Source organism: Hemiscyllium ocellatum, chromosome 4 (assembly GCF_020745735.1).
Source record: "Hemiscyllium ocellatum isolate sHemOce1 chromosome 4, sHemOce1.pat.X.cur, whole genome shotgun sequence".
Lineage (NCBI taxonomy): Eukaryota > Metazoa > Chordata > Chondrichthyes > Orectolobiformes > Hemiscylliidae > Hemiscyllium > Hemiscyllium ocellatum.
Genome location: NC_083404.1, coordinates 49061038 through 49349395, shown reverse-complemented (window position 1 = coordinate 49349395; position 288358 = coordinate 49061038). Strand labels below are relative to the sequence as shown.

At 40.7% G+C, this 288358-nt stretch overlaps 1 protein-coding gene across 1 annotated transcript; it reads right to left on the bottom strand.

Annotated features, from left to right (window-relative positions):
* Positions 1–89526: 89526 nt before the first annotated feature.
* On the bottom strand, positions 89527–270579 carry ofcc1 (orofacial cleft 1 candidate 1). The gene is made up of 13 exons (XM_060824012.1): positions 270526–270579; positions 267608–267871; positions 257152–257304; positions 243126–243189; positions 227568–227656; positions 225091–225215; positions 187870–188082; positions 182953–183205; positions 170973–171136; positions 163926–164085; positions 143115–143321; positions 104684–104817; positions 89527–91049 (listed from the first exon to the last, which is right to left on the bottom strand). The coding sequence occupies exons 1-13, from the start codon at positions 270577–270579 to the stop codon at positions 91046–91048; spliced, it is 1884 nt and encodes a 627-aa protein (XP_060679995.1). The 3' UTR covers positions 89527–91045.
* Positions 270580–288358: the final 17779 nt, after the last annotated feature.

Here is a 288358-nt window from a genome sequence, read left to right as displayed (position 1 = left end):
GGCAGCATCTCAGGAATAGGGAATTCGACGTTTCGAGCATGAGCCCTTCATCAGGAGTGTTACATGCAACCCACCAGTAACCAGCCCTCGGACCTTGGGTAGAGAAGATTGTGGCCTTTGTAAGCTGTAACAAAATACTTTTGATGGCGATGGGATAATGAGATTTCTTCAAAGTTATATCCTTTGAGTTGATGCATTACTGAACTTTCCAAGATGTTTCTCTGTTAAGAGACTGTTAATCCATTTTGTCAATTTCTTGATTACTCCATCTCTTACAGCCTTTCTATCTTATCATTAAGGTTGGCCTTAAGACTGCAGAAGTTAGATTGGTCTGAAACTCTCATGTACTTCATGATGACATTCTCCTAAAAGATATCCTAACCCTGTCTACATTTAGCTGTACTCATTGAGAATCCATTCCGTGATTAGTGGTTTAATGCGTTATGATTGCAACTCCCTTCTGGCACATTGAAGGTTAACAATCAGATATGCTCTGATCTTTGCTTACCATTTATGACCTGGCATTCTCCTAGGTCTTAATTCTTACCATTCATTCCTTTAGCTCTGTACCTGATTACTGTGCTTTCTTCTAGCCATATGTGTCTATGCAATGCTGTTCCAACAATGGTATTTACATGACAATATGGAAATATGCTCAGGTATTTCCTGTATACAAATCCAACCCAGCCAACTACCATCCCATCAATCTATTCTCGATCATCAGTAAAGTGATGGAAGGTGTCACCAACAGTGCTAACAAGCAGTATCTGCTCAACAATAACTTGCTCAATGGAGCCCAGTTTAGGTTCCACCAGGGACACTCAACTCATTATAGCTTTGGTCCAAAAATGGACAAAAGAGCTGAACTCCAGAGGTGAAGTGACAGTAACTGCCGTGGACATCAAAGCTACATTTGACTGAGTGTAGTGAGCCTGAGCAAACCTGGAGTCAATGGGATTCAGTGGGAAACCCTTCATTGATTAGAGTCATACTTGGTACAATGAAGGTAGTTGTGATTGTTGGAGGACAGTCATCTCAGCTCCAGGCCAACTCTGCAGGGCTTGCTCAGGGTAATGCCATATAATTTCTACAGTGTGAAAGCAGGCCATTCAACTCATCGAGACGACACTGACCCTCGAAAGAGCATCCCACCTAGATCCACCCCCTTACCCTATGCTTACAACCCATGGCTAATCCAACTAACCTATATACTCTTGGACACTACGGGCAATTTAGTATCGCCAATCCACCTAACCCACATATCTTTTGACTGAGGGAGGAAATTGGAGCACCCAGAGGAAACAGACACGAAGAGTATGTGTAAACTCCACATAGACAATCATCTGAGGATGGAACCAAACCCAAGTTCCTGTTGCTGTGAGATAACAGTGCTCACTACTGAGCCCAATTATTGTCAGCTGCTTCATCAATGACCTTCTCACCACCATATGGTCAAAATGGGCACATTCGTTGATTATTGCACAATGTTCAGCACCATTCTTCAGAGCAGTCCATGTCCAAATTCAATAAGACTTGGACAATATTCGGGCTCGATCTGGGAAGTAACAAACTGCCACACAATGAGCAAACATGTTGTTGTCATATAAATGCCAAACAGTGACCATCTCCAACAAGAGAGAATCTAACTATCCCCTTTTGACATTCAATTACTATACATAAATCCCACACTATCAACATCCTGGGGTTACGTTTGACCAGAAACTGAGCTGGATTAGCTATATGAACAATCTGATTACAACAGCAGGTTAGACACTAAGAATTCTTCAGCAAGTAATTCACCTCCTGACTTATCAGAGCCTGTCCACCATCTAAAAGGCACAAGTCAGTTGTGATGGAATATTCCCCACTTCCCTGGATGAGTGCAGCTCCATCAACACTCAGGATGCTTGACACCATTCAGGACAGAGCAGCCCGTTTGATTGATATCACATCTACATCATCACTGACACTCAATAACAGCAATGTGTGCCATCTAAAAGATGCATGGCAGAAATTCACCAAGGCTGCTTCAACAGTGCTTTACAAATCCATGCCCACTTCTACCTAGAAGGATAGGACAGCAGATACACGGGAACACTACCACTTCCAAGTTCCTCTCCAAGCTACTCACCATCCTGACTTGGAAATATCTCCCCATTCCATCAGAGTCGCTGTATCAAACTTCTGGAATTTTTGCCCTACTGCTTTTGTGGGTGCACCAAATCCAATAGGTGGCAGTGGTTCTAGAATGCAACACACCAGCACCACCTCAAGGGCAACTAGCGGCAAAAAATAAATGTTGGCCTAGACACTAACACCCACAGTCTCTCCCAACAGTAATTAGAATGCAACTGCATGTCGCTGCTTTGATTTTGTTCAGAAGATGTATCATAGTTTTGTCATTCCGCTATTGCGCAAGGACGAATTACCAGTTTTGTTTCATACTACCTTTCATTTTGACTGATACTGGAAGAAGAATTGCAAAACATTGTGTCCTACCTGATGTTTCAGCTGTGACTTGCTTCTTTCTTCTTTTTCAGATTCTTTCCATCTCTCTCTAAGTATCTTTGCTTCTAAGCAACTCTCAATCCACTATGATACCGTGAATACATCAAATAAAAATCAGCATTTTGCAGTGTGAACCCCAAGCTGCAGCCTGCTTGTTTTTTTCCCCAACTGTGATATCCTTTGCAAAATTTCTATCCTGCCCTTTTTCACATGATAGTGGGTCGGGAATGTCCATCAACATAATGGAAAGCCTGGTCATTCAGGATGCTGATTTCCAACTTCTTCTGTACACGTTGATGACATTCCCGAGAGTAAGTTTCTCCTCTCCCTCAGTACAGAATGATCTCTTGTGCCAAATATAAACTTGTGTTTAAATGGATCAGCTTTCAAAAAAATTCACAGGATTCTGTTAGCTGTGTTAACAAAGTCACATGTTGATCAATTGGTCACTTTCTCACCTTGAGCCCGAAGATTGAACACACACCGTTAATAAATTACATTCACTTGAGGTTCAAAGGCTTTCAAAATTTCTGGCTTTCATAAAGAATTAGGGTGGAGTACATTCTCTCTCTGACAGTGATAAGAAGATAGCTATATGTTGCTGCTCTGGTTTGTTCGGTAGATCTGTTGCAATTTTTTATTCTGCTGTTGTGTGCAGAAGAACTACCAGTTTTGTTTCATACCATCTTTCATTTTGACTGATACTTGAAGAACAAAAGTTGCAACCATTGTGTCTTCAACTCTGGCTTGCTTCCTTGTTCCTTCTCAGTGCTTTGAGTGGCAGTTTTTGCAACCCTGAACATTCCTGAGGTCTGCCTGTCAGTAGCTGTGCTTCTATGCAACTCTCAATCCACTCCAACATCATGCTATTGATTCAATCCAGTACAATACCCTTTTCACATTGTTCTTTATTGAACTGACTGAAAGGTGGATTTCCTTAGTCAAAGCCTCATTGAAAATATTATGTATACATGACAAACCAAGAGGCACATTGGTATAGTATTACAACACCATCTCAAAAGTGGATAATTATCCACAAAAATTGTGCAGGGCTATGGGGAAATAGCCCATCAGATGGGAGCCTTATGCAATTGTGTGGAACCCCATCTAATGTTATTCTCCACTGTCTTCAATGGAGAATGTGCAAACTGTAAAATCAGCATTGCCCCAGATCCCAACATCCCTGCAAATGACCCAAATTCACAATCCCTTCTATAGTTTCAACATAGCCTTAACCCTTCTACCTTCCAAAGATCCATGCAGAAATCCAAACTGGAGATCAACTACCAGAGAGGGATACATCTGAGGAAATAAGATGCTTTATGATGTTACAGTCACAGAAAAAATGCACTGAGAGGGCATTTGACAGTAGAGAAACAGAGATGGCAGAACAATAACACGAAGGAATGCAGATATGTATGATAAAAACCAGCCTGTCTGCTGACATATCTCTTTGCCCTTGCTTTCTCTTTCCACATATCCTAGCTTGCAGGACTTTTTTCACAAGTCAGTCTAATTCATTCGTACTGCCAGTTGGAGAAGTATGAAGGCAAAATGCAGCGTCTGTCAGACAGAAGGTGTACTGATGTGTTTTAATAGCTCTTTCTTAGCACTCAGCGCAATGTGATAATAGTTCTGGAGCCGTGCCTGTTGTCCTTGTAACTGCTGCTGTAAATTTCTGATAGAGCGCAGCAGCAGCAATCTCTGATACATTTTGATCTGGGTCTGAAATTGCTCTTTCAAGCCCATTTTCATCCCTCATCGTGGCTGCGAGGAAGCTCTCAGCTTCCTGGTAGAAAGGCAGTCCATCAACACCCTCCACCAAATCCACCTGCACCTCTCTCGCAGCCACCTTGGCAGACTCGCTCCACACCAATCTGTCATCACACGGCCATCTTAGCAGCACAGAGTCATGCTTCCTGCCGCACTTCGCTAAACCGTGCGCACAGACATTGTCAAATTCATCTAAAAATGTCGGGCTTTCCAGATTTTCTGCATTCACACAGCTGCTACCACAGCAACCAACATCCTCAGAAGATGTGGAAGATAGGCTCGTGTGCATTTTCCCAGGGAATAAATCTACTTAAACAAAGTTAGGTTTTGGAGAAGCCTTTTTTCTGATTTTGCAGCAATTGATCGTCGCTCTCGTAAATTGAAATCAATTTGCCTTGGTCCCTCTTACTAAAATAATTTTTTCTCTTATCAATATAAACATTTTTGAATTATCAAAAGACACTATAAAATTTTCTGAGGTTCATTAAAGATCTGAGACTTTGACACAAAATATCCACGGGTGTAGCTCAGATCGTTAGATCGGACGATTCCGATTCATGTAATCGTTGCTATTTTGACATAATGCTTCAAATGCTATCTTCCTTGATGCCAAGAACTACATAGGCAATTTGTCCCTTCACTTGCATATCAAATGCTCCCGAGATTCAAAGTAAAAACTTTCAAATTCAGATGAAGTACTCACTTCTGCAGTTGTTCTTAAAAAGGTAAATAATACAATTGCCTAATTCTTAACTAACAAATGCATTTAAATGATCATTTCACATCTTTCATGTCATTTTTCATTCATCTCTGAAAATAATCCAAAACTTATTTTTAACACTTTTGCCTCAAAGATCAATTGGCTGAAGCACAAATGAAGCTCTCATCCAGTATCTTTTCTCGCGACGTAAATTATTTTAGCTGTGTATTCAAAATCACCAGGCCATGGTAATCGCTCATGGAATAAACTGACAGCACCTTGTGATAGTCACACAGTATGAAGAAAAGGACAAAAATACCAACATGGTCTTCTCTTGAAAGTACAAGATACATCAAATTGAAAGCTCGTTTGCAATCAAAAAAACTCAAAGTTCTGTAAACTATTGCAAGCACTTTTGATGGTCGAAGAAATTCGGATTCAAACAGAGAAAATTGGCAACATAAAGAAAATGAAAGTCGACTTGAGCTTTCTCTGCTTTGTATGTTCCATACACTTTCCTATTCTCTGTCATTTTAACTACACCCAAAGAAGGCAAGGGAGGGCCATCACCAAAAAGGGACAGGGGTTTATTGTACATTCTTGGTTGGAGTTTATTGCCTCCTCCAGTGATAGGTAAGAAGGCACAGAGTGGATCCTGTCATATTCCTGACTCTACCCCACTTAAGTCCGTGACAGCAAAGATTATCAGCAGCCTTTCTGCTCCACTATCTGTTAGGACCGTCAAGTGGGCAATTAAGTGATGCACACAAACCCTCATTCAGCTGCTGCTGACATTGACTCAGGAGGACGCTGGGGATTCATCAGGAGGGAAGCCTGAAATGTAAACCCTGGCGGGGTTGCTTGTGGGTTTTTAGATACTCATTGCTTGACTAAGGAGCCTGGCAACAGGAAGGGGCAACCAATAAGAATCACTTCTGCCCTTGTTGCTGAGCCCTTTAACTTCTGTCCCCACCACCTCATGCTGTTCTTGATCCTAGCAAAGGCCCACTGCTACTCAGTTAAGTGCCTGATTGGCACTAATTTAGTTGACTCTCCAGTCAATAGGCAAGACTCCATTACCTCCATCCAATCCTGCTTCAAGTGTCACAGGCTGATGGTATTATTAGCACTGCAATGTCATAGCAAAGATAAATGTGTTTTAACTAAAACTGCCTGTCTGCTTACATGGTCCAAAACTCAAACATGGAACCTACAAGGAGTCAGCAGCAAGGCCAGCAGAGAGTTTCGATTTGGTCAAGTGGATTAGTTATGCCCCTTCAGGCCCTGAAAGGTATCTTGAGGCCTCTGATTCCAGCTGTCCCTGAAGCACTACCATTAATTGTGGAAAGTCTGAATTCATGTGGGGGCAGTTCCCCTTAGGTCCCTGGTGTTTCCAAAACCCCAGCTAATGTTTTGCTCCTGCTAACTGACCCTAATGTAACTCCAATAGACAAGGCCTAAAGTTAAAACAACCTCATGGAAACATATAAAATCCTGATGGAACTGGACAGGCTAAATGAAGGAAGGATGTTCCCAATGTTACCGAAGACCAGAACTAGGAGTCACCCCAGTTTAAGAATCAGGGAAAAGCCATGCAGGACTGAGATGAGGAAAAAGTTCTTCACTCAGAGATCTGTGAACCTGTGGGATTCTCTACCACAGGCTAGAGCCAGTTTATTAGATATATTCCAGAGGTAGTTGGAGGTAGCCCTTGTGGCTAAATGTGTTTAGGGGTATGGAGAGATATTGGGAGTGGGATACTGAAAATGCATGATCAGCCATGATCATATTGAATGCTGCTACAGGCTCAAAGGGCCAAATGACCTATCCCTGCATCTATTTTCTATGTTTCTAACCTTGGCTGGAGGTTAAAGTTTCTATGGATATTGTTCTTAAATTCTACATGCTATTTTTCCTGAAATTGCCTGGAGTTAAAATGTGCCATTTAGGTCTAGGTCTGCTGGATAATAGACAGAGTTTTGACCTGGTGCTAACACACTAGGCTTTTTTCTGTTGCTTAGATATTATAGAATACAAACAGTGCTCTGGTTGGGTAGGGTACATATGCATTCTTTGCACCCACATAGATCTTTTCCTGTATGACATGCTTGAGTGTTCACATCTATGTGAAATACGTTCAAATTTTCTCAAACATATATTGAAACAACTTTCAGAAAGCAGTGAAGATTCATTTCTATTTTTAATTGCCCAACCTGTGGTGATGATAGAGCAAACTGACTAATGTAGTAATAAAGACTCACACCTTCAGCTGACTGGATTATTAGTTTTGGATTTCCAGCCCTAATCTTCTCCACCTCTTTTTTTTTATTCCTTTAGCCCTCCTTAAAAATTACCTTTCTGACTAACAGGTGATCATATTTCTTAAAATCTCATGAGGCTCAACATCAAATTTTGTCTGATAATGCTGCTAATAAAGGGCTTTGAAATATTTCACTATGTTAAAGGTTCTATACAAATGCAGATTGTTGTAGTTGTTGTTGCTACCTGCCCTCTTGCCCCACATACATCCTGTCCTGTACCTTTTCAGGGATATTGGGCTTTTCATTATGCAACAAAGACAAAGGAGCACTCTCTCTGGAAAATGAATTAAAAATCAGGAAATGTTGATTTTTAATAATTTCATTTTCTTACAGCATTGAATTTGAACTGTCACTTTTTTTTAATGTTCTCAAATGTTTGGGTCCATATTTATTATGTAATTTAAAGGCAGAATGTTTTGACTGAATACACATTTTGTATACAATATTTTCGGATAATGCAGCTAATTAACGGTGAATCTATTGTTTGTGAATCGCAATCATTCACCAGCTCTTTAGCTAAAGAATCAATTTTATTGGTTGCTTAGAGCACAAACATGGCTAAGAACTTCAATCCTGTTCAAATAAGCATCTTCAAACAACCTGTCAAGAAATAAATATAGCTCTTCTCATGAAATTACTCTGATCCCAAAATCACCAGCCCCAAACCTCGGCAGATTTAGATTTCAACCCTATATTTAAGTGTAATCTTCATCATCACTCATGTGGTCATGTTTATCTACCATACAGCAATCTCCTATTAGAGTCTCGGTTGTCACGAGCAAAACAGTAGGAAATGGCCAATGCTTTTTAAATGCGGGATAATGCAATTCCCTGTATCTAATGTGACCCCCACTGTCTCCTCTCAATAAATTACGCATGGGATAATGGATAGCTGGCAGTGACTTGCTAGGCTATAATTCAATCAATGGATTTTGATCATATCATAAACCACCAGGGTAAAACGCAAACAGGTTAGAAACATCACCAGGCCCTCCTCTGATTGAATTGCAGCCTTACGCTCAATGCCACCTATTTGCCTTTTCATATCATATACACTAAGCACAGTTTGGTTCATAATTCCCTTTCTGTCCTGCAGTGTGAATTTGGATCCTGAGTACATGAAAAAGAATGTGCAATATGGCTATACATATGGTTGTGATATTCATTCGTAAGGTGTAAGGCATGCTTCAGCTTCAGCTATACCAAGATTTCAGCTGTTCACTTTATGGACATTTTCACTTCAGGATCATTAGCAATCGCATACTGAAAACATCAACAAAACAACACCCTCCATCCACCTTAGCTGATCAGTATAATCTGCACCGGCAGCCTTGCTGAATTCCTCAGCTGAATTGCTTATGGTGGTTTTAAATAGCGAAATTCATGATAATATATAGCACTGTATGGTGCATGTTTTGCCTTCAACGGGGTACCTGATGTGGCAATTTTTATGTTATTGCCCATGACATAAGAATTTGGACGTGGGTAAGGTAGTGCTGAAATTTATAACAGACATAAAAAAAACTCAAAGAACCAGGGATGCTAGAAATCAGAAACAAAAACAAAAATTGCTGGAAAAACTCAGCACGTCTGGCAGCATCTGTGGCGAGAAAGAAAAGTTATCGCTTCTGGTGCAGTGACCCTCCTTCAGAACATATATTACAGCTCACTAATATGTACAAGTACTACATTACAGGCACTTCCGTGCCCAGGCTAATATTAATTGATTTTGTTACCAAGAGTAGCATATTTCTCTCAGCATGTTATGCTTCAAGTGGCCCAGTAAAGGTGGAATGAGACCTTTAAACCCTCAGTCACATGCTAGGATACAGCAATTTTACAGTAGGCATATCTATTAAATGTCTACTGGCATACTGACTGTGAGAAACAACTAGCACAATACATATCTTGAGTACTCCAAGCTGTGTGAAGTTGAGTCAATCCATGTTACTTTGTATAGGATAGACAACAATGCTTAGTGTTTAGTTTTCCTTTTTGCTGATTGAAGCATGAGTCAGCAACTTCTTGCTATAGTAAAAGAACCAGGCATATCCAAGCCTACTGCTGCAAGGCAACCCAGAGAAATAGTTAATCATTCAACTGCACAGAGCATAAAAAGCAAAGCATTGGTTTCATGGGCTGCATCTTGCTTTTAATTTTGGCCAAGTAGGAGTTGCATCAAGTTTTTGGAGGTATGTTTACCACACAGACTAGCAGGTTTTATCACCATACCTAACCACACACACCTCATTGATAACTTACCCCTTCCCTGCGGCAACCTTCTCATCTCATTTCACTCCATCTCACCATGCATTGTTCCAGGGACATCTCACATCTGATGGATGTACTGAAGTTCAATGGCATCCATGCCACCAATCCCATATCTAAAAGGCCTTTGGACACCCGACAGGAATAGTCAGTCTGGACCAGACGTAGTTCCTGATATTTGCCCCTGACATGGCAAACAGGAGGAAATCAGCGTCCCACATCAAGAGCATGTTCCTGACAATCCTGCTAGATGGGGTGGTACAAATGCAGGACTTCCACAACTCTTACTATTACCTGTAACACATGCCCTCACTCGCTCTCACCCACTCCTCCAGTTCCAGGCATGCCCTCTGTGCTGTGTCCTCACTTGCTCAGGAAACCTCTCGTTTACACCTTGAGTAACAGCTGTGCCAGCCACTTTCATACCCCATAATAGTTGCATCTGTCTTATTCCAGGAGGCCAGCAGAACACATTGAGGCAAAAAAAAGTCAATACAGATGATTGGTTTCTCACCTCTCAGTTGACAGCATCCTGAGTAGCTGACTGGTTGTATTCAAGCTCCTGGACTGGTCTCAGAGGCTGCCTCTAACACTTGGTGCTGGGAACTCCCTGAACAAAGGCCATTCCCCCTTGACTTGACTGAAGACTGCCGCCAACAATGATAAGTTTCCTCTTTTCATATCTGCACTAAGTGGCAAGGTAAGACAGTATTAGTATTAACCTGATAGGTCTGACTGAGGGGTAAAAGTGCACAAAGGCAAGGCAGGACTACTGTGAGCACTCAGATAGCCCACAGTGAGTGAGCACCTTGGTAGCACTTGAAGAGCTAGGAGATGCAGCCTAGTCCAGTCCAGAAATTCACTTTGTTATTTGCCAGAAGCAGAGAGATGGAGCAAGGTGCTCTCAACATCTGGATCAGCCTTGCCAGACTTCTTGTCTGATTCTGCTACAAATCTTGTGATAGCTGACATCACTCATACCCCAATAAGATCCCACCCTATGAATTTGTCTGTGGAGATGACCAAACTTACTTGATCTTCAAGTTTTTCCATGTACGTTGACAAAGTGTATAGCAACTCAAAATTGATTAAATGATTAGCAATATTTAACATCCTGCCCTGGTCACATTCTGGGTGAACTTCAATTCAGTCTTAGGCACAGGAACATTACAAAGTGCAGTTTCCATTTGTTGTCAAGGGTGACATACAGCCAGCATGTCAAGTCTGATGAAAGACTTACATTTCTTTGAGCACCTTTCATGACTTCAAGATGTCTCAATGTGCTTTCCAATGAATTAAATATTTCATCAGTTCTCCATCACCACTTGTCAGCCAAAGTGTTACTGCACAATTGGTGACCATGCAATGTTAATGGATCTGAACATCAGCTTGGTGTTGAGGGTGGGTGATGAGCTTGGGCAGCTGCATCTTATTGTGGGATGGAAATAAAATGTGGGACCTGACATATCACTGCAGAGTGATGGGATCATTCAATTAAAGCAGTTTTCAAGGAGATATTGGTGAAGACATTTTCCGCATCCTTGCCAACTACTATCATCAGTGCCTCATCTCCTTCAGTGAAGTCCTCGATCCAAAGATCCCTGGGTCTGTTTTTCGAGACTCAGCTGAAAATTCCACGTGTGCAAATAACAATTCTATTGGACACTGGGGTATAGATTCCACGTTGTTACAAGAGATTCCCCATCTTAAAACAGAGACAAGAATCGTCAATTTAACAGCATGAGGTCAAATGCATGGACTGTTCAGGGCATTGGCAAACTGCTCAGACCTTATTTTGGGTGGGCAATGTGGTTGATTAAAATGAGTGTAGGCCTGAATTCTATGTTGAAGCGAGATCCCTGAATATTGGTGTGGCTTCAATGTGCTAAATTGGTTCCTTTTCTGCCATATAGACCTTTCAGATCTTAAATTATTTGGACAGAGGCTGTCTACTAAGCTCTGTTTTGTGTGACTTGATCAATCATAGGCCTCTACAAACCATTGACAAAATATGCCTCAAATATTTCTAAAATTCCTGTCTGAATTTTTATAAAAGTTCGGAAGCGAATCTGCCTGAACTTGACCCACCATCAAGAGGGCCTTCCAACCTTTTTAGCCAGACTTAGGAAGCGTGGAGAAAGTGAGGACTGTAGATGCTGGAGTACCAGAGTTGAAAAATGTGGTGCTGGAGAAACACAGCATGCTAGGCAGCATCCGAGGAGCAGGAGAATCAACGTTTCGGGCATAAGCCTTTCTTCACAAAAGCAGGGCTTATGCTCTAAACGTCGATTCTCCTGCTCCTCGGATGCTGCCTGGCCTGCTGTGTTTTTCCAGCACCACATTTTTCAACTTAGGAAGCGTAATCCATTCAAGTGGTCTCTTGTTCCAGCTGAGACTGTAGCCCATATCACAGAAGGGGAACCATGCTGCATGGATTTACAGGAAAGTCAGGGCTCCTGTAGCTGCCTTCCTGCTTGTGCAATGACTGCACACAGATATGGAGGTCTAAGTTTCCATTGCACAGGGTGCCCAATATAACTCAGATCAGCTATGAGAGCATCAACCATCCTCAAGTCTATGGGCTGTTGAGGGTATCAGGAGGTAAAACAATCACGTACCCGACTGTTCTCAATGACCCCTCCCTGGAGAAGCAGAGAGACCACATAGATATGCATGTATCATCAAAACTTGCACTTGTTTCACACGTCTCCAACTAAAAGCACAATGAAGTACTTCAGAAACAAATGAACTGTTGTGATGTGGAAAATATTCACACACAAGGTCCTCAAGAGAGCAATGATGAGTTAAACTATTTCACTTGGGTCAGTTGAGAGATAAACATCATCTAGAGACTGGGGTCAAAATGTTCCCTCGGATTGTACACATTCACCCAGAGGGTTTGGTGGAGCCATGGTCGACCAGCTCCTCTGACAGTGCAGCATTCCCTCAGTACTGCATTGGTGGGTTCAGTCTGGACTAGGGATTAAAGACTCTGGACTGGGACTTGAACTTCACAGTTCTGATAGAGTACAGTCGGCATAGGTTGATGTTATCTAGACACAGAGGCCAGTATATATGAGATCAAATGGAGGATCTCAGCTCAGTCCTGGGAAGTAAGGCAACGGCTGTGATAACTGAATATGGGGCTGAACTCTAGCACATATGTTTTCTCAGTGCTAGGGAGGAGAATTGGCCATTGAAACTCAAAAGAACACAATGACACCTCAGTCTCCTGGATCATGTTAACATTGGAAACGTTTTAAAATTTTGTCCAAGAATCACTTGTTCACAGAACAGATCTCCAAGTTGAGCAGAGCCAACAGATCACAGCTTGTGCTCTTTGGCTGATACAGAGCTCACTGCAGTGATCTCCTGTTGGGCCAGACGCTCTCAAAGTTTGAATGCATTTCTGGGATGTGACTGTCATTGGCCAGGCCAGCATCCATTACCCATCCCAATTGCCCAGATGGCAGCCAAGAGTCAACAACACCACTGTAAGTCTGGAGCCATGCCCAGGCTGACTGAGCAAGGACAGCAAGGACAGTAGACCAACAACACCACCCACCACAACCCAACCCCCACCCCCCAACCCCCATACACCCTCCCCTCCCATCCAGTCCAGAACACAGCAAACCCAATTTTTAGCTGCATTAATCGTCAATGGCCTCATGATCACCAATAGACTTGTTTTTGAATTCCAGATCTTATTGAGTTTGAATGTCACCGTCTGCCATGGAGGGACCCAAAGACACATCCCCAAAGCATGAGGCTGGATGCCTGGATTACTCGTGCAGTGACAGCAATGCTTGCCCTCTTGAGGCAAAGGTCAATAACTGTCCTGCTGTTGAGCAAAGTTAAAGGCAGTGCCAGCAGTGAGATACCTCAGCAATTAGCCTTTATAAATCTTACCTCCATTGGATCTGGTGTCCACACAATTTTGCTGAGACTAAAGAGACTTGAAAACTACAATTTAATCAGCGTTGTCATTGAGAAAGTGCTAGATTGTCACTTTGTGGTGTATGATATCATTTGAACTGTAAAATTAGATTTGAACGCTGTAGTCAAGCCCTGTTATTCCCTCTGACAGATGGCCAGTCCCAGAAACAAGACAGAATTGAATGCTTCTCTTGGTACTCGCCTATATTTGTCTACAAAAGCAGGCACCAAGAACTGTGGGCCTTTCCAGGGCAGCACTTCATTGGTAACACACGATCCACGGTCCATGCCAAGCAGGACAGTCAGACACAATTATCTGGCACAGGGCAGAGAATTGATCTCTACAGTTGGGGCACTAAACAACCCATAGCAATAATTGCACTTCACAGTCAATGCTTAGCTTCACTGTTGAAGTCACTCACACTATCTGCTTCATGTTACACTGCCTTTTCCACTCACATGTACACTTTTTGCTGCTGATCATGTTACAAATTGAAACAAGCCTGATTTATCCAGTTGGTTTACTGATCTAATTCCTGAATATTTGAGTTCCCAGCAGATTGGTAGCAGTTACCACAGGAATCCAATGCCCTACATTGGTTGCTATTAGGAAGTGTCCTAACCTTGGCTCCCAGATCATTTCTTCTTTTTTTGTTATTTTGTTTTTAAACTCTCGTTTCTCTCTTTCTTGGCTTTTGGACTTCCCTTATACAGGGGAGGAAATAGCTTAGTGATACTATCACTAGACCACTAATCCAGATACCCAATGTTATGGGGAGTGAGGTCCAAATCGTACCATGACAGACAGTGAAACCCAAACTCAATAAAAATTGAATCTGGGATTAAGAGTCTAACGATGACCATAAAAACATTGCCAATTGTTGTTAAAAATTCATCTGCTTCAACAATGTCCCCCAGAGGAGGGAATCAGCCATTCCCACCTAATCTGGCCCACATGCAGCTTCAAGCCTACAGCAACATGGCTGACCTTCAACTGCCCTCCAGGCAACCAGAGATGGGCAACAAATTCTGATCAGGCCAGTGATGCCCACATCCTATGAATGAAAAAGAAATCAGGATTCTGCTATTATGACCTCCTCTATCCACACCTTTGACTTATTCACTTTGTCCCATTACCATTTCCTTTGGCCTAATCTTACAAAATTGTTTGCTATTTAATGTCTCCTGCGCTCCACACTATCAGATCTCTCATTCTGTTCTTTTTCTCACCCTCCCACTTGTTCAAACATGACTGTGTGTCAATCTTTCTTCAGTATGGCTGCACATTCTGGTATGAAATTGCTGATTTTCAATATACAGTAGTCTTAGTCGGATAAGAGATAGGCAACTCTTAGCAGCTCATGTTGTGTGCAATGGCCTGTGCTTTCGCAGTCAATGAATTAAAACTGAGTTTGGTTTTATTCTTCATTTTTAAAAGATGTTGTCTATTGAAAAATTACATAGAATCTTCAGTTGGAACTCACTTATCTGAACAATCTGATATTTTCAGAATCAGTGGACTTTACTTGATGATTGCTATTATAGTCAATACAGCTGAAACATTACAGGAGTGGTTTTAATTTTCAAACTAATTTATCTTAAAAACTTTTTTTTTATTCTTTTGTGTACTTGCTTTGACTTACAAGTTAGTTTATAATGTATCTCACTGAAATCCATGTTATCGAAAACAAAATGTTGAAATGTTTTGCTTGGCCATGGTTGATAATAATGTGTTTCAGTAAAGAATATATATATAATAGCAAATTCAAACTGTGAGCTAATGTCAAATGGATGAAGGTGATAGATTGAACCTTGGAGCAGATCCAGGCAGAAATGGAAAGCCGGATTATTTGCCTCCTCATTGTGTGCCCTATTGTTCAGAGGTTGCATAATGACTATAGAAAAAAAGGGTTTACATTTCTATAGCATCTTCTATGGCCTTAAGGTGATGCAAAGTAGACAGGCAGGAGGCTGGAAGAACACAGCAGGCCTGGCAGCACCAGCAGGTACAGAAGTCAATGTTCTGGGTGTTTCCCTTATGCAAAGCACAGAACATAAAGTACTTTGAAGTATAGTCACTCTTGGAATGTTGGAAAATGTGGCAGCCAACTTGCAGACTGCAACTTGACACTATCCAAGACAAAGCTTCCTATCTGATTGCCTCTCACCACTCCCTCCCCCAACCCCACCACCATTCACAGCCTCAACATTCACTTCCTTCATCACTGATGCTCAGTAGCATCTGCAAGATGCACTGTAAAAATTCACCAAGACTTTGCAGACAGCACCTTCCAAACCCATGACCACTTTCAATTGAAAGGAACACAACCATTTGCAACTTACATTCTAAACTACACACCATCTTGACTTGGAATTATATCGCTGAGCCTTCACTGTTGTGAGGTATAGTCCTGAAATTCTATACTTGCATGAAATATCACGGCAGTTCACGGAAGTGGCTCACCACCACATTCTCTTGGGCAATAAGGGATGTGTAAGCCAAGACAGCAGTATCTCAGGAAAAAACAAAATAACAAATTTCCCACAAACATCATCACAAAAGTGATCACATCCAGATATTCTGTTTTCCAAATGTGTCTGTCATTTTTATCCATGGGATGTAGATGTCGTTATTCTGGCCCAGATTTCCTGCCCATCCCTAATTGCCCTGAAAGCAAGGTTTGTGTAAAGATTTGTAGCTTGGGTGCCAGTTGCCATGGTTGTGGGAATGTCCACTGAGCTGGGAAGTTGATTTGCTGACGTTTTGTCCCCTGTCTAGGTGATATCTTCAGTGCTTTGGAACCTCATGTGAAGCGCTGCTGTACAGTGTCTTCTGGAATTCATTTATTTCCATTCCTGCTGCTTTTGGTTGCTGGTTCCGGTAGTTTGTTGTAGTGGCCGGTATATTGGATCTAGATCTATGTGTTTGTTGATGGTGTCTGTGGATGACATGCTACTAGAAATTCTCTGGCTGCCCTCTGTTGAGCTTGACCTATGATCATTGTGTTGTCCCAGTTTAATTTGTGGTCTTTGTCATCTGTGTCTTTGCTACTTAGGACAGCTAGTTGTGGTGTTTAGTGGCTAGTTGGTGTTTGTAAATGTGGATTACTAGCTGTCTGCCTATTGGTCCTATATAATGTTTTGTGCAGTCTTTGCATGGAATCTTGTAAATTACGTTAGTCTCGCTCATGATGGGTATAGGGTCTTTTGTTCTGATGAGTTGCTGTCGGAGCGTGGTTGCCAATTTATGAGCTGTCATGGCTCTGAATGGTTGGAGGATTCTGGCTGTTAGTTTTGAGATGTTTGTTATGTAAGGTAGCATGGTTAATGTGTTGGGTCATGACATGCACTTGTCGGATTGTTTGTCTGTTAGGCATCCGCGGGGATATCTGTTCATGGTGAAGACTCTGTGGAGGTGTTTTTCTTCTTCTCTTCACAGGTCGGGAATGCTGCAGTGTGTTGTCACCCTTTTGAACGGCCTCCTAATGCAGCTTCTCTTGTGTGTGTTTGAGGGGAGTTGCTGTTGTAGTTCAGGATCTGATTCATGTGTGGCTTTTCTGTACACTTTCATGGTGCATTCACTGTTCCTTGTTCTTTCTACCATCATATCCAGGAATGGGAGTTGATTATTGCTTTCCTCCTCTCTCGTAAATCTGATGCCTGTGAGCATGGTGTTGATAATCCGTGTGTGTGCTCTCAATCTCTGTACTCTTCCTAATCACAAAAGTATTGTCTATGTATCTGATTCAGAGTGTTGGGTTGGATTTGTAGGAGGGCTGATTGTTCCAGTCTGTGCATCATTGCTTCTGCATTGAACCCAGAGATTCGTGAGCTTATAGTTGTCCCATTGACTTGTTCATATATTTGTTTGTTGAATCTGAAGTATGTCGTCAAGCACAGATATAGTACTTTGAGTATGCAGTCCTTGTTGATAGGTTCCCCATTGTATCACCTGTTCTGTTCATCCAGGAAGTGGTTATTGTCTCTCTGGCTAGAGTTTTGTCAATTGAAGTGAACACTGCAATTACATTGAATGAGTCATTGCTTTGTCTTTGTCAATGTTTATGTTTCTGAAGTTGTCTAGGAATTCCTGTGATGATTGCCATGAAAGCAGTTAAGAGTCAATCACATTGCTGTGAGTCTGGAGTCATATATAGACCACACCAGGCAAGGACAACAGATTTCCTCCCTAAAGAACATTAGTGAACCATATTGGATTTGGTTCCAAAACAATCAATGATAATTTTGTGGTCACCAATACTGAGACTTAACTTCAACTATAGATTTTGTTATTTAAACTTTCACTGGGGTTTGAGTCTGTGTTGTTATGGGATTAGTCTGAGCCTCTTGATTACCAGTCCAGTAACATTACAGTTGTGCCCAAATTGCCCCACAAATAAATAAAAATAATCAACAGTGGATAAAAATTACCCAGGACAACAGAGGAGCTATCTTGCATTTCAGAATTGTAGTATGGTGTCTGAGGGAACCAATGGCTTGACATCTCATTCACAAGATAGCATCTCTGGCAGCACTCCTTAGTACTGCACTGAAGTGGACACTAATAATCTGTGCTTTAATCTCTGAAATAGAACTGGAATTCACCACCTTCTGATCAGCCAGGAGAGCACTTTCACCGAGCTATGATTGATAAAGGAGTAATGATAACAACCAATTTTCCTGTCTTTCTCTAGTCTCCTGTGTGTTTCCGGTGGGAGCTTTGGATCACGATACAAACAATAGTCAGAATGGATGGTAGGATTGCATTTCAATTCCATGTGTGATTTTGATTGATTTGCACCACACATTGACATGCCAGGAAAGCAGCAGAGTCATCTTATTTGCTCAATAATACTTCACACTTTAGATCTCTCAAAGGACAGAAAGACTGGATTTGACTCCATTGTGAAAGGATATGTACAGAAAAACATGTTTTGAGGAGAATTTCAGCAGATATAGAAATTCTGAATATCAAAAACATCCAATTTATTAATGAACTGTTTGAAGTCAGATAAGCGATATATAAGGTCTTAGCGATTTTTCCCAGATAGACTGAACAGAAATAAGGAAATAAGTGCAACAGAGAATTTATTGAATAAATGAAAGCACCAGAGTTATTTCAGGTTTAATAGATCTGTGTGTCCACTGTTGGAGCATTAATAGGAACCAGTTTAGTACAACATATCAATAAAGATGGATTATAATACTGGGAAATGAGATCATCGCTGATCTGCTCCCTGAGATTGTTTATATTTTCTCTGACATTCACTCAATTTTTTTCAGTACATCTGAGCTTTTTTGAATTATTTATAGTTAACAGCTACAGTCAACATAGAGTAACAAATAGTCTCTAAATTTCCACATTTCCACTTGCTTGCTATTCTTCAATTATCTTTGTAGCAACACATGGCGAGAGGGAGGATATAAAGAGGAGGGCAGGGGGTAATAATGAGAAGGATAGGAACAGGGAGGGGTTCGGGAGGATGCATTGAGGAGGGAGAGTGCAGTGAGGTTGGACATTATACTGGAGTTAGACTTCCATGAAAATTTGCATTGCAGTGACTGTTTTTTTAAGAGAATGTAATTTGGGGGGACATTTTAAATGAGGCAAAGGAAAGATTGCCAAACAATAGAATTAGAAAGTAACAAATTAGGAAGGAAGGAATAAAAGAAAAAAGCTGGAACCTGTGATTTTGTAACCCACGGGAAGGAAGCAGGTAGTACATAGAGTCATAGAGTGATAGAGATGTACAGCACGGAAACAGACCCTTCAGTTCAACTCGTCCATGCTGACCAGATATTCTAATCTAGTTCCATTTGCCAGTATTTGGCACATATCCCTCTAAATCCTTCCAATTCATATACCAACCAGATGCCTTTTAAATGTTGTATTTGTACCCACCTCGACCACTTCCTCTGGCAGGTCATTCCATACACATACCACCCTCTGCATGAAAAAGTTGCTCCTTGGGTCCCTTTTAAATCTTTCCCCTCTCACCTTAAACATATGTCCTCTAGTTTTGGACTCTCCCATCCGCATGTTTGAGATAGAGTTATAATTGTCTGAACTTTGTTCCCTATACATGGTTCCCAAAGTGGGACAAGATCTGGATACTCAGTCATGAAAGAAACAACAGTCATTTAACCAATGAACAAGAATAAATGTCATAGTTACTCCTGCCCAAGGCTTTACAGATTAGGGCTTGATGGCCTGCCATTGGTTCAGGCCTGCCAGCTGACAATGCGCACCAAGCACCTGCTACAATCTAGAGGGCAAAGTGTTTCCTAAAATTAGGCATGATACCTAATTTTAACAAAAATAACATCACAGCAAAAAGCAACAGCTTATATTTACTTTTGTTTCAGGTAATGTGTATTAATGCCCACCACAAGTTGAAATGAAAGCAATTGACAGGAGAGGTAGTGAAATAACTGCACAGAGGGTGGTATTCCATCACCAAGTCACACTTCATTTGTGTACGCACAGTACGAGAGCTGTGACAAGCTCAGAGCCAGTCCCTAGACTTCTGAATCTCCTGTTTTTAACCTGTCAGCCACAGCTCCCTGATTGTTCAAGTTAACAACTCTAATCAAGAATCTCATAGTCAATGAGATCCATCTGTCCATGGTTCCAATCATTACAGGTAGACTTTACATTTCTCTAGTCAGCCAGCGAGCACAATATGTACAATTGCAGAATTAAAAATCACACAATATCAGGTTATAGTCCAACAGATTTAATTGGAAGCACTAGCTTTCAGAGCGCTGCTACTTCATCAGGTAGTCACAACCACCTGATGAAGGAACGTCGCTCCGAAAGCTAGTGTGCTTCCAATTAAACCTGTTGGACTATAACCTGGTTTGTGTGATTTTTAACTCTGTACACCCCAGTCCGACACCGGCATCTCCAAATTATGTGTACAAATGCATTTCAACAAATATTCCCCAATTGTTTAAAAGAAAGAGTACACTAAATCATTTGCGTCTGCAAGTTAGAATTATTCAATATTCATGGTCAATGAAGAAAAATTATCATCCGTGAACAGAACTGTGATACCTCTATTCAATCCTACTTTCATCAGCTTCTGTCCTTTTAATAATAATCTCTGAGGCATTTATGTCTTGTCTGATACCCATGCATTTCTGGGATAGTGCTCTTTTCATAGAGGGTGTATTTTTCCAGTGTCGGATTCTTGACAAAAGTAGGATGCCTGTTTTTTTTTTCAATTCACTATCTCTGCTGGGTTGATGATTTCCATGGACTTCCAATTCCTTAGCATGTCCATCCCACATCAGAATGGTCTCAGAGCTCTCTGCCTCTTCCAGAAGAAAAGGCCTTAGCCATCACCAGCCACCACCACCAAATACGCCCCCTCCCCCAGCCAAGCTCCTCCTGACACTGAACAACTTCTCTTTTAACTCCTCTCACTCTCTTCAGGTCAGAGGGGTAACCATGGGTACCAGCATGGACCTCAATTATTTCTGTCTCTTCGTCGGGTATGTGGAACATTCCTTGTTGCAGTCCTATCCTGGCCCCAACCCACAATTCTTCTTCCATTATATATTGATGATATTATTGATGCTGCTTCACTGTCTCATCCGAAATTAGAAAATTTTGTCAATTTTGTTTCCAGCTTCCACCCTGCTCTCACTTTCACCTAGTCCATCTCTGATGCACCCTTCCTTTCCTCCACACCTCAGTTTCCATTTCTGGGAATAGGCTGGCCGCCACTATCCATTACAAACCAACTGATGCCCACAATTACCTTGAGTGTACATCCTCACACCCTGCGTCCTGTAAAAACTCTATTCCATTCTCCCAGCTCCTCCATCTCCATCATATCTATTCAGATGATGCCAACTTTGACAAAGGGGTCTCCAACATGTCCACCTGCTTCCTCAGCACTGTAGTTGACAGGGCCCTCAGCCGGGTCCATGCCATCTCCCACACTTCCGTCCTCAACCCCTTTCTTCCCTCCCACAACAACGATAGGGACCCCTTGTCCTCACCTAGCATCCCAACAGCATCCACTCTGAGAGAATCATTAGTCACCATTTCTGCCACCTAAAGTGGGATGCCACCACCAAACACATATTTCCCTCCCTCCCTTTTCGCATCATTTCCTCTGGAATATCTCATTTTCTGCTCGAGAACTCTACACCCTTCTGGACTCAGTATTGAGCTCAACAATTTTATAGCTTGAAGCACTTTTTCTTTACCTCAACCCCCATGCATCAGACCTTAATATCATATGGTCTGCTATTACACACAACCCATTGTTAACCCCCAATAGTCCCCATTAGTAGCTATTCATTCTCCTAGGCCAATCGTTACCCACTCCTTTTCTGTCCAAGCATTCTTCTCCCTCTTTGGGCTCTATCTCCACCTAGCACTTATTCCCTACCCCCTCTTCCCAGCCTATCTCCAACATAAAAACCAACTTTTTCCTAGCCACCATTAGTTGTGACGAAGGGTCATTGGACTGAAAACATTAACTCTGATTCCTCTCCACAGATGTTGCCAGACCTGCTGAGCTTTTCCAGCAATGTCTGCTTTTGTTATTGATGATTTCCAGAGTATGTTCAGCTGTGGTTGCAAGTTTGTTTTTGAGTTGGGTGAAAGCTGATTTTCTGCTATCGCAATCATTGTACTATGTTCATTACTATCGATTGTTACATCTCTGCTACAGCATTCATCTCAGGATTTGGGTGAGATATTCTTGTTGTTAATACATTACTGATGTACTTGATTTCAGGCATCTTTAATTGCAACTTTGTTCCATTTTTTAATCTATATTTCTTCTGGTGTTCTTTGACAACTACATCTTTTTCTTTCACTTGCTTATGATCAGCTTCTTGACCTTCTTCTCTTCCTTTCAGTTTTCAGGACCTCCATTATCAGTGGGACCATTAGTTTCAGATTGCAGTTGGTTCCCTCCTCAGTAGATACCAGATTGGTCTCACACTCTTGTCTGCTTGGAGATGATATTTTCCTGGAAGATATTCAAGGCCGTAAGAACATTGATATAATCTTTGAAGTTCCATTCAACCATCAATGGGTTTAATGTCCTGCAAAATGTTGAAATTCCTTTTTTTGGAATGTGTAGAGATAACAATCCAAGCTTTAGAACTGCTTTAACTGAGATGAGTGGATTTTGCTTAACATCGACTATATGCAACTCCAGACTATAATTCTTTCAAGTGCATTGGGCTTTCAGGTTCATTTGTCTACTTGGGATGTATATAATGAAAGAATGATGATATATTGTCACTTGTACTCTACAATGCTCAGCACAGTAAAATACAGTGAAAAGCTTCAACTGTCACTACAGTCCGGTGCCAAGATCTTCCCAAGATATAGCCTCAACCACATCTTCATAAAGATCATTTTCCAGTCACCATCTTTGAGCTGCTTTGCACAGTTCTGTAAAGCTGATAACGTTGCACAAATCAAGGTGACATTCTGGCACTTCACATTTCCTTGATGGTATCCTTATGCTGTCTTCATTCTCACAGTCACAACCCATTTATCAGCTTTAAACCTTATGATGACAATATGTTGTATGGTGCAGAGTGATTGTCATTGGCTGCCATCTCTCCAGTAATCATCTTTTTTAACTCGCTTTAAACATTTCAAGTTAACTACTTACTTACCATGTAATTCAGCTTCTTGCATTTGAGGACTGCTTTCCCACAATGTCCATGCTTCCTTTTCCTTTGTATGATGTTCTTCATAATGTTTACATGCTGCCTCTGGCTTTGACATTCTGACTGGATCTTCTGCAAGTATTTATTCTTTCTTTTTAGTATGTTGCTCCCATTTGATCTGGAATTCCTCTCAGCATCATGCAAAGCTTTGTCTATTGTCTCATTACTATGTTCTAACTATTTCTTGTCACTGTTTGAACTTCTGCACAGGCTGGGACTGGAGTGTTCGAGTGATAAGGAGAGACTGGATAGGCCAGGACCTTTTTCACTGGAGCATAAGAGGTTGATAAAATCATGAGGGGTATAAATAAGGTGAATAATTAAGGTCTTTTCCTGAAAGTGGGGGAATTAAAACTACTTTTAAAGTGAGAGGAGACAGAATTAAAAGGGACCTGAAGGGCAACTTTTTCACACAATGGGTGGTTCATATATAGAATGGACTGCCAGAGGAAGTGGCAGATTCAAGTACAGTTCGAACATTAAAAACAATTTGGATAAGTACTTGAATAGGAAAGGTTTAGAGAGATATGGGCCAAATGCAGGCAAGTGGGACTGGTTTAGTTTGGGAAACATGATCAGCATGGACGTGTTGGACCGAAGGGTCTGTTTCCGTGCTGTATGACTCTGTGCCCGCAAGTTTCTACTCTGTCACCAGAAATGTTGTCATGACAAGATGTCTATGCTTAAACAAACTCTATCTCTGATGAGACCATCTGTCAACTGCCCAAACTCTCAGGACTCAGCTAGATGTGTCATTGCCATCATATACTGATCAATAGCTTTCCTTTGCCTGAGCTCTGATGTTGAACACTAGCCACACATAAATAACATAAACAGACCATTCAAAGGAAGTCTTCAAAGCTAACAAAATCTCTTTTCTCTGCTCCTCAGTGAGGGTTAGGGTGTAATATAGTACTCTTTCCCCAACAGTTCTAACAGGGCTGATACTCTTAATTAGTTAGGTTTCTAATTCATTATTTTACAGTTTTGCCTCTGAGAAAAAAACAAATTCCATTTCTGTCTCATGTAGCCTTTCATTTCCACAGCAGCAGGGAATGGAAAATTCACAGTCATTCTGACTCTCTCACCACTTCAAAGTTAGAGCCATAGTGGTCTACAGCTTAGAAAAAGGCCTTTTAGCCCATTGTATCTGTGCTGACCAAACAATACTAATCCCATTTTCCCACATTTGGCCCCATAGCCTAGTGTGCTTTGGCTTTGGGTGTGCACATCTAAATACTTTTTAAATGTTATGCAGGATTCAGCCTTTGACATCCTTACAGACAATGAGTTGCAAATTCCCACCATTCTCTGGGTAAAAAAGAGTATCCTCACATCCCCTCCAAACCTTTTGCCCTTTAGTTTTAATCTATGCCCCCGATTATTGATCCTTTGCTCCTCATAATTTATACATCTCAGTCATGTCCCCTTCAGTCCCTTCTGCTTGCAGGAAAGCAATTCCAGCCTATCCAATTTCTCTTCATAACTGAAACTCTCCAGCCGAGGCAACATCCTGATAAATCTCCTCTGCATCCTCTCCAGTGCAATCACATACTTTCCTTAACATGGGTTCCAGAAGTGCACGCAGTATATTAGTTTGTGGTCTGATCAACATTAATATAGTTCCAGCATAATCTCCCTGCTCCTCTATCCTATGCATTGCCTAGTAAATTTGCAGAGGGCAATTTCAATTCCATTTTGCCGGTGTTTATTTTACGGTAGTCAATTCTTTTACAGCTCTGAAAATCCACACAATTTCAGGTGGCCACTTCTGATGTCACATTTCAATTGATGTATTTAAATGGCTGCCTCAAACTAAAATGAAAGCAATGTGGAATGGAGGTAGAGATTACATGACTATGGTAAGCTAGCTAGCTAGTATGCCATAGGCATTTCTCCAAATAACTTTTAACAGCCAAACACTCTGAGCTGTTTCATGGAAGAGATAAACGACAAATATTGACTAGCTGTATAGGGAAATATTAGGACAGGTGACCAAAAGCAAAGTTGAAAATATTAAGAAGCATCTTAAGGAAGAGTCTGAAATAGGGAGACAATGAGGTTCCAGAAAGAGAATTGTACATCTTTCCAGGGAATTGCAGGCAGTGCAAAGGCACTATTGGGATAATAGAAAACAGGGAGTAAAAAAAAGTTGAAATTGAAGCAACAATGAGATGCTGGTGGAATGGAGAACTTTGTAAGTGAGGCCCACAAAGGGTATGCTGGCATGCGAATTTTAAATGAGATGTTGTAGGGAGCCAATGTAGATTAATGAAAACCAGAGTGGACAGGGCCTGGTATGAGTCAGCTTAGATATTGCTGAGTACGACGTCTAGTGCCATATCCTGTGAATTAGACCCTTGTTGTTGCAGTTCAGCTCAGAAAACGTTACACCACTGGTGTGAGCTGAGAACTACATGTTGAGGGCAATGAGACATCAGAGACCTTGGTATATGATGGAATTTCTACCATATCTCGTAAATCTCAGTGGGTTAAGGATTGAAAGGATAAAGGAACTGAAAATCAAATAAGGTGGATCAGGTGAATTCAAGTTAAGAGAAGTCAAGTTAAGTTAGTCGTAGAAAAATAAATAAAATTAGCATAAGAAGAAACAGTTAAAAAACATTAAAAATTAAGAGAAATGGATAAAAATCTACAAAAATTGCAGGACATTTCAGTAAGAATCTCCACAGTTTCTGTTCTCCTTCTGAGCTCAAAGTATTTTAAGTGACGTTGCAGAATCATAAAGGAGTTATGCACAGTTAAATAATAGCAATAACTTTCTGCAATGTGTTTATTTGGCAATTAATGTGCAAATGCTGCAATGCATTGCAATTCATGGAAAGGTTGAGGTTGCGCTCTTGTTGTCACGCGGCCAACAGTGAAGACGAAGTAAATCATCTAGCAATTTGTGGTGATTTGCGATTCACAGGATAGCTCTTCTATGCCAGAAATTACTGGACAAATTAGGCACTAATATCAGCATGTGCATTAAATGTGTCATCATTAGCAACTTGAAGCCCATCGTGTTCCCCTGTTCTGAGGGAAACTCAGCACGTGCTCTGAAACAATTATATCATCCTGCAGGGAAGTGGGTTAGAGACCAGGTTTACCACTATATGAAGTAACATATTCAGAAACCACTGCTCAGTTCCAACAGCATTCATCCAGCATTCCTTGAATTACAGCATTCAGGAGATAATCTTTTGGTTTGAAAAATCCATAAACAGTTCAGCTGCAAATTACCAAGACCACCTGAAAAAGCTAAATCTTGTAAGGTTCTGCCTCATCTCATCAAACTAAATATCAGATTTAACAATTCAACAAAGGTTTTGATCAACCTGATAATTCTGATGACTAGTACCTCATCCCTTTCCCCACACATTTATTCACATTTCAGAACATGACACTATTGAAAGTACACCCCATTATTTCCTTTTAAATGAGCTGCAGACATTAATGAGATTAATATGTTTTGGCACATTTGCAGCATTTAACAATATAATTGGAAAATAATGCATCAGAGGTCAGATAGTCACATTCAGAGAAGGCTAATGTATTTCTGTGTTCATGTCCATGAAGCTTGGATAATTCCATCAGCTGAACTCTGTTGTCAGTTCAATTTCCTGTTAAATACTATAATTTTCAAAAACGGTTTGGGCTTCCCAACTGTCACCTCCTACTCCAGGCCTTGCTTGTAAATTAGAGCCATATTTCTGGAACATGGCAATGGATTTACACATTATGAATAGTAGAAAGAAGCATTAATTACAAGTTTGGCTTTTAAGCTGTGTGTAAATCCCTGGAAGGTTTGCATTTGTAAAGTGCCTATCATAACCAAAGCACTTTACAGCCAATGAAGTACTTTTGGAGTCTTTGTTATGAGGCAGGAAACGTGGCAGCCGATTTGTGGGGATTTTGAGATGCCGGTGTTGGACTGGGGTGTACAAAGTTAAAAATCACACAACACCAGGTTATAGTCCAACAGCTTTAATTGGAAGCACTAGCTTTTGGAGCGCTGCTCCTTCAAACACCTGATGAAGGAGCAGCGCTCCGAAAGCTAGTGCTTCCAATTAAATCTGTTAGACTATAATCTGGTATTGTGTGATTTTTAACTTTGTGGAGAGTAAACTTCCACAAGTAGCAATGTGATAATGATACAATGTTGGTTAATGGGTAAACAATGATCTCAGACCAGCAACAACTCCTGTTCCTTTTCAATGCCATGGGATCTTTTGTATCGGCCCGAAAGGAGTGACAGGGTCTCAATTTGATTTAAAAGAAGGTGCTTTCTAGCAGCCCAGCGCTCTCTCTGTATTGCACTGAAAATATCAACCTGGCTTTGGTGCCAAAATTGGGACTTGAACTCACAACCATCTGACTTCAGAGACAAGAGAGCTACCATTGAGTCACCACTGACACCAGAATAGCAGACTTACCAATATTTCTCTTTGAATGAAATAATTCCTTTTCATGTTTTTACTTTCTCTGTGGAACTTTATCATTAATTTTATTTGTGCATTTGTACTCCTAGCAACATGTTTAATGTTTCCTTAGATGTGCTTTACTATTTATATACTGGAAGTGTTGAGCTGTGGCCACACATTTGGTGTTTTCCTGCTCTACTATGCTTATGATAATCGCAGTAATAACTGTTGGAGACACAAACATTCCTTTTTACTGCTGCACTTGGTACCTCTTTTCTGACATGATTATTGGTGTCAATTGAGTGAGGTTCCCTTGGCTTGTAGGTTTGCACAAGTTACCCCAGAAAGCTGCTTTATAACAAAGGGAGTTTGGTAGGTACTTCTGAAACATTGTGTGATCATGGCAAAATTGGAAAATAATACCTGTCATGAAAAGGAGTTGAAGCTTAAGAAACATAAGTCAAGATTTTCCTGGATCAACTGAGTGTACATATTGAAATATCAACCACTGTTATGGATATACACTATGAGCCTCCAATATTTAACTGGATGATCTAAATATCTACTTAATGTGATTGTTGTACTATATGATTACATCCCATTCCCAGGTTTTCAAGTAAATGTGGCATGAACAACATGTCCTTCCTAAGTAGACTGAAAGACCTTGACAATGGGATAGAAGACCGAGATGGGCTAAAAGGCTTCAAAGGAAATAAATCCCTTCACTGATCTCCAAACTCCGAAAGGACAATTTTAACACCCCCCAAAAATGGGTGGTTTGGGTTTGAGTGAGATATAACAATTCAAGAATTGTCAACCCCAACTCCAGCTGTCAACTTGGTGAGGCAGGAGGCAGCCAATCAAATCTTGCAGACTATTCCCAGAATCCTGGAGAATCTGGACATCTCACCGCAACATCCCTGGGAGTTTCAATAAGTTTTCGCATAAAACTCAACACAGAATCTTTAAGTCTAGAAATAAATTAAGTATCTCTTTTTAACAATAATATAATTTGAAAAATATAGTTAAACACTTGCTTTTCCTTTCCATCTCTTTCAGCTCTTTCTTAATCCTATCTTTGATTCTTCTCTTTATTTGTCTTTCTGTAGCTGATTTCACATTGCTTCCAATTCATCTGCTGTTCAAGTGCTTCCTCTGTTTAATTCTCAGTCCTTTCCTCTTGCTGGTTTAGGAGACGGATTCATGATCTAATTGTTCACAAAATGCAATGAACTCGAAAAATAGAGAATTCATGCATAATGTGTACAGAACCTTGGTTAGGCCAGACTTGGAGTACTATGAGCAGTTCTGAACCACATATTATGTCGTTAACATAGAGATACGGATACGTTCACAAAACAAAGATTGATTTATTCATTCGTGGGACATGTGCACCCCATGTTTGGACCAGCATCATTTGCCCTTCCTTGATTGCCCATTAGAATGATACCAGAAATGAGAAGCTACACCTCTCAGGGAGAAAAAAAGGAATTGGCCTGGGTGTCTTTCCCTAGAAAAGAGAAGTCTGAGAGAAGGCATGATAGAAACTTTATGACTGAAAGTCTGGTGGGCAAGACCAGAATTGAGGGTCATAAATATAAGACAGTTACTGATATCGGCAGTAGGGAGCTCAGGAGAAACGTCTGTTCCCAGAGACAAAGACAGAAATTGTTGGAAGAACTCAGCAGGTCTGGCAGAAGAGAAGGATCTAGTGACCCTTCTTCAGAACTGATTGTAACTAAGGAAAGGTTGGTATGTACGTTGAAGATGGGGTAGCAGTAGGGGGAAGGAGTAAACGACAAGTGGGGATGAGCCTAGAGAGAGAGAACTGCAAGTGGCAGACAAAGGAATGGGAAACGTCAGCCTGGGAGAATCAATAGCTTATGTGGGGAATGAACCCTCAGTGGGGTTTTTTTGTTCCCAGAGAATGATTAGAATGTTGAACTCACAGAGCGTGCTTGAAGCAAATAGCAGAGGTGCATTGAAGGGGATACTGGATAAAAATACAAGAGAGAAGAAAATTGAAAGATATGTTGATGTGTTGAGATGAAGAATAATGCAAAGGAAGTTCTGATGGAGTATGAACAAGACTCTTTGGGCCAAATAACCTATTTCTGTGTTGCAAATGCTAGGTATATGCAAAACCCACTTATTTCAAGCAAAAGATAACTAACAGTATTATCCCAAACCTCCCACCTTCATTCACCCTACACATCCCAACCCCAACACTTTCATAATTATCATCTGTTTATACGTGATGAGCAATTTTGTAATACAAATTAAAACCTGGTGTGGCAATGAGCTACAGCCTTGAAGGTGATTGATTTGGCCTTTGGGTAATGGTGTTTCATTGTCGCTCAATGGTTAGCCCTGCTGCCTTACAGCACCCGCAACCTGGGTTTGATATCAGCCTCAGGCGACTGTCTGTGTGGAATTTGGATAACCTCCCTGTGTCTGCGTGGGTTTCCTCCGGGTGCTCCGGTTTCCTCCCACAATCCAAAGTTGTTCAGGTTAGGTGAGTTGGCCATGCTAAATTGCCCATAGGCTTCAGGGATGTGTAAGTCAGGAGAATTAGTCAGGGATAAATGTAGTGTAATGGGAATGGTTTTGGATGGTATAATCCTCAGAAGGCCAGTGTGGACTTGTTGGGCCAAATAATCTACACTGTAGGGCCTGTATCCACATTGTAGGGGTTCTAATTAAAAAATTCTGCAAAGTACAGGTGATGTTATATCTTTTGGTCTCAAGGCCTTTTGACCTTGCAGCTATTGATTCACTCTTACTTTGCATCAAAAAAAAGATTTACAGATCACATTCTTGTGATGTTGTGACATCTTTGTTCCTTTCTCTGGGCCAAGGCCTTATCCAAATTTTGGCTGGCTTGGTCGTAGGTTACCTTTCATTAGCCATTCTTGTGAAACAATCCAAAACCAGTGATGCGATATTCAGTCAAATTAGCTAGCAAATGCCTGAGCCAAGTTTTATTTTGTACTAGCCCTTATTTCCCCTTCTGCAGCAATCCTCCACCAGAACTGTTTCTTAAAGGCTGAACTCTGAATTTCCAAGAATTTTGACCAATCAAATCAAAGGGTTGGCCAAAACACGAGTTGTTAATAAGGCATGACCAGTGGCTAGTCTGCCATACAAGAAATAGTTAATGCCCAAATTCACTTTAGATTGTCAGACTGAGACTACAGCGAGTTCATATATTTACTATCCACACCAAGGTATTGGTTTTTGACATTTTCTCCACTGTGGCCCAGATTCAGTTCTTGTGGTATTGCCATATTGCACTATTTCCAGGCCAGACAGACCGAGTTCGAGTCCCATCTGTTCCAGAGGTGGGTCTTAACATGTTTGAATAGTTTGATTAAAAATATCAATCATTGCTTGATTATCAGAGAATCAGAGAGCTTCATGCAGTGGTACATTAGAAAACATGCAGCATGTTTTCCCATGTGTCACATCAGTGTGTCCATTTTCCCTTCGGGGACATGCTCATGATATCATCACTATCATAACATGTGACTTGAGGATAGAAAGGTCCCAGGCCACATTTTACTTTAAATCACTTGAAACACGAAACTCTAATGGAATCATGCTGCTCTTTGTAAATTAATAGCTTAATATAAGATATAAAAATAGAAAATTCTGAGGAAGTTCAGCAGGCATAACATCATTTGTGGACAGAGAAACAGAGATAACATTTTGAGATCAATATGACTGGTTTTTTTCCCCATTTCTGGAGAAGCTGTCTAACTTGCTAAGTTTCTCCAGCATTTTCTGTTTTTAGATTTCAGGAATCTGCATCTTGCTTTATTTGAGAAGCTTTATATTAGCACACGTATGACCCTTGAGGAATATAATGTTCAGACATAATGTTTTGTTGTAGGAAATGTCTTTTAGAATCTTCAATACCATGATATTCACACAATTTCTTATGTTCCAAGAACTAACATAAGCTCTGCATGAGCACTTAAAATACCAGGGGATAGTGGGCTATGGACCAAGTGCAAGTAGATGGGGTTAGTGTACTTTTGGTGTTTTTCGGTCAGCACAGACATGGTAGGCCGAAAGGCCTGTTTCTATGCTGTATAATTGTATCACTCTATCAGCATTTGCTGCATCAAGGCAGCAATGATGATTGTGCATCAAAGATGCCAATATTCTGGTGACACATATTTGGAAACTAAACGAAGACCATAACAACTTTGGACCACAGAGTTTGGACAAAGAGTGAGCTTCTCACTTTTAAGTATATATCTATAGATAAGGCATTAACCACTAGGAAAACAGAACTAGTTTCTTAAATAAAAAACAAAATAAACTGTGGATGCTGTAAGTCAGAAACAAAAACTGAAGTTGTTGAAGAATTTGTGGGCGGCACGGTGGCACAGTGGTTAGCACTGCTGCCTCACAGCGCCTGTAGACCCGGGTTCAATTCCCGACTCAGGCGACTGACTGTGTGGAGTTTGCACGTTCTCCCCGTGTCTGCGTGGGTTTCCTCCGGGTGCTCCGGTTTCCTCCCACAGTCCAAAGATGTGCGGGTCAGGTGAATTGGCCAAGCTAAATTGCCCGTAGTGTTAGGTAAGGGGTAAATGTAGGGGTATGGGTGGGTTGCGCTTCGGCGGGTCGGTGTGGACTTGTTGGGCCGAAGGGCCTGTTTCCACACTGTAAGTCTAATCTAATCTAAAGCCCAGCAGGTGTGGAAGCATCTGTGAAGAGAAATCAGAGTTTGGGTCAGTTCTAAGGAAGGGTCACCTGGCCCAAAATGTTAAATCTGATTTCTCTTCACAGATGCTGCCAGACCTGCTGAGCTTTTCCAGTAACTTCCATTTTAGAACAAATTTCTTGTTGATTAGATTGTAAGTTCTTCCAAAGCAAAAGAAATTTCTGAGATTGCCTTAAATAAAAAAAAATTAAAAATGTGCAACATTGGGCTAGAGAACCCGGTCAGTAAAGTTCAGTCCACAAAGCTGGAAGACCAGAATACTTTGTTCTTCACAGTTTATACATAAATAACAGTTCTCATAATTGCAGCTGCAAAGTCTTTGTTCTTAAAGAAGGAACAGCTTCTAATTTACACTGGCACAATGTCAGAGAAATGTGGCTGAATTTGTCACATTCCAAACTTTGTAAAGGATAATCATGGATAAGGGAAACCTATAATGGTTTGGACACTAGTGATACTTTTATCGAATTACAACTAATCCAACAGGCTGTTTTGGCATTGGCTTTGGTGGCTGCCTAGGATTCCTTGCGGTGGTATCGGTGCCGGGTTTCCTTGACCTCAGTAGCCTTGGAGCTGTGATTTGAACTAAGATAGATCTTGTTTTAATTTTTTGTTGTTCTTTTATTCATATATAATCTATTATTAAGATGGTACTGGAGTATGGTGACTTAAACACTTTTCACTGCGTTTTTTGTAATAATACAATAAATTATTCTTCTGTTCTTAAAAAAATGTTATAGTTTACAGACTAAGCGATAAATGATCCTGAGAATAGAGCTTTGATAAGGAGGGGCTTTGCAGAATTAACACATCTAGTCTTTACATGAATGATCAAAAAGATCTCAAGAAGATCTGGAAGATTCTTGAAGTACAGCTCAAGGCAAGAGTTAACTTTAGGATTAACAGGCTTCAACCCATACCACGCAGACAGCAACACTGAAAATCTATTTGTCACTTTGTCGGATAATTCCACAGCAAAGGGCATGAATATGACCTTTCCAAAGAGAAAATGTCATAGAGGCTCTTTGAGTAAGTCATTGCCTGCATAGCAATTCCAGCCATAGTACTGTTGCATTACTTGAGGATGGGGGCTGATTTGAAGCCACAGTGACAGACCAACAATGATTATGTACTCCACAGCAAAGTGCACCAAACCAGCAAGGCCTGTAACAGTCAAATCTGTCACACTTACACAAAGCTCTCTGGCCTTTCTTATTATTTGGCATGAAAGAAGATTGAGCGCACATTCATTAAACCATTTCTAAAAGTCAAGCCATATCCCAGTTCTGAAGAAGAGTTATCCTGGACTTGAAATGTTAACTTTGTCTCTTTCTCCACAGCTGCTGCCAAGCCTGCTGAGTGTCCCCAGCGTTATTTGTTTATTTCAGATTTCTATCATCCACAGTATTTTCCGTTTATCCCTGAACAAAACACAAGTGATCAACAAGACAGTACAACTCCACAACACTGGGAGCATTTCAAATGTTAAGAATCCAACCAAGCAAAAGTCAAATTTCAGAAGATGGCCAAGTTTGCCATTCTCTTAACTTCATGCATCATGTCAATTGAGAAAAGAATTTACAAACAATGATTTAATATCTTATGTCTTGAAAAAGAGGAGAAATTTAAACTTTAAGAATGAAATGGGAGCTACTGCTGATATATTACCAGTACACAACCTGAAAGATGTGTACCTCAGCAATTTGTGCTCCTATGAAAGACCATCTTACAATATATAACAGGTCATCAGTTCCATGCATGGGCAGAATTACACCTACAGTATTGACAGGCAAGTTCATCTTGGCTTCTTGAAACCTTCTCCCTGGTAGATACCAATAAATCAATTCAAATCATAGAATCCCTACAGTGCAGAAAGAAGCCATTCAGCCCATCAAATCCACACAACCGTCCAGTTGTATACTGCCCAGATCCAAACCCCCCCCCCCCCCCCCCCCCCCCCCCCCCACCCCGTCCTATCCCGATAACCCCAAGTTTACCATGGCTAACCCACATAGCTTGAATATTCCTGGACATTACAGAATATTTACTCTGGCCAATCCACCTAAACTACACATTTTTGGACTGTGGAATGAAACTGTAGCATCTAGCGGAAACCCACGCAGAGACAGGGTGAACTTGCTAACTCCACACAGACAGTCACCCAAGATTGGAATCAAACCTGGCTCCCTCTCGCTGTGAGGCAGCAGGTACTAATGACTGAGCCACTATGTCACTCCTGGGGTCCTGTCATTGTTTGACAGTTCTAATGCACAAATTTAGAGACAGTCACAATTGATAAAATTCAACCTGACACATTATAGTGGAACAAACACTATGAAATTAGTCAATAGTTGGCAAGAATGTGACTTTGAAGTTTGATATAAAACAGGCACCAGGATAATTGTATCTGACACATGGAACAGATTACCTAATCCACACAAAGACCACAATATTCCTTTTCATCTACAAATTTATGCTCCAGACTGAAAAGTTTGAAGCCTTTCTCAAGGTTGATCTGTTACATTTTGGCCTGAGCCAGTATGAACAGTTGCTGCCGAAGATAAGTAACCATCATCCAGGGACGATCTGACAGTACTGAAGAAATATTTGAGAAGATTCATCCACTTTTGACAACAAGAAATAAACTTTGTTCATCACAATAAGTCATTTTCAAGAGGAAACTAGACCTAATATTTTTGATGAGAGAAGAAAGATTTTAAAAAGACAAGGCGGCATTTTTTTATCAACACAGAGTGGCTTGTGTGTGGAATGAACTTCCAGAGGTAATGATGGATGCAAATACAGTTACAAGACTTTTAAGTAAGTACATGAATAATAAATGTTTGCAGCAAGATGGGGCAAGCACAGACAGGTGGGACTAGTTTAGTTTGGGTTTATGGTTGGCATGGACTGGGTAGACTGAAGAGTTTGTATGACTTGATGACTCTATGGCTCTAATACCAAAAGTATTATACAAGGATAGCATGAGGACATTATATCAAGCTCACATGGGTATTGAATGCAAAATACAATTAGTGTGTTACTCTGTGTCCTGACCATAGATGGATCAAGATCTTCAAAGATGCATGAATGCATGTGAGACATGTCAAACATATCAACACCTGTAACAGAGGAGGCTTCCAAATCTAAACAATGTTACCTCCAATCCTTAGACAAAAGAACAGGCATAGTAATGCCAGAGGTGTATAAAACACTGGTTGGACCACAGTTAGTGTACTGAGCTCAGTTCTAATCATCCCATTATGGGAAGGATGTGATCACTTGACAGAGAGGACACAGAGGTTGCCATAAGGGATAGCGAAATTATCTCATGAGGAAGGCTGGGTAAACCATTGTAAATGCAGGATTACGATGGTAGGGTGGGGGTAATATGGGCCTGGGCAGGGTGCCGTTTGGAGGATCAGTGCAGATGGGATCGGCCAAATGGCTTCTATCTGCACATTAAAGAATCTAAGATTCTACAAAAGATTGGATTGGCTGCTCTTTTTTTGAAACAGAGGAGGCTGAGGGGAGGTTTAATTATGGTGAGTAAAGTAATGAAGGGACAAGGTACAGTTAAAAGGAAGAACTGATTTTCATTAGCTGAGAATCAATAACCAGGAGGCGTCAATATAAAATAATGGTTGGGGAATTAAAAGTGCATCAAGGAGGAATAATTTTCACCCATTGCCTGAAGAATGGAATTCATTGCCTGAAGATCAGGATGAAAATCACCATAGTCCCATATGCTACTCTCTCATTAGAGAGAGACAACTGTTGGTACTGTTTAACCTCAAGATCACCACATCTTAGGTGAGAGGTGAGGGAAATTGAACTCATGTTATTAGAGTAACTATATTTATTGCAAAGCAAGCATCCAACCAACTGAACTAACTAATGAACTAAAAACAAAAGTCCTGAACACGTTAAAAAATACACTCAAGATGCCATTACCTACAGGTTTATAGACTAATAGTAGAAAAGAGTGATTAGACTGGACTGTTCTATTCTACTGATGAAATGATGGACCAAATAACAGCATAAAAGCAAATTACTGCGGATGCTGGAATCTGAAACGAAAAGAGAAAATGCTGGAAAATCTCAGCAGGTCTGGCAGCATTCTAAATGAGAAAAAAGGGCTGACGATTCGAGTCTAACTGACCCTTTGTCAAATCTAAAAAAAAGGGAGAAATAGGGAAGTATTTATCCTAGGCTGACAGAAGGTGAGTCATGGCTCCAGAAGTAAAGGTAGCAATAAGGAGGTGATAATGACAGTGCATAGAGAGATTATAGGGAGATTGACCGAATAACCTTCTTTTCAGAGATAATGGGTCAAATAACCTTCTTCTGTGCCATAATTCTTTCTTTCTATGTTTCTATCTGTGATTTTTCCATGTCCTGAATTTGGTTAATTGATAAAGAGTGAATTGATGAAGGCCGTGGTGTAAAATGAAATCCAGCAGTCTTTGCTTCAGTCTGACAATTTTGGTTTGTTGCTGTCTTCAACGCAGCCCAGCTCCATATTTAACAACATTCGTATTTAGAGAGGGTCTGGGGTTAACAAATGTAGAACTTGTAGCAGCAGATGTTACTCATGTTATGGCTGAGGCTACAGTCAGGAGGGACTAGAGCCAAGCACTGTCACTGACCTCACAATGCTAAGCACCAATTTGAAGTGCGGGGAAGTAATAAAAGACCCAAGTGTGCTTATAAATAAAACCAAACAGAGCAAGAAAATGCAATGCCAGCTCTGAAGCTGGAAAGCGAGTTCAATAAGGGTGTAGAATTGTTCAGTGATTAATTATAGCTTCAGTGCATTATAGACAAAAAATGTTCATGCAACAGCAGAAAATCAACAAAATGTGAAAATCAGTGTTGAAGCCAATACTTCTAGATGCAAATTCAAAGTATTAAAAGCAAAATTTCTCATAGAGTAAATTAATAGAATTACAAAAATATAATGATAGCAATTAAAGGCAAAAAATGCAAATTTTATAGTCAAGGACAATTACTCCATTTATAGTGTATTGGAGTGGTGCCAGATTAGGGTAATTTAGATCCAAGTAGCTCACGGTTATACCATGATGAATGTTTGCACTTCTTCACTGAAATGCAAATAGGTGAGAAGTTCAGGAAGAAAGCTCAAATTAGAAATACCAGCAACAGTACTTCATTAAAATGATGGGTGTTTCATTCTGTGCAATCCACTGGCAAAAACAAAATGGGGTTACTTTCTTTTCAATGCTGTTCCTAATGTTGATCGGGGCTACATGTTACGATTGCAGATCCTGCATTTAATTACAAGAGGTCATTAAGAAGTTTAACATGTTGAATCCTGCACAGCTATTCTGCAGCCAGATACACCAATAGGAAGATTTATTCCATCCCATAGGAAAACACTGGACTTCATGAAACCTAATTAAAGAAGAAACTTCTCATATCAAAATGATATGGTTAATAGGTTACACTTTTTAAAGCACTGTGTAGAAATCCATTTAGAGTTTCTGGTGCACCTTTTGACTTTAGGCTTTTGTTTTTAAAAGTTCAGCTAAAAATTTCAGCAAATATTGTTTTTGGCTATCAATCAAAATCCCAGATCAACAGATAATGAATTTTACAAATTATATTATTCCCAGTTCACCTTGTCTTCACCAATCTATTTTTCTTAACAAATATAAGAATAAATATAATTGAATCAATCTATTTAGCTGTGTGCCTATCTCAGCTACTGAATGATGTGGAATACTCCCACAATAAGCAACTTAATCACTTCATATATTAAGTAGATATGTCAAAGCTGAAATACCTCTGGAATTTCACTTTTCTTCTTTTACAAGCAAATGATATCTTACCTATGGCAATCTCCCTCTGCTGTTAAGGGCATTCTTATCATCGAATTAGTTAGCTCACTGGCCTGTGCTATCTCTTTGTTAATGTCATTAATTCTCTCGCTTCCTCTTACCCCATCAAATATCCAGTAATTTTCTCCTTTACAGGTATATGTATTCTTTTAGAAATTCCTTGGTTGAATCTGCTGTCACCAACGGTTCCAGGCTGTATTCCATGTCATAACATTTCACATCTATCATGAGTAAAGTGATCGTAAGAATGGCTGAACAAAAACTTTGGGCTGAGTCTTACTTTTTTTTGGCTAAGTTGTTTTGACCTTTTTGAACGGTTTTTCTAATTTTGTTATGGCACAGTGGTTAGCACTGCCTCCTCACAGCGCCAGAGACCTGGGTTCAATTTCCGACTCAGGCGACTGACTGTGTGGAGTTTGCACGTTCTCCCCATATCTGCGTGGGTTTGCTCCGGGTGCTCCGGTTTCCTCCCACAGTCCAAAGATGTGCAGGTTAGGTGAATTGGCCATGCTAAATTGCCTGTAGTGTTAGGTAAAGGGGTAAATATAGGGGAATGGGTGGGTTGCACTTCGGCGGGTCGGTGTGGACTTGTTGGGCTGAAGGGCCTGTTTCCACACTGTCAATAATTTAATCTAAACTTTATCTTACCAAGCCCATCTTCAATTACCTGCCCCACCCGTATCACTTCCCGCATGTGCAGCTTTGCCCAATCTTACCACTGCTCAGTGGATATCCACTGAAGGATCAACATCTGTTGTGCCCACGCCATCATTGATAAGACAAAAGTTAACCGTTCAGTGTTGGCTCACAGTGGCAATGTCATTGCACAGCACCCCACACTGGCCTTAAATTATGGAGCCATACAGCTTGGAACTGCCTGTGCTGACCAAACATCCCAATCTCACCTAGTCCCATTTGCCAACATTTGGCCCATATCATGTATGGGCCCCAGCTATGCCTGTCTCTTTGTTGGCTACATAGAACAGTCGATCTTCTGTAATTACAGTGGCACCACTCCCCACCTCTTCCTCCGTTACATTGATGACTGCATTGGCGCCACCTCGTGCTCCTGCAAGGAGGTTGATCAATTCATCAACTTCACCAGCACATTCCTCTCTGACCTTAAATTTACCTGGATCATCTCTGATACCTCCCTCCTCTTCTTGGACCTCTCCATCTCCATTAATGACGACCGACTTGACACTGACATTTTTTACAAACCCACTGACTCCTACAGCTACCTGGATTACACCTCTTTCCACCTTACCTCTTGCAAAAATGCCATCCCGTTATTCCCAATTCCTCCGCCTCCACTGTATCTGCTCCCAGGAGGACCAGTTCCACCACAGAACACACCAGATGGCCTCATTCTTTAGAGACCACAATTTCCCTTCCCACGTGGTTAAAGATGCCCTACAACGCATCTCGTCCACATCCCGCACCTCCGCCCTCAGACCCCATCCCTCCAACCGTAACAAGGACAGAACGCCCCTGGTGCTCACCTTCCACCCTACCAACCTTCGCATAAACTAAATCATCCGCCCACATTTCCGTCACCTCCAAAAAGACCCCACCACCAGGGATATATTTCCCTCCCCACCCCTTTCCACCTTCCGCAAAGACCGTTCCCTCCGTGACTACCTGTCAGGTCCACACCCCCGTACAACCCACCCTCCCATCCTGGCACCTTCCCCTGCCACTGCAGGAACTGCAAAACCTGTGCCCACACCTCCTTCCTCACCTCCATCCAAGACCCTAAAGGAGACTTCCACATCCATCAAAGTTTTACCTGCACATCCACTAATATCATTTATTGCATCCGTTGCTCCTGATGCGGTCTCCTCTACATTGGGGAGACTGGACGCTTCCTAGCAGACCACTTTAGGGAACATCTCCGGGACACCCGCACCAATCAACCACACCGCCCTGTGGCCCAACATTTCATCTCCCCCTCCCACTCTGCCGAGGAAATGGAGGCCCTGGACCTCCTTCACCGCTGCTCCCTCACCACCAGATGCCTGGAGGAAGAATGCCTCATCTTCCACCTCGGAACACTTCAACCCTAGGGCATCAACATGGACTTCAACAGTTTCCTCATTTCCCCTTCCCCCACCTTACCCTAGTTTCAAACTTCCAGCTCAGCACTGTCGCCATGACTTGTCCTACTTGCCTATCTTCTTTTCCACCTATCCACTCCACCCTCCTCCCTGACCTATCACCTTCAATCCCTCCCCCACTCACCTATTGTACTCTATGCTACTTTCTCCCCACTACCACCCTCGTCTAGTTTATCTCTCCACGCTTCAGGCTCTCTGCCTTTTTTTCTGATGAAAGGCCTTTGCCCGAAACGTCGATTTTGCTGCTCCTCAGATGCTGTCTGAACTACTGTGCTCTTCCAGCACCACTAATCCAAAATTTGGCCCATATCCCTCTATTCATGTATATCTATCCAGATGCCCTTTAAATGTTATAGTTCTACCAATCTCCACCAATTCCTCTGGTAGCTCGTTCCATACACACACCACCCTCTGCATGAATAGGTTACCCTTTAGGTCCTTTTTAAATTTTTCCCTTCTCACCTTAAACCTATGCCCTCTAATTTTGGACTCCTCCCCAGGATAGAGATCTTGGCTATTCACCTTATCTGTGCCCTGTTCATGGCACATGGCTAGACACTTTCTCATTTTCTCATACAACACCATTCTCTCATCTTAGTTGTTGTTTAACCACCACCTCACACATTACACTTGTCCTTAGCTACTAGCCATCTGAACATCCTGTATGTCAGCGCTACTCTGTCCCCACTGACTACTGGAGACCCACAGCTTTTCATTGTTCAGTAGAGGAAGATCACATACAGACAAGCAATCAAATAATTCCATAGCTGAACTCTTATTTACAGATAGGGAAAAGAAACTTAAATAAAACTGATAGTCACTGCAGTTCAGCACGACAATGCAAACTGAATTTCTGGCATCGTGATCAAAGACTACTTTACTATTCTCCGATTGCCTGTTGCATAAAACCTGGATGAATCAGGTCCTACCTGACTTTAGTATGCGATGCAGCTGAATATTGTCATCGACAACATCAGCTTATTCATTCCCATGAAACTGCCCCATTCCTCAGCATCCAGCACATCACCTCCAATAATGCATTCCACAGCACACTCTTTCCGGACTATTCCAGAAGGTCTTCACCATGCCCCCACCCCACCCCCACCTCCTCCCCCCACCCCCTCACCCCTCAACCTCAGACTGGTCCAATCAGTGGGAGTGTACCTTCAACAGCCCTATCATCTGCTCCACCACATCTCTGGTCACAGCATGAGCAGCATTATACCTGTGCTCTGTATCAGTCGGGGGATGCACAATGGTGTCATAAGCCTTAAACACACTGGGTAGCCCTCATCCTCCAGTAACCAGACTTTTAAGGTATCTGGATCCTCAAGCACCCTAGGTACACCAGAGTACACCAAGATATAGGAGTCACAGCAGCTGCCACACCTTCAGGAAGGAATAATGATAATCACAGATCACATTAATTGAATCAAACACCTTCCTGATGATGAATGGCCCCATGTCATGATACAGTCTTCTCGGTGCCACGAGCATGCAGTTGATTGCACTCTGCATCTGGGGGAGTCAGCATTGTTCCTGAATCCTATCACCTAGGCTATAACACTGACCTCATCTTATTCAAAAGTAATGAAATGTGGTGACCTTTCACAGAAGGTATCAGTCACTGTCCTGATGTATTTGTGGGAGCATGACTGAGAAATCCCACATGGGGCACCCGTCGTTCCCTGAATGGAGCCAGATGCATCAAAGTTCAGAGCAGCAGTGATGGTCACAGCCACAGGGAGATGATAGCCTTCCACTCCCACAGTCCTCAGGTCTTGCTCCAGCATCCAGCCCAGTTCTATCACAGTGTTCCTGAGCTGGATGGGTGACCCTCATTCTCCTCCAGCAGTGGCCAGCTGCAGCTGCTTCTAGGTTTGCTATCCTTCTTGTTCCTTCTACATCCATCTTCGCCTTCTTGGATAGACAATCATAATGATCACCAGGTGGCTAGTGGCAGGCTGCATCCCTCTCTGTGCAAAGGAGCTGAGTAAGGATCAGAAGGATCATAGAGTTTCTTAGATCTCTGAAACGTTGCACCTTGTTGATGAGGGCTGAGCACACAATGAGACCTGCTGTATGTGGAAAACAAGGGACACGGCTGCATTATACATCCATCTTCAGACTCAGTATGTGCAGCTACTTGTGAAGTCAGCTTTTTAATGTTTTTGCATTGTACTGTGAGGATTTGTGCAGAATTTCTAGTTGTTCTTTATATCACAGAATCTTACAAATGACCAACTAGCTGTCATACACCACTTTTATAGATTTCTTTTAAATTAAAACTTTATCATAGGAATAATATGCAAATAAATGTTAAAACATTTAATAGCAATTCACAAAAATAGACTTTAGTTTTAATTATTGTCTTTTATTACAGTTTAGAACAGTACTTGTTAAAATAGCCTACCTGGACTATAGGCAGCTGTCTGCAATTGAATAGGGTATCTTTTAAAAATGCACATACATTTAAATACATTTTCATTTAAAACTCCAACAGTATATGTTTCTTCCAAATTCATCCAATTTTACTTCCCTTCCACTGTATCTTTTATTCGTGAAGGATGCTGGCACTGTTTAATGTCATTCAGCTGAATGGCTACTAGGTCTTTTCACAGAACTTTCTTGATGAAGGACTTTTGGCCGAAACGTCGATTCTGCTCCTTGGATGCTGCCTGCACCTGCTGTACTTTTCCAGCACCACACTCTCGACTCTAATCTCCAGCATCGGCAGCCCTCACTTTCACCCACCCTACCAAGGTGAGGCCAGATTTCTGATACTTTCAGATTTGAGGGAAGGCCATTTGAACTCTGTAAAGTTTGGCCTAAACTGGTTTGGATGAAGTTAAAGGTCACTTGGAGCACATTGTAGAGTGGTCTACAAAGTGGCAAGGTCAGTAACTGGTCTGGAACTACATCGTGTTAATGCAGCACCTGAATAATGTGTCCAGGTAAGTTTTTTCTATTCCATTGAAATTGATGTAAAAAGTGCTTGGTTTTCAAACAACTTCAGTTTTCTACTTAGCCAGATTCAAAGCAGTCAACCTGTAAAGCATGGTGCTTTGATTCATTCTGCAAGTTTCATTCTAAAATGATTTTATTTTCTGCTGCTCATGCACAGAGGTAATTCTTTTTCTGGCTGAAATTAGATCTACTGCTTGTGATACATTTCTCCCCATTATCAATTATATTGGCTACAAAATGGATGTAATGTACAACAGGCAACTGATGCGATATATTCCATTTTACCTCATCCTTCCACCCAAAGATAAATAATCCTCAATTTCAACTTGTAATCTTTGAAACAACCTACCTTCATGTGTACTTTCAATTGTACACTGTGTACTTTAAAGCAAAATACAAATGTTTTCACACTTTCATGTTGAGTTTGAAGTGTTCCTCAAAAAGCAGAACTTTTTCAAATCATAGTCTGCACTTACGGTCTTAACTATCAAGTTGAGTTTATATGTAAAACTCAAGGCATTGATTGGTTTTTTATTGTCACGCATAAGTACTAAGGCATCACAGTCATAATTTTGCACACAAGATTGAACTAATGAACTGGAGATCCAAGTTCAAATTCCATTACAGTTGCGAGGATGTTGAATTTAGGTAATTAAATAAAGTTAAAATAAAATGATAGTATCAACAATGATGACTGGAACTTCCAGATTGCTGTAAAAATCTGGTTTATTAATGTTCTGTAGGTAGGGAAACATGCTGCTTTGTGTGGTTTGGCTTGTATGTAACTTCAGAGCCACAGAAATTTGTTTGACTATTAATGGTTCTGTGAAAAGACCTAGTAGCCATTCAGCTGAATGACATTAAACAGTTGAAAATGTGTTGCTGGTTAAAGCACAGCAGGTCAGGCAGCATCCAAGGAATAGGAAATTCAACATTTCGGGCATAAGTCATTAAACAGTGCCAGCATTCTTCATGAATAAAAGATACAGTGGAAGGGAAGTAAAATTGGATGAATTTGGAAGAAACATATACTGTTGGAGTTTTAAATGAAAATGTATTTAAATGTATGTGTACATAGTTCACATATATTATTAAAGGTAAAATCGCCATAATCAGACGAGACCAGAGGGCTGTCCTCTCATTAGAGACCAAGGACTAATGGTGGTTTAACCTGGACATCATTTCGCTTAAGGAAAGGGGAAGAGATTGAGAAAGAGAGGTCTTCATGGCAACCTCAACGGATGCAGGTAAATCCACACTGGTGGTATCATTCTGCATTGCAAACCAGCTGCCCAGCTAACTGAGCTAACTGACCTCTAATATATATGAATATATTTTGCGCATATTTGATGTAGGTGCATAATTTTTCATTGAATGCGAATAGAAAGTTTAATAGTAGCTGTAAGGACCACATTTGCCTGGTTGTTGTTGTAAAAGTGCCATGAGGACCCTCCACTATGATGGTGTCATGGGAAATGTGGGCAGAACAAGTTAGGATCTCGAGGGACTGAGTTCTAATATTTAACATCCTTCTCAAGATCTCTTAAACACTGTCTATCATATCAATGTAACCTATAACAAGTTGTTTACATGTATAAACTATATCTTGTTAACTACAAGCAATTCATTTAGTTGCAAAGTTATACAGCAGAGAAATAGACCATTTCGTCCAACTAGTCCATGCCAACCACAATCCCAAACTAAATTAATCCCATCTGCCTGCTCCTGGTTCCTGTCCCTTCAAACCATTCCTATTCATGTACTTATCTAAGTATCCTGTAATCATTGTAACTGTGACCACATCCACTTCCTTTGGAAGTTCATTCCACACATGAACCACCCTCTGTGTTAAAAATTTGCCTCTCATGTCTACTTTAAAACTTCTTTCCTCTCACCTTGAAAATGTGCCCCTCGTCTTGAAATTCCTCATCCTAGAGAAAAGATGCCTACAATAAACCTATCTATACCATCATAATTTTGTTAACCTTTATAAGGTCACCTCTCAACCTCCTATTCTCCAGTGAAAAACGTCCAAGCCTATTCAGCCTTTCTTTATAACTCAAATCTTCTATACCAGGCAACATCCTGGTAAATCTTTTCTGAACCCTCTCTAGCCTAATAATACCCTTCCTATAATAGGGTGACCAGAACTGGACTCAGTACTCCAGATTAGACCAGTAAGTGGTTTTCCTCTACCACACTAGATCTGTAATTTCCTATACTTAAAGCAGATGATGGTAGCAGCCTCCATAATGAGCAGCAGCTCATACAGTGTAGTGATCTGGCATGCCTATACAACAGTTGCTGTGTGTTAATGACTCAGTAACACAGTGGGAATGCTTCCTCAGCTTGGTAATTCCAGCAAAATGGTAAAGCCTGTTCTTAAAGAACAGTTTTTCAGTGATTATGTCTGAAACATTGAGTAGACAAAAACGTCCCTGTCAATGAAAGGATTTGGACATGAAAAGAAGTGCAGGCTACATGAGCAGTTGCCAGAATACAACATGCCTGGTTTGGATCTTTGTCACACGACAACAAAGCTGCTTTCCAGTCAAAGTGAAGAATTTGCAACTACAGAATCTTGTAGAAGCAGTAGTGGAGTGTGCCACACTGCTGCCTTCTCATCAAAGTTAACATCAGATTAAAAATACTTTGGTCTGATCCCCTTTGAAAGAGGTGGTGACTCCTGCACTCAGTCTGCTATGTTAAATGGAGATAAATTGTTGCCTTGCCTTTTTAAGCAATCTCTCTTAATGATAGCACTGTGTAAATGCAATCGGGAATTACACTGAGTTGAAATATGACAAATAACCACATGCCATGTCGCACCACCGTACAGATTACACTTTGTGCTGAAAGCATATGTGCTTTATAGCCGCAATTAAATGTTTTTTCTTCCAAAAAACTCCAGTGAGAACATTTGAGAAAACGACTTTTTAATCATCTATATAGCTGTGAAAACTACCGCCTCATGATTGTTCTGAAAGTCTGCACACTTAAAATTAATTGTAATCCATAGCTTTAGAAAATAAAAGCTCCCAGATCAGTATTTAATTCAAATGTATTTTTTTTATCATGCAGCTGCTTCTGTGAGCTTCCACTGCCTGAACCGTGCCACGCTGGGGCATCTTCTCAGGGATACCAGCTTATCTCTTTGTTGGATAGAATTGTGAATAAAGTCTGTACTGCAGTGGCAGGGTGAAAATGGATTAATTCTGTAAAGAGAAAAGACTGGATCAATTTTGCTTCTGAATAACTTCATGTGAAATTACAAGTAACGGCGTCCCAACTCCTGCACTCAGTGCTCTGACCAAAGAAGGCAAACGTGCCAAATGCCTACTTCACCACCCTGCCTAACTGTGACGCCACTTTCAACAAACTATGTACCTGAGCCCCTTGGTCTCACCCTTTGACAATACTCCACAGAGTCCTATCATTAACTGTATAAGTCCTCCCACAGCTTGCCTAACTAAAATGCAACACCTTGCGTTTATCCAAATTAAGCTTCCTCAGTCCACTGGCCCAGTTGATCAAGATCCCGTTGTCCTCTCAGATAACCTTCTTCAATGTCCACTATGTCATCAATTTTTCATGTCACCTGCAAACTTACTAACCATGTCTCCTATATTCTCATCCAAATCGTTTATATAAATGACAAATAACAGTGGACCCAGCACCGATCCTTGTGGCACAAGAGGGGAAAGATTTAAAAGGGACCCGATGGGCAACTTTGTCACTGTACATGGAACAAGCTGCCAGAGGAAGTGGTGGAGGCAGTACAACTACAGAAATTAAAAAACATTTGGACAACTACCTGGAGAGAAAAGGTTTAGCGGGATATGGGCCAAATGCAGACAAATGGAACTAGTTCAGTTTAGGAAACCTGGTCAGCATGGATGATTTGGGCCAAAGGATGCATTTCCATGCTATATGACTCTATGACTCTAGTTTATTAATGTGTATGAATAGAATTCAGCTTTAATACATACAGTAATGTAAATGTAAGATACATATATTTTTAATGAGCCCAAAGGAAAGGATGATTGCATTTATACAGCACTTTTCACAACCTGAAGACATATCAAATATTTTACAAGCAATCAAGACCTTTTGAAGTAAAAACATTAAATGCTGAGATATTCTGCAGGTCTGGAGGCATCTGCAGACAAAGAAGCAGAGTAAACATTTCAGCTCTAATGAAAGGTAATTGTGATGAATCTTACACCTCTGTGGGAAAAGGAGCAAATTTCAACAGTTGCACAGTATCACGGTAACTACCTGGCATGTTCTCACCTTGGAGTGATCTTCTAGAAGTAGGCTTTAGAAGGAAGGGGTTAGTGCCAACTATCTCACTCATCCTAGTGTGCTCTCACAGATTCAATGGCCATTGCTGGATTGTCTTAATATTTTTGCTCAAGTGCTGAATAGGACATGAAACTACAGTCTCTTGATGTAAATGAAACAGAAGTGTTACCCACTTGACACAGAAAACTGCAATGTACCTCTCTGCAGAGTCATCTCAACAACCAATGTAGCATCTCTTTATTTACTGATCACCAATCATTCCGTACAATTAACTTGCATGTCCTATAAAGATATATTTTTGAGTAAAACACTTGTTCTGTAAAGTACTGAGAAAACTTTTTTACAACTAACAGATTCCTGTTCTTGTCCATGAAAGAGGAGTTATAGTGGAGATGATAGAAACAAACCGATATCAAGATCAAAGTACATTATATTATTGAAAGATGTTAGATAGTTAATTAGAATTAAAGCTAGATTTTATTGTCACGTGTACTCAAGTATAGAAATATGAGTACAGTGAAAGTGTACAAAGTTGCCATTCTCTGGCACCATCTTGGTAACAAAACTAGAATTTTAAAAAAGCAGCAGAAATAAAAGAAAGTCAAAAGGTAAGAAAATGTCCTGATCTTAAACTATAAGTATTATCTCAATAAACGTGTTTGGAAAATAAAGGTGGGGGCAATGTCATTGTGTAGTTTCACTGGACCACTACACCAGAAGTCTAGGTGAATATTCTAGGGAATTGGGTTTAAATAACACTATTGCAACTGATACAATTCAAATCTGGAATTGAAATGTAGGTTCAGGAATGGTGACTATGAAGCTACGATCAAATGTTTCAAAAACCCATCTTGGCCATTGATGTCTGCCATAAGGGGCATGGATGCCAGGGATCCTTTTCTAAAAGACAGCAGTGAATCACTTACATTTTAAGTTGTCATCACTGTCACTTTTGTGGATAACAGACTTCTATTTCCAGGTTTTAAAAACTCTCTTGTATTCAATTGTTGAATTGCAACAGTGAATACTGTCCAAAAGTACTTCCTTGGATGGAACATCCTGAGCTCACAGAAGATGTCAACAAAAAGACGAGGCCAGAATTTTCTTATTCTTCCACCACTTTTCCTAAAACCAATTACTCTTCCCCCCAGCACCCCCCCCCCCCACCACCACCCCCACCCCCACCACTCTAATAAACACTCCCTCCAAGTTAAATTCTGACCCCAGCTTTTCTTTCTTTCTATTTATTAGTGCAAGCCTCACAAAAATGCTGGTGTCTCATTATTTACCCTGTTTGAGAAGAATTATATAAAAACATTGCTTTAGGTTCTGTATGCTCACTCAAATAGTGTACCTCAACTTAGTGATTCTGCCAGTAATCTTACTAATATTATCATCTAGTTTAAGGATAGTTGAACAAAATAACTTCTAGTGCATTAAATCCTGCAGCCCAAACCAAAGCAACTCGCCAATAGAGTGACCCAGGCCTTCCTGGAAATGTGTGCCTATGTATTGGTGTGTCTATGACATTCATTGCCCTCTCTGGAATGTAAAATTGAACGTGGAATGGGTAACTACTTACCTACTGCTAGTTTCTTGCAAAAGTCAAAAATTGACCCTGTGTTAGCCCAGCAACCAAATTCAAAGTTACCCGAAACTAAAGTGGGTAAAATTTCATCAAGAAAAGTAATTGAACAGAGGAAGTACTTCTAACTGGGGTTTGAATATATTATGAATTATTGTGTATAACATAGTACAACACAGACTGTCATCTATCCACATACCACCACCTTCTCATTTCAAAGACAAAAGCTACACGGAAAAAGGAGAAGAGAAAACTCATATTAAATGACAGCTTCTTACGAGTTACGATTTAATAGGCAAGGCCATTTATAAAACTTTTACAACCTAGTTCTATTCACATAGATGAGACGAGAACATTACATCTGCAGTGCCAAAGCACATGTTAATAAGATCACAACTTTTAATTAAGCAATATGTATAAGCAGATTCACATTAAACCGTGATTTGTGGGATAGTTCATTAGACTGTTCTCCACCATCAGGCAAGAGCTCAATACCAATCAAGCAGCCAGAATATTAGCCAGTTTCAAGTCTACCCATTGAGTAGGTTATTGATATTTCATCTCTCTTGTGATTGGTGGCTTTAGGAATCTTTTGTTTATTCTTTTCTTGCATAAGAAGCAAAGGAGAAATTGTGTTAGTTATTTTTCATGAAATAATCAACTTGGATCCTTTGTTACTTCTGTTAAGGATTCAAAGATTGTGACAGTGGTTTCAACTCATTTATGTTTGTAGTCATGGAGGCTTATCTTCATCCTTGCTTTAATATAAATGGGACAAGTAATAGGATTCCTATGCTGAAAAATCTGCATTTATATAGTACCTGGCACAACTTCAGGATATGTTAAAGTGCTTTAACTTTTTTTATTTATTGGGATAGCTGTACTTGGCAAGGCCAGTATGTGTTGCCTTTTACTAACTTCCTTTGAACTGAGTGGCTGGCTAGGCCAATTCAGAGGGCAGTTCAGAGTTAACCACAATGCTATGGAACTGGAGTCCTGTGGAGGCCAAACCAGATGTGGATGGCAGATTTCATTCCCAAAAGGACATTAGTGAACTTATTGGGCTTTTACAACAATCATTGTTATGGTCTCTACACGATTAGCCCAGCTCTCTGATTACTAGACCAAAAACATCACCAGTATGCCATTATTTTCCCAGAACAACCCCCTTTTCAAACAATGAAGTAATTTTGAGAATTTTACAGTTTGTGTCAAATTATTTGAAGGTGGAGATGGCCACATAAATAATACAGGTAGCCTTGAGCCACCTTCTTGCTCAGACCCAATCTGTTGCCCATATTACAGTGGAGGAGTCAGGTAACCTACCTGTCCTTGGACCATTCAGTGCCACATTGTGCCTCTGCTGTTCTATTACATGTGGCAGGAGCGAGTTACGGCAAGGCAGCTGGGCTGGTAGCTTTCATTGTATAGCCTGTTGTCAAGCAGGACAGAGTGTATCTCATTTGTGGAGAACGGGTGTCCCTGTATCCATCAGAGACATGGAATCTCCAAGAATTGTTCCATAATGCCATCCCACCCCATTGGATAAAGCCTTTCCCCACCACCTCATTAACATGATAACCCAATTAGCCCACCACACACCAGTCCAGGCTAAGGTCTGCTAAACAGGCCCAACCCAAATCCCAGATGTACTCAAGGTTGATGATCATTCTTCTCTTTCATAGAATTCTTACAATCCCACTGGTCATCACAACTCAACCCTGGTGCTGCTGTGATGACAGAGCTGCTGGCCAACCTGACTGTCAGTTCTCTAACGCAGAAATATTTCTGGACCATGGCTGAAATCCCACACTGAGTCAGTTAAGCCGATGGGGCAGTTGTGTTTCTGGCCAGTGTAGTGTCAACAGGGGGAGATAGATAATTTATTCCCTGCCCCTTCCCAAATTCCACCCTTTAAAACTCATCCGTACTCATTGTCAGAATATGGAAAATTACAAAAGCACTATGATTGGCTCCTGAAAAACCCAACTGCATGAAGGATACATGTAGGGTACATGATTACATAATTATGTATGAAAATATCATTTATTTTAGATATTGAATTTTGAACTAGTGGTTTTTTGATTTTAATATGTGTGTGAGAAGGTTTTATGATTAATCTTTCAGTATTTTGGGAGCCAAATATTTTTCAAAAAAAGTATGAGCAGAGCAGTTACCGGAGTGTTAATAGGAACATTTTAGCATTTGGAGAGTTTTACAAGTGTACAGAGTAAACTTTGGAAAACATTCGCCTGCTTTGAATGAGGAGGATCAGCGATTGATTTTTTTAATGCTTACATGAAACGCCCATTGGTTGGAAAACTTCTGACTTTGGTTCACAGACTTTCTGGTTGAAGTTAGATGAAAGAAACAGTTTCTTCTAGAGAATGGAGTTAGTTCAGGCAAGTAAGAAAATAGGTTACCTCTGTATAAGGGTTTAATTTGAAAGTTCCTGAGTACCTAAACCTGAACCATTAATTCTGACAGCAGCTTTTGAAGAACTATTTTGTTAGGTTTTAATAACTATTGTAGGACCCCTATTAGAAAGTATGAATAGGGGCAGTATCTTTTAATGATTATGGAGGCTTTCAAAGGTTTCCTGAGTTAATTGTTTTCAAAAGAACTACTGCTAAATTAGTAAAGGAAAGGTTGGTTTAACTTTTCACAAGATATGAATTACCTGAAGAATTGCAATCAGATTAAATATCATATTTTATGTCATAGATATTTAAATAAATGACTAGTTTGGAAATAAAATAATTTATATATTCTGCTTATAACCCACAATCTCAAAGTGTATTTAAAGGATGACATTAAACTTCGAAGACCATGACTGGGATAAAGGAGTTCTTTTGTTACTATTTGTCATTAGGGATGCTCCTAATAAGTCCCCAGGATTCTGCATTTTTGCACTAATATGTGAGTTAGTTAGCTCAGTTAGCTGGATGTCAATTCATGATGAGAGCAATGCCAACAGCATGAGTTCAGTTCTTGCACCAGCTGAGGTTACCATGAAGTGCAATTTACTTCGAGGATCAAGCCCAAACCAGACAGATCATAAAGATTCTACATTGAATATTGCAAAGCATGTAAATAAAAGTGGACTCTTATCCTATTCTAAGGTTAGAGGATTGCACCAAATAAATAAGGCACACAATTTGTCACAGGAATTAACTAGTCAAAAAATATTTGTCAAGTCTTGTTGATTAATACAGCCAAATAAGTATCAGCTTTTGTACCACTGATTGAACTTTATCAATACTAAATTAGTAGTGATTGGAATGAAAAATATGTTCCCAATGTTGTAATGATTAAGTAATTGAAAGGCCATGCAACTGTAATATTTACATTGACGTTTAGACACTATATAACCAATTATGGAAGAATACTTACACCAAAATAGATCATCTCAGAGTACAACGGGACCTTGATCAGATGGGCCAATGGGCTGAGGATTGGCAGATGGAGTTTAATTTAGACAAATGTGAAGTGTCACATTTTGGTCAGGTAAACCAAGGCAGAACTTATACAGTAAATGGTAGGGCCCAAGGGAGTATGCCAAACAAAGAGATCTATCAGGGCACATGCATATTCTGGAAAGTGGAATCGCAGATAGGCAGGATGGTCAAGAACGTGCTTGGCATGCTTGCCTTCATTGGTCATAATATTGAGTACAGGAGTTGTGAGGCTATTTTGGGATACTGCGTACAATTCTGGCCTCCCTGATGAAGGACGTTGTTGAACTTGAGAGATATCAGAAAAGATTTATGAGGTGGGCTGGGACTGGAGAGTTTAAGCTGTAGGAAGAGGCTGAATAGGCTTGGGCTGTTTTCCCTGGAGCATTAGAAACTGAGGGGTGATCTTATAGATGTTTATAAAATCATAAGTGGCATGGATAGGGTGAATAGCCAAGGCTGTTTTCCTCAGATGGGGAGGGGGGCCAAACCTAGAGGCTATAGTTTTAAGCTGAGAGGGGAAAGATTTAAAAAGGGGCTGAGTGGTAACCTTTTCATGCAGAGGGTGGTGCGTGTATAGAATGAGCTGCCAGAAGAAGTGGTGGAGGCAAGTACAATTACAGCATTTAAAAGGCATCTCAATGAGTATGTGAATAGGAAGGGTTTAGAGGGATATGGGCCAAATGCTGGCAAATGAGATTAGGTCAGATTGGCATATCTGGTCGATGCAGGTGAGTTGGATCGAAGAGTCTGTTTGGGTGCTGTATGACTCTATGTCTGTAATTGATGGAACTGTTTGATTAGCCACAAAAAGCCAATTTGGTTATAATTCTAGCTTAGTGGAACTGCAAAAGAAAATGTGAATTATTTCAACCAGACTGTGGGAGGAGGTCAAATAGAACCTGGAGAAGTGAGAATAAGGTCTATTTTGGATTTTCCCATGCCTAGGACAGAATATGAGATTTTGTGTTATATTGACATGAGTGGATTATATCATGTTTGTTCTGAACAACAGAACTATTGTTATGCCCATTACAAATTTGTTAAAGAAAGGCCAAAAATTTGAATGGATACAAAAATGTTGAAGTGCATCTGAAAACCTGAAAGCTATGCTGACAACCACATTAGTTTTAATTGCACTGAGTTACGAGAAGCCATTCAAAGTAGCTGTTGATGCCAGCTAATCATTTATGCAAGTTATTTTACTGCAAGATCATGAGATTAGGATCGAACAGACTGTCAATTATTTTTGACAGAAACTGACCGTATGTCAGGAAAATATTCAACAGTTGAAAAATAGAATTTGAATCTAAGATATTTTGCAATGCTAAGATATTTTGACTTTTTGATGGAGTTTAATTCCCCAATGTATAATTTGAAAATCATTCATGTGCCTGGGAAAGAAAATAATATTGCAAATATTTTATCAAGAGCATATTTGAAGGAAATCAAATGCTGTGGTCCCATGAACTTATTAAAGTATAGTTGCAATGCAACTCATTACATGTTCAATATCAGTATATTGCTATTGGTAATGCTTTATAAAATATTGCTTTTAATTTTTGATGGGCCTTTAAAATGCTTCTTTAAAGATATATTTTCATCCTTCTTTGGTGGGAAGTCACAAGTCAAATGTTTCAGATCTATTATCATTAATTTTAGAGTTTCATTCTTAATTAGTGGCATGTGGGATTTTGGTGAATGTGTATGAGGGCAAATTGACACTTAATAATTAACTTCTCAGTATTTCTATAGCCATGTATTTCTAAAAGAAATTGTGACAATGGACATTCCTGGAGTGTTAATAGGAATTTGTTTGCATTGGAAATGTTTTACAAGCAGACAAAGTAAACCATTAGCCTTCTTTGAATTAGAAAGAACAAGGATTAATCTTTTTTTCTCTCAGATGAAGTATCCATCACTTGGAAAAGGTTTGGTTCTAGCTCTGAAGAATCCTCATTAAAGTTGGATTAGGAGAACAGTTTCTTCCAGAGAATGGAGTTAGTTTAGAACAGTATGAAAATAAGTTTACTCAGTGTAAAAGTTTTGGTTTGTAAGTTCCAGACCAGAAATGTTTAATTAGAATTCCAAAGGGATTATCTGAAGCTGAGGATGTTGAAGATCATTGGAGGGAAATGTTGTTGAACTCTCAAGAATGGAAATTGCAAGCAACAGTTAAGTCAAATCTTTGTATGCAATAGAGAAGGTAAATCTCTCTGATGTTGCATACAATAAAGGTTTGCTGCTGGGATAAACAGAACATGTTATTTTTATTGCATGTTTCAAAATCATTCAAATTTTGTGATATTTAAATCGTGTGGGTTTTTTTGCATAATCGCCTTCTGTTTTGTTGTTAAAACCAAATCTGCAACATTGTTTGTTGTGTTTTATTGTAGGACTGTGTCCTTTAAAAAAATAACAAAATATCACCTGGCATGCTATATTTGATCAACAGCTGGGATCATAACACAAGCAGTAAACATCAGATTAAGTGACTGAAATATGCATTATTATCCACATGCTAAATATTAGCTCCAAATATTAAAATATATCATAAGGCAGAATCTTATGAAGCTCTGAGCACCAGGGTCTATGGTAAGATATGTAGCAGAATCAGGTGAGATATTCAGCAAGGCCCATCTCAAAGTCACAGTCATCTGCAATTTGTTTCTTGAATAAGAGAGAGTATTAATGGAGACAAAAGTGCTCTAATGTTGGTGAATGTGGGGAGGTTTCCTGAGCCAGGGAGTAGGCAGAGCAGAGAACATGCAGGTTAAGTGGTGTCACAGGCTGGGGTAGGAGATGTTGCAGGTAATAGTGAGAGTGGTTGAGCATGAACCTTGGTGGGAGGTAGGTGCGGTAGCAGAAACAGAGTGAGCTTGAGTTATCGGAGAGAAGACATTGGCATTTATGCTAGTGGAGTGGAGAAGTACATTGAACTCCTTCCTACAGTGTTGTACATTGCTTTTGACGGCTGTGACTGCTCTACCCTTGGCGGGCAAGGGGGTAAGGGTGTGGGGGAGGGGGCAATCTAGGACCAAGCTGATATTGTCTGGTGTCATGGTCTCCACTGTTGGTCCTGTGGGAAGACACAGTGCACCACCCCACCTAGCAGGAGCTCCAGGACCATGTCCATTAAGCAGGATGCCAATCTCTCCCTATCTGCCATAGCAGGGGCAAAGTTCAGGAAGCATGCAAGACAGCTCTGGAATGGCGATGCTTGTGTAGGTACACAATGGGCTTTTAAATATGGCCCAGTCAATTTGGGATCTCCAGCGAGAGGCACGTTGTTCTGGGAATGGCACATAGTAGGATGGAGTGGGAATGGGATGTGATACTCACCACGACGGTTGCAATGCCAAACAGCATGGCACATTTGGTAAAATACAGATGAGAATCATGGTGAGAATCACTCCACAAACTCAACATCATGCATACATCATCCAAATAAAGTCAGATTCATTCCACTGTTATAAACGTTTAATGATATCTTCAATCAACAAAGAAGGAAATTACTTTTAATTGTGCAAAATTGTTGAGCACATTGATGGGTAATTGAATCATTAATCCAGGACCTCATCTGCCTGTGTTTTTCTGGGTCAGATGGATAGTAATGATCCTACACCAATGTTTGACATTCCTTCCTTACTCTCAGCCAACGTAGCCAGATGCAGCTTGTCTGGTCATTTATTTCATTGCCATTTGTTGGGACTTGTTGTGAATGAAACAGATGCAATCCTTTTCTCAGTAACTTAATCTACAGCAAAAATGATTCATTATAGGTGAGGCTTTCTGAGCATTTCTGCAAAACGTAATGAGGTGCCCATAATTACAAGGTCTTCCAATTCAGATCTCAACTAGAATGGGTTTTAATTGGCAAACATTTCTTGACATACTTTTAAAATCTCTTATGCAGCAAGCATTTACAATTTAAATGCAGCCTCTGCAGACTTTTTTTTAACCACGGACTTCATAGGATATGAAATGATGAGAAAGTTGCCCTTGTTAATTTGTACTAATAGTCTGACATAATCATAAACACAGAGTCATAGAACACATCCCACTCAGTACTATCCCTAGGTTTATCCTCGTACGACCAGTGGGACAGATCCAGTAGAGGTAGTAACATAGTGATATAAAGTCAGGAAGGAGTTGCTGTAGAAACATCTGGTCCCCATGAAACTTCTACTAATAATCATAAACCACTCCTTTCCCCTCAGTTGATGAATCAGTACTCCTCCATATTGAACGTGATTTGGAAGAAACACTTAAGGTGGCAAGGATGCAGAATGTATTCTAGGTGGGGGACTTTACTGCCCATCACCACGAGTGGCTTGATACTCTTGCTGACTGAGCTGGTTAATTCCTAAAGGATATTGCTGCTAAACTGGGTCTGTAGTAGGTAGTGATCAAAACAACAAGAGGGAAAAATAAACTTCATCTCATCCTGACCAAGTCTCCTGCCTATGATGCATTTGTCCATAGCAGTATTGATAAGAGTGACTACTGCACAGTTCTGGTTGAGAAAAGTACTGAAAATGTGTTGCTGGTTAAAGCACAGCAGGTCAGGCAGCATCCAAGGAACAGGAAATTCGACGTTTCGGGCCGGAGCCCTTCATCAGGAATGAGGAGAGGGTGCCAGGCAGGCTAAGATAAAAGGTAGGGAGGAGGGACTTGGGGGAGGGGCGATGGAGATGTGATAGGTGGAAGGAGGTCAAGGTGAGGGTGATAGGCCGGAGTGGGGTGGGGCGGAGAGGTCAGGAAGAGGATTGCAGGTTAGGAGGGCGGTGCTGAGTTCAAGGGAATCGACTGAGACAAGGTGGGGGGAGGGGAAATGAGGAAACTGGAGAAATCTGAGTTCATCCCTTGTGGTTGGAGGGTTCCCAGGCGGAAGATGAGGGGCTCTTCCTCCAACCGTCGTGTTGTTATGTTCTGGCGATGGAGGAGTCCAAGGACCTGCATGTCTTCGGTGGAGTGGGAGGGAGAGTTAAAGTGTTGAGCCACGGGGTGGTTGGGTTGGTTGGTCCGGGCGTCCCAGAGGTGTTCCCTGAAGCGTTCTGCAAGTAGGCGGCCTGTCTCCCCAATATAGAGGAGGCCACATCGGGTGCAGCGGATGCAATAGATGGTGCGTGTGGAGGTGCAGGTGAATTTGTGGCAGATATGTAAGGTTCCTTTGGGGCCTTGGAGAGAAGTAAGGGAGGAGGTGTGGGCGCAAGTTTTGTATTTCCTGCGGTTGCAGGGGAAGGTGCCAGGAGTGGAGGTTGGGTTGGTGGGGGGTGTGGACCTGACGAGGGAGTCACGAAGGGAGTGGTCTTTGCGGAATGCTGATAGGGGAGGGGAGGGAAATATATCCCTTGTGGTGGGGTCCGTTTGGACTTGGCGGAAATGACGGCGGATGATACGCTGTATACGGAGGTTGTTGGATTGGTAGGTGAGAACCAGTGGGGTTCTGTCTTGGTGGCGGTTGGAGGGGCGGGGCTCAAGGGCGGAGGAGCGGGAAGTGGAGGATATGCGGTGGAGGGCATCGTCGATCACGTCTGGGGGGGAATCTGCGGTCCTTGAAGAAGGAGGCCATCTGGGCTGTACGGTATTGCAACTGGTCCTCCTGGAAACAGATGCGGCGGAGACGAAGGAATTGGGAATATGGGATGGAGTTTTTACAGGGGGCAGGGTGGGAGGAGGTGTAGTTCAGGTAGCTGTGGGAGTCAGTCGGTTTATAGTAGATGTCTGTGTTGAGTCGGTCGCCCGAGATAGAAATGGAAAGTTCTAGGAAGGGGAGGGAGGAGTCTGAGACAATCCAGGTGAATTTGAGGTTGGGATGGAAGGTGTTGGTAAAGTTGATGAACTGTTCAACCTCCTCGTGGGAGCACGAGGCAGCGCCGATACAGTCATCGATGTAGCGGAGGAAAAGGTGGGGGGTGGTGCCAGTGTAGTTACTCCCTCGTCAGGTCCACACCCCCCACCAACCCAACCTCCACTCCCGGCACCTTCCCCTGCAAACGCAGGAAATACAAAACTTGCGCCCACACCTCCTCCCTTACTTCTCTCCAAGGCCCCAGGGATCCTTCCATATCCGCCACAAATTCACCTGCACCTCCACACACATCATCTATTGCATCTGCTGCACCCGATGTGGCCTCCTCTATATTGGGAGACGGGCCGCCTACTTGCAGAATGCTTCAGGGAACACCTCTGGGATGCCCGGACCAACCAACCCAACCACCCCATGGCTCAACACTTTAACTCTCCCTCCCACTCCACCGAAGACATGCAGGTCCTTGGACTCCTCCATCTCCAGAACATAACAACACGACGGTTGGAGGAAGAGCCCCTCATCTTCCGCCTGGGAACCCTCCAACCACAAGGGATGAACTCAGATTTCTCCAGTTTCCTCATTTCCCCTCCCCCCACCTTGTCTCAGTCGATTCCCTTGAACTCAGCACCGCCCTCCTAACCTGCAATCCTCTTCCTGACCTCTCCGCCCCCACCCCACTCCGGCCTATCACCCTCACCTTGACCTCCTTCCACCTATCACATCTCCATCGCCCCTCCCCCAAGTCCCTCCTCCCTACCTTTTATCTTAGCCTGCCTGGCACCCTCTCCTCATTCCTGATGAAGGGCTCCGGCCCGAAACGTCGAATTTCCTGTTCCTTGGTGCTGCCTGACCTGCTGTGCTTTAACCAGCAACACATTTTCAGCTCTCATCTCCAGCATCTGCAGACCTCACTTTATACTCTGAGAAAATTACTGTCTTTGCAATGAAGGTTTCTTCTGTCATAATGTGTGGTGCTAGCACTGTGATGAATGACATAGACTTTAATCAGAGCTAGCAACTCTCGAATGAGCATCTGTGGTGCTGTGGACCATCCGTAGCAGCAGAATTATACTCCAACACAATTTGTAACCTCATGGCCCAGCATATACCCATTATCATCAAGCCGAGGATCAACCTTAGTTCAATGAAGAATATAGGAGGTCATGCCAGGAGCAACACCAGGCATATCCAAAAATTAGGAGATGGCTTGACAAAGCTACAACATAAGACGACTTACATGGCAAACAGCAAGTGATGGACAGACCTAAGTGATTCAACAATCAATGGATAAGACCTAAGCTCAGCAATACTGCCATATCCAGTCATGAATGGCAGTGAATAATTAAACAGCTCAATGGAGGAAGAGCCTCCTTAAATATTCTCATCCTCAATGATTGAGGAACCCAGTCCATCAATGGTTTAAAAAGGGCTGAAGCATTTTCATCAATCTTCAGCCAAAAGTGCATGGGGACCAGATGTTTCTACAGTAACTCTTTCCTGACTTTATGTCACTATGTTACTACATCTGCTGGATCTGTCCCACTGGTCGTACGAGGATAAACCTAGGGATGATAATAGTATTGAGTGGGATGTGTTCTATGACTCTGTGTTTATGATTATGTCAGACTATTAGTACAAATTAACAGGGGCAACTTTCTCAGATGATCCATCTTGGCCTCCTCTGGAAGACCCCAACGATGCAGGTGCCTGTCTTTAGCCAATTTGATTGACCCAAATGATATTAAGAAACAGCTGAAGGCAGGATACTGCAAAGGGTATAAGCCCAAAACAATGGTCTGTCTGAAGGCTTATGCTCCAGAACCCATGTCCCTAGCCAAGTTGTTCCATTACAGTTCAACATGAGAATGTATGCTGTAATTTGAAAACTTTCCAAATTTCTTATCCATGAAAAAGCAGGACAACCTGACCAACTACCGCCCGTCAGTATACTCAACATCAATAAAGTGATGGATGCTGTCATCAACAGTGCTATCAGGTAGCACTTGCTCAGCAATAAAATGCTCACTGACTTTCAGTTTGGGTTCCAACATGACTACTCCACTCCTTACCACTATAGTTTTGGTTTAAACATGGACTAAAGAACTCAATTCCAGAAGTGAGGTGAGGGTGACTGTCTCTAACATCAAGGCCATACTTGTCCGAGTATGGTAGTAAGGAGCCCTAGCCAAGCTGGAGTTAATTTGAATCACCCGGTTGAAGTCATACCTAGCTCAAACAAGGATGGTTGTAATTGCTGAAGGTCAGTCATATCAGTTCTAGGACATCACTGCAGATGTTGTCAGTGCAGTGACGGGCTCAACCATCTTTAACTGTTTCATCAATGACCTTCCCCTCCTTCATAAGATGAAAAGAGGGAATATGTAATCATCAATAGACAATGTTCAACACTATCCACAACACTTCAGATACTGAAGCAGTCCATGCCCAAATACAGCAAGACATAAACAATAGGTCTGACAAGTGACAAGTAACATTCATGCCATACAAGTGCCAGGCTATGACCATCTCCAACAAGTCAGACTATTGCCATTTGATATTCAATGGCACTACCATCATAGAATCTCCCCCATCAGCATCCGAGGGATTATCAGTAAATAGAAAATGAAAAACAGATGACTAGCCATCTAAATACCTTATCTGTAAGAGCAGGTCAGGAGTTAGCAAACCTATTATGAGAACTCACCTCCTGAATGTCTGTCTACCATCTACAAGGCACAATTCAGAAGTGTGATGATGTCCTCCCCACTTGTCTAGATGAGTGCATCTCTAACAATGCTCAAGAAGTTTAAAATCCTCCAGAACTAGCCAACCATATCCACAGGCATTCACTCTCACCATCACCAGTACATAGTAGCAGCATTCTGTATCATATACAAGATGTACAGTAGAAATTCTTTCAAATACATGACCATTACAATCTATAAGGACAAGGGAAATCACACAAATTCCATTCTAAGAGACTCACCTTTCTGACTTGGAAATGTGTCACCCTTCCTGGAACCCCCTCTTAATTGTGAGTGTACCTACCCCAAATGGGCAACTGTGGTTCAATAGGGCCATTCACCACCATCTTCTCAAGGGCAACTAGAGATGGACAATAAATAATGGCCCAACTAGTGATGCCCCAAATTCCATTAATGAGTTTTTTAAACACTATATAAAAGATGTGGAGGCTCTGGAGAGGGTGAAAAACAGATTTACCTGTATGCTAACTGGATTGGAGTGTATTAGCTACAAGGAGAGGCTGGAGAAACTTGAATTCTTTTTGCTAGAGCTTCGGAGGCTGAAGGGGTGACCCGAACAAAGTATATAAAATTCAGAGACTCAGCCATAGCCAGATTCTTTTCTCCTAGGTTAGAAATGCTAAATACTGGGAGGCATGGGTTAAAGGTGAGACAGGGCAAGTTTAAAGAAGACGTGCGAGACAAGTTTTTTTCCACAGAGGGTTTTAGGTATCTGGAACATGTTGCTAGGGAAGATGGTAAAGGCAGATATAATAGCCACATTCAAAAGGCATTTAGACAGACACATGAATAGGTATGGAATAGACAAATACGCACTAAGAGCAGGCAGATGAGATTAGTTTAGAATGGCTTCAGGGTTAGGACAGACATGGTGGGCTGAAGGTCCTCCTTCCTGTGCTATGCTGTTTTGTTTTTTGAGTGCTATCTTTTGAAGGGGACGGTAAATTGCTCAGCTTGAAGTGAAAATTACCAAGGGACTGTTCAAAGAAGAGAAAGCAGTTGTCATTGGTTTCCTAACAGAAGCCTCTCCCACTCTAGTTTCACAAAAATCATATTGTGTGGTTACTATCACATCACTGGACTAGCTTGCTGTGAGCAAATTGGCAGCTATGTTCAGAAGTTCTCCATTTTACTGGAAAATAATTTGGGGTGCCCTGAGGACATAAATAGTGCTACTTGAATACAATCCCCATTTGTTTCCCCCCATATTTGGAGGAAAAACTGAGTGCAAACGATAGTAAAGCTAACTGATCCTTGTTAAAAATCACATAACACCAGGTATTGGTCCAAGAGGTTTATTCAGAAGCACTAGCTTTCAGAGCACTGCTCCTTTGTCAGGTGATTGTGGAGTATAAGATCATAAGACACAGAATTTATAGCAAAAGATTACAGTGTCATGCAGCTGAAATGATATATCAAACAAACCTAGATCGTTAAGTCTTTCATCTTTTAGAATGGGTTGCAGGTTTCAGTTCATTAATATGTAAACCCCAGAAGTCCACATCATAACTGATCCTTAACCTGCTGGTACCATGGCCTTAGAAAACTTTGCCCCATGCACTGACGATTATTTTGTGCAATTTTAGGTCCATTACCCCACACTACATTAGTTAATTGATTCGCATGAATATCACAACGGCTAAAATATATTCCAACTTATTCAAAATAATAAATTAATTCTGTCTAAATATTGTAAAAACATGGTAAGTTGTTGGATAAATTATTAGGAAAGTACTTGCAGAGTAAACTGAATTTGTAGCACAGGACTAATTTTCTCGTAATTCACCCTTCAGGCTGAAGAGATTCCATAATTGCAGCATTAAAACACCATCTCTTTTCGAGAGAATCCTACTTGTTTAGCTGCTAAATTTTAAATGTGAAGGTGTAGTCACATAAATATTATAACACAATAAATAAGTAATTTATGACTGCCTCTATTTCACCAGAGAACTAAGATTGAGCAAGTTTTAATGATCCTTAATCATGAGTAGACTTTTGTTGTAATTATTCCATTTTTCAATCTTTCTTCCTTCTCTTAACAGGTTGGAGACAGTCAAACAGTTACATTAGTCAAAGCCGAAAAAACAGCGGATGCTGTAAATCAAAAACGAAAACAGAAATTGCTGGAAAAGCTCAGCAGTTCTGGCAGCATCTGTGGAGAGAGATCAGAGTTAACGTTGCAGGTCAAGCGACCATTCCTCAGAACTGTTCTCTTCACCTGGAAAGTCTGATTTCTCTCCATAGGTGCTGCCAGATCTGCTGAGTTTTTCCAGCAATTTCAGATACATTAAACATATGAACAACAATTTTGCTTTTCTCTGGGTACTTGTTTCTGGTCTGGGTCTTTCCTGTTTTAAATTATTTATCTAGTACCTCACATGCCCTCAGGTCATCTCAAACTGCTCTTTAGTCAATGCAACATTTCCAAACTCAAGTCATTTGCTTTAATGTAAGAAAGGTGGAAGCCAATTTGCACACAATAAGCTCTCACAAACAGCAACTAAATAATGACCAAATATTTTTATTTTCCCTATCGTGATTGAAGGAGGATCTATCATCCAGGACACCAAGGACAATATTCATACTCTTCTTTAAATAGTTCTGTGGAATCTTTCATTTCCATCAGACTGGTGTAACATCATAGTCTAAGGTCAGAACCTCCGACAGTACAATATTCACTCAGTCATTGCAGAACACCAGAGTCCAGAACAGGGGTTGAACCCAACAACCTTCTGACTCAAAGACAGGAATGTTATCATTGTCTCACAGTTTAATCAGCCAGCCTTTTCCATCAATGAGCTTCTCTTCAATTGCCTGCCATTGTACACATGGAAATAAATAAATTATTGCCACTCGACCATATGCTCCAAAAGCTACAGGCATTTTTGTCATTTCATGTTCATGTTTGCTGTTTAAATATGAAATCAATTTCATCTCAGGTAATTTAATTTTCAATGATGCTCCATCTTATAAAGATATCATTTATGTAGTCAGCTGATTGAAGCAGAAACCTATCAGATCATGGAGCCCAGTAAATTGAACTGATTCACAAAGTTTGAAAAATCTTCCAAAATAGAACTCAAAATACAGTCCTAAATCAAGTCATTGTAAGGAAAGTTCCCCAGTATGTTCCATTTTAGGTTGGTTATAAGCTGATTATCATCACTCTGTGCATTCTGAATGGCCCAGTACTTTAGTTTATATTGAAATGAGCTTGATGTATATCCTCAGCATGATTTGCATGAACATGAATTAATGTTTACATCAAACAGCTCACAGCTTGATATAATAACAAACTGCTTTCAAAGAAAAATCCAAACATTCACAAGTGATGTTCAATCATATTTCTTGTAGTTATCTGGTTTTATGGTCTTCAACTTTTGTATCTGTAATAAGTGAAAGATATTACCAAACTACAAAACTGTGAACAACGAAATACAAAGAATGACAAAAAAATACATTATGGCACGTTAACATTTTCCGACAAAACAACGGACTTGTATTATTAACTTCCACAGGGTCTTTTGTTATTCATTCATGGTGTTGCTGCTAAGATCAGCATTTATTGACTATCCTTAATTGCCCTTGAAATAAGTGGCTTGTTGGGCCATTTCAGAAGACAGTTAAGAGTCAACCACATATGCTGCGGATATGCAGTCATGCATATGCCAGACGTCCTTCACTCACGTTTTTTTATTCATTCAAAGGGCATGGGCATCACTGACTCAGCTATATTTATTTACCATCCTTAATTTCCCAGAGGACTGCTACAAGTCAACCACATTGCTGCAGGTGTGGAGTCAAAAGGAGGCCAGACCAGGTGGGGACAGTCCTTCCCTAAGGGGAATCAGATGGGTTTTTTTCCAACAATCAACGATGGTTTCATGACCTTCATGAGACTTTTTATTGAATTCAAATTCCACCATCTATTGTGGCAAGATTTAAAGCTAGGTACCCAGAACATTAGCCAGGATCTCTGAATTAATAGTCTCACTAGGCCATCACCTCCTATTCACATGAACGCTCATCATTCACTGGCCTCTGTAAGTCCTAGTAGACCTCTATTAGACAAAGGATATGGATGTCCCAGTGTGAGGAATTCCATTCCCTGGCCAAATCCCATATATATTAAGGCACTTTACCTGAATGCTCGTAGCATTCGTAACAAAGCAGATGAACTAATGGCACAGATCATCATGAATGATTATGATGTGGTAGGCATCACAGAGACATGGGTTGCAGAGGGGTCAGGACTGGCAGTTAAACATCCAAGGATTTTCAACTTATCAAAAAGACAGGGAGGTGGGCAGAGGGGGGGCTGGGTTGCCTTGTTAGTTAAGAACAAAATTAAATCAATGGCACTGAATGACATAGCATCGGATGATGTGGAGTCTGTGTGGGTGGAATTGAGGAACCACAAAGGCAAAAAAACCATAATGGGAATTATGTACAGACCTCCTAACAGTGGTCAGGACCAGGGGCGCAACATGTACCGGGAAATAGAGAAGGCATGTCAGAAAGGAAAGGTCACGGTGATCATGGGAGACTTCAGTATGCAGGTGGACTGGGTAAATAATGTTGCCAGTGGATCCAACGAAAGGGAATTCATGGAATGCTTACAGGATGGCTTTTTGGAACAGCTTGTCATGGAGCCCACAAGGGAGCAGGCTATTCTGGACCCAGTGCTATGTAACGAACCAGACTTTATAAAAAACCTTATAGTAAGGGAACACTTAGGAAGCAGCGATCATAATATGGTACAGTTCAGCCTGCAGTTTGAAAGAGAGAAGGCAAAATCAGATGTAATGGTGTTACAGTTAAATAAAGGTAATTATGACGGCATGAGAGAGGAACTGACAAAAATAGACTGGAAGCAGAGGCTAACCGGGAAGATAGTGGAGCAAAAGTGGCAGGAGTTTGTGGGTATAATTGAGGACACTGTACAGAGGTTCATCCCCAAGAAAAGAAAGATTATCCAGGGAGGGATTAGACAGCCATGGCTGACAAAGGAAGTCAGGAAATGTATTAAAGATAAAAAGATATCCTATAAACTGGCCAAGAGCACTGGGAAATCAGAAGATTGGGAAGGCTACAAAAACAAACACAGGATAACAAAGAGAGAAATAAGGAAGGAGAGGATCAAATATGAAGGTAGGCTAGCCAGTAATATTAGAAATGATAGTAAAAGTTTCTTTCAATACATAAGAAACAAACGACAGGCAAAAGTAGACATTGGGCCACGTCAAACTGATGCAGGAAGCCTAGTGATGGGAGATAAGGAAATAGCTGGAGAATTTAATAAGTACTTTGTGTCAGTCTTCACAGTGGAAGACATGAGCAATATCCCAACAATTAAAGGGAGTCAGGGGGCTGAGTTAAGTATGGTTGCCAGTACAAAAAACAAAGTGCCAGAAAAGCTAAAAGGTCATAAAATTGATAAATCTCCTGGCCCCAATGGGCTACATCCTAGAGTTCTGCAGGAGGTGGCTGAGGAAGTAGCAGAGGCGTTGGTTGAGATCTTTCAAAAGTCACTGGAGTCAGGGAAAGTCCCGGATGATTGGAAGATCGCTGTTGTAACCCCCTTGTTCAAGAAAGGATCAAGACAAAAGATGGAAAAATATAGGCCAATTAGCCTAACCTCGGTTGTTGGTAAAATTCTAGAATCCATCATTAAGGATGAGGTTTCTAAATTCTTGGAAGAGCAGGGTCGGATTAGAACAAGTCAACATGGATTTAGTAAGGTGAGGTCGTGCCTGACAAACCTGTTGGAATTCTTTGAAGAGGTGACAAGTAGGTTAGACCAGGGAAACCCAGTGGATGTGGTTTATTGGGACTTCCAAAAGGGCTTTGATAAGGTGCCACACGGGAGGCTGCTGAGCAAGGTGAGGCTACATGGTGTTCGAGGTGAGCTACTGGGATGGATTGAGGATTGGCTGTCTGATAGAAGGCAGAGAGTTGGGATAAAAGGTTCTTTTTCGGAATAGCAGCCGGTGACAAGCGGTGTCTCGCAGAGTTCAGTGTTGGGGCCGCAGCTGTTCACGTTATATATTAATGATCTGGGGGACTGGGGGAATTCTAGCGAAGTCTGCTGATGATACGAAGATAGGTGGACAGGCAGGTAGTACTGAGGAAGTGAGGAGGCTGCAGAAGGATCTAGACAGTTTGGGAGAGTGATCCAGGAAATGGCTGATGGAATTCAATGTGAGCCAATGTGAAGTCTTGCACTTTGGAAAAAAGAATACAAGCATGGACTACTTTCTAAACGGTGAGAAAATTCATAAAGCCAAAGTACAAAGGGATCTGGGAGTGCTACTCGAGGATTCTCTAAAGGTAAACATGCAGGTTGAGTCCATGATTAAGAAAGCGAATGCAATGTTGTCATTTATCTTAAGAGGATTGGAATATAAAAGCACCGTTGTGATACTGAGACTTTATAAAGCTCTGGTTAGGCCCCATTTAGAGTATTGTGTACTGTTTTGGTCCCCATACCTCAGGAAGGACATACTGGCACTGGAGCATGTCCGGCAGAGATTCACATGGATGATCCCTGGAATGGTAGGTCTAACATACGAGGAACGGCTGAGGATCCTGGGATTGTATTCATTGGAGTTTAGAAGATTAAGGGGAGATCTAATAGAAACTCACAAGATAATACATGGCTTGGAAAGGGTGGACGCTAGGAAATTGTTTCTGTTAGATGAGGACACTAGGACCCGTGGACACAGCCTTAGAATTAGAGGGGGTAAATTCAGAACAGAAATGCGGAGACATTTCTTCAGCCAGAGAGTGGTGGGCCTGTGGAATTCATTGCTGCAGAGTGCAATGAAGGCCAGAAGGCTAAATGTCTTCAAGGCAGAGATTGATAAATTCTTGATGTCACAAGGAATTAAGGACTACGGGAAGAATGCAGGTAAGTGGAGTTGAAATGCCCACCAGCCATGATTGAATGGTGGAGTGGACTCGATGCTGAATGGCCTTACTTCCACTCCTAAGTCTTATGGTCTTATATAGCTGGTGCTCTATGGATGGGGAAAAGGGAAAGGGAGCATCTGAGACACTGTTTCAAATGAAGGCCAAATTCATATCAGGGCATGGGCAATCTAAGCCTGGGACTAACTTTTGCATCAATGTTTATTGTGGAAAAGGACATGGAAGATGTAGAATGGAGGGAAATAGATGGTGACATCTTGAAAAATGTCCATATTACAGAGGAGGAAGTGCTGGATGTTTTGAAACACATAAAAGTGGATAAACCCCCCCAGGACCTGATCAGGTGTCCCCCAGAACTCTGTGTGAAGCTAAGGTAGTGATTGCTGGGCACCTTGCTGAGGTATTTGTGTTATTGATAGTCACAGGTGAGGTGCTGGAAGACTGGAGGTTGACTAACATGATGCTACTGTTTAAGAAGGGTGGTAAGAACAAAATAGGGATCAATATGCCTGATGTCAGTAGTGGACAGGTTGTGGAGGGAATCCTGAAAGACAGGATGTACAAGTATTTGGAAAAGCAAAGACTGATTAGGGATAGTCAACATGGCTTTGTGCGTGGGAAATCATGTCTCATAAGTTTGATTCAGTTTTTTGAAAAAGTAACAAAGAGGATTGATGAGGGCAGAGCAGTGGACGTGATCTATCTGGACTTCAGTAGGGCATTCAAAAATAGGGCATTAGATCTCATGGAATGCAGGGAGAACTAACTATTTAGATAAAGAACTGGCTCAAAAGTAAAAGACAGAGGTTGGTGGTGGAGGGTTGTTGTTCAGACTGGAGGCCTGTGACCAGTGGAGTACCACAAGGATCGGTGCTGGGTCCATTACTTTTCATCATTTATATAGATGATTTGGATACGAGCATAAGAGGTATAGTTTGTAAGTTTACAGATGACTCCAAAATTGGAGGTGTAGTGGACAGTGAAGAAGGTTACCTCAGATTACAAATGATTTGGAGATGCCGGTGTTGGAGTGGGGTGTACAAAGTTAAAAATCACACAACACCATGTTATAGTCCAACAGGTTTAATTGGAAGCACACTAGCTTTCGGAGCGTCGCTCCTTTATCAGGTGATATTAGATTAGATTAGATTAGATTACTTACAGTGTGGAAACAGGCCCTTCAGCCCCACAAGTCCACACTGACCCGCCGAAGCGCAACCCATATCATCTGGTATTGTGTGATTTTTAACTCAGATAACAAAGGGATCTTGATCAGATGGGCCAATGGGCTGAGAAGTGGCAGATGGAGTTTAATTTAGTGAGGTGCTGCATTTTGGGAAAGCAAATCTTAGCAGAACTTATACATTTAATGGTAAGGTTCCAGGGAGAGTTGCTGAACAAAAAAACCTTGGAGTGCAAGTTCATAGCTCCTTGAAAGTGGAGTGGTAGATAGGATAGTGAAGAAGGCGTTTGGTATGTTTTCCTTTATTGGCCAGAGTATTGAGTACAGGAGTTGGGAGGTCATGTTACAGCTGTACACGACATTGGTTAGGCCACCTTTGAAATATTGCATGCAATTGTGGTCTCCTTCCTATCAGAAATATGTTGTGAAACTTGAAAGGGTTCAGAAAAGGATATTGCCAGGGTTGGAGGATTTGAGCTATAGGGAAAGGTTGAATAGGCTGGGGCTGTTTTCCCTGGAGTGTTGGAAGCTGAAGAGGTTTATAAAATCATGAAGGTGCATGGATAGGATAAATAGACAAAGTCTCTTCCCTGGGGTGGGGGAGTTCAGAACTAGAAGGCATAGGTTTAGGGTGAGAGGGGAAAGATATAAAAGGGACCTAAGGGGCAACATTTTCATGCAGAAGGTGGTACGTGTATGGAATGAGCTGCCAGAGGAAGTGTCGGAGGCTATTACAATTGCAACATTTAAAAGGCATTTGGATGAGTATATGAATAGGAAGGGTTTGGAGGGATATGGGCCAGGTGTTGGCAGGTGGGCTGGGATATCTGGTCGGCATGCACAGGTTGGACTGAAGGGTCTGTTTCCATGCTATACATCTCTAACTCTATGACTCTACAGTCCAGTAGTATCTTATGTAACTCAGGCAGAAGTAGGACTAGAATTAAGTTATTTCATCCATCAAACTTGCTCCACCATTCAATTAAATCATGGCTGACTTATTATTTATCAACTTCAATTCCCAGCCTTTGTTGCATAATCCTTAATTCCTTTACTAACTAAAAACCTATCTGTCTCTACATAATGTCCCAGCTTTGACAGTCCTAAAGAATTCCACAGATTTCCTGTCTTCTGGCAGAAGAAATTCCTCCTCATGTTTGTCTTAAATGGGCAGCCCTTTACCATGAGATTATGATTGCTGATCCGTGACTCTTCCATAAAGGAAAACAACCATTCCACATCTATTGTGTGAAATCCCCTTCCATTTGCCTTTCATTTTCCAAACTCCAATGTGTACAGACTCAATTTACTCAACTTCTCACAATATATTTCTTCCATACCCGGTGTCAACCTGATGAATCTTCACTGAATTGCCTCTAATGTCAGGGTATACTTCCTTAGATAAGGGGACCAAAACTGAGCAACTTTTGGTCTGACTAGTGCCTTGAATAGTTTTAACAAATTTTCTCTATTTTGATACTCAATTCCCTTTTTAAATAATGGTCAAAATTCCATTTGTATTCTCTGTTATTTCCTGAACCTAATTGCTGGATTTCTTTACTATGCAAGAGGACTCTCAAATTTCTCTCTGTTGTAACTTTCTGCAGTCTTTCTCCATTTAAATAATATTCAGCTCCTCTATTCTTCCAATGAAGTGCATACCATTACATTTCCCCACATTATATTCCATCAGCCAACTTTTACGCCACTCACTTAAACTGACTATATCCCTTTGGAGAAGATTGTATGTTCCAAGCCTACACCAGAGACTTAAGGAGCAACCTTTAGGCTGACAGTACTGAGGAAGTGCTTTTGGATCTGTCATCCTTTGGACGAGACATCAAACAAAACTTTTGTATGCTCTCCAGTGTGGATGTAAAACATCTCCCTCATGACACTATTTCATATAAAAGCAGCTTTGGTGTCCCTCCATCACTAAAACAGATTATACTGTCATTATCATTTTGACATTTGTGAGACTTTGCAAAGAGGTTATTGTGGTTCTGACCTCACTCCAAGGACTAAACTCCAAAACATACTTCACCCTAGTTGTCAAACACTTTGGGACTTTCTGAAATTTGAAAGTATCATGTGTGACAATGCTGCTCCTTTAACAAGGTTATGTTGTCCTTTGTATTTTTTCAAGAGGGGTTGTAAAAGGCAGAGGTCCTGATTTGCCTGAGATTAGGGACTTTGCTAATGGTTAACAGATACTGCTAAGGCAACAATCAGAGAAAAGGCTTTTAGGTTTTTCTTTAATACACTTGTGCAATGAACAGGGTGTGACCAGCTCCTCCAGTTTGTTTTTTTTAAAGATTAAATTATATTACTTACAGTGTGGAAACAGGCCCTTCAGCCCAACAAGTCTACACTGACCCTCCAAAGAACAATCCATCCAGACCCATTCCGCTACACCTAACACTACAGGCAAGTTAACATGGCCAATTCACCTAACCTGCAAATTTTTGGACTATGGGAGGAAACCAGAGCACCCAGAGGATACCCACACAGACACGGGGAGAATGTGCAAGCTCCACACAGATAGTTGCCTGAGGTGAGAATTGAACCAGAGTCTCTGGCACTGTGAGGAGGCAGTGCTAACCACCGTGCCACCATGCCGCCCATTTGGTTTGGTTTTAGCAGGCAGTCTGTTCAAAGCTGCTGGTCAAGGAAAGCTGCTGGGAAAAAACATTCCCTGATTCAGTAGATGTTTCTAGCTGTCTCTCTCTCTCTCCAACATCTGTCCTATAAGAACTTGCGTTTGAATTTACCTTTTTTTTGCCATAGGGTGTGTTCATAGGGATGTTGCAGGAAAGTGGAACAGCTCCTTTGTTGAGTTGTGGGTATATCATGTCAACTGGGTTCTCAAATAAGTGTTATTGTAAATTCTGTTTCCTTTTGCTTGTGTTTCATTTGGTGGCGTGTAAATAAACTCTGTTTTACTTGAAACCAAGTGACTTGCCCAACTGCATCACTCCTGGAATATGCATCTTATTTCTGCCGAAAACAACTAAAAAATTTGGATCTGGGCTACCTTTGTGAAATGTTTTGAGGGCATCTTGCATGGTCTATAACACTATGTTATTGAGCTCAGAGGATACTGGGCTCAGTCAGGCACATCCCAGTAACAAGAATGGGGTAATGGTGTTGGGGAGGTAGGTGGCACCTTTACCACATTAGTTGACTTTGTTGGCGAAGAGACTGCTCCAAAGGCTGAAAAAGTGTCCAAAACGAAGAGTCATGCCTATTCCATCCCAATTTTCCAACCGCAGTCCACCAGGAGATTGGCAAGGATCACCTGGCAGTCTTTTAGATGGCACACCCTCACCGCTCCTAGTGGTGAAATGCTGTCAGAGGTGGAAAGAGGCCCTTAATTAACCTCTTAACATGGTTCATCTGGGGTCTGACAGATGATTATATCAACATTCCCCACTTAGTTTTTGTGCCATTTTATTCTCCCTTACCACTCACCTTACCATTTTTCTCAATTTGCCCATTTCTCAACCGAGCGATTCCCACTGACTCTCTCAGACAAACTTTTAAAAGTCACCCGCACTTTCCTTGCATTTACTTCTTTGAATTTTCCTGGTTTCAGATGAAGATTGTCAGACAAGCAAAGGACTTAGTTTGCCTCTTAGTCATACATGACACAGCAACAACGGAGTTGTTGATTATTCAGACCAATCAATTCCCTTCAATTAGTCTATAATAGTCCAAGACATGACATGAGGAAAGCCCACTGCTGCACAGCTATCATAACCACAGGTCCAAATACCTTTTTCCTCCCAAGCATACAAGTCATGTCTCTAATTACTTATATACTGTATCTGAAAATATTAGGTTCTGAAAGAAATCTATCTAATTTGCATTTCAACTAGTCAGTACTAACTGCTTGTGGCATATCTCTCTGGAGACAAAAATTCTATACATTGATCATTCACTTAATCAAGTTTCAGCAGATTAATTTTGGACTTTCCTTTCTTCACACATAGGCCATTTTCTTTTGGTAGAACCTCAAAGTGAGGAAGATGATTTGTCACTGAGTACAGTCTATGGCAAGAACCTACAGACAGAGTCTTTTAATGTAAGAGAGCTGCTGTGCTGCACCTGCCACATGTTGTGTTTGTGCTGACAAACTGTCCTGCTCTTACTGCATGCCATAGCTGTCTTGCAAGGCTGATAACCAACCTGTCTGACTAACTTTGTTGACAGGCCATTTAATTCACCTGTTTTAGACTAAGTGTAATGCTTATTTTTTTCACTGTTCTCTTTTTCCTTCCCCACCTTGTTCCTGATGAATTTTCTAAGGATATGATCAAGTTAACAAACCAATCTTGTACTCAGCAGAGAGTCACATTCGAAGAGGCTGTAGGTCAGAAATAGAGCTATAATATTACACCATCAGTTCTAATCTTGCCCATTTTAAAGATCATGGAAATTGGGATGAGATCATAAGGTTACATGCATTAGCACAGATTAAGTTTAGATTTCCTCTAAACCTCCTCTATGCTATGCCAACAATTTGTGAGTTAACACTGCCTCAAATAAATGTCTCTTTCGCTTATCTCAGACTTAATACCCAAACCTAAATGAGTGAAATAATTTTCAATAACGATAAGATTACTTGAAATGTGCAAGCACATTTATGCTGAATCAATTTTTTAAAATACTGCTGGCTGTTGTTAAATGTAAGAGCACGCTGTTTTTTTTTAAAATTGACTTTGATAATAAAACATCTGTGACATTTATTTCTTTGAGCTGTTTACCATGTTATCTATGGATTTGGCAGATCCTGAATGAACTTTTAGTTATGTTGCATGTTTCCTTCTTCATTATAAACCACCCATCCCATCAATTGTTCTTCATTAACCATTAGTATGTTTTGTGAGTTCTTTTAGCATTGGAATGTAACAAATTTATTACCCCAAAAAGCAGAAGAAAGCCACTAATCTTAATTGAATTAAGCTTTGCTCAGCATTTAAAACCCATTTGTTGGTAAATTATAGTATTGCATTGTTAAATTATATGTAAATAATTTAAGTTCCTGATTTGTTTGGTTATAACTATGATAGAGTACACAGCGTAATCTGATCTCTTTTTGACAAAGAAGTTCATTTGTATAGTTCACTCTTGAGCTATTTTGTCTTTTGCTGACAAGAGTTGATTAACAGCAATTAACTTTTATATTCATTCATTGAATATAGTCACTAGCATTTGTTCTCAGTGTCTGTCTTTGAGCAGTTGGTTGTTAGCAATATTCTTGAACCATTGCAGTCTAGTGTTTTTTGAAGTTAATGATGTGCTAGGCTTTTTCGAGAGAAGGTAAGAGTCAACAACATTACTAGGAGTTAGGATTAGATGGAAGTTTATTTCCTAAAAAGTAAAGGGTCTGTATTCATTGAAGTTTAGAAGAATGAAAGGAAATGTTTTATTCATAAAAGATTCACATGAGACTTGACAGTGTGGGTGGATTGTTGGGCCTTGTGGGAGAGTCTAGGATCGGGAGCATCATCTCCGAATAAGGGGACATCTAATTAAGACAGAGATGAGGAGGAATTTCTTCTCTCAGTGGGTTGCAAATCTATGAAATTAATTACTACTGCTCAGGCTAGCTCTTTAAGTATATTCAAGGTTGAGATAGATCAGATCAGTCATAATCTCACTGAATGACAAAGTAGACTTAATGGGCCAAATGGCTAACTTCTGCTCTCATGTCTTATGGCCTTATGATCTACAGATATTAACGAACTAGTTGGATTTTGAGGATGATCCAATGTTCAATGCTGAGAATAGTATTTTTTTTTTGCAGACTTTTTCAAGTAATGTGATATATAGGATGCTTCAGGAGGGGTGGTCCCTCAGAAGGAGAGAGTTGTGCTTTGAGAAAACAAGCCTCTTTGACTCTCACTCAACACCCAGCTCTCACCTTGACATTGCTTCCATGTGGCAACAGCCACAGCATGCCATAGGAGACTGCTTTAATATTTGGGATACACCAGGTGAGTATAGCTGACAGGTCTCCAAACATCTGGATTAGCATATCTCTTAACATGTGAAGCATGAATTAGATGGGGAAGAATAAATCAATTGGCATTGAGAAAAAACACTGAGGAGCATAGATAACATGACAAGGCATCAAGGTTATCATGGTCATTCACTGCAGCCAAAAAAGTCTTCAATCCTATCAGCTCTCTATGCTATTGAAGCTAAGTTTCTGCTGCAGAAAGAATTGGATTGCTCCTGTGCAATAGTTTTCCCATTTTAAAAGCATTCCATCACAGCTTTTCATACCAATTTATCTCTGTTTCTTTTTTCCAAAGTCCCGCAGTGACAGGAATATGAGGAATTGATAAGTGGAGGTGACCGCTGGTGTTTTGAAGGTACAAAGATGAGAATAGGCAGCCCTCAGACCAGTGGCCACACAACTAGACTCTCTAGCCAGGGATGTACTGGAGCTCAGTAGCATTCATGAGTATAGGCAATCTTCTTTAGGACAGCACTTTATGAGGGAGGCAGTTGGGAAAGGTACACCAAACATTGACCAGGTTACTGCAGCTGGTGAATCGTGGACGAATAACATCAAAATACAGGGATCAGAATAATTTGATCATTGGAATTAGGAATATCTTGACTCTACTGAATAGAAAGGACACAACAAAAACTGGGAAGCAGAGAGGAGAATGTCTTTTAATCCAGACTCGATACCAGAAACACATCAGGCAGTTGGAACAATTTCACATGTGTGCCCTTTGTTGTATTCTGAGCATCCATTTGTAAGAATGAATATCTCAAACTCTTCAAATGAGTCTAGTCAACAAGTATTGAGGCAACAGTTCGAAAGATCAATTCCAGGGTTTTAGGCATCTGAATAGAAAGGAGAACCATTGCATTCTGTAACAACTGCTACATGGACAGCTAGCATCTGGCAAGGTAGGCCAAGCAAGCACTGCATTGGCATGCTTAGGTGAAAGCTGAAGTGATGCAGCATCAAGCTTAAGGACCTGGAAGAATCAGTGCAAGATGTTACTAATTGATGATCCCTGACCCAAAGAGCTTCAGTCACCTTTGAAAGGATTGATGCCAATGCCTTCTGATAAAACAACTACAGGCCCAAAACTAGATGCTCTAAATTGACATATAGTCAGAGAAATCAGGTCTGACGGAAAATTGGCTAAAGTAAATTAAACAGTAGCCAACAGCTATTGGCCACCGAGAACAGTGAAAACCAAGACCATAGAAGTCACAGACATTCAGGACAACCAGCTAAAACCAGCCTGAGGGTTGTGTGTTGGAGAAGTATCGATCAGACATTCTAGCACCTTGACTTCCAGTCAGTGCCCAAGGATGTAGGCTTTACACCTCCCCAGTGGCAACTGAGTACCGTGTTGGTACAATGCCATTGGATGGTTTGAACCTCTCTCATGACCCCATTGCCCAACAGGCCACAGAGCATTCTGAAAGGTCCAGGGCAAAGGAGGATGGAAACATGCATCTGGAAGCCATCTCCTCAGTGAAGGATTACAGCATGACTCATAGTGGAAGACCATGTGGCCTCCCTGGAAGATTCAGGATGAAATTCGCCCTGACCTGTGAGATCCAGCTTCATAGGAGGGTGCTAGCCTCTGTAAGTACTTGTGCAATCTGGGAAATGTTTACATGTCGCATTTAATAAGGATTATGTGGTTAATAAATCGAGTGAATTGCAAACCAAATATTGTGTCCCTATATCCACCTCACTGACAAGAGTGCTTGAGTAAAGTGTTTTTAATACATAAACTGGGCAAAGTGTCTAAAGCATGGACAATATTGGTGTCCTTGGGTGGGCTTTATTTAGAAAGGGTTTGTTCAATCTCCAAAGTCAAACCCCATCAACCTTGAACTTTCAGACATCCAGTCTGAGCCTGACTTAAGAGAGCAACTGCCCCACGTGACAGCCAGGACTCAAGTGGGTGAAAGAAGGTTTCCAATGAGTAACTGGGTCCTAAATCAAGTACTTGCAATGTGAGGAGGACTAACAGCCAGATTGCAGAGCTTGGACAGTCCAGGGTGAAAGTAAGGGCGCAATCAGGTGGGAATTTAATGAATGCTGAACCCTGTCCCCATTTGACTCCTGTGGCCCTGAATGGACTCTAGTGGGAGCCAGAGACTAGAGTGAGCCAGAGGGGACCCACAGAAAACAGAGGCAAAGAAGCTAAATACAAGGCCAGAGGATCCATGAGAGGACAAGAAGCCAGATATTGGGGTTGACCCACAAGGATACAAAGAAGCTAAAGCAGGATCAGGAATTCATGGATAGAAAGAGATAGTAAGATATGGGACATAGAGTCATAGAGAAGTGAAAAGGTAGCTAACAATGAGAGAGAGAAGGGGTGGACCGGTGTGGCGGGGGGGGAGGTCCTGACCATGTGGGACAGAAATGCTGGGAGACAGTGAGGAAAGCTGAAGGGAAGCACACTTGGAAACTCAACAAGGTTATTGCAATAGCCAACTACATGGAGTGGCTGACAGGTAAAGAATGGGAGAAGGTGAAGCTATGCAAGGAGCTGGAGGAAGTGAAACAAGAACTGAAGAAGTTAAAGCAGCAAAGCAAGAACACAGGACAGTTTCAGACCCAGTGTGATACCATGTTCCAGGAGGAGCAGCACACAATCAGTAATCAGGACGCAGCCCAAAACGCTGTGGACAATCTGACCAAGAAATTCAAAAGCCTACAGAGTGCTGGCAAAGAACTGTAGACCATTCAAACTAGCCAGCACTAAATAAAGTTTTAACTGTCCATGCAAAAGGGAATGATATGCACATTTGAGACAATTTGGGGACAGTGACTATGGGATAGACTGTGAGGAAATGGTAGAATAAACCTACAGATACACTTAAAATTGGAGACCAGTGCCTCCCTTTCTGGAGGGAGTAGATCCTTCGGCAACCCCAGGATCTTACCCTGGCCCAATGAACTCACTGACCACTAGCCATCAGGCCAGCCAGAACAATAATCCAATTAATTATACATTCCTGTTTACAGTAGTGTAATTGATAAAGATAACAAAACAAAATCCCCGTATTTAGACCCACAGAGTTTTGAAATTCTGATTGCTGCTTTTAACCGTAAAGCAGTTTACACCTCCCCAGCACAGCAACTGAGAAAGGTGATAGTGCAACCCCATTGGATACTTTGGACCCCAGTCATGACTCCATTGGCTAAAGGCAACAGAATATACAGGAAGATCCCCACTCAGTGAAGACTCATAGCAAGATTGGTGCTGAAAATCCATGCAGCAACCTAAGAAGGCCCAGGTGAAGATCCAGCCTGACCCACCTTCATGGAAGAGAGTTAGCCCTACATCAGAGAAAAGCTCAGCTCAAACACATGGATTACTGCAGGTAATATCCTTTCACAGATGACTAGAACTAAGTAGAGAGGAAATATTGTGGGAATGTGGGAAATGATCACATAGTGTTTCTAATAAGAAGTATTTTGTTCATAAAATCAAGTTGAACTGCAAAGGGAATTCTGGGTCCCTTTATCTGGCTCAGTGACCAAAGCACTTGAGTCAGGTGCTTTTAATATATAAACTGGTCAAAGTGTCCAAAGCATGGACAATAGTATGATTACTGCCTGTGAACAATAAAATAGAGCAATGTTACTCCATGCCATATTACATGATGTCCAAAGCCAAAACTGTTCCTGACTGATGTACATCCAGACTAGAGCTATATAACTATCTTTATGTACATCATCAATGAGTCTAGATATTTATTGTCAGAGTTCAGGTGTAAGTTTGCTTGCTGAGCTGGTAGGCTTGTTCTCAGATGTTTCATCACCATGCTGAGTGCTGGTATTCTGTCCCGCTTTCTATTTATGTGCCTTGGTCTGTTACAGTGAGTGATATCATTTCTGGTTCTTTTTCTCAGAGCTTGGTAAATGGGGTTGAAATCAATGTGTTTATTGATGGAGTTCCAGTTTGAATGTCAGGCCTCTGGGATTTCCCATGCATGTCTTTGATTTGCCTGTCCAAGGATGGATGTGTGGTCTCAGTCAAAGTGGTATGATTTGTCTGTGTGTAAGGATACTCGTGATAGTTGGTCATGTCTTTTGGTGGCTAGTTGGTGATCATGTAGCCTGGTGGCTAGTTTTCTGCCTGTCTGTCCAATGTACTGTTTGTTGCAGTCCTTGCGGGATATTTTGTATATGACATTTGATTTGCTGGCTGTTGGTACAGGGTCCTGAAGGTTCATCAGGAGCTGTTTCAGTGTGTTGGTAGGTTTGTGAGTGACCATGATGTCAATTGGTTGGAGTAGTCTGGTCGTCATCACTGAGATGTCTTTGGTGTGGTAGTGTGGCTAAAGTCTCAAAGGAGTGTGTTGTGCCTTCTTGTTTGCGTTTGTTGTTCAATAATCAGCAGACTGTTGTTTATTTGGTACCTGTTGTTCTTGAATATGTTGTGTAGGTATTTTTCTTCCGCTGCTTGTAGGTCCTGGGTGCTGCAGTGTTGTGGCCTGTTTAAATAATGTCCTGATGCAGCTCTGTTTGAGAGTGTTGGGATGATTGCTTTGTAGTTGAATATCTGATCTGTGTGTGTTGCTTTCCTGTAGATGCTGGTCTGCAGTTCCCCATTGACTGTTTGTTTCACTGTGACATCTAGGAAGGGGAATCTGGTGTTGTTGCCTTCCTCTTTGGTGAGATTTATACCAGTAAGGATACTGTTTATGATATTGAAGGTTTCTTCTAATTTGTTCCATTTTGTGATAATAAAGGTGTCGTCTACATAATGGACCCAAAGTTTGGGTTAGATTGAGGGGAAGGCTGTTCATCCTAGTCTTTGCATAACTCTGCATATTGTCATAGTCTTCAAACTCAAAGGATGACCATCAATTTAACAACTGTTGTGATGCAACTTTAACTGTTGCCTTAGATTCAAGACACTGAAATTTTGCAACCGCATAATATTGTATCTATTATGTGTGTCGTGAAAGTGACCACTACCAGCTAGTGGTGTGGCTCGGGTACTGCCAGCAGTCCTTTTTGTACTGGGTCTAAGGTCTAACAGCCATTGATACTAATGTTCCCACCTAAATAAGAAAGGAAGAACTTGTAAATAAATAGCCCATTTCACAACTTCAGCAGCCCCAAAAGTTTTATAGACTATTTCTGAAATATAGTCAGTTTTAAAGTAGCACACAAGCTCCTGCAAACAACAATGTGACAATGACTAGATAATTTGCTTATTTGATGTTGAATAAAGGATTACTATTAGTCAGGACGCATAAGAACTTTCCTACTCTTCTTCAAAACCATGTCTCTGGATATTTTATGTCCTCCTGAGAGGGCGGGTGGAGCCTCAGTTTAATGTCAAGAGTGTTAACTGAGACTTTGTTCCAGTCACTAAATGGAGAAAAACTGACAAAAGTCTATCGCAGCTGAAGTTGACATCACGAAAGCTCAGGAGATTCAAACCAGCTGGAATTTGATGATTTTTTAAACTTGAATACTTAAGATTATCCGAGAATTTTTTTTGCTTTCGACACTTTTACTGGCAAAGCTGCAATTAATATACAAAATGGCAACTATGTGCCCAGCTATGGTTTGCCTCTGCACCCACTCCATATTGATTTTGTACATTAACCCAAATTAATAAGCAAAAGTAACTTGTGTTTAGATCGTGCTTTTTAATGTCATATAAACATCCCCTGACATTTTTTCAGAGGCATTTTCGATTGCAACTTAATGCTGAATCCCATAAGGAGGTATGAAGACAGGTGATAAAAAATTTGCGAAAGACGTAGTTTGTAAGATGTTCCTAAAAGGAAGAACAAAGGTGATGGAGGTGCAGACAAATTTAGGGAGGGAATTCCAGAGTCAGTGCCAAGACAGTTGCTCCTGGTGGAATGATTTAAATTTGGGTTTTTACAAGAAGCAAGAATGGGTGGACAGTTGCAAGTTGTGGGTGGAAGAAAAGTCACACTTCAGGTTCATATTTTGTTGTTATTTAGGAATGCTATTCATATCTCAATATCAGAAACTGTCAATCAATATATTGGCAAGGTGGAGACATTGGCACATGTTGTAGAAATAAGAGATTCAAGGATAGAATTTTCAGAAATTCTATTTCATCTATTTTTAAACTGTGAAAAACAAATGAGTTTTTCCAATGTTCTGTGGTCCTAACTCTGTATGTAGCTAGCTAAGATGAATCCCTACCAACAAGGCACAGCTTGAAGTGTCCCTATTTGAATCCAGCTCTGTGTTAAATGAACGGGTTGCCATTTCCAATGTTATAGCCAAGCACCATTAACGTGCAAATCAACACATTCGTGCTGCATTTTTTTACACAAGTTAAAAAGCCTGGTGAAAGAGGGAAAGGCAAGCTGGCTGCAAAGAGCAGGCTGTTACTAACTCTGGGAAGCAGCTGCTAATCCCTCGCTTGTATTCAGAGGATTGAAGTGCCAGGCATACACACTCGGAACTCCTTCACAGTCTCGAGTTGACTTCCCAGTATGACCTTCATTCCAATATGAATTCAAGTGAGGAAACAGAAGTCACAAATTGTGTTCTAGGTTTAGCGGCAGCTGAAGGAAGTCGTTGCTACAGAATGTGGATCATATTTCAAAGAGAATGTGACAGGGAATCTGAGGCATTAAAAAAAATGATGACACAAAACCCACCATTAAACAAACACCCACATATAACAAGCGTTATGTGTGGTGGATTTGTGTTAGTTGCATTGTAGCTACAGATACAGTTGCTTGTCATCCCCTTCTGATGAGAGACTTTATGGGAATTCACTCAAATTTTCCTACTCTCTTTTTTAATGAATTGTAAACCATTCAAAGCAAATTTACCAAGCATTTTGGGATTTTGTTCACATGCCATAATTGCAAATGCCTGCAAATGATTATTTCTAAATTGAATGAAAATTGAACTTGGAGGATTTACATAATTGAAGCAGGTAATTTGATACACCTGGCTTATGTTTATGCTCTATACATCTACCTTCTTTCACCTCAACCGATCAAAATATCCTTCTGTATATTTACCTGGTATCTCTACATTTAGTTGACCCTTTATCCAACATATACAACATTCTCATTTTCTTAACAGCTAACTACATGCTGAGGCCAATGCTTAGTGCCTCTATTGCCTTTCTATTTTTTAAACCACTTTCCTATCTTTTTCCCTCAGTTTTCTTGCACCATGCATGCATGCACAGAATTAAAGTATTGAAGGGCTACGTCACTACAACATGGCAGTGTGGTGGTTGCCTGCATTAAAAATAGTGTTATCCACATATTGATAGGGTGAAAGCTCCAAAGTACTCCTAGCTATTTTAAGTCTCTTGATCATTCCTTTGGTATAGGAGATTAATTAGGGTTAAGCCAGAAATTGAAAAGCTGCCACCTTCCGGTGAAGTGGATGTTGGACTGGAGAGACATTTGACAGACTTGCAAACAGGGTTATTTTGTGACTTAGTCCTGAATCCATGCAAGTAACTGTTCGGTTAATGGAGGTGAGGGACTGCATCATGTTATTCTGAAGTTTACTAGAATGGGTTGAAATCAATGAGCCAATGACACATATGAATAAACTGGCTGATATACAAGGGATTCATAGCCCTAAGTTTCTTGTTTGAATCTCATTTTTGATTGCATGTGAAATCAGTCATGCAGGTGCAGGGACATACTGGCAACTGAGAGCCTTGGCACAAGAGAGCTACATCATCTGGGCCCCTCCATTCACACCCACACAGCTCCCAGTGGCCACCTTTAATACACCAAGAATACACTTTGTTTTTCCCTACCCATATTTCCCTGATTTCAACTGAAACGTTCTGAACACTAGATCAACTGACCTCAGACTAACTCACTGCATGCCATTCGCGTCAATACAAAAGGTAATGCTGGTTCCTCTGGCTCAGTGCTTTCTGCATAAGCTCAGTGGATTGTTTAAAAAGAACCTCTTATGCCGGGCATATGTGCTGAGTGCCTTGACTCTGATTTGTTTTGTGATCATTGAGCTGATTATTAATTTCCACCTACATCTTCAATTAGTTGTTCCACTTACATTTTTCTGATTATTTTCTAGCTTTCTTTCATAGCACTGAAAGCAGGATGAATTTTCACATGCTTGATTCTACTAAACAGAACAAGTGTTATGAGCTTAACGGATCTGCAGAGGTAAATTGAGCAGGGATTTTATTGGCTCACATATTATTAGTTTGACTTATATTTCTTACTGATGCTGAATAAGAGACCAAGACATGTGATATTGTGTCATTTCCTCTAATGATGTACACTCTGTGATTAGCACAAACAATTAAAAGAAACCCATTAACAACCCAATATGCAATGTAACATTGCACTATATTGAAGAAATAGGAACAGGAATCGGTCATTCAGCCCATCAAGCCTGCCTCGCTATTCAATATGATCATTCCTGATCGAACACTTCAATGCCTTTTACTCCCCCATTCCCATCATCCTCTATGCCACTGTAATCAAATCTACCAATCTCTACCTCAGACTAAGCTTCTGTGGTAGAAACATCCAAAGGCTCACAACCATCTGAGTAAAAACTTCCTCCTCACCTCCAAACTAGGGTGGCACAGTGGTTCAGTGGCTGACACTGCTGCCTCATAGCGCCAGGGACCCGGATTTAATTCCAGCCTCAGGCGACTGTCTGTGTGAAGTTTGCACATTTTCCCTGTATCTGTGTGGGTTTCTCTGGTGCTCTGGTTTCTTCCCACAGTCCAAAGATGTGCTGGTTAGGTGGGTAGACTATGCTAAATTGCCCGTAGTGTTGAGGCAGTGTAGGTTAGGTGCCTTAATCAGGGGTAAATGTAAGGGAATGGGTCTGGGTGGGTTAGCCTTTGGAAGGTTGTTGGGCCAATGGGACTGTTTCTACGCTGTATGGATTCTAAGTGGCATTTTCTTTATTTGTTAGTTGAGTTCCCTGGTTCTTGAGTCCCCAACTAGGGAAACTACCAAAACCAGAAAAAATTGGGTGGGAGAGGGACAGTAATATCTTGAATGTTTTGGCCAATTGAAAGGTTCCCTATTAACCAAGAGCCCTGAGAAAGAAAAATCCAGTTCTGTTTCCCTCAGCAGGTCATTTCCAGCACATCAACAGTACTTGAGTAATTACTTTCCAGTGAGACGTTTTGAAATCATAGATTATTTCCCACTGGTTGTCACCTCATGATCTCTCAGGTATGTAATAACCAAAGCAGCAAGGAAAGCAGAGCAGGTACCTGGCAATTTCAACTTGCTGTTGGAAGTGAGGAACCTTCATGTTGCTCAGCATAGAACAGCACATCAGGACATGATCTCTGAGCGCTAGCCAGATATATGTCTCATCCATGCAGAGTGGCATCAAGATTTGCCAACCTCACATGATCCTCATGGCACTTCTCTCTGATTTATTTGGAAGATACTTAGGAAGCAGAGACCTATGTGGCAGGACACACCAGCAACTAGAATGGAAAAGCTGCTGCAAGAGCACTTAGGGACTGGAACTCACCTCATGGATTAGATTAGACCATATCTCCTGGCTATTGAAGAAAATGTTGAGTAATTTTGGCCAGTACCCATTGGAATTTAGAAGAATGAAAGGTAACCTTCTGGAAACGTATGATTCTTAGGGGACTTGACAGGGTAGATCTGGAGAAGCTGTTTCCCTTTGTGGGATTGTCTATTCTGAGATTATGCCCTCTCATCCTAAAGATCACAGATTTCAAACAGAGATAAGGTAGAATCTCTATTCGCAGAAGGTCATAAATTGATGGAATTCGTGAGCATGAGGGCTTTTGAAGCTGGGTCATGAAGTATGTTCAAGGTTGAGAGACAAACCTTTAATCAATACGGGAGTCAAGCGTCATATGGAAAAGGCAGGAAGGTGTGGCTGAAGATGATCAAATCAGCCATAATCTCACTGAATGGCAATGCAGTCTCAGTCTGAATGACCTACTTCAGCCCTGATGTCCTAGGGTCTGATGGTCAGGGCTTGCTTTCTTAGAACTGACTCAGCGGCTACTTTCATGCTCGAAAACATCCATGCTGTGTCATGCCTGTTAGTGCGCTGTCACTTCAGCCAGAGTCTATAAGGACAATCAGTGTTGCCATATTGTGCTCTTTTGCACAGGCTGCTTGTCAGCAGGAATCTGTCCTCGTGCGTGGGGCTGAAGTGAGTTGCATATGTTGCTGAACGATACACTGAGACACCAATCCAACACCCACAGCATGTGCCAGCTGCCCACATGGCAAACACTGCACTTTTATTCAGTCAAATCGCCAGGTCGAAAGCAGGTGGGATTCTCAGTCCAGCATGGGAATGGAATGCTGTTGCTGTCAGTCGAAGGGGTTCCTGGTAATGTTAGTCACAGGCACAGTACACACACCATCCAGGGCTTGGCTGCAGTCAGACATCTGCTTGGGCAAAGACAACACATGGTTAGCCCTGTGTAGGGGTTGGTCATTTCAGTCACTCAGACATCTGGACAAATACAGGTCTGAGGGCCTGCTCATCAGTCTTTGAGAAAGCTAAGGAAGGGCTATAGAGGGTACAGAGAGGAATGCCGCTAATAGAGATGATGGAATCAAGGTTGGTGCTGGAAAAGCATATGTGAAGGTGGAGACAAGGTTAGTGACTGGGGGAATCTCAAGGTATTTGGGGGATATGTGGACAATTAATTGGTTGGTTATGTGGGATGTGTGAGCAGATTATTGGCAGTGACTACCACTGTAGCTGCCACAGGGGTAGTGTAGAAGAGCAGGATGGGCATCAATAAGGTGCAATGTCAGGGCTCGAGTGAGGAAGGACAGTTGAGGTAAAGCACATTATGGAGGGTCTCCATATGACAGCCGGAGGTGGTGGAAATGGGCTGTTGGGATAGCATGATGTAAAAGAGTACATGGAGGTTCAAGAATCCACCTGGCAATCAAGTGGTTTTTGTTTTTTATATTCATTCACAGGATGTGGGTGTCACTGGCCAGACCAGCATTATTTTACCCATCCCTAATTAGTCCAAGGGCAGTTAAGTGTCAACCATGTTGTTGTGGTTGTGGAGTCTCCTGGAGGCTAGACTAGGTGAGGACACCACTTTCCTTCTTTAAAGGATATCAGTGAATCAGATGGGTTTTTCCTGACATTCAACAAAGGTCATCGTTAGATTCTTAATTCCAGGTATTTATTGAATTCAAACTCCATTATCTGTCATGATGGGTTTTAAACTCCGATAACATTACCAGGATCTTTGGATTAATAGGCTTGTGACAATACCACAAGGCCATAATCTCTCCTAAATATATATTCTCTAAAATCAAAACACTAGATTCCAGATTCATGATTTAGAATTTTCCCCTTGCAGTTTTGGGGAGACGGTGTCTGGCTCTGAGAAGCTTTTTCAATACTTTTTTTTACCAGTAATAGCGGTTTTAATCTACCAGTCTTGTTATAATCATCAGCGTTGAAACATTTTTTGATAATTGCTGGCTGCTACATTCACAGACACTGACTGTTACTGTATGCTTTTGGACTGCTCAATGTTTAAAGATACTGGAATTCCTTGTGACTGGAATTTCTTCCATCTGTTCAGATGGCTTTTGTAGAACTGAAGATTTCTTCAAGCTAACAGTCTGACAGGTTAGCATTATGCCCACCACTGCTTTTATTTCATTATCATGGTCATGTCTACCCGAACCACCTGGAAAGCTTTGGGTAGATCCATTGCTCCTTCTTCATGATATTAATCTAAGTCAATGTTGCCATGTGGGGAAGAAGGCCCACACTAAGTCTTCAGCAGAAAATAGGTTCAGTCATACTAAACAATAAAGGTTCATCACACAACACTTAATAACTGGTTATATTGGGCAAAATCTTATTGTCTTTGGCTAGATGTCAGATTGCGTCAAGTGTTTTGAAGCTTTTTTGCTGCCAGATCGAGCAAGATTTCTGACAATATTTTATCAAACCCACCTCCTTAGCTACCTATTCTATCTCTCTTGTCTTTTTGAACCTCATTCTACACCTATCATTTCTGGTACAAATCACCACTGATATCTGCCAAAAGAATAGCATCCCTGGTACCTGTGCCATCTTTGATGGGCACCTGGACAAACATTGACAATCCAGCATTGCTCCTCATTGGCCACATAATAGCACAGCAGCCACAAAGCCATGTTTCTCATGGCACATAGCCAGCATGATTGACACTCTCCCACACAGACATTCCCATTTTTCTATTTTTTGTTCCTAAGAATTTCTACTCAAGAATCTGAGATGGCAGCATAAGTGCACCTGTAAACCTTTCATTGTACTCATGTGAATACATGCGACAATAAAGCTAATTCAATTCAATTCTCTCACCCCAGTCATTGCATGACCACACAGTTTATCTGACTTTAGCTGCATCCCATCTAAACATTCTCCTTGAGTCACAGCTACTCTGTCCCCAACACTATTGGAGATTCTCCACTTGTCAGTGTACACGAATAGAACATCCGATTCAGGTAAGCAATCGGACAATACGAGGCACGAGTTTCAATTTACAGCCAGCAAAAGTTAATCCACACAAAATAAATAAAACTGCAGTTTACCACCCACTATGCAAACCATTATACTGGGAGTATGATCAATAACGTTTTTAAATTTCATGAATGTCTGCTATCCCCAACTTACATCTCCTGGAACTGAGCACCAGTCAGGTCTTGTCTGGGTTGTAGCACGAACACAACTGAACTCCATTTAGGACAAGTAGAGGTTCATCCTCCACATAGTTGTTGTCCTCCTCCTCAGACATCTACTCGTATTTTCATCATCTCATTGTGTGCTTCAGTTGTGCAGAGCACAGTACACCAGGATGTTGCGGCACACTCTGTCTGAACTGCACTGGAAGACCTTTCCAGTCCAGCCCAGGCAGTGGATCTGCATCTACAGCAGCCCCATTGTCTGCCACACCACGGTCCGAGTTGCAGCATGTGTACCAACCTCGTGACAGTGCTGACACATTACATCACAAAGGGAGCACCTGCTGTGCTTCGACTGCTTTCCCAAGTTGGACCCATCTCAATCATTCCACTTATCATTGAATTCAGTCTATCGTGCCTTATGGTGAATTAATATTCCCCTCCCCCAAAACCTCTTTCAATGTTTTGCAAGTGCCAGGCAACATTTGGCCAGCATTCACTTCTTTTTAAGTCATTTGCACTAACCTTTGCATCACTCAGAGGCCCATGTTCAACTTTCAAACACCAAAGATATGGTACAAGTAGACTTTGACAAGTGTTTCAACCCTAAGCACATTCACTCTGTATGCATTGCGCATGGACAATGATACTATTTCAAATGAAGTGGAGCTGCAATATGCAAATGGATGTTTCATGTATTTTCTCCTTCAGTGTCTGATTATCCAGCTGATGGGCGAAAGTGTGGGATTGACCTTGAAGTGACACTGACTGTGTCCACCCTGGGTATTGTCCCAGCCATTTTTCAGTTATATTGTGCATTTAGAGAATGGTAAGTGATGCAGTGAAGATGTAAGTTAGATCCCTTAGGGGAAGTGTGAAAAATTTACATTTAAGGAAAAAGGCTGTGATGCTGAAAGAATCAAATTGCTATCTTTAGCAAACTAGCATTATTAAAATCACTTTAAGTTTATTAGAAAAAGCTGTAAAAGACTTCTTTTGAAAAGGTACGTATTAAGGAAATCATTAAAACAGAAGTATAATTCAACTAACGAGAATAAGAGAATCAAAGGCAGAGGAGTACAGTGAATATCTGAAACATCACAAATCATCCATATTGTTGAAATGATACAAAAGTCACAAAAAAGCAAACTATTTCTTCATTTCAAATCATTTCGATAATTATTTTTTCAGCCCACGTAGGGAATCACTCTGAAACATTTCAAAGATTTAACTTCAATTAACAGAAATTCAAGAACATTTCTGAAAAGGAAATAAGTTAGAACTTAAAAAAAAACTTCATTACAAAAATAAAGTTTCTTAATGATAAAGCTTTATTAGCAATTCAATTTCATTTCCCAACAAGAAAATATGACATTTTAAGATGTTGCTGAGGAACAATGAATACAACTGAAGTGGTTGCACAATTTGAAACATTGAACAACGGAATCAGCTATAACTACAAACAGTTTTTTTTTAAAATCCTGCAACAGCTTTCAAGTAAATAATTTAAATGGGAGAAACAACAGCTATTTAGTACAATGACAATGGAGCAAGAGATTACACCTCAAAGCTGAATTAAAGTTATAGATACTTCATATAGGGAATTAAGATAGACAACATAAAGGAGACAACTTATGCATTACAGAAATACTTTAGGATTACAAGTGAGCATGTTTATTTCTTCTGTAGGTTGGCAAATTTTAAGAATATAAGAGAAAAGATAGATACTTATGTCAATAATGTAGAAGTATTTAACAATTACTTTCACTGAATTATCAATTGTATAATGGAAAATGTAAGATTTAACAGAAGAGTTTACAGGAGAACACATTAATAGCTTAGCAATGATCTTTGCAGGTTGTCAGAATTTTCGATTATAGTGCTTTATAACCATAATTAATTCAAGAAAAAAATTGCTGTTGAAATCTCGGTTCTGTCTCTTTGAAATATGTTATTTTCAGAAGAGGATCTTACACGGGAAAGAGCTATGCAGATAGAGGTGGAAGCTGAAATGCATAAGCAACATGAGAGAAATTTGTGAACAGAAACTGAGTGCACAAAGCTCATCCGACCTTGTCAACTTTCTAATATACAAAAACACCAAAACATTACACAAAAAAACAACACAAAAAGCCTTTAGATCCCTTTCTGTTATAAGTTACTACTCCAGATGTGGAGATGAAAAAAAGCACACAAGCAGAAACAATATTCAGCTTTATGATGCCAATGCAACATATGTAAGAAAATGAAACATTTTTGGAGAATGTTTAAGCATGTCAAAAAAACCTATTGAACAAGGGAACTAATGATACTTATTTGCATACAAAGGTTCACATCTTACAGTTAATACCTTTGGACAAAAACTTGGAATACCAAGAGATACCTACAGTTGAACACATGTAAACACACATTATATGATGACATGCCATCTTTGAGAGATAAGGATCAAACTTTCTTACAAGTTGTAATTGACTCATCTGAACCAGATATGGCAAAGATCATAAGGTCTTCCACCTCATTTCAAACTTGACACCAGAGTGGATGTTAATATTTTTACTGAGAAAATTGCTTGGTTGAAGAGGATGAACCACTCCAGATCAAAGGAATGCTAAGAGTATTATTAAAATACAGAAACAAATGGAAAATGTGCATGTCTTTAAAAACCAACACTTCTTATCTGAGCAGAAATGCATCTTAAAATATGTTGATCAATCCCAAACAGTTCAGAAGCCAAATACCACGGATTAGTATGGGTCAACAAGTAGAAAATCTTGGTCTTGGATAAAATATTTGTTGTACTTACAAGAAGAAATATATCACTCAAGAATAATTACATTGATGCCTGACAACTCTTCATGACTAAGAAATCTGATGATACCACTGATTTCGATAGTTTTGAAGGAACGATTCAATTTTCTTCCAAAGATGGATGAATCTTCAATCTCTGATCATCTGACATCCTTTTCACCCCAAGAACTAGAAATTAGTAGTAGTTTCTTGTTTCAACCAAATCAACTGTTAATGATAGCAAAACAACACAGTTAGCTTTATTCCCTAAGATTGAACGTGAGAAACTAATACTTTTATCCAAAAGTAAGCTTGAGAATTGAAGAATCACATGCAAGTTTACCTTGTGACAATGTCAAATGAAGAATATTACTCTTTCAAAAACATAGTTATCTTCTCTGATACAATTTGAGAATCTAATGTTCAAGAGAAACATTGATGCCAGAGATTTACTTCTGCGAAGGGCATTCAGGAAATTAAAGAACCACTGAAGTTCCAGTTAAGCAATGATCTCTACCTTAATATTTTGCCTCAAGCAACAGGCTTACAGTACAAACAAGTCATCTGCCAAATTTAAAGTCTGAGACTTGGGGGAGATGTGGTAGTTATATAGTTCAAAGAATTACGTAAATTGTTTAAAACCAAGAAATATTAGTGATTTGAGGGTGGTGAAGAAACATTGTAGAAGGTGGTTAGTGCCTGAAAGGATTAATTGACAAGAGAAGATAAGTTTTACCCATGTGGATTAAAGCACTATCCTGAGGAATTAACTACAGTCAAGTTTGCAACCTGTATCTCACTCTTGGGGGTCAGAGCTACATGGACGTGTTTCTTTTGCTGTTTTTGGTATGTATCAGCTGGCTGGGAAGGCTGTGTGCTCTATTCAACATAGCTTCTAAATCGAAAAAGTTTTCATTTTGCACTAATGTTTGCAAAGCTTTCCTTCCATGTGCTTATGTGTAGTTACAAAAACAGGAAGCCAAGCTGAGAGACATCTAGACTTTATGTTAAATGTGCACTCCTGTAGCGAAACTCAGTGAGTACTTCCACAAACAGAGGTACACAGAGGGTTACAATATTCTGGGCCAATCTAACAAAGGCACATTGATGCATATTCTCTATTTTCTGCCAGCCAACAAATCTGCTATCCATGCTAATGTGTCGCCCACTACACCAAAAACTTCTATTTTCCATAATAACCTTCGATGTGGAACTTCATCAAACGCTTTCCTGAAATCTTGTTATACCTTTTAGAGCCATTGAGAGTGTGGGCAACCCAGGCCTAATGTTGCTTGGGAAATCTGCTTCAACCAGCAGAGAGGAAGTGGTCCTAATTTCTGGCGTGGACATTTTGGAACAGTGTTCAAGTAAAGCATCTGTGAAGGGTGCTACCTTCTGGTGCTTGTGGGAGGTAGGGGGTGGTGTGACAATCACAGCCTGTTGTGGAATGCCTGCTGCAGCAAGTGAAGGGAGAGCTTGGTGCTCTTTAAATATAACTCCAGAACCTCCAAAACCAGAACTCCTGGCAAGGATGGAAGTTTCATTTGGCATCTGCACTTGAGTCTTTAAGTCACTACAGAGAATATAATAGGCAAGTTCCTCAACCTTCAACCCCTAGCATTACTTAAATGTTGTCAGCCTTTATATTTCCTGTCTCTGAAGTGATGTTATATTAAACGTGTCTTAGAAGAAGTCGACCACAGAAGCAATGGTAAAACTGTACCACAAAAGACACTGAGTTTCCACCCATTATTCTTAATTCTTATCAGGAAATAGTTTTCATGAACTCTGGTTTAAGATGAGGAATGTATCTGTGACATGAGTCAGGTGTTTATCAAATGAACATCTCTTTTTCCAAGCAGTAGTTCCCTCTTCATTAAAATGCTGCATGATGAAGATCTGAGCCTCCCAGTCACCCATTGCTTCTAGCAGTATCCTGACCAATTGATCATCTCATAATGAGGCCCAGTGTGCTGGTGTGTCCAGCAAACCTCCGATTTCTGCCATGTTTCTGCTTGCAGCCTGCTCAAAGCTTTTGGGAAATGACAGAGATTTTCTGGATCACTATTTTTCACCTGCTGTCAGCTACAATATTCATGGTATTGTTAGACTAATACATAATGGGCTGAACCTTACATGTCATGTTTGTCGGGTTTTTTTTGTATGGTTAAATGCCATGAGGCCTAGTAAAATTTCTGACTGTATCTTACCAAAGTTATGATGACCCTCCTGTCTGATTCTAGGTCTATCTTTCACTGTTCCTAGAAAAGCTCACTGCTCACCAAATATTCTGCCAAAAACCGTCAATTCACCCATCAAGTTGACACTGGTTCTATCCACTTTGGGCATTGTCCCAGTCATTTTCCAGTTTCATTTCCTATCTAGAGAAATTCAAGTAATGTGAGGGAATGCAGCTTGTAATAGTTATCACTGGCATTGAGATCTATCTAGTCACTCAGTATAATCCCTCAAACATCCATGTCCCCTTTTATCTTGCACTGCTCTGACAGTCCACTTTCATTTATCCCTCTCTGTGTAGAATTGAATTTTACCTCCAACACTCCTTCTTGCCCCTGAACCCTGACATTTCCCTCTAATAATGCCCCCTCTGGTCCTCCCTTGTGATGGCCACAGTGGTGATCATTGCCAACCAACATTGCCACCGCCCCCCCCCAAAAAGGTCTACCATGCCTTCCGATGCTGTTCTGCCTACTCTCCTATAAGCTTTCATGCAATGGATTTAAAGATTTATGAAAATGGAGCTTTATTGAAACACATCTTACTGCTGTTGTTTACAACTTCCATGAGAGACCTTGAATAAGAGACCACAATCATGTGATGTTACATCATTTCCTGTGGTGATATACATATTAATTTGCATATTAAAACAATTATAACTGATCCATTATAAGATATTACTATACAAATACGATTTCATCTCATCTGTGGGAAGTGAAGGAGCATTCTTGCTCAACAATGGATGTAATCATTTTAAAAATTCTTCTTGGGCAGCCTCCTGGCCCTTGAATGGAGTCTCCAACAATTTGAAGCTGACAGGAAAATGAATGCTATTCCCCAGTTTAGGCTTCAGGTTATTATTATAGCCAGTGCATGTTTCAGGAAGGACTCAGTTTGAGTGACCTTGTTAATTGTAATCGTGTAAAGAGTGAGTGAGTGAGAGGCAGGCTGCTCATCAGCAGGTCCCACTGTCAATGTCCAGACCTGGCCTTCTTTAACTGCATCTTCGACGCGTTTGGACATTCCAGAGAAGCTGATAGGAAATTGGATGCCACATCCAGAGACTCCTGGTGGAAATAATGAAAGATACCAAGTTGCAGGACACCATAAACAACCCTGCAGACAGAGCACGGCATGGGTACATCTGGATGTGGCCAGATGGGTATGACCACCCGAGGATAGGATAGGATTTCCTTTTTGTGCCCTGAGTGCTCACTGCCAGACCTACCTACGTTCAGCTGGTATCCTTCACTAATCACAGCCACTGTTGATCGATTGTCACCTTCAGGAAGACCAGAGCAGAGGATCTTCCAACAATGAACTTGGCGATAGGCTCCAAAGAAAACTGCCCTCAGGTTGGCAGGAGCAGCAATGAATGGGTTTGCCTCTCTCATATCTTCCTCTTGATACTTCTTCTTACTGTTTGTCAGATCTCAGGATGGCATGGTGGCTCAGTGGTTAGCACTGCTGCCTCACAGTGCTAGGGACCCACATTCGATTCCAGCCTCGGGTGACTGTCCGTGTAGAGTTTGCATGTTCTCCCTGTGTCTGTGTGGGTTTGCTCCAGTTTACTCCCATGATCCAAAGATGTGCAGGTTAAATGCCCATAGTGTTAAGGCATGTGTAGGTTAGGTGCATTAGTTGAGGGAAATGCAGAGTAATGGGGTGGTTACTCTTTGGAGGGTCAGTGTGGATTTGTTGGGCTGAAGGGCCTGTTTCTACATTGTAGGAATTCCAATTCTAATTCTTCTTGATCTGCTTCTGTCTCCTCTTTAATCAACTCTGCTTTCTTGGGAGGAGGCCAAAGGAGTGTGTCAGTTTCTGATGTGTCTTTCTCCACTTACCTTCTTTCCCATTATCCTTGACCCCACTGACCTTATTGGAGTGGTTCCAACTCTGGTCATTTGAGCTTAGCTAGCACCATACCCTGGCCAGGCCCCTAAAGAAGTTGTTGACCACCTACCCCCAAGCCCACCCTTCCACTTCACTAACTGCTAACCCATCCCCCAACACCCCACACATACCCCCTGGTTACAGCATTTGTTCCATTTTCCATCCTTAGTTGCATGTCCCTTCTTCTGGGGAAGTAGGTGAATGTGGAAGCTGACCATTTTAAACTATTAATCACAGAAAACACTGAGGGACACAAACAGGATTAGAAAGGTTAACGATCTAGGAAACCCTCTTTAGTGCACTGGTGCGAAAATGAACATTAAGCCATTTTCTTCCTTAAAGAAATAACTAGCCTTGCTCTTTTCTTTGGGTGCCTCCAGGATAATCTTCCCGTCCAGAGTCCACTCTGTGGAGCGGGATTTCTTCTTCCAGAGGGTACACAGAGAAAGCTCTGTGATCAGCAATGTGAAGGAGAAAAAGGGCTCCGGAATAAAGCTGAGACTGACATTTTAGGGATCAGTCAATGCTGGACTGTATGACAAGAAGCCCAAAGACAACATGGTCTCCCAGTTAGTTCTATTCTCTAACTGGGCGGTCTTAGATGATAATACATGGGAGAATATGGACAAACAGCTATCTGTGGGTGAGCTAGCCAAGGTCCTTGTGTCTTTGTAGGACATAATCAACCAGGATGTGCTGGGGGTAAACAGGAGCATGCTTAATGCTGGCGGAACGTCCTGATCCACGAGGACAGGCCTCATCATCTTCACCCACAAGTAGGAGGGGAAGAGGGAGGAAATTTAGAATTAGTGATCAATTTCACTGCTCAATGTAAACTATAAAACTCAGTCCAAGGTCATTGCCAGCTGGGTCAGGTCTGTTTTGGGGTTGGTGATTCACCCTGTGCTATAGTGGGCAGGACAATTTCAGACAGCCATGTGCCATTCAGAGATCTCATCACCTGTATGCGGGAATGAGGATTGGCACCGGACCATGAGAAGACCTTCAACAGAATATCACATACCTACATGATGGTTTCAAATGGAGTTTGGGGAGCAAATCTGCAACTGGATCCAATTGCTTGACATAAACTGCTGTCTCAAAGGCTGGGGATCTGAAAGCTTCCCAATCAAAATCAGTCCTGCCTGACTGCCCTCTCCATTGCAGATAAGAGCCTGGTTCATCAACTGTGAGTGCTCTCAGTGTTGTTGTATGTGGCACAGGTATGGCCAGTTCCCAGAGTCCATGCTACAGCGGTTATTTGGGCCATCCTCAACTTATCTGGAGAATAAAGATAGATCGTGTCTGCAGGGACACCATGTATGAAACCCTGGACAGAGGATGGTAGGGTGGTGATCAGAGAGAACATATGCAATATCATCCTCATCTTGATGTTCACCTTTGTGTTCCATGCAAATGCTAAGTATCACTACATGCTGAGGTTCTACCTGCCCCACTGTTGAGAAGGATGGGTCTGGCCACATTGCTGCTGAAGTCCAAGTAGTTGGACTGAATCTTGTCATTTGTCCCTTGTGTAAAAGTTTGTACAGAAAACACCTTTGAGCACAAATCCATTAAGTGGTCAGCACATCATGTCCTCAAGACCCTGTAGGGAATGGAGACAGTGGATCCTGTCGGGTGATTCCCTATGCAGACTGTCAATATTATTCAGGGGAACTTTCTAACAAGCACCAAGACATAGCTTAGCTGCTGGTGAGAAGGGATATTCCCTGTCAGACTGCTCATATATGCTGCAGTCTCTGTGCTATCATATGGTGACCTCGCAACAGCTGCCATGGTGAAAAGACCATCACACATCTCATTCTGGAACACACCCTTGCTAAGACAGTCTGGAGAGATGCAGTTGTTTTTGTCGAGGTGTGTCCCAAACAGTTGTGTGAGCCTGGACTCTGTGCTCTCTGGGCTGCTCCCTGAGATGCACACCAAGCTGTACCTGAAGAACCATCAACTTGATGCAAGACTGTCATTGGTCTGCTCAAAATGTATCGGTTTTCTGGTGCAAACAATTGTCCCCAATTAAGTGTTACAAGAATGGCAGATTCCAGCATTCAGGATTGCATGCTGAGTGATAAAGCTTGGGGCAGCCACTGTCAAGGCGCACTGGGAACATGGCCGCCACCTCAGGCCTTTCAGCCATTATGTACCAAGGGCTTTATAGAATGCCTCAGGTTGCATGGTTGTAATGAAATACATATAGTTAATATCACATTTTATTAATGTCACAATTGTGTGATTGGATTGAGGCACCTTATGAGAGTAAAACACACAACTGAGAAGAGTTGTATTTTGTTGGATTTTTTGTTATAACTGAATTGAAATGGTATGGAATGTACTCATCCATATTTTATGAATAAAGTATAGTTTTGCAAAAAGCCCTCCACTTCCACCAGCCCTTCACCATCGTGTTGGGCAGGGCAGTTACAACAGCCCTAATTTCTAAGAATGCAACCTGATTTGTTCAAAGCTGGATAGAGCTGTTAATTCCAGATCAGCTGAGCATCTTCAAATTCATATCAGCACTGTATAGATTAGTCTAATGACCTGTTCAGTGTACCAAACAAGATAATACCAGGGCCTAGGGGATGCTGCTGTAATTATCCTGCAAAATAACCCCAGCATTTTTGCGATGTTTGAAAACATGTTCTGCTGCTGGTAGTGCAGGTTTAGAGGCTTCAGGTTTCATCATTTGGATAATGAAAGACAAACGGGTGAGATAAATTTTTCATACTTCACGCTCAAAGTAAACTATAATTCAAGGCATGTAAAACTGCCATTTACATTTTAATCATGAAATATTTGATTTCAAGTAATCTTACTCCCTTGTGCAACATTCACATCCTACAAGGAAAGGAAAAAAAACACCTTCTCTGAGCCTTCCAGTTAAATGAAAATCAAAGCATTTTCAGGAGCTCGTTTGCTCAGATGGCTAGTCTGTAGTTCCAAATAGTGCCAACAGTTGAAGATTTGGCCCTCATTCCAGTTCAGGTAGACCTGGCGCCTGCTTTTTTAGCAAAATTACCCATGAGCCACGGTTCCAGCACCCCTCAAATAGTCAAGGATAGAAAAAGATGAAAAACATTTTCAAACAAAATATCACAACGGGCAAAGAAAAAGTGTAATGGATTCTATGCTATATTGCAGAATTCGGCTTTCTGTGCTTAGCAATAATAGGACACTTAATATGTATATTTTTATGATACTTATTCATTTATAAATAGCACATAGAATCTCACACTTTAAAAAGTTTTAGGGTGCAGTGATGATTGCTATATGAGCAAAAAGACTAGCGTGGAGTTATTACCTTTCAACATCACAGAATCTGTTTGCAGTCAAAATGGATAAAGCAGATAAACTAATGCAGGATGCAGTTGGTGATTTGGTATACTGACTGCTAATTTCTACTCTATGGAGAAGGGAATCTATGTATGTGCTCAACACAAACAAACAATGCGGGGATTGAGTAGGGGGTGGATCTGGGTAGGATTCTCTTCAGAGGGTTGATGAGCACTTGATGGGCTGAATGGCCTGTCTTCACACCATAGGGATTCTATGATTCTATGAAACTTATAACAGAACAGGACATATAATAAGAGGTGCAAAACTTCAGAGCCCCTATTCTAACCCGGACCAGAACTGAACGAATCAGGAAAGAAACTAATCTTTAGCAGACCAGAGAAAAAGTGAATCAATGACATTTAGGTGATATTGCAGGGAGGTAGAATGCAATGAGGGATGACACAACATGACACAGATTTTAAATAAGCATTGAAATTATCTCTCACGTTCATAGATACAGGCAGGAATAGGCGATAATAGCTCACATTACCATTTTGATGGAATGTACAAATACTTTTTTAACTTCCCTACAGGCAGCTCATGGAATGAATACTCAACCAAGGTTTTATTGCATGACTTCAATGGAGTGAAAGCCAAGCAGGTACAGAAAATTGAAAATGACTTTCATACACCTCCACAAAAAAACTAGTATGATTTTACTACATTCTGTTGACAATGCTTGGTTGTTGGGAAGATCTGGAAAAAACCATAACAGACCTTTCTAGTTATCAACTTTAGTGACCACCAAAACGGTTGCCATGAAGTCGCAGAAAATAACAAAGGAACTGAAAGAAGCTTGAGTTTTGGGGAAGGGTCACTCAACCCGAAATGTTGACTCTAAATTCTCTCCCAGACCTACTGGGCTTTTCCACCAGCTTCTATTTTTGTTTATCATAAAGGAGGAGACTGGTTGGAACTGTAACTCTGAAATCAATGAATTTCATCCTTGAAATAATTTTTGAAATCTTAATCTGGCTCTTAGCATTTAGTGAAATCCATTATACAGTACTGCCAATTGGCATTAAGTTGGCAACCTTACCTATAAACCTCAGGACAACTGAGTTGGATGTTCAGATAGGGTAGTACTCTTCTGAGATACATCCATAGTGTATCTGTATTGTTAGGTTATTCTGCCTATAGCTGTTATACAAAAGAACCCATTCTTTCACTGACTTTTACAATGTACTCAGTTGTGAATAAACATGCTTCTTATATCCCTTGCCAATAGCTGTTAGAAGTCAGGAGGAATTCTTCACTTAGCAGACACATGATCTCAAACATGTCAAAAGATAGTGTCCATATAATAGAGTCATAGAATAGAAACTAGTCATAGCATGAAACAGACCCTTCGGTCCAACCCGTCCATGCCGACAAGATATCCCAATCCAACCTAGCCCCACCTACCAGCACCCGGCCCATATCCCTCCAAACTCTTCCTATTCATATACCCATCCAAATGCCTCTTAAATGTTGTAGTTGTACTAGCCTCCACCACATCGTCTGGCAGCTCATTCCATACACGTACCACCCTCTGCATGAAAAAGTTGCCCCTTAGGTCTCATATCTTTCCCCTCTCACCCTAAACATATGCCCTCTAGTTCTGGACTCCCCATCCCCAGGGAAAAGACTTTGTCTATTTATCCTATCCATGCCCCTCATAATTTTGTAAACATCTATAAGGTCACCCCTCAGCCTCCAACACTCCAGGGAAAACAGCCCCAGCTTGTTCAGCCTCTCTTGTAACTCAGATCCTCCAACCCTGGCAACATCCTTGTTAATCTTTTCTGAACCCTTTCAAGTTTCACAACATCTTTCCGATAGGAAGGAGACCAGAATTGCATGCAATATTCCAACAGTGGCCTAACCAATGTCCTGTACAGCCGCAACATGACCTCCCAACTCCTGTACTCAATACTCTGACCAATAAAGGAACGCATACCAAACGCCTTCTTCACTATCCTATCTACCTGTGACTCCACTTTCAAGGGGCTATGAACCTGCACTTCAAGGTCTCTATGTTCAGCAACACTCACTAGAACCTTACCATTAAGTGTATAAGTCCTGCTAAGATTTGCTTTCCCAAAATGCAGCACCTTGCATTTATCCGAATTAAACTCCATCTGCCACTCCTCAACCCATTGACCCATCTGGTCAAGATCCTGTTGTAATCTTAGGTAACCCTCTTCGCTGTCCAATACACCTCCAATTTTGGTGTCATCTGCAAACTTACTAACTATGCCTCTTATGCTCGCATCCAAATCATTTATGTAAATGACAAAAAGTAGAGGGCCCAGCACCGATCCTTGTGGCACTCCACTGGTCACAGACTTCCAGTCTGAAAATCAACCGTCCACCACCACCCTCTGTCTTCTACCTTTGAGCCAGTTCTGTATCCAAATGGCTAGTTCTCCCTGTATTCCATGAGATATAACCTTGCTAATCAGTCTCCCATGGGGAACCTTGTCGAATGCCTTACTGAAGTCCATATAGATCACATCTACTGCTTTGCCCTCAATCTTTTTTGTTACTTCTTCAAAAACCTCAATCAAGTTTGTGAGACATGATTTCCCATGCACAAAGCCATGTTGACTATCCCGAATCAGTCCTTGCCTTTCCAAATACATGTACATCCTGTCCCTCAGGATTCCCTCCAACAACTTGCCCACCACCGAGGTCAGGCTCACCGATCTATAGTTCCCTGGCTTGTATTCCCCTTAAACAGTGGCACCACGTTTGCCAACCTCCAGTCTTCCGGCACCTCATCTGTGACTATTGATGATACAAATATCTCAGCAAGAGGCCCAGCAATCACTTCTCTAGCTTCCCACAGAGTTCTCAGGTACACTTGATCAGGTCCTGTGGATTTGTCCACTTTTAACCGTTTCAAGACATCCAGCATTTCCTCTTCTGTAATCTGGACATTTTGCAAGATGTCACCATCTATTTCCCTACAGTCTATATTTTCCATGTTCTCTTCCACAGTAAATACTGATGCAAAATATTAATTTAGTATCTCCCCCATTTTCTGTGGCTCCACACAAAGGCCACCTTGCTGATTTTTGAAGGGCCCTATTCTCTCCCTCGTTACTCTTTTGTCCTTAATACATTTGTAAAAACCCTTTGGATTCTCCTTAATTCTATTTGCCAAAGTGATCTCATGTCCCAGTTTTGCCTTCCTGATTTCCCTCTTAAGTATACTCCTATTTTCTTTATACTCTTCTAAAGATTCACTCGATCTATCCTGTCTACACCTGACATATGCTTCCTTTGTTTTCTTAACCAAACCCTCAATTTCTTTAGTCATCCAGCATTCCCTATACCTACCAGCCTTTCCTTTCACCCTGACAGGAATATACTTTCTTTGGATTCTTGTTTTCTCATTTCTGAAGGCTTCCCATTTTCCAGCTGTCCTTTTACCTGTGAACATCTATGTCCAATCAGCTTTCAAAAGTTCTTGCCTCATACCATCAAAATCGGCCTTTCTTCAATTTAGAACTTCAACTTTTAGATCTGGTCTATCCTTTTCCATCACTATTTGAAAATGAATAGAATTATGGTCACTGGCCCCAAAGTGCTCCCCCACTGACACCTCAGTCACCTGCCCTGCCTTATTTTCCAAGAGTTGGTCAAGTCTTGCACCTTCTCTAGTAGGTACATCCACATACGGAATCAGAAAATTGTCTTATACACACTTAAGAAATTCCTCTCCATCTAAACCTTTAACACTATGGCAGTCCCAGTTGATGTTTGGAAAGTTAAAATCCCCTACCATAACCACCTTATTATTCTTACAGATAGCTGAGATCTCCTTACAATTTTGTTTCTCAATTTCCCTCTGACTATTGGGGGGTCTATAATACAATCCCAATCAGGTGATCATCCCTTTCTTATTTCTCAGTTCCACCCAAATAACTTCCCTGGATGTATTTCCGGGAATATCCTCCCTCAGCACAGCTGTAATGCTATCCCTTATCAAAAATGCCACTCCCGTTCCTCTCTTGCCTCCCTTTCTATCCTTCCTGTAGCATTTGTATCTTGGAATATTAAGCTGCCAGTCCTGCCCATCCCTGAGCCATGTTTCTGTAATTGCTATGATATCCCAGTCCCATGTTCCTAACCATGTCCTGAGTTCATCTGTCTTCCCTGTTAGGCCCCTTGCATTGAAATAAATGCAGTTTATTTGTTAGTCCTACCTTGTCCCTGCCTGCCCTGACTGTTTGACTCACTTCTGTTCTCAGCTTTATCCGTGTCAGATCGATCTCTTTCCTCACTATCTCTCTGGGTTCCCCCCCCCCCCCCCACCTTACTAGTATAAATCCTCCCAAGCAGTTCTAGCAAATTTCCCTGCCATTATATTAGTCCCCTTCCATTTCAGATGCAAACTGTCCTTCTTGTACAGGTCACTTCTACCCCAAAAGAGATTCCTATGTGGATAATCAAAATGCCATTCACTTCAATATGTGCACGACTATGAATTAGGTTTGGAAATTAAATGACATAGCTGCTGGTTGTGTAAAATCAGAAGCATCTCTGATTTGTTATTGCTTTTGTGTGGCAACCAAGTAGTGCAGCAAATGCAAGTGCCAAAAAAAAAGGCTGGTCAGAAACCATCTGATATTGTCCCCTGGGCCCAATTAATACTTGTGTGCTGGAAAACTATCCTTTGTCATGGGATCAAATTCCTTTTTGCACTGAGCATCGTGCAGCCCTTGGGTAAGTACCGGAGTATGAGAAGAAAGCATGGGATAATTGTAGGCTAACTAGATCTATTCAAATTGTTGTGTAGCAGAAACAGCACTCTCACTCCTCCTGTTTTACATTGAATGCTCTTGCTCCTCATATGCTGCCTGACCTGCTGTGCTTTTCCCAGCATCACGCTTTACTAACTCTGACTCTGCAGCATCTGCAGTCCTCACTTTCCCCTGAGCACTCCTTTGGTGCCAGCTACATGCTAGGCTGCAGCCACATCTGCAAAGTCTGAATGAAGCAGGCTCAACTACTCCTTAGGGGTACTGAAGTTCCCAGAGAGGAACTATAACAGGTATCTTTAACATATGCAAGGGGTCTATTATCCATTTTATTCAGCCTTTCCAGACACCTGAATAAAGGCATGACCCAATATTGGGTCAAATACTTGTGCAAATCCTAGGGATACATAGCAGTGAACCCCAAAATTAGCTCCAGTTCCATTGATTTCACCCAATAAAATGAAGCTGTTTCCACTTACACATTTATGTTGACTTCAAAAAAATGTTGAAAGATGCATTATTAATATAATTTAACAACAAAATTTGAAAGCTATTCATAATGTTCCAGGCACTAATGCATGAATGGAACTAGCAGTAGTAATTTCTGGCAGGCCTTTTTAATAAAGGCAGCATATATTGAATTTTACAAAACTTAAGAGCAAAAGAAGTACATTTCTATATCAAAGTATTCCAGTTGCTAAATGGTTAAAATATGTATTAGGATGCACAGTAACTTCAGGTGAATTTGTCTTTTCAACTGTATTCAATGCACATGCATTTGCTATTTACTTTCTTAAATCATATCTCAACTCTCAAAAAGTCCCAAGTGTCACTTCTGTATTCATTAGCTTATACTGACTCCAAGCCAAGCAACTCTTCACTTTTACAATGCATATCTTTGGAGATATTTAGGTTGAGAATTTGAGAGCTTGGGGCCGAACTGAAAGTGCAGTGATGCATGGTGAAGCCATTAAGATTGTTTTCCAATCTGTTCACAGCCTCATTTCTCCCCAATACTGATCTCTGTGCTCATCCAATTTTAGTCTCTTGTGCATCCTTGATTTTCATTGCTCCAACACTTATAGTCACGTCTTACAATTTAAACTTCTCCACCTCCGTGAAGAAGATCTTAAAACTTGTTTCCTTCACCAAACTCTTGGCCACATGTCCTAATATAGCCTAGATGGTTTGGAATAAAATTATGTTTGATAAGACAACAATAAGGCACTTAAGATATTTAGTGTTTTAAAGGTACATTAAAAATGCAAGTTATTATTTATTTTTATGTCACTCAAAATGAACAGATTATGAATTCAGACGTCAGAGATTCAGCCAGTAATATCTAACACTTATTCACATCTAATTATACATTTTGTTTGAGTAATTTTGCTTGAATGTTGTCAAAATTTTTCATTGTCAAATTATACCATTAGACCATTGTCTTAATTTATTGATTGCATTCAGTGAAGCTGCAAGTAACACAAAAGTGGACAATGTAATCATAATGTGAGAAATGTGATTTTATGATTGTTTTTCATTTTCTTTCAGCCTGTATGTTTTTGGTAATTGCTCTAATGAAGCAATTTGAGATGCTCTGCTAAATGCAGATACATAAAAGATACTCACATCTTCCGCTGTCTTTCTCGGAGTTCAGATGAAGCAGAGAATTGCAACAAATTGTCCACATTGTTCACCTGCCTCTGTATCAGTGTATGTACCTCACTGCGGGCAGGGTTTGTGCTACTAATAGCACCAAACACCTAAGATAGATGCAGAAGAGGAAAGAGAGAAAAGAATAATAATTTTAACTTGCATTCTTGAAAATGTTCAAAGTACAGGCCCCATATTTTAATGGCCCCATATTTTAATGCCCCCACTTGGCAGAAACCAGGCTGGTGAAGATTAACAGATGCCAGTATCCCCATATTAACTGCTCCAATTAACATGGAAGCAGGATAGGCACAAGCTGTAATGCTATTGATGGAGAAAAATAAAATACAAGATAAAAAGGAATAGGAGCTAGAATAGATTATTTGATCCTTTGAATCTGTTCCATCGTTCGACAAAATTCGAATCTGATCTTCTACCTCACCCTCACCTTCCTGCATTATCCCCGCACTCCAGAATTCTCTGCATTCAAAAGTGGACTGGCCTACATCCTTAATATACACAATGACTGTGACCAAGGTTGGAGGAGAGACTTCCAAAGGTTCTCAAGCCTTGAGTGAAGAGATTTCTCAGTCCTAAATGGCTGACTCTCTGACAAGAGCCAAATCCTGAGCCCGAAAAGTTTGGAATTTATTTTTCAAAATTTTGGAAGCCATGATAGAAAAGAGGGCCCCTAGAAAGTCTCATAAGGGAACCTTGGAAACAGCCTTCCCAACCAGGACTCCTACTCTTAGCAGACCCTCTCTGCAACTCATGGGCTGCCCAATCCAGTTGCTAAAAGAGCAGCTGCTATTTTGTTTAAACGCACCCCCAAGTGCACTGTGTATCTACATTGAAAGCTTTGCCAGATTTGTTCCCTTCCCTCTCGCAACCCCCACCCAGTTAATATCAAGGCCAATATATCTGGTCACAACTAGAAAACTGTAAGGCACAGCACTGAGATCACGTTCTAGACATTATCTCACTTTCAGATACACTATTAAATTTGCTACACAAATAGAATGACTTTACTGCACCCAAGGCTGTTAACTCAGTGTAATATTTATTTTATGTAAGTATGAATAAAGTTCACAGAGAAAAAGAAAAATGCTAAAATACTTCTTAGATATCACCTCTGATTATAATGTGTGGAAAATGGAAATGTCGCGCATTCAATACAAAGAGCTCCTTTGAAGTTGGAATTTAGATTGCATTACTGCTCGGGTGTTTGAGAGGACCACTAGCAACACTACTGGAATAAGGAAGTGATAGCTACAGCAATATTCAAAGAAATAATAGACACTATTAACACAAGCACAAATGTTGAATATCAGAGTGGCACCAGGATTGCTGGAGAATCATAAAAGCATACAGCACAGATGAATACTATTCAGTCCATCATATAGGTCTTTGACAGGGCCATCTTATTAAACCTGCACCCCCCACCCCTTTCCCCAGTGCTGAGCAGATTTTCCTTATTTCATTTTCAAGCATTCATCTTAATCTTTTTTGAAATATGTGACTGAATCTGCTTTGACTCTTTCTGACATTGCATTCTAGATTGTAACAGCTTAGAAAATTTTCAAGTCACGTCCTGTTTCACCCATTGCCCGAAATCGGTATCTTCTGCTTGACGACCTTTCTACCATTGGAAGCAGTTTCACTTTATTAATTATCTAAGCCGTCAAAACATTGAGCAGCTTGTTCAATCCCCTAACCTCCTGTGCTCCAAGGAGAACAACACCAGCTTGTCATGCATTTTCAAAGTCTTTCATTCCTCAACGGACTCACGATTCTATCAACAACAACTTAACACATGATACGGCCTTATAGAAACAAGTGAACAATGAAGGAATTCCAATAGCAGTCATTTTTGATGACTGACTTGCATTGCCCTTTCCTGTGTGTAACTGAAGGGACATTGTCGAGCAAAGAGAAGGTCTTTCTGCACCACTTAAACATGGCAATTTCTGTCAGATTCTGGGCACCGCTAGGCTGGCTGTCCTGCCTATCCAATTGAGTACAGCAATATGGGTGAGGGAAGGAGTAAGGATATTGAAAAAAAACGAGAACTTGTGACTATATTTGAGCGTAGCTGACACATGAGAAAATTGAAAAGTCACTTAGACTACAAAGCAGCTTCATAAATATTGCCAAACACAACTGGTAAAAGAAATAAAAAAAACAAAAGCGCAGGAGAAATCTGGCCGATCTGGCAGCATCTGTGGAGAGAAGCAGAGTTAAAGTTTCAATACCCCTTCAAGGTGCTGCCCAATCTGCCAAGTTTCTCCAGTACTTTCTGCTTTGATTTCAGATTTCTAGCATTTACATGCAGTAAAAGGCATAATACAGGACCAGTCAGGACAGGATGTAAGATATGAAAGAATTTACCTGCATCTTTGTAACTTGCTGAGGTTATCTTAACTTAGAAAAAATATTGAGATAAGCATCTTTGCACAATAAATTAAAATGTGTGAGTGCTGACAAGAAGAAAACCAGTGTCTTAAAAATGTGTGATAATGAACAAGATGGAAATCTGAACTATTAGGATAATAAAGACATTCTGAGGCAGTCTTGTGGTGCAGTGGATAATGTCCTAGCCTCTGAACCAGAAGTTCCAGGTTCAAGTCCCACTTTAGAACTTGATGACTAAGGAAGGTGTACCCATTACGTGCCCAAACTGGCTGATAATTAACATTTGCAATGGTAGGTGTGTTTCCTAAACAGCCATGTGATGGAAAGAACATTACAGTCTCCACCATCACTGTATCCATAGCTCCTGGTTACAACATGTATGTGACAATAATCCTGCCACAGCAACTCAGGACTTCCTGAGTGAACTATAACCCAACACCAACAAGGAGATTTGGACATAATATAAAAACATAACATCAATTAATACAACATACTTTTGCATAAAGAGCAGATTAAGCTAATATAATCACACCTACGATGTATCCATGGATGGAACTGTTATCAGATGCTGCACAACATCTATAATTTAAAAGATTATATAAATGGATCTATATGAGCCAGTGTTATTTGACTATTGATTATCCTGACTGAAATGCACACAAAATACAGACCTCACACTGAACACATTTTAACTGTGCAGTTTTCTGCATTAAAGTAAATAAACCATTGATTAATGCATGTCACTTTCAATAATCCCTATTTCATTTATTTCAGTGAAGAGACTAGCTGATCTTAAACTTGTGCTGAATTGCTTGTGGGATTTTTTTGTTCCTCTAATGATGGACCAGGATTTATTACGTTTTGCAACAAAATGATGCATTGAAAGATTAGCACATAATACAAGGGGAAATCATTATAATGTAGCATGCTATGCCCCTCCCCCAATCTCAGTGTTTAAAAGAGATTCATGTAGTCATTGCTGCCACATTACTATGAGGGAAATGTTATAAAGCAAACAGTGATGTAGGGTTTGTGTAAGGTTAAACTAGTTTGTTGCTATAATTCACTCCAAATCAGTGTAACCATCATGGATTTTTGACTACAAATTGCATCTAATGCAAATCAAGTTTCTGCAAGCTTTTAATTCAAAAGATAGCACTGAGCTGGAAGCTTGCTCTTCCACGAATAGGCAACACACTCGGGATGATTTATTCACCATGCCCAACTTCCACAACTCGTAGGTCTTCAAGGAGGTGATCCTTTTAGACGCAAGGACATTAATTGAATTTTTTTTAAAAAGCTTCTGAATATATTTGACTTTTTGGTAAGCTATTAGCAAAATGACAATTGGACCCCATTAAAAGAAGTGTATATTTTTAAAAGTTATTTTCATTAACTAAAAATTGTGCTCCTCAGATGGTGGACTGTCGCCATGATTAAAAATGTGTTTTTTTTTTATGATACACACCTTTACAATTTATTAATTTCATTGCATCAACTTAGTAACCTTAACTTTATCAAGTAGAATGGTGTTTTAAAATACTGCGCAATTTTACAGTCAGTGAAATACATGCTGTTGTGTGGAAACCTAAGAAACAATTATTTTCACACCGAGCACAATTTTGGGACAGTTTGCAAAGTCCAAAACACTCACCAGTATTTCTAAGAATGTCACATGCAATATCTCCATACTTAGCTGACATTAGAAGGTAGATGAAATAATAAATATTCAATTAATTTTCCAGATTACCGTTCACTGAAATGTACAGGCCTGTTTATTTAATAAATTAAATAAATTAAACTGTATTGATGAAACAGCAGAGTTCACCTTAACCCACCCTCCTACGAAATGAACAGCAACCAGTAATTTAGTGATTCTGCATGATCAATTGTATTTAATAAAACATGCTCACAAGTTCTTCAAAATATAGTGTAATATGGATTTTCCGAACAGCATAATTTCCTAATGACCTTACAGTTAATGAAATATATATTGAGGTTTCTCTTTCATGTCATTGGTGTGTGTAATTAAAGGGTAAATATTAAAGGCGCAAATAATTTATACATTTTCTGCCAATCATTGTAGCTCCAAGCAATTCTGTATCTTACTTAAAAAGGTTATTTGTATTCAAATATGAATTCATGTTCAATACTGTGAAGCAAGTTTTGGTTTACTGATTTCAAACAATTAGGGTTGGTGATTGGAATATGCTTTTCTACTGATTTGGACAATTAAGGTTAGGCTGATAACTGGGGGGGGCAATAATGACCCAATCTGCCATGCCATAGTGTGCTTGGGCACAAACCCATCAATGTGGCAATTGTATTGACAGACAGACCAGGAAATCAAGCACAGGGATAAAAGTAAAATCACATGAACACACAAAATATGAGCTGAAGTGGACACTTTGTCCCTTAGGCATGTTCTGCCATTCAATTAGATCATACCCAATCAGTTACTCTTTTGAATTCCACTTTCCCATCTATCCCGATAACATTTGATTCTCTTTCCAAACCTCAGCTTTGAAAATATTTAATGATCCTACTTCCACTGTGTCCTGAGACAGAGAGTTCCAAGGTCACACAATCTTAAAAAAAATACTCGCATCGCTGTTCTAAAAGGGCAATCTCTGGTTTTAAGATAATGCCTGCTAGTTCTGGACTGACCCACAAGAGGGAAGACACTGTCCATGTTCACCTTTTCACGTCCATTCAGGGCCATATACATTCTCTCAAGTCACTCCTCAGTCCTTTAAACTCCATTGGAAACAAATTCAACATCTCTCAACTAATCTCATATCTCATTCCAGATATTGATCTAGTAAATCTCCTCTGAACACCGCAAACACATTTACGTCCATCATTCAATGAGGAGATCAAAACTCCACAAAGTGTTTAAAATATGGTCTCAACAACACCCTGTATATCTGAAGCTTAATGTCCTTCTCTTATGTTTAATTCCTCTTATAATAATTCATAAGGGATGCCATCCTTTATGTTCTGTAGCTGGTTACTGAATTGTTTGGCTTATGCAGTATCTCCCTCTGTACCTCAGAATTCCACAGTCATTCTGTTTAAGTAACACTGATATTTTCTCCTTCCTCCCAGAGTAAACAGCTTCTCCTTTTCCCAAAGTATACTCTGTCTGCCAGATTTTTGTTTTTGCTCCCCTCATCTAATTCATTGATGTAAATTGTAAAATGTTGTAGCCCCAGTATAGACCTTGCAGGACTCCACTCATCACATCCTGCCAATCAGATAAGTACAAACCTATGCAAGCTCTTTATTTTCTGCCAGCCAGCCAATCTTCTACCAATGATCTTGTCTTACCAACTAAACCAAGAGTTTTTATACTCATCTTTGATTTGGCACCTGAACAATGCCACCTGGAAATCCAAGTACACTATGTCTACAATCTCCCCTTTCTCCACAACTCCTTAAATTTCCTTTTGATGAAATGGTATCTGCACATGACAATTCTCCCTATTATCTGCCCTGGTCAATGACAAAAAGACTAGAAAATAATAAAAGTTGGATATTCATAGGCCTTTAGGCACTGGTATTGGGTTTGGAGTACAATCAAACTATTGAGAAAGGGTTCTGTGTCCTACATGAAATGAGTGTCAGTAGATAACCCAATTCCCATGAAGCAATATACATTAGATAAACCTGCTGGTAAACTTAGAAACATAGTAAATAGGAGCAGCAGGCCATTCGGCCCTTCGTAAGGCTCTGCCATTCATTACAATTATGGCTGATCATCAACCTACCCTGTTCCTGCTTTATCCCCATACCCTTTGATCCCTTTAGCCCTAAGAGCTATATCTATCTCCTTCTTGAAAATATTCAATGCTTTGGCCTCAAATGCCTTCAGTGGCAGAGATTTCCACAGGCTCCCCACTCTCTGGGCTGGTGTATAGATCAGGTTCTTTCTCAAGACTAACATCACTCAGCGTTCTGAGCAGCTTAAGAAGCCTTCGAGAACTGCACAAGGATGATGCAGCCAAATTCCCAATGAACATCTGTGAATGTCAATCAATGAGATGCATTTTGAACATCTGTGCCTCAGCCAAGAAGTGACAGACATGATTAGGAGCAGGGTAGGCCATTGGGCCCTTGAGCCTGCTCCCCTATTCAGTACAATCATGGTTGGTCTGGTTATGGAGTTAACTCCAACTTTTTGTTTGGCCTGTCCCATAACCCTTAACAATCTATCTAAATCAGCCCTGAATAAATTCAAAAACTCAACACAAACATAGGACAGACAGTTAAGTGCTGGGGCTGACAAATGTCATGTCCTGTCTTTTGCCACCACCCCTTATAAGGTGTTCATGTCCCTAAATAACATTCAGCTCTCTGATGTTTTAAATGAATAAGGCTCCTCACCAATCCTTTGTGGGTGGTGTGGTGGATATAATGATTTAAAAAAACTTTTTTTTTGCAAAAGCCACAAATCAAATAAAATTGCTGAAATTAAATGTGCTTATATGAGACAAATAAAATGGAGATGCCATCTGTTTAAAGGTGCTGATGTGCAGTTTCATTGTTTTGATTTAAATAGAGACTAATATAGACCAATAAAAGGGTAAACTTCCTTCAACCACTGCCAAAATGTCTAGTGTTGCTATTAAATTTGTCTACCTCAGATTCAGCTGAAGAATACTTACAGACAGGCAGTAATGTTTACCAGCCTGTCGAGCTAGCTTAGGAAGCAGGATTCACACTCAGAATTTTGTTGGTAGCTTACAGGTGTTGTTTCCAACATCTAGGAAGTGATGCAATAGATAATTAAAACAATTTGAAATTAGGGCTTCTATCAAAACATGAATTTTGGTTCAATCATCAATTCTACCATGTGTGTGGTCAAAGACTCCATGGCTTAAATCACTGGTTGTATGTTAACAATAACATCATAGCGACTAGTTGTATCAATAGCTAAGCTATCCACATAAAGCATTCAAACAACAACTCAGAATTGGGCTCCACTATTATAAATAGTGGCCACTTGCTTGGTGCTATACCTACATGCATAAGGGATTAAATCTGGACTGGTTCCCTAATAAATAAAGAATGTGTTTCAGATGGATTTAATCTGAAAGAACTGACTAACAACACTGCATAGTTTCATCAGTGAGCTCACTTACTTGCCTATAACGGCTAACAGCGAGAGGCTATGTTTGTTGGTGAACAATTTTATTGAGGGATCAAAACAGATTATCCCATCATATTTACATTGCTGTTTGTGGGAGTTTGCATATATTGACTGTTGCATTTCTCACATTATGCAGTGACTACACTTCATTTCACTGGGTGTAAAGTGCTGTGGAACACCCTGAGGTTCTGAACAGTGATAAAGGCAGTCTTTTTATTTTAAGCTAAAAATGAAGTAATACAGAAATTTAATTACTTGGCATCATGGATTAGAACAGTGAAAGGATGACGGTGGAGTCATCGCAGTCCCAGATGCTGCTCTCTCATATGACAAACAGAGAGAGGTTGTGAGTGATGACTGGTGATGAGTATAACCTGAGGGTCACCACACCTCAGGTAACAGGTGAAGTCAAGAAGGCCAGGCCATTTTCGTGACCTCAGCTGGTACAGGCACTGAAGACACTATTGGCATCACTCTGCATGGCAAACTAGCCATCCCACCAACTGAGTTAACTGGCCAATGTCATGCAAACATATGGTCAGTTTGCCATTGAACAAATAAAGTCAATAAATGAGGAGAGTTGGATAGTTAAAATAAGACCAATATATCAGAAGAATAGCAGAGTTAGTGTTAAACAATTATACTCAACCTTGCAGCCTTACTGAGAAGTTGGAAAGACTGAGATGATATCTACATAAGACTGTAGAAAAAAAGCCTTCGATATCTGCTGAAAAAAATCACATCTACATGGAGACTTACATAGAATAATAACAGACAAAGTATAGAAGATTAAAATCTGCTGGTCATTCCTTCAGAGCTCCAATGGATTTGTTTTCAGATTGATTGTTCTGGAAAGGAAATCGCTGAAAATAAAATAATATTTGGTCAAAAATTGAATGCAATGCTGAACTTACACAGAAAACAGCAGTTTCTGTGAAGGAGGGATGAGAGAGGAAGCTAAAACAGTAGGGGAGAAAGTGAGGAAGAATTGGGGGGATGAAGAAAAGGAAGATGAATGATGAAATGGTAGGAAATGAATGAAGGAAAAAGGGGGCAGAGAGCATGGAAGGAAGGATGGTAGAGGGAAACAGGGAGAGGGAAAGGGGAAAGGAACAGCAGGACTGGATAGAAGTAGGAAAATGTTTGCAGAAGTATGGTTAGGAATGGGAGAATGAGTTAGGATTGCTCAGAGGATGTATCTAGGGCAGGGAATGAGGGAAGGGATGTAAATATGGATTTTTGACTATTTTGTGAAGTAAATAGTAAGTCCTTTTATTGCCCCTTTGCCAATTCTTCCTTTCCAAGATACTTTATTACACTGGTTTCAATAGTTCACTTACCTATTGCCCACTTATAGTCTGCCAGTATCTCTCCTTTACCTCGCTACCCCTCCTCTACCATTATCCCACCCTGCTACCTTGCCACTTTTCCTTTCTGTTCTATCTGCCTGCCCAATCAGCTGACCATGCCAATGAAGGACAGCTGATCTTTGCATTACTGGTCAAGTTTCTGAGATTGGGCTCCATGAAGAATAAAACAGCCAGGTTCAAATAATGAATAAAACATCCAATGCAGTCCATTCAAATATATATAACTGTACTTACGCATTACATACACTAGTAACCGCAGATGAGTTACTACTGTAGAATAAAGATTAAAAAGAAATTCATGTAACAGCTTATTTGCATTTAAAATGGGGGAATATTTTATAAAATATTATACTGGAAAATTATATGTTGACATTCAAAAGAATTCCCAAATAGCAAATTGAGCATTGTCATTTATATTAGTAAACCCAAAGTTCTGAGGATACTTTGGCTTCTCACTCACGGAAGGAAAAGAATATTGGGATGTAGGGAAAATGAAAGTCACTTGCTTTTTGTCGTTGTCATTCGCTGAGTATTGCTCCAATTTTGATCGTAGGTGGTTAACTTCAATAGCCAGAAGGCAGTGGAGAATAATGCCAACACCAATAGTTTCCTTGCCTTGTCCTATTGTGATACCATGGTTTGACCTATTATTAACAATACTGAGATAACAATACACAGAAGAATTTTAATGATGCTTACGATCAGTACGCTGTATGTGCAGTGGTCAACAAAACAAACAGGAGACAGAAAGTAGTTCCAGGGATGCTAAGAGCATCAGGTTCCAGAGATAGTAAAGGTCAGAGGTTAAAGGTGCCTAAGATGATAAAAGGAGAAAAATCATTTTAATCATGGTAGTAGAACCCAGTCTCTGTAACTGAATGCTTGCTTTCTCCCATTGATGTATAACTATCGTGGATGGGGAATTTAAATCGTGTTGGTCTTGGACACCCATATAGTTTGAATCAGTGACTTACCACTCAGATTTCTTTTTTCAATTAGTAAGATAAAATCTGTTACAACATATTATTTATCTTAAAACTTCCTTCCTCAACAATTAACTATTATTACCGGGGAGGGATGCCTTAAAATAATAAACTGTGCAATACTGAATTTTATTTCTTCATTTCAGAATTTATTCTTTAGTAGCCAGTAAAGGATTTGACCCCTGCTCCCAGTACACTCATGGTTTCAATCCCTATTTGCTTTTTTTTAAATTTTAAAAACTTCTTTCTCCCACTAGCAATAGATAATCTATTAGTGGTAAAAAGAAGTTTTAATTAATTTTCTTTAAACCAAATTCCCCAGCGCTTCAAATCCATCCCTTATTATCTATAAGTTCATTCAAATCTTGCATCTGCCATTTGGGACTTTTTTTAAAAAAAAAGGTTCTTTTAAAAAACGTGAAGGAGTTAATGCTAAAAGAATAGACTTAAATTGTCCATTGTCATTTGTGTTAACAGGAAATCAACAGAACCCAGACGGGATAGTTTCAAGAATAGACCATTTAATGCCCTAAACACATTTCGCCTTCAATTAAATCCTGCTAGTCTATATTGGACTCCATTTACTTACCTTACATTACATAACTCTGAACATCTTTGCCAAACAAACATCTATTAATTTTAGTGTTGAATTTTCAATTGTTCCCCAAACTCATTTCAACAGCCTTTTTGGGTGGTGGTCATGTGACTTGGATTTGTACTGTCCTGTGATCCTCTTCTGTAGAAAGGGCCTGGAAGTCAGCTTTTGCTGAAACGTAGGAAAGGCTATTATCAAAGATGGGCTCTAGGCTGCCCAACACTTTGCAGGCAGTAGATGGTTGATTTCCTTTATCTGAATGGCAGCCAGTCCTCAAAACAGTTTGTGCTTCCATCCTAAATCTCTGGGGTGTTAAAGTTCTTTCCTCATGTCACCAGAACATTGATATACTACTTTAAATGATGAAACTCTCCCTTCAAGATATTTAAAAGCTCTTCAGTATTAGAGGGGGACTATCTTATATCAGTATGAAAAACTCATTTTAAAAACAGTATAATTCATTCGCTGCAAACCTTTTTTTTAAGATTGACATTAGTGTCGTACTGAATGAAGAGGAACACGTTTTTGCAGCAGGATTTTCCCAGCATCCTGGAGACAGATTGAAGGAGATCAGAGTCAAGAGCCTGAACTAACTCTTCAGAGGCTGGCATCCCATCACCAATCACCCTTTATTTACAAACAACAATACATTTGACAATAACATTGCATCTCACTGAGCCAGACATTCAGGCGGCCCAATATCCCTGACATTCATCCTTTTATGTCAGCTAAGGCTCCATGATTAGACTGGATTAATGGACCCAATCAGGGAACTCATAGTCTATGAGGTTCAGCTGGCTGACCTTGCTACAATCACGACAGAACACAAATACACTCCAGATCGGCTGGGAACTAAACTGGCTGCCTGGAACTCACTTGCCACATGATCAGCATATTTCTCTTGAAAAGTACAAATGTTGCTTCCCCCTTATGATGGTATTTCAGGTGACTTGTCCTGATGAGTGCAAGATGAAAACTGTTGGTAAAATCTTTTTTTTTTCAGCAACGCTTAAGTTGTGTACTAACTTCATTCCACTTCATAGAGTCACAGAGATGTACAGCATGGAAACAGACCCTTCGGTACAACCCATCCATGCCGACCAGATATCCCAACCCAATCTAGTCCCACCTGCCAGCACCAGGCCCATATCCCTCCAAACCCTTCCTATTCATATACCCATCCAAATGCCTCTTCAATGTTGCAATTGTACCAGCCTTCACCACATCGTCTGGCAGCTCATTCCATACATGTACCACCCTCTGCGTGAAAAAGTTGCCACTTAGGTCTCTTTTATATCTTTCCCCTCCCACCCTAAACCTATGCCCTCTAGTTCTGGACTCCCTGACCCCAGGGAAAAGACTTTGTTTATTTATCCTATCCATGCCCCTCATAATTTTGTAAACCTTTATAAGGTCACCCCTCAGCCTCCAACGCTCCAGGGAAAACAGCCCCAGCTTGTTCAGCCTCCCCCTGTAGCTCAGATCCTCCAACCCTGCAACATCCTTGTAAACCTTTTCTGAACCCTTTCAAATTTCACAACATCTTTCCGATAGGAAGGAGAACAGAATTGCACACATTATTCCAACAGTGGCCTAACCAATGTCCTGTATAGCTGCAACATGACCTCCCAACTCCTGTACTCAATACTCTGACCAACAAAGGAAAGCATATCAAACGCCTTCTTCATTATCCTATCTACCTGCGACTCCACTTTCAAGGAGCTATGAACATGCACTACAAGGACCTTACCATTCAGCAACACTCCCTAGGACCTTACCATTAAGTGTATAAGTCCTGCCAAGATTTGCTTTTCCAAAATGCAGCACCTCGCATTTATCTGAATTAAACTCCATTTGCCACTTCTTAGTCTATTGGCCCATCTGGTCCAGATCCTTTTGTAATCTGAGATAACCCTCTTCGCTGTCCAATACACCTCCAATTTTGGTGTCATCTGCACCTCTTCAGTTAAGACCGGAGCTATTTATAATCAGTGTCAATATTTTACCATTGAGAGAGCTACTTCCCCACACCACCCACCTCGTGTCAAGGCTGCCAGCTCAGACTAGGTGTCCTCCCCAGGACCAGCCTGGAAGCTGGAGGCTCCAGGCCTCAATAACAGGATGTAAGGATACAAGGCTTAGTTAGTAAATAACCCATTGGAGAGATTTCACTTCCAATCTAATGGCTGTCTCCACTTCAGGAGTCTTCAGTGTTTCTATGTTAGTGAGCCAGGAAACCTCAGTGTTCAGGCACCCTCTCCTGATCAGGGTATGCCTCTCCTGATGAGGCTGCTGAAGTTTATGACTTTGCCAAATGTAATAAAAACACAGATGGCTCATTAGGAGACCATTTCTCAGAAGCTTGGGCCAATGGCCTTGTCATTATGACACAAGCTGGATCAGGACAAGCATATGGTCCCATAGCTTAGGTCCTGAAAAGTGCAGGAAATTCTAGCCCAAGACGGACATAGGGAAATTATGGGATTTAGAGCAGGGAAAACATGCAAGTAAAACTCCTTTAAAAAATGGGAAGAAGACCATGTTTTATTTAGAGGTTACAGCTATGACAACTTAGCATGTTGGTCACGAACTTCATATAAAGTGATCGTGGATAACGTCACTTATACTTCAAAGCAGTAGATTCTGGACTAAAGTGGAAAGTAACACGTTGGAATTTAGGTGCAATACCATAAAGTGATCGATCAGGATTCAGTATTTAGAAAGTGAGAAATTAGGAGTTGGGCTGTTTGGATTTGGATTGCTTTACCAGAAGATTTACTTTAAAAACTGACAGCACGTAATACATCCATGAACACCGCTACCTCAGCCCATCTGCAACTGAAACCTTCATTCATACCTTTGTCACCTCCATATTCAACTATTCCAAAGGTCTCCTACTCAGCCTCTCAGCCACACTGCTGAACTTCAGTTAACCCAAAACTTTGATCTCACACCAAATGTTTTTTACCAGTCACATCCACAATATCTTCTCATTCCTTCAATTCATCAACTTTAAAGCCCATGATCTTGCCTCTTTATATCTCAAGGTCCTGTCTTTCCCTGGTAACATCTCCTTCCTTCAGCTCTGGTCTTTTTCCTCCTCCATTTGCATCGTTTTGGCCACTATAGCTTCAGCATCTACAACCATGCTCTGGAACTTTCTGTTATCGCCTGAGGCTGTTCATCAGCCACTTTATCTTTAAAGTCCTCAAAATCCATCTCATTGGTTGAATATCTAGTTGTTATTCTTGTAATTCCCTTCTGACTTGGTGACCATTTCCCTTGCGTGGTCTCTGTGAAGTGCTTTACATCATTTTATTTTTACATTGAAGGCAGCATATAAATGTAAGTTGTTGTTGATAAGCCAATGCAGTGCTCAGCATACAATCATTCCTGAGCAAGTCAGATAAGTAGGACAAATGTGTTCCTTTTGGAACTGCAACAAGAACAAGCTCCAAAAATGTTGTCCCTTTCTGATATTATGAGACAATAAAATGAACAGTTTGTATTATTTATCACAACAAGAGTAATTCATTGCCGACTCCTTATGTTCCGCTAACTGTTGAAATTCTAAGAAATGTGTCTTTGCCCATATTGTTTCCAAAGTGAGAAATTAGAATAAGCAGCACCCCCTGTTGTTTGGCTTTGTTTTCATTTGAAAAAAAAAGTTATTTCCTAAATATTGTGTTGCTCATCTGAAGTCCTGCCTTTCACAGTTCTGTTGCTGAATCGGCCAAGGATCCGAAACGTCAACATTTCTATGAGGAGACTATCTAGGGCAAGTAGACACAAGCACCAAAGCATACTTTCATTAATAGGTCTTCAGTAAGTTTATAATGTGCTGGCCAGCACTTTATCACATCTCTCAGGAATCCCTTAGGACAATTTTCATATCTCAGGTACTGTCTGAAGTTGCTACTCTAAATAGCAATGCAAATGCATGAAACTATCAAGGTAAAGGGTGGCACGGTGGCTCAGTGGTTAGCACTGCTGCCTCACAGCATCAGGGACCTGGGTTTGATTCCAGCCTCAGGTGACTTTCTATGTGGAGCTTACACATTCTCCCCGTGTCTGCGTGGGTTTCCTCTGGGTGCGCCAGTTTCCTCCCACAGCCAAAGATATGCAGTTCAGGTGAATTGGCCATGCTGAATTGCCCATAGAATTAGGTGCATTATCCAGGGGTAAATATGGGGAATGGGTCTGGGTTGGTTACTCGTCAGAGGGTCGGTGTGGACTAGTTGGGCCGAAGGGTCTGTTTCCACACTGTAGGGAATCTAATCTGAAGTCACCATAGGGCTGCTCTCTGGTTGAACCTGAGTATACCCATGCCTTAGGCAAGGTGAAAGGTTGAGAGGGAGAGTCCTTCAGACTAAGCTCAACTGGTCTGGAAATTGAACCCACACAGTTGGTGTTACACTGCATCATAAACCAGCTATCGTGCCAACTGTGATAACTGACTCCTACGACAAAACTATATACAGGTACTATGAGTAGCAGTTGGTTTCGCCCTTAACTATAAACAATAACTCAATGAGGCAAATAAGAAGTTTAAGGCAAGAATGTTGGAAGTACATTGCTCTTGTCTTAATTGTGCCACAGGATTCTCTACACAAGCTGAAATTAGTAAGCTTAGCCTGCAGACCCTCACAAGGACAGCAGTAACTATCGTTTTAGCACTGCTTCAAAACTGCATTGTCAGTCTCGATAAGATGGAATTTCAATGCACAACTTTATGGCTCAGATACTAATGTGCCATCTGCTTTGCCAAGCTGACCCTTTATGAATTTTGAATAATTTCAGGCTTCATTTTAAAGAGTGGAGCTTTGTAACAACTAAAAATAATCAAAACTGAGAGTACATAAGTCAAGAGATAGGAATAATGTGAATCTTTGAGCATTAGAAGTCTAAGCATTATAGAAGGAAGGGAAGATTGTGGCAGTGAGCATCTTTGGAAAGAATCAGATATTGTACAGTGATATTCTGTTCAAAATAGAATTAAAGTAAGGAAGGGAGATGGGGCTGGTAGGTGAATGTTTGAAGTATAGAAAGAATAACAGCATAAACTCAAAGATGCCATAAAACAAAAGGTTTTTTTTAGCATAAGCTATCACTGTAAACCTCTTGGGTAGAGAATTAAGATCATACTTGTAACTTGTCACCTTGCAGAAAGTTGGAGGTGAGCTACCATCTATTTCAAGCTGGCTTCAACAAGCAGGCAGCATGTACTAAGTGATACAGAGCCATACACCGCCACTGGGACCTGAAATAAAACACTGCCAAAACATTGGCTTGCTTCCCAGGCTCAAAAATAGTCCAAGAAACTTGAGGCTTTTGTCATGACCAAGGACTCAAAGTACTGTGGACATTTTTGATTTGATTTGATTTATTTATTGTCATGTGTATCTTGATACAACATGTAATGAAAAGCGTTGTGTAGTGTCACCACTCCACAGAACCATCATTTGTAAACACAGTAAAATAAACTAAAACAATGGTTAGAAAGGCAGAAAAATGAAGAAATAAAGAAAGTGGCCAACTTTACTTGTTGTTAAGTATTCCATTGCGGGCCATGGGCCTGATGGCTGGACATGAGTCCCCTTCACCATGCTGTCACTGGATCAATCGTCAACACTCTCTGGTGCCATCTTACTTCCACCAACACCCTCACCACTATGAGTCCTCGCTGGACCTCCCCAATATAAACACCATCAATGCTGCCGGGTACCGCATCAGCCCAAACTCGACTAGATTAGATTAGATTAGATTACTTAGTGTGGAAACAGGCCCTTCGGCCCAACAAGTCCACACCGACCCGCCGAAGCGCAACCCACCCATACCCCAACATATACCCCTTACCTAACACTATGGGCAATTTAGCATGGCCAATTCACCTGACCCGCACATCTTTGGACTGTGGGAGGAAACCGGAGCAGCCAGAGGAAACCCACGCAGACACGGGGAGAACGTGCAAACTCCACACAGTCAGTCACCTGAGGCGGGAATTGAACCCAGGTCCCTGGTGCTGTGAGGCAGCAGTGCTAACCACTGTGCCACCGTGCGACTACACCACTGCTGTGAGCCTGTTTTAGCCCCACCTTGCCAATGCTGTTGACACCTGGCCTCGTACTGAGCCAAAATTTGCCTTGACTGCTGCCTCCATAAAATCGGTGTTGGACACAGACACTGCTGGGAACCCAAACTTTCTTCCACAGCATGAGTCGGCACTAGGATGCCTCAACAATTCATAAGCCGTCAAGAACCCAAACTTGCCTCTGACGTTGCCACCACAGGTCCGTACTGCTGGCCCTACTTGAGTTCAGGTTGCTAGGCCAATTCAAGTCAGCTGTGACTCTATTAGTAAAGAACTCTCACCCTTGAGATCAGAAGATCACGGATTCAAGTTCTGCTCCAATACTTAGGCATAAACTAGGCTGACTCTCCAGTGCAATACTGAGGGGATGCTGCCCTGTTGAAGATGTGGTCTTTCAGATTGGACATTGAACTGAAGTCAGCTCTCTTACATCACTGCAAGAGATCTTGCAGCATTAGTTTGAAGAAAATCGCAGCAGTATCACAATACCCTGGGCAAACTTAACCAATCAATATCATCAAATCAAATTACTTGAACTTTAATTACTGGGATTTTACTGTGCAAAAATGGATCCTTATATAACATCTGTTACTACATTTGTACTTAATTGGCTGTAAAGAGCACTGGTGGTCATAAGAGGTCAATATATAAATGCAAATCTTAATTTCTGGATATATTCATTCATTCTTTAAATGATAAAAGATTTTAAATTTATGAATTCTTGATTCTGTTCAGCAATGAAAGCAGGATATGGTCCCACAAAATATTCTTTAAAGTCCTGTCAGCTATTTAGTTCAAGTTTACAAGTGGCAGACTAGACAAAATTTAAAATACGTATATTTGGTGATAAACAAATTTTTGTTTTATAAATCAAGCTGCACAGATTATTACTCTTACATATATCAAAGAATATTTTAAATACAAAAGCAATACATTCTAAAAGGCTGCAAAATTGTGCCAGTTCACAAAAGATTTTTACATTTACCAAAACCCAAATATAAATGAGCATAAATCTTAGCAAATGATTTACGAAAGTAAACTCACGCAATTCTGAGTGTAGTTTGCAGCTTTACCACAGCCAAAGTGGAAATTCTATTCCAGTTTCCCATTCCTGCTATCAGCTACATTAAGTGAAGGAATGTACACATTCTGAATTCAAAAACACTGCACCTAAATTGCTCAGTGACTCAAATAATAATAAGAATTCTCAGGTGTATGCCACATTCCAAGAATATCCCAGTTGCTCTCTTGTTGTATGGGTGGTTTGAGGGAGGAAGTAACAAAAACAGCCCTTGCTTTCTTTGCTGGAAGGGGAGCAGCACAACACTTTCTTTCAGCCCGCAGACCTTGCAACCTTTCAGAGCCTTTTAATCAGTTGGGTAGAGAATAAGCCCGGGCTGTGTTACACCACTTTGATTAATGATTGCCATAAAACAGATGCATTTGAAAAAGTTAAAGAAAATAACATTCTCATGCTGACAACTATGTTTGCACCATCTCCAGTTTCTCCTTCCTCTTCAATGTGAAGCCCAAGGACAAGTAGGCAGTTTCAGGGAGTGAAGCAATTATCTTGCTTTTGCATCACAGTGTTTACTAATGGCAGGGAACAGTTATGAAATGTGGGTGATTATTGAGAATGTAAAAATGGGTGGGGGGGAAGAGAGCAGAAGGTAATTTTGAAAGTTTGTAAAAAGGATCAAGAGCTGATGAGTGCAGCAAGGTTTTGCCCCTATTTACTTGCAACCAAATCCTGTGTTTATGTGTTAGGACCAGGTCAGCAGTACATGGGTATTAGGGAATAACTGGCAAAGGGAACAATGAGTTGAAAGAGATCATTAGGACCTCAAATGCTCTGAAGCCACAGACTGCCAAATTTGGAGGAAAATGATTTGGGTTTGTTGCCTATTAGCATGATAAAAGGTTTCTCATTCACAAAAAGCATGTCAGGAGCAAGTGTTCAAGTCCAGGAGAGTGCTATCAGTGCTTGCTAGGTTCGCAGCGTGGCTCAGTGCCATTTAGTACTGCAACATCTTGTACTTGTGAAAAAGATGTATTCGAAATTATGATCAGTTATTTCTTTTTACTGTTTTCTTTTCCCATTTAATGCCATGATACTTGCATCCAAGGTTCACATTTTCCAAAGCTCAGGAGAGACCTGCAGCAGGATATGTGCAGCAGGGCTTACAGTTCTATTTCGCCTTGTCTGTCTCCCGAGATGTGGTGTGGATGTATACGAGATGCGATGGAAGTGCTTTATTGTTGTTGGAAGACTTGACTTGAGCAATCAAGAAACATGGAACTAGCTGACTGGCTAAGCACTGTACTGTGATTGAAACCGAGCATTCAAGGTGGGATAAATTCATTTTGTTTCCTTCTGTCTGGTTCTCAGAAGGAGAAATGGTCTTTCTTCACCTGCAATGCAGGGATAACTTGCTTAACTGTGACCTTCACAGTACCATAACACAAACTGAACAAGAAGCAGAAGAACTGTGAATGCTGTAAATCAGAAACAAAAACAGAGGTTGCTGGCAGCATCTGTGAAGAGAAATCAAAATTAACATTTAGGGTCGGATGGCCCTTCCTCAGAACTGATTAAACTTGGGAACACATTCTGGTGAGCACATCATGGACTCATCTCTGCAGCCAGTTGAGGAAGGAATGTTCAAGGTCACTATAATTCAGATGACTGTCAGAGACTGGGACTTGCTCAACACCAATAGGCTGTTCTGTTCTCATACAATCATAATTTGGTCAAACTTCAGAGACAGGAGCAAGACGATAAGGCAGCTTTGCCAGAGGGGATTTGTAACCAGCATTGGCGTGACCAAGGTAATGAGTGTTGTGCTGGCTCTAACATGCCTGTGTCTGGCTGTCTCCATGTACACAATACTGACTGCTCTGCAGTCTCAGGTGCAGTAGAATACTCAATGGCTGTGGTTCTTCCTCTCAGGGGACTGGGTGATGCCAGAAAGCACCAATAGGGAGGACTGACAGAGAGGCCACCCAGAAACTTATTAGGATACTCCACACTCACCCCTTGCACATGACCCTTAAGTCAGCAGCAGTACAAAACTCGGGAGAATGAGCCTGAGTCTGGGCAGGATACTTTCAGAAGTCCAGTACTGTCTTGGCCCAAAGGTATCTGGTGAGGAACACCACATGTTCTAACTCAATAGGCCTTACCTACCCATCTCCAGAAGTCAGAATTTTATTTGGACATAACGGAGGTACGGGAAGAAACAAATATACTGAAGCTACAGAGGTGGCACAGGTTCAGCATTATTGCAAATAACCTTGCACTCCTGTAAATATTTTTCACTTGCACTACTTAAATGCCTGCTCTAGTGCCTTTGTCACTGCTGGACCTGGCTATGTTATACCCATGTGAGAGATGAGCACACTGTCCAGACGTCCTAAGGATGACTGGAGTTGCAATCGCCCAGCATTGTTTGTTGTGCAAAAACAATTGACTCCTTAACTGCAGATAGCCTCAGGGATCTTTGAACCATTGACACTGAGGTCTACAGTTAAAACATTGGACTCTAATGTGGACAACACTCAGACTAAATGCAATTTAGAAGGAATGTGCTAGGACCTGGCCAACACACATCATTCCACACTTCTAACCAGTATCAACAGTCACTGAAGCTCCATGCACACTCTGGTGAACACATGCAAAACTAATAGGGCACTGCTTAACTTTTCCCAGGACATGGCCTTGATATCCTGACGGCCAGAACTATCCCAAGTGTCAGTTAATCCTTTCAGGTAACAACTGCCTATGACAACAAACATACTCCTAGCTGCAAAGTGATGCATGAATTTGTACATCGCACGCTTTGGTTTGTTTTTGCTCAGTTTGCAACTAATGGTCCAGCTTATCCATCTCAAAAATTTATCTTCAGCTAACTGAAGTAAACTTCATTACCATAATGTTGACAGGAAACTCAATGCTCAATACAGCAAAAGTAAATTTGAATGTTGTCTTCCAATGAGCACCTGTCAATTCAGATCAGAAAGCCTGTTTCTTTTTTGCTGATTTTGTTTTTCATATTTCTTAAAATGAGACCAAACGATAAGGAGATCATTTTCTAGTATGAAGTGGGCTATCCGTATATTTTGTTTAGGTATTTGTTTGCAAATAAAACAAGTACATTTTTTTCTAAAATTGTGTTAAATATGTAAAAGAAAAAGCCTCTCCTTATAACTGCAAAGAAGCTTGGATGTTGCTCAGTCATAATAAAACTGAAATGTCAAGATTGCTTTAGAAAATGGGTTGAAGCTGTTGTTTTATTCCCTGAAGTGTCACTCAGCATATCGAATGCTATTTTGTATCCAGGGTCGGTACACATGCATCTTCCGATTTCATGGGCAATTTTTGTTTGAGGAATTAGAGTCTGGCTGCCAAGCCTATGTGGACACAAATCCATAAATAATTAGCATTAATCAATTGTGTGATTATCTGCTGCATTATGAGATATGTCAGTCAAAAGGTGTGTGCATGCTAATATGTGAATGTTAACCATTTGGGTTAAAACTAAAATCTTTATTACAGCCAGGATTTCCATATCTGTTTGTGGAACTTCACTTTATGACTGATACCAAAACCAGTTTATACCTCTGAAAGAGAAAAGCTCCACTTCACAGAAGAAAAACAGATAACCAAACAGATAAGGGACGATTAAAGCTAAAAGAAAGGCTCACAAAAATACAAAACAGCACAGAGCTTGCCAAATGGGAAAGATACAAAGACCAGCAAAGGGCCACAAAGCGGCTTTTAAGAGCGACTAAAAGGCATTATGAAAGGAAACTTACAAGGAATATCAAAATCAATAAGAAATTTTATAGTTATATAAAGGGAAAGCAAGTGGTCAGGAGAAATGTTGGACCACTAAAGACTGGAAGTGGGAATATTGTCAATGACTACAGGAATGACTGGACATTATGAATAGTCTGTGCTCCAGTATTTACAGATGAAAATAAGTCCCAAGGAAATTAATTGGAGACAGGGACTGAACAAAATAACAAAATTCAGTAAAACATCAATAATGATGAAATTAATAGAATGAAAGAACGTCAAATCCCCAAGACCTTATGGTTTTAATTCAAGAGTGTTCAAGGAAGTAGAGAGTACATTGTAGGTAGTCTAACTATAATCTTTCAGAGTTCCCTGGATACATGGGTCGTCCCTCTGGATTGGAAGATTGCACCTGTCACTTTGTGTTTTAAGAAGGACAAAAGAGGAAAACCAGGGAAATACAGATATTCAGCTGAGGGAAATTGTTATAGTCTATTATTAAGGTTGGGATAACTGAACACCTTAAAAATTTTCAGATAGTCAGAACAGATTCATGACCAGTAGGTCATGCTTGATAAAGTTCACTCAGTTATTTGAAGAGGTTACTAAGTAGTGGTTAGGACAATGTTCATGAATGTTGTTTATACAGACTTCCAAAAGGCATTTGATAAAGTCCCACACAAACCCCTATTAATTAAGATTATCTTCATCTAACTGAAGTATACTTCATCACCATAATGTTGACACAGGAAATTCAGTGCTCAATAAACCAAAAGTAAATTTGAACATTGTCTTCCAAAGAGCATCTGTCAATTCAGATCAGAAAGCTAGGAAATTGGTTGAGTGGCAGGAGACAGAAAGTAGGAATAATGGATAGGTACACAATTTGGCAGAATGTGACCGATGATGTCCCATGAGGATCTCTGGTAGACCCTCACATTATGTATTAACAACTTGAACAATGGTATATAGTAAGTTATATATCCAAGTGTGTTCATGGCACAAAGTTAGCCAACTGTGTAGATAAGAGCAATAAATTACAAAGGGATATTGATCATGGGCAAAATTGTAACAGATGGAGTTCAATATAAACAAGCATGAGGGTATCCATTTTGGACCAATGAAGGATAGATTAATGTACTTTCTAGACAGTATGAAGTTAAATGCAGTGGATATGTGAAGTAACTGCACAAAGACTAGGATCCTAATCACCAAATCACCCTCTATTTATTTGTGCACAGCCCACTGACTGTGGCCAGCCAACTCAGAGTCAGTCCCTTGAACTGAGGAGATTCTAAATCTCCTGGTTATATTTTGTTTTCTTTAGCGCAGATACTAAAAACCAGATGTGCTCTCCTGGTTACAATTTTTTTTCTTTTTAAGGAAAAACAAACACACAAAGAAACAATAAAGAAAACCAAAAATAACAAATATCTTCCCTGGAAAGGCAGGAGGTGTGCAAGAGAAACAAACTCACCTCCTCCAAAATACAAAGATGGGCTGTAGGGATACATTGACTGTAACCCAGCCAGCACAGAGTCAGTCCTCTAAACTGAGATTTTAAGTCTCCTGGTTATATTTTCTTTTCTTTAGCACAGATACTAAAAACCAGAGTGCTCTCCTGGTTATATTTTTTTTATTTTATTAAACAAATTACAAAACAGTTTACAATAAACATTTACAGCTGTAAAGAAGACAGCAATTTTACAAGGGAGAGGAGCAAAGCTAGGCCCCAAACCCTACCGTTTGACCATTTTACAGTGAAATGAGGACAACCCTCAAATCCTAGTTCCACATTTAACAAGACAGTGACAATGACATTCGTACATTAAACAATACGGTTACATACAGAAGTGCAGACAATACAGACCCAAAAAGCCCCCACCCTTCCCACCTTTCGACCACTCTAAGGCAGCCCGCCCCTACCCACCTTCCAGTTCAGTCCACCCTGTGCCCCTTCCAGTTCTCAGTCTGCCCTCACACACCTTTCGACCACCTCTAGGACAGCCCACCCCGGTACCCGCCCGGGGTGACAGCGGTTTGGACAGCCTACCCACCTTCCGGCTTCACTAACCACCCTCAGCACCTTTCGACCACCTCTGGGGCAGCCCGCCCCGGTACCTGCCCGGGGTGACAGCGCTGAGGATGGCTACCGGCCTTCTGGCTCTCGGTCTGACCCTACGTACCATTGGGCTTTCACCCACCCCGTTGCGCCTCCGACTAGTGGGCTATCCTTGCACACCTTTCGACCACCTCTAGGGCAGCCCGTCCCCTTCCCTGGGACGACAGCGTGTAGGGTAGCCCACAAGCCTTCCGGAACTCAGCCGCCCCTACGCGCCTTCTGGCTCTCGGCTGCCCTGACACCTTTCGACCACCTCTAGGACAGCCCGTCCCGATTACCCCTTATCGGGACGACAGCGCTCAGAACAGCCTACTCACCATCTGGCTCTCAGGGTGACTGGCATCAGGGTGGCCTACCCACCCTCTGGCTTTCAGGACAGCCTACCAACCTTCAGGTTTGCAGGATGGCCTACCCACCTTCCAGCTCTCAGGGTGACAGCTTTCAGGGTGACGCATGAGCCTCCCAACTCACAACAAGGCCTGCCAGGCCCAGGGACACACAAGACAGTGCAGGTGATAGATACAGGAAACACCACAATAAAAATAAGAGTCCTTTCTGGTACACAGTCCAAATTCATACATTAGAGTCTTCAAGATATAGAATCCATTGCCAGGAAGAGTCCACTCCAGTATACGACGTATATGGTCGGAAATGAGTCCGCTACTAAAAACAGAGTCCACAACCAAGGGCAGAGTCCACTCTTGAAGGCAGCAGATGCACACCCCACAGGTGTTCAGTCTCCACAGAGTCCTGGCCCAGCCTTGGAAACCCAGGCTCACTCACAGGAACATAGTACACGTGCAGTTAACTCACAGCAGTTTGGTCCACTCTTGAGGGAAAGGTCTTCTCCCAAACTCCAGGATACAGCAACTGCTCACCTCCCAGCACACACACAGGTGTTCAATCTTCAGAGACCCAGTCCCAGGGCTAGGCCTCCCCACAGGAACAGCTCCTCTGGTAGAATGTGTGTCTTCCACAGGGCTCAGTCCAATCACCAATTAAAAAGTGAAAATACATACAAAAAGCAAAGAAAACTAGAGTCCAAGGGCTAAGCCCTACCATAAAAGTAACATTGTCCTTTTCTCAAAAAAGGAAAGAGTAGGAAGAGAAAAGAGTAACACACAGGCTGCAGCCAGCCAGTGAAACAACAATCCCCTAATGAGAACTGAGTTACACCTGAAACATTGTGTGCATCAGGAGTTTAACAATCAGTCCTCACTAAAAGGAATACCAGTTAACAAACTGGTTAAGTAGTTCAGCCAGTTCAGGAATCAGGTTTCCCCTTCCAGAAAAAAAGGGAAGCAGAAACAAACAGTAACATACTGACTGTAATACCAGCCAGCACAGAGGTCAGTCCTCTAAACTGAGATTTTAAGTCTCCTGGTTATATTTTCTTTTCTTTAGCACAGATACTAAAAACCAGAGTGCTCTCCTGGTTATATTGGTCAGCTAGGGCTCACCTGATTGGTCCAGCTTAACAACCCCAATCAAGGACCTCCTAGTTAACAAGGTCAATCTGGTTCTGATCACCACAATGTGCAAAGAGACCTGGCAGTTAGGTGCATAGATCTTTAAAATGCCATTAGCAGGTGCCGAAAATAATTCAGAAGTTTAATGGAATGCTGGCCTTTATATCAAGGGGACTGGAATATTCTTCTGGTAAGATGGCGGTGGGGTAGGGCTTCTGAGCTGGGGGCTCATCTACACGTCTGCTTTTCTTTTCATTTCTTTTCTCTCTCTCCTCTCTCCTACATTTTTTTCTCTTTTGTTTAATTTTACTTATCTCTTGTTGAAGAATTCTGGCACAGTGGTGACAAGTAGGCCCAGCAGCCCATACTTTTTGGGACAAATGGCTAAATTCGGCTGCAATATCTTATGGTCTTTTTAGACTGTGGGCAGATCTAGGCACTATATTGGGAAGGATATGTGGAGGGGATACAACGTAGGTTTACAAGAATGATACCTGGACTTCAGGGATTATAAGGAGTGATTATACAAATTAGGCTTGTTTTTCTGTAGAATTTCAAAGGTTTAGGGTTGATCTGATCGATGTCTTCAAGGTATTAAAAAGAAATGAAAAGTAGATAAACTACTTTCACTGGCTGAAGATTCTAGAACTGGGGGGGCATGGTCTGAAAATTAGGGCCAGACAGTTCAGGAGAGATGTTAGGAAGCACTTCTATACTCAAAGGGTGGTGGAGGCTTGGAACTCTCTTCCACAAATGGATAAGGGATATGGGCCATAGGCAGGTATATGGAGCTGGGCCACAAATTAGCCATGATCACATTGAATAGTGGAACAGGCCAAGGAGCTCAAAGGCCTAATCCCATTCCTATATTTCTATGCACCACTAAATCCCTTCATATACCTAACATAAATGTATAAAACCATCAACCTGTTTGTAAAATATGTGTTAATAATTGTACTACTGAACATAGTGCACATAGAAAATCTGTTTCAGCCTCCCCACCTCAATCTCCCCCACCCCTGCCAACCCACAGGATTATGAATCTTCTATCTAACTAGTTATAGTCCTAGGTGAACCTTATTTGGATCAATGCAATACACCCCAATGAGAACTACAGTATTTAGATCACAAGGATATAATGTACAGGCCATCCGCTCTATGTGCACTATTGCATTTGAATTTCCTGAACCCAGGCTTTCACTCCATTTCAGAAAATTATAAAGAAATGTTGAAGTGGACTAAAGCATTTAAATGATGTAACTCTGTTTCAGTATTTGATTGAGATATTATTGAACATTCTGTTTGGACACAGCAAATCTTTAATGTTAGACAGGACTAATTTTCGGTTAAGAGTACGCATCTGTGAATAGTTGTGGTGAAGTTAGCTGCAAGCAATCTTGGGTGGATTGCTTCAGGTATCATGTTTTTCAAGCTGTGGATAGTATGTGTGGATGGTTGTCTCTTTAGACAGCATAAGCCAGCCTCAAAGTAATTGACAGTGAGCGTTGTATGGCCTCCAATGCTTAAAAAGAGGCAGTTGGCCACATCACAGCATGCAACCTGTCAGTAATAATCAAAGATTATTAGGAGGTTGATAGAAGCATAAAAATGTCAAGTTACCTTCTTTATACTGGAAGTTATCCACTAAAGTGTATGATTTATTTATTTATAGCATATTATAATATTAGTAAGATTTCAAAATTGCTTCCTTTGTTTACAAACGTTAATTACATTTTATAACCACTATTTTAGATGGAAATGTAAGCATTTAAACTGTATTCACAACAATTGCTGCTCTATCTTGTCAATCATAGTGTTCACTACTACAGAGACTTTTCATTGGATCAATTTGAACAAATTGGCTTAATTTTTAACAGATTTTCCATTTTTATATATTTTAAGCAAATTTAGGGCATTATTGCAATGCTAAATTTTTAAATCATGGTACAGTTTAATGTATAGATGGTTGCAATGCTACAATTGCTCTGTTCTATTCATAAGAGATAATTCCTGCTCAGTTCAGTAATTAATACTTCCTGTATTATTTTTAACCAACCTATTCCCTTCAAGTCATATATAATTCAGATCCATATTAGTATATTATCTTAAGTATGTTACATGTACAGAATTCCAAAGCTTCAAATAATGTGTGAATGAAACCTACTATACCCAGGATTTCTGATCAAAGTGCGGCAGTAACATCTTTGTTCTAATTATCTGACTGACCAAATACTAACTTACAGGCACCGGCCAAACTGTAATACCCCAATGAATGGCACTCCAGTGAGGTTGTAATGAGATTTCAAGCTGAGTGTCCCTGGTACTACCTAAACTGTGTGTCAATGAGCAGGCTATTGCTGAACAAGTGCTGCTTGATAGCACCTCCCCATTCTTCATTGGTAACTCATTTCATTGAGAATGTCAGAAGTTTTGTATGAGTTCTCTTGGCTGTCCTCCCACTCTGGATCTATTGCAACCTGACTTTGTTAATCCTGTCTGCTGTCCATTCACTAATCTGCAAAATTTACTGTTGGTCATTATCACTGTGTTCGCTGTTGATTTACTGAAACGCCCAGCTAAAAATTATCAGTTTTGTCATCAATTCTATAAATGGTTAAACCCTGCACCAGCTCTGTAGCCCTAAACCCATCAATATCTCAGTGCTCCTCTACTTCTGATTTAGTGTCCAACATTGATTGTTCTTCCTACTCAATTCCTTCTGCTGGTACCCATGGAAAATAAGTTGTCTTACAGATCTCTTATTTTCAACCTCACTACTTCTGAGTGTATGGTCTTAGTTTTCCAAAATTCTTCTCACACAAAACTTGTGACATTCTCAATGAAATGAGCTACCAATGAAGAATGGGGAGGTCATAACAATGTTATCAAGCAGCACTTGCTCATACATTATTGGTCTGCTCAACCTTTCAAAGGATCACTTGTTTTGGTGCCCCTTTCCCAAGAAAGACCTCTCCTTTTTCCCATCCTAGTCATTCCCTCCAGCATAGCTCCACCCAAACGACATTATTCTTGTCAGCCAAACTCACTAACTATTTTAGGATAACTCTGCAATTCAAAAATGACCCCAGCTTCTCATTTCAACCAGCAACCAACATCCCAGCTCCCTCCATTCACCAAGTACCAGATCTGCATGAACTGGTCTGTCATTATATCCATCATTTAGCTGCTGCTGCTGTGGTCCCAATTCCCTTTGCCTACAAGACAAACTCCACAGGTACCCACTGGTCCTAACTGAAAACATTCTCCTTACCTCCCACCATGCTATCACTGAACTCACCTTGAAGAATAGACCCCATTTTTGCACAGTAGCTGACCCTTTCCTCATCCCCTACTCACTGATATATTGCAAATGATTCCATTCCTCTCCTTTTTAAAAATTGCCATTATCACTTTATTATCACTAACCCACATAGAAAAGAGGAGAATGTGCAACTTCTAACAGAAGGTTGTCCAAGGCTGGAATCAAACCTGGGTCCCTGGCATTCTGAGGCAGTAATGATAATTATTAAGCCACGTACCACGCTATACCCTCAACTTTGCACAGAGAACCATTTCTCAGGTGAAAGCAACCCCCAATTTCATGGAGAAGGAAGCATTCTATCTGTATGTATTGAATGAACATTTATTTTTCAGTTCTGATTATCACTGCATATTGGCCATAGGGGAATTGGCAGGGAGGAGCTGAAACATCTGACCATGTCAAAGAAGTGAATTAACATCAGTAGAAAGTCATTTATCTCGGCTAAGCCTGGGTGAGCTTGTCGTTTCACATGCCCATGTTAATTTGACTTTCTCATCCTGTCAGCTTCACTAAGTTCCTTCAATCTGGATCCTTGATATTGTCATCACAATTCATATATTAGAGAGACAGTCTGAAGGATAAAATATTAAAAAGAATTAGAGTTCTTTCCTATGACCTTATTTATCAAAAGGAGTGCCGATTTAAACAGATGGTTCACTTGAGAAATTAATTTTTAGCACAGAGGATTAGGAGAATCTACAGTGATATAAGCAGCATCATAAATATGTTCACAAATATTTCCTGTCTGTATTCCTTATGAATACTTTCTAAATGAAAGTTTATGATTTCAGCATTAATACTGAATAGCTACATTCATTAATCCATTTACAATGTTGATATCCTTTTTGAATAAATATTTTTATCCTAAATATTTGTATTAGCCACACTTTTAACACTTGCACTTTTCCTAAGAGTTGTAGCACAATCTGAGAAATTAACATTTCTGTATTTCCTAAAAATTTAGAACATGTAATGGAATTAAAAAGTGAGGATGATTGAATTGCCTTTGTCAAGCCCAAATATTGACACGTGTCAAACATTCACTGTCAAATTTCCCTCATGACAAGAACATAGGAGGTCATGTGTTCCACTGACAGCCTTCTTGTCTCTGTGCCAACAGCTTGAGGTTTGAGTCCAACACACCAGGACTCATTGGTCATAGAAGGTGTGTTCATAATGTGGCCAAATAGTTTCATTATCAGTCTGCAAATCCTTCCAGTATGCCTGATGGCAGTCAGTAAGTGTGGGCGTGTTTCTGGCCAGCCATCCTGTAGAAAGCAATGGCAGACCATGGCACTGCAATGCTTATATGTGGTGGACCAATCCGATACAGGTTCCTGGCCCAACTAAGAGACAGGAGAAGACAGACTGGTATAAATAGAACAGATACAGTTTCTGATGTTTATTGAAGCCTTGATGCACAATAGCCTCTCACTGTTGCACAGCAAACTGCTGAAGCAACACATCACATATCTGAATTACAAGAAAACATTTTACATACCTTACTCATACTCAAATGATTCACTGACATAACGGTGATACAAATACTTACCTGTAGATCGACAAAACCTGCTTACAATGTAAGCACCTTTGTGTTATTTGCTTTATTCAGTATTCAGTTCTTCTCTTTTAACCACGTGAATAGTTCAAACAGTCCCTCCTCTATGTTTTTGCCCTTACTTCTCTCAAATGTTTCTTCTTTTCTTAAGTTATTTAACTTTTTAAATACACATTCCACTTCTTCCATTCCATGTGGGTGAGGGTGGTAAGCAAAATAGAGGACAGCGTTCACGATCTGAAATTGTTGAACTCAGGTCTTGAAGGCTGTTAAGTGCCTCAATGTAAAATAAGGTGCTGTTCCTCTCAATTGCATTCTGCCTTGCTAGAACACTGCATCAAGCCTTGGACATTTACGCTAACATTTCTGTCCCAGGCTTGCTGTTCCAATGAAGCTCAACCAAACTGGAGGAACAGCACTTCATTATCTGCTTAGGCATTTTACTGCCTTCAGGACTCAACATTGAGTTCAAGACCTTCAGAACATGAACCTATCTTTCATTTTGACTATACTTCCCACTCATGTCTTGTTTGTACGGTTTTGCTCTTAGCAGAGCTGACCTATTTTCCACTATTCACACTGATCATTGACACATATTTTACAAAATGTTCTCAATCTTTCCTTTGCTATCATTAACACTCCTTTGGATTTTTGCACTGGGCATCCACATCATCTGTTCCATTCCTCCTTCCACTTTGAAAACAGCATAAAAAAACATAATTTTCCAGCCTCTTTCAGTTCCGAAGAAGAATCATTGGACTCGATACATTAATTGTTTCTCTCTCCCCTGATGCTGTCAGAGTTGCTGAGTTTCTCCAGTACTTTCTGTTTATATTTTTGTTAAAGTGAGACCCTGAGACCCTGCCATAAAGGCCATTCATTATCATCAACACAAAAATAATGTACAATATTTTCTAAGTTTGTTTTACTTAATTACTTGAATTTTAATAAAAGCAGAGACTGCTCATGCCTCACACTTGGCCACTTGTAAACTATTTTTGCCGGGATCTTATACATCTTTGGTATTAATTCAAAATTGAATCTTGATCTGGTCTGTCAGTCTTTCTCTCAGTCACACTTAACAGAGCAAAAACTGAGAGGCTATTTCTTCTAGATGGAGAGTCTAGACCGAGGAGACTTTTTTTTATGTTTTGCAATGAAAAGTGATAGAACTGAGGTGTGATATGCCAAAGGGTGAATCCTTCAAGGTATGGTAGATACATAGAGTTGCCAACCCAGATTGCTATGTACCTCTAGGAATGAAATTTCCAAGATGTTGCCGCTAGAAATTAAAGGGGAGATGAAAATATGATCAACGACTGACAACCAGTTTGATAACAAAAAGCATGCCTGCTGTTCAATTGGTACATAAGTTCAGAACAACATGAGGTAGATTTTCTGACTGGTCAGTTTAATGACAGCAGGATGGTTACAGGCAGGATGTTATTACCACATTACTTCCAAGAATTCCTAGCTGTCAATACTACTAAATCCAACATCTTAATTTAATGGATGAGCTGGCAAAAGAAACAGTCAGAGAAAACCTAGGAAATTTAAAAGGTAACGGCATTCAGATCAGATTGAAAATCCTAAGGCCAAGAAATCTGCTGGACATCATTCCTCAGGGTTGTACGCAGATGTGTTGACTTTGAAGGAGTCAGGACAAGAAGCTCAAGTAATTAATATTCTCTGTCGATGTGCATGTATTTGGTGGCCACTCACCGAGGGACAGCAGTTGCTTGTTTGATTGTAATAACCTTAAGGCAGTGAAAAGCATTTAATAAGAAAATCGGTGAGATCAAGGAACATAGGAGATAGGAGCAGGAGTAGGCCATTCAGCCCCACAATCCTTGCAGCACCAGATCCTACCTTAAGAAGCTAAGTGTTTTCAGTTCTCATAAATGTGTGTTGTTGACCCAGCCTTTCGAAAGAACTAAATCAGTGTGCCTCCTGTGGTTGAACTCAGCCTATTGTCATTTGGTGTGACCCACCCACTTCTTTGGTCCCATAAGTGAATGCTCTTTCTTCAGAGCAGCACACTGGCTAAGTGCTTAGCACTGCTGCCTCACAGCACCAGGGACCCAGGTTTGATTCTAGCCTTGGGTGACTGTCCATATGGAGTTTGCACATTCTCCCTGTCTGTGTGGGTTTCTCTGGTTTCCTGCCACGGTCCAAACATGTGCAGGTCAGGTGAATTGGCTGTGCTAAATTGCCCATAGTGTTAGGTGCATTAGTCAGAGGGAAATGGGTCTGAGTGGGTTACTTTTCAGAGGGTTGTTGTGGACTTGTTGGGCCGAAGGGTCTGTTTCCACACTGTAGGGAATCTAATCTAAGCCTGCTCTGTCATTCAATAAGATCATGGCCAATCTGAAATAACCCTGTCCCACCGAACCTATCACTCTCTTTACTTGGTCTAACTTAGCCTTGTATCGACTCAATTCAACTGCCTCCAATTCTCACTTGGGCTGAGAATTCCAAACATTGATAACCGTCTGAGAGAAAACAGTTCTCCTTCCTTTAAATGAAAAGCCCTTTATTTTGAAATTGCATTACCTAGTTCTAAATTCTCCCATCAGGAGGTCCATGTCTAGCCAGGAAACCTTCAGGTTACATTAATGGGGCTGGTATTCGGTTGGAAATATAAAAGATGAGACAGCAATTTGATTGAAGTTCTAAGATTTTGAAAGAAATTGGTAAGCAATTTGAGGAATTTGTTCAAATGGTGGAGAAATCTGGAAAAAGGAGATATCAGTTGAAAATCAGAGCCAGGATATTCCAGGGAAATAATCTTCAAAAAACAAGGGTGATAGAATGCTCTACCACAGAAAGTAATAGGTGCTAATGCAGTTAATAACTTGAAATGTGAGGTTTTTTTTCTTGACAAAGTTATAAAGCAACATGGAGGCAAGGCAGGCAAATGGGATAAACACCAATCAGCTACCATCTCATGGAACGCAGGCTCCAGGGCTGAATGGTCAATTCCAATTCCTCTATTTCAATTCAGAAACTGGAATGTGCTTTTTTTTTTAAATGGTTTTGCCAAATTTGTGATGAAACCGTAATAGGTTTACTGTACAACACAATAAGTAGCCGAGTTCCATCAGTATCGGGCCAGGTCTTTCCAATTATACTACGGTATACTCAAGATAACACTTCAGCAGATGCCAGTTCTGTAAGAGTGGGCTTGACATCAAAATTCACGTAAAACACCAAGGAAAACAAACTTGATCCCACAGCTGGAAACAGTCTTGGCGCAGTAAACACCTGTGACTTATCAAAGCTATAAATCTTTAAGTTTCAGATTGAAAGAACATTTCCTCCAACTATAAAAGTCTCTGCCACTCAGTTTACCTTACTGAGCAATTTGCTAGAAAATGTTTTACTATCGAAATGGGATCAACAGGAAAACCTACCACCTCCCTTCTCCCCCCCACCTTCCTGCCTCAAACCCAGCACCCGCTCCCCCCCACCCCCCACCCCACTCCTTCAAGTGCACATGCTTTCACTCCTGTTTGAAACAAATTGCAGCCATGTGTGTAAAGAGTAAATATGTTAGCCCTCTGAAAATTGGTACCCAAATATTTTGAGTTAGGTTTGAGTCATACTGCACAGAAACACACCCCTCAGTCTACCCAGTCCACGCTGACCACAATCCCAAGCTAAACTAGTCCCACGTGCCTGCGCTTGGCCCATATCCCTCCAAACATTTCTTATTCATGTACTTATCTAAAATGTCTTTCAAATGTTGTGACTGTACCTATATCCACCATTTCCTCTGGCAGTTCATTCCACACATGAACCACGCTCTGTATAAAAGAATTGCCCCTCATCTTTTTTAAATCTTTCTCCTCTCAACTTAATAATATGCCCCCTAGTCTTGAAATCCCCTACCCTAGGGAAAAGACATCTGCCATTCACCTTATCTATACCTCTCATTAGTTTATGAACCTCTATAAGGTCACCTCTCAACCTCTTACATTCCAGCGTGAAAAGTCCCAGCCTCTCATTATTACTCTGTGGTGTGTATTTGTGTGGACCTCCATTTACACCATTTTCTGGAACGGTAGTGGGTTGTTAAATCAAATCTGTTGTTTGCCTCAATTTACAGAGCTCACAAATGATCCTCAATGCTGCATTAAGTTGTGATGCCAGCTGTGACTCAGCTGGGAACACTGTAACTCCAAAGGCCAGGAGTTCAAATTCCATTTCGTTTCCACAAAATTCTGGTTTAACACACAAGTGTAGTGTTGGAAATATTGCCTTCTGAATGAGATGTTAAACTGAGGAAGTAAAAACAAAAACTGATCGAGATGCTCAACAGGTTAGGCAGCTGCTGTGGAGTGAAACTGGGTTAGGGTTTTGGGTCAAGATCGGAACTCTTCCTTTCCACAGATGTTGCTCAACATTTCCAGCATCTTTCCATTTTATTTCAAATTTTCAGCATCTACAGTATTTCACTTTCACATTTGCATTAAAGTGAGGATCCATCTGCAAAAATAGAGAGACCTGAAGGTTCACATTGCTCAGCAGGTGACAGAGCCAATGTCTCTCCAATCCACAGGAGTTGCAGAAATCGAAAGTTCCCATGCAGGCCGTACAAAAGCTGGCTGCTTGAAGTTACCATCTGTGCCAGGCCACGTAGACTAATTAAATGCATCTCAGCACTAAAACAAAATGCTCACACAGCTCTTCCACAAAATATTACAATGAACACTGGGCAGGATAGGTACATAAGTCAGTCAAAAGATATGATCCTGGCTTTTGTAAACACAGGCATGAAATACAGAAGCTGTGAAGTTGGGCATCACCCAAATGCCAGGTAACGTTCATCTCCAATAAGAGAAAAGAAATCCCACCATTGCCTTTTCGTATTCAATGGTGTTACCATCACTGAATCCCCTACTATCCCCTAACATGCTGGGCATACCATTGACCAGAAACTGAACTTGACTGGCCATTTAAATACAATGGCTACAAATGCTGGTCAGAGACTAGCAATCCTGCAGCAAGCAACTCACCTCCTGATTCTCTAAGCCTGTCCACCCACTTTAAGGCACAGGTCTCCATTTGCCTGGATGGATGCAGTTCCAACAGCATTCAAAATGCTCAATACCAAAGCAGTTTGCTTAACGGGCACCATGTTGGCTCCTCTCACCACCAATACACATCAGCAAAAGTGTGTGCCATCTACAAGGTGCACTGCTGTAATTGACCAAGGCTTCTTCAAGAGCAGATTCCAAAACCCTGACTTCTGCACCTAAAAGGACAAGAGTAATTGAGGGTAGATGGAAATGTGTAATTCAGAACGCGAACAGATCAGCTATGGTCTTACTGAAGGGCAGAATGGGCTTGAGGGACCAAATAGTCTGGTCCTGTGTGGTTGTACCGAAAGACAGAAGATACCTGGGAATGCCATTATCTGTAAGTTCCTCTCTAAGTCACACAATATCTCCCTTGGAACTATAGCCATTCTTTGATTATCACTCGGTCAAAAACCTGTGATTCCCTCCCAAATTGTACTGTCCCCCCACTCCAAGGATTGTAGCAGTTCAAAATGGCACACTGCCAACGTATTTAGGATGATAATGATAAACAATAACAATAAAGTTAATAAATGCTAGCCTTGCCAGGGGTTTGCACACCCCATGTACAAATAGAAAATATTAGATAAAATACTAGTGTGTCTTGAGATGAGTGTTCTGTGAGAAAGTGCGACTGCAGATGCTGGAGATCAGAGCTGAAAATGTGTTGCTGGAAAAGCGCAGCAGGTCAGGCAGCATCCAAGGAGCAGGAGAATCGACGTTTCGGGCATGAGCCCTCCTTCAGGAATGAAGAAGTGCTCCTAAAGAAGGGCTCATGCCCGAAACGTCGATTCTCCTGCTCCTTGGGTGCTGCCTGACCTGCTGCGCTTTTCCAGCAACACATTTTCAGCATGGAGTGTTCAGTCCAAAGCTGAGCAACCCAGTTAAAGAAAGGACCCAGGGAGTTTCAGGAATAAGGGATTATGGTTACATGGACAGACTGGAGAAACAAGGGTTTTTCAGTTCAGGGCAGAGAACGCTGCAAGAAGAATTGGTAGCGATATTTAAAAGTTCAATGGTTTTGGAGAGCAAGTAAAGAAACTGCTGCCAAAGGGTTCAGCATCAAGAACCAGATAGCAGATGACTGGCAAAAGAACCAAAGGAAACATGCAGAAAATATTTCTTCACACAATGTGTAGATAAAGTCTGGTGGGGTGATAAATTCAACAGCAGCCTTCAAAAGAGAATTAGATAAATATAGGAAAACCTCAGTTATCCGAACATCAATTATCCGAATTTCAGATTATCCAAACAAGATCGCAACGTCCAATAAAGATGTTATCCATTATCCAAACAATCAGTTGACTGAACAAAATTCTCTCCGCCTGTCTCATTCAGATAATCAAGATTATTCTGTATTTGGAAAAAAAGGTGTAATAATGTGAGGAAAGACGAAATGAAAGAAAGATCTACATTTATATAGAACCTTTCATGACCATCGGCCTAAAATGCTTTACAGCTAATCAAATACGTTTTAAGGTAGGAAACAGCTACAATCCATTTGTTTCAGCAAGTTTCTGTAAACACAATAATGACCAGATGATTTATTTTTGTCATGTTGATTGAGGCATAAATATTGGACAGGATAAGAGGAACAATATCCATGTTATTCTTCAAAATAGCACATTCTCCTGAGAGGGAAGTTAAGGCTTCATTTTAACATCACATCTGATAAACAGCATCATTCAACAGTCTCGGTGGATATCAGTTTTGCTTTTTGAGCTGAAGTGGGGCCTGAACTTCCAACCATCAGACTCAGATGCAACAGTTATTCATTGAGCCACAGCAGCATAGAAACTGACCATAGAAACATAAAAGTTAGGAGAAGGAGTAGGCCTCTTGTCTCTTCCAGACTGTTCTGCTACTCAATAAATTCATGGCTAATCGGCTTGTCGTCTTCAATGCACTTTCTTGTCTGCCACCAAACTCTTGACTCCCCTGTCTATCAAAAATATATCTAACTCTGCCTTGAATAAATTTAATGACCCAGCTCCAATGCATTTTGGGGAAATGAATTTTCCAGCTTTTATGCCAATCATAGCCATATCAGAGAGATTTACAAATTGATAATCGATATGTTTGGATGCATTATGACATATCTTCCAAAGCCATCAAGTCATGATATAAAACCTGACTCAGCAGCTTTTGGGCCAGAAGTAGGGACAATGCCACTACAACAGAGCACTTCCTGCTGTGATGAAGGGCTTATCTTTATGAAGAAAGGGTGAGCAGACGTGGCTTTTAGCTACTGGAGCTGTGAAGAATGAGAAATAATTTTATTGAAACATATAAGATCCTTAGGTCACTTGAAAAGGTGCTTACTGGAAGAATATTTACTCTTAGGGGAGAGACAAAAACAAGGGCAGATTGTTTAAGAATAAGGTGTCTCTCCTTTTGACCAATCATTGCTCATGCCTATATCCCTTTGTAGGCATTTTATGTGATCTTACAACTTATTTTGCTACTTGTCTTTGTGCTGTCAGCAAAATTAACAACCTCACATTTGGCTCCTATGTCTAAGTCACTGACATGTTTTGTAAATAGTTGACAGCCTAGCATGATTCTTCGGAGTGATTACTACTCTTCACAGATTTGCTTTTTCTTTCAAAAGATGTAGTATGGACTTAATTGTCCATAGAGGCAATTCCTGTATCAAACATTTCTATGATTCCCACATTGTGGGAGCTTGCTGAGTATATCTACTGCATTACAAAAGTGACTACACTTCAGAATGATGTAATTAGCTGTGATGCTTTTTGGGATATCCTGTACTTGTGAAGGATGCTATTTAATACAATATTTGCTTTATTTTATTGTAATCAGGTCACTGAAATGGAAGTCATGGGTGCAATTAATATTCTCTATATACCTTATAAATTGAGAGTGGCAGCACTTTTCTTAAAATGCCCTCAATTCTACATCCGGGATTGAATGAATATCAAGGAATATTTATTTGGCAATTGGATAATGAACTTCATACATTTTCCCAGTCATAAAATACAAGTTACAAATTACCAGCATTTTACTGCGCATGATAAAACATTTTACTGTAGGCTGCTGGGTGAAACAATGTCACAGCATTTCATCGACTGTAATAAAAGTGTAACACAAAACTGATGACAATTTGGAAGAAAAGAGAATCAATGCAAACACATTACAGCTCAGTAAAAAAAAATGAAGATAAACGGTGGCGAACTACAATATGGATTGCTGGAAATATTCTTTTGAGCTCATAAGAACTGAGTCTGACTTGTGTCGCTTGACAAACATCCTATTTTCATGCAAATTATATTTTGTCATGTTGTGCCAATGCAGGGAGAAAATAAATAAAGACACGTCTGGTTAAACCATTCCGTATCTAAATGCGCACATCACATTCTAAGCTTAATCGGTTAATGTTCCAGTTTGTAACAACCCTTAAACAAGGCTATAAAATATATTTTCTTTTAAATACCTCAACAATGGCACCATCAGGCAGCCGAAGGAAATGTCTGTACAGCTCTTGCAAGCCACTGAGGTGTATGATGTAGATAGACACATGAGTGGTGATCTCTCCGCAGCCAGCCTCTGATCCAGAGGTTTGATTGCCCTCCTGGGATGCACAGCTACAGGACGGGTGTGTGATGTGCTCATCATTCCAGATGTAGTCGTACACTGCCACCTAGTGAGATAAGGAAGACCCCCCCACACACACACAACCAACCCCCACCCACCCCCCCAATATGAGTTTGATTAGTCATTGTTCAAAGAGGTATCCTATCTGAACATCACACAGCAAACAAGGAAAGGTTATGGAACATACATATCTGCCTTAAATTATTGTCATTTAAGTACTTCACATCAACTTAAAGCAATTGGCATGCATTCCATGTGCTTTCTTCACACAAAGAAGAAGGGGAAAGCAATGGCTTTTCAAATTGGAGTTCAGCATGTGTTAGCAACAGCCAAGTTCAATGGCTATGCAGAGCCCTGGTCACTTTTAAAGGGGCACACACAAAAACAAATAATCCAGTGTTAAATGGTGCAGCCTCATTCAGTTAATTTATTGCGCTGGCCACATCAACTTCATGGCTAAGTTCCAACACCTTAGCTGACAAGAAACCACAAAATATTTTCTCAGTGAACAGTGACACACCACTGAAAATCATCCTGCAGTAACAAAAAATGTATGAAAACTGCCAGCGAAGACAAGTAATGACAAGTTAGCATATTGCAAGTTTTGGAGAGCTTTTCTTGTGCAGTCACGGCTCCTCATGAGATTCCATTTAATGTACTGTAAATTTTAAACATTTTCAATGTTTAACACTGATTGCTTGTCACGACTCTCATTTCTAAAATATTACATGCACAAGGTTTTATCGGAAAAGTTTGAGTTTCTTGATCATGCTGTTTGTTTGCAAGTGCTGAAAGCCTTCACATCTAGCACCATCCTGCTGCTGCTGTGATTAGCAGGAGTGTGGAGTGAATAAAATGCAAAAATCAATATCATTGATTCCACCTACTATGAAAACACATAAATAAGTAACATGCAGAAAATGGACTCTCCTTCAATATGAATCCTCCTAGTCTTTTCACATTCATGCTTACAAATAAAAGTTAGGATACATGGCAGCTTTGAGCATAAAGGTCACAACAAAATTTTCCGAATGTTCTTAAAACGTACCGTGCTAGGAGTTTTGGACTATGAAGTTTAATAGGTGTATGTAAAGATTACAGTATTGTGCAAATCTAGCACAAAGTGATTGTAGTGGCTGCTCGGCATTGTGAGAGTGTCATGTAGAACTTAAGCAATTTCAAATTGCACTTAAGGTCTACTAACTCTTATAGAATTTGCCTTAAAGTGTGCTTAACAAAATTGAGTTAATGATCTCAATGCTGTGAAAATGCAAATCTATTCATTTCGGCAAAATATTACTGTCAACACAAAGCTCACACTAAATTATTTTAAAAATATACTCTATTTGTTGCTCAGCTGATTGCTATGATCTGGAAGATACCGCCTGATAGGGTAGTGGAAATAGACTAAAGTTTAACTTTCAGAAGTGCATTGGCTTTGTATTTAAAGAGCTTAAATTTGCATGGGTGTGGATTAGCTATTAAAGGGAGCTGGAATAGACATGAGACACCAAATGCTCTCTTTACGTACTTTACAAATCTATATATTAACAATACAAAATCATTTTAAACCTGTGCAGGTCTACGGATCTACAATGAAAGAGCTATACATATATTTGTACACCCAGTGCAATAATAGTTTTACTGTGTTAGCACAGCAAGTTGGAACAGGCAAAAGATTAGTGCTAAGCTGAACAGTTTTGCCTATTCAGCACCTTCTCAGATCACTGGCTGCACAATATTAAAAATTTGAAGTGAAAGCTCCCAATGTTTTTGATAATGAAAAGCATATTTTCAGTACTGCTCCTTTCTACATTTGTTGATTTTGTTTCAGTAGCAGTTTTCAAGTGACCTTGTCCCAACGCAAGCAGGCTACAACTATCACAGGTGAACAATTGTACGTTTAATTGGCACCATCCTGTTGCTTGGAGTCAGATCTTTCTGGGTCTAAGATGACATCTGAATCACTCACTACACTTGTATATTGCACCCCAACAAGCAGGCACCTACACTACCCTTGATCCCCCAACTTGATGCTTGCTGCCTTACCGTGTGTTAATCCTAACTCTACACTGTCCTCCAAAGCACATACAGTGTCAGTGTCAGAGCTTATAGTTATGACTGTGAGACTAAGTGATGGCATTTCTTTTTCATCATTAAGTTCCAAGTCTGAGATGTAACCTCAGCTTGCAGTTGTGCTAACTGTAAGGCTCAGGAATATTTTGAGTTGTGCCTGATAAGATGATAGGTGTATGACATGAGAAGTGCGTGAGGCCAGTGGCGCAATTTGTGGAACACGGCATTCAAAGATATATTTACTCACCTGGACCATCCATGTGAGATCATTAAACTTCTTACAATACTCCATCTTAGGTCCTCACAACAGTCCAAGCACTGACGTGTGGTTCTACTGCCTTCCAAGAGTTTACCTGGAGAGGCTTTGAATATTTCCTTCTCTGTACTTCTTAAAAGTCTCCAGTATAGCATCATAAAATGTAGTCTTCTGTGTTATTCTGGTACTGCTCTTCGTAACAGATGCTTCTGCAATTGCTTCCAACGAGACTGAACCTCCCCAATAAGATATAGAGCAGGTCTAAGCAATGTAGATTCACTTTAAGAAATGATAGCCCTTAACAATGTTGTACCCCTGCTCCAGCCATACAGCCACCTAACTGCCCACTTCGCATTGGCTACCTGCTACAAGGTTGCAAGTGAGCCTGCAGCTAAAGTGAGCCAGTTAAACGCATGTCATAATCCCTGCAATGGCTTAGGATATTGTCACACTTAGTGTCCATTGTCTGATGCTTCATTTCCACACAAAATATTTACCGTGGGTCCCAAATCTCAAAAAAAATAAAATGGAGCCTGTGAAAAAGCTGTATCAAATAATTTGCACTTCAGCAAAAGACAAAATTAAAAAGTGGAACAATTAGAATAGAATGGGCTGAATCTTGTGCTTGTTTCTGGTTAAGTGGAAGATACCTCAGGTTTTTTGAAGGGATCCATGATGCAAGGCCCAGTGAGATTTCTCTCGGTTTCTTATCAATGCAACTCATCAACTAGCTTCCCTACCTCATGGTGTTTCTCACATTCAATTCCACCCCAACCATCCCAGATGACATTCCCATATATCTGCCAGCATTCCTAATACCTATTCCATGTTTAAATGCCTACTGTGCATCCGGACAAGCTGTCATTCTGAAGCTGTCCTGCTCGGTCACAGGCAGAACCTGAACATGGTGCAGAAGGGCTAGATGATGTTCGATTCTGTGACAGAAACTGAAAGGTCCTTCTTAAGGAGGTGGTGGCGAGGATTCTGGCAGCAACTAGGTCAGTATTGTCTCAACATCACAGAGGATTGGTCAACAGTGCTGCAAGAAGGGCAATAACCTCCTCTGCTCAGCCAGGGTAAAGTGGCACAGGATCTTGGCACACATTCTAGGTGCTCCTTCCTCACAAGGAGACACCCAGCTGGAGGGAACACCACACACAGGCCCCTCAGAAGTCTGATCTCCAGGGATGGCTTGGCCTTCCATCTCCACCCTGCCCGCCTCCTGTGACACTTGGATGTTCACACTAAGGAAGATTCATTGGGATAGAAGACCCTCAGCATGTTGGACCAACCAGACACAACCACCCCACCCCCACTTCCCAGTCCACCCTTGCCACCAACCCTTCCCTCCCCACAGTCACACAAACCTCCAGGCCAACAGGTTCTGCTGCAGAGCAGACCCCTTCCAGGCCAGCTACAGAACTAGGGGGTGTACCAAGATGTGATGGGAGGTACAGAGAGAGAGAGAGAGAGAGAGAAAGAAAACCTATTGAGGTCACTATGGTGATGTAGATGGCATTGCTTGGACATTAATTCTCATGTTTGTAAAAATCTTATTGCTTTGGCTCTACATCTGTATGCTTGAGGGTCTCTATAACCCCAAAAGCAACTGTTTTAGCATGATGCTTAACTTCATGTCCAACCAGGACATACCATGAATTGATGTCCATGCTGAAGGGCTGCAGATTTTTGAAGTATAGATGAACAATGTGCATTCTTGGCAAGGGGTCCTCTGACACCTTTGACCCTCCTCATTAAGCATAGTTACTCTCTCGCTAGCCTCTGTGTCCGAAGGTGTCCAAATGAGCGGGACCACAATGTCTGGGATGGGTAGTGTACAGAAGAAAGAGAAGCAATGCATCAGGCTGGCCAAGAATTAGGAACCCTGCAGATTTATGTCCTGTACAGTGCATGGACCTGAGTGAAATGTTCTGTGCTGTAAAAGGCCTCATATCATTGGGGCTGCAGACCCCCTCCCTCATGAGTCACTTAACCCACCTACTTCAGCTTCTCCTCCGTATGTACTTCAAATGCAACAGTGAATACTCTTCGGTCTTTGTACTCCATCTTCCACCTCTATGTGTCAGTGAGGGCCCTAACATCCTTATCCCTCCTTAATAGCCCCTTGCAAAATGCCTCAAAGGCTTCATACCTCCCCAGCTGACCATCCACCTGTCCTGCACCTGTCCATTTTGCCCCCATACCCACCAGCCCCTGGTATATGAAGTGGCATTCAGTGGTAATTCACTGTCCCTACTTTGGAGCCAGGGAGTTCCTGAAACTGGGTGAATCCCCATTCCATCCATCCTTTACAATAGTACCCCTTACAAATATTGTTGCCCCATTTCACAATTCCCCCTACTTCCCATCCTCAGCCTGCAGCCTCTAATCCTGAAGGATAAGTTCCCGAGTCTCCTTCCCACATTAGTGGACCCTACTGCTCCCCCCTCCCCAATCCCCCTTTGTCTCGTTGGCTGGAGCCAATTAACTGAATGTGGCCCACTCCTTTAAGCAACCTAACAGACAGCCAAGAACAAGAGGGTGCCTAGACCCCCAACTGAAGGCAGTACATCTTCCTGACAGAATTTGCCCTATCCCCAGGTTGGCTGCTGTGGAACTACAGAACTGACCATGACCCAAACTGAAGACTACAGGGGCACAGATCCCCGGCCAACATCAGAACAACTAGATGCCTAACTGCTTCTGGATTGATAATGGGTTTGCTCTTGATGTTCTGTGTCAGGACCCCCAGACTGACAGGTGCCTTAATCGTCTGTGGTGAAGACTTTGAGACATGGATGCTTACTTGCTGCACACACAGTATGTTCATTGTGGAAGCTGTTGGCACATGGTGAAGGTGTGAGATTGATATAGCACACTGCAAGGTGTACTCCCCTTACCTAAGGACTGCTGACCAGCAAGGCAAGCTGTCTGGTTGTGAGACTATGCTGATTGGCAAGACAAGGCAAGGCAGAGATGCTGTGAGCATGCAGGTAGATGCTAAGACATCAAGTGCGCAGCTCTCAAATGCAGCCTGGTTTAATCAGTAAGCCAGGTGCTTCTCTGTGAGTTACTGTTCTCAAGATTAACTGCAATTGTGTTTATTCTGAGGATGCTGTAATACATGCACGTGTGCTGTCATTGCTCATGAAACTTCAATGTTCAAGACAATGATTTTCATTGCCCAAGACGCAGTGTGAACGTTAGTGTCAAAGAGTTGGGCTAGCTACGTACTTACCCTAGAATTGGTACATTCACCCACCCAATTACACACTCTTCAGCAACTCATCCACCATCTTGACAGACACTCACTCAGCCTTTCAATTTCTGAAAGATTTGGCTCCTTTAAAAACTTGCCTGGCCTCATTAAAGGGGTAGAAGGCTACTGTGTTGCTCTTTTTTTTTACCAGTGTTCCCAGTGGATGTCTGCACTGAGTATTAATGATTGCAGACAGGCTCAAAACTCCTAGCTGAAAGAACCTCTTTTTTTTAAAATTCAGTTATGTTTATCCCTCCATACCTTAGCTCTTTAGCAATAGGATCTGTTGATCTTCCAGTATGTATGTTTGGTTCCTGATCTACAAGGAAAAAAAAATTCATCAAAGTGTTTCCATCTCACTTCTAATCTCCACCATTTGTCAAATGGAGAAAGGAAGATTTGGCCTATTTGACATTGTTACAGTCTAGGTTACCTATAAGGTAACTATGCCTAACCATAACTGGAAGAAAGACATTGGAGTCCATCAGTATGAATGACAGAACAGTTGCTAATTATATGATGAGAAAGGATCAAAGTATTGGGCTTAAAGGAAAAATCAGATACTCTGAAAAATATTTCTCATTTTCCCTTGAAGCTTTAAATGATGATTTTTGAATCTTGCTTATGGTGAGTTCATTTCCATCTCATTATGTTGCCTCATTTATATGCAGTTCTCCTTTCCTGAGAAAGTAAGATGGCTGCCAATTCCTAACAATAAATTCAGAGTGATTACCTGGCACTAGCACCTCGCTGCTTGCTTCTCCGGGCCTACAAACAACTCTGTCCACACCATTACCTGCATGCTCCATGGACAATGTCTTTTCCTGCCCTTCCTTCATGCAAGTTGGCATCACTGAACAACCAGCCTCACTGCATCATCATGGCTGCTCTTGGTCCAACTGTCACACCATTTCAGCCTTATAGGACTTCACTTTGGAGCAGAGGAAGATTTATGACTTGCATGCTTCTGCCAAGTTGCTTTCCATGCAAGGACACACATGCACCTCATGCATCTGCATGAAAAATGCTCTTTGCTTGCTTTCTTGGCACTGGCTCACTTTGCACTTACTTGGAAGTTGCTAGCCTATGTATCTTTTGTTGCTGATCAACACAGAGACAGAGGCAGGCAGCTTGTTATGATTCAGAGAATTGAACAGTAAAGGGAGCAAACATATAGCTACATAGCACTGGGCTATGGCAGTGCAAAACCTACAGCGTATGCCAACAACTAACACAGGACACGCACTGCGTGTGATTCAACCAATGACCATGTCTGACAGTCAGAGGTCAATGGAGGTGGGGGGGGGGGAATCTCAGGCAGTCAAGCTGTACCACCACAGTCAAAGGAGCCCATCTGGTTCCAGGGCCCAGCACTGGCCAATACCAGTCAGCTACTTGATTCAACCAGAGTCTGGAACCTGAGTCTTTGAAGTCCGGTGATTGGAACACTGTAAACTACGCAGGTCAAGTGCAACCACTCCATGGATTACTGTTACATCAGTCAGGGTGCTGTGGAGAGATCTGTCCAGAAACTAGTTAGTTCTCAGCCAGGGCTGTCCTGAAAAACAATCCTGGGGTTCGGGGCCTTCTCCAGAGGCAGTCCATGGAGCCTGAGGAAAGTGGGAGGCTTAAGTCTGAAGATGGGTTTCATTGGACAGGGTCAGTGAGGAAATGATTGTAGTGAAAAGGGACAATTCCAGATCAAAGAGAGCATTTTAATAGAGGATGGAAGGGGCTGGGAAACTGTGAGGGAGGGGTGGTGATTTCACAAGTGACAGCCACTCTGATTTCAAAATGTGCAAGTGTATGGCCACCTTCCCAAAGGCAAGGGCTCAGGAAATGCATTGGGAATGTTACCAATTAACTAAAAGGATTTCATGGCAAAGGATAGAGGCTGAATGGTCATAAATTCCCAACACAAAAGGGGACATTTAGAATGGGTGGGATGACTCTTGTTTATCTTGCAGGACCTGCAAGTCACTCAGAAAAATATGTAGCTGAAATCTTGACCACTTTACAACTGCACAATAACAAGATGAAATAGCTATCACAAGATGCAGAGAGTACAGAATAATTTACAGATGTTTCTCTTCAGGGATGGAGTATGATTATTTGAATATGAGATCAGCCAGGGGCACTGGCATTAATCCTGAATTCACTGAGTCAGTAATGCCACCCAGCTGGTATCAAATTGAAATTCTTTGGCAAAAATGAACTTCAAACGTTAAGGCCTTCAACACTATGATTGTTACCTAGCTTGCATCAATTGCCTCCTTGCCACGTCAGAAAAGCAAATCTAATCAGATGCTAGTTTTAAAATCTCGCTTGGGTTTACCATTTCTACATCACATTTCATACCTCTTACTGGAAGACAACATGTCAGAGCTGCCACATTCACACACTGAACTGTAAGTTTGCAAGAATATGGTCCATTTTTTTCAAGCGTGGCTTCTTTTTTCGGGAAGAGATGCTAACACAATGGATAAATGACATTGTGGCAGTTGTACCCTTCATAACAGGACCCAAAAACGTGGGCGGGGGGGAGGTGTTGGTGGATGCACAGGAAATTATGTTTTGACAGTAAATGTCTGAGGATGAAGATGAAGATCAGCATCAGGATATTGACCTACAGGGACATCCAAGAGACCCATAATAGAACGACACACCTTCCTGTGTGAGAAACCAGACAGAACCTAATTGGAACACATTTCCAGGATGAATTAACTGAGCCTGGTTAGGACTCTGCCTCATCACCAGGTACCCCCAAAGTCACCAAATGCCCTTTTACCTCATACTACCTGAACAGCCCATTCCCACACATTCCCCCATGTGGAGATTCCCAAAGTGAACTTTGTTTCCAGCTATCCTCTTGCCCTTTCAGCTTCAACAGTGTCTACCACAGACCTTTGCACTGCCTCTGTGGAGGCCACAGTGGAAATCACTGCCAATTACATTGCTTTCCACATAGCTTATAATTATCTTTGGATGCTGTTCATACCACTGCTGCCTTACGCCTGGAGTTTGACACCATTGATATCCCTGTCCACACATCAATGCCTCTGCTTTCATCACCTCCAGACTTTACTACCTTACCCCTTGACAATGACATGCCACCCCCACACCCTCCTCAACAGTCAAAGCATGGAACCTCCCCTCAGGACAGTATTCACCCCAGACCTATGACCGACTTCAACAAGCAATCCTTAAACATGACTGGCCAGTTACCTGAATGCCGTATGTGCAGCCCCATGACAAATGATACACAATATCCCTGACTGCATATGAAGACTCTAAAGGATTGACCGCCTTCCAGATTTTGACTGGACAGATCCGCTGACTATGTGCAGACCGTGTGGATTACTGGCTGTTGCCAAACCCCTGAAATGTATGTGGACTGTGCATGACTGTGACTGATGATACCAGGAATCCTGATTGACAGCTGTCCACTCCCTACCCATTCAACAAAGGACTAGCCCCCACCATTTTCCATCATGGCCATTTGGTTAGATAAAGGTGCAGTGTATTTGCCACACAGGCAGCTGCCACATGCTGTATGTGTTAGGTTGGCATCTCAGTGTGCTATCCAACAAGGTATCATCCCTCCAGACAGATCCACACTGATGAACATGATAAGCAGCATGTCTGGGTGTCTTTGCAAAAGGACACCTCAGTAAAACAGTTCTGATAGCATCTGGCACTGTCTGAAGCTCCCAATGTTCTAATAAGTATGGCATAGGATGCATGTGGCTGCTAAGTAAGCCAGCACCAAGAGAATAAGCAAGCAGCCTGAGATGCAGCCAAGTGCAATTGTGAGCTAGGTGCTTGCCCCTGTGGGCCAGGTAAAAACAATGACTGCAGATGCTGGAAACCAGATTCTGGATTAGAGTGGTGCTGGAAAAGTACAGCAGTTCAGACAGCATCCAAGGAGCAGGAAAATCAATGTTTCAGGCAAAAGCCCTTCATCAGGAATACAGGCAGAGTGCCTGAAGGGTGGAGAGATAAATGAGAGGACCAGGTGGGCCAGGTGACTTTACAGCAGCCTTTCAAAGCTTAGTTGCCAATGTGCCCTGTAATGCAGGTCCACATATTTTCCTAATGTCCTGCAGGTGATTGGAGAGATGTCATGAGGAGACTATGGCATTGGCGGTTATTGGATGCCAGGGTCCATGGTTGAAGCGTGCATGCAGCCGATACCCATGAATCACACCCTGAGATGTTACTTTGTGTTGAGCAACTTGGACGACTCCTCAGCATCCAGCAATGAGTTGAAGTTGCCAGATGTCCATTCTTATGTCCATGTGAAGAATTCTCAACTTCAAGTCTGATTGTGGCAGATGATAGAACACATTAATGAGGCAAGAACTGCAGTTAATAAGATTATCAATAATGCAATAATCCCCCTTAGTAGGCAGCTCATTGCTTCCTAATCACAATCTCAACATGAAGCCCAGAGCTTTGTCACAAGATGCAAGGAGTTGTTTCTAACATTAAGATAGGCCTCACAGGACTTCTCTCATTTATTGTCATTACCCATGTCATTCTGGCACAAACTAGATTCTGCCCAGCATGTGATGCTACCACTGAACAATAACAAGATGTTATCATGCCATGGGCATGAGGGAGAGAGTACTCTCCCTTAGATAGGGGTTCTAACATCACCTTGCTGTAAGGATAGGTAGCCTGTGTAGCTAATTCTTATAGCAGCATCTATAATGACAAGTGATCAGCCAGGTATTGATGTAAAATAGCAATGCATTTATGAGTAGGACTCTTATTTGCAGTGAAGTGTCACTCATACCACCTTTGTGTCCTCAGAAGCTTTATTTTCTCATTTCCCTCCCACTATGTCGATTGTGAAGGTTTAATCCTGGCAGCAATTGGGCTGGTATGCAGTTGGACTTTAAATATGGTGTTAGTGATGCAAATCCCAGAAGATGCCAGCAATGGTGAGTATTTCCAACACTGGTGAGTGCATAATAGTATGACCTTGGAGCCAGAGGAAAACAGTACACCCATAAGCAACAGAGAATTGTGCGAGATAACTCATTAGGCTCACTGAGTGAAACCCTCAAAGAAATTCCCCAAAATTGACACTCAGTCAATTTGTGGTTAAAATTCAAGCTCATGGGATTTTGTTCCATTATGCCCTTGTGATGTTGACAGGTCTACCAGGTACCGAGTGAGGATTAAACATAAATCAATGCTCTGCAAGCAAACTTTTATGTTGTTGTTATAGTTGATAGATCAAGGGCAAAGTGCATTCAATTTAATTTTGAATTTAGTTCAATTTGACCACTGAAATTCAAATTGAAAGACTGTAGCGAAATTTATTCATATCAATAAAATGTGCATCATCTCTTTAATTTCATGATATTGGTTAAGAAATTGTGAACAATGAGATTTTTTGCTTTTGAAAAACTTTGCAAGACTACAATTAATCAAGCCAATTGTAAACCATCCCAAGGCCATTGGTCAAGCATTGGCAAGGTTAACTTTCCTAGATCAATGGAATAGTGCAATCTAACAGTTTCAGAAAACTACTAGATTGACTACTATATGGTCAACATCCAAAGAACCGAACAATAATATTCGTGAGAATTTTCTGAGAAAACGCATTTTACACTGGAGTACTAAACCATACTGATTAGGAAGGTCAGAGTGACAACCTAACTGCTGAATTAATCTGAAGCAAGCAACTGTGGAGAAGCATTGAAAACAAAAATTGCTGAAAGTCACAGCGGATCAGGCAGCATCTGTGGAGAGACAGTATGCTAACGTTTTGAGTATAGACTGTGATTTCCAGAATTTTTTTGTTTTCAGTATGGATTCCAGCATCTACAGTGATTTGCTCCTATACTGTGAGGAAGGTGATGGATTTAGTGGTCCACATATGAAAATTACTTTATAATCAGTCAAGATGTTTAAGATATAATTAAAAAGGCAAATAGAATGGCGTCCAAGGCAAAAATTAGAAAGTGTTGATTCAATTCTACCTAAGTCTGATCAGACTTCTCATTGAATTTTGCATTCAGTATTTAACATTGAATCTTAGTGAAGGTTTTGGAAGGACCACAATACAGGTTCACCAGAATGATGCCAGGGTTTAAATGGTTAAATTATAAGTACAGATTGCTGAAACTTAGCTTGAACTACTTCTTAAATATCTCGCATGCATTCAAGATATTTAAGACTATAAAATCACCTTCAAGAGTCAGGATAAAAAGTTGTTTCTAATGATGAAAAACACAAGACAAATCAGTATGGTGCTAATATTAAGATGAAGGAGCAGACTCTGGAAGTATTTTTTACACAAAGATCAACACAAACCTAGGATCACTCATCAAAAGAGCAATGGCATGATGAATTGAAATTTTCAAAACTGCAATTGGTATTGTTATTAGCTTTTGTTAAATTATTATGAATCTGGAGCCTATGTGGATAAATGGAGCTGAAGCAGAAATTAGCCATGATCTAAATGATTGGAAAATGTACAGGCTTGGGGGGCTGAGTAGCCTCCTACTATGCCCAGATTCAAAAATGTTAGAAAAGTAAGAAAGTTTAACATTCATTCACCCTTTTCATGTACCTTTTCATGTTGCTCCATGATTGTTTACTCTCCAGTCACTGTTGACCATGACACTATAAGAAGCACTCCTATCTATCCATTTCTTTCAACCTTTTCAAGCTGTTTCTTTCTGTTCTGGATTCAGAAACATGCAAATGCTTCATAATCTGTATACCTACCTAAACAACAAGCCATGACTGCACTTACTTGCAGGCATTAGACCTCAGAGCCTGAAGATCCAGGCCTGTATGGGCCCATCTTCTCTTCAACAGCTGAATAATGAATGGCATAATTTTATTCTCATTATAAAACAGAATTTAATCCAATTTACCATGAGAAATCCCATGAGAGATTCACTATTATGGGAGGTTACCCCGATGAAAACTCTAACAGATATTCTGTAACTGTGCAGCTTACTGACTATACAATCTTGCAAGGTACAAGAATGAGTACTGTAGTCTTGCTCTGGAGGGTAACTATGAAGAATGGTTGTTCCAATAAGATATCTGATAAAGAATTTGCCTAACGTTGTTTGTTGCTCCTCAGCTAGCCAGATAAACAAAAATATCTTTGAGGCAAATGCTATGTACCTAGTCTAACAACTAGATTTTGTTTAGATTAGATAGCCTCCAGTGTGGAAACAGGCCCTTCGGCCCAACAAGTCCACATTGACCCTCCGAAGAGTAATCCACTCCCCTCTGACTAATGCACCTAACATCTATGGACAACTTAGCATGGCCAATTCACCTGACTTGAACATCTTTGTGAATGTGGGAGGAAACTGGAGCACCTGGAGTAAACCCACGCAGACACGGGGAGAATGTGCAAACTCCACACAGACAATCGCCCACGGCTAGAATCGAACCTAGGACCCTGGCACTGTGAGGCAGCAATGCTAACCACTGAGCCACCATGCCACCGTATATGGTGTGAATCCACTTAACTTGTTCTCAGTATTACAGGTACTGATTGGAACAACCAAATTTGATTTAAAGACAAGGAAGGAGTTGGAAGATTCCAACATTCCTTGACCACTGATGATAGCTAATACTTCACATCACTATTTCAAAACTTCTGTAGTGAAAATCTTGTCAAACATTTTACTATTTACAGGTGTCCATTTTATGTTACGCACTTCTTTTTGTTGGTGCCTATGTCAATCTACTGCATGTCCATATGCTCATATGCATTACAAACATGGTTAAATATATATGTGCATGTGAGCTTATGCATGTGCCTTTCTCTATTCATCTGTGTCACACAAAGGCAGCTTTGCGTTAACCTTTCTCATTGCAGTCAATGAACTAGCGGCTGCACATTAAGAAAGTAATGAGTCTACAGTGTAAACATTACAGGTCTCATTAAAACACAAAAAAAACCTTCAATACATTTATCGCCATTTATGGATGACGCTCACAGTTTTTTTTTGCACTTCAATCACACCCGGCATTAATTTCCAAGGGAAAAAATAATTAGGATCTCACTTTTCAGAAGACTAGAGTGAAAATGTAAACAATGCTTCCCTCTGGGCGAGTGCTTTATCAACTTGACAGGTGCATTTGAATTTCCATGGGTGGGGGACATAATAGGTTATTTATGTGTCATTCTAACAGAACGTTCTGGTCGTCAAGATGGACAGCAGACTTCGCCCACATTAAATTCCACAACTAATCCCTTGATTTTGACCCCTGTCAGCCTCCTCAAATGTACTTCGCGGGGGGAAAAATAAACAGGCGCACTGAAAACAAGGTTGGGACTCCCACTATTCCCTCTGCCTGCTTCTGGTCTGATTTAACATGGTGAAAAGGTAGACCATGGTGAAATCTGTTGCTGCAGCTTGCTGGGTATGAGGTGTTTTTTTTGTGTGGGGGGGGGGTGTAAAATTCCTTGCAAGGATTTCTGGACGATTTTTTTTAACAAAAAAAGGTAGCACGCATCAGGGCAGCAAGCGAATGGCTGATAAGGGAAACATTTCTTTCAGAAAAAGTGCGCAGTCTGTTAAAATGAAACAGTCAAACCGACCCTAATGGTTTCGATGGTAAAATGAACACAGTGCAGCAGCACTTAGGAGAATCTGCTCTGATTTTGTGAGAACGACAATATCATTCTGAAGCAGCCAGTAGATATTTAGACAGGCATCACTAGGCACCAATATTGTATATTTCAATTTAACACATTTGAAAGTCTGTTCAGCTGCTAGTTCTCATGGTTCATTATTTTCTGTTAAAAATAAGCATTCGCTTGAAGCCTGTTGATCGAAAAATGAAGAACGCAGAGAAGAAAACATAATTTCCAGTGCACTGACCCACTGGGCAATGTTAGCAGAACTAGCACATTTAGGCTGCATGTTTTTGCATATCATCGGGGCACAACATGAAATCAAAACTGGTAAGAAAAAATAAAACAAAGAAAGCAAATTTTGCCATTACAATTAAAGTAGACACACTGCACCACTTGTGTTAGATCGGTTGGGCTGTATCATACAACCACAGTCTAGATTAGAGTGGTGCTGGAAAAGCACAGCAGTTCAGGAAGCATCCAAGGAGCAGCAAAATCGATGTTTCGGGAAGGGCTGATGCCTGAAACGTCGACTTACTGCTCCTCGGAAGCTGCCTGAACTGCTGTGCTTTTCCAGCACCACTCTAATCTAGACTCTGGTTTTCCAGCATCTGCAGTCATTGTTTTTACCTTTCATACTCCAGCTACTTGTGAAGTTTACATTTTTGCTTTATTTGCTTCTTTGTATTTCACACATTGCTTTACGTTTGACAACAATGTGCTCTGAGCACTCTTTGTTTCATCTGCCTTTGTCTCGCCCCTCCATGCCTTCTCCGGAAACAGAAGCTACTTTCGCAGCAAAAAAAGTGTGCAGCTACCTGCCTTGTGACTCGCCTCTTGTGAAATTGAGCAAATGGAAACAGACTAAGTAGGTCAAAAAAGCAATGTATCCCTTGTTCCTCATGTTGACGGGCTTAATAAATGACTGAACTACTGCAAAATATTGGCACTCTGAATTTGAAATAAATGCACAGCAAGAAAAAGGAAGCTTCTTCAACATTAGCTTTGCTTGAAGAACCCCTGTATTCGTAAAGATGTCATTATATGCGGTTCCTTATTCATTTTAATTAATGCAAGCAACTTGGTCAGTTCCAACAATAAAGATGTTTCTGATTTGTGTTGAGGCTCATGTTTCATTCCATCATTTTTATTTTAAAATGGTGTCCACAGATGGTACAATTTGGCAATCATATAAAAGAAATCCACCTGAAACTGTCGTCTTAGTGAGATCTAAAGTGACATATGTGAGGATAGTGGGATAACCCCAATAATCGGTTTCTTGCTTCCTCATTCCACACCATCTAAAAAGAAAATTCTCTGCAGAAATAATGCACATGGATGCAATTCTGCGTTAAGACAGATTACATGGGATGGGGCAGATATGAATACAATGCCAGTTCAGAACCAGGGCGAAGAACTGCTTATGTGAGAATGACAAGAACCACGAGTAGTTACTCTTCATTAGGAAGCCAATCTGTGCCATCTAACTGATGACAGATTTGCCCATAAGAATGGTTGCAAACCACCTTGGATTTCAAATGCTTGCCTGTGGTCACAAATTATCTGGATGTGAAGAAAAAAACTGTTTGGCTGAGCAAACTTTGATGTGGCACTTACAGATTTCTGTTGTGAAAACATCTTGAGGGCAATCAAGTGCTATTAACACATGTCAGCGAAGCTTCATATAAATTACTACAAAAATTATAGATAACCACACAGCTTTTCCATCACTGTCCAAATATTCCTGAAAAATAGTTTGCATATCCACCTAAGCATTATAGAAATGTAGAATCCTCATTTCCACCAACCCCCCCTTCTCAATTTTTCCAGGGACAATAATCACAGAGATGACATGAGACAATTAATTAGATCCATCTGCATGACTGCTTTTAAATAATTAATGTGTTCATTATGAACTTGAATTGATTGGTATACTTTACCTGGAACAAAACATTCAGTATTACACCTGTATTGTACTGAGGCCACTACCTCTGGCTGTGAACGAAAATGATACACTTTCCTATCCTGGCATTAATCAAGGAGCGTAACATGAATCACATTTGCTCCTTTATTTTAATTGCAAGGACACATTATGAATACAGTGTCTGAAATGTATTTTTAATGAAAAATACTACATCTTGACCTAATCATATCAACCTTATTCTACCTAATTAAGGATGCAAAAATCATTACAGTTGCAAAATATTAGTTTCAGCTCCATCAAGCTGCTAGCCTCTCCTTCATGAATATAAATTTTTTTATTCCATGATAAATAGTTAATGAGGTAAAAATGACAAAATTTGCATGTAGGCAAATTAGTTTAATAGGAAGATGACTTGTTTGACTGGAGAAAGTGACCTTATCCCTGGCAAAAAAAAATGGCTAAAACAATTATGAACAGAAGGCACGACTCTTTGTAGCCAAATGAACAATGCTATATCTCAGCATTGCTGAAAAGACTGAAATGAAATAAAATTGCATTTTCATCATAATGCCAGAAGTATTTAAATTCTAATATATTTTAGCAGTCTGCTGGCAGCAAATTAATGCTAAAATAAAGCATGTTATGACAATGGGCCATTCACGTCCTCAACATATGATAAGCAAAACAGCTTTTACCATAGGATTTATTGCCACAGAATTGCATTTATTGCCTAATCAACGATCCATTGTCGCGCCCCCACAGAAAAAACTAAAAATATTCGGAAACCCACGGCTAAACTACCTGTCTTCGTAATTTCTACTTTTCTGTTTGAAACAAACAAATAAGATCATTTAAAAGTCCAAGGAAATTATATTTTGTTTCTTTCTGCTACTCTCTGTCAGAAACCTGTACGCATCATAAATGGATCGATTCAGCTTTTGGAGAGGATGCACCATCAGCCCCAGGGAGTCTTGGCAAAGTAAAAGACTATGGTTTGGCTTTAATTTGTATCATTTTGGTTATTTAAAATAAATGCCACAATACTTCAAAGCTGCTCCCTTTCTAATGCAAGTTTAATTTGAGTGTAAGCTTGCAGGTCTTAATAAAATCAAAATATGAGTAATTCTTAAATGGCACTATGTAACTATAAATTCATTATTAAACACATTCGTCTGAATGAACTAATTTTCTAATTGTTGAACATCTTTTTTCTCTCTTAGAGAAGCAGGACAGTAATTTCCAAGAATTTCTTTTCAATACTTGGCTTTTTCATTTTTTTCCCCAGTATGCCTCAAACAAAAGCTTCCCACAGCCAAACAACCTCTGCCACTCAACTGAAAGGGGATGATCTGGACTATGCACTGGTACACTTTAGCACTGAAGTCTTTCTATAATCAATTGAAGGTGCACTTACAGTCTATTAACTGCCTCCTGTTCTACAATGGCTCACATGTCGCATTATATTGTGGTTCATCATTCAGCAAATCAAGTGAGGACTGGCAAAATATACTCCTAGACAGGCCCATTACCATCTGGGCACACTGCGTGTGCTCCTCAGTTGCTTAATGTAAGGGCACAAACAGCACAGCAAATGGCTTTAAAGTCTCTAGTTGTGTATATCTCCATATATCAAGGGCATTTTGAAAGTTACTACATGCTTTGATATTTTCCATATGGACATCTGCAATTTATAAGTGTCAGGGTGAGAGAAAATCTCAATTTTCTAAAAGTTAAAAAGCATTGCAGCTATAGAAATAATGTGGTGAATCATTTAATGCGTAACTTATTTCTGTGTAAAATGTAGTCGCTAATAGCTTCTAAATCACTCCAGAAGCATCCTTTTGAAAATATGCATTTTGTTCTTCTTTCACTTTGAATTCTAATCTTGCTTTTAACATCCTCCAGTGCGTTTTCTTCTATTTTATTCTACCCACCTTCAAGGCGAGTTATTTTCTCTGCTAAATCAGCACATGTCATATCAAATGATGAGATCAGATTTGTAAAGGCTCCCCTCTTGAAACCTGCCAGTTACAGAGGCACCTTGTAGTATTCACAACTCACTGTTACTGAAAGTAAGGCACATAGGAGTCACTGGCATATGAAAAGAATAGTACTATTATGCAGTGAGGCAGCAAAAATGCAGCAACATGCAGCCTTGAAGAAGGTATCACATTACAGCCTGACAAACCATTGGTGGTGGGGGAACCTTATTCGTTAAGAAAGAAGAGGGATGATTAAAAAAGCAAATTACTTTGCTGAAGCTGCCAAAAAAAGAACAGGGTTATTAATGGAGGTCCAAGATTATTGGCGAGGTTACTGTTACCATTCACTAATTCTGAAACACTGCATTACTTCATTCGTACATAAAGTTAACAGGGATTATGATAGAGACTTTAAGATGTATGATCATTGAATTGGTGGGTATTAAATTGAGGAACATTTTACATTGTAATAATTTTGATACTTTTCATAATTAAAATCAATGGTGATTGCTTTCAAATACTGTATCTTAGCATCAGATCTTGTATTTGTCAAATGACTTTCACACATATTTGATTTCAAATAGGTAGTTATAGCGATAAAATACATTTATCTGTTTATAACGAAAACCACAAACTCTTCATGTACATTGTCAATACAACAGAAACAAATTCTAGGTAAAATTCTGCCAACTCAAAACCATGACTGGAAAATGGACAATAAGTATAGATAAACATAGCATCTATCTATTTCCAGAATTAAAACTCCTTTCATCGCTTCTGTAAATTTTAAAAAAGGACCAAACTTAAATTTATTATAATATATAAATCTGGTTGTAACACAATTATTTTTTCCATGGGGTAAGGTTCTGGTTTGATTGTGGGGCTTAATCAGATGCTGTATATTAAACTGCCACTTCAGATAGAAACTTGGCTGATGCTGCACTGAACTTCGCAAAGGACAGACCATCTGCATTACAAAGGATAAGAGGCAATAACGTTTTGATATGATGTCACTGATTAACAAAATAAATTACAACAAAATCAGAAAAATAGGATCTGAGCTGTTAAGTAAGATTTTGAGCTTTTACTGATGAGGCCATTAGAAGTGAATGGCTACCTCTTGCATTGAGTTTTTCATGATTATACCATGTTTAAAAGCAGCACATTCTTTAGGCTCTTTTATAAAACCATGAATTAAAATTGTGCCCTGTGTTATTAGTAACAAAGAATATGACATTGATTCCACTTTAAGAAGTAAGGCCTTGATGTATACAACCTTTCGTAACCTCAGAACATTCCAAAATGCTTTACAGTAAACCAAGCACTTTTATAGCAAATGTTGCATTGTAGGAAACATTAAATGAGTTTTAAACTTTGATTAAACTGCAGAGGAATTTCATTTGAATATATTTGTCACTAAAATGGCATAGCGTGATTTCATAATTGAAATGACAGCATGAATTGACTTCTTGAATATTTTACCTGAAGTCCTTTCTTAGTTATCCACTGTCATAATCTTTGTTCTGGATTTTCTATAATAAACTTCCCCTAGGTAATGGCGAATTAAATGAAAGATAGTAGAGCTTGGGGCTTGCTAAAGTTGCATTGACGTTCTCCAAAGGCAAGGTCAGTAGTGCTTGTTCAGGTGATCCTATGAATCAAATATGCCCCACAGAAAGCCATCTCCAATTCCAAGCCTTGTAGCCAAGAGAGTTGGTCAACAAAACTCCTTCACAGATACCACTGAGACTATTGGTCTAAGCAAACCCAATCTTTCAGCAATCTGATCTGATCACCCATTTCAGTTTAGCTGCTGACTTAATAACCTATGGTCTGACTGACCAGGTGTCCTGATTTGTCAGTGAGTACAGTGTGCTTTCAATGAAAGAGCTTACCCAGTGCAGCCAGTATTACATTCGACATGTGCCCCACGTTAAATATTTTTTATAAAACCAGCAGATTTCAGCTGAGACTCACAATCGAATGAGTCAAGGGATGTATAGACGTATATTGACCTGGTGACGGGCTTTCGCCCAAAACGTCAATTTCGCTGCTCGTTGGATGCTGCCTGAACTGCTGTGCTCTTCCAGCACCACTGATCCAGAAGTATATTGACCTGGACAGTCAGACCACAGGTTATTAAGTCAGCAGCTAAACTGAAATGGGTGATCAGATCACATAGCTGAAAGAGGGCTTGCTTAGACCAATAGTCTCAGTGGTATCTGTGAAGGAGTTTTTTTGACCAACTCTCTTGGCTACAACGCCACAAGTTTCTATGTCCTGTGATTTATTTAGGTGCTTCTTTGGTGAATTTCTACCTAAGGTTTCGGAGGGATGTTGAGATGTTGCGAAGTTGCAGACTCATCTTATTACCTGGTTTAGCACAATAGAGAGATATGTTTCTGGGGTATGTTGATTACCTGATGAACTTAGACTGAGGGCAGGTATCTGTGTTATTCTCTGACGAAAAGTTCATTTTACTGTGAAGTTTCAATGAGATAAAGTGCTTTCTGCTGGTATGCTCACTTACCTTCCTTCTTTCACCATTGATCCCCCTCCACTGCTCCGCCTTTTTCATGATGTAGTTCAGCTCTTGATTTGACAGCTCCAAATCCAGAGGAACAAAAAATCTCTCCTCAGTGCTGTGCAGTCGGAAGAAGATATCTAGAAGCCTCCCTCTATTGTGCAGCCTTCAGAGTGGTGAAAATACAGTAAAGGTTATCAACCTAACATCTTTCTGTTTAATATTATTCTCTCTAACAAGCTAAGCTCAGTTTCAACACTCAACTCTGCATTCAGCAGAGCAATGGCCTAAGAGCTGGACAATATTTTAAACGTAAGGAAATAATTCTATTCAGCTAAAGTTATTTTCACGTTGTGTTGTGGCAGCCTAGCAGGGATGAGTATCATTTTGTTTTTAAAGTGTGAGTACGAAATCAATGCAATGTTTAAAACTGTGCATTGTACCTCTTTAATATGTAATTAAAATGAGGATAGCAGCACAGCCCATCTATGCATAGCCCCCGAGGCATTTTTTTTAGAAATAGGTCATACAGTATGTCACAAGTTCTACCAACAGCCAATAAGAAACAGCAGCTTCTGAAGCCAAGACGCTTCAGTGGCCTACATTTGTAACAATTCGCTGCACTGTGAGTGGCAGAAACCATTATTTTTGGCTCATGTTTTAATATTGGTCACTTAGTTAAAGCAGATATTATGCAGCAACGGTGTGATATTGATATTAATGGGAAAATGACTGGCTTCAGCTGTAATGCCAGCAACCTGATATTAAAAGAATGCGTACATTCAAACATTGAAGCTTAGAAGTATTGTGTATCTCATCTAGATTTTTAAGATGGGTGTTTTTAAAAATTTTATTTTGTGTGTCTTTTTTTATTAATCCTCTGCATGCGTCAGCCTACTCGTCCCGCTGCTTGGTGAGGACAAATAGAGTTAAGGACTTTATTCTGGAACTCATCCTTAATTAAGATGTTGTTAAGTTGTTTTAGGAAACCATTTTTGAAGTAAGCCAGCGAATATGGAGATCTAAAATGACCAATGCCCAGTTGCATTAATTCGTCCATTACATTGCTTTTGTAGCTGTTAACATAATAAGTGATTGCACACTCAATCAAAGGACACAGAAATATTTACTTAAAAGCTGTGTATATGTTATTCACACTCCATTTGCACAGCAAGAATAACCACTTACTATCCTCACAGCAAGAAATCTGCTTGTAACCCTTTACTTGCTTTAACTTATTGCATGTTGGTTCAGCATCAGAAAGAATTTCTTTTTTTGAAAAAAAGAAATATTCATTCCTGAATTAAACAGACTCTTAAAAATTTCAGTATCATTGTATTGAAAGTTAATAATCAGTGCAGTAATATAGCATCTGGGCTACAATTATGGTCCCGAATAACTTTTTTTTGTTATGCTTAATGCACTCACATGACTTCTGCACAATTATATAGTTGTTATCGTTAGTTGTAAATTAATAATTGCCAGTGTCTGGATACTTGTTTAACAGGAAAGCGTTGGATGCAGAGAAAATCTTTCAAAGTAGATGCTGTCTGGGAGAAATGCCTTTTCAAGGGTACTTAAAATTTGTGGGCAAGCTGTCAGCTTGAGTGATGAGTAATTGCACCCCACCTCTCCACCCAACCCAACCCAGCCCACTGCCACTGGTGGGAGGAGTTATTGGTAAGCTTGGATAGACACATCGAGGTCTGATAAGCTCTGAGATCTGTCATTTCCCTCTGTTTAAAAGAACTTTAAAAATATCAAAGCATTTTTGCCTCTTGGGTGTACTGCAGCAACAGCTCATGTGTCAGTGGCATGTAGGGGTGCAAGTGAATACTAGAGACAATATTAGATTAGATTACTTACAGTGTGGAAACAGGCCCTTTGGCCCAACAAGTCCACACCGACCCACCGAAGCACAACCCACCCATACCCCTACATTTACCCCTTACCTAACACTGCGGGCAATTTAGCATGGCCAATTCACCTGACCCACACATCTTTGGACTGTGGGAGGAAACCGAAGCACCCGGAGGAAACCCACGCAGACACGGTGAGAACGTGCAAACTCCACACAGTCTGTCACCTGAGTCGGGAATTGAACCCGGGTCGCAGGCAACACATAACAATAACAGAATTGCACATTAATGGTCATATTCACATCAGTTGCCTGAAGTTCCAATAAATGCCGAGCAGAAACCTGTTTTGGGTGCTATACGTAGCATAAATCAGAATAAAATGAGTCATTATCAGAATAGAAGTCATGATAACTATTACATGGACAAGATGTGTCAAATCTCCTAACCCTAAGCTGTAAAATTTAAGAACTATTTTGGCAGCTCTTAGCTATTGTGAATCTCAAATTACTGCTCAAAACTTGAGTGTTGTATCGGTGTTTGTGTTTATAGACTTTCTAAAACTGGTGTTAAAGACCAGCAGAAATCATTGAAGGTGATGGCATGCATGACTTGCGTGCCTTTGCTGCCAATAAAAGGACTTCCATAATCTTTCAGCAACAGAGTCACAGCCTTTCTGCACATTTTTCACCAGCTATCAGCTCCTTGCAGTAATGTAGAAGTAGACTGATAACAATGGTTATAACAAATGAAATAAAGAAAAGGTTTTTAAAACAAACCTTCAAATTGGCTCATCCAGTTCTTTCTGAACACAGTTGAACAAGTTTGGACATTTTAACAGTGACACACTTTACGATTGTGAATATAATACATGAGACACCAGCAATGTTCTGGTTAATGTTTATCACTCATGCACCATTGATAAAAATATGATCTCAATCCACTTTGTGGGTATTTGTTGTGTACAAACTGGTTGCTGCATTTCCTACATTGCAACTTGTGACTACAATTCAAGAGTACTTTAATGGCTGTGCATTAAGTGCTTTTGGATATTGTGAGGTCACGAAAGGTGCGAGAAAGATGCATTCATTCTTTCAATGCAGGGTTAACAACAGCCATGGTGACACTAATAAAGGGCAAGGGAAGTCTTAACTCACCCATCAAAGTTGGAGTATTTATTTTTTAACACTACCAACACAGAAACTGAGAAATTCTACATTTTTCCTTGGCTCTAATCTCACATTTACCTGTAAAGCGCCTCTGGCTAAAGGGACTAACTAGGGAGTTGTAAAGCTCTGCACTTCTTACTCATATTTACAGGCCAGAAGCAACTGGCTAGAAAGAAAAGCTAGAGAGCTGAGTGATTTGCAATTGCTTGTTCACAAGTAGACAACCACTAACTATGTTAATAACAACACAGACATATGGGCCTGTGAATCCATACCTAATGGACTAAATTAGTTGGACACTCCTGGGGAAACACACACAATTTAGCAACACAAATGACATAAAACCGCTTTACTGTGTCATTTACTGAGTAACTGGGGATAGAAAGGGCTCAAATGCCAAACTTACAAAGAAAATGGGGATCAGTTCAGTGACTGGATAAATGATAAGTACTAATTGTGTTGAACTTTGTTTTAGAATAAATCAGCCACATAGCAAATACATTTGTTCTTTATTACTGTTCAAATATGAAATATTAAAATAGATACAATATTTTTTCTTGCCTGACCAATTCAGTTACTTATTCTTTTGGATATTGGTGTGGAATTTACTTAGTCCAAATAAATAATTACAAACTTGCCTCATGTTGAGTTGTTACCACAGGATTAAGAAAGAAACTACCACAGAAAAGAATTGAGCAAGTCAGAGCCTTTTTGCAGACATACTTAGATGGGCAGCAAGATGAAGGCGTTTTGCAGGAGATGGGGTTGCCAACTTTCCAAATTGTTCTGTAATCTCCTGGAAGTAAAGATTCATCAACTGGACACTATGAACAGAACCAAGGTTAACAGTAACAGGTGCATTTGAAAAGAAAATGTTTTGATTTTCTTTGAGCATTTTTGTTGATTACTTAGAAAATATCAGAGACTGTTTGGAGCATGGAGAGAGGGAAAGCTGTTTGACTGGGGTGGGGTGGGGTGGATGGAGTTGGGGTTTCATAATTCCAAATCTCCAGCATTGCGTTCAACTGAAGTTGGCAACCATGCTGTGACAAAGGGGACGTTAACCAAAGTCCCGCTCTCTGCAATGTGGTAAATGAAGGCCTGTACTACTGCCTTATGCAACCCTACTCCACCCTTTGTACAGCAGTCCCAGAGGCATAAAGGAGGTAAATCTACAAGGGTCCCAGGTCTACCCTGCCATCGCTATTTACATCTACAGTTTGTGGGGGGGGTTAAGAGGGTAGGCGAACCTGGCAGAATAAACAGCGGGGTGGGGAGGTAGGATTGGGGGTGAGGCTGTTAGAAAAGGCTGGGAAGGAGAGCAGGGAGAAATGACTATGATCCCAGTCATGAATACAGTAATTTTGATTCTCCAAATTTTCTTCCATTCCCCACTGGAATCCTGACCCATTTTAAAAAGGATCACAGAAGGACCCATTTTCATGATCTTTAAATAGTTTAAAGTACAATCTAATTCTTTTTCTGGCAGAGACAAAAAAAAGTATAATTTTTGTGGAAAATTCAATAAATTAAATGCTTAATAAATTTCGTGTAAAATACAGGGTGAAATCTTAATTTCAATTTAAAATTCTATTTAATTTCTGCTTGCAAAAACCATGACAAACCCCTTTAAAGTTAGAAAATCAGCAATGGGAAAGGAGATGGCTTTACACACACACATGACATAGTCATCAATTGTAGGTAGCCAGGGGAAACTGAGACATCGACCAGTGGTGGGGCTGGCAAGCTGCAGGAGGTATCAATTGTCAGAGGCACAGCTCACAGGATTGGGGTGGAGGAGAGAGGGGTGTCAGAGGTGCATAAAACCATCAATCATTGGCAGTCCAGGTAGCCATGGGAGACATCGATCATGGAGAAACTGAGGCTGAACAACCAAGCAGGCGATAAAGTCTCTGAGACTGAAGCAGTAGAGTTGTGGAAGTACCAAGTGCCAGACTGATTTAAATTTTTAAAAAATGTTAATGCTGTAGTGGTGCCAATCAAAAGTGAAGCATTTAAAGGACTAATAACTGCATTAAAAAAACACAATACAGGAAATTAGGGGTCTGAACACAGAGAAATCTGCAGGACCTGATAATCTACATCCTAGAACACATAAAAATGCAATGACAGAGATAGTCACTGTGGTGGTTACATTTTCCAGAATTCCCTTGATCCTATAATAATTGGAAGTTAGCATATATTAGATTGCTGTTCAAGAAAGAAGGGAGAAAGCAGAGAGCTACAAGCCAGTTAGCCTGACGTCAGTCATCCAGAAAATGTTGGGACCTATTCTTAAGGATAGCCAAGCCTTCAGAAAATTACAGAATCAACATGGTATTGCAAAAGGCAAATCAGGTTGACAACGTTATCCGGAGTGTTTTCGAGGACATAACTCAAAGGACATGGAAAGGAGGAACAGTGGATATAGTATACTTGGATTCCCAAAGGCATTTTGTAAGTTGTTACATAAAATATTAAATATGCAAGATAGGGCTCATAGAGCTAAAGGTAATATAGTGGCATGAATGCAGGAGAGGATAATAGATGGAAAGAAGATAATTGGGATAATAGGGCAATTTCTACCTGGCAGGCCGTAACCAGCAGAGTATGACAGGAGTCAGTGACAGGGTCCCAATTAGTTGCAATCTACATTAATAATAAGGAGGAGTTATGGAGAGTAGAATAGATGCTTTTTTACGGGAAGCTGCATAGGTACAGGAGGGGAAACAGATCACAAACACGACGTAGATGGCATTTAATGGAGTCAATGGGGCCCTTGCCTACTGACTGGAGAGCTGGCGAGAAGTCTTTAGTTCCTCTTTACAGGAAGGCCCACTGCAGTAACTATCAACAACAAGCATTTAACGGGGCAGCAGTCAGCTTTCCCCGAGGTCGAGAACTCCAGGGACAGAAATTTGGGTCTGTCAAGAGCAGTCAGACAATCAAAGCCTGAAGCTCTTCCTCTGACAGCATCACCAGCCTAATATAGAAAATCAGGGTAGTGGCACCTGCTGTCGGTAATACACCAGTCCAAGACCTTGGGTCCCTAATGAATCCAGGCTACAGCAGAGAGATGTCAACAGGACTATCCCAGAGATGGGAGAGATAGGAGATTAGCAGCAAGACAAGGGAGTATCTCTCAACAGCCTAACCCCATTCTTAATTGTGGGCCCCCAGTGAGCACCTTTGAAAGAGGATCCTTCTGGACAAGATTTGCTTGTAATGGTCACACATGACAAACTCCCCCACTCACTGCTCATTGAAAAGCAGTGATAGTAACATACGGCCCTTAAAAGGGGTGCAAATGTCCACTCCAGGGCCTCACTTAAAGCTGAAGTAAGAAAGCGAAGTGGGGTTTCCAATCAACGCGCTTTCACCCCATTCAATATCCGCTGACACCAATCCTGCTACAGGGAAGGGCATTACATTCCATCCACAGATAGGCTTAGGTTAAATTGAAGGGGAAGAAGTACAAATGGAGCATAAATATCGGCACTGAATTGGGCTAGGTACCCTATTTCTGTGCTGTAAATTTGACATAACAAGAAAAAAAATGAAAATACGGGTGGAAAGATAGGAAAGACACAATGGAGGCGGAATGTTAAACAGAAGCCATGAAGTACCAGCTTGATAGGCCAGACAGCTTTACAGCTCAAAGCAGTGCAAAGTACTTTGACAGATTTCTCCCCTCACATGTGAACCCAACCTTCTGTTGAAGTACAGACTGCAGAATTATCAGCGTATGTTGATACATTAGCAAATTATATGTGCCTACTAACGGAGCTTAAAAAGTACTTTGACAGACATGAACGTTTGCACAAAGTACAACACAATGTTGTCCAGTAAATAACATGGCAAGCTTCTGGGGTTCCAGAAAACTCTACAACTTATTTTCCTACCCATGTATTCCCACTGTATCTTAGCAATTTGGATAAGGAAATGCAAATTAGTTAAGTACAATTAAATAACTCTTAAAGTTTTACCTTCTAAATAAAAAGCATGAAAAGTTACCTAAGCATTCTTACCTTAAGAAATAGAAACAGAGTATTGCAAGGGAGCTAACGAACATCACAATGTACAAGATGACTGTAATAAGTATGCCAGGGATCCCAGAATGTTGCACTCTGTAAAACAGCCAGTAAAGCTTGGCTGCATCTGCTATTGGACTATCTGTGCTGTAAGCCAGGCGCTGAAAAGCAAGATATACCAATCAGTGTTTCACAAAACAATTTCTGTGTGCTTTTCAGTTCACAGCTAGTCACTGGCACATCAACCATTGTACAGGGACAGCGGGTAGTATTACAATCCAGAAATTTCTGCTTAATTATGCAGTTAGTTACACACAAAGCTGTTACTGCGAAAGTGTTAACTTATAGAAATTTGCGGGCAGCATCTGTACTTCTGCCCTATTTTTACACAGATGATAACATGTAAAGCAAAATATGTTACTATCTCATGCCACACAACCGATATCTTCCATTTGCTTATTATGCAATAGGAGATATAATTGCTTTAGTGACATTTTAGGTCCAAAATGGTCAATGCATAGACTCAATTATGGAACAGAAGGAAGGTCTCAAATTAGTCCCATGCCTTATTTGAATGGAGTAGATGGTGCATTAGCATGACTTATAGTGTTGACTGGCATTTTGTTTCATGGGAGATTGGAACCCTTGATAATATTTCAAAATGGCCTCAATTTCTTAAAAGTGGGGTGATACTTTGGCTACAGACAAGAGGAATTCAACGTTCTGAAAATGGTAGGTAGAGAAGAAACTGCAAAAACATTTGTTGTTGTCAGACACTGCCTTTTTTTGAGAGGAGGACAGCAGGACATGGGTTATCTTCTTACTATACAATGGAAGGAAATTTTCTTGGCTTATTGGCCAACATGAGTGGACACAGCAAAGGGGTGAATGAATACTAGAAGCATCACATCTAGAACCTGTCTGCAGTGCATGGCAAACCTGACAACCTATAATCCTTACACTCATGATGCTTTCCCAATTCCCCTTCCTTTTCCCCAAACTTAAAAACGTACTTCGCTCATATATTCTTTTGCTGAGGTGCAGCTCCAATGGAAATGGTGCTGTCTCCATGGGAGGGATAAGTGCTGCGCTGCCTTACCCAACAGCCTGCCAGGTACTCCACTGCAACTGACAGCATTAATGATGCCAGCCAAATAGGGCATCCTAGCTTACCAATGCACAGATGCTGTGGTCTACAGCCATACCAAATGTGTAAAGCTACTCAAGGTCATCCACCGTGACTATTTCAAATGTCTTTAATGGAATTTCAGAACTCCTCCACTTCTCAAACTAATTTCAGTGTGAAATAATTTCAAAGGAGCATTTGAACTGACATAGGAGATAAGAGGAGCAGTAAGGTCTTTTTAGTTCCATTCGATCACAAAGACTTGTTACACCTTACCCCAGTTCCAACCTTCCAGCTCAGCACTGTCCTCATGACCTGTCCTATCTGCCAATCTCCCTCCCCACCTATCCGCTCCATCCTCCTCTTTGACCCATCACCTCCATCCTCACCCCTATTCATCTATTGTACTCTTTGCTACCTCCCACCGTCCTCTCTGTCCTATCACCTCCATCCCCACCCCCATTCACCTATCGTACTCTTAGCTACCTTCTCCCCAACCCCACCCCTCACCCCCATGTATTTCTCCACCCTGGAGGCTCCCTGCCCCTATTCCTGATGAAGGGCTTTTGCCCGAAACGTTGATTTTCCTGCTCCTCTGATACTGCCTTACCTGCTGTGCTTTTCCAGCACCACTCCGATCTAAACAGACCAGAAGGAGGCCAACTGGCCAGTCATCTCTGCTCCAGCTCTCTGACTTATACAATTCACCTGCTGTCATTCCCCTACCTTTTTTCCTCTTAACCCTTCAATCTTTCGAGACAACAGCCTAATATTCTTTTGAGTGCTATGATTGGACTTCCCTCCACTACAGTCTCAGGTAGTGCATTCCAAATCCTACCTACTCAGATGAAAATAGATTTTCCTCATTTCGTTTCCATTTCTTTTGCCAATGACTTTAAATCTGTGCCCTCTTCTTCTTGATCCTTTCATATGTCTCCCTATTCCTATTCCTCCCTATCTACTCTGCCCAGACTTCTCATGATTTTTTTCATGAAACAGTCTGATTTCTCAAAGCTGTCTTTACAACTGAGATTCCTTGTCCCTGCTCGTGAATCTTTTCGCTCTTCACATACGTCTTCACATATTTGGAAAGAACTGGACACAGTACATCAGTTGAGGCTAAACTACCATCTTGCTTTAGGTTCAATGGAAGTATTTGTCAAATTAGGAATGATGCAGCCCATTTGTGCTACAGAGATTTAGCTTTACAGACATATAGTTTATCAGTTTGACCATGATAAGTAGTGAAAAAGCAACATCAATGACATTGTAGTGTTTGAGGTCATTCAGATGATGGATGTAAAAAGAGTGGTGGTGGCCAAAAGGTGAATCAACAAATTGAGGTAGAGAGATTTAAAGAAAATTGCCCATCAATAACGTACTGCCTTACTGCATCTTGCTGCATCTCACTCTTCCTCATTATCCACTATTTCCTTGTTTCCTTTTTGATGTTTCTCCTCTTCTGCTTGCCCTTCTGCATTATGAAGTTGTGCAATATGAAGAGATTCACCCAGGATATGATGAAATACACCTCCATATCTGTCCAGATAGTGGAACATTTCCTTTAATGTTCCAATAATCCAATCTATTGCAACTCCGGATCTTGCATGGATCTCATTATATCGATGTCCCACTGTTGTGCACAGGTTTCGAAAAGATACAAATTCAGTCACAGCAATGGCACATAGTGTCCATGCGGGTTTATTTCAGGGTAGTGCGGTGGTTGGTGTGTTTTAAAGTATATGAGAGTAGGGAGGAAGGGGAGGGTAATGTCTTTTCAGAAATATTCCCAACAGACAAAAAACACGCTCCAAACTTAATACACCTACTTCCTTCCAATACTTTCATAAGTTTAAAAACAAAGGGTCGCCTATGTCTGATAGTGGAAATTTCAAAGATAGGGAGGGGCAACATTTTGAAACTAATTGAACTAGAATGAAAAAGCAGTGAATTAGGTATTAAGAAAAGGAAGAAATGGGGGTGCCCATGGGCCAGATCTTTAACTGAGAAAGAATGCACAATCTAGTTCCTGTCAGTTGTGTTGTGAACTTTCTGAGTACCTTCTGCTGCTTATATCATGCAGAATTCTCTCTGTCTCAAGAACAGGATGACAGTGCAGCTGCTAATTCTCTCATACCTTGGTGAATGGCACTTGCCTATCTCAGGGAAATACAAGGCGTGGCTTCATAACAAACTATTACTTTAATAAATTAATACATTAATATTAATGAACCGAAATCTGCAACCCATTCTAAAAGATGAAAGATGTAACAGCAACCTAGGTTTGTTCAATATATCATATCAGCTGCATGTATAACACTGTGATCTTTTGCTATAAATTCTGTGTCTTATGATCCTGCTCCACAGCTACCTGATGAAGGAGCAGTGCTCCAAAAGCTAGTACTCCTAAATAAACCTGTTGGATCATAACCTGGTTTTGAATCAAAGAGGTGCAGACGGGCTAAACTGAGAGCCAAGCATCAAGCTTATATTCCTGCTTTCCGGGGGCACAGAAAATGACAGCCTCTGAGCTCTTTGAACTGCTCCACAAGGAGCACATGCAAGCATGTACAGAGATAACCGCCCCTCTGTTAGACTATAGGAAAGCGTAAATCATCAGAAGCCTCAACAGATTCTCAAAGATCTCAGAACTGTCACACAAAGTACTATATTTGTGACAAATGTAAGGTTTTACAAAACGTTATACTCGTGCACCTAAACATCACTCTTGTTTAATCTTCCATTTCTTACTCCTACATCTTGGTGCCGACCCCACAGCTGCAGTAAGCTTGAGTAAGCTTGCTGTTTGCTTTGTCACGTTGCCTTAGATGATTTTGGCAGTTGTCCTCTGGTTACTCAGGACCTAAAGGCTCTGGTTTCGTGCTGCATTGTACAATCATTTTGAAAGGGAGAGAGTGGATTGAAGATTATAATTTTAAACTTAAATAAAGGCAACAATGTAGGCATGTAGGCTAGGTGAAGTCAAATTGGTTCTTAGGTTAGGCAATAGATAAATACAGAATTAACTGAAGACATTCAAGGAGATATTTCTATATACTGAATTCTATTCTTAATATAAAGAAAAGTTCAAAGGAGAAGAGCTACAATCCATTATACACTAAAGAGTTTAAGAACAGCATCAAACCTAAGGTAAAAACATATAATTGTGCAAAGGTGACTGGTAGGTCAGATGATTACACAGAATTTGAAGAATAGCAGAGAATGACTAAAAGATTAATCATGAAACAAAAATTCAAGTATAGAGTCATGCAGCTTGGAAACAAACCCTTTGATCCAACTAGTCCACACTGACCATGCAGATTTCAGTTCTCAAATTAAACTAATCCCACCTGCCTGTGTTTGGCCCATATCCCTCTAAACCTTTCCTAATCACGTACTTATCCAAATGTCTTTTAAATGTTGTAACTGTACCTACATCCATCACTTCCTCTGGCAGGTCATTCCATACACAATCCACCCTCTGTGTAAAAACGTTGCCCCTAAAGTCCTTTTTAAATCTTTCTCCTGTCACCTTAAAGATATGTCCCCTAGTTTTGAGCTCCCCGCCTTAGGAAAAGATTTTTGCTGTTCACCTTATCGATGCTCTCATTATTTTCTAAACCACTATAAGTCACCCTTCACAACTCCTACTGTCCAGTATGACAGAAAGCTAGTTAGAAATATAAAAATAGATAGCAAGAGTTTCTACACATATTTAAGAAGGAAAACAGTAAATACAGTGATGTTGGATCTCTGATGTGAGAATGGGCAATTAATAGGTTATAAGGATATAGGGGATGAAATTAACAAATATTTTGCTTCTGGCTTCAATATAATTGAAATAAATATCTTCTTACCAAAGGTTTAGATCTGGACACCTTCACCCCTGAGCAACACATTTGGCTTTTCTTCTATTATAGCCTGTTCTACCTCATGAACATTTTTGTGTGATTTCTGTTGTTCTTTGATTGCATCATACTTTGACATATTTCCTGAAAGTGACCTATTGATTTACAGATAAAACACTCTTATACATTAGCTGCCCATTGCAGGTGTTTGTGAGGTTTCTTTGTTCCAAAGCACAGATAATGATTGTTAATATATGGTGTCTGTCATATCCATTGTACTAGTTTCTCACATACATCTTTCAGGGATTTGTAATTTATGAACTAAATGGATTCAGCTCATCTTGTGGTCAGGTTGATCCTTTTCTCTGAGGATTGACCCGTATTGTTTCTGGACTTCTGCTTCACACAGCATCTGAATGGTTTTTTCAAGAGTCAAATCTTCTTCTGACTGTGATAGATCTGATAAAGATACATTTGCAATTCCAGCAATAATTCTGTCTTTTATGCTTTTTAACTTATATTTCCAGTCTCATTTTTCTATTTAATGTGTAAATATCATTAATAGAGTTATCAGTGGATTCCTCTGGACGCTGGACTCTTGATTTAATATTGCTCTTTCAAGAGCTTGTGTGTTCTGAGGTTAAAATAATTGTCAAAGCTTTTCAGATGTTTATCAGAAGTATCTGTTGCTTCTTTTAAATATTGGAATGCTATAATATTTTTATTATAATTAATACTTTTATATTGTATTAATAATATCCCAGTTTGAATCAAAAGTATATCAACTTGTTCAGCTTTTGATTTGATAGTTAGTTTGTCAGCAATTCCATATTTCAGGGTTCCAGAAGGTGTGCAAATCTCTTGTTTTATTTGGCCATCTCTGAACTCAAATCTTTCCGGCTATCTTATTTATGCTTCCTTCACTTCCTTGAGATTTTTTTGTTCTGGCTGTAGAGGTTTATCATTCTACAGCATTACTGCCATTGTGTGTCGATGCCCTGGAAGCTTTTCCTCTACTTTTGCACGCAAAATGGATGATTTCCACCTTTTGTGAGTAAAATGGATGATTCATGTGATTTTGGTGACTTCTCCAGATAAATACCACTAATTGCAGTCTTTATACTCAATTCCTGTTTTCTTCATGGCTTTAATGAATTCCTCCCATTGCCTCTGGCTTTAATAATTATTCCTGTTCTCTTAACAGCTTTATTGAATGATTCGTGGTCTCTGCAGCTGTATAAGATGAATCCCATTCCTTTAACAGTCTCCTAAATGATTCTCACAGTCTGAAGCTCTAAATAATACTTCTCGTGGCTTTCACTGTTTTCTCCTGGACGAATCCTGGCTGTGAGCAGTTTAAATAAATGCTTCCAACCTTTATCACATTTTATGTAATAGATATTGAGCTTTTTCTGTAGCCTCAATAGTCTCCTAACTTGCTCTGCCATTTGACTCTGTTTGCTTAGGCTTCTAGATTTCCATTTTAACTATATTCTGATTTTGCAACTTTCCCAAAACCACCTATTTCAAGTTGTTTCTGTAGTCCTTGATTTCCCTAACTACAGCTAGGCCTTGTGGTCATTTATGTTGGCTAGATTCAAAAAGACTTGTAGGCACATAGTTTACTTCTCATTTCCCAGCTTGTAAATTGCACCCTTTTTTGAAAAGACTTTGCCTTGGCCATGATGGTTCAGTGGTTAGCACTGCTGCCTCACAGCGCCAGGGGCCTGGGTTTGATTCAAGCCTCGGGCAACTGTCTGTGTGGAGTTTGCACATCCTGTGTCTGAGCGGGTTCGCTCTGGGTGCACTGGTTTCCTCCCATGGTCTAACGATGTGCAGCTGAGGTAGATTGGCTATGGGAAGTGCAGGGTTGCAGGGGTAAAGGGTGGGTCTGGGTGAACGCTCTTTGGAGGGTCAGTGTAGACTCGATGGGCTGAGTGCTTCCGTGTTGTTGGGATTCTATGACCAAAGATTTTGAATTGACTCACAGAGTCTCCAATGACCATTCATTGTCTGACTGAACCTCTACTTAGATCACTCCAAAACCCATTGGCAACGATGCATTCTGTAACTGCCTTGGTGTGATCAATGCTTCAGTTCCATGAAATGCTTAGCTCTCCTGCTGCTGTGAATCTCTTCCCAGGTCTGAAATGCTTTTTAACCATCAATTGTACATCCTGCCTTGTTGGATCTTGTGACCAACTTCGCCATTGGAGGGTTCCAAAAAGATCAGTTCTTTCAAAGGCTTCCTAAGCAGTCTTTTTAAAGTTTTGCCTGAAGAAATCTCTGCCTTCAAATAGAAGGCAGCTGAATGGAGTCCATGCCACATGCTACAATGTTGTAAGATGAATCCTCGCCGCTACTTATCACGTTGTATGAGCTATCTGGTGGTTTTAGTGCCAACATTTTTTTTGATTCAGTGTCTTAGAAAAAAAAATTGGTTGTCTAATGAGAAGAGACTCATGTCTTCAATAATTAGAGAATCATGGAATCCCTATAGTGCAGAAAGAGGCCATTCAGCCCATTAAATATGCACTGACCCTCCGAACAGCATCATACTGATATCCACCCCATTCCTGTAACCTGTGTGGAGGGTTTAATCATAGTTATCACACCTAACCTTAACATCTCTGAACACTACTTCGCAAGTTAGCATGGCCAATCCACTTAACCTGCACACCTTTGGAAGTGGGAGGAAACCAGAGCACCTGGAGGAAACCTATGCAGAACATGCAAACTCCACACAGACAGTCGCCAAGATTAGAATCGAACCTGGATCCCTGTTGCTATGAGGCAGCAGTGCTAACTGCTGAGCCACCGAGCTGCCCAAGATATAATTGATTGCATGATTGCAACCATATACGAGCTACATTAATATGACATGTATTCTTACAGTGACAACAAGAAGACCCAAACATCGAGTCTTACTCCTTTCAGCTCTGAAGCTGTACTGCCACCAAATCCTTATGACATCACCACAGTGGGTGGTGCTTAAGAGAGTCGTTGGCATTAACTGTTTTAGATCATTACACAATAGGTTCAACCCACAATGCCACAATCTCCACCACAGGAAAAGCAAGGAGGAAGGTCCTGAGTCCACCCCATCCAGCATGAGGATTTGATCCCTTGCAGTTGACAACAGTCTGATCAACACTAGCGAGGCAGTGGCCTCATAAAGATTGCAAGTTACCACGAAGATATACAGTTTTGCGTGTGTGATGTCCCCTAGAGCTATGGATAATGATTTCAGAGGCTCCAAATTCTTCCTATCACACAACAGACTTTGAAACTCTCTCACTCTTAACATTAGCATTCATTACAGGGATTTGCAAGTTGACATTCAGCTAGTTTGGCCACATTATGAATGCACTGTCTTTGGCCTTCAAGTCCTAAAGTGGGACATGAACACAAATTTTCTAGTTGGGATGCTACACACTGCACAAGTTCTTTTTAGGGAGTTGAAAGGACTGTTAAAACAACACAAGCCATCCTGCATGGCTCAACTGAGTTGCACATTTGTCTTGAAGTCAGAAAATTGTGGTTTCAAGTTCCATTCCAGACTCTTGAGCTCGATATCCAGGGTACAGTGTAATATGGTACTGGGAGAATGTTCAAACTCTTGGCGATATCATCTCTCTGGTGAGACATTAAACTGAAGTCTCGCATGCTCTCTGAGGATGTAAAAAATCTGATGGCATTGCTTTAAAGACAAGCCGAGGGAGTTCTTCCATTTGGCAACTGATGATATTAATTCCTCAATCGACTCCTCTAAAACAGACGACCTGGTCGTTGAGACATTGCTGTATGTGGGAGCTTGCTGTGTGCAAACTGGCTGCAGATTTCATACATTGTAATGCATAAAATGTACCTAATTGGTTGTAAAGTGGTTTGGACATTCTGTGGTGCAGCTCTGTAACTTCTTTTCTTTCCCTTATGATGTTATTTGGATCTTTTGCTTAGATTGCAGATGAAAGCTCACTTCCTAAAGTATAATTGGCTCTATTCTTTAACAAAATGGCTGGTGCTCTTAAAACTTATATGATTTTATGGAGCAGGCCATTTCCTTTCTATTATCAGCATTGTACGTGTTTTATTTCATTGAGAGAAATGCAGTCAGACCCCAAAAGCATTCCTTTTAATCTTGCACGCATTCGATCAGCTAAACTGCCAAAGTAAGTGTATATCATTTTGTTGGATTTTACTTGAAAATTCACCCATAATCACTTTGTATTAAAATGTACATTGAATTGGGCAGCATGCAACTTTAATTTTTATTCACTTGCCTTATACCACATTACATGATTATATTGCCAGCTATTCCATGTCATGTATTGGTTTGCCTTGTGCTATAACTCCTTTTTGTCCAAAATGCCCTTGAGCATTTTCGTTTTGAATCACTACAAACTATGCAATAGGCAATTGCTCGTATCGGAATTAAAAATCTAAAACAGCTAACAGTCCACAGTGGAGGAATAAACACAGCAACTGACCATCAATTATATTAAAATGCTCCTTCAAATCACACTTCCTGAGTCAGCTTGCGAACTTGCTAGTGGTAAGAAAACTCCAACAAGGCACACATAGTGACAGATGTGATGTATCACTGTAAATGTTAGGTACAATGAAGAATGCAAGACTTAAGGAGTGTGCATGCTCTATTACAAAATCAGTTTCTTTCTGTGAAACATAGGGAACTTAACTGGAATTTGCCAAGAGACACCACGACTGGTTTCGTCTTCAGTCATAGCACCTAGCAGCAGATTGAGTCTTAAATACTGAGGAATATAAAGCATTTGGCTAATGTGTGGCATCAGGAAATGAACTTACAAGCAAACCTTAGTGAATTGTGATGTGGATCTATCACAAGATCCAGCCACTGGTATATTACTGATCTTCATCGGAGCCTGAGCAAAGTCATGGGAAGAGAGAAGGGAGAGGCAGATATGTCTGTACGTATGGATTCTGCTAAATTCAGAAGATGCTCAGCCTAAGCTCGCCTTTAACAGTTCACTGAAATTAGGGTAAGTTTGCATCTTCTGGACAAATGCTCAAGTATTTCTGATTTGCATGGTAGGTAATAGAGTCATAGCTCATAATAGCATGGAAACAGATCCTTAGATCCAACTAGTCCATGATTACCATAATTCAAAACTAAACTTGGCCCATCTACCTGCATTTAGCCCATATGCTCTCAATATTTCTAATTCATGTACTTATCCAAATGTTTTTTAAATGTTGTAATTATACCTGCATCCACCACTTCCTTTGGAAGTTCATTCCATAAATGAATCACTGTGTAAAAAAATTGCTCCCATGTCTTTTTTAAATCTTTCTCCTATCACCTTAAAAATAGGTCCCTGCTCTCACAATCCCCACCCTAGGGAAAAGACACCTGCCATTCACCATATCTATACACTTTTGTATAAACTTCTATGAAGTAACCTCTTAACTTCCTATGCTCCAATGAAAAAAATAATGTAGATGTTGGCAAAGGATTCAATCCAGTTTCTGAAATGCGATCATAAATCATTAATTTGATTGAATTTTGTGAAATCACATGGCTTTTGGACCTAGGTAGACATTGCGTGCATAAAATTTTGGAATAACCTCACAATAGGTTAGTCTGTAAGGCAGAATTTACGAAACTGGTTGCAATGGATTTGAGTTTATTGCATTCCCATAGGCAGAAGGTGGTGATTCATAATTATGCGTGTGCTTCAAGATTGTTCACCATATGTACTGCTCAGAAATTAGAACCAAGATCTTTGATTTTACTGACCTGGATAGCAGTGTTGTAGGGACAGAGGCAATCTGAAAGTTTGTGAGCAATGTGATGAATTGTGAATGATACAAAATTGGTTTTCGTGTTACAACGGAGAGAAAACTACTGCAAGCAGATCTTGGAATCAATAGGGGAGTGGATGCATGCTCGACAGAGAAAAAAAATGCAGTGATATGCAGCTGGGCAGAGCCAATATCAAGTGCACTTCAACTCTACTGGGTATCGAATTAACATCTGTTGAGAGAGATGATATTCATCTTATGGTAAATAATTTCCATACGAGGTCAACTCTGGTCGTCAAAGGGTTTAATGATGGCATTAGCTTGCCTTGCCAGTATGATTCATTGTAAAATAAAACACACCATGTTGTGCTGGTATAAATCCTTTGTTAAATGTCATTTAAGATACTGCATCCCATGTAGCAATGTTTTATATAAGATTCACTAGCGATCCTTAAGAATGATACCCACGTGAAAGCACTTAAGATACATGGAGTGATGTGAACAAGCTTACCTTGGTAACAAGTAGATACAAATGCTTAAAGATGTTAGATATTATAGTATTTAAAATAATGAAGGGACTAGACAATTTTCACATTGACAATTTTGTTAAATTAGAAGTGTTGAAGAGGACCAGTCAGAAACGCAACAAACTCTCTGGTAAGTATTAACTCACTGCACATTTTCATAGGCAAACTGAAGCAAAAATTGTAACATACAAATACTATGTTTTATAAAATGATGGTCACTCTTATCTTTTGGACTAGTTTTGATCACTTAAAGAGTGTCTGGGAGAAAGTTACCATCTCCAATCACCTACATTTGTCCTTGGGTATTTCTTTTTTCTTTTTTTTTTGCTGTTCTTGGAAGATTACATGGTTTCCGGTGAGTTGTAAGGGTTTGGGCATGGATGTGAAGTTGGAGGGGATTGTAAATTCCAATGTTTATGGCATTACAACTGAATGGTCAAAGAAACACAGCTGGTCTTTTGCTTCACAATGGTTCTGAATTTGAACAGTGAGTCAGAACGAAATGGACAAATAATAGTTTGTCTGGCACAGCGCACATTTATAGTTAGTGATCTTACATCCCATCTACTGACAAAATACTAATCATGTGCAACTGTCTGTTTCATCACAGCACCATTCACTTTCAAAGCTTTTCCATAATATAGTGCATTCTATTTAAAGTCTGCATGTCCAAGTTATTTTAACTGACTTACCCCCAGGATGCCATCTACTATAAACATTGCCAGAGGGTCAAGCACTGTCCAAACTCCCATTGCCAAGATAAACCTTGACAAGAAGGAAGGGAATGAGCCAAATAATATATGACAGAGCCATCTGATCATAGCCATAACAAGCATAGCTACATTCAAGGTCAGAGGTCCCAGGGCTACAATGGTCAACTCCTCCCAAGTATGCAGCAGAGAATTCTGGTAGCTGAGTTCGACTGTGTGTGGATAAAAATGGAACCTTAAAGGCAAAAGAAATTGAAAAATTAACATCATTAGAGCTGTACTTATAATGTCAAGACTGCACCCTTTATGGCCCATATTATGCCATCACTTGAGAAGGAATGACACCCACCATGCACCTCACTGACAGGTGCCTACAGGCTTTTAAGCAGAGGCTTCCTTTAATCAAGTGTGGCACCGACTACGGGGTATCCTATGTGAGCAATGGGAGCACCAGCAAGCCTCTTAAACCAATTAGACTGAAGAATCCTCACTGAGTCTCTCAGGGTCTAAACTACAAAAAGTAAAGAAAGGGGTAATAATTTAAACCATGGAAAGAAACTAAAATATAGATTGTAAAAACACTTAGGATTTAGAGAGAGAGATAAAATAGGCAGACATAAAAATTTCATGAACTATGTGTTTCCATTTATTGCTTGTAAATCTTGGGATCAGAGCTGCACACATTACGTCGCATCAGTCAGGAGGAAATTTACCTGGACACTTTGTTCCAAGTGGCAGACACACCCTTAGATTAGGCAATTCAAACTTGCAAGGGCAAAAGGGTGCGTTGTAAGTGAGGCTGATATGGGGATTCATGTAGGTTTCCCTGTCCTCAAAATTATCCAAGAGTTATGAGATTCTTACAAGCTGTGTGAATGAGAGTGGGGACTGCCGAGAGGATGAGTAAACTGACCACAGCACTGTGGTGGACGAAGCCACTCAATTGGGAGAGGAAATAGGATTGCAATAGGTGGAGTGTGGACAGTATAAGTCAGGGAATAGATACTGTTCTCTGCAGCCATCAGCGTGAATCACAAATAGACTGCGATGCCCATTTGTTGTCAAGGTTAAGGACTTCTCCCCAGGGCTGGAGAGGAACTTGGGATTTGGAGGAAAGAGATCCAGTTGTCGCCCTCCATGTTGATACTGATAACACTGATAGGAAAGGAAAGGAAGTTCTGCTTTAAGAATTTGAACAGTTAGAAACTACATCTAGAAGCAGAACTTCAAAGATGACAATCACTACCTGAGCCACAGGCAAACTGGGTGTACCTACAGCAAACAGAGACTGCAACAGTTCAAGAGAGAAACTAACTAATACCTTCTCAAGAGCAACTAGAAATGGACAATAAGTACACGACCACATTCCCTGACTATGTTAAATTAGCATTAGTCTTACAATGGAAGATACTTTGTATAGTGCATTAACACCAAGAATACAGGGGAAGAATTAGATCCAATCACCATCACTGAGAAGTAGTATCAGACAAACTAATGGGGCTTATGGCAGATAGATCCCTTGGCCCTGTTGACTTGCAGACGAGGATCCTAAAAGATGTAGCTACAGAGATAAGGGATGCACTAGTTGTAATTTTCCAGAAGTCCAGAGAAGCATCAGAGGATTAGAAAGTTGCTAATGAAACATCCTTGTTCAAAAAAAGGAGGCAAAAAGTAGGTAACTATAGGACAATTAGCCTAATATCTATTGTTGGAAAAGTGTTTGAGTCAATTATTAAGGAAATAAACACAGAACATTTGGAAAATCATAATCCAATAAAGCACAGTTAGCATGGCTTCATGAAAGGGAAATCATGTTTGACTAACGTTTTAGAGTTTTTCAAGGAAGTCTCAACCAGAGTGGATAGAGGGAGCCAGCAGATGTGTTGTAAGGCGCTTGATGAGATACCTCACAAAAGGTTAAGTCATAAGAGCCCATGGTGCTTGAGGTAGTACATTGGCATGGATAGAGAATTGGTTAACGGACAGGAAACAGCAAGTGTGAATAAGGGGCTCTTGTTCAGGTTGGCAACCTGTGACTAATGGGGTCCACAAGGAATCGGTGCTGGAACTGCAACTTCTTAAAGACTTGGAAGAAGGAAATGAGTGTACTGTAGCCAAATTTGCAGGTGATACAAAAATAAATGGAGACGCCAGTTGTAAGAAGGATACAAACAGTTTGCAGAGAGAAATTAAATAAAGTAGGTGGGCAAAAAGTTGGCAAATGAAGAATAATGTGGGAAAATGTAGAGAATGAAAGAACATTATTATTTAAATAGAGAAAAACTGTGGAAAGTTGCAACACAAAGCGACTTGGAGTACTTGCGCATAAAATACAGAAAGCTAGCGCACAGTTGCAGCAGAAGGCTAATGGAATGTTAGCCTATATTTCAAAGGAGTGAAATATAAGAGTAAGGAAATCTTACTGCAACTGTACAAGATGCTGGTGAGACCACATTGGAGTACTGAGAGCAGTTTTGGTCCCCATATTTAAGAAAAGATGTTATTTTTCTAAAGGCAGAGAAGATTCAGGATAATCCCTGAAAAGGAGTGATTAATTTATGAGAAAAGGCTAAACATTCTGGGACTCTACTCATTGAAACTTAGAAGAATGAGAGGAGATCACATTGAAACATATAGGATTCTTAAGGGGTTTGATCGGGTAAATGCTGAGAGGATATTTCCTCTCATGGGAGAGTCGAGGATCAGAGGACACAATCTCAGAATTAAGGGGCATTGATTTATGATTGAGATGAATAAGAATTTCTTCTCTCAGATGTTTTTGAGTTTTTAGAACACCTTGCATAGACAGCTGTGAGGGACAGACTCTTTATACATATTTAAGGTAGAGATGGATTCTTAATCAGTACAGGAATCAATAGTTATGCAGAAAGGGCAGGAAGGTGGATGTGAGGAGTGTCAGATCAGCCTTGATTCTATGGAATGGCATAGCAGGCTCGAGGAGTCAAATGGCCTATTTCTGTTCCTATTTCTTACAGCCCTATAATTCACTAAAATAGTGAAGATCCTATTTCCCATAATAAAGAGGTCAATTAATGCTCAACATAGACATAGTGGTAATTATGAGGATTTGAGGAAAGTTGAGATTTTATTTCATCTAGAGGATGATGGCGATCTGGAATTCACTGCCTGAAATGATGTTAGAGACAGAAACTCACATTGCATTTAACTGACGCAACACCCTGCAAGACTATAGAACAAGAACTGGATTAAATTGAATAGTTCTTTTCCAAACAGAACAGGCATGAAATGGCCCAAATAGCTTCTTTTTGGGCTGAAAATGTCTTTGAATTAATTTTATGATTCAGAAGATAAGTTATGCATTCATGTTACATGATCCCACCCAAAACAACATTGATCTACGAAAAATAATTATCTGAAAAGAGTTTGAGTTGAAGAAGGTTTCTATACCAGATCTAACTAATGCTGCCATTTTCAGTATGAATGCCTTTTACTTACTTTTCATGCTAAAATCATTGGATGGGACTTAATTAGGAAGAACTTAAAAATGTCTCCTCTTTTTTTTTTCTGAAGACATTTATAAAAAGTAACTTTGAGTAGGCAAATGACCATGACTTAAAATTATGTTGTGAGATACCAGCAGACAAGTGAGTGATACATTTGTCTTAAGTTCCTCTCTGCTAATAAGAATGCAAATAGAAAGAGTAAGCTATTTGTTTTTTGGACCTGCTCCATCACTCAATAAGTTCATCTTCTATCTCAACTCAACTTTCCCACTGTCTTGCAGTGTTCAAAATTCTATCAAATATACTCATCTTGGCACTGATGGAGAGGATTTCAAACATTCACAAATGCCTGAGTGAAGAATTTTCATCTAATCTCGGTCCTAAGTGGCCAAAACTTTATCCAGAGACTGTAACACTGACTCTTATCTTCTGTAGACAAAATTATGTCTTAACTGAGGGCACTAAAGAGATTTCCAAGCTCTACCAAATTATTAAGAACGAGGAAGTCTTGTGAACTTGCTAAACATTCTTACAGTAGCACACCACAGCATAATTTAACAGTTAAAAATGAACAAAGAACTGAAGATGATGGAAGTCTTAAACAAAAACATGAATTGCTGTAGGAACTCAGCAGATCTGGCAGTATCTATGGAGAGAAAGCAGAGTTAACATTTCAGGTCCAGTAACTCTTTGTTATTTAACCTATTTATTTGAAGGGGAAATAATTCTGTGAAAGCTTGTTGCAGAATTTGTTTCTCTTCATATAAGAAAGGAGGGAAGCTGGAATGAGATCTGCATCATCTGTATTCCAAAGTCACAGGGCAGTGACAGGATGATGCATTTCAATGGGTTTTATGCCATGGCATCACATATTTGAAAATAAATTAAGACACTTTTTCATGAAGACAGTTTCCGTTTGCAATGACTATTTAAAGGCTTGAATGGTAAATTCTTAACAGACAGAAAGGGAAGGGAAGGTGTGTGGTTGATGGATGAAAATCTTGTTTTGGAGCAATTTTAAACAAAAGCTGTATGTTCCATAAGACTTGGGATTGGTGATATGCCATTAATTAGATTGTATGCATCAAATAACGATGAGTAACTATCATCCTCAAAATTCTACTTAAGCTCGGCAGTTACTTTCAGAATTTTACTGACGATTGTGAGACAGTGGATTATGAAATATGCTTCAAAGATAAATAAGAGTTCTCAATATATACTCTTCAAGAGGTCACTGTGGTATAATAAATACATAAAATTGATTCTCCATGTCATTTTTTTACACAAACTCATTTGTCATGTCATTTTGATTCCTCTGATAAGGATCAAATAAACTAGTTACCAAAGTTGAAAAAGTTTGCTTTGAGCTGTATCTCAGCATCTCATACATAAATATGAAGACCAGCAAGCCTACTTGTTGACAGGGACACCAATTGCCTGGAGATAGAGCCACTGGCTGCAGTAGTGCAGGTAAAGCCGCAGAAACCAGTTCAAAGTTAGGAGCAGCAGAATGAGGAAGACCGCTGACGAGCACCAAGATGAAATTCCAAATTCTTCCAGGAACATCCGACCCACAAACCAGGTACGCATGGCAAGAGTTTCCATTGCTTTGTCAGGGGATTCTGACCTGGAAAATTGCACAGATGAATTATCATTAACTGCAGGCCTACAGACTAAGGAAAACACACTTTACTGCATTTTAAAAATTGCGATTTGACTTTCTTTTTCTTTCTTTATCCTTCATGGTTATATATTGTTTTCTAAAATGGATCTTACACTGTCAGAAGGATTTGTGCGACCTTCTCATGAAGGGATACTGGATCTGAAATGTTCACTCTGATTTCTCTCCACAAATGCTGCCAGACCTGCTGAGCTTTTCCTGCAATTTCTATTTTTGTTTTGGATTTGTGAGACAAGTGAAGAGATTGTAATAAATGTAGATGGTAAAATCACCACTGTCCCATACAACCTGCCTATTGCACAGAGCGGCCTCAGTTAAGAGCCCCCTCAGATTCTACCCTTGAAGGTACTCGTGTATTATATGTCCTTACATTCTGCATACCAAGGGATTCGCTACAGTAGAAATTAGGCGTTCTTGATGCACTTTCTGGACATAAGGGTCACAACTAAGAGACCATTGTCTATGCTGAAAGAATGTCTGAAAGGTATTCAACCCAATATTGGGTAAAATTATTATTTAAGTGTAACTGGCAAATCTTAGGCATTAGATCACATACTTATTTTGTTAATTCACTGTACTAGAGCCCAAGTGGAACTATTTACATTGTCTTGCTCTTGTGCCTTTCCGCAATCATCCTCAGTCCAATCTCAACATTATCCACTCATGTGATGTTTCTCATTCCTCTGATGAAGATATGAATTAGTAGCAGAATAGGCCATTTGGCCCTTCAAGTATCCTGTACCATTCACTGAGATCACAGTTGATCTGTTTACATTACAAACTCCACATTTCCATTTAACCTTCGAATCCTTTGCCTGGCAAAAGTCTATCTACTTCCATCTTAAAAGTATTTAATGATCCAACATTCATTGACTTCTGATGTAGAGCTCTGAAACCTCAGAGAACCTCATCTCTGTCATAAAATGGTGACCCGTTAATCTTAAGAGTATCTCCTGGATTCATGCACAAGAAGAAACACGGTATCAATAAGCTCATGTTTTCCCAATTGTACTCAGGCAAAAGTACCCACTGCTGAGTCGGTATCGGAGCCGGTGGAGAGTGCCATGATGGCACATCCTCTGAGGGATCTGTGGCTTCTTCCTCAGAGCTGGGGGATGGAATGAGGGGCTGGTCTCTTCATGGCAAGTACTAGACGGATGTGAACTGTTGTATACAGGAGGCAAGAGACAGGAAGAGTTGTGAAATATGGGTAGAAGTTTGGGCATGATAATAATACATTTACAGTGATATAATGGGATAGCAGCACAGCACATGTCAATGAATCTAATTTGTTTACCAGTGTTTATCACCACATGAGCTGGTAAACACTGTCCTTTTCCACAAGGATTTTCACCACTTAGGGGCTGACATCACAATGCCTGTCTTGTCCCAAACTGCTCTGTGTGGCTTGTTTTCTCCTGGACTAAGACAAGGAGGCAGCATGGTGGCTCAGTGGTTAGCACTGCTGCCTCACAGCAACATGGACCTGGATTTAATTCCAGCCTCAGGCAACAGTCTGTGTGGAGTTTGCACATTCTCCCAGTGTCTGTGCAAGTTTCTTCCAGGTGCTCCGGTTCCTTCCTACAGTACAAAGATGTTCAGATTAGGTGGATTGGTCATGCTAAATTGCCTATAGTGTCTAGGGATGTGCAGGCCAAGTGATTAGCCATGGGAAATGCAGGGTTACAGGATAGGGGAGTGTGCCTGGGTGGGATGCTCTTCAGAGTGTCAGCGTGGACCCAATGGGCTGAATGGCCTGCTTCCATATTGTTGGAATTCAATGTTTGTATGATATGAAATGGAGTAAGTAAGATGATATTGCTGTTAATATTGGTACATGTTGGAGAAAGATGGTAAAGTGCCCCAACTGTGTGAGTTGACAGTGCTGAGGGCATGCAGCATTATTAGTTTTTAGATGAGATTTCCTAGAGTGTGCAAACAGGCCATTTGGCCCAACAAGTGCACATCAATCCTCTGAAAAGTAACCCACACAGACCCATTTCCCTCTGACTCATGCCCCTAACACAATGGGCAGTTTAGCATGGCCAATTCACCTAACCTGCAGATCTTTGGATATGGGAGGAAACCGGAGCACCCGGAGGAAACTCATGCAGACACGGGGAGAATGTGCAAATTCCACACAGACATCCTGAGCCTAGAATTGAACTCGAGTCCCTGGCGCTGTGAGGCTGCAGTGCTAACCAATGAGCCATCATACCACCCTGGTATAGAAGGGGGCACCACTAGATGACAGCAATTGCAGGAAGATGTTGCATGAAATAGTGAGAGTGGTAGACCATGAGCCATGGTGGGAAGTATGTGCAATAGCAGAGTTAGAGTGAGTGTGACTTGGATAGATGATGATGGGACTTACTTCTCATGAAGCATGCACTCCCGCCAGTCTATGGAAACCACACTGAACCAGGTGACAACTTCAGACCAAAGTGGCAGGGTCCAGTGTCATGGTTTCTTCAGCTTACCTGTGGCAAGAGGATAGCCCTCCAGTCCACCATCCCACTTACCAGGAATTAAAGCACATGTCAGCAGGTTATGTCCATCTACTATCTCCAGAGCAGTTGTTCTGAAAGTGCAGCAGTGAAGGGCAGTACCTGGCTGGTGGTGATTAACCGCTGGGGTTTTAATATGGCACTGGCAGTGAGTACATTGGCCGCTAGTCAGCACTAGATTGATTGGGCGTGGTATCTTAGTGCAATGTGGTCAGTAGGGTAAAAGTGCATGGGAAAACTCAGTAAAACTCAGAGAGAAACCCTCCATGAAGCTCCCTGCAATTGACACTTCGCGAATTTTTGGCAAAATGCAGCCCCATTAGATTCCAACTGGCCAGCATCTGTCATATGAGTGAGATTCAGCACGTACTGAGAATTTAAAGGATTATGTGCATTCCAATGTGCGAATAATATTTTTATAAATCATCGCAGAGAATAATATAATTAATTAAATATACTCTCTTGAAATTCAGGCATGTTCTTTCAGGAACTTCAGATAATATGAAATGAAAATGTACTCAATTGCAGCACTTAAATCATTTTGAACATCAAATTTATTAATTGCATTTATTCTGTTACAGATCAGCAAGTTTATAAATCAACTCTGAGCTAGGCTTAAAGCTTATGTGAATTTTACACATCATTTTAAAAACTATCTCTGCCCCACACAATATTTAAACTGCAGTATGAATTAATTAATTTTGCTGAACATTTCAATCACTGCTACTGAATAAGGTTTAGGTAGAATGTACTTTATCAGGACGCATTGTACATAATTAAAACTTTCTGGTTTACAGTCACCATGGTTACCAGACACATAGATGTCGTGGATTATAATCCTAACCCCTCTGTGAAACCATTCAGGATCAGTAAGACTTCTCAAATGATTATTCCCACTTATTTTTTGAGAGACGGATCCTAAAGATATTGAATGGTATAAAAGCTTGATGTAACTCTCCCCTTGGAAAGGAGCAGAACAGTCTTCCAAATGTGTTTTCTGAAAACAAGTTACAACCACGTTATAACAACACAGATGTTATCAGAGCCTAAGAATCTCTCCTCAGTTATGTACTGCCCCACCAAAATGTATACGGAAATGGGTTAATGATAGCAAGTTTTGAGAAGATTTGTAGCTCAGATTGAGGTTCTGGATATAGGTTTGCTCGCTGTGCTTAAAAATACGGGGTAGACCATTTAGGACCGAGATGAGGAGAAACTTCTTCACCCAGAGAGTGGTGGCTGTGTGGAATGCTCTACCCCAGAGGACAGTGGAGGCCCAGTCTCTGGATTCATTTAAGAAAGAGTTGGATAGAGCTCTCAAAGATAGTGGAATAAAGGGTTATGGAGATAAGGCAGGGAGCAGATACTGATTAGGAATGATCAGCCATGATCATATTGAATGGCGGTGCAGGCTCGAAGGGCTGAATGGCCTACTCCTGCACCTATTGTCTATTGTCTATTGTTCATTTTCAGACATTTTGTCACCATACTGGGTAACATCTTCTGTGAACCTCTGGACAAAACTTCATCCGGAGGCTCATTGAAGATGTTAACTTGTATGGTGACGAAACGTCTGAAAATGAACCTTCCAGCTCAACGAGCAAACCTAGATCCATGGTTCATGAGTTAATGATACAGAAGAATATTTTGATTTATTCATTCATGGAATAAGGGCGTCACTGAATAGGCCTGCATTTACTACCCATCCATACTCGCTCAGAGGGTAGTTAAAGGTCACCCACCTTGCTGTGGGTTTTCAGTCACAGACCAGGCGAGGACGGCAGTTTCCTTCCTTAAAGGACATTAATGAAACAGATGCGTTTTTCCCAACAATAGTTTCATGTTCATCATCAAATGATCTTTATGAAACTCTTAGTTCCATATTTTCATTTGATTTCAAATTCCACCATTTACCATTGCGGGATTCTAAACTGGGTCCCAAAAACATGACCAGGATCTCTGGATTAAAAATCTAACAATAATACCAATAGGTCATCACCTCTCTCATGTGTTTCATAAGACATTATTAATTCTAAAAATATATAAAAACTTATTACAGAATTTGATAAGCAATTCACAGGTAGTGAGGCAATCCCTTCATTAATGGCTCCAGAAAAAGACAGAAAATGCAATCATATTTCCAGTAGAAAATAAAATTTTAAGTACAAATATTGTCACAGTAATGTTTAAGTAAAATGTCCATCAATTTGTAGTATAAATGTACCTTAAATTTCTATCTGGAAGATTACAGAGCTAAAAAACTGGCTTTGTCCCAATTAAGGAGAGAATTCTCATTGTCAAACTCAAAATCTCGTACCTTCATCATCAGAGTTCAATCAAATCCAGCATAAGTAAAACTCCGATGTGTGCTTTGAATGCTTATGTTATTTAATGGGTTGCATATTGGATCTTACATGAGTGTCAAAAACCTGGAAATCCTTCTATCAAGGCATTGCTGGATATTTGCACCAAATGGATTGTAGTGGTTCAAAAAGACAGCTCACAATCTCCCTCTCAAAAGCAACTATGGATGGGCAATAAATGTGGGCCCGGCAAGCAACAGTGACATCCTGTGCATGAATTTTAAAAAGACCCCGCAGACATTAATGAACACACACCACTACACTCAGTACAGAAGCTTTCCTATCCTGGGACTGATCTCTTGCCTGGATGATAAAATGCGTCATCAGCTAGCAAAAGCAAGCTGAGAGCTTGTCGGGCTCATTCACAGACTGTGGAAATGGCAAAGAATTTGTCTCAGAACAAATGATCAAAATCTGCAAGCAAGTGTTTCTTACATTATTTTTTATGGGTACAAGACTTGAACAATCTACTGATGTTAAATATAATAACTGGAACCATTCCATTATCACTGTCTGAGGTCTCATTGCACTTTCGTAAGGCAGGATAAAAAATTCCAACACTAGGGTATTTGCAAAATGCTCCATATCCATCACTGAGAGGATATTGATCAAAGCTCAGCTCTCTGGGTTGGTCAGATAATTCACATGGTGAATTCACAGACACCAAAAGCACCATGGAAATCTGGACATCCCAAACTCAGATATCTAGATAATCTGAACACCAATTTCAGAACTTACAAATTGGATCCAAATACATGGGAAAACCCTCATTGAACTGATTCAAATGGAGAAGTCTTCGTCATTGAGTGATTTGAACATTTGAGGAGAAGACAGCAAAGTGATGTTAGGCCAATTCAGCTCATCACAAAGCCCCTCCATCCACCCCATCAGCACTGACTTCATATCCAGCATTTGCAATCAGTTATGCAAGTCGAGACTTAGTCTCATGTTACATATGAGATGTCAACAGAGACTGTAAACTGATCCTTTCTTGCTTTTTGCTGAACATTCATCTGTCAAAGTGACAGGAGAATCCATCATTATTGGAGTGATAACTCAATGGTAGATAAGTCCATCCTTTTAGTTTACAAATAAGGCTGTGTTACAATTAATTTCTCAATAACGTCTGATCCTCTTCCAGTTCTCAGAGAATTAGGAGCAAGCTGCAAGTCTTGTGATGGTCAAATTTTCATTATTCACCTAACTGTGATTCAATTTGATAATATGGTTTGATTTCAGCTTGCTTGGTTAAAAATTTTGTTGATTATGTTATAGGGCTATCAACATTGCCTTATTGAAACTGCAGCAGTGTTTGTGCAAATTTGTAAAACTATGACATTAATGTTTTATCCTGCAGAGTAGCATTTGACTTTAGGAGTGAATGCATCTTATAGGTATAAGTGAGGCAAATCCCTGCTATGGCCATGCAGTACGAAATGTATTTACCTTCTAATCCATACATTTTTTAAAATATCTTTTTTAACAAGCTTTTATTCATAGGAAAGTAACTCTTTTAACCCTATAATCCCTCACTACAGAGAAACTCTCATTTACAATGTGCATTTTAATTCTTTGTTCCTCCAACTTAGTAAAAAGGTTCATTATGAGTTGAAAGCATCACCCTTAGAAATGATACAGTTTGATATGGAAATCAATTGTGTCCGTTATCATGGGGAATATGACAAGCAGGTAAACTAACTCATGGAGAGGTAATGTTTCAATCTTCCATCAGTGGAAAACCTCCCACGATTAAGTTAAATGTGGGAAGGGGCCAGTGTGCACAACCCACCTGCGGGTTATCCAATGCCACTGATGAACCTCTTGACCACAATCAATCTCAAGCTCATTGGAATTTAATGGTGAGTCAAGGATAAACTGGAGTGCCTCCTGAAATTTGCCCAGCAAATCCTGGGTGAGGGTGGTCTCTTGTTGAACGGCATGCAGTGATGGTGAGATCCAATATTAGAAAGAAGGAGTCCCTCTGCTCTCGAGTGCAAATGGTACCACTACCATCTTGACAGAATTCCTCCTCTTCACTGTTTCAGAACGGTGACCTCTTATTCTGAGATTATGCCTTTTGGTTCTAGATTCTTCCACAAGGATAAACAACCTTTCTGAATCTACCTGGTCAAACCCCCTAAGAATCTTTTATGTTTCAAAATGTTTGCCTCTCATTCCCCAAAACTGCAATGAGGAAAGGTCCAACCTACACAACCTTTCCTCATAAGACAGACCGTCCAAACTTAGCACCTGCCCAGTGAACCTCCTCTAGACTGCCTCCAATATCCTTCCTTAGATAAGGGGCCTGAAACTGTTTCCAGTATTCAAGCTAAGGCCTTGTATCATTTTGGAAAGATTCCATATTTCACCAACTAGTGGGTGAAAGCGCTCTGAAATATTTGCCATAATTACTTAGAAACTATGGAGCAATTTTACCATCATTCATTATGTGAGGAACCCAGGGGATTGGTTGGAATAGGGATTTTAAACATTACAAAATAACACTTATTGCTCATTATCTTCAAGCTGAATATATCAAGTAGGATGCTGAAAATGTGTTGCTGGTTAGAGCGCAGCAGGTCAGGCAGCATCCAAGGAACAGGAAATTCGATGTTTCGGGCATAAGCCCTTCATCAGGAAATGATGAAACGTCCCGAAACGTTATGCCCGAAACGTCGAATTTCCTGTTCCTTGGATGCTGCCTGACCTGCTGCGCTTTAACCAGCAACACATTTTCAGCTCTGATCTCCAGCATCTGCAGACCTCACTTTTTACTCTATATCAAGTAGGATGTAAGACCAACATTGCACCAACTTGGGAAATCTGTTAAAACTGTCCCCAGTGAGCAATGAGGTGACTCACTTCTTCCTCAGCTGGAATAATAACTGGACCATGTTGTCTGCATTATTCTGAACCAAACCTTAATTTCAGAACCCTGTCTTTGAGTATTCACCTTGTAAGTACGCAGGAGTGTGAGGAAGTCTTGCTCATTTCAAATTTCTTTCTATAATATAAACGAACAGACCACTTGTGATATAAAACAAAACAAAGGACTATGGAGGCTGGAGAGACTCAGCTGATCTGGCAGCATCTGTGTAGAAAAAAGTGAATTAACATTTCGAGTCGAATCAATCTAAAGGCGTAATGATGATGAACATTTTACATTTTATTTGCAATGTCAGCATCTAGCACCATCAGTCAGGTACTGCACAGCTCAATGCAGCGTTATGTCACTTTTATTCAGCCCCGGCCTCAGAAGGATACCCTTGACTACTTCAAAGTCCTGGTGACGTTGAATTATGTAGCAGCCTCATGTTCATCAGCCACTGGATGAAGTCTCCCCAACCCTTTCCACATAGCACATTATCGACAAAGTAGAATTCATTCATGCCATCAGTTTTAAATTTGAACTCAATTCCCGAAGGTATGGAGCTGGAAAAGCACAGCAGTTCAGGAAGCATCTGAGGAGCAGGAGAGTCGACATTTCAGGCATAAGCCCTTCTTCAGGAAACGTCAACTCTCCTGCTCCTCAGATGCTACCTGACCTGCTGTGCTTTACCAGTGCCATACTTTTCAACTCTAACCATTATATTCTCCCAACATAAAAGTCTGGAATTAAATGAGAATTTCCCATCAGGATTTACTGTGAAGAAGGATAAGGAAGTTAGAGACCATGGGGAACTAAATGGTGATATCTTGAAAAGTGTCTATATTAGAGAAGAGGAGGTGCTGGACGCCTTAAAACATATAAGGGTGGATAAATCCCCAGGAATTGATCAGGTATACCCCAGAACTATGTGGGAAACTAGAAGAGAGATTGCTGGCCACCTCGCTGAGATATTTGTATCATCGATAGCCACAGGTGAAATGACGGAAGACTGGAGATTGGTTAATAAGGTGCCATTATTTCAGAAAGGTGGTGAGGAAAACTTGGGGAAACTACAGCCATAAGCCAGATGTCAATGGTGGATAAGTCGTTGGAGAAGAGTCTGAGGGACAGGACTTACATGCATTTGGAAAGGCAAGGATTGATTAAGAAGAATCAATATAGTTTTCTGCATGGGAAATTGTGTCTCACTAACTTGATTGAGTTTTCTGAAGAAGTGATAAAGATGACTGATGAAGGCATAGCAGTAGACGTTGTCTACATGGACTTCAACAAGGTGTTCAACAAAGTTCTGTATCGTACACTAGTTAGTACGGTCGGATCACACAGAATCCAAGGAGAACTAACCAATTGTATACAAAATTGGCTTGAATATCAGTGCTAAAAGGTGGTGGTGGACGGAGTTTTTTCAGACTGGAGGCCTATGATCAGTGGTGTGCTGCAAGGATCTGTGCTGGGTCCACTGCTTTTCATCATTCATGTAAATGACTTGGACATGGAGATAGGTGGAATGGTTAGTAAGTTTGCAGATAACACCAAAATTGGGGTTGGTGACAATTCGCCACGGCACATTCGCTGCCGCCAATTAGCCACTGCCGGTTTTCCACCAGCGTTTCTCCACTGGGGTCGTTTGACCTCTGGAGACTACTTGCCACTGGAAATATATATACACACACACACATACACACACACACGTAGTGATTGTTTTCCCTCTAGCCTGTTCTTTCATACTTCTCAGCCCCCTTTATTTATACAACTACATACCACATATTGAGAAAAAAAAGTGAAATAAATATCATTTTATTGGTTTATGCATAAAAATGAGTTACAAACACTTGCGGTGGTGAATCGTCCTCAGGCACCAATGGGCAGTGGCTAAGCATCCTTGGCGGTGAAAGGACAGCGGCGAATCGGCGGTGGCGAATGGTCCCATCCCACCAAAATTGATGGTGTAGTGGACAGCAAAGAAGATTATCTCAAAACACAATGAGACCTTGATCAGACAGTTCAATGGGCTGATTTAGGTATTTAATTTAGGTAAATGTGAGGTGTTTCATTTTGGTTAGCAAATCAGGGCAACACTTATACAGTTAATGGTAGAACCCTGAGGAGTGTTGACATATAAAGGGACCTGGGGTGCAGGTGCATTGTTCCTTGAAAGTGGAGTTGCAAGTAGACAGGATGGTGAATAAGGCATTTAGTATGCCTGGCTTCATTCATCAATGCAGAGAAAGTGAGGACTGCAGATGCTGGAGATCAGAGCTGAATCAGAGCAGGATTCCTGAAGAAGGACTCATGCCTGAAACGTCGATTCTCCTGCTCCTTGGATGCTGCCTGACCTGCTGCGCTTTTCCAGCAACACATTTTCAGCTTCATTCATCAGTGCATTGATTATAGGAATCATGTTGCGTCTGTACAGGACATTGGTGAGGCCACTTTTTGAATACTGTGTTCAATTCTGCTCTCAATGCTATTGAAAAGATGTGAAACTTGAAGGGGTTCAGAAAAGATTTACAAAGATGTTGCCAGGGTTGGAGAATTTGAGCTGTAGAGAGAAACTGAATAGGCTGGGGCTATTTACCCTGGTGTGTAAGAGGCTGAGGGGTGACCTTATAGAGATTTACAAAATCATGAGCAGCATGGATAGTGTGAATAGTCAAGGTCTTTTTCCCAGAGTAGGCAACTCCAAATCTAGATGGCATAGGTTTAAGGTGAGGGGGAAAGCTTTAAAAAGTACAACTTTTTCACATAGAAGGTAGAGCATGTATGGAATGAACTGCCAGAGGAGGTGGTGGAGGCTGGGACAATTACAACATTTAAAAGGCATTTGGATGGATGTGTGCATAGAATGGGTTTCAAGGGATATGGGTCAAATGCTGGCAAATGGGACTAGATCAATTTAGGATATCTGGTCAGCATGGACTAGTTGGATGGAAGGGTCTGTTTCCATGCTGTATAACTCTATGACTTTAAGATGAACTTTGTGTCAAAGCATTTGGAATAACAGCTATTATTCACAGATCCGTGGTTCTCCTAGATAAGACAATAACTATCAGACTTAAAGTGTCAGTAACTTATAAGCATACAGCATAAGAAGTCACTGGATATACTTCTAAATTCATTCCACTTTTCTAAGTTTGTTTGAATTCAAATAGCTTTACTGATGAATAGATGATAGATAAACAACAATAAAGTTAAATGGCTTTACTTTTGTGCAGCAATGAAGCTTCTGCATCCATCTGTTAGTAAATACATAAGATCAATATATTATTCCAAAGTGAAGCACTGTTTCAAAATAGTTACTGAAACATTTGTGTTGTATTTACTGTTTCTTCAATGAACCAGCTGTATATTTCACTTCAGAAACAATAACTTGTATTAATCCTACGTTCTGACATGTTTTTGGTTACTTATCAATCAAGGGAGTATGCAACAGTTTTTGTGTCTCTAGCTTCCTTTTCTTAATATCACATGGTTATAGGTTCAAGACTTTAGGATGGGCTAGAACTCACAATGTTTGGACTTAGTTGGTAGCATTCTGACTCCAAGTCGTTGTCATGCTCAGAAGTGTCCTAAAGCATTCGGACTACATCACACTTAAAGCCTAAATGTCAGTTCACTGCTGGTTGACCACTACCTGTGTCCTACATCACAGAGAAAGAATGTACATAAAACGACAATAGTGTTTACAACAGTTCAGTGGTATTTCTAAGGCAGTGCAGCAGTTGCCAGTTTAGGTGTGTGCCAAGCCTGGTAGGCCTCACAAAATATCCAGCCAACTCAGCATAACTCTTCAAATGTAGGTCAATGATGTTCTTATTTGTTGTCAGATGTGACAGATCTGGATGACTATATCCACTCTGGTGATGGCGACAAGAAACGTGCCTCTGTAGCAATCATCCACCAACTTAGTCGACCTTCTTTTGTGACTCTTCTTGCAGCAAGAGTTCCACTTCAAAGTAAGCAGTGCTGTCTGTACATTGTCACTGTGTAACCATGTGAAATTGGACAACTGTTTTGTATAAAAAGTGAGGTCTGCAGATGCTAGAGATCAGAGCTGAAAATGTGTTGCTGGTTAAAGCACAGCAGGTCAGGCAGCACCCAAGGAACAGGAAATTCGACGTTTCAGGCCAGAGCCCTTCCTGATGAAGGGCTCTGGCCCGAAACGTCGAATTTCCTGTTCCTTGGATGCTGCCTGACCTGCTGTGCTTTAACCAGCAACACATTTTCAGCAACTGTTTTGTATCACCACCACTACAACATCTGTCTTAATGGGAAACTGAGGCCTTTAAGAATTGCTGCACAGTTAGGTTTTACACCCTGCCCTCCCCCAACATTACAGTCTGCTCATGGCTATTTTACAATTAGAAGTTACAATCTGCCTCCCAGCACCACAATATGGTTTGCTGTGTCTTCACTTGCCATCCCACCAGTCTCCACATTTTCTGCGAATTTTGCAACCTCCAGCAGGATACCCAGCGCCAAACATATCTGTCCCACCCCTCCAATGTCGGCATTGCACAGGGACTGTTCCCTCTGCAACATCCTGGTCCATTCTTCCATCACTCGTAACTGTTCCCCGCTTCTCCATGACACCTTCCGATGAAATTGCGGAAGGTGTAATCTTGTCCATTCACCTCCCCCCTCCTCACTATTCAAGGTCCCAAACACATTTTCCAAGAAAGGCAGTGTTTCACTTGTACTTCTTTCATTTTGGGCTGCTGTATTTGTTGTTCACAATCATTGAATCGCAGTACAGAAGATGCCCATCAAATCTGCACTAACAATAACTAATAAAAGTCTATACTAGGCCCACTTTTCAACACGTTGAATGTTACGACATTTCAAATGCTCATCCATGTACTTTTTAAAGCTTTTGAGATTTCTGTCTCAACTACCTTCCCAAACAATGTATTCTGAATTCCCACCACCCTTCTTGGTGAAAATGTTTTCCTTAAATCTCCTCAAGATCTCCTGCTTTTCACCTTAAAATTATGCCTTTTTGTTACTGAACTTCCAGCTAGAGGGAACAGCTGTTTTCTATCCATGCCTCTTATAATCTATATGCCTCAGTCAGGTCCCCTCTTAGCCTTCTCTGCTCCAAAGAAAACAACTAGCCTCTTTTCATAGTCAAACTGCCCCATCACAGGCAACATCCCTTCTGCACCCCTTCAGTGGGGCAGTGACCAGCACTGAATGTACACTCCAACCATGGCCTAACCAAAGTCCTGTACAGGTCCATCATAACCTCCCTGCTCTAATAATCTATGCCATAAAGGCGAGTGTCCCATGTGCCCTTTCAACTATTCCATAAATCTGCCCTGCCACCTTCAGGGATCTATGGACAAACAACCCAGGATCCCTCTGTTTCTCTGAGCTTTGTAGTGTTCTGCCATTCATTGAGTACTCCCTTGTTTTATTATTTCTTCACCTCACACTTATCAGAGTTAACTTCCATCTGCCACGGATATGTCCATCTGACCAATCTGTCTATATATTCCTGTAACCTTCTTCCTGTCAGTCTCTGTCCCAGCTTTTGTCATCCACAAGCTTATATGTCACCTCCTCCACTACTTTTTCTTCTAAATATCACAACGAATAAGGGATTCAGCGTTGATCCTTGCGGTAAGCCACTGGACATCAGCCTCCAGTCACACAGACATCCTTCTACCACCATCCTTCTAACACTAGGCTACTTTTGGATCCAACTTGCCAAGTTACGCTGGATTCCACATGTCCTTCACCTTCAATGCAGTACCCTTTACATTGGCAAGACCACACAGAGACTACACATTGCAGAAAATCTCTGCTCTGACCATAGGAATGGCCCTTACCATCCAGTTGCTTGCTATTTCAATAAACCATCCTGCTCTTATGTCAACATATCCATCCTTGGCCTACTGCAGTGTTCCAATGAAACTTAACATAATGAACAGCAGATGATTTTCCATTTAGGCATTTTACAGCCTCGAGAACTCAACATTGAGACTCACAACTTCAGTGTCTGACCTCTGTTCTCCATTTCTAATAGATCCCCCATCTTTCCATGTAATGTCTGTGTCTTGGTGGCTTTCTCTCACCACAGTCAACCCATTGTCTCCTTTTCACACTGAACGTTTATAGCTATTTTACATCTCCATGAGTACTTTACTGCTATCGCTGTCCTTTGTCTCTTGTTCTGGGCACTTGCTCCTCTCCGCCCTCTGTCCTTCGCAAATTTACCATAACTTTTCAGCTCCTTTCAGTTCCAAAGGAGATTCATACAGGACTTGAAACATCAACTCTGTTTCTCCACAGATGCTGCCAGACCTGTTGAATTTCTCTAGCACTTTCTGTTTTATTATCATCTGCCTCAAGTGACCCACTGTCAGCTGAAAATACTCTGCCTCTTTTCCAAGAATTGGAGAACAAGGAGGCTGAAAATATCTTCACCACAATCTATCACATGAACATTGAGATTGAAATAGTTGTGAGCCATGACAGAGCACTATCCTTCTCTCAGTGTTTGATCTCATTGCTTGCTTACACAATTTAACCTTTGAAAAAAAACTGGCAAAAGTAAAGAACTGTCAAACCACTCAGGTTCCTGGTAAACCTCCCACTATATAGACACTTCCACATCCATTAATAGCTTTTTTTCCCTGTGAGAAAAATTTATTGCTTACTGCTCACACCTTGAAGCTATTTTCTTTTGAGGTTTCCCATGCCTAAATCAATAGTGGTGCCAAATTAGCAGCACAAGGCTTTTTGCCAGAGGAAAGCATTGTTCAACTCACTATATCCACCAGAGAAGTCTACTTGAGTGAATAAATCATAGCACAGAACTTGTCAGTTGTCAGAAAGGAATTGTTTTTCTTAAGGTTCAATGACGAAGAATGCAAATAGATAATAGCCTTTTCAAAAAATTGTTTTTAACTGACAAAATTCTGATTTAAAATGTTCCAGTTGCATAAATTTCAGAAAATATGGGTTTCCCTCATCAACTCCACACAGGATGAATAAACCATGTTACTTGAATTTATTACCATTCTAATTGGCCAGAACCACCCCCACTGGCTACAAGAATCACAGTAGTTTCCACTCTAGTAATGTGAATCACCATTTTCTGGATTAGAGGCGCTGGAAAAGCACAGCAGTTCAGGCAGCATCCTAGGAGCAGTAAAATCGACGTTTCGGGCAAAAGCCCTTCATCAGGAATACATTCACCAGCAGTACATCAAGAAGGTATGCACCTACAGTTCTATCAGTCTTTCACAATGTGTTTATGTTACACCAACCCTCCACCCAACTGCCCTCCTTATTTTTTATTATTGTGCAAATGAGGGACTGGTTACATGATCCTATAACTCCACTTAGAAATACATGTTCGGTGGGCAAATGGCAACACCATTAGAACTATCAGTGAACTAAAGCCCTCAGCAAGAAGTTGATTGGGTTCGTGAAGCAATAAATTACTTGCCTGAACAGATCTGGTGGTGTCCTGCAGTACGGTTTACAAAGAGAGTCCTGTCTAATCAAGGTTTTGCTGAATTTAAGTGAGACTCTACACTGCAAAGCAGCCAGAGCTCTTCAGCAGAAATGTTTTCTTTCTCAACAATCACTGCTCCTCTGCATTATATGTTCAATAGCTCTCCCATTGCTTCCAGTCTCAAAAGAAGCTTACCCCCTCAAGGACATTAATGTCATCTAGCATTCAATAGATATCAGCCTCAAGCATTCGTACTCTCTGCACGCCAAGTAACAGGGTTATATAACTTCCATATCTTGTCCTGATGCCTAAGCTTGATTATCATCTTATCATGACTGCAGTTTCTCTCTGCAGTGCCATCATACCAGGTCTAGTGCTCCTTTGGAGTCCTCCATCCATGTCTGCACCACAGGATTTGGAAGCCTACATGGCTAACTCAAGGATTATTGAAAGGATCATAGTGAGTGGCCTCAGAGAGCCCAGCTCCAGGCAACTGCATCTCATCTGCCTCGACACTTTGATCCATCAGCCCTCTGCTAGCATGGTTGGCATTGCCTCAAGGGTCATGAAGGTTCAGGTATGTGATTTCCCTCTGGTCATGTGTTTCATTCTTGTCATATGACTGAGTTGGCAAACCTCATTGATGTTTGGTTGTGTTTTCACTGATCTGCAGGACAATAGTCTGTAGGATTATAGCCAGAAGCCTCTACCCATTTTGATTCCTCATCTTTCAAAGGTTGAGGAGTTGGGTGAACCTAGAGAATGCTATTTTATAAAAGTTACGGTTATTAATATTCATAGCAATGTTGAAGGATGGTTCTAATTGTTTTACCATCATTCAAGCTATTTTTAGATCCTTCTGGAAAATACTCCTATCAGTGTATAACATATAAAAGTTGCCACAAGACCAACAAGCACTAAAAGCACAATGAGATTTTTAACTGGAACGACAATTGAACAGCCCTAGCTTTGGCTTGTGTCCACAGAGTCTTGGAGTTATTATGGTGCTGAAGGAGGTGTTTCAGCTCACCATGTCTGCCCCAGCTCTCCTACTGTGCATCAGGAGTTAGCACAATTCCACATAGCCCTGCACGCTACTTTTGTTTAAATAATCATTTGATACTTTCTTGAATGCCTCAGTTGACATATTCCATCATAACTCTAGACAGTTCATTCCAGACCTGAACGTAAGGATTCTTTTTCTCACAATACATTTACTACTTTTGCAAATTACTTTAAATCATCTCTTTCATTTTTTTTTGAGTGGGTGCAGTGCCTTCCTGTCTACCTTGGCCAGACTCCTCATAATTCAGACAACTTCTAAATCTTCTCTTAGCAGTGTTGTCCTCAACAAAAACAGTGCCAGCTTCTCCAACTATCCTCATTACTCAATGTCCTCATCACTGGCATTCTTGTGAATCTTGTTTATACTCTTTACAATGCATTCAACTCCTTCTTCAGAACTGTACATAATACTCCAGCTCAAGAATAACTAATGCTTTGTACAAGTTCAGCATAACCTCCCTGCTTTTGCATTCTATGCTCCTACTTAAAAAGCCTAAGATACTGTTTGCTTTATTTACTGCTTTCTCTATCTGTCCTACTTCTTTGATGACTTAGGCATGTAATCACCTAGGTCTCTCAGCTCCTGCACATCCCTTAATGTATACTGCTTTCCATGTCTTTTCTATCAAAATATATTGGCTCATTCTTCTCCACATTCAATTTCATCTGGCTCCTATCTGCTCACTCCTTCAACCTATCAACGTCCTTCTAATGTGCCACAATGTTGGCCTTACAGTTTAAAATACATCCAAGTTTTGTACCATCTGTAAACATTGAAATTGTTCCCTGGATTCTAAGATCTAGACCATTCATAGAAATAAGGAAAAGCAAGGGACTCAATATGGACCCCTGTGACATACTGCTATAACCATCCAATGGCCTGATTAGCCATCACAGTTTCTTTTTTATCACGCAGTCAATTTTGTATTCCCGTTGCTACTGTGACACTGTGTTGAATGCTGATTGGAAGTCTACATGCGCCACATTTAGAGCATTACCCTCATCAACTCTCTTGGTTACCTATTCAAAGAATACTCACAGGAAACTACGACTTGATTTTCCCATAAAATCAATGCCTGCTCTCCTTCATCAACAGACATTTGTCCATGTGGTCATTAATTCTATCCTGAATTATTGTTTCTAACAGTTTCTCCACTACTGAAGTTAAACTGACTACTCTGCAATTACTGCATGTATTCTCACAACTTTTTTTTTCGAACAAGAATGTAATGTTGGCAATCATTCAGTCCCCTGGCCCAACCCCCAAGTTCAGAGAACACCGAAAGATTATGGCCAGTGCATTTACATTTTCCATTCTGATTTCCTTCAATAGCTTTGGATGCATTTCATCTGGTCATGGTATCTTCTCAACTGTAAGTACCAACAGCTTATCTAATCCCATCTCCTTATCAATTTCAGACCTTTCTACCTGCTCTGTCACCATGCCCTGGCCAATATCTTCTTCCTTGGTAAAGACACAATGCAAAATATTCATTCAACACCTCAGCTGTGCCTCTGCCTCCTTGTATGAATCTCATTTTTTCATCTCTAACTGTCATTTTACAACGCTTTTACTATTTCAGTGCTTATAGAAGACTTTGTGATTTCCTTTTTGTCAGCTGCCACTTTTTACACATAGTCCTTCACTTCTCTTATTTGCTTTCCCAACTCTTTTCTGAACACTTTTTTATTCAGCTTATTTCTCAATTATAGTTTGTACTTGACAACCACCATAAGCACACTTTTCTGCTTTATCTTAATTTCGATCTCCTTTTTCTTCCAGGGTACTCTGGATTCATTTTCCTTATCTTTTAAGGAAATATACCTTGACTGTTTCCAAACCATCTCTTCCTTGAGAGTAGGTCATTGTTTAGGCACAGACTTTCCTGCCAGCAATTGGTTGCAGTCTATCCAGACCTGATCAATTCCATTTGGATCTCCCCCAGTTAATTCTTCTTCCTCTGGATTGTCTATTATCCTTTACTACCTTCAATCTAACCCTTATAACATAATGTTCACTGTCCCCTAATTATTCCCTCTTGACACTTGATCTACTTAGCCCACCTTGTTCCCAAGAACTAGGTCTAGCAGTGCCTCCTTTCTAGATGGACTGAATATATATTGCTGTAGAAAGCGTTCCTGAATACAACCTGAGATTGCTTGCCCCTCTTTTCCTTAATACCACAACTATCCCCATTTTTATTCAGATAACTAAGGTCCTCACTATGGCTGCTCTATAATTCTTGCACCTCCATTTAATTTTCTTGCAGATTTGTTTCTCTATATATCCTTCCCACTACTTAGTAGACTTAGACTACACCAAGCAATGTAATTGCACCTTTTTGTTTCTTAGCTGTAGCCAACCCAATTTTGGCCTTGAATCTCCAAGACATTCTCTTTTTCCAGTATTGCAATGGTCACGAATAACCAACACTATCATCCTTCCTCCTTTTCTTCCTTTCCTGTCATTCCTAAACATCCTGTTATTAGGAATATTGAACACCCAGCCCTGCCCTTCCATTCGCTAGGTCTCTGTTAACATCATAATTCCACAAAGAAATCTGCGCCATAACTCACTAATCTTATTTACTCTACCTTATAAGTAGAGCCATATTAGCTCACCACTTTTGGTTGAATCTCTGAATCTCTGAAAATGTTTGTCTGGTAACTTCTCACCTGAAATGTTACTGCTCAAAATAAAATGACTTTTGCTATCAATTTCTTTGCGAGGTTTCACTGTTAATTATTTTGGTTATTTACATTACTCCTGATTTAACAGAGAAAATCACAGACAAAAGATCAAAATTTCATAAACTGCAATAGGCCATTGCAAAGAGAAATGAAAGACACTAACATTTCAGGTCGTAAAGTAAATACCTTTATACAACTGAAGTACGATGAACAGAAGGGAAACAATACGTAGAAATCAAGATTCAAATATAGTAATTATCATCCCAAAGAATACATTTAGTGGGGTTTTTTAATGCGGCTTTGAAAATATTGTGGGAAAGGAAGAACTTGTGGAAAAAAGGAATGCAATATTAGAGACAATCTTAGTTTATCTTTTTCTAAAATTCATTCGGGGCATAAGGGTATTGCTGGCTAGACCAGCATTTATAACCAATCCGTAATTTCCCTGAGGGCAGTAAGGAGTCAACCACATTGCTGTGAGGCTGGAGTCACATGTAGGCCAGACCAGGAAAGGATGGCATTTCCTTCCCATAAAGGATATTAGCGAACTATCTGTAGCAACTTGTCCAACTAATCCTGCTTACCTTTTCATGTCTCCTAAGTTATATTATGTTAGGATTTCCAAATGTTTTCAAGTATACTACACTTTTAGTATTGCCATTACTATTTTATCTGAAACCAGACAGAACAACTAATTGTGAACTGCAAGAGCTTGAGTGGCTCACTATCTATCTACTTTTATTACTCATGACAGGAAACACCCAGCTTCCATTCTGCATCAGTTGTCACTATGGCTCAAAAAAGCATATCAGAGAACCACACTGTCCCAGTTATTCACTAATATCAGTAGCTGTGAGTTTTAATAGACATTAGGCACAAACATAACTCTGTGGGACCAGAGCAGAGAGTGTTGAAGAACATTTCAATCCCTATTGTCTTTTTTCCAATACAGCAAAACCCAAATGTATGTTGTTTGAGACGAAGATTTTAAGACCTCAGTATAACTGCGGTCTGGGTTACATCATAACAATAATGATTTGTGGTGCAACTTAATGAGAAAGAACATTGAATTAATATGCACAACTTTCAAAAGCTTGCGGCATTGTGATAAGGTGGTTGTCTGAGGCTCTGAGCTCATTTCTTGCCAATTTCCTAACAAGTAACTTAACTGAGGCAGATGCAGGAGAACCTGCTCCTTGTAGAAGGGTAGACAGCCCACTCTGGCTAGTAGTTAATGGATGAGTTTGATGGTACAAGGTCCCTATCTCACCAACTTATTCTCAAAAGGGCCAGTGATGTTAAAGTCTTAGCTAGGGCTTAAGTATCAATATTCATAAAGAGTTAATCAGTTAAATCCTCAGTTATTTTTTATGGTTAAGAAATCTGAGAAACTGGATGTTATCAGTGGTAAAACTGCACATTCGCCATTTGTGTTAAGGGAAGCAAAGGCATGTGAAATAATTCACTGACCAGCACAAAAGAATAAGGGATCACCATTGACAGTCTCAAGTCCTGCTGCCATTGAGATATAGATATTGAGAAAGCTGCTCTGTGTAATGGGGAACACTTGGGAGTGACTGACAGCATTAAGAGTGGCAAAATGCAAGAACTGTGACAAGTTAATCTCAATATTAAGAATATATTTGTTTCAGCTATTCTGCAGGATTTGGAACTCGAGTGTGAAATAAAACAGCTTATGTTCTGAGTCTGAAACATGGCTTTATAACAATATTAATAGTCCCTCCTATGACCTGAAATAGAAACAAAGAACAGTACAGTACAAGAACAGGTCCTTTGGCCCACCATTTCTGTACCAATTATGATCCCATCTGCCTGCACATGGCCATAACCCTCTATTTCCTGCCTGCTCATATATCTGTCTAAATGCTGTCATATCTGCTTCTACCATGTCCACTGGCAGTACATTCAAGGCACCTACCACACTATGTAAAGAACATCTCCTTTAAACTTTCCCTCTCTCACCTTAAGCCTATGCCCCTTAGTATTTTACATTTCTACTTTGGGGGAAAGAAATTCTGACTGTCCACCCTATCCATACCTCTGATAGTTTTATATATTTCCATCAGGGTGCCCCTCAGCTTCCAATGCTCTACCAAAACAATCCAAGTTTGTCCAGCAACGCCTGATAACTAATACACTCCAATCCAGGCAACATCCTGGTAAATCGCTTTTGCACCTTCTCGAAAGCCTACATAGCTTTCCCAAGTGTGGCAACCAGAACTTAACACAGTATTTCAAACGTGGCCTGACCAGAGTCATATATAGTTGCAACATGACTTGTCACGTTGATAAACAGATGGTTGTGTCTTCCCTATATCTGCTTAATAGAGTGGGGGGTGAGCATAAACGTGGCCAGATCAACATTTTTTCTCTAATCTTCTGACACCACCTTTGTATCAAAAGAGATTGGAAGCTTGTAGTCAGTGTCTCTGTAATTTTACCCTTATGCCTCTCAATATCCTCCAGTCCTGATGAAATCAACTTTAAGTATAGCTTTCTGAATACCACCCCTTGATTAAATTTAGCCTATTTAGTGTCTCAACTACCTGCCAATTTCTTACAACTTTGGTAGCATCTTCTTCCTGGAACAATAGCTCATTGGAAATCATGAGAGGTGCTGGACAAAGCAAGAGGACAGACATGTTCCCATTGCCGGGAGGTTTAATAATCAGACAGCACTTATTTAGGATGAATGACAAAATAACCAAAGAAGTCATGAGCAAAAACATTCTTACAAATGATTGGTTAGGATCTAGAATGCATTGCCTGAGATTGTGGTAAAGGCATGTCTAGTAAGAGTTTCAAAAGAGAATTGGATGATTGTCTGAAGACAGAATACTTCCAGAGCTACAGGGAAAAGATTAAGGGGTGGGTTGGGGGGGGGGGGGGGGGGGGGGTCTCCCAAGCTAAATTGCTGTTGCATAGAGCAGACATGAACAGAATGGGTTGAATGGCCTACTTCTACACATTAACCCTTCTATGATTCTAATAATTTATCTTTTTTGATTTGATTTGATTTTCACATACCTAAGCACAGTGAAAAGCATTGTTTATGAACAGTATAGGCAGATCATAGGAAGCAAGGACATACAGAGCATAGGTTAAAACAACTTGGACAGAGTGAGGCATACAGCTTACACCACATAGGATGCACGTGAAGCAAGGCCAACATTAACAAGATTAACATGATTAGAAATTATAGAGTTCATTCATCAGTCTAATGATAGCAGAGAAGGAGCTGTTCTTGAACCTGTTGCTGCGTGTGTTCAAGCTTCTGTATCATTTGCCTGATGGAAGAGGCTGTAGGAGAGCAGTATTGGGATGTGATGGGTCTTTGGTGATGTTGGCCGCCTTTCTGCAGCAATGAGAGGTGTAAATGGAGTCCATGGATGGGAGTTTGGCATCTGGGCTATGCACACAACCTTCTGTAGTTTCCTACGGGCCTGGGCACAGCAGTTGCCGTACCAGGCCATTATGTACCCAGATAGTATGTTGTCTATGGACCAGTTAAAAAAATTGGTGAGAGTCCTTATGGACATGCCAATTTTCCTAAACCACCTGAGGAAGAAGAGGCATTGGTGCACCTTCTTGACATCACATGTACGTGGGATGTCCAGGACAGACTGTCGGTTATCACTACTCCGAGGAACTTGACACCGTCAACTCTCTTGACCTTTGTGTTGTAGATGTAGATGGGAGCATGTTCTCCTCATTTCTTTTGACATTCAGAGAGACATTGTTATCATTGCATCATGTCACCAAGCCCTCTATCCCCTTCCTGTATTCTGATTTATCGTTGTTTGATATCCGTTCTACCACAGTAGTGTCATCAGGAATTTGCAATTTGGCAACACGGTTGTGGGTGTAGAGTGAGTACATTAGGGGGCTGAGAACGCATCCTCGAGGGGACTCCAGTGTTGAGGATCATTATGAAGGAGGCGCAGTTGTCTATCTTCACTTACTGTGGTCTGTGGGTCAGAAAGCTAAGGATCCAGTTACAGAGGATGGAGCCCAGACCTAGGTCTCAGAGTTTTGAGGCCAGTGTGAGAGGATAATGGTGTTCAAAGCGGCCACTATAGTCAATGAGCAGGAGCCTGACATAGGTGTCCTTATTGTCCAGACATTCCAGGGATGAGTGCAGGTCCAAGGAAAAGCCACCTGATAATGTCAGTTAGCAAACTGTAGAGGATCAAGGCAGGCTGGGAGACCAGAGTTGATGTGGGCCATGACCAACCTTTCAAAGCACTTCAGGATTATGGAGGTCAGAGCCATGGGTAGAAGTCATTAGGCATGTTGCATGTGCTTTCTTATGTATGAGGATGGTGGTAGTCTACTTAAAGCAAGTGAGGATTTCAGCTTGTTGGAGGGAGAGGTTGAAGATATCATTAGTACTTCCGCCGGCAGGTCTGCACAGGATCTAAGTGTACAGGCCATGGTGTCCAACCGGCCCTGTCGCCTTCCTTGGATTGTTTCTCAGGAAGATCAATCTGACGTTTGCAGCGGTAACTGAGGGAACAGGTGCATCTGGGGCTGTTGGGGCAGATGCGACCGTGCTACTAACATTCTGCTCAAACTGAACATAGAAAGCATTGAGCCCATGAGGGAGAGATGTGTCTTTCAGAGCTATTTTGCTCTGCTTCATTTTGTATCGTTTTAGGTTGTTTTGGCCTTGCCATTGGCTTTGGGTGTCCGTATGTCAGTTTGGGCCTCTGCCCTGGTCTGGTACTGCCTCTTGGCATCTCTGATGGCTTTGTGGAGGTCATATCTGGATATTCTGTATAGGTCTGGGTTGTCTGACTTGAATACTGCCTGCGTGGCCTTCAGTAGGCAGTGGATTGCCCAGTTCATCCAAGTTGGGGAACACCTGGATTGACATTTTTGGTATGCAGTCCTCTGCGCATTTACTAATGAAATCTGTGACGGTGGTAGCATACTCATCTAGGTTTTCTGCTTAGTACTTGAACACAGTCCAATCCATGATTCCAAGCAGTCCCAGAGATGCTGTTCTGTTGCTTTGGATCAGCATTGTATTTCTGTGAAAGATCCTCCCATTTCAGCTTGTGCCTGTATGCTAGGAGGAGGAATACAGCATTTTCTGAAGTGTTGCTCATCCAATTTATTACAGAGTTGGCCGAATGCATTCTCAACAGTAGTTCTAATAAGATCCACTTCATGCCAGAATCGTACCTTCACATAAAATTACAAAATGAAGAGATGCCATGTCTCCTCATGTCAATACATCATCGTACCAGGTTGAAATTCAAGTTTGACTGCTGCCTCCTTCCCTTTGTCCTTCTTCCAAGCATTTTCTACCTATGTTCCTTGTAGTACTCTGTTTCCAAAAAACCTCTACTCCCGAATCTGTTGTTCTAACTCTTCCTGTTCAGAACCAGTCATAGAAGGCTATCTAGCGACGCCGGGTCCAACAACTGTATAAAATTATGTGAGAATTATCTACTAACTGTCAAGTTAGGTTAATAGATTTATTTGTTTCTATAATCTATAAAGAAGCATTATCAAAGTTACCTCACCAATATCTTAAATTAGCTATTGTCTCAGACCATCCTCTTTATTTCAACTTGAATAGATACACATTTAAAATAACAATATTTTCCATTCTTGTCTATGAGAAAGCAATCAACAGGGCCTTTCTTTGGTCCATCCACAACAAAACTGCCAGATGAATTTGTCGCTAAAAAGATATGAGGTTATTTCCTATGTAGTGCAAGTATATCAGCATTAGACAGTGTGATAGCTCTCTTTCACAGTAAACCAGGTCTGGAGCCTCCACAATATATCAACATGATACTAAAAGTGAGGAGTTCATTTGCCATAGTGGTGGTATTCCTCTCTCTATGTTAGAAACCCTGGGTTCAAGTTCTACATCTTCAAGTTCTTACAGGCCATGGGAGGTACGTTTGTAATGTGGCCAAAAGGTTGATTGTCAAAAATGCCTGATAGCAAGCAGCAAGACTGGAAGAATCTTCTGTTCAGACATCTTTCAGAAGTAAATGGCAAATCACTGCAGGACTTTGCTGATACATGTGGATCAATCCAATGGAAAACCATGGCCCAACCCTTGGATATAAGGACAGAAGGAAATTTGAAGAAATAAAGTTTCATTTACAGCAGACCACAAACGGCTACAGTCTTTTTGTCATCTATTCTGCCTTAGTTATCTCAGTTGCATCACTTTATTTTTCTCAAACCATCACTTTAAATAGTTAACTCCATAAAAATTGAGCCTCTGTCCAGTTTTGTCAGGACATGCCCAATCTAAAGCATCAGTTTTTAAATGTGCACATTCTTAACACCTTTCTTCTATTGGATTATATTTGATACAAATAAATAATTTAGAAATACTGCATCTAGCTGGGGTTTTGACACAATCTTCAGTCGTTGGTCGAAAAATTGATGTTTCTATCTGTGGTTTGTGAAAGAGCTAACTTATATGTATTCCATTCAATTCCCATAAGGATTCATCTAAGTGATTATTTCAACTTGCTAAGCATGTACATGAAAAATAACAGCTGGTCAGGTGTGCCTTACAGATGGGTGGTGTATGTGGTCCCTGGTTGACTTTGGGTCACTGCGTCTATAAACGATGAGACCATGAGTGCACATCCAAGCCCCAAAATCTCAAGGGATCTGACATACATCTGAAAAGTGTTCCTTGACTAGTTGCTATTCTATGCAATATGCACAAGGCATTTTTTAACCTTGTTTCCACAAATAACAAAAATTAGCCTATGGCAAAATCAGGCTGAGTGAATTATAAAGGTTAAGAAGCTCCCGGTAAAGAACAATGATTGCGTGAAGTCACCATCGTAATGAAATGGGCCTGTTTTGACCTATTTAAAGCCCATCTGTACTTGAAGGGTTAATGTGAATATTAAACAAAATAGTTTAATTACCATTGGGAAGTGACGTAAGGTCACATAGCCAGTAGCAGTTGGTTCTCTCTAGCAGCTTCATGTCAGAGGTGAAGACTTGAACTGTATATAGTCAGTATTTATTATGCTCAAATAAAAAAGGTAATGTATGATCCTACGTCAAAAGATTCCTGTAACAGTTACCAAATTCTTTCTCATACCCGATCATAGTATACAGTGGCAGCAGGTGAATAGGTAACAGAAAAGAATAACAGCCAACATTCAAACAGCATGAGAACAGTAATGAAAAAAAGAGGAACTAGAGCAGAAGTCATTATCATTATCAAAATCCTCTGAGCAAGTTACAGGCCCTCAAACAGATTGTACAGTGGTGAAACTGTGTCAGAGATTCACAAGGCGTTGTACCATATTAGGACTAGCTAACCAGCCAACAAAGAAGAGGTCAACACTCTCTCTGCAATGGGAGGCTGCAGATGATATTCCTAGTCAGACAGAAATTGATGAGCATATAATAAAGCATTTGATGCCTTTTTCAGATTCAGAAAAGTCATCATTCTTGAGCGAGTAAAGTTTAATAAATCTACCAAGGATCAGAGTGTCAATGCATACGTTTCTACCACTGACAGAAAGTTGTGAATATGCAAACTTAGAAGAAGAAATAATCTAAGATCCAAATATCATGTGGATATTCCATGAAAAACTGTTGAATTTTTGAGAGATAATTAATGTTGTTGATGTCCATTCAGTTTATTAGGCAAGCACAGGATTGAAAATAACCATCCAATAATTCAAGGTGACAGGGAGAATTATCAGCAAAAACATGACTGGTGCTGCGAAGTTCATTTAGCTCCAGAGTAAAAACTTGGTGGCACAGGAATGGGGGGAAGTGTGAAGAAGAGACAGCAGCCACCATTAACCAGTGTTATCTGTCTGGCAGGAAAAGGTCGCCAGTGTGAAAATTGTGCCATCAGTACTGTAGAATGCCACTTCTGTAAAAAAAACACATCTTTTATAAAGAAAAAACAGTGTGTCACAGCAACTAGCTTGCATTTCATAAACAAAAAGAGCAAAAAGAGCCTAAAGATTTTAAAACTGAAATTCCACAACTGTTCAAAGGTCTTGTGAAGCTAAACACAGCTTGTCACATCACATTAAGTCCTAGAGCAAAACCTGTGCATTTGTTTATACTGAGCAAGGTTCTTCACCTACTGATGAAGAAGGCAAATCAAAAATTGACTTAATGTTCCAAAGACTTAGCTCATCTGCAGCAAAACCAATAAGTTTCAGGGAAGTTTCCAGTAATTAAAACCAAGGAAATGCAATGTTTACCAAACTCTCTCCTTGAGCCAATTAAAGTATTTCATCCATTTACAAAGAGTTAAAATATGGACCCTAACTTTGGCATCAGAAATGCAAGTATTACCAAAACAATTACAAAAGCATGCTTAAAATGTGCAATTTACAGAAATAATATTTAAAGCAGACACAATCCAAATCACAAATCACTCTGTATATGTTATAGAACTAATCCTACAGCTGAAGGATGACCTAGCAGAACAGGGTTAATGGAGCAGAGGTGGAGGAAATGTTTCTGCTTGTGGGGGAGTCCTAAACTAAGGGTTATAAACACATGATAGTTACTCATAAGTCCAAAAGGGAATCTGAAAGAAACATCTTTACCCAGAGTGTGGTGAGAATGTGGAACTTGCTACTGAAAGGAATGGGTTAGGTGACCAGCATAGATATATTTAAGGGGCAGCTGGATACGTACATGAGAGAGAGAGGAATACAGGCCTATGTGATGGAGTGACTGGGTAGAAGGAATCTTATGTGGAGTATGAGCACTGTTATATACCAATTACTTCAGTGGCCTCTTTCTGCACTGTAGATTCTATGTAATATGAAAATACTGAACCACCAGATTTGTTGAGAGTCAAACATTGCCACTAAGTTGTCAGAAATAAAGATTTAATAGATTAAGCAGAGCTAAGAGTGATGATACAGATGTCACAAAACCACATGGTCACATTGTACAATTATTGCGCAGTAAGTCGATCTAGATGCACTTTAATAATTTGGTTACGTTTCGGACACCTCAATGTATTCCCTGCTGCAATTGGCTGGTTATTTATATTACTGTACAATAAACAAATTTGAATAACATGAATAAAGTTCGGCAAAGGAACGCACCTATTTGGATGAGTGAGTGCATCGTAATGAATACCAATCAGTGTGTAAGAGACATTATACAACTGTCTTGACAGGGGGAGAAATTAATTATGCTGACAATACTTTACTCATTTTCTTATGTTTTCTTTGCACATAAGATTTATTCATGCATTTACAATACACAGCCTGGAAAATAACGTGCCTCACATTAATCAAAAACTGCAGACAAATAAGTAATCCCTACGCCAAAGGGCCTGGCTTCGGTTTTGATATTACTACAATTGCAATGGAATCCAACAACAAGCCAGGCAGCAAAGTGGAGATTAAGCTTCTACCCAGAAAAAAACAGATTCTTATTTCCTGTGCAAATATTCAAATCATAAGCACCTAAACCCAGACGTGGAATTAGGTCATTGTCTTTCCAAAATGATTGGAAATGCACGCTTAACATACTCAGTACTGCTACCTGCTTAGAAGAACTCATCTAAACAGAATCCATTCCTTTCTTTTCACCAGCAAGCAAACAATGAGAACAAATTGCATCACAGTCAAGGTGATGATCCTGAAGGAGGCCTTCCATTCTCATGTCCAGATAATTAGATTGACCAGGCTTTACCAAATTCTAAAGCTTACTTATTCTAGTCAGCCATCTCACGGATTAAGGGTCGGACAGATGGTTTCATAACTGCACGAGAAAGTCATTACTCTTAAACCAATGATGAGCACTGGTATTTGGAGTGGCAGCTTAACTTTCCTGAGCTGCTTTTGTCAAAGTGAACACCTGGAAACAGCCTTTAAGCAAACGTCTCTCACATTAGTCCGATGGTGCCGAAAAGGCTGTTACATTTTAAACTCAAGTATATGAAGCAGCTGGAATTGGTCCCTTACACTGCTATGTACTTTAAATCCCCCAGTCCAACACCGGCACCTCCAAATCACATTTTAAATCTGGTTTTAAAGTGTAAACAAATAAGTGAGCGTCTACGTTATGTTTTGAAGTTAGCACCAAGGTTTCGTTGGAATGATGCTGCTCTTTAAACAATCACTGACAAATTACTTCTGATCATTTATTAAAACAAAACAAAGAAATGCGGATACTGGAAATCTGAAAGACAAACAGAAATTGCTGGAGAAATTCCATAGGTTGGCAATCTCTGTGTAGAGAAGGCAGAGTTGACGTTTTGGGTCCAGTGACCCTTCATCACAACAGCTTCTGAGTTTTGAGTTCTGGACCCAGAACATGCACTCTGCTTTCTCTCCACAGAGTCAATGGTGCTGGAAATGCACAGCAGGTCAGGCAGCATCCGAGGAGCAGGAAAATCAACACTTCGGGCAGGAGCCCTTCGTCAGGAATCACAAATGCTGCCGGAATGCTGAGTTTCTTCAGCTATTTCTATTCTTGCGTCCTCCATATTTTATTATTGATTGAGCTAATTTAAACTATCTTATATCTGTAATCAAGGCCTAAATAATATTCATGAGTGCAGACTTTCCATCAGTCATGATGACATCCACAAGACAATAAGGTCATTTTTACAGCAGGTAAATGAAATGGGACTTCAGCACAGATGTTTTAACAACACGATGCACTGCAGCACGAGTATGTTGCTGACACGTACTGAGTGACAGCAAACATTGATATTTGTACATATTATTCGACACGTAGAAAAATCTGGTGTTTAATTTGCAATTCAAATACCTTTAAAAGCAAAACCTTCAAAATGGTACTGATTTCTAAAGATTTTCTCAATGTGATCAGCAATTTTCACAATTTATTGCCAGGGTACACATAGAAGATAGTGACTCAACAGAATGGATCCTTTCTGCATAGTTTTGCTAAAGGGGAATTGTAATGCAACAGTGATGCCGAGCTGCATACTCTTCATTTTATTAACTGTTAGTTATTCAGTATTCCTGAGTAGATACAGACACTATGGGCTGGGCTTTCTGAATTATTCAGGGACCTTGCTGTTGGGACCAAAAACATGAGCTGAACCTGCAGTGTCACAGCAACAGAACTCGGAACAGCAGTTTGACAGCATTTGCCAATGGACAAGCCACCAACAAGACCACTGTCCAATTGAAAGTGATGGCCCACCTTCGAGGGATACTGGAAAAATCAGAAGTGTGGCAGATGTGGTGAAAATCTTGACACAGACGGTACCGGCACCGCATTAGGGCAGGTGACCAAAGGTCTGGTTAAAAACATAGGTCATAGAATCATAGAGTCATAGAGATGTACAGCATGGAAACAGACCCTTCGCACCAACCCATCCATGCCGACCAGATATCCCAACCAATCTAGTCCCACCTGCCAGCACCCGGCCCATATCCCTCCAAACCCTTCCTATTCATTTATCCATCCATATGTCTCTTAAATGTTGCAATTGTACCAGCCTCCACCACATCCTCTGGCAGCTCATTCCATACACGTACCATCCTCTGCGTGAAAAAGTTGCCCCTTTGGTTTCTTTTATATCTTTCCCCTCTCACCCTAAACCTATGTCCTCTAGTTCTGGACTCCCCCACCCCAGGGAAAAGACTTTGTCTATTTATCCTATCCATGCCCCTCATAATTTTATAAACCTCTATAAGGTCAGCCCTCAGCCTCTGATGCTCCAGGGAAAACAGCCCCAGCCTGTTCAGCCTTTCCCTACAGCTCAGATCCTCCAACCCTGGGCAACATCCTTGTAAATCCTTTCTGAACCCTTTCAAGTTTCACACATCTTTCCGATAAAATTGTATGCAATATTCCAACAGTGGCCTAACCAATGTCCTATATAGCTGCAACATGACTTCCCAACTCCTGCACTCAATACTGACCAATAAAGGAAAGCATACCAAACGCCTTCTGAAAGAGGTGAAGGAGTGAGGTTTGGAGAGGGAATTCCAAAGCTGAGATTATTGAAAGCTTGGCTGCCAATGGTGGGACACAGGACAGCAGTGTTGGAACTATGTGGAGATCCTACAGGATTGCGAGGGTGGATTTGAAATTAAGGCAGAGCAGCAGAACATTCACATTTAGGGGTCCCACCACCTAGTCCTGTCTTTCTTAAGTTTAATAGTCTTGTTCACATGGAAAAAGGCACAAAGTGACCCAGGGAAATGGGACCATTCTGGCAGATGATCATAAAAAGCTGCAGTGAAATGTTGAGGGATAATCTCTGTGCTGAGAGTTAGAACATCAAGCATTACCTGCACTCTTTTATAAACTAAACACATGTCAGCTCTTCAAAATCCACAGACACTTATGACAGCATGGCTTTATAGTGTATAAAATCAGGTTTCACTAAATATTGACTCAATTTGCTGTGAATCCATGTGATTCAGTCCAGGCTACAACTTCAATGACTAAATTATTCTTCACATCTGAATGCTCACCTCTTTATGACTGGATAACAGACCCCTAGTTATCGAGTGTGGGAACCATATGTATCTAACAATATAATTCTGTTCAGGAAGCCAAAATCTTTAATGATCACTGTGCTGCCACAACTCATTCCAAGATCCTGGTATAATGCAGAAAAATGTTCAAACCGACAGGCTTTATTTCCTTTAAGAATTTGAGTGACTACAGTACACAGGGTAAGCTTTAGAGCCCACAGCTGTGTTAAAAGTCATATTCATGGTCTGAGACCATTCTCCTCATCATTTATTTTGCCCACACATTTCTGGGTACAATTAACAAGCCACGACCACCTAACTGGGCAGCAGAGATTAAAGCTGACCTTTGTTTCACATCATCAAACTATTGGTGATATATAACATACTTGGATTTCAAAGGAATGCTAATAGCATTTTAATCCTGATACATTCAAACCTCTCCACGTTGTGATATTAATGAACTTCTGCAACTTTATGGAATTGGTTTGAATTGTGCAAGTAAAATCTTGAACTTCCAAAATAAAGGTGCGTATATGCATATTTTCAATGATTGCATATATCTAGTGTCTCTAACCGATTGTCGTACTAAGATTTAGATGTAACAGAAAGAAAAAATTCAGCGAGTATGATATTAGTCAATAAGTTGCCCTTACGGCATAGTAATTTTTCAGCTTGGTGTGTAAATATCACTTAAATGTTATGAGAAAATACAGTTGCCCAAGGTAAACCTTAGTCTCATTAATCCAGGAAACTTACTTGATGGGGACACTATTCTACAGCATTACACAAAGTATGACACATAACAATATAAATGTAATCATGCTTTGTTTTTGCGATGTACAGGATTTCCCTAAAGTCTTCGCCATTGTGTGTAAGATGCTCGGTTTGCTTTGAAAAACTGAACCAGCAGCGATGCAGGAAACGTGTAAATAAGATTGAGTAAAGCCAAGAAGAAAGAAATTTGCATTTTTACTGCATCTTTTGTGAGCTCTGTACATCCCAAAGCATGTCACAGTCAATGAAGTAATTTTGAGGTGTCGACACAATTGTAATATAGCAGCCACTTTCTATACAGCAACCACCCACAAACCACATTGTGACGATAAACAGAAAATCTAATCACAAGCATGAGTTATACTTTGGTAGGACACTTGCTTGGTCTATTTCTGGAATTTTTTATATCTACCTGAGCAAGAAGAGAGGTCTGAGTTTAACATGTCATGTAAAAGGTGGTGCCTCCAACAGTGCAACACTCCCCTGGTCTAGCTATTTTTATACCTGTCTCTGGAATGAGACCTTAATTCCCAGTCTTTCAACTGAAGAAGTAAAGACATGACAGGAGACCATTGTGTTCGCCAAAAGCCTTTCAGTCTAAACCCAATTTCCAGTATTTCAAAATAAAATTTCAGACAATGAACTCTGGACCCCAGTTATTCTTTGTGTGACCAGATTTCTGCTTAACTGCACAATAATTCTTCTACTATTTACTATATATTTACACCTGCCTAGTTACTGATCACTTTGCTGAGGGATGAGGCTCTTTCTATTCAGACTTCTCCTGACCTCTTAACAGTTAAAATTTTCTATTCCTGACAACATTCTTATCAATCTTTTCTGTGCCCTCCTCCAGGGTGATCGTCCCTCTCTACAATGATCCAAGTGGATGTGTATACACTACATCAGCTATAGACTAACCAGTGTTTTATAGAGTTTCTGAATAGCGTCCTGCATTTCTTTAAAATTGTCATTCCGATGCAGCTTGCTTGATGCTGAAGTCCCAGAGACTGACAATCATCAAAGGCCAAGGGTGGTCGGGAGCTGCAGGGGGTGGGGTGTCAGAGAACCAAATCACAATGAAGTCCACAGCATTAGCAACTCAGACTGTGTCTGCAAGGCCTGTGGAACCCTCCTGTTCTACTGAGCCCCAGAAAAACAATTTGGAAATTTGCCTGGAGGAGTTCTCTGGCTCCGTCAGCAGTAAAACCGGTCAGAGACTGGACAAGGCACACTCCTACTACTTGTTATAGCATGCCAACTGGGATCCTGTGTGCACCAGGGAAGTGTAAATTATATTTTAAACGGAGCCCACTGCCTGAAGTAAGAAAGACATCACACTCTCAGAGACAGACAGTGGGCCCCAATGTCAATGCTATGAAGACAACGGGCAGAATCATACAGGGGCCTAAATAATGTGAGCTACGGTGGAAAATGTGGCAGAGCCACACCAGACATCCACTGAGGCTTACTTCAATGTCAGGGACAACTCGCTGCATCTTTTCAGCGAACTCTGGTCGCCGAGGCAAGATTGTCGCTAGGCAGCAGTGAGTTGCGTATTAAGGGGGATTATTCCTTGTTAGACATCTGATTAACTGCCTGTCTTGCCTTATTAATATGCAGCTTCCCATCCTACCATCCGCCGCGAGCAAACTAGACACTGAGAATACAGTCAGAGCGAATCCCTGGTGACTTCAGCTCACCGCTGGCTGTGAGGAGCATATCCATGTTGCTCAGCAACAATCAGCATCTCAAAGCACGAGCCCTTGGCACCAGTCGCATGCACCCCTGTCCATAGGCACCAGCATCAACATTTGACAACCCCTTAGGATCCTCACAACACTTCTCTCTTAGACTTAAAGGATACTTAGGAAGCACCAGAAACCACTATTGAAAGGCTGCTGCAAGGACATTTTGTGTGCACGGACAGACTCCCCAGCTCACAGTCTGGACCTGGCTGTATCGCAGAGCTGCTCATTTGCTCTCTGATTCCTCACTCAGATAGTGTCTACTGTAGGTAGGTGGGGCTAAAAGCTTGTTGTATGGGCCACATCGGGGCATCAATCGAACAGCAATAGCATGTGCCAGCTGCCTGCACAGCTAACATACTGCATGTTTATTCAACCAAATGGCCAGGTCTGAAAGTTGTGGGAGTTGGTCCTCAGTCCAGACATGGGACAGCAACTGTCAGCCACATGGACCTAGAATATCAGTCATGAGATCTTGGTAGTGTCGGTCAGAAACACAGTCCACGTGCTATCCAGGAGCTTGAACCATGGTCAATTAGCTATTTGGACTGCCCACATTCTGGGGATTTGTCTGATTACAATCTATGGGGTAGGCAATTGTCAGTCCCTTAGAGTCATTACAAGTAGTCATGAGGATTCATACATTGTCATTCAGGTAGCTGTAAAGAAGATAGTCAGGAATCTGGTCAGTCACATCTAGAGGAATGCTTGCCAAAACTGACCATAATTTGTAAAAACTCCAAGTCTGCTGTGGGAGGCAAAGACAATAATTTCATCAGAGGTCATATAAGGATCACAATGGGCTCTCCTGAATGCCTTGATTAGTGGAATGTTTGATGTGGGTCTGGAATGGGAAATGGGAATTGGCTTGTTGAACGTCTCAATGTTTAAAGGCGTGTATGCAGGGCAATCAATCAATGTCTGGATGAGAACCAAGAACTTGTCTTGCTTCTTATGTTTCCAACAGTGTTCATTTCCAGCAAGAGTCACATGCCCAATCACTGGTGGGATGGTGGTCGCTGTGGCTGCTTTCCTCGGAAGGCAAAAGCAGACGAAGGAGGGCAAGGGCTGACACAATTCCAGGAACAACTGTAGGCCCTGCAGAGGATGAGGAGCACCCAGCTCAGGAAGAGAATGAGGCCAGAAGGGCCCATCGGAATGTGTCAGAGGTCCTGAGATTTTCACCTCGGACACATTTCCTGAGGATGAGTGAAGTGCAGTGTCGATGTGGGCTCTATATTTTTTTATTTCAAAAACATACTTTATTCATAAATACTTTGATCTATACAACTGGACATGCCGTACATAAGTAAACATTCCATTTCTTTACATACCGAAAACAGAGGAATCACTCCTATTTACAGGTCGGTATGATTACATTTTGAGCTGAGGTGCCAGCAGAGCCCAAATGACTACGTGCCCCCCCCCCCCCCCACCGTGCTTCTTAGGCAGCAGTGTCAATGTGGGCTCTTTTTGTCCCAGAACACTGTGACAGAACAATGTCAGATGGTGGAGCAAGACATGAGGTCTGCAGGAGTTGGGGAGCCATCTTTTCCCTATGATGGTGAAAGTGACAGCTGTTTTGAACATTGTGTGACTAGTTTCTTCCTGGAGTGATTGCTGCATCTATGCATTTGTTTGTATTCACTTTTGCTGGCTGTAAATGAAAGTGCATATTTTGGATTGTCTGATTGTTTGCCTCTATGTGATATTTCCCTAGTGGACAATAACAAACTGCAGGTCTCCAGTCAGCATTAGGGAGTGAGTCACTGTGATGCAGGGATGTAAAGATGATCTGGAAGTAGGACGTGTAAACTGAGGAGCCTGCTGGTTAAATAGTGATTGAAGTGAGAGAATGGGGGTTGTATGTGTCAGGGAATGTCAGCCATATTAGCTCAGTGATGTGAGTAACACGGCTTTCAGTTTGCTGTCCACTATATTGAGGGTGAGGGGCAATGTTGGATTGCCAATGCTTATCCAGGTAATATGGTGGTTTTTAAAAATGGTACAGGTCTTTTGGCAGAAGTCGGTGAGTGATGAATTATCCAGGGCATGTTTCAGAGGTAAGATGGAGCTAGAATCGGAAGTGAGAGGGCACTATTGGGGCAGCTCAGGTAGTTAATGAGGCAAATGAGGTAAGATACAGCAAGAGCGATTTCGCTAGGCTGCATGGTAAAAAAGCCTCCAAAAGAACTTAATGGAACTGACACAACAGGAAAAAAATCTAAGGTTCAGCCCATTAAGTCTAGCAACACTTTTTTTTGAAGCTTCTACTTTCCAGTAATGAAGGTTTTGTTGAGTTATATCAACATCCAAAGACATCGGTAGGTATGAAACTTGGCATCTGCAATCAACATGAGCTGGCTTCAATATTACACATTACAAAAGGATTCTGTTGCTTGAGCATGTATTTCTGCTTCTACTGAAATTCTTCACAGAAAGGTAACACAATAAACAGCTACTGAACATTTTCAAGATTTTGCAGTTCCACACAATATTAGGCAGATTCTAATCTTTAAATAAAACACTTAATTTAAATACTTAATATGAGGAGGTGTATTAAATGAAGATATTGGAACTGAAAATAACTAAAATAACAATCTAAATCCATTTACTTTTCCAAATTCAGCCTGGTTTGCACATTGTTAAGCAAGTACGTAACCATTTTTCTTCATACACTCAGGATTTAAAGGTCAGAAATGCTTTCTTTTTGACAATAGCCCTTTAACTTTTCACTCTTGAATTAAGCTAGTCTAATTAAGATGATTTTTTTAACACTGATCTTTGAGTCAGTCAAAGAACAGGCATTTTAATCCCTAGCTTTGAGCTTCCTAACCAGATAAAAAGGAAGCCTATTAAACATAATTGCACGTGCCAAAAGGATAACTTCGGTAAAAGTACTGAAAGAATGTCTGTGGAGAAGAAGCACACATTTTAAAGTGCAGCTTGTTTTTATCAATGGCAAGTTTGGAAGTAACACTCACAAGACAGAGAATCGGTATTGATCCTGGTCCTCCAGGTATGGGGGCACCTGTGGAAATCTGTCTTTCTCAACAGGACTCTGACACTTAGCTTCGGTATGGAATTCAAGCCGATTATGAGGAATAGCCTGAAAACAAAAAAAAGAACATCAATCTGCCAAAAATTGTTGATACAACACGAACATCTTCAATGAAGAAAACCATAGGCATGTTGAAGGGTAAAATTTCAAGCAGCTTACTGGTCACAATTAAGCACTTGGGAAAATAACCATACAACATTTTTAATCTCCCTTTTGTGGTGTTTTCACCTACGCTATAAGGACCATGTTCTTAATACCTCACAGAATAAAACATACATACTTGTTGTTTAAAAAAGCATCCAAGTAATTGGAAATCCACACAAACTCTACTGCTTGTTCATCATTATATTAGCAGAATGAGTAAAAAGACATATGTGAAGTAACTAGCTGCCCTAAATTCAACCAACATTATGTGAAACGAACACTAAATTTCACCAACTTTGCACAGCTGCACTCACAGTGTACAATTTGGCTTGGATTGGGGAATTAGATAGAGTATAGAACTGTCCACCACAGGAACAGGTCCTTCAGCCCACCATGTCTGTGCCAACCATGATGCCATTCTAAACTGCATTAACCTGACTGCCCATGATCTATATCCCTCTATTTCCTCTATGTTCATGTGTCAGTCCAAATGCCTCATGAGCTTTGCAAGGGTAATTACCATTCCCATTTCACATCAATGAACAATTTTGATTGGCTAGTGGTCAATTTTAAATCACCTAGTCTTGCAATATTTAGCACTAAAAGCAAATCTGAATCTGAATTGTCTGAATTGATGAATTGGATTATCAAGTTTAGCTACACATATTCAGAGAAATTCGGCTACAGCACTTGTCAATTCAAGTTGTCATGCACACTCTAGTTGAGTGATGCATTGAACAATAATTCTTACACTTTTGTGTATGTTCAACTGAAGAGAAATTTAATTTGAAATAAACAGAGGAAGATTGAGATTAACTTATTTGGAAAGCCTTACTTTCTACCTCCAGTGGATTTGGTACAGGGGAGCGACAAGAACATGCGTTACTGACCAGATAGTTTTGATATTGGACCTCATTTATACTGGCAAGATGAGACTTCCTTCTGAATCCAGCAGCAATAACCATCCTGATTAACACATGGGGAGCAGTGGATTGTGTAGATGGAGCCTCAGGCTAAGTCCATCAAAAGGCACATGGCAGGGAAAGTCTGGGAAAGGAAGATTCAGGATTTCCTTATAGAGACTGAAGGACCATTGATAAACATCCTAGCCTGCAAGAAGGGGTGGGAAGAGGTATTGGCAGAGTGGTAATGTAAGTGGACCTGAGATTAATATTCTGGGGATATGGGTTCAAATCCCAACATGGCAGATGGTGAAAGTTTGAATTCACTAAAAATCTGGAATAAACAGTTAGCCAAATGCAACTATATAACCATTACTGATTGTCATTATGATCTATTTGGTTCACTAATGTTTCCAGAACAAATCTGCTATCCTTACTCGCTCTGGTCGGAACATGAATTCAGACCCTCAGCAAATAATTGACTTTTAACTGCCCTCTGGACATTTAGTGATAGGTTACAAATGCTAGCCTAGCCATTGACACCTATAGTCCATGAACCAGTTACTGTTCCCAGTAGATTTATCCTAGTATCACCACTTCCTGTTCAGGTCTCAGGTTACACTGGCAATTCAGGGTCCAAAAACATCATGAAAACTTAATCTGCAAATTTAATAAAGGACTACAAGGTTTCCAGCTACAAAATAAAATTGAATTTGGCTGATCGTGTTAAAATTGAAGTTCAATTAAAAATAGGATTGAAGTTAGTTGAAATAAAATGATGATTTGAAAGTCTGCCAAATCCATTGTCCATCAAATGTGAGAAATGGGCATTTTGATGTGTTACTGAATAACCACAGGAACTAAGTGTACAAAGGCATAACATCCTAAAGAAAGTTGAAGAGCAGAAACTTGGCAGATAAAAGACAGAGGGAAATGAAGGTTGCTTGTTTATGAGACCCACCTTAGAAAATCACTCATTCATTATTTTAACACTGAGTGCTCTGTCTCTTTTGCTTAATCTAAGCCATTACAGAAAACTTGCTTGAGGAAACAAAACGATAGTACAGTATGAGCAAAAACATTTCCGACTTGAAAGGCTGGCAGGTTGACTACCACCTTTGACTAATTTTATCAGAGTTGTTTTACAGCTGAGAAGATGTATTCTCAACAAAAAGGATTGGCATGTGTTGCCAATTTCACAAAATGACACTCATTTGGGCTTGTCAAACATATCAAATTCATCAAAGACACAAATACCTTTGGATGTGAAAAGTATTTTCACAAATCTCGGCTAACAATTGCAGGCATTTGCAATGGCACAGTGTCAAGTATTCAGGACAACACAACTCTTCACCTGGAAGAATATTCCACTCTTGTCATTTGCTGCAGTCAACTCATTAAAATTCTCCTCAGAGTCAATGTTCCTTCCACAGGACATCTGAGCTGCAGTAACAAATAAAGAAACAGAAACACAGTTAAGAAATGTTAGCTATCACTCTGCTAATGCTGAAATTTCCAATACAACATAATCAGGCGCTTATGGTGAGGCTATCTAGGAAGGGTTCAGGGTAGAATGAAAGAAAATGTTACGGAAAGTACATGATAAGTTGATTTTCTCACTGGCCTTTTGTCTTTTCGGTTCTTGTAGAAAATTGCCAGCTAAGGCAAGTACACATTAATGAAGCAATGGAGCAAATTTGGCTGATAAAAGGATTAGATGTTAAAAGGCACCAGAGAATGATAGGTAAACTAAACAGGCTTAAGGTACATAAAAAGAAATGAGAGCACAATAAATTCAAAACAGACATATGTCAGCATATGATGACAGCAAAGATGACCAAACTTCCTGTCAAGAGTAAATTGAATATGCTGAGCATAATTCTTTATTCTTCATTTTCCAATCTTATGCCAAACAGCACTTCACTAAGCAAGTAAGAGTTCTCTGATCACATTGTGCAGCAACAGTATGAACTCAGTTGTGAAGATTTCCTCAATATTCTAACAGAATCATTAATGCATGTTCTTCCCAAAATATGAATGGCTTCACTGAAAATAATAACACCTACCCCTATTGTTCTGTAATATGCTTAAGTAACTGCAAAATCCTCTGGGTAAAAGTCAAGACTCGGAATAATTACATGGGGAGCACTGTATCAATAGAACACTAACACATTTTCATTGAGTTTATTTTGGAGATGGCTGTAAATAATAAAAAAAAAGTTGGGCTATTACACAGATTACTTTAATGTTATTTTACAGCATTTGCAAACCATGAAATATTGGTGTTTTGAAAGCAATGGAGGAAAAATAGAGCCTAGAGATGTAGCATAGTGTGTTAATCAACACAAAATATATAAATGAAGAAATCTCAGCATATTTTGTTTAATACTTTGAAAGATAATTGTCTCTTATTAAAGGAAAGTATATCAGCACATTATGGTAGCTACAAAATGAATTCTTTCTAAATGGACTTGTGCTTTTGTTAGTCAAAATCTTTCCCCATTATATTGTACAGCTCTACACTGATCAGGAAAAGGATACACTCCAAAACAGTGAATTAAATAATAATTAGTTATGCATCCACATTGTTAATAAATCTATTTATTGACCTATGATGTGAAACAAATATTTAATGGTAAGGTTTGTGTTATGTCTCCTTGTTTCCAAATGTTAGATATGTTGAGAAACAAAAAGTGCTGGAATTTCATTGGGTATATTTCTTCTTGCTCACCACGCGGCTTGAATGAGACTGGTACATTGCCAATTGGCATATGACTGTGCTGTGGCAGTAAAAGTGGCATCCCAGGACGTTTACTCATAAACATTTGTTGCAGATTCTTTGCAAACAATATAACAATAGTCTTTACTTTATAAAGCTTGATGCCACTGTATGGTATTCCTATACCCAATCCCAGTATGTTAAAATACAGGGTTGCCAATCAGGTGCCGACATCAGAAGACTCTGATGCAGGGTGACACTACATACAAGGGGAAGCCAGAAATATAAACGTAAATTGAAGAAACCAATCTATAGAAAAGAATATTTAAGCAAATTACAATTAAAGGGAGCAACATTAATTGAAGGCTAACTGTCATGAACAGTTTATCCTTGTAAACAGATCAGGCAAGGATTTAGCATCCTTCTACCCATGCATCAGTGAGCTTTTGCCTTGCTTTATCCTTGTCACTTGAAGACTACCTTAATTGGCATAATTGTCTTACTCTTTCTTCAATTCAACAGCTCTGCAGGGTGATTTCATGTCAACCTTGGCTTGAGAGGTCTAGATCAGAATAACAGTAAGACAGGGTCTGAGTCTTTGTCTCTCAACCTTGTGGGAGGGTCCTCAAGAAGTCTGGTGATGAGGTGATGATGTTGAACCCATTCAGTGCAGCAAAGTTGTTTAAATTCTTCAAGAGTGAACTAGGTTCCAATTATCACATATTGTTCTGATAGGAATCCCTTGTTTAGCAAACACATTTGTACATCTGACATGTTTGTTAGAGTACTAAAATCTGTAACATTTTGAATAAAAAGAACTTTGATTAGTCTGCAACTGTGACATACCATTCTTGGTTGTGTATGAATAAAGTGGCGAGTAAAAAATGAGGTCTGCAGATGCTGGAGATCACAGCTGCAAATGTGTTGCTGGTCAAAGCACAGCAGGCCAGGCAGCATCTCAGGAATAGAGAATTCGACGTTTCGAGCATAAGCCCTTCATCAGGAATAAGAGAGAGAGCCAAGCAGGCTAAGATAAAAGGTAGGGAGGAGGGACTAGGGGGAGGGGCGATGGAGGTGGGATAGGTGGAAGGAGGTCAAGGTGAGGGTGATAGGCCGGAGTGGGGTGGGGGCGGAGAGGTCAGGAAGAGGATTGCAGGTTAGGAGGGAGGTGCTGAGTTCAGGGATGCCTTCCGTGAAGAAGCTCTCTTCCTCCCTCTACAAGGATTTCAGTGAGTCCCTCTCTCACTGCACCCCCCAGGTCATCTCCTCTGCACAGAAACTCTTCAGCCACGTTCTCAAACAGACTCGTTACCACAGCCACATCTCCTTCCTCAGCACCTGCCTAAGGAACCGACTGATCCCACACGGACTCCGAACTACATTCCAACCAACAAAATTTGGACCCAACCAGGACAACCTGTACCTACAAAAAATCCGCAGATTTCTCCAGTTTCCTCATCTCCCCTCCCCCCACCTTGTCTCAGTCGGTTCCCTCAACTCAGCACCGCCCTTCTAACCTGCAATCCTCTTCCTGACCTCTCCGCCCCCACCCCACTCCGGCCTATCACCCTCACCTTGACCTCCTTCCACCTATCCCACCTCCATCGCCCCTCCCCCTAGTCCCTCCTCCCTACCTTTTATCTTAGCCTGCTTGGCTCTCTCTCTTATTCCTGATGAAGGGCTTATGCTCGAAACGTCGAATTCTCTATTCCTGAGATGCTGCCTGGCCTGCTGTGCTTTGACCAGCAACACATTTGCAGCTATGAATAAAGTGGCCTCCTCAGTACATCGTGGTCAGTGATAGTTCAGCAGCTATCACCCTCTATTTCTGCTGTATGTTTCTATCCTTCTGGCACACAGTACATATACAGTCTATTCTTTCAATATCTTTGTAGGTGTGTATTCAGCACACAGATGATCCAGTGCTGATCTAACACTTCTTCATTCCCATAGGGCCTTTATTCATCTTCTGGAAAGATTCTGTCTGTGTTGTTTGAATAAGATTATTCTGCACCAAATTAGCAGAACACTGCCTTCCAGTGATATGTCATGTCTAACAGACCAATAGTGGCATATTGCTGGTTAATTTGTTTTAGGACATCCCTGGATCTTTTCTTGTCTTTGTTGGTTGCATCTCTAATTTGACTCAGTTGCAGAGGTAGTCCATTGAATGGCATGGAAACAGACCTTTCACTCCAACTTGTCCATGCCAACCAAGTTTCCCAAACTAAATTAGCTTGACCACTTCCTTCTAAACCTTTTCTATTCATGTAGCAATCCAAATGTCTCTTAAACATTGTAACTGTACCTGTATCTACCACTTCCTCTGGAGTTCATTCCACATACATGTCTGTCAGGTCCCTTTTAAATTTCTCTCCTTTCACCCTCTAGTTTTGAACTACCCAACCCTTTCCTAGTCACTTTATCTATGCCCCTCACGTTTTTATAATCCTTTAAAAAGTCACCCCTCAATCTTCTATATTCCAGTGAAAAAAAGTAGCAGCTTATCCAGCCTCTGCTTATAATTTAAACCCCCCAGTCCTGGTAACATCCTGCTAAATCTTTACTGCACTTCCTCTAATTTAACAATATCTTTCCTATAGGGTGATAAGATCTGTACACAGTACTCCCAAACTGGCATCACCAATGTCCTCCACAACTACAACATGATGTCCTAACTCCCAAACTCAATGGGCTGTGCAATGAAAGCAAGCACTCCAAATCCTTTTTTACCACTCTGTCCATGCGTAAAGCAACTTTCAATGAACTATGTACCTGGACTCCTCGGTCTCTCTGTTCTACAACACTCCCTAGGGCCCTACCATTTATTGTGTAAGTTTCACCCTTGTTCTACTTACCAAAATGCAATACCTCACATTCATGAAAATTAGACTCCATCTGCCATTCCTTAGCGCATTAGCTTAATTGATCAAAACCCCTGTGAAATCTTAAGCAACCTTCCTCACTGTCTACTATATCACTAATTCTCATCAAAAATCACACAATACCAGGTTATAGTCCAACAGGTTTATTTGAAACTAATGTTCATATCATCCACAATCTTACTAACCTATATTCTCATCCAAATCGTTTACATAAATGACAAACAGTGGACCCAGCACCGACCCCTGCAGTATACCACTGGTCACAGGCTTCTACTCTGATAAACAGCCCTCCACTACCAGCCTATGTCGCTTGCCATTAAGCCAATTTTGTCTCCAATTGGTAAGCTCTCCCTGAATTCCATGAGATCTAAATTTACTAATTTGGGACTTTGTACCTAGATCTTTTATTTCATGGTCTACTAAATAAGTTCCAGCTCTTTCCAAGTGTTGAACTCCTGGATAGCAGGGCTATCTGTTTCAGTAATGTAGAACATGCCATTAACCTATTTTCTTTTGTATCCCTCTCTGATTTCTATCGTTCTAAGCTCAACTCCCTTGTATTCCATTAGCATAACATTGCTTGGTTTCATAGCTCCTTCCCTTGAGTATCAATTTTCTTAAAAAATTTCAGGCAAGATCATATAGTACACTCTGAGTAGATTATAGTGTTGTGTACTCTGGTATCAAACTTCAGCTTCAGATTTATGCTGGCTTATTGCTTACCCTCTTCCTGGTCCAAATGATCATGTAGATTTCTTTTGTCTGGCAAATGTCAAGTCCAGACATTTCATTCAGTTGTATGGTTCCTACATCTATTGTTTCCTCAAACTCATCATTACTGGCCAGGGAATGAATGTATTGGTCTCTTCCCCTTCTCATTCACACTGCTGCTGTTTATGATCACTTGTTTACTCTGTGTATGGGAGACACGGTGGTTTAGCGGGTTTGATTCCAGCCTGGGTAATTGTCCGTGTGGCATTTACACGTTCACTCCGTGTCTATGTGGGTTTCCACCAGTTGCTCTGGTTTCCTCCCACAATCCAAAGATGTGCAGGTTAGGTGAACTGGCCATGCTAAAATGCCCATAGTGTTCAGGGATGTGCAGACTGGGTCCATTAGTTAGGGGAAATGTAGAATAATAGGTTCAGGGAATGGGTCTGGATTGGCTACTCTTCGGAGGGTCGATGTGGACTTGTTGGGCCGAAGAGCTTATTTTCACATTGTAGGGATTTTATTCTATTCATATTTTCCAGAGGATTTAGCTTTCCATCATGTCAATTTGATTGACATGAAAGACATTTCCTACTGTCAATGGACTCCTGTGGTCATCTTCACTTCCTGCACATATTTCTCTCTGTCTAGTGTTGCAGTTTCACTGTGTTAACCCTATGCCTTTCTCTTCATTTTATTGAATTCTAGCTGCTTGGACCATCTGAGCAATGTAGACAAGTGTTCCAAATGCCTTCTTTACCACCATGCCTACCTGTGATACAACACTGAACGAACAATGCACCTGAACCCTCAGGTCTCTCTGCTCTACAATACTCCCTATTCCATTTACCACACAAGTCCTGCCCATGCTCTTCAGCATTCCATGAGCATCCTCATCTTTATGCCCTCTGGTAGTATGTGCGGCCTGCAATTTTGTGAGGTAGTCCTTGTAAATTTTCTTTTGTACTTCAGGATGTGCAGAGCCTCAGATGAGCTAATCCAACAGACCTTCACTGGTGGTAAATTCAAAGGAATTCACATTTTCCAACTGTATTTTTCAAATTTGTTAGAAAATTGTCAACATGCTCACCTCATTTCTGTCTCAGGCTATAATATTCATTCTGGTGGGCCTGATTAGTTGAATTTGACTGAAATTCCACTGAAAGTTTCACCAATTTCTGTTCTCGATTTCAGCTGTCATCTTTACTCAGCTCCCAGCTATTAAACAAGTGGAAATCATTCTCTCTTGCTCAGCAAAGGATGTAGCTGGCTCTTACCTCTTTAGCTAGTGCATTTTATAAAGTTACTGAATGCCCATCTCTGTTTGTTCAAATTTTGCAAACACCTCTTTAAACCATCAGTACATGATGAGCACCAGCTATATGTTTATCATTCTGTTGCCATTCATTTCTCATGATTCACCCAGGTTTTTTTTTCTCTCTGATATTAATTCAGGTTGAGCTTCTGAAATAAATACATTTAAAATTATTGTTACTTTTTACTCACAGGCAACTATTGCCACCAGTTCATGTCTTCTGCTTGCCATATTTTAGAAATAATCACATTTGAGACTCAAACATGCCATTGTTTCATGGAGTGTAGTTTTCCTGCCCTGCAAGTAGCTGATAGACTGATACACAGTTCCACAGCACATAACTACAGAGTTGGAGTGAACGTGGCACCCCGGGATATATATGCACATTTATTATTTGAACTCTATACAACTGTTTGATCGGAATAGCACTGTGGTAAATGTTCAAAGCAATCATGTTTTGGTTCAATATTGCACCTTTTCAAATGAAATCTCCCCATCTGTTCAAGCAATGAAAATAAAGCAGGGAAATGTTGCGTCTCACTTAAAATCAGTATACATTTTTAAAGTCTATACCAACAAGCAAAGCAATTGCGGCTTGAGTTGTGTTAATTCTTGCAGTAGATATTTGATAAATCTTGAAGGATCATGCTCATAATGCAATCACTGTATTATGGCAAGTGATCCAAATGTATAAAGGTCTCACTTTCTTACTAAGTCTTCTTGCAGCATTACATGCTGAGGGAGGTATAGTACAGTACATCTAAAATGCTTGAACCCAGACATGCAAGTGCCTGTGATTGCAGTGTACAAATGTTGAATACAGTTGCTATAATAAAAGTTCATTAATTCTTCAGTACTAAATGACCTACATCTTCTTATTTCATGGGAGCTCATACCATCACGGGTGCAGATCATCAGCTATCTCACCACCTCACAGCACTGCAGTAATAAGTGCTTATAAAAGAATTCTCACCGAAGATTAGACAGTCCTAACTTGTAAAGCATATAGAGGCCAACCACAATAGGTTTAGGTAAGTACAGATTGCGATTTAAATAGCCAGCAGTCATACTTACCTTCTTTCTATTTAAAGTTCAAGACCTAATGAGCTTGAAGCCATCTGCCTATTTTACAAAAATAAACAAATTAGTTTCAGCCTACTTCCCAACGTAAAACTTAAGGTGCAGTCATTAATACACCTTATTGGTTTAAAAGCAAAATTGGCAGCTTAAAGGTTTATGTAAGATTAAAACTAACATTGGTAGTTTAGCATTGTCAGTATAGTTACAGACTCTTCCTGCTGAAACAAAACCAGCCTTTTAAGCTCAAGAAATGATTTTCTAATCTTGATATTTATGTCTGTGCAGCGGTCAATTGATTTCGCCATTTTGTTTCCTTCAATTTGATCCCAAAGCCCGTCTCGATGCTATTGCCCTTATTTGGTGCAAACTCTCTCTACAGGTTGAAACCTATGACTCCAATCCTTAATTCCATAAAGTTAAAAATCACACAACACCAGGTTATAGTCCAACAGGTTTATATGGAAGTATAAGCTTTCGGACTGCTGCTCCTTCATCAGGTAGCTGTGGAGTAGGACCATAGGACACAGTACAAAGGAGCAGCATCCTGAAAGCTAGTGCTTCCAAATAAGCCTGTTGGACTATAACCTGGTTTCGTGCGATGTTTAACTTTGTCCACCCCAGTCCAAAACCGGCACCTCCACATCATAATTTCTTAAAGACACAAACTTACACTCAACAAAACTTCTTAAAGTGGCTGTGATCATGAAAGAAAAAGTAAAATAGAAAAAAATCTAAAAAGACAGAAGGGCAAACCAAATAATAAAGGAACCAGCAAACCTTGTACTCCACGTCAATCAAACAAAAAAGAACTACACATCTATCACAAGAAATGGAAGGTGAATATTCAGTTATGGATTGGACAGCAAGTTGAATTAAAGCTATTTACACAACATATGCAGTCTTAGTTAGTAAATCAAGCTATAAACGATCTTGGGAGGTGATCACTGAAAATCACACTTGTTATTGGCAAGGAGGGTGCAGCAGTATAAATATATCCATGTCTTCCTGAGAGCAATAAAAAAAAATCCAGAGAGAAAATGGAGTCTAATTTGTGGATCAACTCAAAGTACAAATCAACTTCTGGACTGCAGAGTGTAACATATATTATACAGACAGGAACCCCAAGAGTATAGTGACTAATTTGTCTTGAGAAGCTGCAGTAAAGGACATGAAAGTAACTTCTCTGAAGGAGAGGCTAATTGAATTGGTATTTGCTTCTTTTTTGATCAAAGCATTCAGGCAAGATCTTCTGGGCAAGATGGAGGGCAATACCATTGATGCCTTGCTGGTAGATGAACACCATAATGGCATACCAACAACAACCTACATGCAGTCAACACTATTGCTGCAATCAGCAAAACGTATGTAGAAGCAAGGTCTCACATAAATATGCTCTGTCTCACCTACCCAGAAGTTATCTGGTGTTTCTTCATAACAACAAAGCATGTGGCACCAAAGGATATTGGGCACACAGGTGCAGAAAATGTGGTTACAAAAGCCAACCTGATACAGTTGGTACAACACTGATAGTACAAACAAAGTCATCCAAATGGACACACATATAAACAAGGTGAACAGCCAACAAACTGAAAAGCAGCCTTTGGAAAATGACCAAGACTTTCATATTTACATGCTACGTCAATGGTATAAGACAAGCAGAAACTTTTATGACAGTCAATGTCATATGTCCTCAAAAGAGAAGTGGACACAGCCTGGAAATCAAAATTATTACAGGAATTAGTGCAAACACATTACCAGTCTGTGTCGTAAAAGACATGTATCCCAACAAGCAGTGCTCCATTGCACAATCTACAAAAGATTGTCTCTCATAGTATAGTAGATCATCAAATTGTGCAATGGTATAATCACACTGATGTGCACATTCAGTTTGGATTCAAAAATCTTCTATGGAATAGATACCAGTGATCCAACAGTGACAGGGCTGCCAGTACACACAGACCTTACGTGGAAACTATTCATAAGATTCAAACCACACACACAGTGGGAAGAATTGTCATTCCTTGTCAAAAATAGGGGAGACTGAAACAGATATACCCACTGTGAGCAGGAAGAACACAATCACAACTTTGCATAGAAGAGAAGGAGAATCAGAATTCTCATCACAAATACCTGAGACTAGCCTGGATTGCTAAAATATGCAATCAGCCCAGGTCGTATGGAACCATTACTGATCATGGTGCTACATTACGAAGGAACAGAAGCCAACTCAGAGCAATGTGTGATACTTCAATCATACATACAGAGTGAGAAAGTAACCTCTGCAAATAAGTACTGTATGATGATGCTGAGTAAGAGCAACCAGCAGCAAAACAACCAAGTTGTCAGCCAGGAGCAACCGAGAATAACACATACCATCCCAAGTGGGTTTATGATCATCAGAGCAGGATACATAATCAAACCTCCAAACAGTATATCGAAGTTTGAACGATTGATCGTGTTAATACTGTTTTTACAGATCTGTATAATTGCTGAATGGACAATATTGCCCAAGGACAATGATGTACATCAATTTTGGATTTCTTATCTTTGGAAGAAAAGGGGATGTTATGTTACGTGTTGCAGCAGATATGCAATATTCCTTTAAAGGAAATATTCATGATATGACCACCACATAAAGGTCTCAGTCTTCAACATATTGAGTTCTCTTGCAGTTGAGGGAAACGTGCTGCAGCTTATCTAAGTTACTTAGCTTGTGTCCTGACATGCAAGAGTCCGTGATTGTAGTGTACACTTGTAGACTCGATAAAATGTGGAACTGAAAAAAGCACAGCAGGTCAAGCAGCATCAGAGGGGAATGAGAGTTGACATTTTGGGTACATATGCAGACATCAGGTGTTGACTAAAGGTTTCTTGAATGCTACAGTAGCAAATGACACATTTCATTTGTATGTTACAGGAGCTAACATAAGTATCACATTACAGTAGTCACAGATGACCAGGTATCTCACTATTTCACCTTCATGTCAGCTTGTGTGCTTTATATTAATTTTGCTTTATATACATTGCCTTGCATTTGTGATAAAACTATGTGCCTGCACTTACAGAAGTAACAGGACATACTATTTTGTCATCAGGACAAGCAAGTGTAGTTAGCTTGTGATTACTCCTTCATCCAAACATCACTGTACACATCAAATCTATTCAACCTTATTGCACTCATTTATTTTTTTGATTTAAAACATGCGTATTATTTTTGTGCAAAGAATATGGATCAAAGTATGGACTTCAATATGACTGACTTAAATATGTTTGAATTTCTTTTTGGATGTATTTCTATTCTTCTCAATCATTTTAAAAATAACATGCCAAGTCACTCCAATTTCTTTGCAAGGCAGCCCAATTCTGCCTTTTGCCTTTACTCAAGATTCAATAATATTACACAATGCTACAACTGTGGCTGGCTGAATTCATTTCAACTCCTACTCTCCAAATATCTTGTAATAATTTGCTAAATAAAACGCAATAACAATAATTTCTCTACTGCAACAACAGTGAGGAGCTACTCAAATTGAAGTTCAATATAATTTGCACCAAGATCTGAATAAAACATATAAGGAAAATCAGTCAAATACTCGCAATTAGAGGAGATGAAAAATCTAAAAAGAAATTAAATTTAGTTGTAATACAACTTCCATTCTTCCCTTGCTAGAAAATTACTACCAAAGTGTTTTTTCTGTAATTTAAATGTTAAGCCACCAGATGTGTGTCTCATGCTTGAAGAGTTGAAGCTTTGCATTATTTAGCATATTAAGACCCACAGAATGTAAAAAAGAATTCTTCATTGCCCGGAGGTTCTAATTAAGTAAACCTTTGCTTGATGCATGCAAAAATTGCAATACAAGAAATTTCTTTTGCAGCCAGTCACAGCAATATAATAAATATGGAAAAATTTAAACCGATGTAATTTTTCTTTTGCTTCAGGATTCAAATATATCTACTATAATCAGCTCCTCTGAATAAAGGCGAACAATCAGCAAGACACCTAAAGCACTTAGGTTAACATCCACATACTTTGTGTAATGGTAAATGAATATCACATTTCACACACAGTATTCAGAAACCATAAGTTTAAACTTAGTTATCTGTGGCATTTTTTCTACTTGCCAAATATCTCAACTTTGTTTAATAGTACGAATTTGCTGCACATTTTCTTTGGTGACACAGAGCTTTCAAGTAATAGGCAGCCAGGGCAAAAAGAAAAGCTCCATAAATAGGCGCTAACAATAAAAAATATTGTGACAGCTAGAACTTGGAGATGAAAACAGGAAAATCTGGAAACGCCTTAGCAGATCTGCACACATGGACACACTTGTGAGGAAAATAAGACAATTTTAATATGTTAGCTGTTCGACTCTCTGCCAGAAGTCTATGGAATCTAACACTCAGTGAGGTTCAAGATTGAATGGACTGGGGGTTATTTATTTGGGAAAGAGAAGACTGAGATGTAGCCTGACACAAATCTTTCATGAGTACATGAGAGAAAAGGAGATAGAAAGGTTTGCTAAAAGGAGAACAGTTTGAAGTATCAGTTGGGCTGAATGGTCTGTCCTTGTACTGTACTTTTAACCTAATTCTGCATAATTATCAGCCATATTAATAAGTTATTCTAAATCTCAGAGGGTAAATATACAGCTCTGTGCACATGCAAGCAATGCAGAACAACTAAATCCAAAGATGAATCTGTTACTTTCAACAAGTTAACAGATCTGGACTGACTTCTAAGTCATGGAAAGCAACAGTCTAGACTCCCAGCCCTAGACACTATTCAATGGCTTCTGCTAGAACGAGTAACTGAGGATTCATTCATAGGTATGTGGCCTGATAACTCATGTCGTTTTCACAAATAACAACTTGTTATTTGTAGCAGGTACAGTTAACAACTACAAAGCTCAGCATGAGACACTGCCTTCAGGAAGACAGAAAGAAATTGTAAAACCAAACTTACTAACAAATTCATGTATCCGATACACGGGCATTTTTGTATGAAAACAGAAATTGCTGGAGAAACTCAGCAGATCTAGTGTGGAGAGAAACAGACTTGGTGATGCAAATCCGGTATGGCTCTTCTGCTGAAATCCAATTCCTCTTAGACAAAACAGGATACAAAGGTGTTAACTCTGTTTCTCTCTTCACAGGTGCTGCCAGACCTGCTGAGTTTCTCTTGCACTTTATATTTTTATTTCAGATCTCCAGGGTCCACAGCTTTTTACTTTTATTAGAGTATTGTCTTTGTGACATTCCTGATGTCGGGCTTATGCCCGAAATGTTGACTCTCCTGCTCCTCAGGTGCTGCCTGACCGGCTATGCTTTTCCAGCACCATATCTTTTGACTATTGTCCTTGTTTATCAAGAATAAACTGAGACAAAAACTGTACCTGCATTGGCTGTTTATATATTATGCAAGCAGAATCTTGCCACACAAAAATATATGATGGAAAAAATGCACCATTTCAACATTTTTGGAACTTGTAGCAAATTGCAAAAGGTTACAATAATAATCAGAGAATGCCCAACTGCAACTTTATTCCATGAGTACAGAAGACCTGTTATCTCATGAGTAAATTGTTCTCAGCAATGGGATAAAGTGCACTTCCTCAATACTCTTAGTCATATTGCTGTGGCAGAATGCCGAAGGAAATTTTAAAAATCATTAGTAATTTTCAATTGCACTGGAAGAGATTTGAGAGCAGGCCAGGCGCTGATCTGCAACTGATGTGTGGTCAAGGATGAGTGAGGAGAAAGAGAAAAGTGACAAAAGAAAAGGAGGGTAAAAGACTCCCACCATTTCAAAACAGAGTCAGATGATAAATGTTTGCAGCTATGAATCATACAGAAATAATAGGTTGATGATAATCCTTTATTCATTTAACCATTAAGTGTTTAGAAGCTGATTTCATTCAAAAAGATTTGCTTAAATTCATACTGTCAGGATCACTCTCAGGACATCCCTGTGGTGTGCTAGGAATATCATCACACAATCAGCAAGCTGCAAAAAATAAGAATCTGCTTCTCATTTGATTTAAGAGGTAACAGAGCTCTTGTGTGGGTAGTTGCTGTATGACATTGTTTCAAACTGAAGCTATAATTTCTGCCATAAAGTATGACAGATCCTTGACTTATCAACCCAAACAACACATTTACTAAAGTATATTTTTTGTATTTTGCAATTCTCAATCAGTTATCTACACATGGGTTCAACAGAGACCCGTAGTCTGCAAATAAACAATCCTGTAAGGCATTATTATGGTCACAATGGAATTTAAGATTTGCAATGAATGCGATAATAACTCGTTCAATAAAAACTTTTAACAGAATGAGCTTCTGAATGTCTTCCAAAAATGTTTATTGTCCAAAAAGGGCAGATGATCCAATTGCATACATTATTTTGAACAGATCCTTATGACAATGAAGCACAGTGAGGTGAAGGTCTGCACATCAAGTCATGCAATGGTAACTTGCAGATTCAAAGCTGTGACTTACCTTGACCATGATCTAAACAATATATCGTACATTATTGGGAAGGAAGTGAAGTGCAGAAGCCAAGTGTTTCCTCACAAAGAAAGGGTGGAATTATGTGCATTAGCATAGACTCTGCATCTGGCAAAACAGAGCAATTGTGAGTATTAAATTTGGAATAAATTACCCAACTATCCTCTAAGCAAGGATAAGGACTAAATCTGGATGGGGAGAAAAGAGAAAGACTTGATGAAAAAGATTATTTTGTGAATTGCTTTATGATTTGAGAATTTGAGGTATGATTAGTTCTCTTTGTTGTCAGCTTATTAAAAATGGCAAGTGCAAACTGCTAGTGAAACTAAAATTGTACTTTGTTCCTGTCCTTGGACTTATCAGTCCCGCCTGCCATTTGGAAAGCCGGCAAAAGATGCACACTGCCTCTTTTTGGGAAAGATCCACCAAACCTACTAATAGCTGTCTTTCAGAGGACTGCAGCTTGTGTGCTCAGTAGCACGACCACGGAGGCTTGGCTGCCATCGGAAGGACTGGCACATGAATGAATTGGGCCACAGGCAAACAATGTTGGAAAGGTGTTCGCCAGTCCAGGGTCATTACATGAGAGATGCAGGGAGTTGGAAGCACAGTCAAGGGCTTGGTCTTCAGCAGGCCTCTACTTCCAGATGCCCCATGCCTCCATCAGGCACAGAGTCAGAAGGTTGAACATGGGTCCTTGCGCCCTGAACTAAATTCTGGCAAATGCAGGCAGGCAAAAAGATTCAGGTCTGCCACCATTCATTCTGAACTTCCCCCTTCCAGGTTTACCACCAGCTGATTCCATCCAGAGTCTTCACATTGTAAACACCTACAAGTGCCCTTATAAAACTAAGACTCCATTCTGTTTCAAATGTATCAGACATAAAGTTGCAACATATTGTAAACAGTAGGATGGAGTCACAATCCACTTTGCAAGAATCGCAGCCTATAAATTAAAGCAACTTCACTTAAGTGATATTATAGAGATATTACTTACATGCGAAAATTAACAGCATTAAGATAAGATGTCTTACACAATTTATAATGACTCAATCAAAACTTTGAATGGCCAATTGTCATAGGGGAGAAAATAATTGTTCGAAGTATTAAGCTGCAATCCCTTTGAATCCCGTTACTGTGAAATAGTGAAGTATTTGAGAACATTACTGTGCTGCATCAATGTGGGGAGGCAAAAAAATTAAATCCTGTTAGCTGAATAAGTCATTTGCCACAAAATTGGATTCACACGTCAGCAGTAGTCATTGCCAGGAATTCACAGAGATGATTTGTGAGAATTTACCATCACACGTTTTCTTGTCTAATTTTAATTGCAGTCAAAGACTTAATAAAATTTAAACCATGCGTGCTCATGAAATAATCAATTTACTCTATTTTCTACAGAGCCAAAATATCAAGTTGTGCAATATATTTTGCGCAAGATGATTCTCCCTCCAGTTGTAAACAATTAGCCAAACAAAAAATTTCTTTAGCAGGAGATAAAATGGTTCTTTGAATTTAAGTACCATGTGTAGACAAAAAAGCTGCTTTGAATTTTCACCCTATTGCATGAAAGTGGTTTCAACTCTGCTTGTTTTAGCTCTATTGATGAAACATGAAGTTGACAGACTTTGAATACTGTATGCAAGAACAACCCTGTCAACACGTCATGGCATACAATTCATTCAGTAATACCTTTAAGGTTCAAATTCGCTTTCTCTTTCCCATCCATATGAAAACCATTGCTTGTTGTCGATTCCTAATAGAACAAGAAATGAGAAAGAGTGCTAATATAATCACATTTTAGTTTTATGTTCTTTGGAGCCCAAAGGAATGTAGTGATATGTACAACAATAAAATAAAATCAGACGTCCAACCCGATGGAAGCACTTTAAAATCTTTTCCTTTTATTTCGCTTTATCTTTGTGTTTGCTTTGCTCCCGTCCCACAACAACATGAAAACCTTTCTCTGCTTCCTTTACACCAGTGGGAATACTTCCCTTGTGGGTGATAGGATCTCTTTGGGAGGTCAAAGGTTGCCCTGGAGAGGAAGTGACAAGCTGCGAAATGTAAAAGAACAATTTTTTCCACATGTTCCTGTGCTCTGAAAGCAGTATGGGGTTGTCAGCCAACATCATTTTAAAATGGACCAGGTTACAACATAACATGCCTGTCAAATTCAATTTATAATTAGAGTAGCTGTATTTGGTTATAAAGTTTTACTGTTCCAGTAGGTTGCATCTACATACCACATATATCAGTAAAACATGCTTGAAGTTAGCTTTGAAAACTTTCAAAGTTGTTTAAACACAAAAATAAATTTTCATTTTACACAAGGATCATATTTAACTGCAGGATATAAATCAATCCCGTTGCTTCCTTTGGGACACAAAGGTAAATGAAAAAATAATCTTGTTCAGTACCTTGTCGCATACATTTGCATTTCATAGTGGAAATTGTTAAAAAGAACTGTGACGAAAGATTGCTGTGAATGCATTGCACAGTCACCCATGAGAAAGCAATACTGCTTGCACCGCATCTCACAAAAAGGTTAGAACGGTGCTTTGAAAAAAATGTTTTCCTCAATTGTGGTCACATTTTAAAGGCTGAAAATAGCCAAAACCCTGGAGTTCGAACAGACAAGAGGTGGGAGGTCGGGGAGTTGTTGGTATATGAAAGTAGGGCAGGGTGCATTATCGTAGGGTCAGTAGAATTGTGACATTGGGGAAAGGATGATTTGTGAAAGGAGTAGAGCTGTGAGAGAGAGGGCTGGTGGGAGATAGCTGTGAGAATGGGGGCAGGATGCCTTGGAGTTGGGGATAGAAATTTTGAGGGATACAGAAGTTGAGAGAGGGATAAAATTACAAGAGGTGCGGTGTAGAGATGTAGGAGGACAAAGGGAGATTTGTGAGAGGGTTAGAGCTGTGAGAGTCTAAAATGCATTGGAGAACAAGCAGTGTTGGCTTTTTACACCTTCCATGTTGGAACCACCGTTGAAGGCAGTCATAGGGCCTCAGAGTTGTTTAAATAGGCCACTGTCATAATGGAGGACAAGGCAAGTACAAAATGGTGCACATGCATGCCAAGGCTTCTTGGAGCCGATCCCCAAACTGCCCTATCAGAGTCCCTGCTTTTCTGCCACGAAGGAAAAGGAGTTTGCAACAATACCTACTCATCCCACGATCCAATTCAGTGTCATAATCCCCAGTTTGGGAGCCCTGGTATTCTCTACATACAAATTCTCTAGATGGACAATGTTGCTGCCATTAAAATAAAATGTACCACATCTTACTTTCAAGTTTATTTGCTATTTTTTAAGAAACTTTAACACTGGTGATCAGACAGTTTGTTCTGTTGTACTGAGTTTTTGCTACAATGCCACCGTAAGGAAACATGTTGGGCTATAGTTTCCACTTGGTCCTCGATTAGCAATTCCAAGGTAAATGAGACCCAAGTCTGCACCCGATTCGAAAAGATCTTTTTGATCCATGTTTCTGATCAAACTCGTTTGCATGACTGGAAGTGTTTTGATTCAATATAATCGAACAATGCTTTAACATCTTTTTTAAATGTTGCATTTAGAAAACATTCTTTGATGTACCTAATCAGGGAAACTTGGTAAAGTTTGAATAATATAGCTGAAACTGTGTTTAGCAGAAAAAGTTAAACATTTTAAATCACAATGCCAATCTCTGAAATGCTTTGAAATTATTGAAAATGACCTTTAAAAAAGTACACTTCTATTTTCTAGTTAGATTGGTCTGCAGTAATGAGTTCCTTCATATAACCTTTCCAATTCTACTTATTAGTGTCCATGTGCCCAAAATAACCAGCAAAGCTTTTGGAGCCTCTGTGTAGGCCTGAAAACAGAAGCAATTTGCAGAAGCTTCAAATAGTGATTAATTCACAAGAGACTGCATGGTCATTTTTACGGGCAGAGGCTGTTTCTAATCAGGAGTTTATAAGACGGTTACAAAAGAAACTTGAACTGCGTCAGATGCAACGTGCACTTAAAATCCTTCAGTTTTTGTGTTAGTTAAATGAACATTGGCAAAATTGCACTGAAAACAATCCCAGAGCACTTCAACAGAAACCCCGGTCCATCAACTGTGACCATATGACAGAAGCATCTTTTCTTTGTTGCAAACTACTTAATGCAGCATACTAACTTTACACTACTACAAGGAGATGAAGAAATGGGCTGGGTAGAACATTTCAATTTCTTGGTAGGCACATGGGAAGATTTCCACTGCACACCATGAGCAACGTTCTTGGAAACTCATGCTTCATAGATGAATTTATAACATCGTTATACATAGTAAAACAGAGAATGTCCACTCCTACAGAAATTACTTTGAATAGAATGCTCCATCTCTGCACGCATGAGCAAGTTGGTAAATGGAAAACCAAGGTAAGTGGTTGGCATGCACCACAGTTTCATAACAGTACACTCCTGTGGTGATAACAGACACTCAACTCAAGGTAAAATAATGAAATTAAACAAAGTGGTCAGCCCTATTTAGTAGATTAAAGGAGACCAGGTTTCAAATTATATTTTGGCATACATTGTTATCATTAATGTATATTGAGTTTATACTGCTACTTTATATCTAATACTGCAAGTATCATATGGATGTAAATCCAGAGAAAGTTAACATAGGATCAAATAAAAACATTTACTTAGATGCTATTATTTATTAAGTTGCCAGTGCAGGATACAGACTTTAAATGGAAAAGAGCTACAGGGTTACATGGAAAATGCAGGTGAGTATCGCTGATAGGAGAACTCTCGAAATTCAAACAGCCAGGATCAGGGTGAACGGCTTTATTTTTGAAATTCAGTAACGTTCAACAATTTGTCTGAGGAAAGACTAGTTTTTATGCATCAAAGTGACAGAACAGATACTGAAGGCATAAACATATGTTTTTAAATTAAGAAGGATTATTTTATCATGTCAGTCCTCAGTGATGCTTATTGCTAAACAGATAGCACTTAAAAATATTTTCCTTTTCATGCTGCAAAGCAACTATTGTCATAACACTCCAGATACTGCTGACAGACCCTGGACTCCAATAAAATTCTTCATTTGAATTTCTCCTGACTGTCAAACTTCAATGACGTGCTGGTGTTCAGGGTATCAGTGAACCTTTTTTGTTTTGAAGCTAAGTCTTATTTGCAAGGCACTGAAAATTGAATTCTCTAGTTCGTGGTTCCTTCAGTTGGCTGCTCTACAGCATCGGATCAAATCCCAAAGATTACATACTATGGCTGATATTTACAGTGAGATGGGACCTGATTCCAGTTTTTTCAGAGATAGAAAGAGTCACTTCAGCTACAAATACCATTTAGCTCCAACTTGAATAATTGGTTTCACATAAGAATTTGTCAAGAAATGAGCTAAAAGAATTTTATTTATATATCTTGATTGGACCATACCTAGGGTACTTTCAAAAAATGTACTACATTTAAGATCTACAAATAGGTTTGACTGCAAGATGAAAAACTGTCCTTTGAGAATAAAAGCTAACAGCCAGAAGCGACTTTGTAACCTCACTGAAATAGATGAGGATGTAAGTAATATTCATGTCAAGTGACCACACACATCATAGGCTCCTTGTTGATATCTTAATGGGATCTTACTCAAGTTAGCATAGACCTCTGAACCTCAGAGGCAGTGTAATGATCCCTAAGTGGACCTACGCATTAATATAAATGACTGCTAGTCTGGTCTGCAGGAGCTTTAATCTGGGAAAGGTCCGGAGTTTAACAAAACTTTAAGTTCTGTGATGCAGCTGTACTGCAGAAGTAACTTAAGAATTGCCTTGTAAACAATCAGGGATACAATAATTACAACATAATTTAATAATGATTTTCACATTTTATAAACCCTGTGTATTTGACTATTTTCTTTAGTTATATTTGATAGTTATGTAGTGCAATAGTGAAAGACCTCTTGAAGATTACAAATTATTAACCTTCCAGACTCTCATAAGAGATTTGTCAATTTATAACCAAAATATTAAAAGTCAGTAATCGCCAGTGTAGCGTTTAAATAAACTACTTGGAGGAACATTATACAAGGAATGTAGGCAACAGCATTTAAAGTGCTTTCGTATGTAACATTTCAATACATGAGCTAGCCTTCTGAGCAGTTCCACATGGTGTCACTCTGCAAGGGTGTATGTACTTCATGGAGGTGTATAGGAGTTCATTTCGCATCAACAGTGGCTTGGTTACTCGCACATCCATGTCTGAGTCAGAAGGTGCACAATTCTAAATCCTAATTTAGAGAATCAAACACATAACTTGAACCTCATATACCAGTGCATTACTGAAGGAATGGGCAGTGTCAGAGATGCTGATTTTGGATGAAATGTTAAATTAAGGTCTCATCTGCCCTCTCCGATAGACATTAAAAAAATTTCAATGTAGTGAAAGAAATTTTCCCGGAGAGCTCTGCGAATATTATCCATACCATTCATATTGTCATATTGCTGTTTGAGGAAGCTTGCTGTGTGAAAATTGGTTGCTGTGTTTTCTATATTACCACAGCGACTAACTATACCCTCACAAGTACTTCATAAAGCACTTCAGGACAACATGGGTTTATGAAATGGGTGACAGTGATGAAAGTCATCCTTTTTCAAAATTTGTATCAAGGGCACAAAGGTAGAAAATTATCCTTACAGGATTACAGGGCAGAACTGAATGCCCAGATTGGAGGCAGGTTCAGAGAAAAGGATCCATGAGATTGGGTAGGAAGTTGCAAGGTGGAGATCCCATCACAATGATTTGAATCTGAGAGAAGCAAGGCTCAGTAGATTTTCTGAGGCAAGTTGAGGCCCTTAAGTCACCAATTAAGGATGCCATTACACAATTGCTGGTTTTTAAACATTGCCCGGCAAGAGTCCTACACGTGGGCAACCTGCCAGGTAAACCAGGCATTTGCACAGCTCATGCCTAATGGAGAGAACCATCAGAGGTTACTGGCCCCTTCCAAATTAATTCTTCACCTTACCCCAAATATTCAACCCACTCCCCATGTACTCCCCCAATCCCTTCACTTTTCCTCACCCATCTCCCCTGTCTCATCACTTTGTCCCACTCACCTGATTCCTGAGGCTCCATCACTAATCTTCAATCTACGCTGCATTTCAATACCTGCCATTTCCAGTGGTGCTGCCAATGCTGGGCTTTAACCTTTGACTGGTTGGCAGCTCTCACAGGTGAGATACTGGGCCCAAAGTTGAACTCATCATGAAAAATCAATCCAACATCTATAGCTATCTGCACGACAAAAATACTGTATGCCAATTCACCCACATAGCCACATCAGAAACTGTCCTCAGTTCAGCCAGAGAGAGAGTTAATGTCAGTCAGGAGGTACATCAGTCATGGGTAGAGTCCAGGGCTTGGCCACCATCAGTTGTCCACTTGGAACACTCCCATTTGGGGCTCTATCAAAGTACAATCTGGGGAGTACCCAGCGATCAGTTCCTAGAGGGTCATCAGAAGTATTCAGAGAGAAACACAGAAAATAGGAGCAGGAGTAGGCTATTCAGCCCTTCAGGCCTACTACACCATTCACTATGATCATAGCTGAACATCCAAGGTAGAACCCTATTCTGCTTTCTCCCCACACACTTTGATCCTTTAAGCCTAAAGAACTTCACCTAACTCTTCCTTGAAAACATTCAGTGTTTTGGCCTCAACTGCTTTCTGTGGCAGAGGATTCCACAGGCTCACCACTCTCTGGGTAAAGAAATTTCTCCTCATCTCAGTCCTAAAAGGCCCAAACCTCTTATCCTTAGATTATACCCCACTACATCATTCTTTAAACTCCAGTGAAAAGGGTTTTAACTGATCCAGTCTTTCTTCAAACATCAGTCCTGCCAATTCTGAATCAGTCTGGTGAATTGCATACTGTCAATTAGGAAGCTGCTAACACAGTGCTCAGTTGGGCCAAGGTCTGAGGTAAACACGCTCCGTCTGGTCTGTCTGTTGATCGTTCAGGAAGGGTGCAGTGACAGGAGGGTGGGGTGGTGTGGAAGCAGAGGCAATTGCAGATGGAGTAGAAGGACGGTCATGGGGGAGGGAATCTCAAGATGAATCGGGGAGTTATCAGAACTCGACCTGCTACTTGACCTGCTGTGTCTTTCCAGCACCACACACTCTCAACTCTGACCTCCAGCACTTGCAGTCCTCATTTTCTCCGGGTTATCAGAATTGCCTAAGAGGGCATGGTAGGTAACAGGAGGGAGAACTGTCAGTGGCAGAGGCTACCACCACTGCCTCGATAGCAGGAGAATACATGAGAAGGGTGAGTATCATTAAGGCATAATGCTGGGGTTTGCAGGGACATTTATAGGGGAAGCCCAATCCGGTGGCTCTCCAGATTGGGGAACATATTTGAATGGGCTGTTAGGGTAGTGAGAGATAACGGAGGACTTGGAGGCATCTGTCAGGGATGGGGGGTTTTGCCAGGTAGGGCCCAGTACTGAAGAGGTCCTTCATCATTTTCTGTTCTCTAGACAGGAAGTGTAATGAGAAAACAGCTAGAATGATACCTAGAGTGGGGAGAGTCACTGTCATTTTGATGGACAAAAATCCATGTTTGACTGATGCTAGGTCATTGATGGAACAAGTACATGATGCAACCTTTTCGCTGGCTAAAGGCAAGCCTTTATTCATGCAATTAGCCAAGGATGCTGTTGGAGCTGCACACTATCATCTGTAATGTCAGCGCAATGAAGGCCACTGCACTGAATACAATGAGAAGTTGAACATTTGGTGTGAGATTGGGAAGGGAAGGATCTTGGAGGGTTGTAACAGTCCCTTTTCATAAATTGACTGCACACACTCAGGCTCAATGTGGATGGATGATTGACACATGATCTTCTTTATCCACATGCAGTGCATCCCTCGAAATGGAGATGTCTGCTTAGACCTCAACTGTGGGGTATGGCGCTGATGGCTGTTCTGAGATCTAAGAATCCCCTTTGGCCTTTCTGTTCCCATAGTAGAGCATTTCCATCAAGGTTCCTGTGTGGATATGGCTGTCTAGTTGAAAAAGCGAAGGTGAATGAGCAGGACTAGGGAATCACTCAGCTCAAGGACAGACACTGCCACTGGGCCCCACAGAACATGTGGTGTCCAGAAGAAAGCAAGAGCTTTCCAATTCCAACTCCACTTCCTGGGGATAAGTAAGACATGGTGCCAATGCAGACTCTGGACCAGATGCAGGAGCATAATCTCAGGGCTGCAGGAGTGCGTGGCCATCTTTTTCCTGTGGCTATGAAAATGACAGCTGCATTGAACTCCTATGCAACTGGCTCTTTCCAGGAGCAACGGGTGACTTTTATTGGATTGCTCAGTCGTACATTCTCAAAGGCACCAAAACAGTGACTCATGCCATCTTGCAAGATTACACCAATTCATTTCACTGCTACACAATGAGCTCAGTGCTGCAGCCTGGACAGTCAAATCTGGGAAATAGCTGGCTTCCCCCAGGATGAATGTGCAATCGACTGTACCCATGTGGAACTGAGTGGGCCATACCACAATGCTGCAGCATTCATCAACAGAGAGGGGTGCCATAAATCTGTGATAATTGTTACCAATTCCGAGAGTTGTGTGCCCATTACCCTGGCAGCTGCTACAATGGCTACAGTCTGGGGCACTCTAATGCATTTGAGCATCCAGGTGCTTTACGAGTCTGGCGCTGGGAACAAGGGCTCATGATGCCATTGCACACCCCACCTGACTGATGCAGAGTGCAGACACAATGCTGCCCATTCTCCAAACAGCAAATGATGGGGCTGTTGAAGATGCAGTTCCATTGGTTGGATTGATCTGGGAGGTCCTTCCAGTATAGTCCGAACACAGTGTGCTGCATTATCCTGGTGTGCTGGCAACAAGGTCATGTGAAGAAATGGGAAGGAGGAGAGCAGTATTCTGAGGAGGAGGATAAGGACACTGGGGAGACACTCAGCTGGATTAGATACAACAAGCCAGACAGGACCTGACTAACACCCAATTCTAGCAGGTGAGAGCTGAGTGCAGTGGATCATCATGGAATCACCAAATGGTCATGATGCTGAAATCTCAGTTGCATTGTCAGAATGAATTGCAGTCTCTGTTAGCTTTGTCTGTGAATGAACAGTTAAAATGAATACTTGCAGCAGGATACAATAACAGGATACAATTACAAAATTTAGGGCAGCAATCATTAATTTATCCATGAAATTTGTCAATTAAGTTCAAAAATAGCTCTAAGAAATTTCCCCCACAGAGACTGATCACACTATTTTGAGCCTAACCATTTCTTTTGCAAGGGAGAAACTGAAAATTTCACCTAGCTGTTTTTGGTTGCTGGAGAAATTCAACAACTACTAATAATTTTGTTTGCTATCTTTAACAAAGTTCATGCGTGGGATATTCCAATAGCTTGTCTGATTATGATGTTCCCCTCCTAGATAATGACAAGATGTGGGTCAATTATGGGTATTGGGAACAAAGCTGGGCAGTATGGTTTTGAGGTTGCTGTGTTGTAACATTTCCAGTCAGGGGCTGGGTTGCCAATGACTATCTGGGTGCACAGCAGCCTCTCAAAGATGGCATGAGTTTTAAGAACATGTCTTTTCATTTTTGTAAACCTTTACACAGCAGCTAGTTCCAGTCGTGATTGAAGTGTGGCCAGCAGATGAGCTGGAGCCAATGAGTGTGTACAGATGGTTGGTATAAACAGCCCATTGGTCTGTGGACAAAGGACCAACGAGTGATGACAAAGACCTTCTGCCTGCTATTGCTTCTTAGTCAGCTGAACGGCTTGTGGTTGTGAACAAGATGCAGAGGAGACTTCAGTCCTCCACCAGCTCTGGAGCTCTCTCGAGTCTCTGTAGTAAAAACCAGTCCAAGCTGGAAGAAAACCAGTTTATTCTTCCTCCAGCAGTTGCTGTAAGGCATGACTTGTACTTAATAAGTTAGAGACACTTTATAATTGTGAACCAGCCCCTGTACCTCCTGCAAATTGTGAAAGCATCCAGAGAAGGGAGACTGAGAAGCAGTGTTCTGATCAAGAACTATCTCAGCTCATTCTGTGATAACAGCACACTGCTCTATCCCAGGGATATGCGACATGAGCTGGTCTCCGCTGAGTGATGCTGCTAGGAAAGGCACACGGTAATATGGGGCCTGAATCAGACATTAATGATGCCATAGTGATGAGGGAGACAGGTAATGAGGCAAGTTTGGTAAGAAATGGTGAGAAAGCTCACTGGACCTCACAGCGGAAAGCCCTCCAAAAAACTTGATGCAACTCAGACTCCGCCTAGAAAATAGAAAAGCTCAGCCCTACAATATTATTTAATTTATCTTGGCAACTTTGTGCATCAATCTATGCACTTAGAAGGCTTGCATTTAGTGCATCAATATCATGTCACACATCAATAACACACATAAAAATCAGTTAATACAGTGGCTAACACACAAAACTATCTGGTACATTAATCATGGTGATTGGTTTAAATATTCCATTGACCGAAATTATAAAAAAGTCATTGGCAATTCCTGGATAAAGCTACCAAGCATCAATTAGCAAGCACTGCAAAGCCATCTAATCAAAATGTTCTTTTTTTTAAACCCAGCAATCCAGAACTAGCAATGACGACAAAACGAAATTAAATTGCTATCAGTAACGTTTTCTTTGCTCATTCAGATCAGTACATGCAGCTAAAAATAACATTTGCAGCAGGGTATCATAAGCATTAATAATTACAGAATTTGGGGGGAAAACATCACTAATTTATCCATGAAATTAGTCAATTAAATTCAGAAATAGCTCGAAGAGGTTCCCTCCACATAGACTGGCTGCACTATTTTCAGCCTAGCCTTTTAGTTGCGCCAGAGAAGTCGGAAATTTCACCTAGCTGAGTTTGGTTGCTGGAGAAATTCAGCAACTGCTGACAATTTCTGAGATTGGATACCTGATGCCTGCATTGCTAATTGTTGCCAGGTTTCTCAAGCGTGTGCTCTAAAGGACATTAGGCGTCAAAGTTACATGGAATATCATAAAATCATAGACACCCTAAGTGTGGAAGTAGGCCATTCGGTCCATCAAGTCCACACCAACCCTCTGAACAGCATTCCATCCAGATACACCACCCTACCCTATACCTGGCTAATCCACCCAGCCTGCACATCCCTGGACACTTGGGCAATTTAGCATGGACAGTCCACCTACCCTGCGCATCTTTTGACTATGGGAGGAAACCAATAGAAACAGTAGAAACAGGGAGAACGTGCAAACTCCACACAGTCACCCAAGAGTGGAATTGAACCCAGGTTCCTGCTGCTGTGAGGCAGGTGTACTAAACACTGAGCTACTGTGTCACCATAGAATGGCTCTTTAAGAGGCTTGCCTGGAATTCCAGAAAAATGGGCCCCACTCTTTCAGTAGTAGGACTAATACCAGCTTAGATCGCACACAGACTGACTGGCGGCTAAAATGCTGCACTTTATATCCACCTTGCACAGGGCTTTTGGGTGCAACATAAACTAATTTCTACCCAGTTGCTCACCATGACAATTAATCTTCCTCATATCAAAAGCAGATGACTTCACTATTCTCTGGATAAAATTTCACTTTGGATAGTTCTCCATCCTGTTCCCATGCCCAAAATGCATTGTGCATTCTACATATATGCAGATTATCTGAAAGCTTATTTTTTTTAAAAATATTCTTTTTTCCAAGCCATTTCACATATGCAGCGAAGAACTGAGGTCTCAGTACATATCTATGGAAAACTTTAAGTCACATCCCACTAATCAATCAATAAATCCTCTACTCTATTCTGTCTTCTACCTCCTAACTTGTTATTATCTCAAATCGTTCATCTTCAATTCCACATACTGGCATTTTTGCTAATAGTCTCTTGTATTAATTCATAAGAAATGCTTTCTGATAGTCCACCTAGACAATATCCCATAGCTGCTGCCAAGTTACTGCTGATTTCTTCAAAAAAAGTTCAACCAGATTAGTCAAAATTGACCTAACCTTCAGAAATCCACAAAATTTCTTCGACCAGTCATTACCCAAAATCTTTGTTACTCTTTTCTTAAATAATGGAGTGACATTCACAAATTTTTTAATCAAAGCCATAATTATGAATCTAGAGATCTTTGGAAAAGAACTGACAAATACATATGTAACATTCTCACCTATATCTTTAACACTCTGAGTGGAAGCAATCTAATCATGAAATGTGTCTCTCTTCAGTCCCATTATTATCCCCATGATCATTGTTCTACTTTTAAGTCTCATCTCCTTGATTAATTTTAAGGTTTCCTGACGTATCTATCATTTTATCTCTTTCTTCAATTGTAAAAATTGATTGAAAGTATTCACTCAGCAAGGCACGTAATAGCACTTCGAACTCTAGTCTACATAAAACTGATATCGTTACATCTCACTAGGGTATCTGACTGGGAATAAAGTCCAGCTATTCCTGGACTCATCACAAAAGTTAAAGATTTTACATAGTACGCAGAATTCCCCAACTTACCTGGCTTTTAGACCCAAAAAGCATGGTTTCTTTAACTAACAAGAATATCTATCTATGAAAGCAAACAGATTCTAGCTATAGGTAAACAAATATATACTACAGACATATAACTCTGTGTTAATACTGTAATCCCCCAAACAAATATACACATATGCACACAGACAGGAAAAGGAACATGGGTGTTATGGCAGGAGAGAAAACTGGAAAAGCAGTCAGTGGTCTCTGTTCACAGGATCTTGTGCTGATCTGAATTCTGTTTTTTGATCTTCCTGCTCTGGATGCTTTCACTGGTTTGCAAGAGGCACAAGCTGGCTCGTTGATGTTATAAACTTATTAACTAAAAATTGTAGCTTAGAGCAACAGCTGAAGGAAAGATAAACGGGTTGTTTTCAGGCTGTAAGTGACATTTATTGCAGAGAACAGACAGTTCCTGATTGATTGGAGTTTTGACATCGTTTCTGCATCCTGTTCACAACCCCAAAATGTTCAACTACCTGAAAACCCAACAAATTGCTGATCGGCAAACAGAAGGTCTTTGCCATTGATAATCTTCTCTCTACCATAATGTCAGAAGTGGAATATTTGCTAATGTTCATCACCATTCATGACTTCTTACATACTGAAGTAGACCATATCTGAATGCAACAAGTTCTGAACAATCTTCAGGCTTGGACTGACAATTTGCAAGTAACATTTGTGCCACAATGACCATCTCCCATCAGAGACAATCTAACCACCACTGCTTGACATTCAATGGTGTTACCATCACTGAATTCCCCCACTGTTAACAAACATCCTAGAGGTTATTATTGACCAGAACCTCAACTGGACTCACCATATAAATACAGAGGCTGCAAGAACAGGTCAGATGCTAGGATTATAGTGGCAAGTAATTCACCTCCTGACTCCTCAAAACCGGTCTCGCATCTACAAGGCACAAGTCAGGAGTGTAGCAGAATACTCCCCACTTGCTTGGGATGAATGCAGCTCCAACGACACTCAAGAAGCTTGACAACATCCAGGCCAAAGCAGCCCGATGGAATTAAAACACATGCACAAGCATCTACTCCATTCCCTCCACCACCAATGCTCAATAGCAGCAGTGTGTGCCATCTACAAGATGCACAGCAGAAATTTCACCAAATATCCTCAGACAGCACCTTCTGAACCCATAAGCACTTCCATCTAGAAGGACATGGGCAGCAGATACATGGGAACACCTGGGTCAAAATCCTAGATCTCTTTCACAAATGGTATTGTGGGTCAACCTGTAGCACGTGGACTACAGCAGTTGAAGAAGGCAGCTCACCACCACCTTCTCAAGGGCAACTAGGGACAAACAATAAAAATTAGCCAGTCACCTACATACCACAAGTGAACCAAAAAAAAACTGGATACAAGTCCACAGACCAATCAGCTACTTACTGCTGGCTGAATCTCCATTTGTCCACACCCCTCAACTCCAGCTCATCTGCAAACTACACTTTCATTCCCTTCAGGAGTCTTTGGTTTTTAAAACAATTCTTATCCCATTTTAGTCCGCAATCAAAAATACAAAAAAATGAAGAATACATGTGCATCTTTGTAGAATGACATTAATTTAAAGACACGGGTGATGCACATTTAAGAACAATTTATTTTTCAGATTTTTTTCAAAACAGTTCAATTAAGAAAACTCTAATGCAAATATTTGCTACACCTAGCCATTTTAATTATAATAATTCATCAATGTTTAATTTGAATTAGATTGTGTCTTTTGTTTGATTAGACATTATTAAATTTCTAAGCATTTCATCACAATTATATGCATGGTAACTTCACACTGATAACTTGTGGCTGCCTTCTTTTAGCTGCACTCAAGGCTTTAAACAAAATAAAAATGAAAAAAAAATTAAGTAGCAGTTAGCAGGAAGGTTGAAACATTGGTCAAATGGAACAGTTATCATATGTCTTTCTAAAAAGTAATGTAATCTCCAATATAAGACTTAATGCACATTCCTACACGGCTGTTTTGGGACTATTTATGAAAATTTGTCATAGATTCAATACACAGCGGCTTATTCCAGAATGAATTAGACAAGGTTAATAACTGAGGGCTGAAATTAAGGACCATCTGCATTTACATTGTGACATCTTACACCAGACTGCTACAAGTTACCTTCAGGTCTGAGTTGGTGTCCGTTGTGTTCTTATTAGTCTCATTCCTCCCAGAGGCATAAGAACATTCAGGCAAGTTGACAAAGTGTGGAGGTAGCTGGAGTTCCACGACATACTCTTTCTGCCCAAGAAGAGATTTGGGGAGCTTTATTATCTGTGAAAGAATTTAAAATAAAAGCACTTCGGGAGAATTGTGAATAAATTACAGTGGCTGTTGTTGCAAATAAAGAAAATCATATTAAATAGTTTTAGCTGTCCTAAAGTATTCCAGAAATGGATTCCAATCAAATGGGTTGCTGTGTCCTGGATGCTATCAAGCTTCTTGGGTGTTGTTGGATTTGCTCTAATCCAAGCATTCCATCACACTCCTGGCTCATGCTTGGTGGATGGTGAACAGGCTTTGAGGACATGGAATTACTAGATGAGTTTCTGGTCACAAAATTCACAGTGTTTGACCTGCCATATCTAGCTATAGCAATTATATGGCTAGTCCGATTTCATTTTTGGTCAATAGCTACCCTTTTAGGATGTTAATAGTTGAGTGGGCATAGTGGTTAGCACTGCTGCCTCACAGCATCAGAGACCCGGGTTCAATTCCCGCCTCAGGCGACTGACTGCGTGGAGTTTTCACGTTCTTCCTGTATCTGCATGGGTTTCCTCCGGGTGCTCCGGTTTCCTCCCACAGTCCAAAGATGTGCGGGCCAGGTGAATGGGCCACGCTAAATTGCCTGTAGTGTTAGGTAAGGGGTAAATGTAGGGGTATGGGTGGGTTGCGCTTCGGTGGGTCGGTGTGGACTTGTTGGGCCGAAGGGCCTGTTTCCACACTGTACGTAATCTAATCTAATTCTCTCCTGTTGTTAGTGGTCCCTACATATCAATCAAACCTGACTCGTTCCCATGTCTTGTTGCATTTGGGTATGAACTACTTCGTTATCAGAGGAGCTATGAATTGTACTTCAGACAGAAATCATTAGTGAATATCTTCAAAATCTTGTGATGGAGGGAAGGTCATTAATGAAGCAGTCATAAAGGATTTGGCCCCACTACTTGAAGAACACCTCAAGTGAAGTTCTGGGCTGAGTTGACTGGCATCCAACAACTACAAATGATTTGGAGATGCCGGCGTTGGACTGGGGTGTACAAAGTTAAAAGTCACATAACACCAGGTTATAGTCCAACAGGTTTAATTGGAAGCACTAGCTTTCGGAGCACCGCTCCTTCATCAGGTGGTTGAACAACTACAAACATCTTTTTTTGTGCCTGGTATGACCCCCAAGTAGCATACAGCTGAAGCCTGACTCTCACTGACTTCAAATGTGGCTCCTTGATGCCACATTTAGTCAAATGTTGCCTTGATGCTAAAACATTCTTGCTATTCAATGATTCTGTGGCCATCTATTTTTATAATTAATAGGCCTGGCAATGTCTATTAATGTGAGTACACTGTGATATCAAAAATTTTTTTGTGAAAGGTGGTTGCAGAAATAGGGGGCTGTTTTGTCTTCTTCACGCTGATGACATTGTAAGTGAGATGTTAGTGATTAGCACACAGCATTTTGCAAGTGTAAATGCGAACTGTATTGCAGGAGAACGTAGGGACCCTGTGCCACTCCCAGGACTTACAAGGTCCTGTTCTGGAAGTTGTGGACAACACCAGGTTTGGCAGAACTGCACAAAGGAGCTGCTGTCGCATCTTAAAATGTGAACTTGAACTTTCCAAAACAACAAAACACGGTCTGAGAAATGTTGTTTCAAATTGTTGCTGAAAAATGGTAAGAGCACAGCAAAGCCTCTTGAAATAATGTAGACTGACACATTGAACAATATTAATTTGGCACTGAAGAGTAAAGAAGCAAAACCAATTATATTCAAGAATCTGAGAATGACCAGCTTTACTATCACCATCAGCATTACTGGTGTTATCCAAATTAGCTCTGGAACATTCCACATCCACTCTTTAGGGAAACCATAGATTAATTTCTATCTTTTTAACGTTTTTTTAACTCAGTTTCACATTTCTAGTCTGAGTGCATGTATGTCATGCTTTTCATCATATTTAAGAATTAATAAACTCAAACTTTCCTTAACTCAATAAAACCGAATTCATTTGTCTCCACTTAAAACATATGGATTGTGGAAAGCTATCCAGATGGGACCTTTTTCAAAGTACCCTTGTTTTGACCAACCAAGGAAGGGATTGACATAAAAGAGGAACCACTTCATCCCTCATTACCTGGAGCATAATCATTTGGGGGTACCCTGTCTGGAACCATAAGAAATGAGGAGCCTTCGCTCAGCGATCAATTATAATAAACACCAATGGAGATGTATTTGTTGCTGCTGGTGCGATTCCTAGAATCATTTCTCGATCAAAGGCCCTAATTAAGTGATGGTATATTGGGGTGAGGATAATGGAGATCATAGAGGAGAAATTGGGTAAACAAGGACAGTGATTCTCAGTAGACATCTCCCATTTTCTCAATGTGGAATCCCTCAATCAGTTCATTAAGTCCTGAAGACTGGAGGCAACCCAACTTGGGTTTACTTGTTGTACATATTTTTACTCAACTTGTTGAGATACCTTATGACCTATGTCTGTAATGACTGCATTCAAAGCACATAGGTAGTAGGACCCCCTCCATCCTGCCTCCCTATCTCCCCACCTCTTTGGTCTTCCTCTTGTAGAAAGTATATTTCCGTAGAAATTCTCATGTGCTGCTGCTGGGGAGATCTAGGTGGAAAAGTAACAGTGCCGATGTGATTAATGAAAAAAGGCTATTTGTGATTTGACAACAGACCTTATAGCTCAGTGGTAGACATTCTAGCACTTCACGACAATAGCCTGCCTTTTGAACCCTGGTGCCCAGAACAGTACCTGGGTCTCTGGATCACTTGCCCAGTGATAGCACCAGTAGATTACTACCACCCACCATTTGCTTGGTGGCACCACTGTGATCACAGTTGCAGCAGTGAATTAAAGCTTTTATATGGTATGAAATTTCCACTTTAGGGTCTCAATTAGTGGCAAGATATGAAGGCTGTCCATGGGCTTTTCTATCACACATTTAATGTGGGAGGAGAAGGGAAGGCAGGAGGATTCCCCATCCGATTAAAGGAAAAGTGAGATAGAACATGAGAAAAAACTAGCACAGAAAATAAAGACAGATAGCAAAGGTTTCTATAAAAATATAAAACAAAAAAGAGTGGCTAAAGTAAACATTGGTCCTTTAAAGAATGAGAAGGGGCATTTAGTCATGGAATATTATGAAATGGCCGAGGCATTGAATAGGTAGTTTGTGTCAGTCGCCCAGTGGAGGACATGAATAACATGCCAGTAATTGACAAAGAGACAAAGGTAGGTGAGGACCTGGAAACAATCATTATCATGGAAGAAGTAGTGTCGGCCAAGCTAACAGAGTCTCCTAGTTCTGATGGAATACATCCCAGGGTACTAAAAGAGATGGCGAGAGAAATAGGAAGTGCACTTGGGATAATGTTCCAAAATTCGCTGGACTCTGAGACAGTTCCAGCAGATTAGAAGACAGCAAATGTGACGCCACTGTTTAAGAAGGGAAGTAGACAAAAGATGGGTAATTATAGACTGGTTAGCTTAACTTCTGTAGTGGGGAAGATGCTTGACTCAATTATCTAGGAAAAAATAGCAAGGCATCTCGACTGAAATTGTTCCATTGCGCTGACGCAGCACGGGTTCATAAAGGGCACATCATGCTTGACTAATCTTTTGTAATTCTATGAAGACATTATGAGCACAGTAGACAACAGGGACCCAGTGGATGTGGTGTATCTAGATTTCCAAAGGGCCTTCAACAAGATGCCACACAAGAGGCTACAGCATAAGATAAAGATGCATTGCATTACAGGTAGAGTATTAGCATGATTAGAGGATTGGTTGAATAACAGGAAGCAAAAAGTGGGGATAAATTCTAGTTGGCAATCAGTAACTAGTGGTGTGCCTCAAGGATCAGTATTGGGATCGCAATTATTTACAAGTTACATAGATGATTAGGAGGTGGAGACCGCATGTAGTGTGATAAAGTTTGCAGATGACACTAAGATGAGTGGCAGAGCAAAGTGTGCAGAGGACTGTGAAACTTTGCAGACGACATAGATACTTTAAGTGAGTGGACAATGGTCTGGCAGACGGAATACAATATTAATAAATGTAAAGTCATCCATAGGTAGGAGTAACAGTAAAAAAGACTATTACTTGAATGATAAAAAGTTGCAGCATGCTGCTATGCAGAGGGACCTCGGTGTCCATGTGCATGAATCACTGAGGGTTGGTCTGCAGGTACAACAGGTAATTAGGAAGACAAATGGAATTTTGTCCTTCATTGCTAAATGGATTGAGTTTAAAAGCAGAGGGGTTATGTTGCAGCTGTATAGGGTGTTGGTGAGGCCACATCTAGAATATTGTATGCAGTTTTGGTCTCCTTACTTCAGAAAGGATGCACTGACGCTATAGGGGGTGCAGAGGAGGTTCACTAAGTTGATTCCAGATTTGAGGGGGTTGGCTTATGAGGAGAGACTGAGTAGACTGGGACTATATTCATTGGAATTCAGACGAATGAGGGGAGAATCTTATGAAAACATAAAATTATGAAGGGAATAGATGAGATGGATGTGGAGAGGATGTTTCTACTGGCAGGTGAAACTAGGACAAGAGGGCATAGCCTCAAAATTAGTGGAAGCAGATTTAGGACTGAATTGAGGAGGAACTTCTTCACCCAGAGGGTTGTGAATTTGTGGAATTCCCTGCCCAGTGAAGTAGTTGTTGCTAATTTAGTAAAATCTTTTTAAAGCTAAGGTAGATATTTTTTGAACAATTAAGGAATTAAGGGTTATGGTGAGAAGGCAGCTAAGTGGAGGTGAGGCCACAAAACAATCAGCCATGATCTTATTAAATGGCAGAGCAGTCTCGAAGGGCCAGGTGGCCTACTCCTGCTCCTAGTTCTTAGGTTCTTATGTTAAGTACACCGCAGAGGGCTCGGTAACATGGTGAAATGAGAACAACCTCTCTCTCAGTGTTGGCAAAACTAAAGAACTTATCATTGACTTCAGAAAGAAGGGAGCAGAACATGCCCCCATCTACATCAACAGAGCTAAGGTTCAGAGGGTCAAGAACATCAAGTTCCTAAGAGTGATGTTACCCAACAGTCTGTCCATGACTTCTCACATAGATGTAATGGTCAAGAAGGCACAACAATGCCTCTTCTTCCTCAGGAAATTTGGCATATCCGTAAGGACTCTCACAACTTCTACAGATGCACCACAGAAAGCACACTATCTGGGTGCATAATGGCCTGTTATAGCAACTGCTCTGCCTAGGACTGTAGGAAACTACAGAACACTGTGTACACAGCCCAGACCATCACGAAAACCAACCTCCCATTCATGGACTCCATTTACATGTTTCGCTGCTGCAGAAAGGCTGCTAACGTCATCAAAAACCCATCACATCTTGGCAATGCTCTACTACAACCTCTGCCATCAGGCAGAAGATACAGAAGCTTGTACGCAGGCACCAACAGGTTCAAGAACAGCGCCTTCCCTGCTGTTATTAGACTGATGAATGTACTCTCTAATTTTAAATAACATTGATCTTGCTAATGTTGGTCCTTGCCTAGTACTCACCCTGTGCAAAGCAATTTGTATGTCTGTGTCTAGTTTTGTTTACCCTATGATGAGTATGTCCTTGCCTGTACTACTCGTAAACAAAGATTTTCACTGTACTTAGGTAAATGTAACAATAAATCAATCAATCAATCAATCACCACCAAACCCACTGGGAAGGAGGGCATTAAATCCCACCCACCCAGAAAAACTAAATTGTCACGACCTATCAGCTTGGAAGTGTGATTCCATCTTTTCTTCCTGGGCCTGCCTGCTAATGTACATGGATTCTGGATTAGTGGTGCTAGAAGAGCACAGCAGTTTAGGCAGCATCTGAGGAGCAGTAAAATCGATGTTTCGGGCAAAATTTCAGGAATAAATTGCTGATGAAAGGCTTTTGCCCGAAACGTCAATTTTACTACTCCTCGGATGCTGCCTGAATTGCTGTGCTCTTCCAGCACCACTAACCCAGAATCTGGTTTCCAGCATCTGCAGTCATTGTTTTTACCTGCTAATGTACATGACAAATCTTTATTAGGATGGCACCGATACACAAGCCTTTATGGTACACAGTTCATCACTGATCAATAGAAGGCATTACATTATGTTAATTTGATTTCTTCTTATTAAAATCTTTAATCTTTATAAGATATAAATTTGATAGATTACATATTTGTTTCAATGATAATTAGCTCATTTAAACTAATTCATATGTTCTCTGTGTAATATTCATATATTAAATATATTGGTATTGATTTAGAATAGTGAATGCTCTATCTTTCATGTGCTAATCATCACGGGGATAGGAACTAAATGGTGTAATGGTTTACAATAGTAGCCTTTCACCCCGTGAATCTCAGTTTTAATTCACATCAGACAACTGAATTAAATGATTCTCAGTTAAACTAATTGAAATCCGCAGTTTTGCCTCATAACACATTTACATTAAGTCCAAAACCAGCCTGGATGAAACTGAAGTTTTACTCTCATGAAATACAGAAGGACTATTGGGTCCACTCAACACTCTGCATTGTTGTACAAACAATGACTGCAGATGCTGGAAACCAGATTCTGGATCAGTGGTGCTGGAAGAGCACAGCAGTTCAGGCAGCATCCAAAGTGCAGCGAAATCGACATTTCAGGCAAGAGCCCTTCATCAGGATTAAAGGCAGTGAGCCTGAAGAGTGGAGAGATAAGCTAGGGGAGGGTGGGGGTGGGGAGAAAGTAGCATAGAGTACAATGGGTGAGTGGGGGAGGGGATGAAGGTGATAGGTCAGGGAGGAGAGAGTGGAGTGGATAGGTGGAAAAGAAGATAGGCAGGTAGGACAAGTCCGGACAAGTCATGGGGGCAGTGCTGAGCTGGAAGTTTGGAACTAGGGTGAGGTGGGGGAAGGGGAAATGAGGAAACTGTTGAAGTCCACATTGATGCCCTGGGGATGAAGTGTTCGGAGGCGGAAGATGAGGCATTCTTCCTCCAGGCGTCTGGTGGTGAGGGAGCGGCGGTGAAGGAGGCCTAGGACCTCCATGTCCTCGGCAGAGTGGGAGGGGGAGTTGAAATGTTGGGCCACGGGGCGGTGTGGTTGATTGGTGCGGGTGTCCTGGAGATGTTCCCTAAAGCGCTCTGCTAGGAGGCGTCCAGTCTCCCCAATGTAGAGGAGACCGCATCGGGAGCAACGGATACAATAAATGATATTAGTGGATGTGCAGGTAAAACTTTGATGGATGTGGAAGGCTCCTTTAGGGCCTTGGATAGTGGTGAGGGAGGAGATGTGGGCAAAGGTTTTACAGTTCCTGCAGTGGCAGGGGAAAGTGCCAGGATGGGAGGGTGGGTTGTAGGGGGGCGTGGACCTGACCAGGTAGTCATGGAGGGAACAGTCTTTGCGGAAGGCGGAAAGGGGTGGGGAGGGAAATATATCCCTGGTGGTGGAGTCTTTTTGGAGGTGGCGGAAATGTCGGCGGGTGGAAGGTGAGCACGAGGGACGTTCTGTCTTTGTTACGATTGGAGGGGTGGGGTCTGAGGGCGGAGGTGCGAGATGCGTTGGAGGGCATCTTTAACCACGTGGGAAGGGAAATTGCGGTCTCTAAAGAAGGAGGCCATCTGGTGTGTTCTATGATGGAACTGGTCCTCCTGGGAGCAGATACGGTGGGGACGGAGGAATTGGGCATACGGGATGGCATTTTTGCAAGAGGTAGGGTGGGAAGAGGTGTAATCCAGGTAGCTGTGGGAGTCGGTGGGTTTGTAAAAAATGTCAGTGTCAAGTCGGTCATCATTAATGGAGATGGAGAGGTCCAGGAAGGGGAGGGATGTGTCAGAGATGGTCCAGGTAAATTTAAGGTCAGGGTGGAATGTGTTGGTGAAGTTGATGAATTGCTCAACCTCCTCGCGGGAGCACGAGGTGGCACCAATGCAGTCATCAATGTAGCGGAGGAAGAGGTGGGGAGTGGTGCTGGTGTAATTATGGAAGATCAACTGTTCTAGAACAGATTCTTCTCATCTCTATCCAGATTCCCCACATCCCATCCTTCTTTCAACTTTCATTATCTCACCTGACAAATTCTTGGAGGTTGCCCTAATCTAATAAATGGGCATCACTTAGGCTCTATCAACAAGAAGGAGCAGAGATAAGTGATATCAGATTCTCCATTAAACAAAAAAATGAACTGAAAAATGTTAGCTCTGCTTTCTCTCCACAGATGTTGCCAGACCTGCTGAGTTTTTCCAGCAGTTTCTGTTTTTGTATCAGATTCTTTTTGTTCAGCTTTCCTATTACAGTTTTCAAAGATGCCAGTAACACTAGATATTTGGATCCATGTAAATGAAGACTGAAGTACATCAATGCCCTAGTTTGCACATGATTTCCCACATGGCTGCCCAGAAACAATGGCTGCCAAGGGTTGCTGGGAACATTGCCACTTGAATATGCAGATTATAAGAGTTTTAGAAGAGGAAAGGACTGAAAATTTAAAAACTATTTTTTCCTATTATTTTAGTTGGCTCATGACACCAATAGCCATTTTCAGTCAATTGCATCAGCATTGCTATTTTTCCAGTTAGAACCCTAATAACAGCACACAGGAATCCCTATATATATATTCTCCAGAAAAGGAAGACCAGGGCAGTGGGGAGTAGAGGGAACTACCACCTACCTTAGGGTACACAGTTCTGTTTTGAATGCATCCAATAAGTATGAAAGACTTGGCTTAAAATATAAATTTTCACAACTTTGGTACATTGCGAAGTGCTTCATAGCCAATGAAGTATTTCTTAAGTGCAGATATTGCTGGAACATTGAAAAAGTGTGCACAGTAGCCTCTTACAAACAACTATTTTAACTGAGCAGATTATTTATTTTGTTTAGCGATGATGACTGAGTGATAAACGTTAGTTAGGACAATATTTTCATTCAACAAAATAGCAATGCAAGATCTTTGTACCTGAGGGGGTGAGAATCCAGCATTTCTTCAATACCACACTGGAACGTCAGCATTGTATAATTGCTTTAAGAGGTTGCTTATCGAAGTAACCATGTTAATAAGCCAAGTACCAGGATGAAAGCACATAAAAAACCACTCTGTACAGAAGTCCAATGCAGCAAAAGCAAACAATATAGCCTAGGTACATGCATAGTTATCTGGAACTGTTAGCTGTAATATGAGCTGTTAAATAAATTTGAATGAGATTTACAAGTAAACAGAATTCATTTTCCTTAATCTCTGTTACTTACAAATAACAAATAGAAGTACAAATCAGTTGAGATTTTGTACTCAAGACTCCGGGGTGACAACTCAAAGAAACATATGTACCCCAATTTGTGAATGCTGCACACCAGATTCACAAGAGAGGCTATGGCAAAATTGTGTTACATGACACAAGGTGATTTGCAGATAAACTCCTTCACAAGCATGACCAGGCCAGTGAGTGATTTAATTCCATCGCTTTATAACCATTCCAAGCTGCCACTCAGGAAAGTAATAACACAAGCTATAGACGAATTCAGCACCACACAAAACCTATATTGTTCACACAAACAACTTCAGCTTCTTCACATTGATCAGAGCAATTTGCTACAGTGAAGCACCCTCTTGGTGGATTATTTTGCAAAGGAAACAATGAACTGCTCTATTAAAATCCCTCATTATTTTGGACATCTCTGTTAGGTCACAAGTTTTCCCAACTCTTTATACTAAATCCTTTATTTATTCAGATTAACTCAACTAATGTAAGTTCATAGTGGGAGGTATGTTTAATCTCAGGGAGAAATGGACCAGAATGATAGGCTCAACACTCTATAAAGTGTATCTATACAACATCTGCCCCAAATTTGTTTTGCCAATACCTTTCTATTTGGGCACTCCAAGGATAAAGTTAGAAGCTGAAAATCCCCACTCCTGCCTTAATAACATCATACTGATAATTGGACCAAGCTCCAAAGTAGCTCATGCTCAGATCCCGACATGTTTTTTTTGGGGGGGGGGATTCATTGGGATTCCTGCAGCAGAGCTGTGGGAATACACAACCTGACACAACTACTGTATGCTCCATTTTCCCTTTGTTCTCCCTGGAGGACTAAGAAACAATAAAGAGGGAACTTAATATTGGTCTGCCTTATACAACTCCCGCTTTACAGCAAACTCTGATGGCACACAGGCCATATCAATTGAGCAATGGAAGTGAAATGTTACCACACGCTATAAGGAATAACGTACTATGATGACAGCAACTGAAGCACATCAGTTGTTAGACATGTGAATATGTCAGTGTTATGCTTGCTACTGAGATGGAACTCCAAAGAATTTCAATTACCATTTTCATAATGCTGTACCTGAAAATAGAGGTTACTCAGCCAGTGATCTATATCTGATGATATAAGGTCTTCAATTTTTCGGAATTCATCGATTTTGGAGTCCCTGTGTCCCCTTAAAAGGGGACATTTGTATTTTCCTTGCAAAATCTCCAACTGGCTGTTGCAGATGGGAAACGCACCCCATCCCACTGGCTGTTCAATACTTGTACTAATTCCGTGGAGCAGAAAGAGCTCAAAGACTAGGACCATTCCTGGTTGAAGATCATTTTGAGAAGGTAAAACCTAAAGTGAGAGATAAGAACATTACACAGTTACTGATCTTCACCCTTCAATTTCCATTAAAATTCTTCCTGAAATAAGTACAATAGGCTAAAAGCATTTCTTCCGTACTGTGCCATTCTCTAATTTGAAGATGGGTAGAACTTCAGAACAGATCAAGATGGGGCTTCACTTCTGTGAAACTGGTGAACATAAACTGTGCAATTCATCTGTGGTGGATATTTCCACTGATCCTTTTGTCATTTCCCTTTCTATTTCCTCCTTTCATTTCAGATTACCCTCTTAGGTTGGTGGTCTTGGATGATTTATTTTCCAGATGTTGTTAACACCAACATCTTGATTGCCACGGCAAAATGCACTGTTCTCCGGTGCAGGAAGGCAATATTTGATTTGATTTATTTGTTTTCATATGTATCTTGTTACAATATACAATGAAAAGTGTATGCCCCAGCTCAGCTCTACTCTCCTTCCTGTACAACTAGGGCAAGGCTAGTAAACCTGTTCCCATCAATCACCTGCCTACTTCTCCTCAAACAACTACCCCTAGAAGAAACAATACAATATTGTTACATTTATATAGCAAATTTTATACACTTCACTGTACTTCACTAGAGCATAAATCAAAAAAACCTGACACTGAGTCACAAAATGATATGTTTGTGCACAATGTCCAAAGAAGCAGGTTTTAAAGAGTACTTTAAATGTAGAGAGGCATTGGGTCTTAGGGAGGGAGGTTTTGAATGACTGAGCAGGCCCCTTGGGCTGAATGGCCTCATACTGCTCCCAAGTCTTATGGTCTTATGTTTTCTCTTCAATTGGTAAACATTAATCTATTGGGGCAGATTTTCCAGTCATTGTAAAGCTTGCCTGAAATCAATGGAAGATATATCTGGCGTGTACAAAGAGTAGATTACTCCCATCAACTGATTATTGAAAATTATTCCATTGACTGACTTTTCCTGAATTGATACCAATGGGAGCAGCACCACCTTCAAGCTATCCTCAGAGTTACATACCATGTATGTAACTTGGAAATATATTGCCTGTCTTTGAGTGTTGCAATGTCAGTCCTGGAATTCCTTATTTACCAGCACTGTGAGTGTACCTAAACACACAGTGCAAGAAGCATCACCTTCTCAAGGGCAGCTAATGCTGGCAATAAATGCCATCCTTGCTTGAGACACCCACATGTTAAATTCTTTATTCACTTTGTCAAATGAATATCAAAAAAGTTATCTGCTCTCATATGTCAAAAATGCACTGCACATTCTAAAGTGTGCAGAAAATTTTGAGACATTAAGAAAAAAGCTTTTGGAAAGTATTGGTCTTGTTACATTGTGGGAATGAGTACCTGAGGAGATATTAATCAGATCGTGATGATGCAGTTTTCCAAACAATTTTCAAAGGGAGAAACAGCGGGCATAACATATAACAACAAGGAAATGAACTGTATTATTCATACACAACTGTCTAAAGGCACTATACAACTGCTGGACCATATTTCAAATCTAAAGATATGTTCATATATGTTTTGCCTTTTTTAAAACGAAACACCAATTTTTTAACTTCTTTTTTCTCTTTTTCAGATATAATACAGTCCTGTCTGTTGCATTTTTGTGTTATTTGTAGCTGGGAAAGCATGCAGGCCAGTATTGAGATGTCTGTAGAAATGCCATTACATATTTCACTGCATTTGTATTTCATTTTATTCATAATAAAAAAAATACTGTGCCCTTATAATAATGAATAATAGGTCTTGAGTGATTTATAGACAAGGATTAAATGTCAAGTTTGAAAAGTTGCTGTTTAAATCATGGTGGACCCCCTAGGGTGAATCATATGCAGGGTATGAACACAATCTGATCCTTGGCATTTGTTCAGACCCCATATATAAATATAAAATAAATTATTGGATATTTATATTCGAAGTGTAGCAGTACTTATATTTGTAATTGGTAAAAAATAAACTAAATTAAATGTAAGGTTCAAACAGATCAAAAGCATGGGCTTCGAAATTACATGCTTCAATTATCAAAATTACATAGCTGACAATTTACAGCACAGTAACAGGCCATTCCGCCCAATTCGTCTGCGCAGGTGTTGTGCTTCATATTAAGCCTTCACCTACTCTATTTCCTTGAATCCTCTCCACAGATCCTGCTATTCCTTTTCCTCTCCTGTTTTGGTCTGACACAACTTCAGTGTAACATTTCCTAAAACAGCAATCCTACACAAACATTTCATGTACTCATTTGATGGCATCACTCAGTGTGACTTCCAACCTAATGTTCAAAATTTACTTAAAACAAGGTAAATCAATACTCACATTTAGCATGAGAATCATCTTGGTACCTTTCTGATAAACCTTTACAACATCCTAATTCAACATTGTGAAACACTGCAGTTCAATGTTTATAATAAAATAAAAATTATTCAACTGGCAAGCAGTTTCCTCACACTTGAACATCATGTTTCTGAAATTGTTTGAATGGGAAACTGAACAGAATCTCTCTACTTTCTTGAGGGCTTCTCAAGCGTCCCATTAAATAAGAGTCAACAGACTCCAGTTTTAATGTGGAGCACACAATACTGTAGAAAATAATGAAAATATATCTCCAATGGTCACTGTGAGGTTGCTGAGCACTTTGGAAACTGACCCATTTTCCACCTTCCATATACGGGAGCTCATCCAAAACTCTCAAAGGGATCATGCCGTAACGCTGAGTGAAATAGGGGTCGATAGGAATGGTGAGGGCAGTAACAAATTAAAAATACTATATATGAATGCACGAAGTATTAGAAATAAGATGGATGAGCTTGAGGCTCTTTTGGAAATTGGCAGCTACAATATTGTGGGGATAACTGAGACATGGCTTCAAGTGGACAGGGCCTGGGAAATGAATATTCAAGGCTATACATGCTATCGTAAGGACAGACTGACGGGCACAGGGGGTGGGGTGGCCCTATTGGTAAGGGATGATATTGAGTCCCTTGCATGGGGGGACCTAGAATCAAGGGATATAGAGTCAGTATGGATAGAGCTGAGAAATTCTAAGGGTAGAAAGACCCCCTTGGGAGTTATCTACAGGCCCCCAAACAGTAGTATGGATGTAGGGTGTAAGTTGAATAAGAATCTGAAATTGGCCTGTTGCAAAGATGTTACTGCAGTTGTTAAGGGGGATTTTAACATGCAGGTAGACTGGGAGAATCAGGATGGTACTGGACCTCAAGAAAGAGACTTTGTGGAGTGCTTCCGAGATGGATTCTGAGAACAGTTGGTGCTGGAGCCTACCAGGGAGAAGGCAATTCTGGATCTGGTATGGTGCAACGAACCAGAATTGATCAGGGACCTCAAACTGAAGGAGCCATTAGGACATAGTGACCATAATACAATAAGCTTCAATCTGCAATTTGAAAGGGAGGGGGTACAATCGGGTAGTGACAATATTTCAGTTGAATAACGGGAACCATGGAGCTATGAGAGAGGAGCTGGCCAAAGTTCAATGGTGCAATACCTTAGCAGGGATGACAGTGGAGGAACAATGGCAGATATTTCTGGGGTATAATGCAGAAGATGCAGGATCAGTTCATTCCAAAAAGGAAGAAAGATCCTATGAGGTGGTAGGGGTGGCCGTGGCTGATGAGGGAAGTTAAGAAACATATAAAGTCAAAAGAGAAAAAGTATAACATGGCAAAGATGAGTGGGAAAACAGAGGACTGGGAAGCTTTTAAAGAACAACAGAGGATTACTAAGAAGGAAATACGCAGAGAAAAAATGAGGTACGAAGGTAAACTGGCCAAAAATATAAAGGAGGATAGTAAAAGCTTTTTTAGGTATGTGAAAGGGGAAAAAGTGGTTAAGACTAAAATTGGGCCCTTGAAGACAGAAACAGGGGAAGATATTACGGGAACAAAGAAATGGCAGAAGAATTGAATTGGTACTTCAGATCTGTGTTCACTGGGGAAGACACAAGCAATCTCCCTGAGGTAACAGTGGCTGAAGGACCTGAACTGAAGGGAATTTATATTTGCCGGGAATTGGTGTTGGAGAGACTGTTAGGTCGGAAGGCTGATAAGTCCTTGGGGCCTGATGGTCTACATCCCAGGGTACTGAAGGAGGTGGCTCTAGAAATCATGGATGCGTTGGTGGTTATTTTCCAGAGTTCGATAGATTCAGGATCAGTTCCTGCGGATTGGAGGGTGGCTAATGTTGTACCACTTTTTAAGAAAGGAGCGAGAGAGAAAGCAGGAAATTATAGACCAGTTAGTCTGACCTCAGTGATGGGAAAGATGCTGGAGTCAATTATAAAGGATGAAATTACAACACATCTGGATAGCAGTAACAGGATAGGTCAGAGTCAGCATGGATTTATGAAGGGGAAATTATGCTTGACTAATCTTCTGGAATTTTTTGAGGATGTAACTCTGAAGATGGACGAGGGAGATCCAGTAGATGTAGTGTACCTGGACTTTCAGAAAGCCTTTGATAAAGTCCCACATGGGAGGTTAGTGAGCAAAATTAGGGCGCATGGTATTGGGGGCAAAGTACTGACTTGGATTGAAAATTGGTTGACTGACAGGAAACAAAGAGTAGTGATAAACGGCTCCCTTTCGGAATGGCAGGCGGTGACCAGTCGGGTACCACAGGGATCAGTGCTGGGACCGCAGCTTTTTACAATATATATTAACGATAAAGAAGATGGTATTAATAGTAACATTAGCAAATTTGTTGATGATACAAAGCTGGGTGGCAGGGTGAAATGTGAGGAGGATGTTAGGAGAGTACAGGGTGACCTGGACAGGTTAGGTGAGTGGACAGATGCATGGCAGATGCAGTTTAATGTGGATAAATGTATTTGGTGGCAAGAACAGGAAGACAGATTACTACCTAAATGGAGTCAAGTTAGATAAAGGGGCTGTACAATCTGGGTGTTCTTGTACACCAGTCAATGAAGGCAAGCATGCAGGTACAGCAGGTAGTGAAGAAAGCTAATAGCATGCTGGTCTTCATAACAAGAGGGACTGAGTGTAGAAGCAAAGAGGTTCTTCTGCAGCTGTACAGGGCCCTGGTGAGATTGCACCTGGAATATTGTGTGCAGTTCTGGTCTCCAAATTTGAGGAAAGACATTCTGGCTATTGAGGGAGTGTAGCATAGGTTCATGAGGTCAATTCCTGGAATGGCGGGACTATCTTATGTTGAAAGGTTGGAATGACTGGGCTTGTATACCCTTGAGTTTAGAAGACTGAGAAGGGATCTGATTGAGACATATAATATTATGAAAGGATTGGGACACTCTGGAGGCAGGAAACATATTTCTGCTGATGGGTGAATCTCGAGCCAGAGGATACACCTTAAAAATAAGGGGTAGGCCATTTAGGACAGAAATTAGGAGAAACTTCTTCACCCAGAGAGTGATGGGTGTGTGGGATGCTCTGCCCCAGAAGGTAGTGGAGGCCCAGTCGCTGTATTCATTAAAGAAAGAGTTGGATAGAGCTCTCAAGGATAGTGGAATCAAGGGTTATGGAGATAAGGCAGGAACAGGATACTGATTGAGGATGATCAGCCATGATCATAATGAATGGTGGTGCAGGCTCGAAGGGCAGAATGGCCTACTCCTGCATCTGTTGTCTCTGTTTCCTAAGTTCCAACAAGTGTTTATCCATCAATTCCGTGCTTGCTGGTTTCATTGGCTCCTGTACTGGCAAAGCCCCATTTTAAAATTCTCACTCTTGTTTTCAAACGCTTCCATGTCCCATTCTTATCTCTTTAACTTCCTGCAGCCCAGCACCATCCAATAGCTCTGAGTTCCTCCAATTCAGCCCTCTTGCATGTCCTGTATCCAAATCACTTCAGCATGGATGGACATGCCTTGAGCTGCCTAGATGCAAAGGTCTGGGATTTGTTCCCCCGGAATTTCCTGGCTTCTTCCCTCTCTTCCTTTAAAATGATCCTCAGAACATTGACCAAGCTTTGAAGCAAAAGCCTTAGTATTTCCTTATGTGACTCAGTGTCAAACCCTGTTTGATAACGCTCCTGTGAAGCATGTTGAGACATTTAATTATATTGCAGCTGCTATATAAATGTAAGTTGCTGTCAGTGGCAGTATGCATGATGATGATGTGGTCACGCACAGACCAATTAGGTAAATTTGCCTGAAACAGGCCTCCAACCTGCACATGTGTTAGGTTGCATGCTTAAACTAAATGAGCCAAACCAAAATGATGCATTCATAGGTCTGGTATAAAATCAACATTTCAATGGCGCGGGTCATATTGGACCATTTGATACCTGTTTTTTTTCCCCTGTAACATTCAATTTTGGGATCATTATACAATTTCTCAACAGGAGGTATTTTCATCTTTGAAATTACAATTTCATGCCACAAAGCCACAAGAAATCTTGGTTTTCTGGTAGCAAATCATTAGTAGTCTATAATTTACTTCCAGCTTTGTAACAGGGTATGATCTGCTTTCAAGGTTAATGTGCACTTATAAGCAAGTATGGATCCATCAACCAAGGGAGGCCAATCAGCCTCCATTAGTCCAACATGACAGCTTTTCCATGGATAACTATATTGCTGAATGAAGTTATAAAGAAACATATTCCACAATAGCATCCACCCTGAAAATCTGGTTGGAACACAGATACATTGTGAGCAGGTTCATACTGCTCCTGTGACATCATACCCAAATTAACTAACTACTGCCAAAAAGAACTTCACCATCACTCTGGACTGACATTTTGTCTTGCAAGTGGGTCACAGAATTGTTTCCAGATCACAAATCCCCTTCGCAGGGGAAAACAGTCATTCATTGGAATTTGACTATGGAAACACCTTAGTCGGCACGGAGACAAATTTCCTGTCTGATGAAGCTTGTGGGCAGCTTCTCAAAACTGAAGCAGCAATCAGAGGTCTTCCAGCTTGTGAGGAGACATCAGTTACAGGAAAGGATTAGTAACTGAGAGCATGCTTCAATATAAAATGCCCTTCAGCCAACTAGGTCAAAAATGTTAAAAACCATAGAGTCATAGCGATGTGCAGCAAGGAAATAGATTCTTCAGTCCAACTTCTCCCCGCTAACCAGATATCCTAACCTAATCCTATCCTAACCATTTGCTAGCACCTGGCCCATATCCCTCCAAACCCTTCCTATTCAGATACCCATCCAGATGCCTTTTAAATGCTGCAATTATACCAGCCTCCACCACTTACCTCTGGCAGCTCATTCCAAACATGTACCACCCTCTGAGTGAAAAGATTGCCCCTCAGGTCTCTTTTATATCTTTCCCCTCTCACCCTAAACCTATGCCCTCTAGTTCTGGACTCCCCCACCCCAGGGAAAAGACTTTCTCTACGTATCCTATCCATGCCGCTCATGATATTATAAACCGCTATAAGGTTACCCCTCAGCCTCCAGGGAAAACAATCCCAGCCTATTCAACCTCTCCCTATAGCTCAAATCCTCCAACCATGGCAATATCCTTGTAAATGTTTTCTGAACACTTTCAAGTTTCACAACATTGATCCGATTGGAAGGAGACCAGAATTGCACGCAATATTCCAAAAGTGGCCTAACCAACATCCTGTACATCACAATTTGACCTCCCAACTCCTGTACTCAATACTCTGATCAATAAATGAAAGTATACCAAACGCCTTCTTCACTATCATATCTAACTGCAACTCTACTTTCAAGGAGCTATGAACTTGTACGCCAAGGTCTTTTTATTCAGCAACACACCCTAAGACCTTACCATTAAGAGTATAAGTCCTACTAAGATTTGCTTTCCCAAAATGCAGCACCTCGCATTTCTCTAAATGAAACTCCACCTGCCACTCCTCAGCCCATTGGTCCATCTGATCAAGATCTCGTTGTAATCTGAGGTAACCTTCTTCGCTGTCCACCACACCCTCAATTTTGGTGTCATCAGCAAACTTATTAACTATACCTCCCATGTCCACATCCAAATCATTTATATAAATAACGAAAAGTAGTGGATCCAGCACCGATCCTTGTGGCACTCCACTGGTCACAGGCCTCTAATATGAAAAACAAACCTCTATCACCACCCTCTGTCTTCTACCTTCGAGCCAGTTCTGTATCCAAATGGCTAGTTCTCCTTGTACTCCATGAGATCTTAGCTTGCTCAGGAGTCTCCCATGGAGAACCTTGTCGAATGCCTTATTGAAGTCCATTTAGATCGTGTCCACCGCTCAGCCCTCATTAATTCTCTTTGTTACTTCTTCAAAGGAATAAACAGGCATTCCACTCAATGATGGGGAATGGGAACAGGGGCTGGGGAGGTGGCTGGGAGTGAGGTGAGGGGTTCTACCTGTACAGATCAACCTTTGGTTGTATCTGCATCCTGGCATGCAGAGTTTGCTTGTCCTCTCCAGTTTCCCACCAATCCAGATACTTTAATTATCCCTTATTCCATTGGGAAACTGCAGGCCAGCAGAGAGCTGCCAGTCAGCCACATTTAACGATTATCAACAGAGTTCTTACTAGGCCTAACTGGCTGGCTGCCTGGTGCTGAACCTACCCTTCCTATAAAAAGGTTGCCTCTAGTTCCACAACATATTCTTGCTTCTCTCATTCTTCAATGATAAAAATTAAAAGGAACCAAAAAGGAATCACTGGAACCTAAGTCGCCTGGACCTGATGGGTTGCAACCAAGAATTCAAAAAGAAGGAGATACCAAGGCAGTTGGTGCACCAGATCACATGATCCTGAGATGGCAGGAGCGAGTGAGATTAAAGCCTGTGAGGACATCACCAAACACATGTTGACATTGGGAAACCTGCAACCGATGTTCTTTTTAAGGGCCTCATAATGGGTCTAGGACAATCATTGAAAAAATACAGGTCATTTGCACATGCATTATAATTCTACAGTATTAGTAAATGAGCCACCACCACTTAAACTCATTTATTATCAATACACTCTCAACTTCTGGACTTAACAATAAAATCTAAAGTGCCACAGACATAAAAAATCAAAATTGGTGTTAATATTAAACTGTATTGAAAACACCAAGTACATGTAACAGGTGAATCTGTTCCTGGGTGCCCTCTTGCACTGGATCCCCTCGTTGTATCAATGGTCACCACAAACATTAATAAAGGCACCAATTTTGCTATTTTTGGTCAGAAAGATGCAAGAGTAACTGTTACAATTCTCTTGCTTATTTCTGGGTTGTAAGCATTACTGACAAGGTCAGCATTTCCGCTAATCCCTAATTGCCCTTGAGATGATATTAGTGAATCACTTCAGTCTCTGTGGTGTTGGTATTTCTCCCAACACTTTTAGAAAGGGAGTTCAAGGACTTTGGCCCAGTGACTGGAAATAGATTCTTACCCTTTTACTTCGTATGGAGATTGGACGAAGCTCACAGGTGGCTGTGGTCCCAGATGCCTGCTATCCTCCTATAGGTGGCTCACATTAAGCTTTGATGTGTTTCTTCAGTGCAACTTGTAAATGATACACAGGGCTGCTACAATGCCCAGTAGTGGTGGAAGAAGTGCAGGTCAAGCAGGTTTTGTTGTCCTGGATGAGTTTGAACTTCTTATGAGTTTTGTTGGATCTGCATTCATAGCAGCAAGTCCCAAGCATTCAATGCACTCGTGATTTTTGCTAAGCGGATGATGAAAAGGCTTCAGGGAGTCAAGAGGTGAATGGCTCACTGTAGAATTCACAGGCTCTAACATGCTCTTGTAATGACAGTATTTATATGGTTGGTTCAGATAAATCTAAGATGATTTCAGGATGTTTATGGTAGTGATGGGATGGGGGAGTGTTCAGTGATGGCAGCATTAGATTACAGTAAGAATATTGAAGGAATAAAACTTGAAATTCAATTAAGCTCAGAAGTTAAAAGTACTACATTTGGGGGAAAATGAGCACCAAAAAATGGAAATTGTTGATTGTTTAGGGACGCAACACAGGAAATGATTAAAACAGTTTGCCTTAAGAAATAAGTTTTATTATCAATTCTGACCTCTGACAAAAGCAACAATTCATTAAAGTTAGATTATCAATGTGACAGGAAAAGGATCCAATCTGACATTATTTTGAATATATTTACAATAGTGAATTAATTAAATGTTCCATTTTGATTACATTAGGAGTATTACTCTGGAGCTTGTTTCCAGGATGTGGTTAAAACAATTAAAATGCCTACATTTAATTAAATCCTCAGCAAATTATTTCAACATGCACAGCTCACCGTTATCAGAAACTGAACTAAATACATATGATGCTTAGCACGTTACCGGAAGCAGTGACAATATCCTCTGCAACAGCAACCTCGATTTTATGTTCAACAATGACACCATAGTGCACTGCAAACCATTAAAATCTTCCTTTTTTCCCCGTGGGAATGTGCTCCCCTTGCCAGCCAGTTCATTACACACCTCAACTTTAGCTGATTACAAAAGACTAGGTCTGGCTTATCTCAAACGTAGAGCAGCATCATTCACCATAGAAAGTCTTTGGCCCATCATCCCCGGGCTAGCTCTATGAAAGAGTTTCTAATTAGTTCAATTCCTAACTCCTTCTCCATAGTGCTGCATAGTTTTTTTTTCTTCAAATATACATCCAATTCCTTTTTGGAATTTACAATCAAGTCTTCTTCCAATGCTCTTTGACAGTATTTTACAGATCATATCTACGGTCTACATAAAAATGTTTTTCTATGTTTCGTCTTGGGTTCTTTTATGACTGTAAATCTGCATCCTATAGTTACTGACCTGCCCGCCAGTATAAAAATCCCTCAATTTTAAGTACTTCTATTAAATTTCCCTTTAATTATTTCTGCTATGAAAAGAACAATCCCAGCCTCTCAGAATCTTTCTACTTTCTTCACATAATTGCAATCTGTCTTCTCTACCACCAATCTAGTAGTCCTGACTCCAGCTACCCACATCGATAGTGAAAATCTGGTCCCATGCTTTTAACATTCCTGTTTTTTTTTAAACAATGTTACCAATGTTCCCTGTCACTTTTAGTAACTTGTGCACATCGACCTCTGTCTCTCTGTTCCTGGACCCCATTTAATATGGTACAATTTAGTCTACATTGCCTTTCCTCGTTAATCTCACACACTTGACAATGTAGCTGAAGATTCTCACCTGAAACTCAATCTTGAGTTGGCACATTCATAGATCATAAAGAAAGGCTTCCTATACAAATGTTACTGATTCATTAGAAAAGACATAAGGAAGTGGAAGTGCAAATTACCCAGAGGAAAATCAAACTTGAATGAACCATTTAGAGATCCCAAAGGGGAGAAATAAATGTCATTCTAAGATAAATATTTCAGTATGCATTTAAATATTTTTTATGAAAACTGCACGACTTTGTATAAATGCAAATCTAAGGTACTGCTCACAGTGAATTGGATATTCTATAAAGAGACGAGTCTCATCAAATAGTATTACCATGGATACTAATTTGTTAGCATTGCAAGCCTGATGTTCTGGGATAGAGACTTTTTGTTCAGGCTGCATTTAGACAGTAATTCTAGGAGCTAAGTTCTTAGAGGAGGTTCCCATTGTTCTGGGAACAGTGAAATTTGGGAGATATTGAACAAAGGCCCTGGGATCTGGAAGAATTGAAGATAAAACTTCCTGGAGGCATTAGAAGTGCAGTCTAAGGATGGATGAAAAGAGTCCTGTGTTTAACAGCCTTTTACCTCTTTCCATCAAGAACGTCAGGGAGTTCAGTACAAGTAATAAAAAAGACCCAAGAAAAGAGTCTCTCAAACGTGTGAAGTTCAGACCTCCACCACAGAGAAAAACAGTGCAGCTGATCAACTGGAATTGGTTCAGGGCAATCTACACCAAATCCATAATGTTCAATATACTCAAAGGAAGGCCCAAGGTGCCACAGGTACTGAACTCTCTTGAACACCTATAACACCATGAACTTCCATATGAGCATAGCAATCACACACACTGGGCGCTTTTGTCATGACGAGATGCACAGAAGGTGCTGAAGTCACTTACTGGTTACACTTGAACAATTAGGTATCCACCACATTTTTACCCATTGACAGTCACCGTTGGTTGTCATAGTTCACTTTATGCCAATTAATAAGTTTTCCAACTTTTTTTTCAACCATTTGAGATTAGAGTTTTGACTTGAATTGAATTGAATTAACTTTATTGTCACATGTACTCTGTTGGGTACAGTGAAAAGTTCATAAGTTGTCATTTACAGAGCCACCTTAAGTATAACAGTACTTGGTACAATCCTTAGCTACAGAATAGAGAAGGTATTCAAAGACAAAGAAGGGGAGGCTCTGTTCTCCATCCTGTCTCCGGTGCTGTTGTGTGTTCTCCCTGCACAGAGGAGTCAGGTTGTTACAATCCATATGTGCAACCCACACATCACAGCAGCTGATGTCCTGATCTTCCTGGGAAAGTATGTGCAGGTGGAAGGAGACAGCATTGATGTTGTGGACCCGATCAAAATCTGGACCATCAAATGGCAGGTCAAGGTGACTCTGAGGGTGGATGCCAGTGGGAACGTCCTCCACCCATCCTCCAGCTTCACAACTGGAGGGACTACCTAACATATTCAGGGCAGCCTATGTGGAGCAAATGTGCAGGGCACATTGCAGCAGAATGTAAGGTGAACAGCTGTAGGAATTGCAAACAGGAAGGTCACCTGACCAACGACTATAAGGAGTCCGAGAGCTGGAACCTGTGTGGAGAAGCAGGCCACATGTACAAGGCCTGCCAATAGGAGGGAGAGGGGGGAAAGTGGCACATAAACTCAGATGGCCATAGGTGGCAATGTGAGCCATGGACCACCAAAGATCAGCAAGGTACCACCATCCAGCAGGGGAACTGAGCCAGGCAACACCCAGAAGGAGGGATGGACTGGAATGGAGCAGCCAGCATGGAGGTATAGCAGCTGACCCCAGCTCCAGCTGGACAGACGGAAGCAATGGAGATGATGATGATGGTGGAGATAAAGATGGTGGAGATGGAGATGGTGGAGATGGAGGAGGAGGAGATGATTCTGGTGAAAAACAGGAAAAGGAGAACCTGCCAAGCCCCCAAGGCCTCACAGCAAAGGGGAAAATGACAGCCGCATGGGGAGGACATGGGCAGCTCCTCAGATGGTGAAGACAGGCAGAAGGGTGGTCATCACCAGAAGAAGAGGCAGAGCGCCATACGGGAAAAGGAGGGAAGTTTCCCCAACCGAGAAACAACAGACCTTCCAAGAGGACTGGTAAAGCCCAGCCCCAACTGATGAGAACCAGGGGGTACCCACTGCCCCACAGCTCCAGGTAACTGAGAACCACGATCCTCTAGCAACCCCTCTGTCATACACAGAACTGGACTGTGTGGACCCTGGTCTCAGCCCAATGACAACAGAGCAAGGAAGTGACCCCTGCCAAGGGCTGGACAGCTACCTCAGCCCTGTGAGGGTCCAACAGTTCACCTACACCACAGGGATGCAGACAGCCGCCCCAGAGATAGGATCATTGGTAAATGGACAACGGTACCCTCATAAAGTGTAAAACGGGGGTTAAAATTGCAAATATTTACATGCATAGTATTAAATCTTCTGCACAACGTGTTTCTACGTTGGCCTTCCTAGCAGATGTACTGTTTCTGCAGGAGTGTGGGATACCGCACCTCAGCAGCGGCAGGAGATGGTCAAGTTAGTGGACCCCACTGGCTGTCAGTTTGGTCAGGGGGTGGCAATGATAACCACTCCTTCGGTCTGGGTATTCTGCTGCGAACTGGCAACTTCACCCTCTTCGAGGTTAAGGAGGTGATGGACAGGTACCTGATCCTCACTGATGGTATGAATAGAAACTTTCCCCTGAGACTAATGAATGTGTGTGCCCCAGCGGGAAAGGGTGTGCGGCTTCCACTATTGCTGGCTATGACCAGGCCAGTTATTCTGACTGGAGACTTCAACTGTATCATTGGTGTAGATGGACAATCCGCAGGGGGGGTCAGTAAACTTGACACCACGTCCAAAGTCCTGATGGAAATGGTCAAAGATGCCAAGTTGCATGATGTCTTCAGCATCCTTGCAGACAAACCACGGTGTAGATATACCTGGTCACGGGTAGATGGACCTATCCTCTGTTTGAGTCCAGAGCATTCTCAGTCAGATCCACCATTGTCAAGCCAGTGTTTTTCTCTATCCACTGCCTCCTGCTGGCCGACTGTCACCTACAGGACAAGCAGCAGGCTGGTAAGGGAACATGGAAGCTGAACACAATGTTGTTGACCTGGGAAACAATGAGGAGCTCAAGAGAGATTACACAGGTTGGTGAACCGTGAAGCCCCTCTGAGTCTTCAGTGGACTGGTGGGAGATGGTAAAAGGGAACATCAAGAGGTTCTTCAGCCTCAAAGGTGTTCAGGAGGTGAGATAGAGGCAAACTCCAAGGAAAGTATGCAGAAGTTGCTCCTGCTGCAGATGATGGGGGTCGATGTCACGGAGGGCCTTCAGAGGCTGGAAGGCCAGCAAGCCTCGCTCCTTGCCTCGGAGGCCTCCAAGATAATCTTCTGCTCCAGGGTCCACTCCGTGGAGCAGGGCTAGACATGCTCACATTTCTTCTTCCAGAAGGTGCACAAGGAGAACTCTGTGCTCAGCAGCCTGAAGGAAGAAGGTGGCTTGGTAAGGTCATCTCAGGCTGACATCATGAGGATCAGCAAATACTTCTATGCCAGTCTGTATGACCCAAAGCCAACTGACAGCGCGGCCTCCCAGTTTTTCTTGTCCTCTATCATAGAGGTCTAAGACGACACAACACAAGGAGGCTGGACCAGCTGCTATCTCTGAATGAGCTGACCAAAGCCGTCCAATCCTTTGAAAAGAATAAAACACACAGAAGCAATGGCTTGCCAGTCGAGTTCTGTCCTGCTCTGTGGAACTTGATTGGCCAGGACCTACTGGAGGTATATGTCGGTATTGCTTCTGGCAAGTACCATGAGCGAATCCATGAGGAAACGCATCATCACCCTCATCTACAAGCGGAAGCTGGAGAGGGAGGAAATTAGAAATTGGCAACCAACCTCACTGTTAGATGCGGATTACAATATCTTGTCAAAGGTCATTGCCACCTGGGTCAGCTCTGCTCTGGGATCGGTGATTCACCCCAACCAAACCTGCACTGTACCGAGCAGGAAGATCTCTGAGAGTCTCGCACTCCTCAGGGATACGATCGCCTATGTGCAGGACAGAGGGGTGGACACTTGTCTCATCAGCCTTGACCAGGAGAAAGCCTTTGACAGGATTTTGCACACGTACATGAGAAATGTTCTCTCCAAAATGGGCTTTGGGGAGGGTATTTACAATTGGATCCGACTGCTGTTCACCAACATTGTCAGTGCAGTCTCAATCAAAGGGTGGGAATCAGCCAGCTTTCCAGTCAGATCCAGAGTCAGGCAGGGCTGCCCTCTCTCTCCTGCCTTGTTTGTGTGCTGTATAGAGCCATTTGCTAAGTCCATCAGGAAAGATACGAGCCTGAGAGGAGTGATTATTCCTGACAGCGGGGGCCTACAGGTTAAGGCCTCTCTGTACATGAATGACGTCACCATTTTCTGTTCGGATCAGCTGTCAGTTCACAGACTCATGCAACTGTGACCAGCTTGAATGGGCCTCGGGGACCAAGGTAAATCGAGGCAAGAGCGTGGCCATGCTCTTTGGAAATTGCGTCGACCAATCCTCTATCCCCTTCACCGTCAGGACCGATCACCTGAAAGTGCTGAGGGGTTTGGTTCGGAGGATCTGGGGCATGAACCAAGTCTTGGGAAGAGCGTGTCACTGAAGTGAGGCAGACACTGAGCAGATGGGAGCAATGGTCGGTGAAAGACACTCGGTGAAAGACACTCATTGGTCTGCCCGAAACTTGCTGGTCTTCCAGGTGAGGGAGTTTATCCTTACTGAGTGTTGCAGACTGACACATTCCAAGGTCCAGGACTATGTACTGAGGAATGCACTGAAGCTTGGGGCAGCTGCTGCCAAAGCGCAGTGGGGAAAGATCACTGTGTACGGTCCTTCTGCCAAAGAATAACGGGAGACCCACTTACTAATTGGCCTCTGCTGACACCTCCAGCTAAATGCCAAGAGGCTGGATGGTTAACATACAGAACTGTAAATACTAATGATGGAGTCTGTTCTCTGAATGTAAAGACAGTATAAATCTGAATGGCATCATCAACTGTACGGGTTCCAAAGATTTCTATGAATAAAACATATTTCTGAAATTAAAAAAAAATAGGGAAATGTAGAAAAAGAAATTACATTACACTATATATGGTATGACCTTGTCAGAAAAACAAGAGGTGGTTAAAAAGACAAACCTCAGAGTCTATCTCCAAAGGCTCTCTGCAACAGACCAACACAGAGGGCCTCCCCATGGTCTGACCACAGGCTGCTGCCATGCTCCCCTAAAACCCACACAAAAATTCCCAAATATACTCGCAATTTTTGTTCCATGACTCAATCCTGCTTTGATGTCATTTTCCTGAGAGGTTCATTCTCCACAATAGTAACCCAGCTGCTGAAGGAATCTTGTAAATTAAAACCTCCAGCTTGAGTCATCCTCTCTTTCAATAATAAAAATGCAGCCTGATTTCTTCAGTTCTGAATTGACCAACCAGCATTTAAGATCTCACGTGCCATCCTTACCTGGATGGTGAACTGCCCTCAGGCCAATAATTGACCAATCTGTGGAAAACCGCAACACAATTGCTGATTGGGCAGACCTGCCCAGAGTTTCTACAAAATTTGGGGACCAGAGGAATTCCAAATTAACGAGTAGCTGATGAACAATTTAATCCATCAGCCTGAGAAGGTAGGCTGGTATTGTTCGAAGACCCAGGTGTTTTTGCCAGTTCGGTCATGCCACCACTACACACAAATGGGGGTCTGAAGACAGCCCTATGTCACTCTGTGATTTTCCAGGAGCTCATCAAATGGCTAGGGGGCAGTCTCATCATCCAATTAAGGATGTCAAGCAGCCTCTCAAAGTCATTGAGCAAACAGGAGGCCCTTCCTGCTTAGTGCAGCAGGTAAGCGGGGGAGAGAGTAGCTCAAGATAGAAATTCCATCCGCTATTTAACAAGGATGAGAATGCCATTGTTGTCACCATATATAAGGTGATGCCATCTGTGGACCAACTATAGGTAGTTTGTGAGGGTTGGGTTAGAATGCTGTACTAATCTTTCTTCCTATACTAGCCTAAGCATTGTTCAGTAGTCTGTGGCGGAGGATGGACAACAAATACATCTTAGCAGAAGAGGCACTTACATTAAAGAGGAGGATGCAATTTATTACATCTAGGTAACTATATACAGGTTAAAATAATTCTTAGGCACGTTAACTATTATTAACTAGAAGTATGTGAATTCTTCAGACAATGCCTGAGTCCAATGGCTATTGAATCCAACTACTGCAAACTGTCTGACTCCATCTAGTGTTGTATGGCAAAGTGGGCAGAGATTCATTTTAGCTCACAGATCAATCCTTTCGTATATATTATCTTAGATTCCCTATGAAGCAGAAAGAGACAATTCAGCCCATTGAGTCAGCACCAACCCTTCAAAGACCATCCCACCTATCCCTATAACCTACCTAGCCTGCACATCTCTGGACACCAAGGGGCAATTTTTAGCGTGGACTGTAGGAGGAAACCGGAGCACCCATAGGAAGCCCACATAGACATAGGGAGAACATGCAAACTCCACACAGACAATCACCCCAAGGCTGGAATCAAACCTGGGTCCCTGATGCTGTGTGGCAGCAATGCTAATCACTGTGCCTAGGTTATATCATGCCAAAGAAAGCTCTCCGCAGCCTGTTACTAAGGCTAGGGTTCCTCTATGTGATGACCTGTAGTATTAGCTGAAACAAGGGAGACAGTGAAGGCATGTTAGATGTGTGCTGGCCCGACCTTACTCACCATCTTGGTCTACCCCATGGAGAGCATCTCCAGGCAGCTTTCCTATTTTCCAGTACCTCCAAGAACATTATGCAAAATTCCAGCTAACTTCCAGCAATAGGCCCTTAAAGACTTTTAATGGTGTGGAGGAGGTTACTGAATACTGGTCACTGGTGAGGCCTGCCACCTATCCATCTCATCTCCAGGAAAATGGCCTGAGTGTAGGATGCAGCTAGGCAACCAGTGAATAGTGCAGTGAAATTCTGTTCCCATCTGTCTCCATGTCTGCTCCCATCAGGACGTAAAATTTCAGCCCAAAGATCCACACTAATTCAAAGGCACTTCTGGTAACAGCCTCCCCTTCTGCCCTTCTCTTGGACCTCAATTCATTTATCGAGTTCAGCGCTGGCAGAATCAATGACAGGCTAAGTTAAAGAGGCCAAGTGACTAATTATTGGTTTGTTAAGGTTGTTCGGCATTAAGGTCTGATTAAGTCAACAAAAATAGTGCGTTATCAAAAATGAAAAAAGAGCCCTTCTGAAAATAAAGCATATAAAATCAGCAGTTGCTACCAATTTAACAACAAAATAAAGTTTGGATTATTAATAAGAGGGAGAACAGCTCTGTATTTGAATTAACACTGATCTGCCCACTCATTGACACATCAATTGGTGTAGATACACTGCTCATGAGAAATAGGAAGTGGGCACCTCTAATTGCAGAGATCAGCAAATGCAATCTGTGCTGAAAAATACAGAAGAGTGACAAATTCGTGCTGATTTTTCTGAAAGCACATTTTCCACTAACTGGCTCAATGATCTGAATTTCCTCTGCCACTATCACTACTAAAGTAGAATCTCTATGCTCTAGTCTTCCTTTTTAAGCTTATTTTCCAAGGAAAGACTCACTTTGGTCAGGTCCTTACATCATTATGGCCACTGTCATTCTGTCCTCATACTTATATTTCCATTCTGAACTCTTGAGTTTCCATTTATTTTGAAACCGTCCTTATTTAAACTGCTCACACTAACCAGTGCCCCCCAGCTCTGGTGCTGCTGTTATGTGCTGCAGAAGATGCTCACAGGCATGCTATGGACAGTTAACATCCAGAAACCGAGACATCAGGAATATTCTCAGACCCACAGTGTCTCTTTCCAAGGAAGGCTCGTTGCAGCATACATTAATCAGGCAGTGACAAGGTGACTGGTAGGGATTCCCCTGGAATCACGACTTGTCAGGAGTGGATACTTTATGAGGCTGACAGCTCGTGCACGCAGCTGAACCACTGAGGAGTTTCTATCACCTCCTGGAAAGACGCCCCCTGGAGGCCCAGGATCATGGTGGACCTTGGTCGAAGTAAGTGATGCAGGAGGGTGATTTTAGATTGTGAGTCACATCGAGAGATGGTGGGTGAGGGGGTGCCACAAGCAAGGGAAGGCAAATGGCTCCTACTGGGCACCCATCGGGATCTCAGAAGGCTTGCTTACAGCTGAGTTAGTCCTTGCCATGCTGAAATGAAGCCCTTAATTGGTCCCTAATCAGTCAAAAAGTGGCCTCATTTGGCGGTGGGGCAGGTTGGCGACTATTGGCCCTCCTGCCCTGAACTTAATTCTGAGGGAGGGAAAAGGGCTTGGGCATTTCATCCCCCCATCTAAATTAAAGTATTTCCCGCCTCCAAGCTCACCACCGCCAGAACCAAAAGGTTGTGCCCAGTCTCCTCTTCTGCTCCCTCCTGTTTTGTTCAACAGAAGGCACCTGTCACCTTCAGTTCCAAAGCTATTCTCTAAAATGATGATTAACATGGGCTCTGCACAAGTCATTGCACATCAGAAAAGAAAATGATGGGGTCTGTACTTTGACATTGGCATGGAAATATTTTGGTTAAGAGGAATTCAGACATTTCATGGATATAACTTTAAACATGTCCAATGCCTCCAGCACAGCTGACAAAGTGAAGAGAAGGTTGCACTGGCACCATCAAAGGAGTAGAGTACAAGTTATAGGAAATCATGCTCAAACTGACAGTGCACCAGGCGAAACTACACCTCAAATACCACATCCAATTCTGGTCACAGAGAGACAAAGGAGACAATGGAGCCCTGGAGGCAACTCACATAAGGTTTCTAGCATCAGAGATTTCTATCCTTGAAAGGAAGTGACGAAGACATGGCTTTTTAGAAACAGTTAAGGTCGGATGAAATTTGCAGTGCAGCTAAATCTGGGACCCAAACCATAACAATAGAGCAAGAGGGCACAGCTTCAAACTACAAGTAAAATTTAGGACTAAAATCAAGAAATTCATGACAAAAACAACATTCACCATCAGTAATGGAAAGGAGGACTTTGATTCATTTAAGTCAATTAATGTTGTAAGGGGCAGTACCATTTTCACTTTGTGCACCATGTTTTAATGGATGATAACAAATTAGCAGCTCATTTTACCACTCCCCTGTTTCTCATTTCCAGTGATGTTTTTATAAATTATAATTGGAAGATAATTAAAACTGTCTAGAGCCATTCTAGTCCCAATTTTCTATTATCACCCAGTCAAAGAAGGAGCGTTCATTGTATG

What these genes read in the sequence shown, in the direction of transcription:
- ofcc1 (XM_060824012.1), bottom strand. Translation starts at nt 270,579, where the DNA reads ATGATCCCTTTGAGAGTTTTGGATGAGCTCCCGTATATGGAAGGTGGA. An exon ending in TAGTAGATGGCATCCTGGGG is followed by an intron (nt 171,137 to 182,952) that starts GTAAGTCAGTTA and finishes CTTGCTTTTCAG; the next exon opens with CGCCTGGCTTACAGCACAGA. An exon ending in TCAATGGTGAAAGAAGGAAG is followed by an intron (nt 143,322 to 163,925) that starts GTAAGTGAGCAT and finishes TTATCTCACTAG; the next exon opens with GTGGCAGTGTACGACTACAT.